Here is a 223,041-nt window from a genome sequence, read left to right on the forward strand (position 1 = left end):
TCTGAAATATGTTGCAGAATATGCTTCATGGTCACTTTTACACTCCCCTGTCAGTGAAAATGTATTTTTCTGTATTCATCTGTCGCTTTCAGACCGTCCTATCTGGCTCAAAGTCATTGGCGTTTCTTAAATCGCCTCATTAGACTCATTAACTAGACGAGTGGTTTACAAGATTTCTTGGAATCAAAATAGAAAATACTTTCCTGAGCATTAAGAAGATTTATGTACAAAGTAGAATGTACTCTTGATATGTCTAAAAATGTGGGAGCATCTTTTGTTTTTTTTTAAAAAAAGTGTATCAGTGAATTTTTTCTTCTGACCTAATGGTTTAGATGCTTTAAAGGAAACATTCATGTAACATTTCAGCAATAAATGTTCACAAACAATCACTTTAATTTCCTGACAAAACATCAGATGATATGTCAGAGAGCGAGGAAGGACGTGACTTAACATAGACGAATAAAACTTGCCTACGTTACATTGTCCTGGAGACACAGTGGTTGTTTAACAGTGTAGACAACAACCCCCGTGATCCCACACTACCGAACATCATCAGACAAGATTTCACTGAGAGACCCCTTGTGGAAGAGATTTCATACTGTGTTCAAGCATGAAACAACGCCAAACTAGTCCAGAATTTAATTCCAGCATTTCCCATAAAAAATGGATCTGGAAATTTGTATTCTGTGCATTGAGGTGATTGTGCAGTACAAAGCAGCATTCAGGCGTCTACCATTGGGGACTGCAGTTGGAGCCTTGCACTGGAATTGAAGACTGTCTTTGTAGTGGTGCAGCGCCACTTAAATTAACCCTAAATTCATTTCAGTTGAATTTGCTGTTGAGTTGAGCTCTGGAAACTAGTGAATTTACTGCTGACCTTTGACGACATGGATGTCCCAAATGAAGGCAGGCCGAGTATAGGCTGCTCTTGTTTTACCGATTAGCGACTGAGCTCACAAGCAGTTAGCGGCGAGCTAAGCTGTTTGCTCTTTGAGTTTATAACCCTCTTCAGTAGCAGACGTTGTTGAATGAGATATGTTTGATCCTGAGAACAAAATAACACGGGAAAGTAAATGGAAATATAAAAAAAAAAAAAAGCTGACTATGTCACTGATTGTAACTAAATATTTCACATGGATGAATTTCACTGTGCTTAAGGCTACACTTTACAGTGCAGTCATTAAACTATCGTTCCCTTCCGCCCACCAAATCACCCTTGTCATGTGTTGACTGGTTTATTTGGGTGTAGTTCGGAATGAGCCGTTTTAAAGCATATGTTTTAGAATGTAATATATTTGCAATGGGTGTTTGATCTTGATTAGAACAACAGGGAGAGCTCTATAATTCTCTGTAACTCAAGTCCACCCACCAGCACCACCCTAAAACCTTACACCAGTGCGTCGGGTCGTGCAAGGCAGTTTGTTCATGCACTGTAAGAGGCAAATGGGAAATCCTACTGTTCTTTTCTCTGCCGGGCAAACGACCAACAAACTATCCTCTTTCAAGCCGTGCATGCAGCCAACTGGCTCTTCCTCTGTCTCTTAACTTTGCAACACAGAAGCTTCAGTATTTAAGGAATGTTTGGCGAGGTTGATGCTGAAAGCCTGATTAAAACCCACGAATTAAGAAGCACAAGGATTACAAGGAACTGACAGAATGGCCTTCTTCCTGCATTAAATTAAATCCCCCCTTTCTGTCTCTCTTTGTATCCGCAGACGGCCAAGTCTGTGCTGCCAGGGGCACGGCACCATACCAGGGTGCTGTAAGCTGTTTAACCTACATAAAAGTGTCGCGGCTGAATAGGAAGGATGACCTCTTCTTTTCTGGTCACCGTACCCTCCTCAAAAATCATTTCAAGTTAAGCTCTGCGTTGAATAAATCTCTGGCCGGCGAAGATAAGCCATACTCTACAGGAGGCCTTTAAACGACCTCCTCTCTTTGTGGGATTGGTTGATAACAATTTTATAGGATGCAACTAACTATTTAAAGCCAGATTGCTGTTCCTGAGAATATAGACAGTCCAAGACAAGATGCATTTTTGCGAAGTTTGTGTGTGCATTTTGGCAAGAGTATACATGAAGGAACAAGACTGTCTTTTGTTCCCAACGTAAAAAAAAAAAAAAAAAAAAAACTCAACCTCAGCATTTAATTATCCCGAGTTCTGGGAATACTTCACAATTTCCCATGCAGTCATTTCTAAAAAGTGATTTGGATTTTCTGGAGATTTTTAAATGACTCTTATTGTTGAAGCCAGCAATAATATGTTATCAAGTCAATGTTTTTCATTTACTATTAACAATCAAAAAGGTTGTACCCAGGAGAGAAACTGTTCTAGGTTGAAGACAGGCAACAGGCAACCATGTCCTTTCAAAGCAGTTTGTTCTTTTCCCTTCATAATCTGATTACATGAAAAATTCAAAGTAATACGTCTCGCACTGTCTGTTTGCCAGAAAAAAGCCTGGATTTCTTTCGGCACTAAGACTGAGGGAGGTTGGATGATGTTGATCCTGATACAGGCTAATCTCTGGAAAAGCTCCGTCCTTGTCGTCCTCACATTAAAGACGTTAACAGACACCAGCCAAAACACTTCAAAGCACTGGGAGGAGAACAATCACTTTCACAATTACATGGTTTCCTCTCAGCTTATCCCCGTTACTGAGGAATTCCTTGCATGTAAATAACTGTTTGCGTGGATTTGATCAGTTGGGACCACACCCCACTATCTCCCAAGACAAACTGTCTAGTCTCACTCGTCGAAATCCCTGCAAGCGTTATCAGCAAAACTACGAAACGCAACGTTTCTATTGCTCCCTCAGACTGACAGACATGACCGACAGCTTTATCTTTTGGATGCGAGTGGGTTTTTTGATCTCTTGATCTTTTCTCACATTTGAACCCACATCAAAGGCCTCGAGCTATTCAAAGAAGGAGGAGAGTATGGCATCCTGTCTTCATGCCCAAGCCAGGAGGAAGCAGAGCAGTGGAATGAAGACTGATGGATGGCCTGACGTTACCGACGGAGCTCTTGGCATTGGCAGACCTGGAGTACTGCGAAGCGTGCATGCTCCAGTATACACTGCATTCAGACTCGGTGTTTAAGAATCTGTCAGCGTGCTATATTGCAGCCACTTATGTGTTTGTCTTCATGCCCGGAGTGGACTTTCGTTGATTTGTGCACGGCGGAAGCTTCAATAAATATTTTCAATTCCATAAGCTCAGAGCCTTCAATTACCTGTCCTTCGTGCAGATTCATAACTCCCGTGTAGATATCTAAGTTTGACCATTATAAAATCAAACCATAAATGTTTACTCCGGCAGATCCATCAAGGACAGAGTTATTGTTGCATACAGTCCATTAAACCCTCTCAAAGGTAACACTCACGCTGTCTCAGGCCTCCGACAGAAGAGAACAGGTGTCACCGAACGACTCTCCATTATAAACGCCACTCCTGATTAGCGGGCAGGTTTTTGAGATCGAGCCACCAGGTGTGACTTGTAACACATGTTCTTACTCTTAAAAGGCAGACTAATCTTCCGAGGATTACCTGTTCAGCTCATTGGAAAAAAAGGAAAAGGGAAAGTTGTGGGGGAGGGGGGGATTTTACCATGTGTTTACTGCCTAAATCACTTTGACTTTTAATTGCCTTTCCATTTTTAACAACCAAGACTCGGCACTCGACTGTTTATAGAAATGTAAACAGGTGATATCATGTTTCCAAACAGCCACAATTGTGACAGGATTCCTCAGCAAGTCTGCAGTAGTCCCAGACTCCTGACTTCAATCGACCTCGACAATAAATAAACCTGACAATGTGTCTTGTGGGTTGTCAACGCGATGGAAATGTCCATTTTTCATAGCACTTAGTCGGGCTGCTATTTCTCACCTCCAGCTGTGCGGTGATTTACGGCCCCGTGCTGCGTCTATTTTGACCTGCCTGTCGCACACTGTGTTTTAGTTTGTTCCGCAGAGTCACTTAAGCTGAAATACAAGCATTTAATCACAGGCTTCCTGATTCACCCCCACAGCTTTTATCCTTTCACTTTCATCACTGATAGTTGATATTTTATTTAAAAAAAAAAAAAAAAAAAAAAAAGGAATGTTCCACAGCTTCAGCGGATAATCATGAAAAGTCTGTTTGGATATTGTCAGTGATTGATGTCAGTGAACAGACTTTTCTTTACTTACTGATTTCTCTGATTGCTGTAGTTACTCGTGTTTCGCAGATTGCTGCTGCATCACAGCCAAAGTGGCACATTTGTCAAATCAGATTAACATAAACACAGGCGATCAGAAAAATGCTGAATATCGGATCAAATAATTGGCAAATGTATGTCAATACATGTCAATTAAAGTACATTTAATATCAGATACTGTAAGACCAAACTACTCAAGTACTATCGAAGTGGATGTCTTTCACCTTTACCAAAGGAATATTATAACACAATATCTTTACTCACTTTTACTCAGGCATGACTTTGGGTACTTGTTATAACACAGTGCACATTAAACACGTGTTAAAAACTGTGAGGGGTAACAAAAAGTGATGAATAAATTGCCATATTGAAGAACTTTTTTTTTTTTTTGCAACAAAAGCAATTAAGATGCAGAGCGAGATGAGACAAGAAACAAACAAAAGTCGCTGAGCAGACGGGTGGCCTCATGTGATTCAGGTCTGGCAGCTCTGTTAGCATGCAGGAAACAAAAAGGAAAAACCCTGGAACAAGAAGGGGATGCTTCATCCATCTGTGGAGGATTAAGTGTTCATTGGTCATGAAAGCAAAGTGCAGACCACAGGATCACCTTCAGGCAAGTACAAATGGCATAATCTCTTCTGGAATCTCAGAAAACAAGTGTTTGTCATTCGCCCCAGCTGTTGAACAAACTCAGCTTCAACAAAATTCCTTGAGATGGCCTTGAAGTAGCTACATGTCTTGTTTTGACGCACATGAGACGTGTAGGGAACAGAGCTCGTATGACTGGACTTAATTAGACACAGCTATATGAATTGAACAAGTCATTCATGCTTACAGATTACGGTCAACCACAAAATATCTAATCTAAAGGTCCTGCTCAGTTACCATTGGCTAGTAGGACACCAGATCGCCCTTTAAAAAAAAGGGAATGGGGAACAAAAACAATCCCTCTGAGTTGTTTAAACTTGAACTCCAACAGGCTGATGGGAGGTGGGTTTCGGGGTCACCGGTGCCAGAGTGATTCCCCTCCATGCAGTGCCTCCCGGAGCACATCAAAGGTCCACAGCATCAGCAGATAGCCGTTCACCCCGTGAGCAAAAACAGCTGGACCGGAGCAAAACAAAGATGATATAAGCGGCTTCCTCCTCAGTGGCGGCACCAGAGCAGTCAACTATGATAAGCCCCAGCCTATATTGTGTTTGAAGCGCAGTATCCCCCAAAAGCAGACAATTTAGAGAGCCATGTAATGCAAGAGGAAATATACACTGTGATCTCTTGAACCCTGTCAAAAGAAAAAGGGTCTGGCTTTTCTCTCTACGACCATTTTGGGGAAGTAGTGGGAGTGACTTTAACTCGCAGGGACTGGGATCTGTGAAAGCATTCAAACATGTGAGCAGGAGACAACGGGGGGGGAAAAGTCTAACGGAGACACACAGGATATGATCAGACATAAAAATGACGAACATTTGAAAAGATGTCTCTCTCGAGGTAAAAGTCTGACAAATCGTCTCCTTGTTTTACTCTTCGCCTGAAGAGACGAAGATCTCATTTTACATCAGCCACCATGACAGACTCCCGCATTGTCTCCCGCAGCATGCTCGCACACTTCCTGAAACAAATGGGAGCGAACAGAACTCTCAACGGCCTCAATGTTCACTTCCACACATGTGACACAGACACAACAGCGAACCAGAGATGCTTCTCAAATGACTCACACCGAGCAAAACAAGCGAGGCTGAGCCAGCTGCAGACCTTACATATGGACAGAAAATCTTTGAAAAGAAGGATGAGATTTTCCTGGATGGTATCCAAGGTAGAGGTAAACATTTTCATGGGATGCACAATTTCCCTTCGGATTTAGCTGACAGTGCTCCAGGCCTGAGAGACACCGGGTAAGAGAGAACCCAAGTTCAGAAGTTGCCAGGAGATATTTACCCCTCGTAGAAGAAAGAATCTAAATTACCTCCGTCACCCTGAGTTTCTACCTTCAGTCATAGCAACCAGGATTCGAAGGGAATAAACTTTTATTATATAACCCAAACAAAAAGACAAGGTTAATGGGATAGAGCTGTGTCAGGGATTATGCAGGATTATGTAAATTAAAGGGCTAACATGATTATTGTGGGCACACGCTGTCGGCTGATGAGATTACTTTAAGTGCTGAATGGTGAATGAGGCTAATTCCCTCACATTATGTTAATGCATGTGTGTTTGTCAGTTAACCTTTGACCTGTAGCTTCTCAATCAAAGGCTAATTAAGTCTGTAAAAAAAAAAGAAAACTTCCCACAATTAGCTGAGGGGATGGTGGTTGCGTCTCCAGCCGTTTGTGTGGCCACCGAAACAAGTTATTTTCCACGAACTCTAACCAAAAGGTTGTTGTGCGTAAACCTGGAACACGGAATAAGCACAGCACTGTGACGTGAGACAAAATTGAAAATTCAACCGAAACAAATATGAAGTAGCAACATAAAGGAACAATGGGGCCCTGTGATGAGCTGGCAACTTGTCCAGGGAGTACCCTGCCCTCGCCCTGAGACGAGGCTGGGATTGGCTCCAGCAGCAACACCCCGCGACCCCATGGAAAGGGATAAGCGGTTACGGACAATGACATGACATAAAGGAACATGGCCAGCATTTACTCTAATGATTGGGTTGGAGAAGCGACCAGAGATGAGAAAAGTAGCACAGTGAAATGTGAGAGTGATATTCACTTACATTAGCCCTTGTGAAATAGGTGCTTACCTGACATAGCTGCTAAAAACCTAGCAGTGGTGAACTGATAGGAAACTGTTGGCTAGCTGGCAACATGCTGGATCTTAAACCTGCAGACTTTTACATATAAATAAACGTAAGCTACATACAAGTTCTTGCCAGGTGAGTTCACTAAATGCTGATTGAAGCCCATCACAGCTAAAGCCAGATAACTGTCTCTCTGATTCGCAGTACAGGAGTTTATACAAACTGCCACTTTCACACACAGGTGCAGGGGTAGCATTGTTTTTTTAATATCTACTGGCAAAACATAGTTTGCTACAGCACTGGAGTAGTTTGCTACGGCTACAGAAACTAGCAGTATGGTGGGGCCTATAGTGTCACAAGCCAGAAATGGTGTTTGTGTAATTACTCTCGCTGCCAGAAAGAGGCTACAAAAATTCCCCACTGCAGGATTAACACGGCTTATTCAAGAGATGTATTTGTACCACAAACTCCTACTTCTGTGTAACGGTTTATAGTGCAAGATTATCCAAAATTAGATGGTGCAACAAATAACATGTTAGCTTCCATTTCGGACTCTCTGGCTCCTGATCAGTTAAAATGACAGCACCATTCGCTGGTTAACAGTCTGAGTCTGTGTATCACAGTCACAGCCACAATAGCTATGCAAAAGCTCTGCGTGATTTGTCTGTCTCACCCTGCAGTGCAATCATTTGATTTCAGCACGTTATGCAGTAATTGTTGGTTTGAGCATGGCTTGTAGAAGAAAGCATCCGTCCGTCCAGTTCAAAGCGCAGAGCTGAGAGTCGCATCACTGTAGCCGATTATATTGACTTTGGAGGGCGGGAGGGGCCACCCGGACCCCAGACCCCCTCATCCCCCGGGGCCATCCAGAGCCACAGCCACGTCTGGTGCGAGTGTGAGTCAAGAATCTCACAGCCAGGCTGTTACGCCTCCATCTGGGCCCTTGAATTAAACATCAGCTAGGCAGACGGGCTCCCTGCCTGAAAGCTTGAGGGACCAAAAACTGGGGCCAATTAACCCGTGCCCAGTCTATTCAGACCTTACTTTGTAGCCAATTAAGAGGGCATATTACAGAAGGGGGATCAAAAGGGATGATAAAACGGTTGGGCTTGATTCGACATCAGGCACACGGGATACTGTTTACACATAATCATCGTGACTGAAGGGGGGTGAGCTTTGTCGTTGGCTATGATTGCAGTCATCATAAGCTAGGCTAAGTAAACACATTTAGAATGCCCTGGATAATCATTAATAATAACTGGGTCAACTTGAGCTGTTGTTTCCTTTAAAGCAGCCAAGAGTACCAGCTGTATTAACTTCCAGTACATTTGAGAAAAACTGAGCCCTTTTTGTTGAGCCACTGAACACCGAACATGGAAAATCTTGCCTTGGCATCAGGCACCGCGTCACATTATGTCACTGCGTCATCAGACACAAGTTCATCTTCAGCTCAGTTCCCCTTCTCCACCTCTGTCATCCATCTAGGGTGAGGAAATCCTTCCGCAGATCAGACGAGGACAGGAAGCACAGTGAATAACTCGAGCAGAAGTGGACAGAGTCGGGACAGTTGTTTTCTTTCCATTGTAACAGATGGAGAAGATCACAGATACAGCATGACACTGTCACAAGCCTGGACATGAAAAAGGTACTACCAGGTTACTGATTTACTCGTCAGGAAAAAATAATTATGATCACATCATGCCTTGTTCTTCATGACTTAAATAGATTTTTATAGAGGAGCTATGAGATGGAAACATCAACTTCACCGGATTGCGAATGGAAAAAACATTTGTCGGTTTAACAAAAAGCAGGCAGCAGTTGATTTAGCTCTAATGGAGCGGTGCTACGAGTGTCCCCAAATAATATGTCTGGGATGTATCTACATACTGTGCGGGCTCTAAGTATCAGGACAGTGATACGTTTTTCATTGCTTTGGCTCTGATCCAGCACAGCACATTGGATTTGAAATGAAACACTTGCTATGAGGTTGAAATGCTTTTTTTTTTTTTTTGTCCTTTAAGGGGAGGGGATGAAGTACAATGTCCACTTGATGTGGATGTAAATGATCTGACTACTTATATGAAGATGAAAATTGACTTCATATTCTTGCAGTTTCATTTCAAATCCAGTGTTCAGAATCCCAAAACAGTCCTCCATATTTAACATCTGATCTGGAAGGCTAATTTTTGTGTCCAGGAGAGTAATTTTCCTCTTAATTTGCTCTGATTTATTAGTGCCAGGTGTTTGTTTTATGAGACTTGAGATCCACAGGCGTACAATTAATAGGAAACAGATGGATCATCATCAAACCAATTGGCAGAATAAATGCTGCCAATGTAAAGTTCCTATTAACGTTACTTTATGTTGCGACTTAAGAGACCTTTAGTTTTCATTTTCTGTTTTCTATTATGACTGCATCGTGTCTGCCATCTGGTCAGGTAAAGGTACAAAAACCACATGGATGGGGTTAGGAAAATGTCATGTCTCTGATTAAGATGCCTGTGTTCGTCACCACAAACACAGCAGGAGATGTCCCGACGTCGACACAAAAATATCCACAAACACAGCTGGAAACTGGCCTGAGGTCTGCTTGAAAATTACAGCGGTGTCACTCGAACAAATGCTGAAACTCATTTCCTAAAACACAGTCAAATGGCATGGCAGCCCTCTCACCCAATATGACACCTATGAAATGTGAACGTGACATGATGTACAAATGTGAACGAATCTGTGGCCTTGCGGAAACATTAACTGATGCCATTTTACCCTTGAGACCGGGCTGATCATCATCAGAATGACAAAATGTTTTGATTTTTCCATTGCATTAGTCGTTTTTGCTGTCACCATTTCATGCATTTTCTTGCCAGGCAAAGTCTTCCAGACACCGATCACAAAAGGTTGAGAGTCTGGGGACAGAGACCTCCTTTGGCTCCTGTCAGCTATGATATAAAACACGAGCACGCCATATGTTTGCTTCGCTTTTCCTTGCTTTGCTTCGTGTCTGCAAGCCACACGTACGCACACACTCACACACACACACACACACACACACACACACAGACACACACTCCTATTTGCGAGCTGACGGGGAAATTCTCGAAGATTTAATCTTTACAATGTTTGTAACAAGGAATTCATTGCATTCAGCTCTCAGTACGCCCCCCCTCCAAATAGCTAGCATTTTACATCAATCTATTCCCTCGGGGTAGGAAAAAGTGTAATGACGGTGAAACTCAAAGAAACAGGTGTTCTTCTGCTTCTTTGAAGGTGCTGAGTTACAGAAAGATTGTGAATCACTGCTAATTGCATGAAATTATAGTTGTGGGGCGTAAAATGAACTCATTCTAGTGCCGATCGAGACAACCCCGGTTATCGGGGCACTTTGGAGGGTGGTATGTCATGAATTACAGAATGACAAGGGTATTTCTAGATGTTAACTGAGCAATGACTCTGCTTTACTGGAAGTGCTGTCGGGGATTTACAGAAAGCTCACTTGATTATGATCATCTGGGTACATTTCAAAAGCATTTGTTAAAAATGTAATAACAAGAAAAAATGCCAAGTTCAATTTCAGATGCACCATAATAAAAAAAAAACAAGGAAATGAAGGAATAAAAAAGGGAATTTTGCAGCTACCCATGCAACAGCTCCTCTCAAGAGATTTATTGAAATGATTTAATTTCACTCTCACTGTAAGTGACAGCATGGCCACCGTCTCTAATTACAAAATACACATACTAGCCGTTGCCGAGCCACTCAACTGACGGCACCAGAACAAAAGCATTCGCAACAGATATTTACATGAGGTGGTGGCCTCTCATTATTCAATAGCTTTATCAGGAAAAGCAGCCTTGACTAAACCAATTTAGAGCAGACAAATAAAAGTCATTTGTATTCTTTGACAGGCAAAATCCAATAACCGGGAAAAATAAAGCAAAAGCCAGCAGGGAAATATGTGGCGGGTGATAAATCTCGGACGCCTTTCATAATATTCCAGTAACTTAATATACTGTTGTAACTTGCTTATTACACTGTGCTGGCTGTGTCTTGTTTGCAGAGCAGTTTGCAGCGAGCTCTTATGACCTGACAGAGATATTCATGCAGTGTCCTCCAAGTCCTTGTCGACTCGTAAGAAAAAAGTACAGACTAAAAAATACATAAATGTCAAGTACAAATTAGTTATTTAGCTTTCTAGTTTTTTTTTTTTTTTTTTTTAGCATTTGGGTCCTTTCTGTTGACAGCAACTGTACTTTAAAGCTGTTACTATGTCTGATGAACAGCAGTACGCTGGCCATCTGCAACCATAGTTTGTGCATCTCACACATACAGTCGCTGTGGGTAGCATTAGCATTAGCATGCCTGATGAACACCAGTGGAAATTTTGATTTTGTTCCACAGTAAGGCTCATACTAGGTACTCCCACACACTGCAGGGGGAGCCTCTCCTCATTTCACATTACACAGGTACCTAAACAGAAACAGTAAACACGACTCTCCAATAGGATATTCGCAGAAGTTTAGGGTGTATTGATCCTTTAATGACGTGTTTTACACTGGTGTTAATGCACGTTTAAGTATAAGTGGGTTTGAGTTACCAGCCCGCAGCAGCTGGCTTACAAAGCGTAGTCGACAGATGGACGTCTGTCACCGTGTTGGACGGCTCTGCCGCAACAGTTAGACTGGCAGGCAGAGTTTTGAGTGACAGCCAGTTGCCTCTGATTCTATCTGACTGAGTCTGTTAAAGCGGGAAGAGCGCTTAACATAACATGAACGCAGCCAAACGCCAACTCAGCCAACTCTATCTGAAGCCTTTCACTCCTCTTTAGTGGTTCGACTGAATTTCAGGATATCATGAAATGAGTTATTTGTGAAACATTCCACTCCATTTTCTTTTTAAGTTGAACAACTTTCATGTGGTTTCAGTGGTTCATTCTGCAATGTCTTGACCACAGTTGTTCTGTCATTAGGTCATGTGTGGAATGATTGCACTAATTTTCAACACAAGTCACATATTTCTAAATATTTTCCTGCAGATTAGTCACGAGCAGAAAATGTTGCAAACACCACTGTTTTTTTTGACGTCTCCAGAGAACTGAGAGCAGACTCTTGCCTAATATTGGTTCCTTCCTACAGAGGATTCACTTCTCTTTGAAGGGCTTGAAATTTGACATTTAGCATGTGCGAGTTATATTCTGGGCAACGACGCATCTTGACAGGGCTTCTTTTCCATCACGGCTACAAAAAAAAAAAAATCAGCAGATTAGCCAGAGGACTAAGGATAACTGAATGCTCAGGTGATTGTTACACGGATACCCTTGTCTACCTTCTGCATATCATGGCATGTTCTGCTGCCACACTCGGCATTTTCATTCTGTCAGGATTCATCAACCTCTCAGCAGCAAACAAGAATACTTGTGAACTCTATGCTGCTGTCGGACAGAGTCTGACGCTGCCTTTTGTCTACGACAGACTTGAGAACTCACATGTGCTGAGATGGACTCATAATGACACGATCTTCTTCTACAGAGAGAAAGGCACAGTCTCTGTTGGAAAGCCAGCGGACATCTCTTCAACCGGATCTCTTCTGCTGAGGAACCTCCAGTTCTCGAGCGCGGGGGCTTACCAGGCAAAGGTGCTGCTCTCCAATGGTACGCTGGCGAAAACATGGAGCGGTCGCCTCTGTATCGTTCCCAAGGTATCAAAACCTCAGCTGACTTACAGCTGTGACTTCAAGTCCAGCGCTGTCGTTCTAAGTTGCCTTGTAGGTAACGCTCAGGGGTTGGTGTTTGAATGGACACTCGACGAAAAGACCTTGCCGGGTGAAACAAAGCAAACACTGAGCATATCCCTGGCACAGAAGAAAGAGGAGAGCCGCTTTACGTGCAGTGTGGCAGACAGAGTCAGCAAGGAGAGGAGTGACATTGTTCGCCCAGCCTGTAAACGTCCGACGCCACCACCACCGGCTCTGCTTTGTTTTACATCCAAAACTGTTGTGGCAGCTTTTGCTGGAGGAGCAGGTCTGATTCTGCTGTTGGTGACCATTATCGTCGTGTTATGCTGCTGCCGCAGACGCAGCAGAAAACAAATGGGACTCCGGGATCAAGGGGAGCTCAGGATTCTCGCTTTAAGCAAACGAGAGCCAGACTCCATCAGCCCGGACTACGAGACCATGCACCCGCCTGAGGACTCTCCACCCCCGAGCCCCAAGCCCTCGCCCAGAGCCTGTTACGAGAATGTTGCTCAGCCTGAAGCTCAGACTGAAAACGGGCCTCCTGCACAGCTATCCACAGCTGCCGAGGGACAGCAACCTTCACCGGTGCCCAAGCCAAGGACGAAGAGCCCCAAGACGGCAAACATGTGAACGTGGCACCAAGAACTAAGACTGAAATGAAGGAGAAGAAAATGATGTTAAACAATGATTTTGTGCAGTTTAAATCCACACATTCTCCCCTTTTATAGTTTGAGTTATACTAATGCAGTTTATATGATAATGGAACAGCATGTGTCCAGGATCCAGCTGGCTTAATCATAATGTGCTGTGAGCCTGAAAGGAAGCATTCAAGATGGTAAAATCTTTAGTTTCCTGACCCCTGTAAATGTGATATCATGGCTTATCTCTGTTCAAGTTAGTTGTTTATGTTTTAAGTTTAACCATTATGTTGATTGGGAGGTATAGTCCTGGTACACTTATGCTACTTTGTTACAAGAAACTGTGTGGGGTGAATTTCCACATCAAGTGTCGTGTTAATTTGTTAACGTTTATGATGATCTTAGAGTTTTTATTGTACATTTTTCAACTGTGCTGCCATTTCCAAACAAAAAATGAGGTTTTCGTTGACAAGTGTTGAAATTATAGATTAAAGGGTTAAGCTATCAATTATCTACATTTGTTAGATTTTCAGCAAATCTCATGAAAAGCCAAAACCAGTAAAGCCTTCTTCCGTCTTTCAGTGCTTTCTAACTTCCTTAACCCTGTCTGTGACCCCAAGCTCGTTGCTTTAAAACAAACTTTAAAACAAAGCAAAGGCTAAATGATTTTTCTTTTAAAACAGCTGGGTACTGTAGATTTTAGCAAACATTTCTCAAACAGTAAAATCATTTCAGTCGTGGATTAATACACATTTGGTGTTCTAACAGGTGATTGTGTGAGAGCAGCTCAAAATAAACTAGAGTGATGAAGGAACATGTGACAGTGAGCTGGTGGTGTGTTGCAACAGTGTTGGGTCAACAATAGACGTCTTTTACACATACACTGTTCCATCAGGCCTTCGACACACAGACGATACAAGCTGGTGCTGATCTATTGCTGGTTTTCATCTTTTTGTGGGAATTTGTCGACAATAAGGAAAATACAGGAAATTGCCCATTAATTTTGTGTTATTTTGCACATATTAAGCAGAGGTATGAGATCTATTGCGTCACAACAAAGACATAATAGAACAAAATATGAAAAAATGTCAACATGTTTTGACCTCTTCTGCCTAAGAATGAAGCGGCTCCATGGATAAATGCATACTGTAATCTTTCAAGATTAGCAATTAGGTTTCCTATAATCACGCCGTGTATTTGCATGTATCGTGCTTGAAATAAATAAGGTTGTCAAAAATAATCTTATATCTCATATTTGTATGGAAAACTACATTAAGCCGCTTATCTGTGTCAAACGCAGGCCTTTGTTCCGGCTTCTTACATGTCAGCATTCTTGCACTTATTAAAATTTGCTTGCTTGCAAGAAGTTATTAAAGGGAGGAAAAAAATCAATAGAGGAATGGATTAGCTAAGGCAAATATCTATTATCTCCAATGGGTAAATGGTAATCCACACATGAAAGTGTTTGGTGTCTCGCCTAATGCTGTGTGACAGCCACATAATGGAATCCCCCTGAGCGTCATCGCCTAAAACTTACAAGCCAATGTCATCTTTTGTCAGGCCCTGCTCCACTCCTGCTCTCTTTACATGGCTGAAATTTCAGTCCAGCCGGCAGGGATTTGGCAGCAAAGCTGGTATCTGCTCCTGGAACAATGCCATTTGTCTTTCTTGAGAAACACTGAAACTTGGCTGGGGACGCGCCTCGTCACTTCCCCTCAAAAGCTGAAAAAGGGGAACCATAGATGTAGAAAGGCACATACACCGGTTTACTGTATGCCCACGTACAGTGCACACACGCACACACACACACACACACACACACACACACAAGGGACTGCATTTGACGACACAACTTAATGAAACACATCTCATATGCCTTTGCCAGATCTGCCCTGGAAATTGAAAGGAAATACTTCTGAAATGTGTTTAATCAGTGGCTCTTGGAGTCTGGAGGATATACCCTTTTGATCTCGGAGCGTGTGTGTCCAGGAAAAAGGGTCAATTACCCATGGAAAGTATTTATACTCATGTCAGATAATTCGTATTACAGTTCTCTCGTTGTCACGGGCTGCCAAGTCTGGGGAAAGTACAAACCAAATCAGAACATCAGAAGTCAGCCAGCGGAGTGGTCTTTTTTTTCTGAAAGCACACAGATGATTGTGACCTATTAGCATTCTTGAGCCAGCTTAGCACTCTTTGACCGCAGTCCTTTTTTTCTGAAACTTAAAGCATACAAACTGAGTGAGGTAAAGCCACGCTCCTCCAAACAGTCCTCAATTTATTGAAAATGTGGTTAATTACAGAGTTATTATGCATCGAAAACCCAGTTGTTTAAAGTAGTAACCTTTTAAAAGTCATTTAATGTGGAAAATGAGCAGAAAGCTTGGGCTGTGGTCTTGTCGAACACATCATAGCCGTGTATTTAACTGGTGTTAAATCCCCTCTCAAATGTCCCGTTAAGAATCAAATTCACAGCATCCATCAACACACCGGCCCCGTGCATTTCGCTCTCCTCCATCTGCGCACCTCACACTTTGTTTCACACGCTTTCTTTTCACACCACACATGCAATTTGTGGACTGGCTCTGCACAGTCTGTGGCTGTCTGCGACACACCAAATCAATTTCACAAATATGCTGAGGAATCAGGCGGCGCTGATTTTTAATGGAGGCAGAATATACTTTCCAGATCTCAGCGGGATTTAGCACCTCGCAGACACCGGATGGCTGAGGTCAAAGCAATGTTTAGCGCGCAGGAGCTCTCTAATGGCTGACGTACGTTCTCTAGTCTCTTGGTCAAAAGTCATGTGTATGACCCATCCCTCCAGTCTACATGGTCTCTCTCTTTATTCTACCTCACCTGAAACCATCCTTTGCTCCCCTCACAATTTCTCCTGTGGCCAGAGGTCGCTGCCAACATTAACATCGGCTGCTTTAACCCACGTTTTACCTTTTGATGAAGGACTGTTTACCGGCTAAAACTGAACCTACCAAGAGTGGCTTCAACTTCCTCCATGCGACTTCTTGGATTCATTACATGACATGTTTTAGGCACTGAACTGATGCCGCTACTCAAGATTGTGATATACAAACACTCCCATTAAGTTCAGCAGTTTGGTCAGGCTTTAAATCCTGATGCTCTGCTTGCCCCTCTAGGGTAAGTTTTGCACAAGAAGGGCTCTGCAGTCAAGTGAGGTACACAAATTATTTGGGAAAATAGATTTTGTTACACTTTCAAAGTAAATCTTGCTGACAAACATGTTACATATGACTTATTATGACTTTTGGACGGCTATCAATGTTGTCAAATGGTTGTGGTTTGATGAGGTTTTGGAAAACATCCTGCTTTGTGTTCAAATGTTTTCATTTCCATAACTTCTGTTCGTGAGATAGTTGATTTTTGCGTCTCAGCTACTGATGCTTTCGAATGGTGGCCAACCTGACCGACTACCCAAAAGCGTCACTATTTGACGAGTTGGGAAACCCAAAGCATCAGTATTATTATCTTAGCAACAGAAGCTCTGACTTTCTTACGCAGCATAAAATCAGTACTGACACACTGAGTACTTTACACACACGTATCTCAAACCCCAGAATATCTTCAAAATAAGAGCTAGGAAAAGATATAAAAATGTATGAGACGTAGTGGAGACTCACAGAAAGAGTGAAAATTAAATCCAGGACCCCCACAAGTGTACACTGTTACAGTACGAGTCCTTAAAGTACATGAAAAGTATTCCATGTAGCTCACATCGATTTTACACAGGCCTTAGTGTCCTCTGGGAAAGGAGGTCACCTGACACATCAGATGAGCTAAAGCATACACCAAAAAGCTTGTGTGACAACACGTCGTGTCCTTGGCGAAACTGGACTGTTGTGTGTGCTTCTTTGTCACGGTTACACAAGGATAGCTTGTTGAATCTCTGTTTATAAAAGGATTTTTTTTTTTCTGGATTTCCCGAGCAGAGTAGTCTCTCAGTCTGTCCTTTGCACCCATGCCAAAAACATCCATCGTTGTCTACTTGGACATGGTGGAAGAGAGTCCTGCAGAGGCTGATTCCGTGAAAACCCGTGACCAACAGGCTTCCAGCACGTCTCTGATCTGCAGCCTAACAATTTTATAATTTTCTTCATGGGTGACTTAAAGAGATGCAGAAAGCACATGTTTTTAACAAGGCGTTGGAAGAAAAACATCGCCTTGAAAGGTCCGATATGTTTTTGGATTCGTTTGTGTTTTGATGCTAAGTCCTTACTAACGCCTGCACTTCTGAAACAACACTTCATTAAAGCTGAATCATGGGTTTACTGAGGTCGTGGAGGAGAAATCTAAACATGCATATTTGGCTACGGCTCACTGTAGTGGCCTCTGTTTCCTGGGGGTCAAATTCAAAATGATCACCTCAAACCAACTTTGCAGAATCGTAATGAGAAACTGCTGGTTGAGTCACAAATGTGGCATCTGCGCCAGTTGAGAATGTATGTTTAAATGACTTCTGCACTGTATCTTGTGTCCAGGACTTGGCATACGGGGGGGCGTGCAGGAAGAAGAGTTTGACAGAATCGATGTTTAGATGGTAACTGACAGCGTGTAGAGCAAATATATTCCCATCATTTCATTCTAATACTGCTGCAGCTGCTCTGAGCCAAAGAGGCCGGCGTGTGAAAAGAGACAAGGCTGGGAAAACAACAGGCCTTTGTCAGACACAGACAGACCGACAGACCGACAGACAGACAGACAGGAGCACTGCTGCCATTTGTAGCCAGTGAAGGAATGTGACAGCACCGAAGTCTATAGACACGATACAGATCATCACTGCTCCGAGCAGATACTTTTAGAATAGCTCAGTGGAGCAAGGAATTGCCGTTATGCAGTGCGTCGCGTTGCTACTGTATAAAAATAAGAGTAAAAACCGTGTATATTTTAAGATACTGCATGGATCCACTGGGAATACTGAATAACACACTTTTATCATTCCACCTTTTTCTCACTGCCAGCTTCACTACTGCCCTGGAGAAAGTGTTCTCTCCCCACATATCAAGTCCGCCACACCACTCTTAATGTAGACAGCCACACCAATCAGTAGGATGGGCTATTGTGACGGCAATAACATCATCCCTCAGTCTTGAGTTTTCCATCTAAAGCAGATTTTCAGATAAAATGCACAGGAAAATGGAAATTAAAATGCTTTTTACATTCACTCGTCTAAATATTAGAAATTGAGGGCAGTGAGATAAACTGTTGGTGGTGCAATATGCTGCCCCTGTGGGTGACAACACACATCCTATTCTGATATCTTAGTGCATGTGTATATGTTTTTATCTTCAGGTGTACCTGCTCCGGCCTGATTGGGGCAAAACCTTTATATACACACACAATGGGCAGCAGAGAAGAGGAGGGCGCGTTGGCCTACAAACCACATAAAAATGATGAAATGTGAAAGTGCCTCTTTGGGGGATAATGAAACTGAAATATACTTATTTTACTGCATCCAAAGTCCTCAATGAAATGGAAATGAATTTGGATATCAAAGAGCAGTGAAGAAATGTCAGTAGGGCCTAAACAGATAAGAGTTTTTTTTACAATTTTTTTGGATGAGGTCTGCAATGTGTCAAGGACAGAACCATACTGACCTGGGTGCCATTCTCCACCTCTCTTAAGCCCTCACAAAAGGGCATTGTCAGATTCTGATTGGCTATGACGGGAATGCCTCAAGCTGCTCTCACTCACTAGTAAGGAGCCAGACTCCATACAGGTGATCTGAATCCACCGCAATCAATCCCGAGGGCTCTTGAAATTCGGCTCAAAAAAAGATTGACGAAGAAAAGATTGCTCATACTGCATAATGGTACTGCTACAGCACAACTAAATGTTTAGAACAATGACAGTTGAACCTTAAACTATATGTCACATGCACATCGTAAAAAATTCACTCAGTCTGTTTGGGTTGCTTTTATGGATGCACCAACTTTCCCGAAAATGTACGTTTTAGAATTAATTCTCATTTTTTTCAATGCATTCATTTCAAATGCGCATAAAAACAGACACCCAGTTTGAAGAAAATGCAGGTGGACTGACAGTGTCCTCACTGACATCCCATCTGCTAATGTATTTGCCGAAAGATACAACCAAATTGTAGGCAAAGCTTCCAGGAAGTGAACATTATCCCGGGGTGCCCAAACTAGAGCTACTCCAACTGACTCTGGTTCATTTTTGAATGTTTGTGACTCAAATCCTTATATAATGAAACTTCAAAAGATGATATTTCTTTTCTCTAGAAACATCCGGTGGGCTGAGTCTAATGGTGGAACAACTTTGGCTCACAGGCGCCACATTCGGCAGCCCTGATCTAGAGCTTTACGTCCGCAACACCCATCCACAAAAACTCAACAACTCACAAACCATTATTTCTGCATATAAGGATATGGATCACCATAGATGCAAAGTATGCATGTGATGTATTTTCGGTGGTAAAATGAGGAGCTGTCGGCCTTGTTTTTAGCCATGTGTCACTTGCTGTCTTTTCTGAAAATTGCCTTTGGAATTGTGGGGTGGTTGAAACCTAAATCAGGGTCATATTCTTTGTATATGTCTATACTTGGCCAGCAGAGCTGATTCTGATGCAAGAGTTGCGTGAGATTAGGATGGCTAATCTCATCTTGTCTGTTTGTATCCCTCACCAGGTGTATCTCATAGCCTGTCTCCATCTTGGTTTGCTGCTACAAATTCCAGATGGCTCGCATTCAGGGGATGAGCCTAAACAAACATTCCGGGAGAATCAGCCGCAGACAAAAGAAACGGGGGTAAACTCCAGTCCACAAATACTGTAAAACAGGCCTATCATTTCGACCAAAGCAACGGCTCTGTAATAAAAACGCTTCCATCAGCAAATTACCCATCCATGCACTTGCACCTGATATAAATCAGATGGAAGAAAAATTCCGACTCCTGCTCTAATAAGCATCTTGTGTGTGCAGACTCAACATTCAAGCAAAGATCAAACATTCCAGCAACATTCTTTGAGATATAGTGCGTGTGTGTGCCAACACAAAATTACAACCTGGCAAAAAGAGAAGAAGAAAAAAAAAAAACAAAAAAAAAAAACCCATACATCGCATTGCTTATGATGTGCATTTTGAACAATACGACTTGACATGTAGGGCAAAAGCATTTAAGATTCTCCCAGATAGCTATAATACCTTTTGAAGAACACCCAGAAGAGATAATTTAGATAGTTTGAAGCCTTTGTCTTCCTCTGCAGGCCTATCTCCCATCGGAGAAAAGGATCCCTTGAGCTTTATTGTGTGCGCCGATTCATGCAGGGATGACAGCATGTCAGTGAAGGGCCACGCAACAATAGTTCAAGATGAGAGAGGTGTAAAGGTGCGACGGAGAGCTAACAACACATGGTTTTGCTTTGACTATGCCGTGCCTATCTAGAGAAACATCAACAACACTCCAATAGCCTCTCTGTGTGGCCCTGGTTTCATCCAATGTCTTTGAAAGCTGCTTTTTCTGCCGTGGCCTCGCACTAGAAAAATACCTTGAAAAGTACTTAGACGACAAAAAAGATAAGAGCTTTGGGGAAAAGAAAAAAAACAAAACAAAAACGTGTGTTTGCTGGTTTTCTATTTGATGCCATGGCGACAAACCAGTTGAGTGAATTCCAGGCAAAAGTAAACACACATCCACAAGTTAATCAAGGCAAACTGCAGACATTATGGTATCTCTAAATGAGAGGTATAAGATTAAATTGCTTCTGTATGAGACACATGCCATTTTAACTTCTTATTCGGTCCTAAACGCAACAATAATAGGCACAAGGTATGAGCTGGCTATAAAAAGTTACCTTTTAAAGTGTGCCTTTGGCTGTCTGCAGTCAGAAGTGGTCAGACAGAACAAAGAAATAGAACGTGATATAACAATAAGACTTCATTACTGCGTATTACAATAGTAACTGAGAGTAAATCTCACTCACAAATCAGTATGCACCAAGCGTATCTAATTAGAATACATCTAATCATGTGTCTAACAAGTCGTCTGGGCCAATTAATCTGAGTCAAATCTTGTCCTTATGGCAGCTGACAGACAGTCTGGTCAAAGTAGCCACTGATGCTGCACTTTGTGCCAATAAATGTGTCACAAGCAGCTGGGTAGTGTACGTTGCTGAGCTGCAGTACCATATGGAGTGCTAAAACGGAATCAGAAATCCTCCTGCCATCATGGCATGTTAAGCACTCATGAATCTTCCTTAAGAGGACACAGAACGTTTCGTTGAATGCTGTCTGGGATGCTAAATGGGAACAATGGCACGAGGTAGCGGCATTAGGCTTGAATTTGGGGTTGCTTTAAAAGCAATGCGGAAACGCTTCAGCACAGACGGTGGCTACGTGGTTCATTTTTAGAGTGCCAGCAGACAGACGGATACGAAGTGCTCGGGATGTGAAAGCAGAGAATGCATGTTGGTCACTTTAGCCATCATCTACGTAAGTTCAAACAAGCCTAGTTGGAACATGATTTCTTGAGCAGGAATAGGTTAGGTAACTTATTTGTAAGAATTAAGGATTCAAACGTCTATAAATGACTAAACCTTTGTTTAGCCAGACTACTTCACTTTATATAATATGTAAACTAGCAAGCAACTGCACACAAAGGGTGTTTGTGTCTGTGTTTCTCAATTCAGGTCAAGTCTCACTGCATTCAGCACTCACCAGAGACTCTTTCACATTTTCCCCTCTCTTATCTGTAATGATGTTCATGAAGTAAAGTGACACCCCCCCCGGCCAAGCTCCACTCAGCAGCAGACACCACAGTAAATACCCAACAATGGAGGCCTCCTCTGCAGATCACTGCTGTAGTCAGCAATAGCAGATCGATTAATTGGATAAGAGTAAAGATAAATGTACTTTTTTGAAAATGTCTGAGCTCTTCTTGTGTCGGTAAACATCTTTGGGTGTTTATTTCTCCACAGAGTTCTGGCTCTGCACCTGACTCTTGCCCCATACTGTTCCTTACAGTTTTACTCTCGTGAATTTAAATCGGGAAAGGTAATTAAAAAAAAAGATTAAACGGTATAATCTTTAAGACAGATTTCATTCGCCATATCAAAAAATTCAAAGCTGCTTGATTGCAGCATGTTACGATCGATTCAAAACCTCAAAAATTGATCTCAAAATTGATACAAATCAAAGGTGTCTGCCACTGTTACAGAGCACCTTTTCACGCTCTGGGTAATCAGCATCTCCACTCCTCCTTCACTCGAACTCATGTCCCTTAAATCCTCCCCTCAAACCTCAGCGCAGGCATCAAGTGGATGGCTAAAGAAGTGCCTTGAATTCATTTGAGTACGTTTGAATGTAAGTGTACTCTATTATATCAAATTAGAACTTCCTCAGATGGCAAATGGAGACTGGAGGGGCTTTGTTAGGGACTACAGTGTGATAAAAGCTCTTCGTGGCCATTGTACCAGCCTACTGAAGTGGCTTTGTCTGTGTTTGAGTAGCACTACCACCAGACAGACTGGAATGAGTGCCCCTCTCGCCATGCTAATAGACTAGCTGTGTGTGTGAGTGTGTGCGATTGTGGTCATACTTGAGTGTGGTGGAAGCACGCGCACACAGACGACACAATCAAACAAATAGACTTATACAAAGAGATACCCAAACACACACACACACACACACACACACACACTGCCTGTGGCCCAGACAGGCAGACATGCTCAACACAAGAGAGCAGCCCTCAGACTGCCTCTTAATTAGAGCAGGTAGACAGAGGGGTGGGGATGTTTTGGGGGGGAGAGGACGCTGTTGGGTTTTGAGGGTCTTTTGAAGGATGGCTAGCTGGACAATAGCGGGGCCTTTCTTGTGGGATAAATACGATCACGCCCTCATGCAAAGACAAAATGATTGATAACCACAGCAGACGTTTATTTTCACTGAGTCTCGGCGATAGAGAGTGAGCAACCAAACGTTTAAGTGTCGAGGAATTTCCCCATTTTTCTCCTGTCCAGAGATGGTATCTGCGTTTGACAGAAGAGGGCTAGTCTACATGTCTCTTGGGCACGAGAAACCAGAACCCATTATTTAGGCGAGCGCAGAGAAGCAGTGGACCTTCAGGGAAGTGATTGATGTGTGTTAACCCGGTCAAATGCAGGGTTATGGATCAGCGCAAAATGGGACATAAATCACTCCCAAATGGTCGTACCTACCATTGTTAGATCAGGCTGATACACTCTGCTCTTTCTGAGGCCATTATGAATGCCCAGAATATGTTGTTGTAAATCTATTCCGTGGGCATTTTTTTGATAATAGCAGTAAAACAGCAGAAGTTAGATTATGGCGCACTTGTTGAGGAAAACAGTGCCCTCCATTTTATTTATTTATTTATTTTCTGAGTGTCCTCCAAATACAATTTACATGATTAAAATACAGTGAATTTTGACAATAATTTCACATTAACAACCAAAGTATCAACCTGAAATCACCCACTTCACTGTAAATGTACCAGTTCTGACAATAATAGTTAACCATTTGTTCTTTATTTCATAAAAAAAATGTTTCTATTAAAGCAACATGTAGAAAAGTATTAGAATATTAATCAATACCTTTCCCACAATTTGGACTTTGAATTTGATGGTGACAAAATACAGAGATGACTGTATATTAGTTTTGTTGCCAGCATTAAGAAATGTTGATTTTGTTGTCCAACACAGCAGCATTACTTCTGTCAGGGGTCAGTTAAGGTGGTAAAGCAATGTTGTATATTTGTGGAACTGTTAAACAGGAGCCGGGGTCCCTGAGACCCCAAACAGAACTTTAACATGCATACATTGCATTATTCGATTTAGTAACACTGGTTGGGCTGTTGTCTCTTGAAGCGTCCCCTCTAGTCTGGTCCTCTGCTGAGGGAAAACAATTGAGTAAATGGAAAAACGGACGTAATCTATTCTGAGCCACCTTGACAAGAATCCCTTCGCAACCGCTGGTGTCTGTTTTCCACTGAACACATTCAGCATGTCGCTTCTCATTCACACACAACGCGAAAACCCCAAAATGCTGAAGCCACAAGACAGAAAATGTGGGATTTTTTTAATGGAAGGATTTCAGTTGCTTGTATGGTCTCTTGTGTCATCACATGACAGGGTGTGTGTGTGTATGTGTGTGTGTGTGTGTGTAACTGGATTGTACTGTACCACGCGGGCTTCTTGTCAGTGTGAAATGCAGGCGAACAAAGGCGACATTCTGTTAAGGGGTATAATGTACCCTGGTGACGTGAGCCACAACAGTGTGTAAAAATCTCCAGAAAGCTCTTTTGATTGGAGTGCTAAGCTGTTAAAAATAATTAGCTTTTCCCCCCCCTCCTCTCCTCTTATCCAGTGTCTTGCCCGCTAGGTTCACACACAAAAGAGCGGCAGCGGCTCGCAGCTACAGCCGAGTCTGGCCTTTGCCTCATTCACTCTAACTATGCTGACATGGGGCAACATTTTCCAGGCTGCTTAACGGCCTCCAGTTTTACAATGGGAAAGTATTTTCTGCAACCAAAACACTGCCACTGGTCATAATGTGTGCATTACCTAAATGACTGTCAGCAGGCTTTTATGACTGTTTTGCTTTGTTCACTGTGAGAACTAGAGCTTTACCCCTGCAAAGAAAGGAAACTTCAGCCTCAATAATGGCAGCAGCGTATGATTTGTCAAAATATGTCTTGCCTTATTGCTCGGAGTCTCAACAAAGATCCCCGAGCAGACATTCAAATCCGTCAGTGAGTGTGTTCTGTTCACTTCTGTTAGCATTAATGTGCGATTCACACCAGGGTCTCACGTTCAAACGGTGGGAGTCGATTTTTCACCACGCCACATGTGCCTATGAGGTATTGGCACATACATGCAGACCCCAGGGGGCCAGACACCAACACCCCCACCACCACCCCCCACCCCTCTTCATACCTCCTCCAGTTGGACCATGCCTGTCTCTGACAACATACCACCCTGCCATGTGCAGCGAATAGGTGGTCAGCTTTGGACCGAGGCTGCCGTCCGCCACACATCGCACGCAGCTGTTACAAAATGGACACTCTAGACGTGTAACATAATACCCAAAAATGACCTCATTCAGTCTCAGCCAGTTAAAGTCAAAGCTGACATGATTTCCTTCAAAAGCGCTGGCAGCCGAGCTGACAGTACAGTCTATAATGCCTGTGAGGGCAAAGTGCCAACAGCTTCAGAACTACTGATAGCCCAGTTGGCAGCGGAGATAACTGTGTAATCGTGTGTGGTTTATATGAATTTTGAAGCAGACATGGTGCATCAAAAGATGAAAACCGATACTGTTCGAGGCCAACTGCTCCACTATAGGGTGGATGGATGGGTGGATGTGTGTCAGTAGTGTGTGCATGTGTGAGGTGATTCCAGCAACCTTCTGCTACTGAAACAGCTTTCGGTGTTGTGAGAACATCTGAATTACAAAGCCTGATGGTTTCGGCTCATTGTTTATGTAGTGGTACATATTGCTCCCTTGGGGGAAAAAAAAAAAAAAAAAAAAATCATGCATGTAACACTGAAAAATCCCAGAACATATTGTCATTACCTGATGATAAAACCACTTGAATTAATCAAATCAGACTCACAGCACGCAGCATTTAATGTCAGACATTGACATCTCACAAACACAACAAAGGTAGTGATATGACACATGGGGTGGATTTTAGAATTTGAAGGAATAACTAATGAAAAAGTAAGCTCATTAACTGTGGTCACTGTTGAAGCTGTCAACAGGGAACCATGAAAGGAAGCCATTTAATGGTTCACTGATGCTTTACCACCATCTACTGGCTAGCGACAAAAGATGCAATACCAAGTTCACAGAAAACTTCAGCGTGTCACCACATTCAGCTCCATTGGAAGTAAGTGAGGATGATTTAAACTACAATAGGAAGATAAACAAAAGTGTAAGAGTGTTCATGCACTTCACCAAGAAGTCTGCGATCGGGCCATCACAATTAACATTTTCTGACCTGTTTACTCAAAAATCAGTAGACTTTTCTTTGTATATGCATTTCTTTCTTTCTCGATGGCTGAGCTCCATTTAGCTGTTTAGTGGAACAAAACTGGAATAAGATTAAGCAATATTCTTTGTGGTATCGGTGATTTTCCCGCATTGACCAGTGTTAATGTATGCTGCGAAAAAGGCGTAATTCCAAGGCAGCAGGTGCATCAGTCAATACTGTCCTATGTGAGCTAACCGCTGAGAAAATGTTCCAGAAAACAATCAAACCACTTTTGCTGCAGTGTCTCCTTTAGTACAGTTTTCCCGTTGGTGATAATGAGCTAATGCTGCGAGCCAGCTGGTTCACCAAAGAGACATAATACACAAATTTATAAACACAGTATAAGTATATGACTGCTCGGCTGTAGTTTTATGCTTGCTCTGACTTTTTTTTGTTGCTAGAGCAAGCACTTTTTTGCAGCACTGTACATCATTATTTTATTGTTTGTGTGCTAAATTTTCTCCACAGACTTTTCACTTCGTCTTTGTCTCATTCAGTTCTGCTCTTAAGAACTGAGCATAACATATCATAACCCATCACAGCTGCACAGCTACAGCAGAGGGAGGGAATGTAGGATCTCGCTTGATGCAATAGGGGTCACTGTCTGCTCAGTTGAAGGACGTGTCTCTTTGTGAAACTAGTTGGATACCTTTGAGAATATTATTTCCAACAAATATCATAGGAAGTAATGGTGTGTTATGAGAGCCTTATATACATTTATTCATAAAGGACATGGTAATATTTTAGGATTTAAGTTAAATTAGGATAACATCTGTAGATACACTACGTCTTTTGAAGCCATATAGGATATTACATTGTGGTCTGACAAGAAAACAAACAAGAATCTGATATATAGTTCATTGAAATTGTGAAATGCCACTTACAACCTTTGCCGTTTGTCTGGATACATGCTCTCGACTGCAGGTTGCAGCTGCAGATTGCAGTGGAATGTCTGAGCTGTTACCTCGGAGCAGACTGCGCTTCATGGTAAACATCAATCATTAGTGTCTTTTATGGGGATTCTCTGCACAGGTTTGTGTTTTTTTTTTGTTTTTTTTTTCGCCTCAGTCATTAAAGAAGTCTGGTTTATGCTCACAGCAAGCAGGCCAGGGGAAGCGTTTCTCCTTACTTGTCCATGGCCTGGAGAGTTGGGAAGTTTCACTGGAAAACTGCTTTTGATGGGAGTTGTTGTCATGCTTCAGGACTCCTCCAAATCCTGAGATTAGATTTTTGAGAAACAAGGCAGGCTTCTGGCACGAAATCAAAGCTGTTCTTGAGGGACCAAAGTATCTGTTTTCATTTAAGCTATCTCTGTGCAATGAGCCCTGGAAAAGTGGCCTTCATATAAACAGTTTGCCTTTTGCCGAAGTACCTGCACCTTTATTATCGTCATCCTGGTGACATAGGTACTTTCCACCTCTTGAAGTTTCCAAAGCTTACACGAAACTTACCTCATTGTTTGATTTGACATAACAATTTGATGAGTCATCGGGCAGTTGACAGCTGCAGCTGTTTCCAGAAGTGGAGAATATGTGTACTTCACTGAGAAATGGACTTTAAAGGTGTTTGCTTTGTTTATGTGTCTCGTAAGTGGAGCTGAACTCTAGAAAGCCATGTTGTGGAAATGCAACCTGCACCTCTAAGTGAATCCACATGGCTCTGGTGAGCACAGGCACCCACCCAGCGCTGACCCGCTGCCCTTCTCTATCAAGCAATTGGTGTCTTTGTAGTCGAGAGCAACTTTGCTATGGTGATAACAAAAATTTGTTAAAGACACAATTGTGTTTTAAGCCTTGTTTTAATGTATTTACGTAATAAACCTCCCTCACTTAATGGTTGACCCACACTCTGCAGAATGATGTGTGTGAAGACTTTGACGCAAGAAAGCTGTTTTTAATTGGCTGAAGGCGGGGGTTTTTGTCTGTGGTTATCTTAGATTATGCTTACAGTTTAGATGTGAACATACGAGTGCAGTTTAGTGACATCAGTTGATAATCTTTTTTCCCGGAACCTGGCGGACAGAGTTATGTAGGAAGTCAGTTAATTAAGGGGACATGGGACACTATTTTTTTATTTTAGAAAACAATGCTGTTTTTTGGCTTGTCTGTGCCTGTGCCCCACCATTAAGTATCCGATTTTGCAACCAATAGAAATGATTCTGGGCACGCCTAATTTAGAAGAGCTAAATGTTAAAAGAAGCGTGCTTACAATGACAATTCTGAAGTGCTGATTGCAGGTATTTTCAACATCTTCTTTACCAAATGTTTGACAATTCAGCTGAGGTTAAAGGGAATGGAACTGGCATCCATTTGCACATAAACCGAAGTATTAGTCAACCTACAAATTTGACCTAATGACAGCTTCAAGAAAAATGCAGATCCTTAAGTCCCAAAAGATGATCTTTTTTAATACTGTGCAAACAACTCATTGTCTCCTCTGTGCATTAGTTTCTTTCCTGTGTGCACATGACAGAAAAAATGATCACCTCAGTTGACTTTTGGGTTTCCATAAAGAAAAGTCTGAACATCTCTGACTTGATTACACCTTTCCTGATGCCAACATTAATATCTGTGCCTAATTTCATGGTAATCCAGCCACTAATTGTTGCAATATTTTGCACACACAGAAAAAAATTAAATGTCAACCTCATGGTGGTGCTAGAGGAAACATTTAAGATCAAGAAAGTCAGTAGGATTCATCCTCTGGGGACCCTGAGTGTCCGTACAAAATGTCATGGAAATCCATTGAATAATTGTTGTAATACTGCTGGATCAAAGTGGTGATCCAATGGAGTGACACTGCTGTGCCCAGAGTCATGCCGCTACTTAAGAGTAAAGTGTCAATATTCAAAATGTTTATGCATTTAAAATAATCATAAATACACTTGTGAGTCAGCTGAAAAGCATCTTTTATTATTACTTATTTTTTACAGCGTTAGTACAGTAGCAAGACGTACAGTATTGGTATGATTAGTAATCATAGCACCAGAATCATTCATCTCTTTTATACAGGCTACATACATACTGTAGGTACATATGATTCTTAACAACATCTTTGGATAAAGCATGGCAAACAAGCACACTGTTTCTCTATTCAGTACCAATGCCCATTCAATATTTAGCACACTGTTTACAATTCAAGTATGAATATTAAAAATACACATATATCATAAGTTACAAATCTTAACGGTTATTACAAAAAAAAACAGGATTACATTTCTACAAAATGTATGGCACATAGTGCATCAAGTATTTTTTAACTTTCTGATACAGACCTCATAGTACAATTGACCATCATAAAAATGAACAACAGTCAAAGGTTTTCTAGCTGCTCATTGACTTCTTTTTTTAATTCATTTTTTCAGCCACTCTTTAAATCAAAAGAAGCTGCATTGTCTGAGAAGAAAAGAAAATCTGCATCTATCCTCTAACTTTGGTTAAAGCTTAACATCAGAGTACCAGCTTGTTAGGTTGCTTTAAAATGTTGTCGTAGTGGTCATGGTGGAAAGTAATTTATGATGAGTTAAGCACTGCCCAATGGCAGTAGTTCATCTGATATATCTGGCAACCTTGCAGCTAGATTTTCAGCTATATTAATGAGAGGATCATTACATGTGTTAAAGGCAGATCCCACATCTGCTAAAGAGCCCAAAGCCAGTGTTTTCCTTCTCAAGATCAGAGGTAATTCCAGTAGTTCAAAAGCACCATTCAAAAGATCCTCATTTAAGGTTAGTGGTTATACACTACAAATAGTAGTCGGCTAACACCTTTTTTAGCAAAGCAGACACAGGACAAAAAAAAAACAAACAAAAAAAAACATCAGACAATGGCTTCTCCATTGGTAGTAGTCATTGTACCTTAAAACATACATATCTACAGTCATTACAGAATAAATATGGTCAAACATAAATATATTACAACACATATCTCAGGAGAGTATGGATGTTTGTGAGAGGTAGGGGTTGCAGGTACCTACAGTAGGCCCAATGAAGGGTGTGAGGTGAGACATCACACCTGATACTGTGTCATGGCGTAACAGATGAGAACTTGTCTGTGTGGCATAGTAAAAGAAAAACAAATCCTTGTGGTTTTGAAAAAAAAAGCCACATAAAACTTTCATGCTATACTTTAACACTAGGAAATAATGAAAGATTTCAGCTATTTCATCACAGCACTAGTGTTTATCTCTATACGATAGTCACATGTCAGTCAGTGGACTGTCTAGGCAGGTATAAGTAGCTTTGTGAAATACCTGACAGCAGATAACAACAGACAGACTGTACAAATACACAAAAATGGTAACTAAAATTATTCGTAGTTGTTCTAAAGGTTCCTCGCGTTCTCTTTAGGTTGACCTCTGACATAAGGCAAGTCTGAAAAGGATATCAGTAGTTAGTTGCTAGCTTACGCTGAATTAATCTTGAGCTGCAAATGAATAGTTCAACATTCACAGAAATACTCTTAGTTACTTTCCTCTAGAGTGTCATATGAGAAGTTCAGTACCACTTATATGTGTACAGTAAATATGACGCTAATTAGCTAATTAGCTTAGCTTAGCATAAAGACAGCAGGGGAAACAGATATCCTGGCGTTTTCCAAAGATAAAGAGGCTGAACTAAAGTCACTTCCTGGAGCCTCTGCTGTTTGCTTGGCAACATCTGAGTGACTCCAGACAGTTATTGTTCAGGAAACTGCCCCGACACATAATCTACTTAAACCACGTGTTTTGTTTTTTCAAGCTAGCTCCTCAGCTGTTTATCCTAGCCCACTCTGCCCAGCCCAGAGACACTCTGGTAGCAAAGAGGCTGAAGAGGTTGATGTGTTTACCGGGGAAACTACAGCTCAAAAACTACCCTAGTTAACAGCATGAGTCAAGTGTAGAGAAAGCAATCAGTCACAGGCTGAGTAGGGTGGGTTCTGACAAATAATATTTTATTTATACTAAACTAAGCTAACGGCAGCTGGTCGTAGCTTCATTTTTACCAATATGAACCCACCTCAGTAGTATCGATCTTCTAGTTTTACTCTCGACGAAAAAGAGTAATTAAGTGTAATTTTGTTAACATATCTTTAAACCCATGTAAGGCCAAAGTAATCTGCAGTGTCTCATTTAGTAGTCGCAAACAAAAATGAAAATTTCTATTTTCACATCAGCATAATATCTGTCATAACCGTGGAAGGTAACATACAACAAGATTAGTTCCAGGTACTTCATGACATTGTTTTTGCACCAGACAATTTGTTTTACAGAATACACTTTACTTAACAGAACACTATTATATAACATTTTTAAAGATGAGAATTTCTTTCTAGCACAGAGAGAATAATGAAATGTTTTTCTGCTCTTTCGTGTACTTGCTTTCTTACTGTTTTGAAGTATTGTATCCCTTTGTATGATGCTTAAAAAAAAAAGAAAAAAAAAAAAAAAAACAGCGCCAGAAATAGAAATTTTTGATTCTAAAATGCAGACGAGTTTGATTGCAACACTGACAACAAGCACATGTAGCTGGCTCTTTTTCAAAGTTAGGAGTTTGGATGAAGGACCTGACAGTGGTCCTGTAGCACTGCACAATATGTAGTGTCTTGTATGTTTTAGCTGCCATTTGTGAACTGGGGATGTTACTGTAGGATGGTTACTGTCAAATGCTCCTCCGCTACACTCACAGATGACTATGGGGTCCAACAAATCAGGATTATTGCTTGTTCCTGGACTACTGTCTGCAGGATAGATTTAGGGGTTTGTTCTCTGCAAGGCCTTCAGTGGACTTGAAGGAGTAGGCCGTTGTGAGCTTGGGGAATGCACTTCCCACAGAAACCACCACAGCGACCATAGATTCTTGTTCCGTCCTACAGACAAAGACAGATGGAGAGAGGAAAGAGTGGGCAAAGGGCAGCTCCTTTTTACGCGGAGAACGGACGCTTCGTAAATGTCAGCAGGGATTCCTCCTCAGTGAATCAGACAGAAGTTCAACATGATAATTTAGATGACATTTCAGTGCAACGATCTCGCTCCAACATAAAGCACAGTTACATCCCAATAAACAGACAGATATATAGATGTATTGCATCATCATTCTTTAGAGCTAAATATAATCAGTCAAACAAAGGAAAACCTTTCATCACATCGACTGTTTGCTCCTTACCTCGGATCTGTGGACTTTGACGGAAACATAGTTGCCCTGAGATGTCCACTTGGTGGCCTCAGCTACTTTGAGGCCAGTGCCAATCAGATTAATGCTGAACTGGCCCTTGAAAAAACACACACACATTAGATTAGAGTTATTTCTGAGCAGTTATTTATCAAGGAAGGTCAAGCTCATTCATATTTGCAGAGAGGGTCTGTGGCATTAACACCTTTATTGGCATAATAGAGTAGTCAGAAGTTAGATCAAGAGCAGATTCCCTGCAGCTGGTTGAGGGAATTATAGCAGCAATTATATATTCATTTAATTCCAACTGTTCACCGGTCTGCCTCAGTATTAGAATTAACATTATACTAGATCTTTTTCTATTTAATATAACTTCTAGTTTTTATGTCTTAGATTCTCATTCCTTTCAAGTAAGCCTAAGAACAAGAATTGCCTCACCGTACACTTCCTTCACTTTCAGGCCACAAACAAACATAGAGGACAAAAAAGACACACATACCATTTCTCTGAGAGCACAGTAAACAGTATTTAACCAACCTGTGGACACTTGGCTGCACTGTAACAGTCTCCGGCCGTAGCGAAGGGCACAGGTCGACCAAGTAGAGTCTGGGAAAACTGGAGATCTGTGACTGGTAAACAGCAAAGATACAAATCTGGAGTCACAATGTGCAGAGGTAAACAGACTGAAGACAGCTGCTCTAAGGTAAATAACCACAAAGAGTACAACTACAGTTTATGCAATCAAATTACACCGTAAGGTTCACGTCACAGCACCAGATGTTTTCACTATAGCTGTGAAAAAAGTTCATGCTCTGAGATTTGAGATTTGAATTTGGATCAAGTAATTGATAATTGAACTACAGTGAGTTAAATGCTCCTGTTACTCTCAGGTGGTTACAACATTTTTTTTGCCAAGCACCTGGTTATGTCCCCAGAAAAACACAAGTTAAGTGTCCCTTTTCAGTGACAGCGTTAATAAATTTGAACTCAGACAATGTACGACTATACAATGCGGTTTCACTGTGTTTTCCAGCTAATAGGGGCAGTTACAGGTCATCTGCAGGCTTGTTTCTGCATTAAAGAATTCAGGCTAGAAAAATTAATGAATAATTTTATTGTGCTGTGAATCTAGGACTTTCACCAACCTGGATGCAACACAAAACGACCCCCTGTTTACAGTGCGCCCACACTATTACAGCAGATTTGTGAGTAAATTGGTGTAAATCAAATCTTTTGTTTCACATTGCAACCTAAGTGATTCAATCTGAGGCTTAATTCCCTGAAGCTCCTGTTCATTCCCATTTTACTCTGTGTTGTCACACATGATAACTGTGACCGGTACCTTTTCCTACCCTGTATAAAATGATGATAAAAGTTCAAGAGATGCTTCCCTTCATCTTGAACTCATTACGGCCCCATCCCCCCGCTCTCTTCAAGCTGCCTGAAAGCCAAATTAGTACCATGCAGTGGGAGGGAGGCAACATGTGCTGTCAGGACTAAGACCAGACCAAGAGGATCGGAGGATGACAATGTAGGTTCTAATCCAACTTCCCCTCAGCGCACACACACACACACACACACACACACACACACACACACACACACACACACACTGTACACTTACCCACATACTCTAATCAAAGGAATACTTGAACACAACAGGGAAGATGGAGCTGACTTAAGTAATGAGCAGAGGAATATGGCCTGAAGATGTGTGCGTATGTGTATGCGAGTATTCCATTCTGAGGCAGCTGCACGCATGGGCGTGTGCGTTGTGTCTTCAGCCCTCCTCGCGTACGCCTGCCAAAGAAAAGACGTGCAAGGCAGCATCACAGATTGTCTGTCTGCGCTCGGGAGCAGGCACGCACTTCTCTACTGTATGTGCACGCATGCATTCCTTTATTCCCGTGCTCACGTGTTTGCGCTGAGAGGCCCCGGCTTTCAAGTCCTCGCCTAGTGATGTGAACACATAGCGCTGAAAGGTCATTATTTGGATTTCAGAGGGCGAGAGTGTAGGGAAAGCAGCGCATACTGCACTCGGACAGCCGGGGTGGCGTTAAACACTACGGGGACGAGGCGTCTGAGGGTTAAAACAACACTGATGTGTGGTCTCATTACAGTAGACAGTGTAAGGCAATCACGCTGTAATTACGCACTCATTATCCTCAGGGAGCTCAGGTCCAGGCGAACTTTGTGGAAGAGTGTGTAGCCCGCTGCTGAGTAGTCGTTCCTACAGTCGCAGTCCTGTCTTCGGCTGCCGTTGTACGGACATTCAAAGGGGTTTAGCAACCTTTAAAGAAAGAAAGGGATTTGATTTAGACAAAACAAAGTAGTCTTAACACTATATTTTATACACACCAATCTACAGCAGAGTAATTCCTATTTACAAGATACATAATCCTATTTGAGTCACAGTTCAAGCAATCGCAGCTTCATACACACCTGTGTCCGTACACCTCGGAGTAGTTGTCCGTCTGACCGCTGCGCAAGGTCACATACTCCTTGGGGAAATCAGTCTGCATCTCAGCACAGTAAATCTGAGGCCAAACACATTGAGACAACACATGAGCGCCTGTGGAGGAGCAGCGGGCTGAGTCATGATGTGTGACGGAGCGATTCTGACAGGACAGACGCACCTGTAGGATCCGGGACTTGACTTTGAGATAGTATTCCCCATCTATCTTCACGCCCTGTCTCATCTGGACTTCTCGACAGGAAGCGAACAACTGGCCTGGAAGAAGTTATATGAAGGGGAGGAAGTTTTAATGAAACAGCGAGGGAAACGGGAAACTTTGACATTTAACGCCATGATCTTTGGCCGCCCGACTTGCGCAAGCCTGTCCATAAATCTGTCGTCAAGATGTAGTCCAAAGTTGATAAATTAAACCCTACTGCGAGAAAGGACTGTGACCTGGCTGACTTTTCTTAAAAAAAAAGAGCTGTTTCATTATTTGTGTTGCCTCTTCTGTTTTTTCAGAGTGCTGCAGAGCTCATATCACGCTGATTAGCTGATTAGCATTAATACTTGACCACAGAACTGGCTGTCACCAGAGCATATCGTTTTAATTTCGCCATTGCCTGACTTGGCAGAAGCCAAACCAGGGAATGTTCAGCCCAATGCGCCAGTACTGTAACATCAGAAATGTGGGGGGGCCGAACCTACAAACATTGGCCCGCTGCCGGGTTTTACAGCAAGTTCACAATGAAGGCTGCCTTGGCCCGGGCAAACACCCCCGAGGCGTTTTGACAGACTGTCCGTATCACAATTTGTCGAAAACTGCTGACTGTCTATTTGTTGTTCCGCTAAGTAATCACTCCAAGGGGCTTTAAGCGGAGGTCACCATTCTGCCTAATGTGTTAAAACAAAGCAAAACGTTGAGCTTCTATAAACACAATCAGACATGGTGCTGGGTGCCACACATGCGGCACAGTCGATTCAATACCGTACATATTCCTGCCTGGCAGTAAGTACTATGGATATCAGGAAAGTTTGACACAATGGAAGGAGGAGAGAAGAGAAGAGAAGAGAAGAGAAGAGAAGAGAAGAGAAGAGAAGAGAAGAGAAGAGAAGAGAAGAGAAGAGAAGTCTGACTCACATTCTCTGTCCTGACATGCAGCTTGAGACTCTGGTCTTTCTGAAGGACGGCAGTGTTTGGACGGTTGGCCTTTGGAAGTCAAACACTCCACTCTGCGCTCCATAACTCCTGCCCCGCAAGTCTGCGAGCACTGTTTCACACACACACACAAATACACAAAGAGAAATTAAGTCTCACACAGCTACAAACAATGAACAAATAAGCTGCAGCCAGATCCAAATCCACAAATGAGATTTATCAGCAGAACCGTAAAAATGCTCAGGTCATCGAATGTTTTGTGAAAATGGTGATGAGCTCGAGAGGATTTCTCTCTCCCTTTTTTTTTTCTGTTTCACCTTGCTCCAGGGGCCAACTTTCCAGTACGCTGTGTGCGGGCAGTCCCTGAGGAGGCACGGCCGGGTGCCAGGAGGGTGGGGCTCGGGGCAACGGGTGCTGGCAGAGGAGGACTGGGCGGCAGTGTAGGGGCGCACAGCCTGAGAGGAGGGAGTCACGGAGCAGGAGACGATGCGCTGCTGGTAGCCCACACCACAGCTGGCAGAGCACTGAGACACACATTTTTAGAGACTCAAGTTAAAGTATAAATCTGGAAATTAGCATTTAAATTTTTTTGGGACCTTTAAAACATTTAGAACATTCCAAAAAATTACTTAAATTATCAACAGAATTAAAAGAAACAGTTTTGAAATCATGTAAAAGACGTCTATCTCTTATGTTGCAGTCATAGCTATTGAAGTTAGCACCAGCTAGCCCCTAGCCACTTTGTAGGTTGATAGTCCATTAGTAAACAACAGAAAAACTCCCCCAGTGCCCCCAGCTTCCAGTCCAAGCAGAATCGGCTAATACATCTAATGGTACAGTTAGCAACAGGTAGCAGCTACCCCAAACATATATGCCCCCTTTTTGTTTAGAGTTTGACAGGTTTGACAGGTGGCCAATTCTTACATAGTGCACCTCCGAGTAAATGAATAAATTGAAAGCATGACACACTAATCCACTTAAATGTGCAAAATGTGCCATAGAACAGTCCTGTTTCCTCATTCATTGCCTACCTGTGACCACTCCGCTGTGATCCACATGTAGTGGCAAGGCACTCCTTTGCAGGGCTGGTGTGACAGTGGCCTGGATGATGGCTCGCAGTAATCATCCTGGACAGATGTCATCCCTGGGCCCATGCACCCCAACTTCCTGCTCCTCACACCTTCTCCACAGGTTGCATTACACTACGAGTTAATCATAACATGGGAACAATTCAGTAAGAGTGAAGAGGACTTGGCAGAGGGGACGGGCAGTGTTGTGGTTTGGCTCCATATGTACACTCTTTATTATGTAAAGGTTTCGTGGGGCAAGCGCCGTGTGACAATGGCAACCTTAGCTCTCAAGAAACACAATCCCAAACATGTGCTCTAATTAATATAAAAGATAAAAGTTAAGCCAGTTTGCCCTCAGGACCAGTAATAGTTTATAGGGGCATTTAAAAGTAATGATATGGACCAGAATCTTAAAACTAATTCATGAAGACAGTCTGCTATGAGGATTTTTATGACAATGTCTTTGTATTTTTTGAGAACGGAAAAAAATTTAGGGCAAAACTGTAAAAGAACTGAGGCTGTAAGTTCTCAAGGAAAGAGAGACAGGGATCTGAATGCTGCAAACATTCCTGCAGCAGGAGGATACAGTGCTCTGTCCCTACATGGTGCCCCTCTTTTATGCCTCACTTTGGAGAACAAAACGTGGGACATTAAAGAAAGCTGAGCAAGGAAAGGAAAAAAAACAGTCTGCTAGCGTGACACACAGCAGTGATATCCAGCAGGACAAAAGAGATGATGGCCATCTGTATTTTGAGGGTGGATGTGATCTGCCGACTGATGGTTATCAAAAAAGCCTTTACGATTAACGCAAGAGGCCGAGGGTACCTGCAGGTCGTCCTTTTAATGGTGCGGGGGTAAAAGAGAGAGAGCGGAGATGTCAGCCAATAAAAACCTTAATAAGATGTTTAAACATCTGCTCATCTGTCTCACACCGGGTGACTGAGAGCAAGGAAAGTGGGAGGGAGGTTGAACATAGGACAAGAGAGAAAAGATAAGTGGGTACTTACTTCCTCCCATTTGCCGGCGACCCAAGTGTAATGTGTGCATTCTGCAATTTGGCAAGGCCGGACAACGGCGGGACGCTGGTAACCATCACATAGATCCTCTCTGACCCACCCAGTGCCTTTTAGTCTACAGTAAACATCTCGGTTCTGAACTCCAACTCCACAGGTGACAGAACACTAGTAAAACAGAGACAGAACACACATCTGATTGAGAAAAAGGCAGTCAGTGGAAACTCAATTTGTGGAATACGTATTTGTTCTTGTGTTTTTCATATTCTGTAGTAAACAGGTAAGAATCCTGACTAAAAGTCAGGATATTTTGGACTCTGCTGCTTTGATCTTGAGTATTCTTTGTTAAACTTGTCTCTTGTGAATTTCCTTTATGAAAGTATACTACTACTAACAGTACTAAACATAGAGCACCTCTTTAAATTGAAACTATGTGAGTATGATGTAACTAATATTGCCATTTTGGTACTGTTCCTAGAGCATCATAATTCATGTTGTTCCAGGACCATGACTGCAGCTGACTAATCACAGTGTTGTGATGACTTGCCAGTGATGTTGGTTCTGGAGCATCATAATGAATGCTGCCCAAGGGCCATCATTTCCACCTATGAAAGAGCAACAAACACGTTTGGAGGAAGCTTTTGTGACTTAATGGCTTAAGTATGGGACTATTTTTACTTTGTTCCCTGTAACTGTTTGGTTAGGTTTAGGAAACATAAATACTTGGTTGGTTTAGGGAATAGTACAAAAAAAAACCCTTTGTCATATTAGTAAACAAGAAAACTTGGTTAACTTGGTTTAGGGAACAACAAGTCTTGGTTGGGTTCGAGGAACAATAATACTTTGTGGGTTTATGGAACACTAATGGTTAGGTCTAGGAAAACAGAGTTTGGGTTCAAATCTACCCCTTCAACATTAAACATGTTTAAAATGATCTAAACTCCTGTATGCATATTTTTCAAGCCTTCCCTCCACGGCCCAGGGCTAGGACATTACAAAGATGTGACTAGTCACTTGCACTGATGGTCCTGGACCTACCATAATTATGATGCTCCAGTAGCCACACAACACCCACACAGCAATATCAGATCACGCAGACAATTACATGATAATTGCAGACTGAATTCCTCTTCATCTGATTTCTTAAAGGCGTGCTCATCAAGGGACCTGACGGAGAGAAACGCAAGTGCCTGGATGTATTATTCGCTACGGCTAATCACAGTGCTGCTGCGGGGGTTAAGAGTCTTACAGCCACTAAAGTCACTTGTGAGGTCACTTCGTAATGTCTGTCTGAAATCTGCTAACATGAGCCACCATTAGCGACTGCTCATGAGAGATGAAGTAGAGCTGCAGCAGCAGAGTGTATTCAGTAAAGTTACGGTGTTTTTCATTTCTTATAAACTCAAGTGCTCATTAGCAAGAGAGGGATTGTACGATCTCTTATTTTTAAAAGTTATATTGACTCATTTTAGTGCAACAATGTTTTTGAAAGTTTGTTTGGTCTTTGGTGTGCGGAGTTGCAGCTTTGATGCTCCTGCACAATGCACTAAATTACATCTGAGGTCCAAAGCCAGTTTGTCGCTTCTTTGTGAGAGACGTATATCTGGGGTCACGCAGAGGTCTATCTCAGACATCTCTTTGATGTACTTTGAGAAGCATACCTGCATACTGAGGAAGCACTCTGTTAGGCTTGAGCTGATCAGCCTGATTTCTCTCCCGATTCTCCTACAGACCTCAAAGACCGTTGCCAGTCCTCAGCGATTTCACACAGTCAGAAACTCGGCGCATTATACAGCGAGTCTCGAGTTTCCCCCCCGAAAAACTTCCAGATGTATTTGTGTTGTTCGTGTTTCACTGCGGTCGCATGTTATCGTTACAGTGGGGCTGAATGTGATGGGTCAAGTCCTTCAGTTTGGAAAGAGAACAAAAGGCACCATGGGAAATCTGACCTCCGCATAAAAAAAAAATGCTTTTCTTTAAATCTTACAAAGCATGAAAATAGAACCTGCTGTTAGAGTGATTTCAGTCAGTGTTAACTGCTACAGCTAAAGAAACCTGATAAGCTGTTCGTGCAAAAGACCATGGCCCGCTTATCAGAGATGGTTTGGATGTCATGAAACGAGATGAAAAAAATGGTGGACTATTTTATGGTTTCATAATTGTGTTTAGTGAGCCTTGAAAGACTTTAAAGGGTAATTTCACCCAAATAACAAACCACATTTGCTCACTTGCATTATGTGGTATCTAGCCATGCAGATAATTTTGTTGTTTGCCCAGATTGTGAGATTTTCACCTTTGAGATTTCTGCCACCATCTCAATTTCTCAAACAATGGATGTTTCACACTGTATCTTTTCCAAAACTGTTTATTTCACTCTGGATAAATCACAAAACAAAATAGTTTCCTTTGGACACCATTTTATAGGTACTAAATAGACTGCTGACAGGCTGATCTATGGATTTTCTATTGAAACAGGATCACTATTATTGGAAAAAGATGTTTCTGATGATTTCTTGTATGTATTTTCTGTATGTCCTGTAAATAAAACTATATTTTCCAAACTATATTTCAGATATCTGAGAAAACATGGGCAAATAAAACCAAACCAAAACTATCTCTTTAGCTAAAAAACCTTGAGACAAAATCTAGAAAATATATTCTTTGTATCTTTTGTATATTCTTTATTTTACGATTTGGATAAATGAACCCTCCAACAGCAATTTAGCATATAACACTGAAAAATATGTGCATGGCGCATGACAAACAGTCACTACAAGGTGGAAAGTGATTCTTTGATAGGCAGCCCACATCCTCCCCCCAGGCTCCCCGAAACACATCGCCCATTAAACTCCGTAGTCAGAGGTGAGTGAGAGGGCCGGGTAGCTGTGGAACAGCTCAAACGGTGGGTACTGAGGTTTCAAAGTTGTCACATGCATGGATATTAAGATATAAAACATGTCTTTATGCTCTAGTTGAGGATTTCATGGTTGCTGGTGGTATGTGGACGAAGATGATTGCTTCCAGACACCGACGGGGGAGAGAGAGAGTGAGAGGGGAGGAGGACACTCTCAAAGAGTGGGGAGTGGCAGGAGTCCTGTGGTTGGAGGCAGATGTAGGTCTTTACGGACCTTCTGGGATATAACACTTTCTTGGACATCGAGGAGGGATATGTTTGATTTTCAAGCAGGAGATGGAATGATTTTGGAGAGTATCTTGGGATTTTTGAAAATGTGGAAACATTTATCAGTCAATGAGTAACAGAGAAGACGTGTTAAATTGTGTTTATTTCAACAATGGGGGTGACTTCCGCCTCATAGCATATTTTTAATCATTATTTTGGCGTTCCAGTTCCAAACTTCAGTGTTTCAGCTTGATTTTAGAAAATACGCTCTCAAAACCCACTGTACGCAACCTTCTCAGCACCAACCTTGATGAACCTCCAGCCTTTAGTCAAATAATTAAGTTGTTGGTTGTTCCAAAGAAAATTTATTGCCAACAAAGTTAGCAACTAGCTGAGGAACAAAGTGGCACATTTCGCTGCTAAAGAGACAGACACTTTGTGATGTTGTTCCTCGGGGTCATTACAAAAAGCATGACGGAGCATTCCTCCTTCAGTCTGCTCTACGACATGTGATAAATTTAGATTCTCCTCCCTGCAGGAGCTCGACATGACTTTGGTCGCAGGTATCGCGGCTCTGCGGTCGGCTCCACGATGACTGCGACCTCATCGCCCCGAGCGACTCTATGCACGGCGGCCTTTAACCCCCCAGTGTCTGGCTGCTCGAGTGTACAATGGTCCAGAAACACGCTGTGCTTCAGGATGTGTGTCATCCTTAACATGCTTTCATCTCCATGGGAGGCCTTGGATCTCCGTGTTTACTGTGTTTCATAACGATGGCTAACTTAGATAGATCATTTCTACATAACATGCAGTCAGTGTGTGGTCTGATGAAAAGCTTTGAGAGACGAACTCACTCAGCATAAAGTTGCATTGCAGATTACGCTAAACAACTGTTTCAGCGCTTTGAATATCCAAAACCTCACATCTAAATGTGAAGTGCACGACATAAACAGCTTCAGAAATCCAGCCTGGGGTGTTTAGTTCACACTTGAGGAAATGACACATTGCTCTTGAACAAGAATAAACTGAGTCATGATTGGACAGGTGCTCCCTGTGTGTACATGTCCTACATCTGCGACCTTTGGGAAGTGTTTGTGCTTGTGTCTCAGCTGCTAGCACCGTTTACTGTTAGTATGGTCGCCGAGAGGCCCCGCAGGCTATTTTGTGAACCAGGAGAGATTGCGAGTACAGAAAAAACATACCTCCTTCCACCTGTTGGCCTTCCACGTGGGGCATCCCCGCGCCCGACAGGCCTTCTGTGTCCGCGGCCGAGGCAGATGACTGCAGTGTTCCTCCTCTATTTTGGTTTGGTTCTGATAAACACAGGCTACCTCCCGCTGCTTGGTCCCCCGACCACAAGTCACTGAGCACTGCAGAGGGGAGGGGAAAGAAAGAGCGGTGTTGAGACAGAGAATGTGGGAAAAGCAGGGCATACGGTGGTCATGATCATGGTTGCAAACCGTTTTTTGAAAAAACTGTAAGCTCTGAAGTTGCATTATGTTGTAATACGTTGTAATACAACAACTGTATAGTCCTATAAGCACATAGTAATATTGATTAGCAAAAGGCTCTATTTCTTATTTACTAATGCTTATAAGAGAGACGTGGTTACAGACCGTATTAGGAATATCCAGAAACACAAGGACATTGTTTCTGAAGACACATTTCCGTTTAATGCTTAAATGCGGCAATAACCGCAAAAAACCTTTAGTAGTACACACACAGCGTGTAGACCTCAACACAAGGTGCGCCCAACAGCCTCTTTGCTGCATTTCATGCCCAGATGAACACACTGCAAACAAATTCATCCAAACAACTTAAATGGATTTCACCAAAACCTTCTGGCAGACACTCGCAAGCTGCTGGAATGCAGCCAGCTATTTAACCTGTAAACAGAGGAATTACTTTCAGAGCTGGTGTGAACAGCAGAGGCCGGGGCAAGAGGAGGGAAAGATGCAAAGCATCAGAAACACGTATGCATGCGCACGGCTAGACAATCATCTGGTACGAATGAGGAACCAAGAAATACTTCAGGGAGGCTAGAGAGACGAGGAGAAAAAAATATGATGAATAAAACCAGACACTCTGACGAAAGCTCTGAAAAGGCCTTTGCCTGAGATCGCAGAGGAAAATATTCCAGAGTCTTCGGCCCCCATGAGGCCAGACAGCAATTAGGGTGCCCGCTATTTCTACTTGACGAGTGAGCGCCCCTATACAAAGCCAGTCTAAAAATGGGATGCTGGAATCGAATACACAAGACGAGGAGAGTTGCATTTTGTCTTAGCATATTTTCCAGTCCAGATAATAAACATAATATTGCATTGTCCTCTAATTATGATCTCAGAATGTTGCGTAACACAAAACACATTTTTCTTCCCTATGTGCTCATACTACAGATGATGGTCAATGGAAAGGAATAACCTAAATTCATAACTGTCTTGGACCTAAAAGTTTTTTTTTTTTGTTTTGTTTTTTAATGTTAAAAATATCTACTGATCACGGTTTGAGTATCCCTCAAACAAAGCCACCTCCAGCCTTTTCTTCCTAAGTGTGGTGCAGGCTTGCGGTTGTGACACTGCACACACATGCATCATACACGCTGTAATTATCGAGGCATTTTAAACACAGGGCTGGCTCAGCTGACGGGGAACATCAAAGCCGAGACCAGAGCCGAGTGACTTAGTTCCTGAGCATGGCAGATTCTCATACCCGCTGCACACTCACTCAAAAAAAAAAATGATAACAGAACTCCCTCTACCTCAGACAAGAGCAGAGACAGACAAACATGTTGGAGGTGGTGGTGGTGGTGGGGGAGGTGGGGGGGTGGTGGGCTGGCCCCTCCTTACTGCTGTAAAAGCAGGAGGAAAAAAAAAGAAAAAAAAAAAAGGGAGGAAGAAAGGAAATCGCAGCCATACGGGCTACGCTCCCGCGGCTGAACTGTATCTGCATTTTGTAACGGTGGGAGAAAAAGACGCTATATGGCGATGTGCTCCTCCCTCTAGCCCTGCCAACCTCATCTGTCAGCCATTAGTTAATCAGCGCCCGTAACACAGAACGCAGAGAGCTGGCATGGCTCGTGGGACCAGAGGACAGATTCACCTCTGAGAGCAAGAAGAGGGCAAGGACTCAGAGACCTCTGCTTCACCGATCTACAGCTGGGCTGCTTCACTCAGCAGCACTCACTCAGGTAAGACTCTTCCACTTATCACTTATTTTCAGCAGCCAAGTGTGCGACAAGTAAACGTCTCTGTACTTGAGAAAAGAGCTGTGCTTGTGTTTGGAGAAATGTGAAATGGTTGTTTGAAAGATTGTAATAGCATGTGGTGCTTTGTACCGATTAAGAATTAATCTGAACTTCTGTGTCATGTTAAATTCAAAGAGGTTAAAAAATTCTGGTGGTATCTAATGTGTTGTTGTGAGAGAGTTTTCACTGTATGGGGGGAAAAAAAACTAAACAAAAAAAACATCTCAGGCTCACTTTAACGTGAAGGAGAAGAGCAACTCCATGAGAAAAACACATAAATCAGTGGGTCTCATGGGAAACGAAACACCCCTAGAGACGGATCCGCCCTCCCACGTTGTCCCGGCAATTAATTTCACATGATTAGGTGGGCTAAATCTTGTGTAATCCGGTGAGTTTGATCTAGGCATACTGTGGATTACTACGAAATGGAATGACTCGCCCGCTTTAGATTTTGGCACAAAGTTGAAAACCAGCCAAGTAAAACAGCTTTTGTAAAACAAGCAGAACAGAACTTCTGCAGGGAGAGATATAAGTGAGATTTAAAGCCATATCTGACGAACAGGGAGCTCTTAATTGTTCTACTTAGCGGCTCCGAGGCGGCGTTCTTGATTTCACAGTTCTGGAACAAATCAGATAATTGAGTGCTAACCAGACCCAGCTAATTCATGCAACTTTTTTCTGCGTGCTGCGAAAACCATAAAACAGCCCGGGGACGTTTTTTGAACATAGATGTCTGATTTAAATTATGATTAAATTAGCATACTACGATCTCACACAGACAGATTTATTGCAGATAAATTCTAACAGACTGATTCCAGATAAATTTTTTTTTAAGAGCGTCAGTGTCATTCTGCCTAGGACCGGCAGCCTGCAGCTCCGACATGACTCCACCTACTGCTCTGCTGTTAACAGGTAAGCCAACAAGACACATGGAAACTTTTAGACATCCAAGAGAAACTCCACTGGGGTTTAAATATCTGTCACTCAGCCAATATGGTAATCAAAGCAGCTAACACTGTTTAATACCTCACAGAGAGGAGCAGAATTCCCCCCCGAAACCGACGAACCCTTTTGGCTTGGATCAACACGGCTTTGTCTGATTACTGATCGCTACGGCCTCAAGCAGTTCGTGAAAACATTAATTACTGTGAAAGCTATAATAAAAGTCCTTTTGTTTGGGGATAAAGATGAACTGAGTGTTTTGAAAATAACGGTTTATCTCGGGGGCTCAAAAAAATCAAACAGATGCTCTCAAACATCCCAATGAGGGCTCTGCCAAATGTCGGATGAGTGATAAAGATATCTGTTTAACATTATTGTTTGACATGTTGGTTTATTCCTAAATGTCATGTTTTTTTTTTTATGATCTAATATGGTACCCGGAGGAACAATGAAACATCAGCTGAAAGGACTACAGCCAGGTTAGTGACATACCAGGAACGTTTACAAGAGATGATGCATCATTAGGTGCAGAGTGAAGGCTGCTAAAAGGCACTTTTTGACCATGCATTTCATATTATTCTATGTTTCCAATATTTAGTGATTCTAAGCGAGACCATATCTCAAAATGTCAGAGCCAAGGTCGAATTCCAATCACACTGCAGCACGTTTGCAATGCAAGAGGGTGGTAATACTGAGCATATGGTAACTGTAGTTGCATAGAATCTTCAAAGGAGCACAGTGTTGACCCGGAGCAAGAACAAACTTGCAAGTGCAGACTGTGAAGGGAGTGTAGAATTATACCCTGGGCTACATGTTGTCAAGGCTGTGAGATACAGAGTGCTCAAACCAAGATAAATGCTCTTTCGCATCAACCACGCTCACGCAAAATACTGATTCATCTGCACGCTAAAGTCAAGCAAGGTAGTAAGCAAGTAGTAACAGTTGGAAGCTGAACGCGCTGTAAGATAACATCATGTCTCTTGTTTTATCAGTGTCACCGTGTTCTCTGGCACATTGATTACACTGCAAATGACAGAAACAAGGAGGCGAGAAGGAGGAACCTGACAGAGGATTCAGGCTACTTTTCTGAGGGAGGTTTTATACAACACATGTCAACACGGGAACAGCTGGTGCGAGCGGCGTCATGGGGCAGAGGAATGTCAAGAGCCATAGATCTTTTATCCATCAGGCCAAAATGGCCACCGAAATGTGTTTCAAACTGCGCACAGGAGCAGTGTGAAGTCCTAACATTTACACGTCCAAAACAGCTCATGCTAATCGTCACTCGCTTTATCGATCTAAAAGTCTTGAAATATGGTTGGAAATACAGACATAACACGACAAAATTCAAAGTACATGCAAATTTATTCGCTTGATATGATGAATTTCAGATGTGACAAGTTGATTTTGCCGTATTATTCATCCCAGGACGGGACTGATTGTAAGATGTGGAAATAATTTCCTGTCTCTGTCATTGCAGTTCCTGACAGACAGTCAGCTGCAGGAGCTGCAGTCGACTTCTGATTGGCCAAAAAAAGTAGGACTTTGCCATCTTTAAGGAGTTCAAATAAACAACCGGTTGAGTAGGCATATACAGTTTCTTCAACACGGTTTCCTTTTTAAGTCAACACCACTCAGAAAAGACACACCGAGCGACCGTAAGTCAAAACGAAATGACAAAACAGCAGAGTTATTCCGCCTGTCTAAACATTCCACTAAGAGCTTTTTCCATGTTGTACTGAAACATCCAGCGCCGCTCAAGACTGTGCTGCAGATGTTGGGAATGAAGAATTACTGTAGAAAAGATAGAAGAAGAAAAAAAGAAGCTGATTCTTGATGATAGAACTTGAAAAACACAAACAGCCGACCAGCCCAGAGTTATAAAGTGGTGACCTTTGACACGGGACGTTCAAGTCTAACTCCCTCTTCCTGCTAAATGTTACACAGCTGCTTTTCTAATCCGTCACAGCAACCAGCTTGCCACCACTTGCATGGAGGGTATGTAAGTATGGAAAAGGAACATCCTGACCTTACATTGACATTTACAAGAAAAAAGAAATGCAAATTTAAAGCAAATCTAGAAAAAAGGAGACTGGTATAGTTTTAAATTGTTGTTGAAATAGAAATGTAAGAAAAAATGGAGGAAAATCAACACTTGCTATGCTTTTGTCTCATTATCACCTTCACAGGCAGAACACTATGTACAATATTCAATTCATAGCAACATTATGTACAGCCCTTTGGTATTTGAGTGCACATCTCATTTGTTTGCCAAAAATGTAGTTGTTTTTTGTCCACCCCTAACCCTTTCTTCCACACTCTGCTAAACGCCTGTTTTCTGATCTCAGCAAAGTCCATGGATTGTGCCAAGTCTTGACGTAAGACAAATGTCTCCCTTTATCGGTGAAAAAACAAATAAATAAACTGACATTCTTAACGGACCCTTCAAGCACACCTACAAAAGATGCTTAACTTAACATCAAATAATAAACATCAGGGTCTGGTTTCAGACCACAGACCAACCAGTTCCCATAGAGGTAAACATTTAGCCAAAAGAAAAAAACCATGGCGGCAAACAAAAGATAGAGGTAATGGTAGTAGCAGTTAGTGATTACTCAGGTGATATGCTGCCCCCTATTTGTTTGGAATATAAATTCCACAGGTAGCCAACTCTTACATACTGCACCTTTAACCAGGTAGTTGATGGACAGAACATTTAACGGCAATCCTTTTGACAATTGCTTAATAAAGTCAAAATTTAGCCTGGACTCGGAACTGAAAGGAACATTTTCACTATCTATGGACCCAACAATGGATCAGGCAGTCAGTTGCAGCCCAAAAAACATACAGTGCACAAATACTGAAGCATCGATTTTTCCTTTAATTGCTGGTGTATTTGAGCAGCCAGGAGAGAAGGGACTCAAGAAATAAGACTGCATGAAGAGTGCATCAGGCACTGACAGACATACTGCCAACACAGATCAGCAAACCATGAGAAACAGACCTGACAGGTAACTCAAATACTACTATTCACTCAAATACTACGATGCAAGCACGGCTACATCCCTAACACTCCCTAAAACGTCACACATGTAACTTGCATGTTGAAGTTGAAATGAACCTGTCCATTTGCTCCCCCGTTACTTAAAGTGGGCTGGGACACCCAATCTATCACTGTCTCTCCCATACCAGAGAGAAAAAGCCCTCTTGACAGAGATGTCGAGTCCCACAGACTCCATTTCACTCCATCAACTTGATAGCATCGACAGGCCCAAACAGAACCAGGCCCCATCAAGTCTGACATGGTAGCCTCACGTGAGAAGAATATACATCTAAGTGAAGGCTAAGAAGCGACTCCTAGAGGCCTAAAAGCACTTTATAATACTTGACGAGTTGAGGAAAAGCAGGCGCTCTCTTCTTGTGTCAAAGTAAGGCCATGTTCCCTATCATTCGATGAGCCTGGGGTGGACCAGCCTAAATGCTTCCAGACTTTCACACCCCGTCTCCCTTAATTTCATCCCACCGCATCTGCTCCCAACTCAGATCACCGATAAAATAACATCTAGCCTTACTGGATGGGCTCCGTTCTTAATTTTCTCCCATTGCCTGGCTCTCACTGTGGTTTGGAGTCAAATTCGTACTACCTCACATACCGCTATTCTGCCACAGGGACAGTATCAATGTCTTTTAGAGGTTCAGTGTGTAGGATAGTTGATTGTACAGTCTCATTCACAGCTCGTCAAATACCGAAACTTTGAGTTGGTGGCAAGTCTGACCTACCAACCTGAAGCATCAGTATTTGACAATCCCGATGGCAAACAGAAGCATTGAGGATGTAAGCCCAACAAACAGAAGTTACATAGCATTTGCTGATTGGTAAGAAGTTATCAAGACATATGTGTGCTATTGGTGGGGTTGGGATTAACACCCAACTATCTTTGACCTTTAACGGTTCCCTGGGCTACAATAAATTACAATAAATATGTTTATGCAACTGCTGGCAAAGAAAAATCTGACCTAAAAAGAGACATCCATTCCTAATGTCCTTATGCCAAGCTGAGAGCCAAATATTTTAAATCTTCAGATAGCATCTTACACCATCTGGTTGTTCTGCCTCCCAAGTCCGTATGGTTTGCCAAGATCTGTGGGCCATAGTCCTTGACTTGTAACCAGCAAATCATCGACTGAACTATTTAGCTTTCTCTCAAAGGCCGAAATGAAACATTATCCCCCTACTCAGATTTAAATTAAAGCCATGACAAGAACCATGCTTTTATGTGTGTGTGTGTGTAGGGGGGGGGGCTCAATTTCGATTGCTCACACTCGACTGGCATGTGGGCAGGATCAGGAAAGACAAGCCCAACGATGTCACGACCACCTGACCCCAGGGTGACAGGTTTGGAGTATGTTCATGCCAAATGCCCTCAGGCCAAAGTCAAGTATGTCAATGCTATGCATGTGGATTTCATTTAAAGCAGCGTGATTAGCTCACAGACGCTCAGCTGCGATCCCCCTCCATGGGAAACCCTCTCTCAACAGGAAATGGTATGTTTTTGTTAGCAACAAACAGGCATAAATTACTAAAATGGTACCTCGGTTGCCAATTTATCACACACAGTCTTATTGTTGCTGCTCGCACACGTTTGACATTGACATCGCTTTTAAGGTAATCACCGTTAGTTAATGATATTTACCTTCCTGATAATTTATGTTTAACTATGTGTCTGTGATCCTGAATTTGTGCAATAAATGTGATAATTGTTTCGTGTCTTTTCTTTTTTTTTATACATGATGAATGTGTTTTATTGACCTGTTTTTCAAAAATGAATGTTGTTTTGACAACAATTAATACTCAAGCTGTCACTGCAATATTAAAATGATTGAGAGTCTAAAGGGGGGAAATAGGGCAGGTTATTATAGTGCAGGGACAAACTAATTAAAGATGTGTTCAATCAGAACAGTTGCTTTCGGATATTGTGTCCTTGTACAGCCGAATGCCAACATAAAATGTTACTCATCTTGACTGGGGAGCAATGCAAATCTGTGAATATTGTAGTATACCACCATTTATCAAGCCATTTCCCTATTCACAAGTCTTTAAGTTAATTTTCAGGATGTTCAGCTTTGTCTTAAACATGAGTAAAGTTAAATATTGAAGAAATAAATCAGCTAGAATGCCTCACACGTAATTGGTACAGTGGGATAATAAAGGTCTGAATTACATTCCAATAAGGGATTAAATAATAGTTTGAGAGAATTTATGAGAGATTATAGAGAATGTGTATTTTCATAAGAATATATCTGATTGATAAAATCATCTTAATGACATGAACCAGGATTTCACTCTGGAGCTAATCCTGCCAGCTGACGTGATTGATTTTATTAAGCATAGTGAAATAATTGGGGGAAACTACCGACAGAAGAGGCCATTAAATAAGGTAAGACAACCTTTGAAACCCTGAGAAATATTTTTACGGTGTTAAGTGAAGAAAAAGTCAATTTTATGAGGCAGGGGGTCAATATTTGATTTTTGGATCTGTTAAAAAATTGGCATTAAGTCTGTCCTGTGATGTACAAAAGAGGTCACATGTGTGAGAATGATTCGAAAATCAATATTAGCCTCTGATTTAAGTTTACTTATTTTGATAAGCACTTGATGCCTTAAGGCTACACTGTTGCTTTATATGGAGTTATATAAATGAATGTGTCACTGCAGTTGTTAAATTAGAGATTTCTTACTACAGAAACAGTAACGTGGTCTATTTGAGTTGCTTACAGCATTTGGTAATGTATTTACTTGAATTAATAAACTATTTGAGTGTACCGCCTTATATTACGTTTGCTTTCCTTCAAAGAACGGCTGCTCCTAAAGAAAGCAAATACTACATAATTCAATCAAGTCTGTAAATACTGGCTTTCTAGGGCTTTCTTTTGGATCTCCTCAACTAAACAACCCTCGCCAGCATGAATTAATACCGATGATGGTTGTAGTAAAAGTAATACTCAGGCGGTCTCCTGCCAAATGCATTACAGAGAGCTCCATTAATGCAATGGTAAACAGATGTGCCACCCAGCGCCAAAGTTTGATTTGGACTGCGCACGTCTTCTCCAGGGAGATTACAAAATAAAATGTTAAAAACACATAAAAGGAGAAGGCCTGTGGTGTTTTTACACCACATTATGCAGCAGTATGTAGAGTGCTACACATGCTATAGAAAGCAGATTTTAAGTATTCCCCCAAAGACTTAATTATTATAAGGATTACTGAAAAAAAGGCTGCTAAACAGATGGAAGTCAATTGAGGGTCAAATACCAAAATTCCACAAAATGACCTACAAGTTAAATCTTTTCTCTGAACTGTTTACAGTAACTCACGTACACCATATACTGCATTAACATGGTGTACTTGTATTGTATAAAAGTATTCTGTGAAGCCGAATCTTACATGAAAGAATAACTGCTATCTAAACAACAAGCTGTTCCCCTGTTAAAGCAATAAACTTTATTGTCCATGATTTACTATTTTGCAGCTCTTGTGTCTTATTTTCCCAGAGAGACGTGTCTAAGATTTATGTGTGTTTATAACCTACATAACGTATATTGCGCTCCTAAAAAGTACAAAGCAAGTACTTAAGTTGTTAAAGGTGCAGTCTAGTATCTTTTTTTTGTTATTGTCAGTAAAATATTGCATTGAGAAACAACACAAATTTCACAGTTATGTTTCTTTAATAATCTTTACAATGGGGAAAAAAAAGCTAATTCAACATGTTTATGGATTTTTTGCACGTGAATGAAATAAATAGCAAAAAAAAAAAGAAAAAAGAAAAGAACAACAACGAACCAAAATATGCAAAGTAAAGTCTTTGCACCACGGCGTTAAAAAAGCAAATGAAGGAGCGGGAGTGAAACTGCCGGGGCTGAGGAGTCTTGGTTTCAGTGGAAGTCTTGGTTGATCATGACACACACAGCGAGAGAGGCAAAGAAACAAAGGCGGAGACTGCAGACGTCCTCAGTGAGAGGACATAAATAAAGACCAACTGCAACACTTCACCTGAAATATGCATCATGATGGGTTTATGTTGTCATACCTGTGATGCTAGTCAGGATGCTTACACGGCACATTTTTTAAACTGGTGACAAATTGTCTGCAGGAGCCTAAATCTGCACAACCGCTGCAGAGTGCTAAACTCAGAATGCAACACATAATCTATAAGGCCAATGTATTGTGGCTCCTGTCTTGAGTGAGAGCAGTAAGTTTGGCTTAATATGTTACTTTGTCATCAGTTAAACCCTGAACTGACCTTGATAGATGCAGGAATAAGTCCTGAACTGGAAATGAGTTAATATTTTTTGCACTTATAATTATGTCATTTTGAAGCTGAATTTAACATTTTGTTCAACGGCATAAAATATGTCAGTATATAACCCTGTTGAGAATTGAGACACTTCTATATATGTCAAAAAAGGTTGAAAAGGTAAACGTCATTACTCCAAACACGGAAACTCATCCACTCACTCGTCCCTTCTTGTGGGAAGATTTTTAATATTCTAACTCAAACTTTCCAACCTGTGGATGTATCAGTTTATAGTCAAGTAAAGTATTATATAGTACACAACTTGGTCGTGGTGATGCTGAAGTCATGTGCATAGTTTGTTTATAGCCAAATGTTCGCTTTTTATTTGTGGCGTATACATACATTTCATAAAAGTAGTGTTCATCTGTGAAGATTGCCGAGCTGAACAAATAGGAGATCATGTTGATCTTACACACTGTGGCTTGGGGTATTTTTTTTTTTTTATTTTTGACTGTAAATGGCCCCAACCAGCAGTGTTCATGTGACATGGGTGTATGATGACAAATAATTCAAGTTCAGTGTTACATCAATCTGGAACAAAAACATTAAAGCTGCAACAATTAGTAATCTATTGTAAACAAATAAATAAGTTTAATTTGAAAAAAAAAAAAAATCCTTCAGGGAAAAAAAAAAAATAATAATAATAAAAACTGGCCAAAGGAATAAAGAGGCACAGCAACAAATGACTATAACTTTATAAGGAGGAGGTATCTGTGTGTGTTATGTTGCTTTATGGAAAATGATGAAAGCTGTAAAAGAGCGGCTCAATGAAAACCTTGATTCACTGCGCCAGCATTTTTTTATATTATATAAGCTGCACTGATGCTGCATTCCATTAACAGAATAAATAAACTCTTCTTAGCCCCAGAAACATGATACAACTCTGTCTTCATGATACCAACAATGCACCATTGTATAATGTTAAAATGAAATAGCACCATATCATCAAGGCAGGCAAAAAAGCACAGTATCAGCATGAATTGCATTTTAAGAGAAACCAGGTTTAACATCAGACTGACGTCCTTTCACAGATAAATTGTCGGGATTAAGTTCAAAGTGATTTAAATCAACATGTAAGATGATTCATTCCGACAGGCAAAAACAATTGCTTGTGCCCAATGGCTTGACTGAAGCACCAGGTGAAGAAATGTGTAATAACTGTGCAGTTAATAAGCAATTGTGCCTGTTTTCCTATGTGACGCAGACTACATCAGTTAACGGAAAATGTACTTTATTGAAACATAAAATGAAAACTTATATTTCAATAAAAGAATCTTTCCTGTATGGCTTATTTATCGAGGGACTTGCTTTTTCATGTAGTTTTTGGACATTTTGTTGCTATTCTGTTAATGTTTACTTGACAGAGATGAAGCCTTTCTAAATTGCATTTCAACTTAAGTAAAAAACAACAAATTATCAAAAATAGGAATGAAACATGTTTTGAAAATATTTTCCTCTGTACAAACTGCATTTACTCATAAAGAGATATGAGAGGTCTGACCAAAAGCACCAGCAAAAATATTAAATATAATATTCAGTAATGAAAAACTAGCTACTTGATAAACAAAGTCATACTGTACAAAGATACATATACAAGATACACTGACAGTCATTTGTTGCTGTTCAATAAAGTTCATAATATTAACTCTTATACACAAATATACACTTGTGTACTGTGGATACAGGGTGAAGACAGCAATAACAACAAAGAACATTTACTTCACGCCTCATATATGAAATAAATATCTTCTAGAGTTACGTCTCTACAAATATATGGCATTGTTGGACAACACTGTCCTGATTTATACGTTTTAATTTAGAGCCTTGGCTCAAAATGGGATCCATGTGTTTTTAATGATCCCCTAAGTGGAGCAGCATTGTGTTTTTGTGTATTTTTCTCTTTTTCTTTTTTTTTTTCTTCTTGATTCTAATCAGCACCATGCCACTGCAGGGCCCATCTGGGTGGGCTAGAGCTGGCTAGCCAACAGTGGCGCGAGAATACCCGCGCTCACTTCAGGATTCCCTACAGTTTTAGGCTAAAAAGCACACTCAGTACACAGGTCTGATGTCATTTCAGCACACACCATGTCTACTCACAGTGACGCGCCCTCAGTGAGGAGGATAAGTGTTGGAGAAAAACGAGTTAGTACTATCGTACCGGCTTCCATGGTCGGCGGTGCCAGGAGGCAGAGCCTGGGCAGGGCTGCAGGTTGCATTGCTCCATGTTGGGCGGCTTGTCCAGGACGTCGCAGTTGTAGTCGTTGAGCCTCTGTCCGTTGGGCCTTTGACAAACCACAAGGCGAGTCCTCCGCCCTCCACCACAGGTCTGTGTGCACTGAGGTTAGCAAACAAAAGATGATGTTTAACAATGATGCATAATAACATTCTATAATAATAGTGTGATTCATGATGTGTGTATGTGTGTGACACAAGGACCAGCGTCCTTTGACCCAACTAACAGTTCTCTCAGAGTGAGAGCAGACAAATGCCTGTGTTTAAGTGATAAGACAGCAACTTACATGGAGACAGAGAGGACACAACAGACGATAAGGAGGAAACTCACTCAGGAGTTGTGTGGGAATCGTAATAAGGTTCACGATGAGTGAGTGGTGCTTTGAACTCTAGATCGAGCCTCACCTCTCCCCAGACGCCGTAGTTCCACAGAGGGCACGGTCCAGAGTCGCAGCTCTTAGACTCGGCAGGTTTGACCCTCTCGTCACAGTAGCTGTTGCTGCGTCCATCAGCATCCTGACAGACCACCACTCGCCTCTGGAAGCCTCCGGCACAGGTACTGGAGCACTACAGAGCGCATAAAATGTGTCAGCTAGGACTATAACACACACACACACACAGAAAACTCACAGACCATAATTGGCTGGATTTGGATGATTGTCTTGAGTATTTTAATTTGTTTAAAGATACTTTATGCAAGAGACCCATTAGGAATCATGGAAATTCATTTTAATGGAAGTGGTGGGATGGAAATATATATTTTGTTTTGTCATGTGGTATATACTCTGATACTTTACTCAGGTAAAATATTCTTCACTCAAACGTTGTAGATGTGTTTGTGAAAATGTTTCAATTAGTATTTTATAACTGTCTCTCTCGGTCTTTCTTTTTTATATCCAGGTCAAATACAACAAATTTTAAAAAATGGGATCATGGGAATTTGGTCTTTTGAATGTTTACTAACCAGGAAACACAGGTACACTTACAAAAACACAAACAGAAGTGCATACACAGCACAGAGTCTGCAGTACTGAATTTACCTGAGTTTGACTGAAAGCAAACCCAGGTGCACTGTTCAAAATAAAAACCTCAGTCCATGAAAGGCTGTTCTCAGACATCGAACAACACAGCCTTGGACAGAGCAGAAGGTACACTCTGCATCCAATTAAAATGACACATCCCCACTGTCAACGGGAGTGAGTACATTCAGTGCTCCCAACATGTAGGGGAGGACATCACAGAGTGAGCCTGAACAGCAGTGCTTCCAGTCAAGTTCATTACGTGACACTGAACAGTGTACTGCGATGAATGCCTCTGCTGGGGGTGGGGGGGGGGGGGGGATTCAGAAAACAGAATAATGTTTTTTCTCATGGCTTCCAGAAGAGGAAACTACACAAAACAGGTATTTCTAAAGGAGAGTTTCACGGTAAAATAGCCAGGTGCTCTTAACCTAACCTTAACCAAAATTCACCACTTTTGTCAATTAGAACTCATCAGGGGACAAGTTCTCTATTTAAAACTACACACTGGGCTCTATTTTCATGCAACACAAATGCAACACAAGGAAAAAAACTCATGCTGAAAGAGTACATGGCTACCAGGATTTAATCAACTGAAAATGAAGGACCGCATGCATTCTACAAGTGGGTCTGGATGCCATTGTTAGTTAGAATCACCCGTTACTTTGGGTCATGTGCAAGCCACAAATTGTTAAAGGTTCATTTGCACCTTCACCATACAAAGCCAGAAATAGCTCTTCACACGTGGAGTTGAAGGCCTGGCTTTCGCTCTGTTCGCTCTGGGTCCATGAGGGCAATTTCATGGCAAAATGGATGACAGAATAATTGTTTGTGTCCAATCAATTTCAGCTTAAGAAGAATCGACTGTTTAGCTGGAGGTAACCTTGAATTTTTCTAGGTTATACACCTTCTGGATAGAGCCCTGAATGTTGAAACATGCACTGAACCACCACAGTACACAGTACAGTATACTCTAGTCGCATACTTGTTAGTCCTTGTATTGCATTGCAATCGGGCCTTTGGTGCTGTTTGTAAAATCCTTTACCATGTATGGCTCCCTGACATGAAAACATCTGCTACCTCCATGTTAATGCTTTCACAAGAATGTGTTTACAGACTTATACGTGCCTTCATAACAACACCTATGCACTCTGCTGTCCATAAATAACAAAAAACATTGAATTCTTAAATGGATTTTCATGCGTGCATTCAAAAATATTGATTAGTGTCTTGATACGTGACAAGTGGGACATTTTCTGTGGAAGTTTTTTTGTAAAACATATTTGACTAAGCATGTTAAGCCTCATATCTTGCTAAACTTAAACATGAAAACAACGTGGAAGGAGCCTTGGCTTGCGATACTTGCCATATCTTGGATTCTGATGGTGTTATAATTCTTGAAACGTGGTACAACATCAATCAAACACTATTTTAGGCAAAATAGAAATATCTATATGTATTTACTACCTTAGGCTCCATTTTCAAGGACGAGTAATGAACAAGGCATCTGCTTTTGCCTTTCAATCATTTGGATCCGTTGAACACCATTTCCTCTGTGTCCCTTCCAAATGGCATGGCTCTAGGAGTTATATTTCAAAAAATATAGAACCCTAAAAATGACTTCCCATCTTAGACATGGAACGAACACCTATATCTGACTAACACAGAATGACCAATGTAAATAACGCACATTCTGACCAGAATTTCTAAAACACATCTACCACAAGAAAAAACATTTCTGCACAAGAGCACAGTCTGAACATACTGCTCCCCAGGGTCCGGTCCTCCACTGGTTGTCTGCTGAGGGCACATTCCAGCTGCTGTGGCCGGGATGGCGTCCTGGATCCTGAGGATATCCGTAAGGCTGGTCGTTGATGCGCTGGCGGTGGTAGGAGCAGGGTGCAGCGTTACACTCCTGTTCTGTTGCAGGCTTCTCGTCTGGGTCGCAGAAAGACTCCCCCACCGGCTGGTGGTAGTTGGAGCAGACCACCTGTCGGGTCAGTCTTCCCACGCCACAAGTCACTGAACACTGGGGGGACAGGGGAGAGACCATGGTGTTAAAAACTGAGGTGATGGGGAGTCTGTCAATTTCACTAGCAAACAATGATTTAGATTACAACATTTGTAAGTAATTTAATCTTGAAATAGGTCGAAATCTCATTTAAGATACGGACTATATCGCTTGCAATGCTATGAGAACTTTGTAAACTGACTGATGTGATGAGAGGGAGTGAGGAAATGTCACAATATCCCATTGTTTACCCATTTTCAGTTATCTTTTCAAGACATTTCCTTCATGTATTTCCCTAGTGAGATTACTGTAGTACATTTTCAGGTTCTAAATCAGCTTTTCGTGAGTGTTGTTTTTATTGATTTCTCCCATGTATTGATTCATGATGTGCAGCCTTGTGATGTGAAGCCCCTTGAGTCTGTAGCTGCGACTACAGCAGGAGTAGAATTCTTAAAAAGATACAAATTTAATTAACATAGACGTTGTGGTCAAAGATGTTTTTCGAGGGGGTTTCATTTCACATGAACACATGATTAAAAGATTTGAGACAGCATCACTGTAAATTATCCCTGGCTCCCCCTGACTGCCAGTTAAACAGTCCCAATGCTGGTATGTTGGTGACGTGATCGAGAGTTTTGGCTCCCTTGCCTTGCTGTTATTCACAAATCAATACTCAACTGCCCAAAATCACAGAACATGCCAGCTTTGTTTCAGGGTGATTTTTGACACTGAGCATGCGGGTGATTACTGGAAGTCCCCAGAGTGGAAAACATCTGTATTGATTAGACACAGTGATGGATGTTTTTACTCACAGGAGACCACTCCCCGGAACGCCACTGGCCACAGGGGCTAAAGCAGGAGGAGGTCTCTGGGGGGCGGGGCAGGTGGGCGCAGTGTGATTCGTCAGCCACTCCTCCCTGGGCATCTCTGCAGCTGACATAACGCGCTCGCTTCCCCTTGCCACAGGACACCGAGCACTGGAAGACATGCGGATAGAAACAGAGCTGGGATAAACATGTGTCTAATGCAGAATTTTATTATGGCTTGGTTCACCCATTGCGTCCATCCACTTTTTTTCTGAATCAAAATTATAATGAGGTAGAGTGCAACAGTTAAGAAAATGCACCACAGAACTGACGAGGTTTGTGCCATGTAAGCTGTGTAATAGCCCTTAGTAGTAATGACAGCATACTATGGTTTGTATACAATACATATAATGTCTCCAGAGGTCTGTTGTCAAATTTCGATTTATTGAAGAGAGTGAATTGTCTCTATTATTATACTGTTGTGCTTAACTTACCGAACAAAAACCTTGTTATCTTGTTATATTCATCATTTATCAAGAAATTAAAAATGTTCTGCCCTCCCTGTGGTATAAATGATGGTACTGAATTCCTATATTTTTCAAGGTTTTGTATCGAAGCTTGAAGTTCTAGTATTGTGTATTTGTGTAACACTAGTATATAGTATCTGTATTGGACATAATTAGCCAGAGATTGTACAGCATATATTATACAAGCTGCATTTCTGTTTAATTTGATGTTTTAAACAGTCCACAAAAAAAAGCATTCCTGATTGCATTTCGGTGCAATAAGATTTTTGTGTGTACATCTCAATCATCTGAACTACATGTTTGATGCTTTAACATCTCATTAATAACAACATTAGGTTGGAGACCATAGTGTCACTTTGGGGTATCAAAACAAAGCAACATGTCTTCAACATTACAGTAAAAACTGACAACAGAAATAAACAAATAAAATGAAGTAAATAAAGTTTGCAGATTTCACGCATGACTGCTATGCAAATCAAACACCAGTTGTACACCCAGAATTGACTGTTAGCACAATGTTGGTCCATACTGCAGTGACCTGATGGTTAGGGTTAGGGTGTAGGGCTGGAACTACTGTATTGTAGATTATTTACCTGGTGTCACAAAAACATTTATGATTTTCCAAACCATTACTCTTGTCCTGAGATGACTGTCTGAGCTACTTCCACCTACTTATACTCTCTATAGAAGTATCCCTACCACGTCTGTGAGACATCACAGTAAACACATGTGAGGGGATGAATACCTAATGCAATCAAATGGCTCCAGCTCAAATAGGCACGTTAATATCCCCCTCATATCAATGACACCCTAAAGAGGATGGGAGTTCGGCATGCTCTGGGGGAATGTAGGCATGTGTTTGTATGCATGTGTTGTGTGTAATATGTGTGTGGTGTCTCTAAGACCACACTGGCGCTAGCCTCTTTGACATGTGAGCTCATACCGACGTTCAGATTGACAGACGGGGTTCAATCTTAGAAACCGTAGACTCGTGTTTAGATGGAATCTGGTTTTCATTTGCGACGAGTAACAATGCAAAGTATCAGAGAGACAGAGGGGCCTCTCAGCCCAGACAGTGGAGCCTGTGTGTGTGCGTGTGTGTGTGTGTGTGTGTGTGTGTGTGTAGATGCAGCAGGGGGTAGAAGAGACAATGCCAAAGAGGATCATGGTCCTGTACAGTGTGTGCTGTCTGAAGGAATGCTGGGGTATACAATAAAGTTTAATACCTCAACCTAATATGTGCACACACATATGCAGGCGACCCATCACATACACACACAAATGCTTACAAACTTTTTCATCCCTATTCTGAATTTGCATAGAAAGCTAAATTTGATTCCTGAGCCCAGCAGATAATTTTAGTTCACGCTTTTGTTTACATTCTCTGGACTCTTTAAATAAAACCTAAAGACTCTAATGTGCTTAGATGGACCCAATAAACCCTTTTTGATTCCTTACCGCGGTCCAGGAGCCGTATCTCCACTGGGTCAGCAGCTGGGCTGAGTTGTCGGGCCGAGGTGTGCTCTGTGTCGGAGAGGCCCACGGACAAGCCGGCATCTCACAGTCCTACGAATGCAAACATGCAAAATAAAGTTAACGACCCTGAGGTGGTGCTCTTAAATGTGCCAAAGACATTTCTAAACACATTTTAAAGACTCCCTTTGATGCAACGATTCAGTACACTTTGGGACTCTAATAATAAAAGTCCTGAGGAGGAGGAGGTCATAGAGAAAAACATTGAAGGAAAACAAAATGCTCATGGAGGTCATGTATACATCAGTAGAGGATGTCGGCAGCTGTAAAATGCTCTTAAATGTTTAGTTCCAATTTCCAAAAGCTTGTAGACTCGCCTCACACATCATCTGCCTGTACCGAAGTGACTTCACTTCCAACGGCTGAGACAGATCATCTGTCTGAAGACTGAAAGGTCATCAGCTCAACGCACTCTGTGTCCATCACTGTCAAAGGGCCCTCATGCAATACACTTGAACCACTACGGTAGGCGTGTGCTGCAGCCTCATGCTCTTTGTCCACTTTGACACTGGACTCTGGGTCAAAGCACAGCAGGACAGGCGAACGTATAAAGAGGCTGCTGACGTAAACCAGGTCACGACTTTTGCTTCACTGAAGTTTGTATAGAGGTCATTTGGGAGCATCATCAAAGAGAGCAGATCAGGGGCACTTTGCAGGTGATTGGATCTGCTTTGAACGGATGACCACATGACTGACAACAGCTCTCCAAAGCTAAAACATCCAAATAAAACAATAATTGCGGTAGTTCACTGAGCAGTAAAATCACACCTAAAGTATCCTTCCTAATTAGACTCTGAGTAACAGAAGTTGTGTTATGATGTTGCTTGACCCTTGATTTTTGGACTTAATGTGATTGGTTTAAGTCATTGCTCACAAAGAATGTGAGCTGTCATCATCTAAGCCATCGAAGTTCCTGATTAGTCTAGCAGTTGTCAGGCTCAGTCAGCCCTCAGTAGCTGTCTGCTGTCTCAAATCATATTGCAAATAATAAACTGATGAGATTTAAAGTTGTACTACTACAATTTGGATCAAATGAAAGCTCACACTGATAAACCTGAGAACTATCACCACTGTCTACAGTTCTACTAAAAAATCATTTTAGCATCTCAAATTGTTTTGCTTTTCTGGCCCTGCATCCAACCCCAGAGGGCACTTACATTAGTACATTTTACAGTTTTTTTTCCTGTCAGCTGAGGCATATTTTGAGCTGTCAAAAAGCACCCTGCTTATTACAAACTGCATTCTCGACTTATTGGATACATAAAATCGGGAAGAAAATAACTTCTAACCATTGCACTCCTTGTAAGAAAAAAATTAATTACAGTACTTATAATGAGCTCTGCATCTTGTTTTCAATCTCATATGATGTACATGACATCTGCACTCAATCTTGTATGCATCATTTTATGCTATTATGACTTGCATTTTTATTTCTTTACCCCAGGAGCAAACCGCCAACTCTGGAACAAATACGGGTGAAACCTTGAATCAGTTGAGAGAGTGTGTGAGAAACTATGAACAGTTTTGTTTTTCTGTGTGCTTTTTTCCACCTGACTGTCTCTGGGCCTCGCCGCTGCATTGCACTCCCTGTCGTCTACCGTGTCACCGTAGTTCCCCGACACACACCTCACAGCTCTCATCTGGTAGCCATGGCCACAGGTCACTGCACACTGGAAGACAAAATCACACACAGACACAGAAGTCCAGTCAATGAAAGCTATCTCAAACTCTATCTAAGTATGTCAAGGTTGATATCTCAGACGGGGCCTCAAGTCAAGGTTCAGCTCAGTCGAGCCTGGGTAAGCCTTTAACATGCACACTCACACACATATGGACACATGCGTTCGCGTACACATCCAGAGTCTCGTCTCGACCCTTTACCCAATTCTGCAAGGTGGTGTGACCACACTAAGGTACAACGCGAGAGCAGAGGAAGTGCCACAGGATAGGTTTATTTGAGCAGCAAATTATAATCACACAGGCATTAACCAGCCAATATATTCCAGCTCTGTAAATACCAGTAACTTCATTCAGACATGTGTGGGGAGGGAATTAGATTTATATGTATAATCTAGACTATGAATGGCCAAAGACACCCATTCATATGTGTTTCATTCAATTTGTGAGAAATCTATACAGAAACAATTGGAAACGTAGTAATTTGAATGCACGGAAAAGTGTGTACGTGTGCACGTGCGTGTGTGTGTTTGTGTGTGTGTGCACTGTGGGTCAGGTTTAGTCTGACAGGATATGAGGGCAAAGTGAAAGCACCGTGGAGGAAATGGCAGCTGGAGTCGGAGCACACTCCTCCGTAACACGCCGGTATATCATGTTACACACACACACACACACACACACACCCACACACACACACACACACACACACACACACACACACACACACACACACACACACACACACACACACACACATAAACTTGAAATATACACTGTCACTCCCACACACCACATTCACTCACTGTGACCACACATACACATGTACACACTCACACACAGAGTATCAGATACAAGTCAAACTCCTAGACAGCGAGCCACACGTGAAACCCATTTCCTCAGTCAAACACTCCAAGTCACTTCGCCACAGTGTGTCTGTGTCTTACCTGTGTGCGGGTGTGTGTGCGCATGTGTGTGTTTGTGTGTGTCTGAAAGACTTACAGCTCCCCAGACGCCGACCTGCCAGGACGCACACTCGGGCAGCTCGCAGCTCCCGACGGCGGAGGGTTTGCTGGACGGGTCGCAGAAGTGCTCGCTCACTTTTTCTTGCCCAGCTCCCGCGCTGCAGGACACTTGTCTGTGCCTCATCCCCTTCCCACAAGTCACCAGACACTGGGCGAGGAAGGTGGGTTTGGCGTGATGGTAGAGAAAAAAATGTGATTTATTTTAAAATGTGAGTATGTGTTGACAACACGACTCCATTTCTACCCTGTTTCTGCCATTGGGGGAGAACAACACTGATGGAAAGCATCCAAGTACTGCACTTATGTACAATTTTGAGGTACTTTTACTTTACTTGAGAATGATCTGTAGGGTATGTGATATGTGTGAAGCATTCCTACCTCACTCCACTCGCTAACAGTCCACTTCGGACACAGTTGTTCGTTGCAGGCCTCAGTGTCCCCCCTCTGGTATTCGTTACACTCCCTGTCCACCAGCCGTCTACCCAGGTTGTTCATACAGTACGACTCTCTCCTGCGGCTCCCACGTCCACATGTCTTAGAGCACTGTGGAGAAGAGAGCATTTGACATGTTCAGTTAATCATTGCATTGTGTTCATCCAAGTTGAACTTCCCCTGATGATAAAATAGGGCAAATAAAAAAAATATGTTTCACAGCTTTTCAAGTTGGCCTGAGATGTTCAATAAACCTTTCTCTGCAAAAGGTGACATAGGATCGACCCAAAAGATGCGGACATGTGACAAATTAAAGGAAAAGGGATCGAACGGGACAAGTTGACTGAATTCATGCCAACGAAAAAGAAAGTGTCGCTGTTCTTTTCCACTCAATTATTCAGGTTTTTCCTTTAATTTGACACCTGCCCATCTGGGAACAGCGTAACCCTTGAAAATATGGCCAAAATTATACCAGGGCCTCACTTTTGTTTCCTTTCAAAGTCTAAGATTCTTCCATTGACTGTACCTGTGACCAGGCACTGTACTGCCAGCTCTTAAGCAGACAGTCCCCGTGGCAGGGCTCTCTGGTCTGAGGTTTGACGGTATCTCCACAGGTGCTGGCCTCCATCCTCTCACTCTGCCTCTTTATCAGGCTGTACTTCATACACTGGACATCCAGGCTGCGGTAGCCTGGGCCACATTTAGCAGAACATTCGCTCTTTCCAGCAACATGCCACCTGTGTGAGAGGAGATGCAGGTAAATGTTCCTCTGTGTGTGATCAGTAGGCAGCTGTTTTCTGAGTGTGTGTGTGTGTGTGTGTGTGTGTGTGTGTGTGCGTGTGCGCGTCTTTGTGTATTAATGCGCACCTGACTTCACAGTCAGCGTTGCAGGGCTCAGCAATAGCAACAGGACGAGGTAAATGTTCACAGCGTTGATCCGACACCTCGAGGTGGTCACTCTTACGCACGCACACTGCCTTTCGTCTTCGCTCACCTGCAAACACCACACGTGCGCAGAAACAGATGAGGGAAAGCTGAGTTTAAATCTGACAGCATCTGGCAGACAGGTCACTCGACAAAATATCACATTTTTTCACCTTTAACAAGCCTAACCAGCTTTCTGACACCGGGTTCTTCATCGCACGACCTTAGGGGTCTGTGTTGGTCTAAGACCCCACAAATATATCCTTTACTGGATCCCACTGTGCACTCTGACCTGCTGGAAGCCTGACTAGCTTGCTTCTTAGAGGGAAATTTGAGGAGCTTAGTCGGGTTAAGGCATAGGGCTAAAGGGAAGGTGTCGGGCGATGTGATAGGCCGGGGTCATATTGGGGTTGCCAGGAAAGGGGATTTATGGAGGGAGGGGTGAGTGAGTACATTTTTTTAAATCCAGAGGTGTGTGTAAGTGATGCAAGAGAAATGCTAATCCTAATGTGCTCTGACACTTGGATCCATGTTCACGTAATAAGAGTTGCAGGACACAGTATGGTTCCTATAAATCTCACACTTTTTAGACTTTTGGTGGTAAATTTCTTGGGTTTATATCCAAAGGAGCGGTGAAATTTGTGAGTCAGTGGGACCATGAGGCTCCACGGCAATAAAACTTTCTTGACAAGAGCGAATATTGCAAAATATGAAACAAATATAGCCCTAATGTGTCTGAAATATGTCCTTGTTCTTGTATAATGGGTGCACAACAGCTCCCAGATCTTAAGTGCACTTGTAACACTTTGTCAAATGAACTGAAGCCAAACAGAAATGATCATGTTGTAGAGATTTGGCGGAGCTTTTACCCTGACAGATGCGGTTGCACTCGAGCCAGGAGCCTGAGGGATCCCACACAAACTGCTCCCTGTGTTCCTCGATGGGTATGTTGAAGGAGTAACGGACATCAGGGTTGTAGAGGTTTCCAACACACAAGACCTGCGTTAAAAAAAAAAAAAAGAAAAAAAAAAGAATTACGGTAAAGGCAAGGTCGCAACACTGATAAAGAAAACAAAGATGAGAAAGCTGCCCACTAATACCTGCAGAATGAGCTCCTCCTCTATGCGGTCAGTGCAATTGATGCGCTCCACTTTTGTGTCCGAGCCGCTGTACTCGATGACGGTTCCCTTGAAGGTGATTTCCCTTTTGAACATGGCCACCACAAAGTTCCCATTCAGGAGGGAGTTGGACTGGCTATCAGATAATGCTGGAATAAGAAACGGGCAGATAAGAACAACACGTGTGACCACAAATCATAAACAGAACGGGGCTCCATATGCGAAAGAGCTCAGTGTTAAGTAAAGGAATGTTTCCTAAAATGAGTTTGTTTCTCTTGCATAGTTGAGGTTTTGGGAATGTTTACGAGATGTGGCATTTATCATTTCAGACTATATGTTAAGTAAACAGTCTCCGGGCTGCCAAACCATTGTTCTGCAAAGCCATCATTGCAGTGGAGGTATGTTGTAACACTGGTGGCACTAAATTGCAGTCATTTGGAGTTAGACTGCGTGACTCTTCTTAATGGCTGACAGTGCAATTCAAACAAGGGAGTACAAAAACATACAAATAACACACACTCGCACCAGCAAACTAGCGTATAAGCCTGCAATGAACAGCGACCACCTCCTTTTCTCTACCTCGAACACTGTGGTTTTGAGAAACATGCAGTTAATTACAATCTGCGCGAGCATGCCGAAACAATGTATGTGATTAAGTCTCTAGACGCAGCTTTGTTTACATTTAAGTCTGCACAGTGTTGGATGCCAGCTAGTCTTTAACCCAAAGACGACTGTGGGGGTTTGACAATAATCTGCAGACTCTGGATGTCATCACTGATGCTTTGCAGAAATGGAAAAAAACAACAATGCCTCAGAAAATGCACACACACACACACACACACACACACACACACTTGATGGGTAAAACATAAGAACAGCTTCAGCTCTCCTTGAGCTTTGCAAAGATTATTCAATTCTCTGTAACTCAGCTGAAAGGATTAACATCTTTCTTCCAGGAGATTAACTCTCATATGGTGCTGTGATGATGTTGGCCTGTTACGTCGCTCCAAAATCTTCCATAGGTGTGCCTGGTTGCGATTTGGGATTATAGCGACTATGGCAAATGCTAGCAGAGATAGTAGAAGTACTAGTGACGATAACCTCTGTCATCACCCGGTTTTTGAGAGAATCACTGGACTCTTAACGAGCGCTGCAGCTCTTTAAAAGCACAAACTGTATTCACATTATTTTCTTTTCATGATCGATCTCCAGCGTTGATTTATCCTCGTCTTTTCCACACCTTGCATTTGTAGACATTCTCTGGGAATGACAACTGTGAAATGCTTCTGTTATTACAATTATTTTCATTATAATAAAATTCTTATAAATCGGTGAAAATGCCGCTTAATGTTTCCTAAAGCACGAGGTGACAACCACAAATCCACAATCCAAAGATACTCAGTTTACTATGATAGAGGAAAGAATTAAGAACATATTCACATTTAAAAAGCCAGAGTCACAGTCCAGATAATATTAAAAGAGTATCAAAGCAGTGCAATTAATTTAATAGTTGACAAGAAATATATGAATCAATTAACCGTTGCAACTGTACACTGAACCCTAAGGCTACCTCCCCTGAGTGAAAACAGAGTTTTAAAACTTCAACGGCCTTCGTCCAGATGAGTGTTTTACCATTGTTTCAGATCTAATCTCCATCCATAACAGCAGGCCTGATAATTTACTACAATACTACAAATCCCACACATTATGCTCTTTTTGCACCATAGCATTATAAGAAAAATGTATTGATATAGCACCTTTTTAGATTATACTTCACAATAAAAGATAAAAGAAAGATGCAAAATAGAGATTAAAAACGAGTTAAAAGAACTAAGCAAAGGTGAAATGAGACAGGTGGGCGCTGAACTGCTTTTTAAAGGTGAAGTCAGTTCTCTATGCCAAGTTCAACAGGCGAGAGCTTCAAAGCAGAGGAGTCACAACTTCAAAGCCTCCTTTTTATGTCATGACTGCTGAGGTCTTCGCAAAATCATTTTCTACACACTGCACGAGCCGGAGTGACAAAACCGACAAGGCGTTGCAAATAGCAACCACGTTTAATTCAGACACCACCCGCTCAGTGTGCGGCTGCGGCACCCGGCAAACAGCGGGAGATGAGCCGTTCACAGCGGCACGTCGACAAGATTCTGCCAGATGTGTTTTCGGACAATCTGGCTTAAAACATCTTGAACCTGACTTGAACCATCTGAAAATGGGAGGCCGCCCTTACAACATGGGCAAAACTCCTTTTTATGCTTTTTTTTCTCCTCTTTCTGTCTGTCTCTTCCCCTCACATGCAAGCACACACACAGACAGAAACACACACACACACACACACTGAGCCCTGGTGGGTCCATCTAACCCTATACCCCTATATCCACTTTCATGCGGCCTGGGCTCCACATGCCTCTAATTAGCACCTATTGGTGCCTCATTTATCTTTCTCCTGAGCTGACACTCCATTTGCTTTCCCAACCAACCCTCTCTGCCATGTCCAGATGGACCAACGCCCCTCCATGTTTCCTCCGTATACGCTCAGTACAAATGACAGTTTCCTCTCCTTTATGCAAACGCTCTGACAACAGTTTACCCCATGTCTCCTTTACTAAAAGCCTGCCTCTACAGCTCAGGGTCACCAAGTCTGGGTGGTTTATGGTCATGTTAGGGGATAATGGCATTGACCTATGAGATGGGAACTGAAGGGGCGTTATATATACATCTTATTAGTTTGGACGGCTTCCATGTTGGATTGAGTTTCCCAAGAAAACCCTGCAATTCGATACGGTGTTGCTCAAAACCACATCGTTTCACTGACACACAGATGCGGCACACTCACCGAGGTAGTTGTCGTCTTCTGGCTTTCCAGAGTAGCTGACCTGCTTGATATCAATGTTGGTGGCTCCAGCTGGGATCCGCACCACTGTGTTGTAACCTGTGGGAAAAGACAGAAAACAGAGTGAGACAGAGAGTTGCACAATTTTTTTTTTAAGCGGTCTCAAAGGGGAACAAAGCAGCCACAATAACAGCGGTGAACAGTCCCACCTTGATTTTCATAATAGCTTCACTATGGTACACCAAACTCCAGTCAGGGAAGTCTGCTTCCAACCTTCAGGGATTTAAATGTCACACTTGGAAAAATACTAAAAAAAAAAGGTCTAGTCCTCTCAAATATCCTGCAGGAGACCTTGTTTTAGCCTCAGGGGCCCGACCGTGAAATGATATGTAATTATTCCCTGGACCTACCTTTGGCCTGTAATTACTACACCGGGACTGTTGTCCCATGATAAACTAACATAGAAAACGAATGAGCACGAGGGAGAGAGATCATGTGAAAGCTGACAACACAAATGTAGGGCCGGAGACTGAACAGGGGGCCAGGGGTGTGAATTAGAAAAATATGAAGAAGATGAGACCAATTGGTGGAGAAAATAAAGAAAAAAATCAAGAATCTGTATCTTCATGTGAGAAGCATGAAACCTAAATGCTTTTGTGTTACAGCGACTGAAAAATCTATTTCAAGGCAAGTGTTGTAAATGTGAAGAGCCACTGAAAGCCTGGGTGACTGCCCTGCTCATGAGAGTAGCTGCTACAAGTCATGTACATCATAGTCAACGTAAAACAGATAATAAATGTGACATTTAACACTTAAGACTCAAAGACGCAGTTGCATTTTAACTGCTGAATGGGGATGCAACAAACTATTTTCTTTATCAGAGATTTCTATGATTAATTGTTTAAAAAAAAAAACAAAACACAATTTTGTTGTCCAAACCAACAAACCAAATACTCCTCATTTACTGTTGTGAACAACATAAAAATAGTAGTAGTAAATGTAGTAAATCACTGTATTTGAGGAACTGGAACCAGCAAATGTTTTACATTGTTTCTTGAAAAATTATTCATTTATTAATTAATCAAAATAGATGGCAACTGATTTTCTTTTGTTTGACAAATCATATAATCGTTACAGCTGCAAAGAAGATATTCATATTTGTATTTGTAGCAACACAATATACTCATGATGAGAAGCTCTTTGGTACCACAAGTGGAATAATGATTAATGAGACTGTTAATATTTACTTTATTCTTTTGTAATGAGAGTTCCGGTTAGGGATTTGAACCAACAACCGTTTGCTCAGGTACCATCAGACCCTCCACGTATTTCCTTCAGCCTGAATGGAATGAGAGGAAAGGTGTGGGCTGGTGATGGTTAGTCTGACACCTTGAGCCACTCGGGGGCAGCACTTGGTTTACATATCTTTCTCTCATCAGTCATGTAGATCTTTTCACACGCAAACACAGACACACACACGTACTGTAATTCCATCACAAGCCAATCATGACAGAAAAGCTTCTCCATCTATTTTACAGTCATGAAAAAAAAAACGCAGTGAAAAGAAACTACTTTGCATAGTCCTTCAAAATGAAACCACAAGACAAAAACAAAACTTTCTTCAGTTACCATGTGTCATGTCAAATTTCCTCCCTAAACACTGGGGACAGGATAAGCTCACAGAAAAAACAGGGGCACATGAACTTCAGAAAAGTGCCAACACGGCCCCCCTCTGAGGAAACATGGTATCCACAAGCTGCCAGAGGCCTCTGAGATCCCCCGGCTCAGCAACTGACCACACAGACAATCCTCCGTCACCACAGAGTGACCCAGGAATGAACAGGAACAGCGAACACAACCGTACTGCACTGGGAATGCTTGGGTTTACCTCAAACATCGCTTCTCTATGCCAGTATCAAGAAATAAGATGATGTATTAATGGGCTGCGGAGTAAAATTAGAGGGTGTCTCAAGCTCACCCTGATGGAAGCTGTCAGTGGGTATGGGCTGAGTCGATGACAAACGTTTGCTTGATTTGTAGCGGCCGTGATTCGAGTAGCTTTCAGTTCTGATGCAGGATGCATTTAACCTCCAAGTTTTTCTTTTTTTTTTCTGCACCCTGTTTGTTGGGAGCATGAAATCAACAAAAATGTTCAAATGCTGTGCTATTTCAATGGTTGGCATTCATAATGGAAGACATTTGCATGAACGTGTGACTAAAAACATTCTAAAAAAAAAAAAATGCTCAAATTCAGTTTGTCTAGTCTGGCGATGACAACAAAGACAGACACAGAAAGTAAAGTAAAAAAAAAAAAAAAAAAATAGCGAGGCATTGAACAGAAAAGGACAAAAGGCTGAAAGACACAACGACAGGCCTCGACCCAGGAACAGAGGGATATCCTGCCTGGGCAGCACTCCCACTCGCGTTCTCTGTTTTAAGGTCAAGCCAGACTACCGAGGCTGAGGACAGTGCCCGGTTTGGTTCAATATAGTTCTTAAACCCCCAGCCAAGAGAAAGAGTGCGAGGTGAGAGCAGATGATAGAGACACTAAAGCTCAGTGCCAAGCTAATACGGAGTAAACATGATGAGGCCACACCCAGAGCTTTTATGCTAATGGTTCTACTGTTGTGCTGCCCAGACCTAAGAAGGATTGGATACAATCAGCAGTTGGCCCACATCGAAGCACCGCATTAAGCGGAACAGTGCAAAAGGGTGACATCAGATTTCTGTTTGCTATCGAAGGACCCACCCGAGTGAGACTGCTGTGTTAATCATTTTCGAAAGCTTTAGTGATGATTGGTATTCTACATTTTTCAAAGTTTTGGCTGAGGCGCACGTTGTTGCTGAAAGTCGAGCGCAATAAAGTTTAAACATATCCAGACGTGACATCAGCACCTAAAGTGTGTATCGTGTCAGCGTTGCAGTCACGTGGAACTGAAGTCTTTCTTAGCTCGTCTATGTTTACTGTTTATGATTCATGTGCAGAAGCCGCTGACATACAGTGCATTTAATAGCAACACCGTTTTTGTGGACAGTCAGCTATTAGTATGCCTGACATGTAATCTGAGCAGCGGGACTCACCGTACTGAGCATCGTTGAAGGTCCCTGCCAGAGTTTTACACGACGAGTTGTCGCCGCCACACACTCCGCACTTGTCATTCCTGGCCTTCGAGTTGAGAACGTGGTCGCAGCCTGCTTGCTGAAGTGGCACAGATGAGAAGATCCAAATTTGTGATTTAGGATGATGACGTACTGTACTTAAAATGATCGATTTGTATGATACATTTGTTTCACCTTGACATCAGGAACTTGGCAAATGCAGGTGTTTCTAAACTGTGAACTACAAACACTTCATTGAAAACTCAAACTTAACCGTTTCCAGTAATCAAAAACATGAATCGAGCATGTGTCGGGCGGGAGCGTTAAGTTTGTTTGCTCATGATAGCATGAGGAGAAGTTAAGGCTACGCCGGTGTTGATGTTGAAGCTCGCATGTGTGTGTTGTTGTGTACGCTCATCATAAAAGATGAAACGGACAGACATACCCTGCAGAGGCCTTGAACACAGATGTCGTAAGTATCTGGCCCACACGGCGTGCCGTCGATGACACGGTCCTTCAGCTGATAGTACGCCGTCGTCCCAGCGACCCGGCAGAAGAGCTTGCAGCGATCCTTCATTAGTACTGGATGGAGAAAAAGAAAACAAATCATGGAAAAATCTGGACTATAGCTCATTAAGTTAATGAGATTAATAAAAACGCAAAACCTGAGCAGTAACAGGATGAAAAGAATGTTTTTGATATTACTCCTATTTACATGTTTCGTTTTGTTTTTTTGCAAAGCTCAGCAAACTCTTGCTAAGAAGTGCCAATTTTTGATCTGCTGTTTGGAAAGATCGCATTCTCTCTGACGACACACTGGCTCCGGGGCTTGGCCTGTTCGCTTGTCTAGCATCAATTAAATGAATGAATCACTTGCAGTAACTTAGACATGGTGGGCTTTGCCAGATGGTAATCTCATGTAGCTGGGCAGGCCATCTCGGAAAGGAATGAGATACGGCTGCAAGAGGGACTGCTGCCAATGTTGTTGTCTAGTGTCAAATGAAAGTGTACCCCGGGTGGCTCTTATCACGGGTATGCAAAGTATGACAATAGGACGACACAACAGATGTGGGCTTTCTATCTTATCGCCTCACAGTTTAGCATGTTTCTGCTCTACACACACTGTGGACTGTGTCAAACTGCAGGAGATGTTTACCCAAATAACAAGTGAGACGAGACAAAAACTGATTTTTAAATGGAGACATGCAGTGTTTAAGTTAAATGTACCAAATTTACTGCATCACTATATTCAAATTTTATTGTGCAGTTGGATGTAAATAGTATCTGTCTCTGATGTAGGAGCTCAGGTGACCACAAGACTCAAATGACATGCTCTTGGATTACATTTGTGTACTTACTGCCGCTGTACTTGGGGACCCAGCGGACGGTGGGAGGTAGACCGTTGATGTTGAAGTGCTTGCCGTCAAACTGAGAGCACTGCTCTTCGCGGAAATCTTTCCGTCCACGTGGACATGGCTCAGTGTTGCAGGAGCGGAACTTCATCCTGCGACCCACACAGAACTTCCCGCCATTTCTGGGCCTACGAGTGAGACGGGACGTATCACAGGAGCACTTAGTTTCAGTCCACAGATCGTGTCTGCTCTTGTTTGACTGGTGCTTTGTGACTTCAAACTCACTGTGTTTACATATAAATTCAAACTAAGGAAACAAGCATCCTCTAACTGTTGCTGAAAATCAAGCAGAGACTAACTGAATCTGACATGCCAGTTTGCTACTCACTTTAGGTTGTTTACGAATCTTATTCAGTCATGACTTTTCTTACACATATTTAGTTTCTGTATTGACTTGGATTGTCATAACTGTCCAATCCTTTCTTACTCAGGCTTGTTGCAGTCTCTGCTGGTGCTCCGGGTTCCTCCACCGCAGGACCTGGAGCAAGCACTGTAGGGCCCCCAAGGACCCCACTCCCCGTGAACTGGCTGCAGGTCCAACTCCTTGTTTACACACATCCCGTGTCTGCAGTACTGCATGTGAATAGACACGTAGATCCTGTTAAAAACCATGACTGCTACTACTGCAATCCCGAAGACAAACACAGACTGTTTTGTGCACGACTCTACAGCAGAATAAGTCCACGCACAGCTGGGAGTGGTGTTCCTCTTTGAATACTTAATCCTCTGTTTAGATCGCAAGCTATATTTAAAAAGAAATCCTAATTCAGCTATTGTTTACCCTCACTGAAGGCGTCCAACTCCTCCAGCTGTCCAAAGAGAAATAGGAGAGGGAGGGAGCGAGATGGATACAGACAAAAGTAGAGAAGGCGGAAGACAGGAAAAGAGAAACCAGAACATGAATAGTTCAATATGTGTGACACTACTTTCCTTTTACAAAAATCTATATAGAATTTCGGGGGGCCCTTCTTGAAGGGAGCGATGTCAAAAGTTTTAGTTCCTGCTCTGTTCTCACGACATCACAAGTACTTTTAGTCTTGGACTTCCTTACAAAAAGTAAGGAAGATGCATTTTATCATCACAATAAGGGAGTCTTCAGTTTGTCGCTGTAGTTGTTGTTAGTCTGAAATTAAGAAACATGCCACATTAAAAAATATTCCAATATTCCATATTCCTTTTTTTCCAACAGAAAATGGAAGAAACCCAGCTAATCACCTCTGAAATCAGCTTCAGGTTATACCGGAAATTCAGAATTACATAATACAGATCTTTCATGCAGCAGACCTGCTTGGACATAGAAAATAAGGTCCCTGATATCAAACAGTGTGTACCAAGCAACCGGCCTTTGCCAAGATGTGCTAACACAGCTTTCATAAGCAAAGCACGGCAGGCCCATTTGCCTTTGTGTGTAACCGAATCCCCTTCTCAGTGGCTAAGATATCGGTTGGTCCTGTTCGCTGAAAGAATGCAGGACAAGACGGCGTCTGTCTGGGTACGTAGCCCGCCGTCCGGGCACACAGGCACGGGGAGCAGTGGCACCCTGATAAGGAAACTCTAGAGTTGTGATAACAAGAGGAACAAAGTTCATTACTGGCTTGACATCAGGAACTCCCTTTCTCTTGCTCCGCTGTCTATCTAGTCAGGTCCACAGCTTTAAAACTGTAACCTAAAAAAGGAGGATGCCCACTTCAGTTTATCCATTTTCTCACTGTGTTATGGAGTTGGGGCTGTGAGGTTGATGCACCAGGTCTTTACTTCTATTACTGACTCGTTCCAGATGAGAAATGCAAATGCTATTATTTCAACTGGCCACACGCCCAGTCCACTGCAAGATATTCAATCCCGTACTCCAGATAAAAAAAAAATAAAAATAACTTAGACTCTTGAGAACTGAGAGCAAATATCTCTTGAGTGGACTTTCATAATTACACCAACAAACAAGGGAGGATATCAATCAAAGTCATCTCCTGGACAATAGTCAATCTGGCCAGTTTCTACTTTAGCATCATTTCACAACTCGAACACCTGCAAAAGTGCAAAGTCATACAAGCAAACACGTGTAAATACACACAGAATTTGGCACGGCTGCCTCTACTACCCTGGCCTGGTTCGCATGTGTGTTTTACACACTTGCAGGCCTAATGATGGAGTGTAAAGTCTGCGCACAACGACAGACAGGTGTTAACAGCTGCAGGGTATGGACTAAACAAGCCACAAACATTTCCATCGCCCAGACCTGGTTTGAGTCCCGGCCTGGCCCTTTCTTCCTGTCTCGCCCCACTGTAAATGCAAACTGAAGGCACTGATAATGTTGACAATGGATTTAGAGAACAATTCAAATAAAAGGCACTAAAAGGAATGCGATAAAACATCCATATGAGTTAAAATGGCTTCCACACCGCGAAAAGGGCAAACAGGGGCTGGTCCCTCGTTGGTTGAGCAACTTCCTCAATAAAGAAATAACACTTAACAACCAGAGTTCATCGAAAAAACAGATTTTAAGATGTTTTTTCAAGAGCTTTCCTCTTGTCACAAAAAAGAGTTTCCCTCCTCTTACAGCCCTCATACCCCCTTCCCCCACCTCAGCTTAGGGACTGTCCCCCCAGACCTGTGCATCCCTTCTATACCTCCTCTCCACAGCCTCCCATCCCCCTTACCCCCTTATGGGAAACTGCAAGGGCCACACAGGGACCACCGCAGTGCAACCAGGCGGCAGGACCCAAGGAACTGTCAAACACAAGGCAGACTGTCTGTCAGAAAGGACCAAAGCCTGTGTAAGCCTCTGAGGCATTCCACTCCCCCCCCACTGGCACCCTGTGTTTACAACCGTTTTGTTTGGCTTGAAAAGGTGATGTGGGTGAAAAGAAGAAAGAAGGAGAGGGGGGAGTGGAAGGAAAAAAACATCTGTGCAAGATGATGTATATGCGTGTGTGTGTGTGTGTGTGTGTGTGTGTGTGTGTGTGTTTGTGTTTGTGTGTATGTGTGTGTGCGCGCACATGTGTGAATGTGTGTCAAGTGAGAGAGTGATTGCTCAGAGTCTGGAGGCATCTGGGGGCCACGCTCAATTCCAATTAGCCCCTCTTTCCGAAGTGCACAAACACACCCTTGGAAAACGCTGGGTGGAGAGGCAGGATTGGTAAAGTTCAAACTAGCACCGAGGACACCGTCAGACACTTCCCTCGAAAGACTGTCAAACTTAGCCCTTAATTGGGATTGTGGTGAGACATTTGAAGGTCTAGTGAGAGAAACCTGTCCAGCTGTGACTAGCATGTGTTTCAAATTAGGAATTTCACAAAAACACACAACCGACACACCGACTCACACCACAACATGTGCGTAAGTGCATACACATGCATGCATCTTGCACAAACTGTACACGACTACACTTTGCCCTCAAAATCGCACGCCGGCAAACTACATAAACTTTGACCAACTCCGCCACACGGCCACAGACAGCAGTCACCAGCACGCTCACCCCCACAGCGGCAACACTTTCTAAGGACAGCAGCTGCTCGGAGCGTCTCCGCTGGCTGGTTTGGAAGTTAGCGCCCTGTAATTGCCAGGAAACTGTTACAGAGAGCACCTCATTTCTGAACCCAAGCCATACATCACTGCAGGAATGAGAAGGCAGCGGACTGATTTAAAAAGCCCTTTCATTTTAACACAGCCATTTCCAAAAGGCATCACCTTTCATGTTGCAGTGTCTTTCTCATGGCTCTGGGTCACCTTGGCCATGGCCTGTTGGGGGTTTTGTGTCTCCGTCTCTGATGAGCCCTCTTTCTTTATTCCCCATCTCAATCTAAAGTGCCTGAAATCCCCCCAGAAATCTCAAACATCTGGAGTCACCTGCCAAAACAGCCCAACACAGACCACCATTGTGGTTTTCAATAAGGCATTAATCACTGTTAGGTGTCTAATAACTTGACCTGGAGGTGAGAGGAAACAGAGAGGCCATGAAGCCATACAGTAGTGACAGATCCTGGAAATAAGTCAAGTGACAGCTGTTATTATAGGCTGGATTTCCACTGACTCATTTTTTTAACTGAGGCATGTTATGTTTTCTCCCTGTCAGTTCCATATTTCCTCTTTCCATTGTGTTGAAAGGGTGTGAAGACAGGAGGAGGAGAAGGGAGCAGGAGGTGGGTGCAAGAGAGACAACATGATGCAACCGTGACCCAAGCCAACCTCCCTCTTCTTACTCGGTTTCCTATCCTCTTTTTCCATTGTGAGTGATCTCTCCTTCCCCCACAGCTTTTCTAGAAATGTAAAGGTTGTTATTACAATGAATGAGCAGTTTGGTGTGATCAGCTGTTCCATTCACGTGCACACTTTTACTGTCGGTCTCTCTTACTTATTATCATCTCTGCACAACTACTGGAACAAACACACAACTTGTAGTATTGTGAAACTTGCCTAAATCATCATTTTTAGCACTAACATCCAACAAAATGATGATATGTAAAGGTATCCCTTGGTGGTTATCATCCAGCTCTGCTGCTCCCCAGATGATTTTTTTACTCTTATAGCTCATTATTTTATTTCATTCATAATTTTTAAATACAGCATTTTTTGGCCACTTGGGGCAGCACAATAAGCAGTAAAGAGATTTGTTTCCTACATGTGCACTTTAGCGCTATTAAATCTTCACTATATTCATCGACTTATCGCTAGCCAATAAAACCACTGATTATAAAGCTAGCCTAAATTAAACAAAGTTTAACTAATAGTTAGTCAACAGACATTTTCTTGTTAGCTGATGGAGCTTAGAAGAATCAGGCTTAGTTGTCAGGGACATTACCACCAAATTAATGCTAATGTTGCTCCATATGTGCTCGATGCTAGATTATGGAGCCACAGTGGGCCACTATGAATTTAGTGTTTAATCACAACACAAATGAGGCAATAATTAGCAAGTTGGTGTGCTTTTTCCTAACTGTTCAGTGACTGTCTAGTGTTAATGGGTGCTGTGTTTTTCTTGCATTCGATTTGTAAAACAAATAGGCACCAGCGGAGCTAATACAGATGATTGTGAGCTGTTGATTTCCTGGTAAATACACCAACCTCTTCGGGGCCTCTGGAATGGTAGCCCGCCCTGGGGTACACCAAGGCTGTCTACTCTGCATAGCCCAGAGACACTCTAGCAAGAATGAGTGGCCCAAGAGGAGCAGCAGCAGACCAGAAAGAAGGCCGAAGAGGTCAGTGTGTGAATGTGTGATACAGGTCTTGCAAGAAAACCAGTGGGATGCATAACAACGGCTGCTAGATGTATAAGAGGACAATTACTAAGCGCTATATCATAGGCAACTGGACTTATTTTAGTTTCTTGAGGACGTTTCACCTCTCATCAGAGAGGCTTACTCATCAATAAGAGGACAAATGTTTTCTAATACATAATCATTAATGCTTTATGAGGTAGCCTGCTGTCTCTGTCAGATTGTGTGTTTCAACCAGAGCTCATGTTTTCTAATCACCTTTCACATAACAGTTTGATTTTAATAACTGTGTATGATGAAACTCATTTTTTTGTGACATTTTGACACCAAACTATAATCATGCAAATACTTCCCTTCCTACTCCACAGCTAGCAATGACAGCTCTACTCACTCGCTACCGGACACAGTAATTCCATCAGCAAACTACATCAATGCTAAAACAACAATCCTCTTGTTAGCCCAAATCCACAGATATGTCTGTGATGATGGCGAATCAAAGTTGCAACATCCTGCAAATATCCAGAGATTAGCTGGGAGTGACACTGATACCAGTCTCACAATCCCAAGCTCCAGTACAGCCACATGCACACACACAAACACACACCCCGTCCCAGCATCGTACGACAAGTCTGTCAGGCTGCCAGGGAGCTCCAGCCAACACTCACCGCCTCCGCCAACAGACTCCATTCTGCCCTGGCTTCACTTTTCAAGACCTCACTATCTCACTCTAATTGGCTGAAACCAGAGCAGGTCGTCATTGTTTTCCGAGGAATGTTCTGGAAATCAAAAACAACTTCCCGTTTATTCACTTACACTAACCACTCAATTAAGCCTCTATTAAGAGAATCTGGGTATGTTTTTTGGGTTTTACACTCATCCAGCAAGCTCAGAGAGCACTAATCGTAATGAATGAAATGAGAAACACTTCAATATTTCATTTATCGTTTTGACCCCCCCCCCAAAAAAAATGGCTTTCAAGGGAGCTTTCAGTCAAGAACACATTCAAGCTAGCAATAAAAGGGACAAAACTGGGAACAATAAGAACTTCGACAACAAAACACCACAGTTTATTCAAGCTCTGTCACCACCTCTTTCTCTCCGCCACCCACTGAGCGACGACGTGGTGAGAAGCAGCGCGGGGAACTTCAAATGGTGGGGACGGGGATGCGGGGCCAAGCAGTCCCCAGCTTTGGCTTGACAGGCGCTTATTGACCATGCTGTCTGGCCCCTAATCTACACATACGTGCACACACGCACACACATACCATTAGTACTAATAGTGTGCATGTCTATACACTTTAAATGAGTTACATTAAATGTCATTAATCCTGCAATCAAGTAGATGCAACACACACGGAGCAACTACATACGTGTATACACACACAGTCAAAACATACACACACACAAAGATGCACAGGCAGGATCCTTTTGAAGAGTGAGAGGGACCCGCAAAAGGGGGGAAGGGGGGGGGGGGGGGGGGGTTAAGGGAGAAAGAGCAGGAGAGTAGAGGATGGAGGGGAGGGAGGGTGGTGGTGGCGGTATTTATAGACAACAAGTGATGGGATGCCCTCGTTAGTGCACGGCCCACTGAGCCAGATGACAGACGCGCCGCCGAGAGGTCATGTGACCGCATTACTCACTCCGGCGCCCTGTGAGAGGTCCCGTTGAGCAACACAGAGGGAGGGAGAGAGAGAGAGAGAGGCACAAGTGGCGAGGCAGAGAGAGTCGGAGGAGAAGGGAACAGAGGGGGGAGAAAACTACCCATGAACCCTGCAGTGCCCATTGCCCTATTTCAACTAAGCTGTATACAAACAAACTTTTTTTCACTCTTCATTTAGGGGGACGTGCCTCTCTCCCACTTTTTGGGCGCTGACCTCAATTACCCGATGCGGTCACTACTTTGTTTCGTAACCCGACAGAACAAAAACCTCTCTGCAGACAGCATGGGCGCAAGAGGTGACAGCTCAGAAGATGTGCTTTTTTTTTTACGAGAGATGACGTTTCTCATGTAATCACTTAGAATGACATGGCAGGCTTTGGTCTAATGATAGGCTACGGAGGAGATCTTCAAAGGGGAGCTGTGGTTGCTAAGACAATACCTGCTGCTAGTTTCCCCCCATAGAGGCCTTAGCTGTAATCCTCCAGATCTGACACTCCCCCCCTCCACACACACACATCCCCTCAGGGCTCTGCAGACACCTCAGAGCCAGGACCCAAGACCCTGTAAAGCCTTAGACCTGAACCTCATGACTTCTTTGCAGAAAGTATGAGAAAGGAGTCAAGGAAGAGGTGAAAAGGTGTGATGGATGTAGTATATCAAGAATGTCTCGGGGGGGGAAAAAAATAGAGATGGATGCAGTGGACAAAAAACGTACGAGAGGCCCCATGAGATACAGAGACAGAAAAACACAATACTGACACAAGAGAATCAAAAAGAATCATCTGGGTTTGAAGGTTATCAGACCTTTTTTGAGGCTGGCATAAGGATGAACACAACACACCATACCGAAACACCACATAAAAGAGCTCTTGTGCGGGCAGGTGAGTGTCGGTGCAGGGTCCCCCCTCTCTTTCAACTCGTCCTACTTCAAACAGCCCCCTGCATGGAGATGAAACTGGGCCCTCGGCACACAAACAAAGGTGGTGCCTCGGCTCGAACGCACAAAGAAACGAAGGAAAAACTCTTTGTGTGTTTGTTCATAGGGAAAACAACCACCACTAAAAGGTCTGTCGGGTGGTCCACTTTGGTTCAAACTAAAATATCTCAGCAGCTATTGGATGGACTAACTCCTCCAAAGAGGATATATCTTAGTGGCTTCAGTGACCCTCAGATTTTTCCTCAAACGCCACCACAACGCTTCTTCTACAATTACAAATCTGCCAAGCTGACAGCATCATCCTGAGCTGAAGTTTATTCAGACTTAATAAGCAAATATTAGTATGCTAACATGCTAAACTACTGCAAGATGGTGAGTGTGGTAAACATTATACTTCACCTGCCAAATGTCAGGGTGGTAGTATTGTCATTGTGAGCATGTCAACATCAATAATGTCAGAATATAACTAACAGCACTGTTACACCGAGGTACTGCGTCACAGAGCCGCTAGGAGACCCTTAGTTTGGTTAAATAAGGCAGAAGGAATTCTAAAATGTGATTTGGCTATCATCACACATTTAGATGGAAAATACAATTGAATGTGGTCAGAAGTTAACAAAACTGTTGTTACATGAGTACAGTACGTTCAATACTTCTCAAAAATGTCCACTTGTCAAACAGATTTAACCTGGTTGGGAACCCTGATGCTTGGGCCCCTCTGGAGCTGCACATTAGCAAATCAGTGTTTACAGGCTTCCAATAAAGACCAGACATCTACTGTAATCTAGCTGAGTAAGCTCAAATTGAGTTGAGAGGTTTGTAGCTTATCAAAGCAACACCGCTCTGTGTGACTAAACACCGTGTCTCCTCAGACGTCTCTCCCACGGACAGAGATGAGAGCAGCATGAGAGCTGCAGTCCCAGGACCATTACTGTTTAGTCGGGTTGTTGTGGTTGGATTAAGATGTTAGCTATCCCCCGTTAACCTCTCCTCACTACACAGGGCTGATCCAGGACCTAACATGGTGAGGAGGGAGATGGAGCCAGATGAAAGGATATAAGGGATATAAGACTTACATGGGCCCACAGTGAAAAAGACTCCTGGAGGGCAGAAGGTTAAGGAGAGTAGAGAACCCTCCTTCTCTCTCGCTCTCCCTCTCTTTCTCCCTCTCATGCATGTTCCGAATGCTAAACACCAGCCCGCCACATCCTCCTCATTCTCCTCCCTCCCTCCTCTCCTGCGCTGCAGAATCACTGATGTGAGGTCTTTTGTGAGAACGCTGGCTGGTCTCAGCCTGGGCTCTGTTACGGCCTGACCACTGACCCACTCACCCGCCTTTTAAAGAGGTTTTAGGGTCATGGGTTCACAACAAGGTGACTCAACTGTGAACGGCGGGCGGCATCCTCTTTCAAAGGGCCTACGTCTTCACCTTTCCCTCTCAAGACTCTCTCTCCCTCTTTTTTGCCCCCTCTGCCTCTCTTTTCTTTCCCTTTTCTCTCGTTCGCCCTCTGCCACCCCCCTTCCCCTCCCCTGCAGCCCTTCTTTCCATGTATCCTCAGTGACTGACCCGACGTCTCAGCCCTAATTAGCATAGCATCCCAGAGCGAGGAGAACATGAAGGCTAATGGGGGTTGGGGCCCCGCAACAACACTGAGGGTAAAGCTTCAAGTTTCTAACTAGGGCCATCACCTGACCACATTTACATGGGTTTCTGCAACCAGAAGGCAGGCAGGAGAGTAATGGATGATAAATTATTCGGTTTTCTTGGTAGGGGAAGTGAAGTAGAAGGGAAAGGCATCAAGATTCAAAGCAGCACTGCAAGGGAGTTTTGGCTTGTGTCACTAATGTATTTAGTCTACAATGCAATGAGGCCAGCTTTAACAACAATACTGATGAAGGAACAGAGGAAATACATTCAGTGTTGCAACACGGTGGAAACAAATATTTACATGTAACCCATTGTTAAAGCAAAACGTTTTATGGTAGCTGCAAACAATTCCTCATCTTTTTCTGCTTTTAATACTAAATGACTTGATCGTTCTGCATCACGATAACTCAGTGTGTCAATCTTAAAGGTGACCTATTGTGCTTTTTTTTCCTTTTTTTTCCCTCTCCATCACTGTTTTATATGTGTTCTTGTGCATGTAAAAGGTTTTGAAAGTTAAAGAGGTCAAGGTCTGGGACAACTTAAAGGTCTCAACTCCAACAGAAAAAACTGCTCCTGAAATGTGACGTCAGTAGTCTCGCCTTTATTTATCTATTTATGCCTAGGGGCTAGTTTGACACTTAAGAGTGAATTTCGGACAGCTGCTCTGTTGTTGTTAGCTTTTCTGGGTCAGGCTTGTTTGAGTTGACCAATCAGAGGAGACTGGGTATGAAGGAGGAGAGCCTTAAAGAGACAGGAGCTAAAACAGAGCGTTAGCAGTACTGGACTGCATATCGGTCCGATAATCAACCAGGCTGATAATCATTTGACAATTCACAATAAACATCATATACATAGGCATAAAATATGTTTAATTTACTCTCATTTTACTTTTGATACCTTAATACATTTTAGTTTACTCAAGTAATATGTGTATGGGTGCCTTTCACTTAAATATTTTAACATAGTACCTAAACTTTTGTTCAAGTTAGTCTACTTACAAACCATCTGTGAGTTAATTTTGTTTAGTTTAGGGAATCAAACTCATAGAATCTCTTCCTTTAAAACTCACCATTCCATGTCCACAGTCGGTCCCATCAGCCAGTGGCATGTGCTGTGTACGACATCCTTTATGGTCCCCCTCTGCACTCGTACACCACAGTCTCTTGCACTGTTTCTGTGGGAGGAAAAATGAGCAATGGCAATTAATCATTTTGGCAGAAAAAGGAAAAGAGCTAATCTATAGTGTTGACTGAGAACATCTGACAAGCTTCCAACCAATATAAAAAAAATAAAATAAAAAAAAAAAAAACACTGGACATGTTTCATTTATTCAATAATTTTTTACTTTGTTGTGCTGACAGAAACATTTAACAGCTATTTCCTCCTTTATGCCTCTTGTCTTTTGGCAGGAAGAGCGTGTGATTGCAGATTGACATTGTTTTTCTTCAGAGAATATTTCATATTCCAGACATGTGAACGATGCATTCTAATGGCCCAGCATCAGGTTTTAATTAGTGGCCATGCATTCAAGAATGAGTTAAACTGCCTCTTTGTATGTATGCATTCCCCTGTAAATTACCATAAACTACACAACACACAACAAACAGACCACACATTTGTATCTGTTGGTCTATATGTATAACTGCTCTGCTCGAATGTCTGAGGGTTCAATGAAACAAAGTTCTTCTGTACGTCTGGGCAGACGACAGCTGTATCAGATCAACTTCCACCTGACGTCTTAATTTTTCACTTGTTCAATGTGGTTTTGCTTGCTTTGATGGCAAGCCAACTTACCATGTAAGGGCAAATTTGAGAACCGGGTCCAAACATCAGTTCACACTGTCTGTTGGCATTGTAGATTTGACCAGGGAGGAGGGTGGGCAGCTCGTATGTCCTGCCTACAGGCTCATCGAGGAGGCACTCCCCGTAGCCGGTGCTAATAAAACAGTAAGAATGTGTGTACAGTAAATGAAGAAGCACAAAGGTGTGTGCACAAACAGGACAATACAAACATGTATACACAGGTATAATAGGCAAAAGTTGACGGTTTGTACATTTTCAGGATAATCCAGTATTTTCTGACCTCAAAAAGTATCAACATGCGTCATCATCTTTCATGAACACAAAGTAAACAATTCTGTGTCATTGTCTGTGATCATCCTCAGACGCGTTTTCCCCTGTGGGTGGTCTGTAAAGTTACCTAACAGGGAGACTGATACCACTTCCCCTCAATGGCCTGTTAGTAAATGCTGTCACTGTGAAACTGGAGTCAGGCGCCACAAACTGAATAAAAAAGCATTTTGGTACAGACTGAGGAGGATCTCCACGCTGCACACATATTTACCCGGGGTGCATTCCTCTGCGCAGAAGTGAAAAAAAAAAAAGAATTTGGACTCATGAAGCACCTTAATTAAGTTACTTAAATCTGTGCCAGCACCAGCATTGCACTCTAATGACAGATTGTGCTGTATGTCAGCCACACCCTGAGCCACGACAGAGGAACAGAGACAGCAAAAGCACAGCTGGACCGAATGTATGCACCAACATCCTGCATATAAAATCATCAGCCTTTACGCTTGTGAAAAGGCACCAGTCAAACATGTTAGCAGAGCGCGCCAGACCTCAAAGAATCTCTTCTTTCTTTGTTTACTTTTAAAAAAAAGGAAACTGACGGGTGAGACATGCATGGATGTGTAATTACACGACATGTCTGCATCGCTCTGACAAATTTAATCCGGGTTTGAGCTGCGAAAACACCTGTTCCATACAGCACCAGCTGATGTGACAAGCCAATAATTACACTGGATTATCCTGAGTTACCGTCACTTTGTTTCTTTCCCCTTTCATTTCCAGCCATAACGTAAGAAACTGCAGCAAACAGCGCTGGGTGGCAGGGTAATGATTGCATGAGAAGAATAAACCCGCAGTGGAAGATACTGTGAATGAAGGCTATAGAGCAGCCTGTCACGGAATCATACAGACAGTCCCATATTACTGTGTCTTTCAGCAGTTGGTCATCTGTCTAATCAGTGTCCTGGAATCTAATGGAATTATTATTAAGACCAGGACAGACAGACAGACAGAGGGAGAAGGGGTCAATGTGGTCATTTCTTAAATGAAACTTTTTTTCTTAAAGAATATCAGCTTCGAGGTTTCGAGACAGCGAGGCAATTCCTTCCTGGCACCAGAAGAGATTCAACACCTGGCAGCCATTGAGAAACTTGAAAGTGGGTTTATTTATAAGATGACTTACGGTTGGCTGTTGTGCGCTTGTCATAAGAGACTTAACAATAATAGTTTCCATGTACACTACACTGGGTTTCCTTCAGCATTCAGCGCAAGAGCTCTTCTCATATGTCAGATCGATGGTTTTTGCTGAGGCACAGGACGTCACTGTACAGTGTTTGATCAAACAGCAGTAAGTAAACTGCAGCGATGCTGTCATGTCGGAGTGTTGTCTCTGACAGCATGTACGGATTACTGAAAAGGAGACATAGAAGAGGATAATGACGGAGATTTATTTGAATTGCAGAGCTTCACCTAATGCATAAAAATCCATCTTGGTTTTATCAAGAAAACTGAAAGAAAGTACTTAAATATGAGATCATATGGGAGCTGCTGCTAATTTTCAAGGTGTGTAATGGAAATGATAGGGCTCGCCCACTGCTAATGAGTATGTGGTTTCAATACTCAGTGAACACAACAATTAGTGGGTGGCGACAGTCAAAGATTTGCATTTTACTTTTATATTTGGATTTTGAGGCTTAAATCAAAAGGCACAGCGCCAGAGAGGAATGAATGGTTGCTTTATGTGGTGGTTGACACATAATAGCACTGCACAACAGCAGGACGCTTTTCATCGGCTCTCAGGTGCGGGAGTTCAGTGCACATTATTACAGCGACAGTGAGATAAGGGCGACAGGAAGCGGAATCCTTTGCATTTTGAAAAGAGACGTTCAAGAGGTGGCGCGGCCCTTTCGTTTTTTTAAACTGCCAGGAGAGGGGTGCATATTGAATTTGCTCTTTAGGGAGAATGGGCAGTCAAAACACTGACGTACTTGACCAGGTCAGCCGGCTGAGCAGGAGTAGTACTGTACAAGTGCTAGTTCGAATCAATGCTCCTCATTGTTGGCTGGAGACAGATTTCAAAAGCACTTGGACTACGCTCTCAAGGGCCTTTCCCACCACTGCGGCTCCCACACTGCAGTGCTGTTTTACTGTCTTCATACCTGCGCTGTTTGTTGTATGTCTCATATGGCTAACAAATTCAAGTTTTATCACATATGTATTTGAAATCTACATCATGCACTTCCTGATTTTTGTCGGAGGGTCATTGCATCACTGAGCCTTGTTGGGGCCAGCGTCCTGTGTCAGCTGTATTGAAAGTCAATAAGAGATGCATGGATAAACACGCAACAACACGCGTGGTATGAAATTGTGTTTCATTGTTAACCTACTCTGTGAAGTGTGTTCTTTCATTTTCAGTTTCTTCATCAGATGTAGATATGCAGGGTAGATCTGTGCATCTCCCATAGACTTGATTACAGCTGGACACCACACTCTGGCACCAAAGCAAGAATCGGTGATGTAATGCCCCGTCCTGCTTTTTTAATGTTCCTTGGTTTTTGTGCATTTATCAGCCACACGCACACAGAACCCAAACAGCTGACATGGATCAGTCCATCGGATACAGAGATTCATAGAAATTCTCGTCCTTCTTTAGCTGAATATTCCGACCAGTCAATGTTGAGGTCATCGCTGACTGGAAACTATGTGAAGCGCAACCTTTAAACATACGATGCATCTCCTAAAACTGCGCTCTCGAGATGCATCTGGTCAACAAAACCGTCCTTTGTGAAGACCTCCACAATTAACAGAGGAAAAAGAACGCAAAGATTAAAGGGTCATGTCCAGGGAGGATCTAATTATAACTGACATTTCCCATCTTAAAGGGGAGCCTTTCACCAGGATCAGGAACCACAGTGCTGGTTAGGAGTTGCTGAATGAGCCGTTGCCCCATGCTACAGGTTTTGGTGTGGAAAGCAGGCTAGTGACTCGATTACTGTTTGCCCAGCATCTTGAGAGCGGGGCTCTGTCTGAGCGGAGAGACAGCTGAGGGGCTGCAGGATATCCATCGCTCAGGTCAGCCGTGGAAGACCCCCGGATTCAAACAGGAAATACTCTTTCAACACCAGGCAATAACAACTCCACACAGTTTACATTGTGCTGACCTGTCTACAGAGCATTTCAAGGGATGTGGAACCAGATTGTTTGGCCTGCCACGTCACAACAAGTAAAATGGAACACTTCAGATGTGGATGTGATAATATGAGATTGGAAAATAAATGGGGAAGCATGCCTCTCTTTTTTCCATGAGATTTGATTTTTTTTTCTTGTTTTGATAATGAATCAGTTTTAACCTGGAAAGGAGAGCTGGTACCTACTCAAGAAACTCTGTGATGTACTTGCGACTGCACTTGGACCACGACCAGGGATTGGTGTCGTAGTTAAGGGTTGGAGCCATGACGTGATACTGGTGTTTCATGCCTGCCTCCCTGCACTTCGGGTTGTCATCATGGGGCATGTTGAACCTGGTACAGAGAAACGGAGGAGTGTTAAAGATTGAGAGAGGGCTATAAGGAACACACACAAAGTGATTATCGGCTGCTTAATGGCTAAGTCGCAGCAAGGAGGATAAATGTCACAGGATTTACATTCAACCATTTTGAACAGGGGATCACCTCACACCATCCCTGTGGGCCACCACGGAGACACATCTCTGAGTAATACCACACACTCTGCACCTTCCTCTAGAGCAATCTCACACATGTTTATATAGTAAAACCATTGCAAGGCTTCAAGAAAATTCCAACTGGCCAGTAGTATGTCACTCTTTATATATCAGCATCTATCGCTGCCACCATCGTGGCAAGCATGCTAGTAACGGTATCCAAAGGTCAAAGGTCTTCATCTCATTCTCATTGTCCAAGAGCTTAATGCAGAGGGAAAGGTAGTAACACAATGAAGATTTAAATATGTGCATTTAAAATGTAGGTTTAGGGTAGATGTGAATGAGAAGTTGTTTCTCTTGTTAAAAGAAAACTGTTAAAAGTGTGTTCCTAAAAGCACAAAGTGAGAAAACATTCAGTTAGCACTGCTGTACAACAGAGAACGGCATCAAATCCTAATTTTTTTAGGCAAGCTGGAGCCAGAGAATGTTTGGTATTCCAGCTAAATAAATGACTTAAAAGCTTAAACTATTATCGGAGTTGTTGGTAATTCATTTTCTGTTGATCCACTTACAGTAACAGTTAATCAACCGGTTGTTTCTCCTTAGTCATAATGACCGGTAAAACGAGGGTCTTCACAGGACAACAGCTGCATAAAATGAAACACACAGCATGGCATCTGCAAATTAATGAATTCATCCAGCCTGTCTGCAGTTGGCAGCCTAATAAAGCAAGTTTTCTTGATCATGTCCAGAATAGCTCAGTCCAGCGCGGATGTCCTGTTTTGTGCTGCGGTTTGGCGTCCAACCATAAATACATGGAATGATTGCACACATGCTTGCACACGTATATATACACACGCGCAGGGACCCTTACAGCTGTATGATGTCGGAGATGTTTACAACAGGATGTGGGCCAGCGCTGAGCTCTGGACTGTGGCTTAGGGTCAATCCATACAGCCACATAAACAAGACCTAGCATGGCTGGCATGAGGCCCACCCTACAGGGGCCGAGGGCCTGAAGGCAAACGTCCAGGGAATAATTACAGTAAGCCTCTGGCACAGTAATGAGCTCGGCACACACAAATCAAGCTGTTGGCTGATGCTGACAAAATCAAAACAGAATGATATTTCCAAACTGTTCTTCGTCACTTACGATGCTTCAAAGGTGCATAATGATGATGCAGACACTTATAGGCAGGTTTAAAATAAAGCTAAACTCCTCGACGCTTTGTCCTCAGGCCCTCATGATGGGGATACGTGAGAGGCTCGGAACAATTTGTACAAGTTATAATGATTTAGTTGACCCAGATATGAAGGGCACAAATGGGGATCCTGGCTTCGGATCCTGAGATGAGAGCCTTTTAGTGTAATTGGGTCGTAAATCAGGAAGTTTAGTGGCTCTCTGTTTTGCAACCTTTGCAGACAGATCAATAACTGGATCAATTCCAGTGGGAGAGTACCAACCCCGGCACTTAATTATTAGCATCCAGACTATAATGTGATTACTTGAAGTCCACTCACTTTAAGATAGAACTCTCATTAAAACAATCTGCTTTGCTGTTCTTCACATCACACCCTAAATGCCACGCTGAGAGACAAAAACACATTTCTTGTGATGAAATGCCTCTAAATAACCGTGAGCGAGACGTGCTGACGGGTCTGATTGTGAATTCCACCAGACGGGCTGTACATAAATAAGAGCTACAGCAAAACAGCACTGTTTGCTGGAACGGCACTTTATCAGCTCAGTGACACCAAAGAGAGAAAATGCATTCCAACACTGTGAGTGGATTAAACAATTTAACTTTGCCATATGTAATAGTCCATCTCTAAATCTTGCATAATCAGTATTAAACATGTGCATCTATAAACAGAGATGAGGGGAAAGCGAGACTGCTCACTCGTGAGCTACTTCGATCAACAAGTTTTATTGTCTTCTTGATGCAATCTGATGAAATATATGATATGGTGACTTATATGTAAATGACCTATGATCTATAAACATCTATGTGTGATACACACGTGGACATACACACTATGTATGAGGTTAAACATTTTGTACCATAGATACCTCACTGGCCTGTTGTTGTATATTGTGATCTGCTCATCTAACTTATCAGTTCCAAGCCAAAGCGTCAATGCCCATGTATATCTAATATATATGATCATTGGTGCGATGTCAGCATAAGTCACCACATATACTCATATCATAAACCTCATCAGACTGCATCCGGAAGACATTAAAACTTGTTTGAAACTTGAATGACTGCCTTGTGGTTGTTGGAAACTGCGCACCAGCCAAGGTGCTCCTTAGTTACAGCGTTGAATAATGGCCAGAACATTATGTGAAGAAAATTATGATGTCACTGGGAAGTTGACCTTTGACCTTTTGGATATAAAATCATCACCTTTATTGGACTTATCATATGTATTGTTGAGTATTGCCCAAAAATGTGATTTGTGGTCCAAGTGGACATTTTGTGCCATATTCCAAGAAACTCCCCAAAGGTGTTTAGAGAATGGGTACCAGGAATGGGACCAACTGAGGGAAGGATAGATGTACATTTCTACAGACGGAAGGGACGGGAGGACAGATGTAAGACAGGCAACCCAAAAGCCACTTCTATCTCCGGCACGGAGGAATGAAATGTCTTTATCAAAATATTCAGAATTAAACACATACTAAAGAAGTAGCTAACACGTGACAAAAAGAAACCATCTTTGACAATTCCAGTAATTTCTTCCCCTTTATGTGTGATCAGGACGAGGCCAGTGAACATTTGTGGTGTAGCCTCCTGAAGATATTAAAAAGGAAGTCAGAGGCCCACATCAAAATGTCAGGATGATTTATCTGTGATCCAAGACATTTGAAACCTTGGCGTTGTCTGATGACAAACTTGATTATGTGTGTCACCTTTGAACAGCTATCAAGTGACACCGCCTCGCCAGAAAATCCCCATGATAGCTACTAGAAATCACACGTCCTCGCAGTCATCTGAGAAAGGCCTCCTGTCCATTAGTCTAAGTCTTTCTTTAATCTGCAATACTCTTGAGTGGCTCCCACTACCTGACACTAGCTTTCCCAGAGCGCTAAACACTCTCAAGAGCTCACGCCCGTGAACGCAGCGATTAACCACGCCAAGAGGCAGAGCCAACTGGGCCTCCAGCTGCTTGAACTTTAGCATAAACAGATCCACACAAGACGCAGAAGGGAAGAAGGGAAGAAGGGAAGAGGGGGGGGCGGGTTGTAGACTCGTCCATCTGGCTGCTCTAGTCCGATCTCTCCACTGGAACAATGTGTGAGCAGGACAGAGGTGGTAGAGGAATATCTGTCATTCTTAAGGAATGGCTCACAAGCCCACACAACACTGGTCCTTTCTACTGCCCCGACACAAATGGACAGGCAGACCAGAAGGAAACATTTCACTTTTATGCTCTGCGAGGGAGGTGGGGAGGCAGGAAGAGAAATGCTTCATCTTCCTCGAAAAATATGCCCAAAAGTTCTAGATAAGATTTGCACTCACAATAACACAGAGTTCTCCCCCCCGCAAAAAAAATCAAGCAGTTGGGGACTTAAATGATGTAAAAAAAAAAAAAACCAAAAAAAAAAAAACAACCGTAAATAATCATACAGCTCCAATCATACAGCTCCTTGCAGCTTACCTGGCCCAGGCCAAGTCTCCTGGAGCCCCGAGAACAAGATGTTATCTAAACCATTTTTATATGCCTAAATCTTCAGTGTAGCTAACGAGCTAAAGGCATTAGCGTGCACCCTATTTGAAGTGGTTGCACAAGCTGGACTACAGGTTGAGGTCTTGGGGCTTCCAGAGACTTGAAGTACCCCCTCCAAGCTTTATGGACCCAATTCATATTCTAATTTCTGTTGTTTTTAAAATTTTAAAACTGCTTCAGTTGTTTAGGAGAATCCTGCAACACTGATTAGCTGTGAAGCTCCAGAAATGTTTTGAAGACTATGAAATTTGATCTGACGTTCTATCGGCATGGCAGTGAGTTTATAATGACTCAATATTCATCTTGGTGTGAACTCATCCTTTAAATTGCACATTTCAATTAACTAAGCATGAACACAAAAAAAGAGGTGGTAATGAGTGATTTATGTGTGCCTGATGGATGTTTGGAGTAATGAGTAATAAAATCACATGTTTTGACTTGGTCACTTGGATAGAGATGAGTCCTTTCTCACTTCAACCATGTGGCAATATTTGCTTGTTGTGAAAACACATTCTGGCAGACAGGCATGTTGTGATAACATCAACATGACTCGCAAAACAGACAAGTTACAGATGACGGCGCTGTGACATCTTCGGCTTGTTTTATCCGACTTTGGAGACGATATCTGGAAAAGTTCTGGGAACGAGCGAGCCCCCGAAACACTAAACAGAATATTCAGCCTTGCACGGCCTGATAAAGTTCTTGGTGATAAAGTACTTTACGTATTCAAGGAACATAGAACCCAGGCAAAGACGAAGCTCTGACACATACAGGGTTAACTCTTTGAGCTGTATAGTAACATACTGTCCGCTGGCACGTTATTAAAAGTTTTTCACTTTATTATGTTTTGCACCTGTGTCTGCTGCGGCCTACATCTCTTGATAAGAGGTCTTTTGTTGGTTAAAGCTGGCTGTGAGGGGGTGAGACAGAGTGTGTGTGTGTGTGTGTGTGTGTGTGTGTGTGTGTGTGTGTGTGTGTGTGTGTGTGTGTGTGTGTGTGTATGTGTGTGTGTATGTGTGTACGTTACTGCAACTTACACATGGCCCAGCTCATGAGCGATAGTGAAGGAGGCACTAATTCCATTTTCCTCACTGATGGAGCAGCTCCGGTACTGGTCGCACATGGTCCCCAGCTCCGCAAGCCCTACAGGGTCACGTACACACACGGAAAACACGCAGATGCACATAAACACATAAAGACACACTTTGAGAAAAAAAAAAAAAACCTATTTGAGTGCTAAAGGCGATTAAACCATCAAAACTTCTGTTCCGTAAGAGGGAGATTAGCACCGCCACCGACTCACTCCATCCTCCCTCCCTCCTCCCCTTTCTACCACTCCGTTCTGTCACTATAATATTATTAGCTGACAGCTTGCCATAAACTCATGACGGCACAGTTTATGAGCTGTGGTTAACAGAGTGGAAAGATAATTGAATCTGACTTGAGGTGGAGGTATTTTTGCGAAAGAGAAAAGGAGTTTACCTAATGTGTCACATTTATCTTTCGCACGGCAGATGTCTTCCCTGAAAACACAAACAAAAACATTCAGTGACTTGATTCGAGATTTGAGAAACGCGGCTTTGCTTTTCATAGCGACAATTGGAGACGGGTGCATACCTGGTGATGAGGAGTGCTGTGTCATGGTGAGAGGGATGGCTGTCATCCTGGACATTTTGGCCCTGCTGCCACACACAGAAGTTGTGGAGAGTGGTGGCAGCGTTGAAGCTGACAGTGGGCCCTTCCTGTTTCGGGGAAAATAACTAGGTTACTTGCATTTAAGTCTAATATTGCGGGATATCACATTTTTTTGGAACGATGACAGATCGGGGCTAAGATCAGAAGTATCCTGCTGCTTTCCAAACAACTTCCGTTTTAAGAAATCACGTCACACCCTTGTCTTAGTTAGACTGCAAGACGACACAAGGGTTGAAGTTAAGTACCCGTTATTAACCCATATTTATGTCATTAAGAATATACACATTTATCACAATTCATGCCTATCAGGATATAACATTTTGTGAAATTCTAAAAACATGTTTGTTCACTTGCAAAAACCTTCTGTTTTGTGTAAATTATTTACAAAGCCACAAGAGGATCACAATCTGCACCCTGACTGACCGTATTGTTATTATGAACAACAGACATAACGGACAACAGATGTGAATAACACCGAGATCAGCAAATACTGGGTTGAACTGAACTATTTAACAATCAGCTACTATGACAAAGCAAAGCACAGCAGGACTCTTCAGCCGCCTCTCATTCGCAGGTGGCTAACCTCACTATAGTATCGTTTGTTTTCCAGGGAGACCTCGCTTGAGACTTGAGACTGACAAGGCAGGCAGTGTCCTTTCAGAACAGGCCTCACAGAGAAAAAGGCCAGCCCAGGGACACCTGCACTGACGTAAGCCATACTGGAGACCTGCGCTACAGATACGGTTAGCACCCCACACTCACCTGTTCATTGTGGACGACAACCAGCTTGACAATCATGATGTTGATGAGGTTTCCTACGCTGGGGTCTCTGTACACCGCTGCTACCTGTAACAAACACAAAACACACAGACAAAAAATGCAAACCTCCACTAACCTGAACCACAGTGCAGGAACACTATCAGAGCTAGTCTGCTCAAATACTTGGAATGAGAAATTTCTGGTGTCTGGTTGAGCTCCATGGGGTTTAATCAAAACAGCAACAGCTCACTGAAGTTGGAGGAAACAAAAAAAAGTCTCCTTCAGGGTAAGTTTAATCAACAGGGTATTAAAACCAATTACTATTCCCTCACAGACCTTAGCGAAGAAAAAATAAACTGAAACCTGGGCACAGAAACAAATGGCAAACACCAGCAAAGCTGCAGCACAGAGCCCCTCCGAGAGGACAGCAAAACATTCCCTCTGTAGTTTTTTTCCCCTCTCTTGCTTTTCTCGTGCACCTCTGTCACGGTCGGCCAGCGGTCTCCTGAGGCCGTGCGCGGCCTCCTGACAGGAACTCATTAGTCCACTATAAACATTTAGCGTGTCTTAGCCTGAGGGGGAGCAAACGTGTCCCAGGCATGTCCAGCGTGGGCAAAGGGGGCCTGTTTGTGCACGCTCGATGTCCATCTACAACACGGGACATTGTTCTGTACGTTCTCGCCCCGATGTACAATATGTGATTGTATGATCTGTGCAAGAATCAGAAGTGTAGGGGCTGCAGCCCACACTGGACCATCACTATAGTGTCTCATACAGCCAGTTAACTAAAAAGCTGCAACATCAGCAGGCCGTAGCTACCACTGGGGTCATTCTGGGAATCTTTAGGGTCAAATAACATGAGGAGGTGTTTACATATTACAGCTGATTCTGGTCAATTTCTTGGGAGGGTGGGGTTCTTCAGGGAATCCGGCTTATTTAAAGGTGCAGTAGGTAGGAAATCTTGAATAACCTGAATAGACAAGACTCTCAAAGGACAACAATGTTCTGGGGTCCTTATTGTCCCCTGAGAACAGCTTGTTTATTCAGTAAGAAATATTACCTGTGTGCATGTGTGTGCATGTGTGTGAGTGTGTGTGCATGTGTGTGCGTGTGCGTGCACTGCTGGCCTGCAGACATGGCAGAAGCAATGTTTTAACCTCAATCCTTAACACTGACCGTGCCTTTTCTACTTTACTTATGGGTAACACTCCACTGACAATCATCTCCTCAGCCTCTTTTTATAAGTTAATGAGTGTTTTGAACATGCTGTACGTCATACTACAGACAGTACACACAGTTCAGTACAACAGATAACCTATCCTGCTTTGACACAGACCCCCCTCCCCCCCCCCAAACACATTTCATTGTAAAATATAGACAGACAGTCAATCACAGTGTTACTGGCTTGATTGCCAGAGAGCTCGCTCAGACAGATATGGGACTCGTGAAGAGGTCAAGGGGGCTGAGTCAGGATTTTACCAATTAACTGGCCCAGTTTTGTAAAAGCAGCAGCATGCTGGGGTTGCAACAGGGTTTACAAGCAAAATGTCAATTAGTAACATCTGAGGCTAAAAAACACACAGACCGCGACGGCTGAATTTAGTTTTTAAAGGGTTTGTTCACCAAATCAAAAAGACTTTCCATCATTACCTTATGCCATGAAGATAGTTTGTGCTTCATTCACCCTTTCTGAGATTTCTGCTTGGAGTTAGAAAGAGGGACCTTTTTTCTAGCTTATTAAAGTTAGCTGTGTTGCAGCTGCTTTAAATCAACTCTGTTTTAAATCTCTCTCCTCTGCTGGTAGATAAACTGTTCCAGAAAAGATACAAGACGTAGGACACCCCTCTTGAAGAAACTCCTCTTGAACGTACTTACTATTAGCAACAAAGCTAGCTTGGGTCTGACTGGAAGATAATTGACCGTTAGCGAGCTAGCTAGCCCAGGAAACTATTGTTGCCAAGGAACAAAACACAGATTGCAAAAATGGCACCTACGCTGTACACCTTTATGAGAATTGCTCACCTGGCACGCACACCAAAAACGTCCTCTAGCTTCTGACTTTGCTTCCTGAGTATGCAGTCCATTGAATCTGCATGATAGTGTTTCTCCCTCTGCCCCCGCCCACGAGTTCCTGATTGGCCCACAGACTGTTACACCGATGACATAACGGCCAGCACTAGCATGTTCCAAGTTGGCTGTTGTGCTAGCAGTTAGCTCACCAGTTAATAACCAGTTAGCCTTGATGTAGTCATTCAAGCATCACTTATGATACAAAACAAAACAGACAAAGGCAGAAATCTCAGAAATGAATAACTCAAAACCTGGATGGATACTGTTGAACCAAAACTATCTATCTAGCAGTACAGTTCACCCACAATGATATATCCTCAAATCATTTGATAACAATCACAACATCTTCAACATTGAGACATGAGAATAATTTTTAGAAACATTGTTTTACTTACTACTGACATGATTGTTAGGATGTAGTGCTCCAGGTTGCGTCCATGGTGACGCACCATTTTGGCATCCGCTGTCACCATCAGCTCAACGTAACGAGGGTAGGAGAGGAAACGCTTGCGTCTGCGTGGGGATCCCGGGTGTGTGCTGTTGGAGTTGCTGTCATATAAGTGTTGGTTGTCTATCGTGGCTCTGAGAGAGTCCAGCTCCTCTCCCATGTTCCCTCCGCTCTCGAACGCGACTGGCTTCTTGGAGTCCTCTGTTTCAGTAGACAAAAATCAACATAAGTGATCATTTAGGGAGGAAAATATGTTTGTAACAAAAACATGTTTCATATAGGAGAACTGTGATCCCAAATATTCAAATTCGTCCACTTTCCTGGAGGGAGCATAGCACAACTACAGTTATGAGCCAAGGGTTTTTAGCTTAGCTGAATTCCAATGACATAACAGAAGGACGCTGGACTTCTGTGTCAAAACCCCGCCATCAATGATTGTGTCATTCTGGTGCTCTGGTAAACAGTCGTACCAAGAGACACGGGGTCAGTGGCGAGCTTTGTCAGGCAACGTACATTCTGCATGAATGTAAGCCATGCAAAAAGAAAATCCCATGACGACATTTTAACCAACTCAGAAGTATGAGTCTCAGTACACACTGAGACTCATACTTCTGAGTTGGTTGCAATAGGATATAAAAATCCTAAAATGATCCCTCCCTGATCCTGACCAGTACACAATCTGGATGTTGGACACTCGTGCTGAATGGCAACAAATGTAATATAATACAATGCCAGATTGAATCCATTTGCAGGAACAAGGTGAATGCTTTCCACAACAGCATCAGAAAAAAAAAAAAAAAAACAGGACATCAGCCGTATACTGTACTCAACTGCCATTCCCTCAGCTGAACTGCACGTGTCGAGCTGGCTACAAGTGATAGATTCCATCACCATGACAGACTGAAGTTAAAAGAGGGAGACAGAGGCAGAGACAAGTGCGAAGGGTGTGTTTGATTGGAGGGAAGGAAAAGTCAAAATCTGCAAAGGCTGAGGTCAAAGCAGATTTGATTACACACATACATGTATGACTGCGTCCACAGGGATGTGTTCTAAGACTGAAGCCTGAGTAGATAAACGGGGGGGGGGCATCTGGTGTCGACAGAGGCAAGCTCAGTTTTGTTTGGGACACACAGCTGAAGTATATTCCTGTCACAGACCAGGAAAACCACCTCAAACTGAAAAATAAGCGATGGATCCTTGTCAAGAAAAATCTCTTTTTAACATCGTTAATCAAGTTAATGACGAGCACATCAAACATCGCCTGTATAGTCTGAATGTCAAAATGTTTTTGGCCAGTGTGAAGCGTTCATCAGTCTTGGATGGATTTTTGCGCCTTTCGAGGACTGCTTGTATGCTTACAGGCCATTGTGCTGTCAGGATTTGCAGTGATACATAGCCAAATGCCATACTACGCAAGAAAGACGGCTTGCAGTGGTTTTCTGCCGTCTGTTAGCTGGGGGAAGATGGATTTAAGCAGCCGCCAGACAAAGTGCCATGATTATGAAGCGGGGGGTTAACACAGTAAATCATGCAAACACACAATTTGAGGTTTCTTGTAGCGCCATAACTTAAAAGCATTTTGCACACATGAGGAAAGACGTGACTCGTGTGAAGAGCTTTATTTATTATGTGATCCATATGGTATCAGTTGCATGAAAGATAATATTTAGGCATTACAGTGCATCTTTTATGAGTTGTGTGCCACGTTAAACAACACATTCACAACACATTCACAAAAAAAAAAAAGAGTTAGAATCCAGTGGCGTATAAATTAAACATGAAATGACATTCAGTGAACATTATATAACTGCGAGTGTTGACGAGCCAAGCATAGTTCGGAGTCCGTCATCCTAAACAACCTCCTCAACTTTGGATAACCCGATAATGGTGAAGAGTTTCATTGTCTTCTCAACACTCAATCTTTCCAGACAGTCGGACAGAGAGAGATTGTGTGTAACTGTTAGCTCACTGAAAAGTGGAAAAAAAAAAAAAAAAAAGAGGAAAGAAAACTCGTTAAGCGCTCCGAGATTATTCAAGCGATGCCCCCGGTGGGCACGCGAGGTGGAGCGTGACTCCCTGGCACAATGGCACACAGCTCTTGCCGCCGTGAGGCCCAGCCCCATGCCAGCGCCTGCATCCAAGTCAGCGCCAAGGCCGCCTGTGCCTGCGCACACAGCCCGGGCAGCTGGGCCAGAACAGAGCTTTGTGTTTTCCAGGAAAGATCTCTCCGAGGCCAAGCCCACTACACTAAATCCCTTAAACAGACTCATCACCACAGACAGTCTGACATCAAAGGGATTATCAAAGCGCAGACGAGTATCTACATCTGCAGAAATCGGTGTTAAGACTCGAGTGAGTACAAGATGAAAAAAAGAGAAGAAGAAGAGGAGGAGGAGGAGGAGGAGGAGGAGGAGAAAATATGGTCTGTTGTAATAGCCTCTGGATCAGTGCAGATTAGCCACACACAACCTTTCCCCAAATCTCCTTTGGTCAAATCCCCTTCTCACTAGGTAGTGAGCCGCTACTTACACCATGAGAAGACAGGAGTGACCGCCCTGACCCACCGACCCCGATGCACGCAGACGCGACCTCGACCTCGGTGGGCATCACATTTACATCTCAGTATTTTACATGTTGGAGCTGATCTCCAGACATCAAACGTGATACATTCCATTTTTTTAACACTTGATGAGTTTGAGCCAATAAAACTGAATTCCAGTGGTTTTTCATCACAGAGAACAATAAAATGAGCCCTGCACGGCACATAAATGTCTATAAATGTTGTAATCTGATTGGCACCAGTCTGCATGCGCAAAGCCGAACAGACCCGCATTCACTTTTCTGCTCTAACGCCCACTTGACTTGCAAACTCGCAAAAATCTTTCATATCACTCTGCCAAAAAATAATCAAACAACTATTACAAACAACGTTTGTCTATTCACTCAATAAAATGTTTATTTGCACACGGAGTTTATTTGCACACCGAGTCTTCCTGCACGCACTATGACTATAAATGTTCCATACGTAGCTCAAGATTCCAGATTGGTTTGAACACGTCCATTTGTTTATACCCATTTATAAACATTCGAGTATGGGAGCATTTTCATGCTTGTGTATATGCACTTTCTGCTCCCGCCCATTCATGTACATCCGGCCTGTCGGTGAGGATCTCATTGAGATTTCAATCCAGATCAAAGACTTGCTCTCTGACTCTCCTTCAGTTCTCTGTCAAAAGTATCAATGCCAAGAGCCCAACAATGGGGCGCACACATTTCATTGTTGAACTAATTAACATTCTTCTACAGTGGCTCGCTGAGAGTTAAAGCGCCCTGTTCCCCGGGTGCCAATTAAATGGACGGTATGCCTTACATCGAGTGTAGGTAGTGTCCTGGTTCTATACGAGGGCAGACACTCTGACTAACAGACAGACTCCTGCAGACAGAGGCACAATTAAATACAATTCTGTGGTTAGACAGAGAGAAGCAAAGGCAGCTAATTGTTGCTGCCAAAGAAGGCTTTTAAAAGTGAAGTGGCATGGCTTTTGACCTCGTTGGAAGACGGTGGGCTTTGTACACTTACAGTGCTCTCAGAGTTCATTTGTTATTTTCAGCTCAGAGACATGCTAAAGACAGCATGGTGGTCAGCTGAAGAATGTGTTTGGAGTAGCAGACCTCCTCTAAGGAGACAAAACACCACTTATGGATCTGGACTCCTAATGATGGGCAGGGCCCTGGGGTGTTTTCTTTTGTCAGAGCCAAGCAGAGAGTTTCTCGGAATCGGGTTTAAAGACACTGATGCAATGATACTGTAGATGAAATGACTGATGGATGACTGAAGTTACTAAAACTGATAACCAGCCAGGAATTGCATACCTCCACCAAACTTCTGGACGATTCTTTTAATGACAGAAGTGTTTAAAAGTGTGGCTCTGCATACAAATGTACCTGACACTGAACAATTCAAGCTTGAAAAAGAAAAAAACAATATCAAAATGTACAGGTTTGAAATGTGAAATGTTCACTGAAGATTGTGAAGGATAGCTAAGTAAATAAAATGGCAGACAGTCTTAATTGGTGGCGTTAGATCCACATTCATATGAACACTTATCAGTACCATCTTGGTTCATGGCAAAACTTTTACTCAAGCTGCATTCATATAACTTGAAAGAACTCTTGATTATAGACTTTTTGGGAGAACAGAGCTCCTTGTTTGTAGTCCTTAAAGGAGAAAGCTCTGTATCTTTATTGCGTAAGGAATCAATTTTGAGAAAGTAGTTTACAGTTTACAGTGCAAAGTTAAGGATTAAATGTTTTTTTTTAAAACACCAGCATCATAAAACCAACAATTAACTAGCTTCTGACTGTGGTATCTAACAAGAACATGCAGAGAGCAACTTAGAGGATAATTCTGGCTAATTACAACTCTGATTTTTAGTTTTGGGCCGACATTCCAACAAGTGATGAACACTGGGATGGCAATGTTGCCATGTGAACAGATCCCAGAAACTACTCTGGAGGGTAGGTTATCATACAGAGGAGGAAACACAACTGTGAATTCAACGTGTGAGCTAGAACAGCACTCAGTGGGGCGCATACCTCTGCCAAGGCCCGACCGTCCCCTTAAATTCAATTAGGCCTAATCCAGAGTCAAACTTGATAGCCCTGTATTGTGCTACATTTTAAACCACCAATTACTACCGAACCAGATTCCTGGATCTGTTCCCTTTATCTGGATCCAAAGTTAATGGAGTCCCTTCTGGGCCAAGACCCGTCCTCAGAACATTTTTTTGAGGAAATAGTGCCAGTATTACCGTACCAAAAAAAGTGATCATGAAACAAACATTTTTTTCCTGGACACAAGCAAAGCAGATCTGCAGTTTTGAGTGACGTCGGGCCCCTCAGATGATTAACAGCCATAGCCGCAGGCGATGACACTGATGTTTCACCGGCCACCTCTCAGCACTGCGTCTCCTGTGTCCACCTCGATGGGAAACTGTCGCTCACCTGTCACCCCCTCTCACCTCCGCCTGTCGCCCCATGCCACCGTGCAGTCAGTCACTGTCACTCAAAGTGCTCCAACCATTCCAATCAGCCCCCATCTGTTAAGAATGCCCAGACAGTAGACAGTGGCAGAAAATAGCCCCAGCTGGAATCTGTCACGGGAACTCCCGAGACAACACAACACGTTGGGTTCAATAGGGCTGAGGCCTCAGGGCAGGCGGACACATGGCAGCTATTAAAGTTATAGACTGTCTGTAGCTGCCCAGCCCTGTTCAGAGCTGTCCCGAGTATCTGTTATCTTAAAATCAGATGACAGTAAGCATGATGGACCATATCATCTGTCGCTGTTATGAAATTTGAGGCAATGATGCGACAACCACTGATGGAAAACTTGCACATTACGCAAACCTAATGTGTTTGCTCACGACGTACAACCAGTACATGGCAAAACAAAGTTTTCAGCACATTTGACAATTATGACAAACACTATCATCTTGACATTCTATGGAAAACAATCAATCAATCAAAGACATTCTGACTTCTCCTTTTCCAGGTAGGTGAATAGCGAGGCAGTGGGTGAGAAACTAACTTTAGGGAAGCAGGTGTAAAAGAAGAATGGCGGGCGGTGGGAGTTTGAGAAAAAGCTGGGGCCTCTGCCAGGCTCTGGAGCAAAACCGACAGGCACATGCAGCGCAGGCCAGGAGTGCTCAAACAAATGAAGAAAGGAGCTCCTTTCTCCATTCCTCTGCACTGCTTGCTCAGCAATTCCCAATACTCTGCAGGGCACTTCATCCACTGACAGGCCAGTGAGAAGACACTCACAGGCAAAACACATCTACGCCTGCACACAAAAGGCCAGAAACAAACTTTTTTCTTTCTTTTTTGCTGACAACAATAGGCACTTCCTGAGATGGGGGAGGTTAGGCCTGTCCAAGAGGCATGAGGGCACAGAGCAAGCTTAAGCCTTTTGGAGACATCTGACATTCAGAAGCTCCACACCACCTAAAGAGAGACCCTAAAGGTGAAAGAGGTTGTCTGAGTGATCTGCGCCCGTCCATCACACCGTGGCTGGCCACCTTTCCTGACCCCTGTCAAGAGCCGGAGTCAAGAGGAAAACAAAACGCTGAATGCATATATAGTTTGAACTTTTGGGGCCCAGCAAGCAAACCAGTAAGCCCAGTAAAGACGCACCTCTCTAGGAGGGGAGAAAACTCAAGGTCATATCCACCCATCCAGTGAGTGACTCCAAACAAAGAGGGAAGTGAGGTCACAATCAACAAGTGCTTCCATTCACATACATGAAAGCGCAAAGGGAGAGCGGGCAGCGATTCAAGTCGGCTAGTTCAAACCCCAGGCGGGGGAGGGCATTTCTTCCATGTAAATGAACCCATTGACCAAAAACCTGATGCTAGCATTTGAACTACCATGTATACACAGTGGGCACCAAGGGGGGAATCCTATACAATGATTGTGTTGAGGGTCAGGGGGCACAGATGCCATGTGTGCCAAGTATTGCCGCATCAAAGCCAGTCACTTTGCTGTCCCAGCTGCCCTCAGTTAGCCATCAAGAAATCGGGTGAAACACTCGCAAGCTGACAGTGGAACACTGGTGTTTGGGTTTACAGCTGTCAAGCTGTCTGTATTCAATTCACTGTTTCTAATTCAGACAAAATATGACACCCCACAGCTTTGGACACGCAGCCAACAACTGTGAGAAAGAGATACGGCACAGCTCTCCTTCGCTCTGTCTCTTGCCTCGCTTCACATGGATTTTAGAAGGCAAAGGAAAGAGGGCAAGTGAACAGTCCGCCCCCATCTGCAGCCGCCCTCATCCTTGTTGCTATCTCTATCGAAAGACGACGCAGGGATTCACATGCAAGCTCAGAGATAGATACCCTGTAAAATGTGTCATTAAAGGTCGGAGCAGTGTTGTGATTTGAGCCCGGTAAGCTCCTTTACCCCAAGGCTTTTAAAAGCCAGAACCCGGCACAACAAGGCACTCTGCCTTTAAAACATTAATCACCCACTCAACAGCTACCTACACTAGAGGTATTCTAAACAGCAAAGAAGCCACCCAGGTTGGCCGACACAGACACAAGACTGATACAGTTTCAAGCAATGTCAGTCAGTGAGACCAGCAGTCGTGACGTAGTCATGTAGATCAGGTTTGATCACTCTTACTTTTCTGAATTGCTTTATTAGTCTGTTTATTAGTTTAAACACATTTTTACTCACATCCATTGAACAGCACCGTGGTCTGAACACACACAGTGAAGAAAAGCCGCTGAGGACAGATATATAGCCATGTCATTACTGCTGAAATAACACAACTTCATTTCCTATCAAGGTAACACTTTAAAAGCCCTTATCATTGCAGTTCTACCGCTGACACTTCACGCGTAGTGATGGTACATGCTTAAAAAAACAGTCAAGTATTTGTACTGACAGGCACTAATCTGAGAAGTTCATCCTTGTCCAATTCAGGTGGAAACTTAGCCTTCCTGTCCTTTCAACACATTTTTGCAGAGGTGTGCAGGGACAGTACAAACTCTGGAAACTCTTACTGTCTCAATAGATACAGAAGTCCCAGTTGTTGTTCCGGCACTGTCTGTAGCACACTGAGGCAGAAGTGAGACATCATATCTGAGGGAAAGCTTATCTCACCAGAGGTATCTTTCTGTTGATACACATTTTGTTTCCATGTGATGAAACACAACTTGTTTCATCTTTGTCATTTTCAAAAAAGATGTTTTCTTTTGGGCACAGAGAACAGTGGGTGAACAGTGATAGCCACCACAGCGAGTCAAACAATGTCTTTACAGATAGTAAAGTATGCCTGGCCAGCAGATTGGAGGCATTGGTGGCCATTCAGCATTCCCATGTGTTTGAGATAGTCGACGTGTTTCAGACGTACAAGGCCTATAAAGCTTTCAATCCTCTTGAAAAACCCAAACCTGCCAAACCCCTCAGCACTCAAACTCCAGTTCTCAATTTTGATTTAAGAAAAGACAGAGGGCCGTAAGATGACCGATTTGACAAAGAGTGCTTTTATAGCTCTTAAAAAAGCAGAAATACTGGGAAAGGAATCTGCCCCCCACAACATAAGCTGAATAGTCTCTCATTTTTTGTGATAAAATAAATCAGAAACTTTTGTTTCTCAACCGGCTACGGATCAGTTGCGTTGGGAGGATATACAAAGACAGAAATGTACACTGAGATAAAATCAAATAATCTTGTACATAAAATAACGTCTTCAGAATGACCACTTAATTGTTTCAGCAAAATCAAATGCAGTCCAATATAACAGTTAATATACTGGGTTACAAACAATCCCCATAATCTGCTACTGAGAAACCTTCATCTTTAGGTAATCAGTAGTATTTTGCATGCGATCCACCCCACAATTTTTAAACAAGATGGTCAGTGGTCTTTACTGGAATATACAAAAAGGTACACCGTTCAGTTTCAATGGCACAGTCCAAAAACACAGCTGTTTAAAGATACAAGTCTTGTTTCTCAATCCAACAAGGATTCCACTTGATGCTTCTGTGTTTCTCTGTACTTTTTTTTCTCTCTCAGCAAGTAGGCTGTGGTCAGGAGCCCCATATTTAGACAGTGATTTAGCCTGATGGGGAACATCAGGAAAAGAAAGAAAGACATTCTGGGCAGACGCTGTGTAGAGAGGAGGAAAGAGAAGCAAAGAGATGCAAGAACTAGACAGTAGCTGGATGTGTGTTCTCTCAAAGATTCTGGGAGTCCAAAGCCGACGGGCATATGTCCAAATCCAAGAACAGGAGCAGCCACTGCAAATGTTTTGCAGGCAGCAAAACACGCTTCAAACCAGTGTTTACATCTAACCTGCTAGTAGCAGCGTGCACGGCACTTCTCACCATAAAAAGACAGGACAGGCCTGTTAGTCTTGGCTCAGTATGGTCTTCAAAGAGCACATTTATCGCTGCATCTGGAGAGGGGCCTATCTGATAAAGCTGAGGAGCCACAGCCTGAGACACCTCACAGTCCTAATCCAGCCCCACTGATTCTTTAATCCTGCTGCTCATTGTTACCTGCTGCCCTTTGATGATGCCCCACAGGTGTTTCATCCTATACGTTTTTCTTGCAACTATTTACTATTTATTCTGTATATCATTTCCTCAAGGAGTATATCAGCTCACAGTTAAGATTATGAGATGAAAAGTCGGATGTATTTTATTGAGGTTTGATTAAATATTCAATAACATCTGGCAAAGACTTTATCGATCACTGAATGATGACAGTGGTATCCCTGGGACATCAGAAGTCAGGGGTCATTCACCAGGCTTTAACTTACCCGGTTCTTAAGGAAGAGTATATTTAAAAGTGCCTCAGAGTGGGGGCTGAGAGACTCTCCAGATTTCCCAGTCGCTGTTTACCACACACAGACTGAGCGAGTGAAAGGGCAAAGCATACAAGGAGATATTGGCCTGGCCCATCAGGTCAGTCCAAGTCCTTTAAACCGCCGCCACACACAATGGCCACCACCAGGCGACAATGGCCGGGTTCAGACAACAAGCAAATCAAGCAGTCTGCGCATAAAAGATTTATTGCATCGTGCAACAAAGGCCGCCCAAGGAGCTCCCTGCGAGGACGACTCTAAGGCCCTTCCATGGAGGTGAACTCCACTCGGTCACCGCGCTTTCTCTTGAGGGCCTCTCCACCACCCAAAGACCTCGGCTATAAAAATTCAAATGAAACAGGGGGAACTTTCAAGCAGCCTTCCAAGCGGAAAACCTCTCCAGTTCTTTTCATCGCATCTGCAAACTAAAACGTAATTATTCCTTCCCTCTGAGCTCCTGCCTAGAACCTGGGATTGAATGCTCCAGGAGAACATGAATGAGAACACCAGGCGGTGCTGGAGCCTGCGTTGCTTAATTAAGTTGAGGAGTTTTCAGTCACACCCCTTAATCAAGGTTGAAGTCTCTCAGGCATCCTACAAGCCAAAGATCGTGACTGAGAGTAATTTACATCTGAGGGCTTTGTTGTTTATTGCCATGGCTCAGAAAAGTGAATGCAGGTCACCAGAAAAGTAAGTGTTTGTGGGCAACAGTCAGACAGACAGTGGTTACAGGCAGTATAGTTAGGCAGTCTGTAGTCTGTTACCTGAGGCAGCACAGGGCGCTGTGTAGTTATCAGTTCTCGAGATGTTCTTATTCCTCTCGTGCCGGTAGACAAGATGGGGTTTGTTGTGCTCTTCGTCATATTCCTCCCCCACAGTATTTAAAAGTGGCTCCAAGAAGTATTGGCCATGTGGTGTCGTAAAAGTTCCAATCTAGGGCAGGAAAAAGAAGAGACGTCATTGATTGCTTTGGTGCAAAGCGTGCGCTCGCACGTGTGCACACTGTACTCCATGTGAGCAGGTTTCACTTACAGATTATTTGTGTTTGAAGAGGTTGCGGTCTAATCAAATTCATTCTGTATTGCCCTCGGGGGGCACACGTGCTTTCAAACTACTTTTTTTTTTTGACAGGTGCACATGGAAAGAACACGCTGACTCCAAAGTTCACAGGTCTGTCACTGCTAAAAATCGTGAGACATTTTAAGCCATTTATGCATTTATCATCGTCATCGCTACTCAGTAAGCCATTTCACACCTTCAAGCACAGGCTGCGGCAGTGCTTGTCTGGGCTGTGGTAATGCATTTCCCCCCTCACAACATGACACTGGGAGGAGTGACATCATCATATACAGCCAGGGCTGCTGACAGAGGAATGCTAATATTGATTTGGCAGCTCGGTCCCTCACAAAGCTTCTTAGCTCACTCAGCCATGAGGCACAATGGTGTTTGTATGGTAATTTCATGCGCACACTTAAACAGGATATTGGACACTGGAATGTTATCTTAAAGGCAGCGTTATTCCATCATTCCATAACCGTCCCCCAGAGTTGACGGACACTTGACAATGGAAAACATACAAATCGGATATGGAGGACATGTACAAACTTTCCTCTCTACCTTTCAAAGGGTGAAGGATTAGTTGCCCTGCACGTATGCGCCATACGTCCTCGAAGGTGCTACGGGCCTTGAGTGCTACATGTGTTCAGAGCGGCAGCGTAATGAGCTTGTGAAAACATGACACAGGATAGAAACAACAAGACCACGGCACAGGGAAAATAAATCAGAGCCCCAAAGCTTTTCATTGTGCTCTACTTCAAATGCTATATTACTGTTCCTTCAGCTCTGACATGGTCATGTGGATGAAGTAAACTGCCTCTGCCATTCAGGAATGAATCAAAACATTGACTCTAATTTAGGGGTGGGGGGATCTGCCTAAAAAATATCACAACCTGTTAAAATGCCAACATGTTTTGAAAATTCAACCGTTTTCTCTGTTGCCAAATAACGTCCTCTGTTTGCACCATTAAATCACAATGTTACATGAAGGATAGGTCTAACATTTGCCTCAAAAGTCGACTGAGGACCCATTTGAGATCAATCACGATCTAAAACCACCACGATGTGAGGCAATGCAGCACGCAAAATGCAGCACGCAAAATGCAGCACGCAAAATGCAGCACGCAAAATGCAGCACGCAAAATGCAGCGTTAGGCGCAGTTCAGGCACATTGCACGCTCTGACAAAATGCTTTTCCAAAGTACTTGAGAATGAAATGAAAAGTGTTCATGATACTATCCTGGTACTTGAGATTGTGGAGCCCATTATGGAGCCCATTCCAGCATGTGCAGAGCAAACTGTAGGGATTTAGCCTTCATAGCCAGCAGGGTTTCCCACACATATAGTTTACTTGGGCTGGGTGCCCAGGTATACTAAGTGACCCATTTAAGCATTTTATACTGTTATTTTCTAAATCTGTATGAGAACAAAACCATCTGTGACCACTTACCTAGGTGACAGTCTGCCCTCGCTCTTCCCCTCCCCTCTACTGTCAATCACACGCAAACTTGTGAGTGCCTCTGGTTGTTGTGATCGTTAAGTGCAGGTTCACTCCATAGATTAATGTTCTATATGTTTGGATCTAAGAAAGAATGGACCAAAATGAAACTACAAATGAATCTGGTTGGTCAAAATTTATTTAAAACTTCTTTTGGCAACAGTTCTGGAGCTTTCAGTCATATCACATGATCTTCAGTAGGCGGTGATTGGCCAGTTGTCATGCGACTGTGGATGCTGAAATTTCCTTTATGCAGAATACTACCACGACTTAGAACATTCAGTTGAGTCTCATCTGATTGTAAGACATCAGGCGTTTGTCTAATTACACTTGCTCAAAGATTTAGGTACCTTTTAATTAAATATGAGAATGTTGCTGCCTAACTACAACTACTGTTGTAGTGATCTAAACGTAATGAATGATTTATGCAAGGAAACAACTCGTAGATGTTTACCTGTATCTTGTAAATCACTATCTACGGTGAGTTAACTTTAATTAGATGATTATGGTTGAGCCTTTCTAAAGTTCTCATGCGGTGTTAACGGAAGTCTGAACAGACAAATGCTCTGTTTAGTCAATGGAGGGGGCAGAGTTTCAGGGTTTCCCAGCATTAGCTCAGCAGCAACTCTGGCAAAAGTTTGGACAGACACAATGGTTGCTGTTCAGCAGTGGGTGCTGAACCGGACCTTGCAACTCCTATTTGAAGCGAGGTCACACTCATGACACGGACGGAATGACTGTTGGCACACATCTGTTTTTATCAAATGCCACAAAGACACTTTCAAACCCTGTGGGCGCTGAGTCACGCAAAAGTGGCGTACCGTTGCAGTCAATCTCCAAAGTTGAATAGGACATAAAGATGTCATGCGCCTGATCTTTACACAGAGGTGCATCGCCCGGTGAAGGAAGGAAGACTTCGCAGGACGGGCTGACTCACCACACACTTTCATTATGTGAGTGAGCTGAGAGAGCGAGCTCCTTCAGGAACTAACGTTTCCCACGGTGTGAGCGATCCTTATGTTCCACACAACCTTCATTGGCAGTTGTCTCGTCCTCACAGCGTTTTCTTCTCTTCTCTGCCCGTCACAGCTCACTTTGAAAAGGCCAAAAGCTCCTCAACCCTGCACCCCCCGCCAGTTCCCCCCTGACTCCCCCCTGGGGATGGCTTTGAGCAACTCTGGACGAAAGGGGAACCTGCTTTTTCTAGAATGACCCCTTTGTTTCAGTGCTTAATTATTCCTTAATGACCTCATCGCAACAAAATGCGCCTGGCCATTAAGCCCCGGTGAACAGATACGGACACATTTATGACCCAATCGCCTCCAGGGCTGTCTCCATTGTCCTGTCATTCTCAATGGTTGATGATGCAGATAAGCAACAAAGATTGGCTTGAAAAAGGATGCAAACATGTTTGGATAAGCGAGTCATACATCAAAGTTGGGCAGAGGGGCCAATTAAAGGCTTATTACCCTGATGATTCCAGCATACCTCCAGTCTTAGATTGCGATACACACACGTGCCAAAACTTCATTTGGTGGTCTCTTTTCTCAAAAGCTACACTGAATGGGACCTAATCCCAGCAGAGTGATAACAACATAGTACTTTTTTATCATTATGTCAGGCTTCAACAGGAGCACAATCACTGCATGCATTGTGAATGTCCTAGCTCAAAAAGCCTCCAAGTGCAGCTGATACCCATTCTGTGACATGCTATCCTGGTACTGTACACACTGCACCTATCTAAAATAAGGATTATGTCATTGATAGACGAGGTAGACACCAAGGCTATGTCGCACTCCTGTCTGTGTGTAGCTGCGGTCAGCAAAACACCCCCACCACAAAGAGTACACACCAGAATCCGGCTGGCGCGACTGAGGTCAACCCCCTGCCCCTGGACCAGTAACCCTATGTGACCCATGAAGTCATTCCCTTCAACACTTATCAGATTCTCTCACACAGGAGTCAATCAAAACAAAAGGACTCAGGCATCAGGATCCTCATATGGCATAATGGGGCTGTTAAATCATTATTACTCAATAACTCCGTTACAGCCTCGTCAGAGTTAACAGATGTGATGAAGGGCAATCAAGAAGGAAACAGCAGCTGTAAAATGAAGGATAATATCTGTTGCTTGGGGCTGTGAGCAATGATCACCTTCATAAAATGACCTGAAGATTATTTTCCCCTTGAATCAATTACCTCTTAAGTCTACGAAAAGTTAAAAAAAAAAAAAAAAAAAAAAAAAAAACCCTCTCATTACAAGATCCCAGAACTTTAAGGTGACGTCCTCAAATAGCCGGTTTTGTTTCTTCTAACAGTCTAAAATACAGAGTTGTAAAATTAGTGATATAAAACAGATAAAAGGAAGCAAGTCGTCACATTTGCATAGCAGGAACAAGCAAATATTTTGCATTTGTGATGGATAAATTACTTAAATTATTACCGGTGATCAACTCAAACGATGACTCATTTTAGCATGTCTGCTGTTATCATGTCCGCAAAGGAGTTTAGGTTTTCAGCAGTTTTTGTCTGCTCGTTGGTTGGTTGGTTTGTTACAAGGATTACACAAAAACTATTGAGCAGATTTCCATGAAATTTGGATGGAAGATGCATCTAGGCCCAGAATAAACCCTTCTAACTTTTCCTCACTTTGTTTAACATTGCGAGATAGGGCTTTTGTTTCACATTTCAGTTAATCTCTCAAGAAATAAAGCAAAATAAGGTGGCTGGTATCTATGAGTGAGTACAAAACACTGGCGGAGGTATGCGCTCTACCAAGTGCCCTTCTTTGTTTTCCATAGATATAAAAGTGCCTCAGCTAAGAAACAGCCAATAAAAGCACAGAGATGACAACAAACGGCTGCATACACTGTAGGTTTAACGCTTTAGGAGTTCCAATGATACTATTGATCTTTGTGAGGTGGGTTGAATCTGCCTTTTCTGTTTGGCCCTTGCTCAAGAGCACTTCAGCAGAGAGTGGACTGCCTGCTGTCACGTCAGACCACAGTCTCTACCAACCCCGATGCCCTCCAGCCTGCTCAGTGCACCGGCAGCATCACCCCCACAGACGCTGAGATGCTCTCCTCCTCTGTGACACGACTCCAGTAACACTTGCTCTAGTTTCGCTCCCGCACACTTGACTGAAGTTAGTGAAACGGGAGAACGCGTGCAGAACCTGTCAGCTTTGCTTAGCTAAAAAAAGAAGAAGAAAAAAAAGTGTCTAAAATAACATTCGGATGTATCGATACTCACAAGGCCGGTGCACAGGCTGAAGACGGCCGGGTACGCGCTCTTGGCGTTGACGTGTCCGCGGAAAAAGCAGTGGCGCATATCGCTCGGGTCATGGAAGTGGGAGTCCGTGGCGTCGCTCTGTTCCGCTCCCAAGTGTGTCACCGCGTAAGAGGGGGCGATGAAGCCGGAGTGCGCGGTCAGATTGAGATGAAAGCGTTCCCCGAACGCGTCGATCCTGTAGTGAACCCGTAAGCCCGACAGGTCACCATTCAAACTCCTCCGTCTCCTCCTGTAGTGCAATTTGTGGGGGAACGACTCTCCGAAGTCGTTCACGCGCTGCGGGGTGATGATTTCGTACGATGACAGCTGCTTGATGAAGCTTTCTGCAAAAAAAAAAAAAAAGAAAGAAAAGAAAAAAGAAAAAAAATGAATTAAAAAAGTCAGAGAAAGTTGTGATTGAGAGTTGGAGAAGAAGAAAGAACAAAAAAAAGCAGTGGCAGTGTGGTGAAATGCAGCTGCAGCCCCTGGAGATCCAGCGATCACACACCGGGAACATCATCATCATCATCATCATCATCCACCAACCAAAACACCCTTCATGCATGCACGACTCACAAATCAAATCAAAACACAACGCTACCTTGTTTCGGATGCAATCGGTGTTGCAAAGTTTCCCGGACGAGCGCTGACAGATGACACATTAGTCCAACCAGCCAGATTGCAAACTGCATGATTTCCCCTCCGCGAAGAAAAAAACCCCGGGCTGTCGTCTCCAAGGCAGTAACCCTCCGTCTTCTCCCGAGCGGCTCCCCCCTCTCTCCCTCTCCTTCTTCCGCGGCTTGTCAGCAACAGGTCGTGGGATCCGCGGAGGCTCTCTGCAGCGCAAGTCTTGCAAAGTGCACTGGCCTCATCGCATTGCTACACATGCATCCACTGCCCCTCTATTAAACGCGAACTATGTATGACACATTCATCCCCCTGACACAGACGCACACACACACACACACACACACAAAAAAAAAAAAAAAGTTGCTGCTGCCTAATGTAAAATGTGCAGTCTTTGCTGAAAGGAGGGATCAGTGCCAAGTACGCTTTCCCTTAGCCATCCCTGGAACACCCCGTGCACCCTAAGCACTCACCAACTGGGAAGCAACGCCCCCACAGGCGCCCGAGCCAATGGTGAGTGCGCCTCGACCACCACACATGGGGCAGGCTGGAGCGCTGCAGTGTTAAACCAAAAAAAACAAAAAAAAACAGTCTGGAAATGAAATGTAGCAGTCATGGTGTGAAAGTCAAGCAAGGAAACAGGATCATCTTGAATTAGAGGGCCATAGTTACACATGTACAAATGTGAAGGACACAGAAACTACATTACGCCAGTGTTATAGAGACTTATGAAGCGTCTAAGACTGTAGAGCTAGATTATGATAGCAGCCCATCGCTGATAATATCTGTAGGGGATGTATTGTAACACACCCTGTAAGTCTGAGTCACAAGAAACTGCAGCAACAATGTGTTCAGGCTTGGCTCAGGTTACTCATTTTGGATAAATGGGATTTTCAGTTGTCAGAATCAACAAAAACTGATGTGGGGTGCTCTTTTGTGTGTTTCTTCAACTCTGAAAATGAGGTGTTCGTAGACGACAGAAACGGGACATTCTTATTCTTGTGTTGCTCATTTTGGAAGCCGAAGCAACAGTGGCGATATTGCCAGGAATGGAACCGTCCTCCTCGAGTCGACGCCATTATTTTATCTCCCTCCCCCACCAAAGTGAAGCATTTGTCCGAGAAACCCTGCACGTCAAAGTTTCATGGCTTTTTAAACGTAATCAGGAAATCCTTGAAAATGTGATTATGATAACCCTCTTCCTCAAATGCAACCTGGTCAGATTGGTTACTTATTTTCCGTAACCTGATTCCTTTTACTACCCAATCCTGCGTTTGTTTAGACACAGGGCCTCCATTGCTTCATTTGTCCAACAGAGAGCCAAGCAGTGCTGAGTGACTGAAATCTAGTAATGAAGTTAAACTAAAGCTTGTCAGTTTGTACGAAGTTGATATAGAGTTATCTCTTTTTGGTCAGTGACCAGACAGGTTAACATGTGTTAGAGACCGGAGATGCGAGGAGACAGTCTCTACTGTAGATTGCATAAATGACAGAGGGAGCTTCTGGGTCTTTAAAGTAAACCAACACTGAAGTGCCTTAAACCTGCATTCTTTCTGCTGACCAGCAGGGGGCGACCCCTCCGGTTTCAAAAGGAAGTCTGATTTGTAAGCTTATGAGACAAAGACACATGGTCTCACTTGATTTATCACATCAGTTAACAGTTTCCTAATGATTTTGTGGTCTTAAACACTAGTTTAAAGTCTTCTTCAATACACCATGATCTTGTCCTGACGTTGTTACTTTTGGCTCCAGAAAAATAAGCCTAAGGCGAGGGTTCATGCTTGGCCTCTTGTATGTTTCATTTTCGGAGCACAAACGTCAAGAGATGGACTTCAGGCATATCGGTGTTAAAGATGGAGTTTATTTTGAAGACAGTAAAATCTTTTTAATTTGTGATGATGTAGTGTTTTGTTAAAATGTTCCAATACCTTCCCCAGTACTGTTGCTGGCAAGTTTATTTTTCACCAGTAAAATGACCCACTCACAGCATGGTCACAGTTCTTTATTAGATACATATAACGATACAGGTTCAGCTGTAATAGATCATATTTCTTTGACACAATCATAATAAGCTTTTGTTGTAACTATCAGAGAAGTATTTGTTCAGGGGGTGTGACCGTGACGTCCGCAGGCAGGACACATCGAAAGAAACAGAAATGTTCCCACCCTTGGGTGTATAGATATAAATATACAATTGTCGTTCACATTAGAGTATGGGTGGTGTCACTGTGTGGCTGCTGGAAATGTTTGAGTATGTCACAAAAGGAATCAAGAAAAGGTTGATTTACCATTTGATATTATGAGCTTCACAAAGGACAGATCCATTGGATGTATTGAGCTGCACAGCATGAAGCATAGGTGAACTTAATAAGCTACAGTATACTGACCCTGTAGCAACCTCCAGTGGTGTAGTATGTCTGTCATTGTCGGCTTGCAATAATAATGCTCACTGACCAAAGTACATTTAATGTATTATTTGGGCTATAGAAGAATCCACATTAATATGTAATTGCAACTCGTGGGAAAATATTAGGCAATAGGCAATCAAAGCTCAAACTAATCAGCTCAGAGGGCATTGTAAGTCATCCTTCACTGTCATCTGTTGGAGGGAGCAGACTTCCTTGGCCGTGATGTGGTCAGCTTCTCGTAAATCATTTGGGCAACGTAAAAGTCCTCCACAATGTTGATAGACATGTGAAAGGAGTCTTGTTTTTCATGTCCTTTGAAGACTAATGTCACAGCATTGTGAGTAATTAGACTTGGTTGGCTCACCGGAAACACTTTTGGATCCTGTGAGCTCTTTCTTTGATACAAAACGTCTCGTCTCCAAGTCATGGCTATTACTTTTTTTTTTAAAAGTCGCTCCCTTGCTTCATCTCTTCCTCTTTCTCTCTCTCTGGTTTTATGGACACATTTCAAATGAAATCAGAGTGTGGTCAGTGGTAGACCAAATCTTGTGGGGTGTTTTTGCTCAATATCTGAAGTGTCCCCATCACTGTTGTTATCACAGCTAAAATTTCTAAAAACAAACTCTAAAACCGACTTGTGATTTGTTGGTTTTTATATTTTATCCACCTTTTTCATCACTATGGGTTAATTCTTGTTAAGTGAGATCAATGCGCCTCAGAATTTCCTCATCGTGATTGATTTTAAATGTGTCAACATCTGCAAAAATGAACTGTTATGAAGCTTGCTGAAACAACGACGAGAAAAATGGGAAAATAAGCAATCATCTTTCTTACTGAAAGGTAGTTTGATGCATCTTTACCTGTTGACAAGGTCCCAACTCCCATTTGTTGTAGATTTCGAAATCTTCATCAAGCAAAAAGAATACTATTTTTAGTAGCCATCAAATGTTTTTTCGTCATCACTTTTTGAAAAATAACCCATTGAATGGTGTTATGTACAGATGAAAACGTTTGTACATCATCATCCAGAACAGCTCTTAGCACATTTATGATTAGGTAATTGCAGATCTAATTACATTCTCAATTAGTACACTAATGGGTGCTACAGCACATCTGGAAACAGTTTAAGACTCGCAAATAAAGCAACACAATTCACACATTTAGTTGCGTTAAAGTTGGAAGCTAACATAAAAGAATGAATCGGGTTCATTTAAATGCACTGCAAGGCTCAGTGTTCAGGCCAAACTGCATCTGGATTTCCACGCTCCTGCGATGAAGTTATTGTTATTTTGAGCAGGATCTCCCCACTGTAACTCCTCTCATGCCTCCCTGATGTGTTATTCATTCGGCCTCCAAAACCTCCTGTGAGGCTTTTCATTCCTCTAAACCACGGGCACTGTTCTTTCATCATCGAGAGCCGAGTGCGATTCTGCAAAAAAAGAAAAAAAAAAAAAAAAAAAGATTGAATTTGACAAACAGAAACAAGTTGTGACAAAATAACGCTTATATGTTGTGTGTAAAGAAACGCTGCTCTGATATGTTGTTGTCAGTCCCAAAGCCGGTCATACACATTTTTCTTGGCAGGAGTCGACACACAAACAGATAGCCATACAAAAAGTTGACCTTGCGAAGTCGTAGGGGCAGATGGCCCAGATGTTCCACTTTCCCAGACTGTGGCAGCCGCTGCAGGGAGTTGTACCTGTGCTGCATGGCACACAGGTGCCAGGGTCCCCAGCCACTAACTAGCTTTTATCCCAGGGCACATTTTAAACTTAGCCATATAAAACGCAGTGGATAGCTTATTTAGAGTTAGTGTATTTACCCACATACTCATTAATTCTCCACAGATGCCACAGTTAATGGAAGAAAACATCCCCAATTTCTGCCAGATGTGTTGAGTCAGGTCTCTGTGCGAGCGTGAGTCAGTTCCCGCCTCAGGCCTCTATATGTTGTGGAATCCTCAAATCTGGAGTGTGTTCGCACTGTAATGAGTCTAACTTGGCTTATTTCATGTGGACTAATGGTTGTAAAGACTGAGAGCACTCAGATCCATCAGCCCTCCAGTAAACCCGTGATGCTTCCATATATTATAAGTCTTCAACAAAATCGAGTGGGAAGTTTTGTGCACAGATCAAATGACACTGACTTAATAACACAGTGCTTTTGGTTGTCACATGTCAGCCATGTCTTTCCCTCAGATCTGCGGTGATATATTCTGGGCTGGCCCTCCTCCTTGCTTGGCCCTTAGCCACAGTTGACCCTGTGAGGTCAGGGGAAAGAAGGTCGAGGTCTGGTGAATGAGGACTAATGACTGAGGACATGACTTTTTCCCAGGATGAAGCAATTAACAACTGAGTAATTAACATATAATGACTGTAACGTTTTAGGCCTCCCCGTGGCATTTACAATCCCGCTTTTTTATTCTGCTTTATCTTAAGTTAGTATCCATTGTACTGAGTTGTTTAAATTAACTTTGCATCTCATTTTCATCATTGTACATTAAAGAAGCAGCATCAGTGTTGATGTAAAGGCGTGTCCATTCTGTCTTCATGCACGTGTCATTTTTTTAGACTGACAACTGGCTAAAAGAAAGAGGGGTTCTTAAAGGTCCCTCCAACCATGTGTGCATGCTGAAGATTGTGTGGCCAGGGGGTTTGTCTCCTTCTGGGAGCAATCCGCCGCACATCAATAGAATTCATGTATCACGAACGGTACATTTGATTTTATGGCTTTTAATGGTTTATGATGCTGGCCGCAAAAAAAACACTTCTGGCCTTGTCCCCCACTCATATTTTTCATTAATCACCATGTGGCTCATGCAGGCTCATATGCCGTTATTTGAACAAACAATAAAGCAGCTCTTATTTTCTTTGTTTCCTCTCTGACTGGTTTGACCTTTCTGTGCTTGGTTTGTTTTGACACTGATTTATACCATGACAGCAGCAGTGCCGTTGCTTCATTTTTGCTTGCAGTTATCCTCCAGTTCAAGAAGATACATTTGAGCTTAACTTTTAAAAAAGAAAAAAAAAAAAAGGTGTCTGACCCATATGGATAAAAAAAGCAGCTATATTAACACATCATATTACACTGTATCAGCGTCAGAGATTCCAGCCAGATACGTTTGCAGCTCTCCAAGAATCACTGTACAAAGCACCGCTCAGTCCTTCCTACTGTACAGTCTAACTCAAAGCAGCAGTGGAGGCTCCTCCACTGACATGACAGGTGATTTATCATCCAAGGTCCCCCCCACACCCTTCTTCTTCCCCCCAAACATTAGCAAAGCGCAGGCCAGAGATCTCAAACAGCTCCAGAGCCATTCTGCCTCTCATGGTTCGATGCGTTTGAACCGATCCTCAGTCATAACAGTGATCCATACCTCCCGATGAACACCAGGGCCTTACCTTTACCCACCCTGCAGTGTTGCAACTTGCGAGAGGCGACGCGCACCGCGTAAGAGGTCTGCAACATGACCGCAGTGAGTAACCCAAAACTGCAATACATCACTGCATATTGTTGTAGTCATTTCTGACACCAGGTCCATCATGACAGTCAACAGAGCTTAGGGAAGTTACTCTGTAGTGCTGCTTGGCAGGTACTGTGCTGCAACAAGATGAGTATGTGTATCCGACTCTTCCCGTGGTGCAGTCTGCACGGTGCAATGACTTTAAAGCATCTGAGGATAAATGAAAAATCAAGGAGTTACCATGACATACTAGCCACACCTCCCCTTTCTGTCCTCCCACCCTCCCCCATCTCTGACCGTTCAGGTGCTTCTCATGGTGCGGTGATCAAGGAGCTCGGCCACCTGAGACTTGTGTTGGCTTGCACTGCAGATTAAGGCGCCCCCTTCCCCAAAAGAGGCTTCCGCCCCCCATTGCCTCAGCGGAGCTTCATAAGCCGCTGAATTCCAAGTGCCCTTTAAACACAGTGGTCTGTCAACCTCTTTCCTGCTCCCATTGAGTGAGGCATTGTCTGTTTTAGCCCTGCAGACAGCTGTAAAACAAGGTCAAAGCGGCGCTCTCTCACCACTCTCCCGAGCGCTGGCTCATAGGTGAATCGTCATATTATGGCAAAATAACAAACCGAAAAAAAGGGTTGACTGACAACAGAAAGATTCCTGTTTGCTGAAAGAACCAAAACAATGAGGCTTTTAATTTAACGTCGCAAAGACAGTCGAGGTGTTGCTGCTTTTACAAATACAAGTCTTGTATTTTGACGTCCTGTTTTCATGACAGGGTCAGTGTTTATTATCGTACTGCTGATGTCATTTCATCACGAGCAAAAGCCTGCTGAGTGATCTAAGTAGGAAGGCTTGTACAGGGCAATTACCAGTTACACTTTGCAATATAGAACACCGAGTACTAACCAAGGAGGAAATTGCTTGTTTAATTGATATATCCAGTCATTTCCATTGGTGGATAATAACGAGTTATCGGTTTTCTTTTGACGTTCCTCTTAAAAATGTATATTCTAAGCCAATAATCCACATTTTACTCCACTACATTACCATTTATACACTTGTTACAACTCTCTTATAAAAGTAAATATATTTTCTATATACGTAGAGCTAATATTTTACTTTTGTAGTTTCTTTACATCATTTGAGCCAATTAAACAGTGTTATGAAAAAGTTACCACAGGCTTATGTCTGAAATGTCATCTTCATTTGTATCTAAGAAATACACAATTCATAATAATATTGAATGTGTCACGTGACATATTCTAAATATATTGACAAATACCAATTATTGCCACCTCCCATATATCGTAGGAAAAAAAAAAACAAGAATATTCCAAGAATATAGCATATTATCTCGTAATGTATTCAAAATAAATGTTAAATAATACATGTTGAAATACATACCGGTAAGTATTATCTAAGTGTAAATCTAATACTTAAAAGCAAAATGACAATATGTTGCCTGGATTGTCAAAATATACTGTATTTGGACTATTTTAAAAGTTATTTTTGTACTACATTATATTTTTCATTATATGTTGATGCTTGATCCATAAGAGCTGTCTTAATCCGTTGCTCCTTTATCACTAAAGCTCATATATAGTTTTATCTAGGAGGGGGGCTCTTAAATGCCCAGCTCCATAAGTTCAACATCACACACGGGGTTGACACATCAAGACACATCAGTGTCGAGATGACTTGCAGGATTTTACTGTTTTTGAGTTAAACAGGGGTGACTCATCTGAACAGTGCTCAGTATGTATTCACACATCTAGCGACAGCTTACATACTTCTTGTCTCAAGACTGTCTTGTCTCAGTCTTGAGGAAGTTTGTTCTTTAACAACTTATCATTATCTGTGTTGTCTCTGATTAAGAGTAACTCAGGGACTACTGATTCATTAAGTATCAGTTTGTTCCTGCTGGCAGCTATGCAACATTTTGTACACCGCAGGCTGAAGTCATCCTTATTCATATCAATTAGAGTGTTTTGTTTCATTTGGCAGGAGGGTCTCACAACCACAGAGGTACTTTTGCTCTCTGTTCCGCCTTTTTCCAGCCCAGATTTGCACCATATGTGTACTCTGTCAGCCAATATATAGGTTTAATCTTGGAAGCAACAGCCTAATTCCACATACGCACCATTTCAAACACTCTCGATCTGTACTTTGTGATTTTCTCACATTATCCCTTCAAGGGCCAACACTTACTTGGCTCTGGTTTCCATACCGGTGTACATTTCCATCGCTAATAGGGACTGTAGGGATACAGAACTCAGAGGAAAAAGTGGGGCTGGTCTGCGTGTCTGTGTGTTTGGGTAAGAGGAAGGATATGAAGGGGAAAGGTCTGGTGTCATAAAGACCAAATTTAATGCATCACATGATTGTATCAATTACTCTAAAATGGGGAGAGACAAATAATAAAAGCCAAGCGAAGTGAGATCATGTTTAATGCTGAAACTGACTTTAAAAAGATCGGGAGGGGGGAGTCATAAACTGTAATAAGACATCACACTCATAAACATTACGCAGAGTGGACGATGATCTAAAGAGAAGCTATGCGAGCGGTGCACGGCCCGGATCCACCCACCGTGACTTCCCTCACAACATGACGCCTGCTACGCAAGTCATGTGACTCTGACATGTGTCTCTGAGAGATTGGGTTTCACTAAGATATATATTCCCTTGCTGTAGTTGTCTGCGGGCAATCATGCGTCCATCCCTGCGATAGAAATAGTGGGTGATGATTTTTTTCCTGACGTGGTTCTCACATTTCTCACCAGCAAGTTTTGATTCCCTGTCCCCTTAGAAATGCATTTATCTTCTCCAGCCGGTGGAAACAGGTTCAGCGTGGGACTCCTCACTGATGGATGCAAACATAAATATCAGTGTTTCATCTTGCTAGTTTGAGTTGACACAAGGACATGCTTGACATTAAATGCAAAACCTTCCCATGTAACAAACATTAATCTGCCATCTGATGTGTTTCCACTCGCCAGCACTCACGTTTTACTCAAAGTATGTCCAGAAGGCTAGATGCTGACCATATCACTTTGAGGGGCTTTGTGTTTTCTTCGCGTGTCACATAGTGGACTAATCCGGTGGTGATAAGTGGCACAGGCCATGCCAGCGACAGCTGCCCAGTATTTGGGATATTAACAGCTGTGAACTTTAAGCAGGCAGTGACTCATGAGATTTGATGACAGTCCAGTAGGGGTCCTTGGATCTTTCTTCTGGTACACTTATAGTATACACAGAAACATCCTGGGGACGGAGCCATGTGCATGAGGTCATGGGCTCTTTTTTCCAGTTTGCCTAATAAATGTTGTTACCGACCAGTGATGAGCATTAACACAGTACATAATAACACAAATATAATTACTTTTGTATGCTATGAGTAGTGTGAAGGATTGCAATTTGGAATTTAGCAATTTTGTTTGCAACAATGTTTGCGGTTACCAGGAGGAAGTTATGTTCCTCTTTGTTCAGTGGTGGTTCAGTTTGGTTGAGACGTGTTAGCTCAGTGCAGACACTGAGGTGTGGGAAGGCCTCTTGTCAAAAAGGGAGAATATAAACTCTGGACTCCAAACTTCTGTTTACATGTTGTATCCACTGAACAGGCTCGCTAACATTTGCCAGTGGTAAGCCTTTAGTCAGGAATCAGCTTGTTGTTTCCAGAGTTTGAGAGTGTGTGAAGCTCTTTGAAGCTCAGTCTTTTGACAGAGATGTGTTCGGTGATAAGGGTAATGAAAATGACCAATGTAACTAATTATTTTTGCAGATCAAGTAGAGTACACTTATCTAATACACAATGATAACCTAATCATTTTTTAACTTAATAGGTTTGATATTCACTGTGATGGACTACACAATTCAAGTTAAGAGATAGCTAGTTGGTTTTCATGGATTATGGAAATGAGGCTGTCTGGAATAGTTGTTGTAAAAAGCATCAAAACATCTAAAATGATTTTGCTGTCTTTCTCAGAGTTAGTTAAGAAAATTGATATTTATGTCTGTACATTAAGTGCAGAGAAAAAGGCAGAGGGCGATTAGCCTAGCTTAGCATAATAACTGGAGGCAGGAGGAAACGGAATGCTCACCGTTTAACATGCCGTAACATCTTTGTTTAATATGCACCCAAAAAACAAATGTATGAATAATAAATAGCGGTGTTAAGGGGAGTGACTCAGTGTAATAATATCTTTGAGAACAACATATGTTCCATCCACCGTCTGTTGCTGTTGTCACAGAAATAGTCCACCTGCAACCCATAACTCTATCTGAACCTAAAAACTGATGTTTGTATGTTACTTGTACAGATTAAACAAATGAGATTTGATGTGTTGTTAAATAGTGAGCTTTAAAGGTGATGCAAATGTTTTACGAAGGTAAGGCTTGCTGCTTCTCCCTGCTTCAAGTATTTTTTAATAGGTTAGCTAATCGTTAGCTAGGTTAGCTCCTTCTCCATACCTAACATAAAGGCATGAGAGTGGTGTGGATTATCTTATCCTATAGACAGCGAATACAGGATATGTTTCCCAAGATATATCCTCCACTTACCTTCTCCCCTTTTTTCCCCTCCTTCTTTGTCTCTCACTATTGTTTAAATACAGACGCACACATGCTAGCTCCATCTCGCAGCCCGCCAACCGCTCATTTCAGTCTGTTTGCATTGGTCAGGGTTAACAGGTGATTTCAAGATATCCCACGGCTCATGGGGAAATGCTTTGCTCCTTTAACCTTTAACTTAATGGCTTCACGCCATTAGATGACATCCCTTCATGACATTGCTGGTACTTCTCGCTCTAGGTTTGGCATCAACTAACTACAGTGGTTATAGCATATAACCAAGCTTTGCATTCATCCATAAGTGCTCGGACACATCGTATAATTTCAAAATTACCCTGTGATTTTCATGTGTCTGAACAGAAAAGAAGAAATTACAGGTTAACGTAATAAGTCCCCACAGACCACAGGCAGGACAACTGCCGCACTATTTGTGACCAGCGACCAAATATAACAGTGAGGTCACTTAGGGTGGAAACAGATAACACCGCCCAATGAGAGTTTGGCATGAGGGTTCTCTACTTCCATTGTGGTTGCCCAGAGTAGGGTCTAGGGTTTTGACTGGAGAAAATGTTTATATATATTTTATGTTCTTATAAACTAACCAGCTCAGGCAAGTTTTCACAGTAGTTTTAGTAAATCAGACTGACTTTTAAATGGTGATACTTTATTCAAAAGACCCTGGGTCTTGCAAACCTGTCTATGTGTCATTGTCGCATGACTTCAAGTGAAGAGCATAAAGCTGATGCAGCTCATACGTGGTGTGAATATTCACTTTCTCAGCTCCATTACACAACATACATCTTTCATCAGAAATGAGGATGTCGAAAAGGGAAGCAAGACCTCACTGGCCGGTGTTCATTTTACCATGCAGGACAGAGACACTGAATAATCTGGAAATGTATACATGTTGGTTTTTTTTTTTTTTTTTGCATACCTGTAAATACAGATGGCACACAGATGTTTGCAGCAAAAAGATGCATATCTCCTGTTTTTGGTCCGTATTTTGATAATTGTTTACTCTGCTTTAATCCATTTCCACTTGTGACAAAGCCAAAATGTTTAGGGACAGAAGAACAGAACTTCAATGTTAGACACCAACCTTAAAGGCAGGGAAGGTGATTCTGGAGAAAGACGTCTGACTGTTGAATCTCATTTCCAGGTGGTCAAATACCAACGACTCAGCAATTGACCATCTTTATCAAGATTGCACTGCTGTGTATGTGCACATTTAGAATAGCAAAGAAAGTGTATATGTCAACACTAATTATACTAAAACACTATCGAAAGGAAAAAAAAAGTAAAAAATTAAGTAATGAAACCATCAGCCTGGCATCCACATGACTGCCACAACATTACAATGTTTTTCACTGCACCTGCTGGTGGTTTTGATGCTGTGGCTGATCAGTGCATATCTATAGTTAACCAAGAGCTCTTTTTTTTTTTTTTTGCATGTGGGAAAATTCTGATCGAACCATCATTGCGAAATGTTTCTGTCAAATGATAACTTCCTATTACACCATGACTTGCACAGGGCTTACAAAGTGGAAATCATCATCCAATGGTTAAGAAACCTACAAATGGTAACGTATATTTAATACATGATACGGATGACATTAATCAAACAAAGAGGGGGAAAGGTGAAAAACATCTAAATATTCCGTTGCTTGGTGGATGTTTTTTGCATTACAGTTCCTCCAAAACACAAGGATGACTTGGATTTTCTCAGTGATTCTTTGCCTTTTTTTCATGGCCAGGAGCGGCCAGCTTCAGTGTGTCAGAGGTGCGATTTTTTTAAACTACAATTTGAACGACTACATCCCGCATTGAACTTTGAATGGAAAAGTAATTTTGCTTTCTTTGGCAGAAACTTTAAACGACAAAGAGTTCTCCATCACTGTGACCACCACAACCATTGAAGTGAAATCCGGTGACTGCTTTTGGATCGGATATGAGTTCACCTTTCCAAAGAACAAAGTGACGTTCCCTCTTCACAAGATTTGGTTCCAAGGAGATCCGCAGAACAAAAAAACTCACTTAGAAGAAAACAAAGAAGTTGTCAAATATGAGCAGTCTGGGACAAGATACAATGTCAAGATGAATCCCCTACCACAAGGAGAGTATGAATATGGCTTCAAGTTGGAATGGGGATGTGATCAGACGTATGTTTTTCCAAAGACGATTCGGATCATAGTTTCTGGTGAGAAAAAAATCTTCTGGTTATTTAATGTTGATTGGTTTAAAGTGAAACTCTCGCCAAAAAGCAACCCAGGCTTTATTTGTGAGTGTATGTGAGTCAAACCTTCGTGTAAAAGCGTAATTATGACAAAAGAGGCATTTTTAAGATTTACCTTAGTTTTGTTTTCGGGCAAGCTAATTTTCAGGGGCACTCTTACGCTAGCATCAAAATCGCTATTTCTAAAACAATAAGAAGGCTGGACACAACGTGGAACTTTGCTCGTAGTATCACCAGGGTCTCTACACATGAACATAAGCATTGAGAACCTAATAGGAAGGAGAGTCATGGTGGACCTCCTACCTGTTTGCTCGCACTCGGGGATTGATACCTTTTGTCTGCCATGATGGCGGCGCACCAGAGATGCTACCGCTAACGTGAGTTGTCCAAAAGACTTCTTTTTAGTAAACTCTGTGTACACAAACATTGTTCTCAGTGCTGGTGTTCATGTGTAGAGACCCTGGTGATACTACCAGCAAAGTCTCACGTTGTGTCGAGCCTTCTTAGTGTTTTAAAAATAGTGATTTTGATGCTAGCGTAAGAGTGCGCCGGTGCCCCATTGAAAATTAGCTTGCCCAAGAACAAAAGTATGGTAAATCTTAAAAGTGCCTCTTTTGTTGTCTGTGCTTTCACACAAAGTTTTGACACATATACATTCACAAATAAAGCTTAGGTTGCTTTTTGGCAAGAGTTTTACTTTAACTGTGTTAGAATGAACTGTATATCACATACGGAGAATTCAAAATTGTGAAACATTTGACACTGACTTTCCCTGAAAGACTCACTGCATGGTTGAGGAACAAACTAGAACGTCAGCGTTCAGTGCTAACAGTAACAACTGAGAAAAAAAAAGTGGTTTGTCATTGTTCATTGCACCATGATAATCTTAATTCTGTTTATTTTCAGCATTAACACAAAAACCAAGTGTGAGGATTCCTCCTTTGGTGGAAGGGCAAGATGCCAAACTAGAATGTACTGCTCCACGTTTATGCTTGGAAATCACTCCAAAAATTTACTGGATTGGGATCAAGGATGTTCTGTCCCTGGGAGGAGTTCCTTCTCGCATGATTTTAACCTTCACTCCCTCAGCAGACTATCACAACGCCAACATCACTTGTGTGGCAAATTATGATTCCATCCGTGCTGAGACGACTGTCACCTTAACTGTGAAGTGTAAGCACCCTGCACTGTTTGTCGTCCTACACATGATCAACATGGTATTAGTATCTATATGGGCTTGCCAGGTGTCCCCAAATGACCACAACTGCTCTGTCTATCCGTCTCTTTTGTCAGTTGCTCCTCGGATCCTAAACAGTTCCCAGTGCATGGTCGACAGCAGGCTCCTGGTCTGTGTGTGCATCATTTGGGGGAATCCGCTGCCACTGATCACCTGGCCTTTAGCCTTGCTCACAGACTTCTCAGTTACCAGCTCTAGGAGCAACCAAACAGTGAACAGCACCCTCGTAATGCCCGCTGCTGACTACCAAAACTCCAGTGTAAGATGCATCAGCGACAACGAATTGGGCTGGGCTGACTTTGAAATCCCACTCCAAAACTACAGAGGGGATTTAAGCTTGAAGTGTGAGTAGTCTGTCATATCTGCTCAGTGCACAGTACAAATGTATAATTATACTTGTATTTATTTAGTAATAAATCTGCTGTTGAAACCACATCTTGGTTCTATTGGTTTGAAACGTATTTGACAGGAAATATGAATTTCTTTAGATGGGTTAGATTCCAGTCACAAGTCTGATGCAGTCCACTGCTGGCCAATCGCTGGTGTGTCTTTAAGTGTGAATGTGGCCCTCCTCACAGCCCTGATCGTCTGCACTGTCAAACGGTAAGAATAATAAACTGTCCACAACCAAGTCGCTCCAAATAAGGCCTTATCTCAAAACCGATTAATACTCAACCCAGGGACGGATTTTTCATTTCATTTTACATTTTTGTTTTCCTTTCACATTTGCAGGGGTAAAAGTCAAGAGCGAAGGAAGGAGCTTGGTGAAGAAATGGACCCTTACACTTCCCTGAATCGGGCAGACGATGATCAGCATATCTACAGCAGTATTACTCCGACACCCAGACAAACTACTTAAGTTCACCTTTTGCCTGTTTGCTTCTTTTCTTTTCTTTTCTTTTTTTTCTTATTTGCAACAACAAAGATACAGAGATGGAGTGCAGATGGGGAGATATTGGAGAATGTGGGTTAACGACAGGAGAGATTTAGAGAAATCAATATAAGCTGTAGATGTACAAAGAGAGGACGGCTGTAAAAAGGTCTGAAAAGGTATAACCCAAGGACTCGATCAAAACCTTTAGATGCATTGATTATGGAGTCTGTGGCAGTGGTGACAATAGAAGCAAGCAAAAGGACAGTCTGTAGAACTAATATAAACAAAGATAATAAAATATGGATTTGGTTAATGAATACATAGAGAGGTATGTATCAGCAAGATTCAGCCCATTTGTTTTTGCTGCCGCTCTATATAAACTGGCCGCTGTCGGCCCTGTACCCTCTGCCTGTCCTACGGCTCACATCCATCCCACGTGTTTGTCTTTTGGATGATTTGTGCTATGCTTGTTTTAATATATCCCTTTTGCGCCCTCCCTGTCACACACCCTGAGACAGTTTGTGACAGCTTCATTCAATAAAAGACGGTGAGAATTCTGGAAATGAGGCGTGAAGTGTGTGAAATTGTTTAACATTGAATAACATCCTGTCAGATCACGCCTCTGGTACAAATATCAACCTTGGATGCATCTGTGGCTTGCAGAAACATTAAGATTGTACCCCGACGACTGAGCTGATAAAGTAGCCAAAAACTGTAAATACACAAAGACAGAGTAGCTCAAAATTGTATCTAAGTGCAGCGCTTGAGTAAATGTACTTAGTTACATTCCATCACTGAAAACATATGGAGGAATCACACGACGTGGCGCCTCCTGACAAAAGATGACCAGCATCAGAAAAGGAATAATATTCTCATCTTTTAAAAAAATGCAGTACTATTGTCGTATTGTTGACGGTAGTCATCATTTTCAGACTTTGTCAAAAGCTACATGTGATGGTCAGGATTAATAGAGGCCACCGGCTGTACATGGGGCACGGCAGATCATTCGTCAGTCTGTCTAAATCAGGGCTCATCCTTTTACACACCTACTGAGCTCACTGCTATTCTGCACTCTCACAAAGGATCCGTCTGCTTTTCGCCTCATTTCATTCCCTTACAGCGGGATTAGAGCCTTATAGCTCAAAGGTGTTGTACACGCGCACTAACACACACATGCACATGCACACACACACACACACACACACACACACACACACAGATGAGAAATGTATTTTGGAGTCAGATACAGTTTCCTGACCATGACGCCTTCAAGCAATAGTTTGACATTTTGGGAAATACTTACTTTCTTGCAGGGAGTTCGATGAGACAGTTGATAACACTCTCATTTCTGTCTGTTAAATTTGAAGCTACAGCTGATTGACAGCTGGAAACAGCGGGAGCCGTCGAACCTGTTTTAAAGTACTGTACCAAAAGCTTACCAGCCCCCGAACGCTGACGAATTAACATGTTTGCTTTTAGCAGTGCGTGAAAAAGTTTGAGCTATTCCTTTAACATTAAGCCCAGCATTACCTCTGTTTCCTTACTCTGAGCTTAATTCAAATACTAGACCCCGATCATAATCCTACTGGAAATCCTAGCACTAAAGATAAGCTCTGTCCTAGAAATAATTCAGTATTAACTTGTCAAAGTTTAAAGCAGTATTTTTGTTCCCCTCCGCCACTGACATCCTACCCTTCCTCTCATATTGTTGTGAGTATTTGGTCCCTACAAAGGAAAACACACAGAACCTCACTGTGTTCAATCTCTGCTTGAGCCGACTCTGTCGAAGGAGGGTTTCAGTGAGCCGAGGTGTCCCTCGATGAAGACCTGGTTTTTCCCAGGGAGCCCAGGGAACTTTGGCTCGCAGATAAGCTGGCCTCAGAGATACGAGAACATCTAAAATTAGTGTTGCTAGAATGCTTCAGGGTGGGACAGCTCGAGATTTCGCACTGCACACTAGTAGTCACTTTGTTCAAGTCCCACTGCTGTTCTGCGAGTGCAGCGGTTGCATCTGTGAGAGAGACATAGAACAGAAATACAGCATGCATACAGCAATTCTAGCATACATATCTGTGAAACCACAGGTATGTTGAAACTTAAAATTTCATAATGTTTCTATTTTTGTGTTGTGGCAATACTGTGCTTCTGGTCTCATAAGATTAGTACACAAAAAAACCTCTTGGCTAGGGTTAAGAGAATCATGTTTGTGATCTATCATCGTGTCGTAAATTGACCCAGCGTCCCGTCCCGTGGGTTCACGCAATTTTGGAGTGTCCCCTTTAACAGCGGACCCAATCTTGTCATACAACGGTGCCTGACTGCCACAACACCACCACCCCCTCCACCTCCTGACATGAAAATCTGCTCATGTACATGTTGGAGAATCCAAAATAGAGAAACGGAGGATGCTATGGTAGCTTATGAACCGGTACCACATCAATCAACATGATAGACATTTTTTGCAGACTGTTACAAGATTAGAAGTCATTTAGTACAAATGTGTCATTTGAATAAACAGCATGGATGTATTGTGTCATTAGTGGATAGTAAGATAACAGCTAAGCTAACTGAGCATTAGCATTTGGCGCAGAGAGCTTTATTTCCTCCCTTCCTCCGTTTGTTTTTAACTAAATGATGAAAAAAATGAATGAATGAAATACTTGGGGCAAAGTAAAACAGATAAGAAATATTAAGGAGATGCTCTGGCAGTTATTGTGACTGATCATCACCCGCCAGTCCGAGCTAGCTCAGCTGCAAATTCGCCGACTAGTCCTGCCAGTCGTCCCTACATCACCAACTCTTTAACCGAGCAAACGTCACTTTGTGCTGTGACCACCGTTGTTGACAGATGTAATGGTGCCTTGTCATGCCGCTGAATAGGAGACTATTTCCATGCAATATACCTTTTTCACAGCAGACATTTAAGTAGGAAAAGCACAGGTGGAACTAATAACGACGGTTTTGTTCTATTCAAGTGTCCCAGTAAGCCACGACAGTGTGACAGTGAAACAGCTTGCACAAAACCTCCGAAACTGAAGCTACTAAACGGCATCCGGCCATTATAAATTTTGTTACGCACACTTGTGCATTTCCAACTGTGAAATGTTGAGATGTCCTAAATGAACAGCCCATCTTTGGTGGCTAATAGAATTACAATTGAAATAGAATTGAAATTTGCTGGAACTTGAAACACATCCAGTGCAAAATGGGAAGATTTGAGAGTTTAATAGACAGCACCATTGCCAGATGATGTTACGCTGATATACATCTTCCTGGCCTTCCAATCGCAACTACCTCAGTTCTCAATACCTTTTGAATAGAAAGGCGCAAAGGTTGTTTCCCATCTCCAAAACTAAAACTACCTGCAGCCAAGAGGAAATGGGTGCAACGGCGAGTAATCGGCTGTCCACTTTCACCTTATCTTGAGATATAGACGAACAGTCTCCGCCGCTTATTTAATCATGATATCTGTGTGTATATTTATGCATGTGGGTCTGTGTGTGTGTGTGTGTGTGTGTGTGTGTGTGTGTGTGTGTGTGTGTGTGTGTGTGTGTGTGTGTGTGTGCAGTGCAGATGTGTTTGATTTATGTTTGGTGCACCGAGTCAAATCTGACGCCAGATCATTGTTTGCGGCGACTATCTCATACACGACTTCAAAGATCCTGCATCCACAAATCTAATCTGGATCAAACGGCACTACGGTGGAAACCTCAAGTCTTTACGCATTCATTGAGAGTCGCAGCTGTGCCAAGCAGTCCCATGATTTGATAACAGATAAGAACGCGAGACCTGCGCAAATGTGCTGGAGAAAGTAGATGGTTCGGAAACCAGAACCATTTGACCCTTTTTATTGAAAAGAACTCTCCAGATTTCAATAATCCAAAACAGGCGGCGCGAATCGAAAGTTCAGAAATGAAAACATTTTATGATGATAAATCCATCCCTCACATCCAAGAGCACACGTTGTTCTACAGCAGGCTTGAACTATGACCTCCGGCAGGTTCATGGCATCACGGTCTCATGAGAAAAGGTTGAGTACCCCCTTCTTCCCCGCCACCTCTACCCACTCCAACCAGAAGAGAAGAAAAAAAAAAGAGGCCTGTTTCAAATCCAGAACTGTGTAAATCCTGTGGCATGAGTCCATGAAGTGGTCCTGGGGGTGAGGATAGTGTTTGGGGGATTAGCCCCAGTCCAGGTGGTCTTCATTTAGCCACCCCCCCAACCCCCCCATCAGGGGGCAGTGGGCTGCTGTAAGAGCTCAGCACGTGGTCATCACAGCTTCCACCCGGTTCTGATCTCTTGTCCATCCACCTCTCTGTCCGCTCTGTTTTTTTTTGTTTTTTTTTGTTCTCAGCGGTGTGCACCTGAGCGCTTGCAGCTCATAAAACACTGTTGAATCTCTATTAAACATGACCGGGTCCGTTGTGCACTGCATATCTCATCAGGTTGCCCGTGTTTTGCAGCCGCGGTACCAGATAATTACTAATCCAAAATTGTTGCAGAGGAAAGCAAAAGCGGAGGCATAGATTGTTCAGTTACTTGGCGTGTAAACAAGCGTGACAAGAGTATCCCGTGGAAGACAGAGAGAGAGAGGAGAAGTCAAGGATGGGAAAGAGGAACATGGCAACAATCGCGATGACGGCAACGATAATGATCCACCAAAAAAAAAAAAGAAACATATCCACGTACGTCCTCCTATACATCTTCCCCCTCGCTCCTTAGATAGGTGTTCCAGGTATTGTCCCTCTGCTAGCTAGAGTTTGAAGTTGTGTAAACAGGTCTAAATGGCAGGGAAGCTGCTGAAGATCTGAGAGACGCTCTGATCAAAGGCGCCTTTACATGCAGCCGGTGTCAGTGCTCTGCATGTGTGTGTGTGTGAGAGTGTGTGTGCGTCCCACGATGAGATGACAGACATAGATCCGTCTGGTGTGGTTCTTTTTAGAGGCCCGGTTGCATTTTTGACAGCCTCTGTTTGCACAACACAAGCCTTGGGAAAGCGCACCCACCTGCACCAGAGCTTTGCAGAGCGCCTCACATGGACCCTTTCCTGCTGGACCGAGGCCACCACACGTGCTCAGTGAGCGTAAGGAGAGAAAAAAAAAAAAAGCAGATCTAATGCTGACGTTTTAAAGAACATCTGGAAGGAAATCAATGGGGGACACTGAATGGACAAATTACTCTGCTTTATCTCACTCGGCAAGTGGCATGTGAGTGATGGACAAATTCCCAGGTAAAAATCTTTGTGAGTTAAAGACACCTTTATCCTCGACACCTCTTGAGCAAACAAAGAAGAGAAAGAGGAAGGGTGAGGGAGAGGGAAAAGCCGAGGGGGTTGAGTTCACGACGGCTTCCCTGCTCAGCAAGAACTAGCCTTTGAAAATCCCTTTAACAAAAAGAAACGGAGCAGAGTAAATGTCTGTCCAGGAAGTCCAAACTCTGAAGCGTTTTTTCGCCGATTATTGTTCGAGGTGACATTGCATGAGAGCTCCTTTGGCTGGGCTGCTTCCATGCAGTCCAATCCGGAGTTAAAGGGACCACCCATTAGCCTTGCCTGAAGAAAATGCCCATTCAGTCTCGGCGCCTATTCACAGACCTGCCTGTCTCTCGGGGCTCGCTCCTGGCCGAAGAGAGGGAGGGGGTGGATGGCAGGGTTCCTAAAAGCGGGGATCTGGAGAATGACGTCTGGTTGCCGTGGACCGCTGAACGGCCCAGAGTCAAGGGGGTCTCCTGCTGCTGGAGAGCAGGGCTTTGATTCGCCACTCAGCTCCACAGCCGTGTCCCAGAACAATCGACAGCTAAAACCCCGGGGGCCAGGCTTGGTGAGAGGAGAGGTTAGCGGTAGGGTGGGCGCATGTTGTGCATGGTGGTGACAGTGACATTGACAATGATGGGGGGACAATGTGGCGGCAAGCAGCTGTGTGGGAGGTGACAGTGGGGTGAGGAGAGAGGTTGAGTATGGAGGGACTCTGCTAACAGACTTCTTGGACTGAAGCGTCGGAGTGAAAGGGGCAGGCTTCGGTTGTTGGCCAGCTTTCATTTGTGCAGTAAACAGCTAGGTAGCTATTGAAAGTGGGTTTAGCTCCTTTTTGTGCGTGTAGGGATCACAAACACAGGCACAAATGTGCGGTTCTTTGCTTTCTCTGCGTTGATATTAGTCAATTAGAGGAGAGTCATTATGTTTGACTCTCTCGTTGTCTGTCATATTAGTGCTGCGGCGTTGAAGGGCAGCCTTGACAGAGCCCTCATGGCTCCAGCAGATGGAAAATCGGGGCCCACCTGAGTTCAGCCTCACGTCTGCTTCACATTACAGTTTCCAACATCTGACAGTGTGGCTCACATTAAGGGAAGCTGCGCAGCACTGCACTGAGATTGGAAGTTGATTCAGATTTGATAGATGTGCGTTGAAGGGAATGACCCAGTTACGTGGCAATTCATCAGTTGCAACAAGCTCACAAACAGAACCCCCACGACTGTTTTACTGCATTTTATTGGGTGTCCCCAAAAACTTCATTTCCTTTGACAGTTTTTAAAGCTGTGTGAGGTTTCCTTCCCTTCAACACCTGACTTGTTGCCCATTTACCCAGTGTGTTTGTGTTACAGCCCATGCAGCGATCAATATTGCACCAGGAACAGGTCCGTAAGTGGGGAAGCAATTGCCAACATAAAAAAAAGTAAAAGTGTGGGTTTATTCTGACTTCCACCGACTGTCCTGTTGCAGGAATTCTTGGAGGCAGATGGTACACAGAGCTTAGAATCACTCTGCAGGTAGAGCTACTTAATTGTTTGGTACTTTGCACATTTACTTTATGGCGCACTATAAACATGCAGTTTAAATTCATGTTTCCATTCACTGTTACTGAGCTAGTATTGATCAGCTGTGAAACCCCTGCAGACTGTGTTAACGTGTTACCATGAAATTTCACCCATTAAGTCAGGGACCTACTGTAGTTGCACACACATGCATGCAGTCTGTCCAGTACACATAGACAGTACAGTCATATGAACATGAACATACACACAGCGCAGAGACTTGAGCGCAGTGTGTGTGAATTCAGTTCTGTGCAGCGTCTTCAATGCTACATGCCACCTCAGCAGAAAGACCTTGTTTTAAATTAGACAGCCTCATCCCAGAAGAGACTCCCAACACTGAACTCCTCCCTTCTCCTTGAGCTTGATGGGGCCCAGAGAAGGAGCCCCCAGAATGCTGATAACTCCCCCCTGCCATTCACGGGCACTCTGGTTCATATTTTTGTGGAGGTCCATTGACTTTCTCCTTTTCAGTCTCCCTTTAATCCCTAGGTCTGTGTCCTCAGTGGCTCTCTACAGAGGGGCTATTATTCAGGGCCTTATTACTGCGCCCCTCGCGGCTTATCTCCTTCCTGGTGACAGTCTTTTCAAGCCTCTCCCTAATGACCTGGGGAAGCTCACATGCTCAACTTCCCAGGGCTGCGGGGCCCCGCTGATGTCAGAGGGGGTGGCCCCCACGCAGGGGCTCCTGGGTCCTGCCAAAGAAAAAGAGAGAGGCACGGAAAGGTCCTGCCACAGCCACTGACGCATCTTACATTGACACTCCACACATCCGCTGCTCCTTCTTCCACTCGCGCAGGTGACAAAGCAGCGTGCAGGGGGAGTCTAGACCCTACAAGGGACGGGCTCGGAAGACCTCGAATCATTCTGATTTAAATGAGCTCATCAGTGGTAGTGGTGTCAGAATCTGTTTGGACCTGGTATATGTGGTACCTTTGTTGGGATTTTTTTTTTTTTTTTTTGTCACAAGGACAGAATGAAATCAGAGCTTGTGGTGCTGCGTCAGGTGCTGTCACATGACTTTTCCAGCAAACTTCAAGTGAGGTGAAAAATGATGGCGCTGCTCTCATTTGTTAAATGATCCAAACCTCATGTTTATATTCAAAAGTGGTCTGCTGGCACACGTTGTGATACATTCTGTATCTTTAAGCCTTGATTAAAAGTCTGCTACAGCCAGCCATTCGTCTCTGTCAAGACAAGTGAGGGGATTGAATTGCATTTTTTTTATGAGTGAAAGCTTTTCATTCTACTTACATGGAATTTCTTGTCCCAGTAAATCAAAAGAATGGATCCCCAGATAGGATCTCTGTTTCTATTCAATCATACTAGATTGCCTCAGACTCCCTTACAGCATGTCCAAAACACTGCATTACAATGTACAACAAATATCATGCATTGAGGCTATTGAAGCGCGGAAAACTCCAGCTGTTTTCAGCCCAGCTTGGTCATTCACATGCAGTTTGAGATCGCATGGATGCTATAGGGATCAGTGAGGAGGAATGAACTCTCTTTTAGGTGATTGTCAGTGTCCTACTGCTGCACCCTCTAATTATCATCCCCATCTCACTGCTTAACCCTGTGGTGTCTTTGGAGAGGTTGGAAAGGGACATGGCTGTCCATTATACTTTCATCTTAGATTGGAACCCCAGGATACAATGAGCTGGCTACGATTCGGTCATCGGAGCAGGCCTGCTGCTGTCTGCTGTATACAGAGATCCTGGGAAATGCGACACAGGTGTCTTGCTGCTCTCTCACATGGCAGGCAGGCCCGTCGCCCCGAGGCCGAGGGGAAACGATGGTCCTTAGTGTTTATGTCTCTGAATCATAAACTACTTAAGACTTTGAGAAAACACGTTGAACTGGTTCAATTAAGAAAGTAATGGCTTTAGTGAGGCTATTTACAGCACAAAAAAGCTGTAGACATGCTGGGCAAGCCCCAGAGGAGGTAACATAGTCTTCTGCTGCTTATTTTCTTCCTCCCTACATCCCCATCTGGTCAACTTTTAGCAAAATTACATTACAAGACTATTCAGTCAGCTCTGTGAGTTTAGGAGAAGTATGAATTTGGGTCCAACAGAGCAAAAAAATATGGTCGGAACAAATCTGTCTTTATTCAAAAGAATAAACAACAGTAAAACGTTCATGATCCAAACGATCCATCGTAAATATCCCTCAGAGTTTACAGTCTAACTTCCTGTTAAAACTTTGATCCCAAAGTCAACAGAATTGATGTGTGTTTGTTCACAGGCTGTTCGCATTCAGGGATTATTACCAATTATTTGGAGCAGGAACTTTCAGTGTCCCCTTAAGATGAAGTGGTGTCCGTTATCTGGCGAGGGTGTCGCTCTGTTTACAACTCGCCTTATTTGACTGCTTGTGTGTCACTTTGCTTAAAGATTTACAGCAGTTACTTTGGCAAGCATATTTTCATAAAACATGCAGAAGTCTATTTATGAAACTATCAAAAAGGTTTGGTACTTTGGTAAGTAAAATCCTTATATTTACACGTGCTGTGCATTCACACTCAGCACACAAACACTTGACCTTGCCGATGGAGCTCTGGTTTCATGCATTCACACCACTTGGCCAATCAGTTGAAGTCCCAGCTCAGATTACTGGTCTCATATAAGTGGCCACTGTGAAGTTAGCTAGCACGGTGGCTAAGGCAATAGAGAAGAGCTGACACGGGCACCCCAAAATTTGCTTATTTATCAAATCTCATATTGCAGGACTGAACAAAATCACCCATCACAGATTTGCGGGCATGCCTGAAGTAACTAATACTTTATTAGATCACAAAGTTGCCACCCTCCCAGAAAAGTACCCGCAAACACCTTCCCCTCTCCCACTAATACGTTTCCTTTCACCAGAACTAATGGAATCTGCAAAGCCTTTTGGAGCGGAGCCACTGATGCCCTTTAACCCTCCACTTTGTGTTTGGGCTTTTAGCCTTTTAATTACCCCAAAACACATATTTCCCACTGCATCCACCAACAAGGTGAGTGACGAGACAGAGGAATGTGAAGGTAAGAGCAGACGCTCTGAGGACTGTTCCGTGAAGGAAGTTGAAACCTAACAGCAGCTTAAACCAACTGCACACCCAGAACTTCAACAAAGCATCTGTGCGTCGGTGAAAAGAGAAGGATTATGCGCAGACTGTTAAACAGGCAATCAAATTGGTTGGAAATCCATTTGCTGGTGGAGCCATTGTGGTCTTGTGCCAAAAAGTGCCTTCCCTTGTGAGCGCATGAGTCCCATTTGTAAATGCTCCGTGCATCAGACGCCCCATTAAGGAGACATACGAGAAAGTGCGAAGTCTGTGACAAAGACGTTTATACACTACCGTCATTTGCTGATGCAGTTTGGTTCTTCCACTTTACTCTTTGTCTTTAGTAAGAAAACATCCACCCATATTCTTTTTTTTTCTAATCTGTTTGTGTAAACAGAATAAATATTGGTTCAAATTACAGTTAGATGAGGTAATGTGTTGTCTTAATCCCGACAAGTCAGCGCCACATCCTGAGATCAGACACGCGGCCGCGTCGTCGCCTGGGACGGACTTAACTCCAGCGGTTGTGGATCCTGACAACTCGGCTGAGCTAAAAAGAAGACCCGAGGACCGTGTTCCTGGAAGGTAACGACTGCCATCAAAAGAACAGGGGAAAGGGGGGGGCTGTGATAATAATGGAAAAGTGTTTTGACATCCAGGTTTAAGTAATTATTGGATTAAGATAAGAGGGGAATTCCATCCGATGTGAGGTAAAACAAACAAAACAGGAGATTGCAAATTATTCCACCAACAGCAGAGGTCTCGCCGTGGCCTCGGGGCAGGTGTAGCACACACTCACATTACATCATGGATGTAATGACACATGGAACAATGGAAAAATGCGTGTTGGTACACTACTGAGGAGCCCTGTAGCCTCCCTGAAGGGTCAGTGTCAGGGCAGAAGGATTCCATACTATACAGGAGAAAAGTTTATGAATGTATTGCAAGTGAATATGCGGCAAACTTGTAAAAAAAAAAAAAAAAAAAAATGCTTGATTCCTGACACCGAGCTAACTGTGACTCAACTTGTTCCACATCCTCTGTGTCTGTGTGTTCTCTAATTAAAAATGGTACAGCAAAATGTAACATGTAATCAAAGCCAAGGAGGCACAGGTCTTCTTTTTTTTTTTCTTTTTTCTCCCAGATGCAGGTGGAAACAAATACTAATCCTGTTCAAGCAAACTGGGTTAGAACATGCAGATGCACAGGCAGACAGAACTCAGACAAAACAAACGTTGCAATTGTATCGCTGTCCTACTTTTTGATATAAGATTGTCCGCATCGTGTTTTACTTTCAGTTGAACCTCCTTTATGCAACTTTTTTCCATCTCAGACTAGCTTTCCTGGGGGGCATTACCTCCATTTGTTACACTTCTGCATCGCACTGGGGGTGGTGGATGTTTGCAAAGCGTGTCTGACTTTCACGGTGAAGGCCAGATTCTGTGTCACCATATCCACCATACCCACATCGCTCCCCCTGACCTGATGCAACAGAAGGTTTGTGACACAGAACCGCCTGGAATCTTATCCATTGAGAAACAGCGTTCAGTGGTGTTCTCTATTGGAGATGAATGTAGATGAACAAGTATTTTATATGTGTAGTTTATGGGGGATTCTCAAACAACTCAAGCAGCCACTCCTTCTGCTTCTGTCTTTTTTCTTTCCAGCGTCATATTCTTTCCTTTTTTGCTCGTCCAAACTTTTTTTCAGCCTTTTCTGTCTTCTGTCTTTCTTCTCCGCCTGCAATAAATCAGCATGTTTCACCAGTCTGGTGAGGAGGGAGACGAAGTGCACACCCTGCCCTCTGACCCGGCGCTTACCACCTGAAAGGACATTAGAGGTAATGATACCTCTTCAGACATCACAAGAAATCACTGCCCTGTTACCCACAGACATTGTTCCTCACATACCAAGCAGCCCACGAACTCATCCCCCGCCATAAAACAAATCAAACTGCAGCAACACGACTCAGCAGACGTGCTAACGCCCTTTTTCCATAACACTTAAAGTATATGACCCATAGAAGCCGTGGTGAGTATCTTTCTCTTCTGGCATCTGTCTGACACACCTCAATTTGTCTTCCTTATCCCTTGAGGACCTGTGTTGTGGTCATGTGTTTATGGAGAGAATATAGCTTTACAACTGCCAGTCAGCATTCCCAGTTTTAGTTTTAGTCAGTCACTGTCACAATGCTGACATGGCTGCACAACAGTGTTATGTTATTCTCCTAACTTGCCTTTAGTTTCTTTCACAGAGCCTTTCCAAAACTAAAATCACGAAGCAAAACACATAAGGAATGGTTTAAACATTGGGTTTGTCACAGAGGTGATCTCAATAAAGGTAGAGGCAAGGCAAGTTTATCTACGTAGTACCATTCCGACACAAGGTAATACAATTAGCTCTACAGAGAAATCAGGAAAATATTTTTGGACAAATCCATTTATCTTTACATTTAGAACCAGAAGGTTGCAAGCTGTGATCCCATCCTCCAAGTTTAGTGGAAATTGGTTTGGCGGTAATCTGGCTGATGAACCAACCAACCGACAAATAAACAGACAGTGGTGTCAACACAACCACCATGGCAGAGCTGGTAACTAAGCGGGATAACACTCAGCGAATGGTTGTGAAACAGAGTTATCTGGAGCCCGATCTGACCCACCACACACCCCCTTTCTCCTCCTCTAGCTGTAGGGACGCAGAGGGAAGTAGGTGATCGGCTCACTACAGAGAGCAAACAGTGTTATTCAGCCTAGTTCAGACATGGCGACGTGCGTCTCCTGATAGCATCTGTAGTCTATCAGTGACAGACAGGGTGTGGCATGGCAGATTCAAGGGTTTGGGAAGTGTGTGTGTGTACATCAGTGTTGGATGTTGGGGAGCCTGCTGGACAAATACTTCAGGTGATCTGTCAGGAATGGAATGGAGATGACCGGCCATAACCTGAGTTCACCTATGCTTTGGAGTTTTTTTGTGAATGGGGCCAGTGTCCCTCTCGGAGGGGATGTGTTGAAACAACTTCTGCAACTGACTGCAACAACTGCTTTAAAGAATTTTCAGTGTACAACTTTTGCATTTGAGGACACACTTATACGTCTTGCACCCTAACCCTGACCTTTTACGTCTTGTTGTCATTGAACATGTTGTTATTAGTGAGAGTCGAGTGACCCCATGGCGCAAACAAAAGAGAATATAAATATTCAAATAGTCAATCAAGTCGCCCATCCCAATGCATCAGTGTTTGACAAGCTGGAACTGAGACTGTAAAAAGAAACTATATGGAGCACATAGCTTCAGCTCAAATCCAAGATTGTGAGGAAACATGGCAGAATAAAGCACCAAAAAGTAACCCTCTGGTGAAAGGTACGTGATTGTTGAGACTCATCCCCAGGTCGTCAAATCTTTGGTTTGGTGTCCAACGATCCGTGGAGACAATTTACTGTCTTTATCCAGTAAATTAGATTCTGATGCTTTAAACTGAAAAAAAAAACAAAAAAACGTGTAAATAATAATAATAATGATAACAAAAGAGGTGACTACAGGCTAGCAGCAAGAAGGACATCATGTTATTAGTTATATCACACATGAATATTGCAGTAGTGTACTTCCCTGAATGAAAGAATAAAAGCAATATCTTGCCCAGACTACTGACAAATACTTTACAACATGAACCAAAAAAAGATGCATTAACTCTAATCTCAGTTGTCAACACCCACAAAATCTGTGGACTCTGTGCAGGACTACCCAGCGATAGTTGCAGCAATAATCCCGGCCTGTAATCTGTAGGACTCCATTTCCCAACAGTGCCCTGGTCTGTGCTCGCGGCTCCCTCCGTGGACTCGGCCTGACACTCGTCTTCAGCGAGCGCTTCTGCCTCTGCGTTTGATCTACTCTTCAATTACACCATGTAGCAATCATCTCCGCATCCCAAAGATGGTGATTGAAGTTAAAAGGATTCACACCGATAATTTACCGACACACTCGGCTGTGTAACGGCTGCCGCTTTTTTCAGAAAGCGGAGTTTTAAGGAGAGTCTACGACTTTGTTGTTTTTGATCCTTTAATTGGAGATGCTTATTTTTTCCGGTTGATTTCCCTGCCCTACAGTAGTAACCGTACGATCCTACACGCTGTCGCACACAGAGCTACAGACGGCGCTGCTGTGTGTTCTGGCTGGTGATGACACCCTCAGTTTTACATGACAGCTAAGTACTCGGAAATGGGGCCCCCCCCCCCATTCTGAACTTCCACAAACCTTTCTTTATGTGACAGGATTTTCCAGAGGTGCAAAGGTGAAGCGTGAGTGACTTGAAATCTATTGAAAAACTTGTACCACTTCTTGAGGGGAACACGAAAGGGTTTAACACAGCACAGACACACAAAACACAACACGTGACTTAACACCGAGCAGGATTAACACCTGACGCATCCGGTTAAACTGAATCGTCTTTACTGGAACTGAAAATACAGGTGATAGTTAACATCACCCTCAGCATTACCAGCTCAGGTGTCGACGTCCATATTTCAAGAAGGAATGTGACCAAATAAGTGGCTGAGGCTTTGAGAAATCTGGCCTTCTTTTGACACGGTAAGTTTATCCTTATCACATAATTCATCACAGCCTGTTCAGTTATTTAATGCCCCTCCGAACCCTGCATCGGCTACTGGTAGCTGCTCAGTTCCAAGAAACTTCCCGATTGCTTCTCTGCAGCGCTGGAAATGGCTCAAGCCCATCCAACCCATACACACCCCCACCCGGTGGTGCTCTCTAGATACAAGGAGGGCCCGGGGACAGCAGCAACCCTACACATTTTAAGCTCTCCTTTTCAGACTGCAACCATATAAAGTAAAAAGGAACTGTGTATTTTAGATGGGAATCCATAAATGTGACAAGTAAACAGTATATGATAAATGCGGTAAATGGCACTTGAATTTATGATGCGGCTACGTGTGATGATGACAGCTCATACTTTTATGTAAAAAAAAAAAAAAAAAGAATAGTTTGATAAACCAGTGACTCCTAAAACAACATATATCATTTGTTTATCATTGGAATGGTTTGGCTGCTGCATCGTTTATCGTTGTTCCAAAAATGACAGTTACGTACATACTTTACATTCCAAGCGTGACATCACTTTACTACATTAGTAAGTTGAATTCTGATTATATACTGAAAACAACGAGCAGTCCGGGTAAAAGTCCTGTGCTCAAGACGAACATCTCTCCCGACCCCCTTCTTACCTAAACCTGACTTCCCCCCTTTGCTGCCGTGATAACCACTAGTGCCACTAGAGGTCATAGTAAGCTGCTTTCACCTTCGGCCCACATGGTAATTTTTCTGATGAAGATGGGCTGGATGAAGACTGGAGGATTACTTATGATCACCAGACACCCCTTGTCTGCCAAACAACACAAACAGTTGAGGTCGGAGTGCAAACGGTGGCGACAGGAGCGGACGTGTCCCACTCCACAGGTTGGAAAGAGAGGACGGAGAAGCTGGTCATTTATGTCTTCCTTGACATATAATAGGTACAGTATATTAATATTCATAATAACAGATAGCAGATAATCATGCGATCTGACATCTATCTACTACTGTTGGTTTTCACTCTTCACTTCACTGATGATTACAATGATTCTGCTCAGAACTGGTGGAGACGTGAACTGGTTTGCTTGATAGCACCAAGGTTCAACTAATCCTGTGCAGAACTGCTTAAGGGACCCGAGCAAATCTGGTGGAAATGGGGAAGAAGAGGCTCGACATTTCATTTGGGATGGAGGAAAAGGCTCAGCAAGCCCTTCATGACATTTAAAGAACGCAACTTTGTGGTCTGTGTGTTTTCCTAAGGATTCAGCCCCTGAATTGTGTCACACGTACAACTTGTTTTATCAAAGACAGTAAAGTCAAGAAAAACAGTTTGAAAGTGTATTGTCCTTCACAGTGAGTTTGTTTGTTCAGTCAAGAAACTGAAGAGAGTTTGTTTAATAAGTTTGTTTAGCCACAAAAAAAAATAAAAAAATCAGTAATGATTCATGTCTGATAAAAAGAAATTTCCCTCAGAAGTGCACCTTTAAGGTCACAACTAACAACCAGGTTGTAAAGTACCTTTGCCTGTATATAAATATCTGGAATAAGGAATATAGACGTAGCTAGATGTTTTACTGCTTGTGCTATTTTGATTTTTTTTTTTTTTTTTTTTTTTAAATCAGGAAATCCTCTGCTCATGATGGGGGGCAGCGTCAACACAAGAGCCATTTATTGCCGTACCTCTCACACACATACTGTAACCATCCTGTCCACCATTGTTGTGCGGTTTAATCCATAGATTAAGTCTGCGGTGCTCAATCCTCCATATCATCCACAGCCACCATTTTCTGAGCTGTTCTTATTTATAGTCCACTAAACACTGCCACCGACCGTTTTCACTGCGGATAAAGGATAAATCCCGGGGATTAGGATGATTCAGCATTTAGAGTGTGTGCTGAAAAGGGCTTGCCGGGCGTTAACCTCAAGTGTAATCAATGCACAAGACAAAACGGCCTTGGAGACCGGGAGGGATGAATCACATGATAAACACTTTCTGATAATTAATGGAAACTCAATGTGTGTACCTCTGAGGGGCGATTATGAGATTAATGCTGTGACCACAAAGAGAACACAATCCCGGGTTTCTCTGGAACCGTGACCTGGATACTAATATTTTTTTTCTTTTTGTGTACCTGTTATGTATTTCGGTGGATTAAGCAAGTTATAACAGAGAGCGTAGCTGTAAGGGAGGACACAGGACGGGACTCATTAAGCTGATATTACTGGATGACTTTCACCTGACTCATTAAAATGTCCTACCTGTACTCGTGTTATTTCAGCCATAAAAAGAGCACAAACCTCACCCAGAAAAAGTTACGGTGAATGTCAGCGTATCAACCCTTTCATGTCTCTTCTTCACTCTTTCGTCGGCGCGGCCCTTTACCTTCATCCGTCAACGCGTCGCAGCAGGTTTTCAAGAAAAAAAAAAAAAAGAGGAACAAATAAGGCGCAGCATTGTTTTATAGTTTGAAGAATAAACCACCTGTGGCGGTCTTTTGTCATCTGCGAGCTGAGAATATTCTCAAGGCCTCAAAGTTGACGTCTAGACCCGCTTTGAAGTTCGAGGGGAGCAGCTCATTGTGGGAGATCGGAACAACCCCTCCAATCCGCCTCGGGTTATTTATCTAGCCAAAGACTGGTGTTTTCAAGAGCATTACAGAATGACAATGCGCAGGGGGAAACCATGAAAAGAGAGATCAGAAAACCTTCAACAAATTAGGAATTTGTATCATTTGAAAAAAAAATCTGCTTTTGTGTGCAGAGGCTCCGGCAGATTAGTGTCCCGGCCCACCTGGGGTTGAATCCTTCTTCACATCTTTAAATGTCTCAGAAAAGAAAAAAGAAAAAAAAAAAATCCTCTCCAGGGTTTTTGGCATTCCTTATGGAAAACTTGCGTGGCACAAGTAAGCATGAAAAAAGGAGAGAACAACTCAGATGTCAGTGACTTGACCCCTGACTCCTCACTGGCCCTGGGCAGCCAATCAGAGTCTGCCTTTGTCAAGAAGGAAACCTGTCATTATTCCCCCCAGAATCACAAGTTAAATCAACTAACAAGCCTGTTTGTTTTCTTCCACTCATCTGTGTATTGAGGTTCCTCCTTTGGTGTTAATATCAGGGGGAATGTTTGCAATCGCAACACATGTGCCGCTGGTCTCTTTGTGGCTGTGAAGCTCTGGATTAGCACTGACGAGCGTTGGATTACAGGGTCCCCGCCGGGATGTCAAAGGGCCGCGCTGGCTCCTTTCACCTCCGCCCTCAGTGGAGCAAAGCATCAGTGGCAGGGGCTACCTACCATTAATGATTTGCTTCAGGAAGATCAGAAGGCCTTTTCAGCATTCAGGGTCACTATTGACCCTCAGCAGACCCCCCCATTCCAATGAATTACGCCCCAGTTATATCTTGGAGAGCCCACACAAAAGGATCCCCCATAGAAATCGGGATCAAAACAATGGAGGTTATAGGCTCAACGAGAACCAGCGTGCAGTTTGGAGCGCTGACCACAGGGAAGTGAGGCATTGTGTACATACAATACAAAGTGGCAGCTCTCATTATAAAACAGATACAAGATTTGTAGCAGAAAGAGGAAAATTAATTTAGGATGGACACTGCAAACATTCAAAAATCAAAACATTTGATGATTGCTGAAGTAATTTCTATAAATGGAATATGATATTCCTACATATAAAAAGACAATTCACACTTTAATTGTGTGTACGAAATCATTGTGTGCGCGCTTCATCAGTTCCTCACTGCTTCCCTGGTTGTTCCCTGCCAAATCCAACTGAGCCATGAGCTAAGTTGCTAACAGTGGCTAGCTACAGCCAAGGGCAGCAAGCAAAGTACAAATGACTCCTTTAAGATTTAAAGGTTCATTACACAGTATTTACTGGGATTCAGGGCGATCTATCGGCAGAAAGGGAATACAATTTTCATGGTTTTGTTTCATTGGAGTATAACGGTGAAACTAAGAATCGTTGTGTTTTCATTACCTTACAATTATCCTTTTATATATCCAGAAGAAGCAGGTCATCCTCTGTAGGAGTCCGCCTTGTTGCACTGCCATGTTTCAACAGTTGCCCACAATGGCTCCAAAAAGGGCCCTTCACATTTTTTGTGGCCACTAAAGGGGAGGGTAAGAAAAAGTAAAAGAAAAAAGAGCTGAAATTACCGTTCCGGTTAAACTGCCCTCCATTTTTGCCAGATGCCTCATGACAACTCTGTTCACAGTGTGCTACCCAACGTTTGACTCATAATCATGACGCACATCAATTGATCGATGTGTCCTCATACCCACTAACGGAGGGTTTGGGTCTGTAAAACTTCAGAGTGTAACCGCTTGTTTTTATCAGCGTTTTCCGATTGCATGTTTTATGTCTTCATCAAGGAGAGTTAGTAGGTATGAGCAAATGTGCTCCTAAACTCTGCTTTAGTATCCTTTTTTTCTCATATTAAAATGTAACAAATATCCCTAAAAGATGTGTCCATGTGTCATGCCCAGTTAGATTCAGGTGCTTGCGTGCATGCCTGTGCATTGCATGACTCGTGGCTTTTTGCCAAACATCCCAGAAAACACCCAGCTAACAAGTAGCCTTCAGGCAGCGGAGATGCCAGGGGAGGCCATTCTCTCTCTCTCTCTCTCTCTCTCTTTTTTTTTTTTTTCTCATGCTGGTGCGCTCGGCTGGACAGATAATTTTGGGATTGTGGCCAGAGATTTTTTGAGGGAATATGAGAGGGCAACCTCCTGCAATCAGGCAATGTCGGTGACCACTCGAGTGCAACGCAACAGCAAGCTGCCACTCAGGATGCCGCCCGATCATTCCTTAGAAGCAGACTCCTGATGAGCTGCGAGTGTGTGTGTGTGTGTGTGTGTGTGTGTGTGTGTGTGTGTGTGTGTGTGTTTCATAGACCCAGGGAAAATACTGGACAATCCAACAGCTGCTGCAGATATTCTCCTGGAAGTGCTACAATCCACAGAAAAACAAATGAGGAGGCAATTAGAAACTTAATGTTCATAAGTTAGTACTTAAAAACACCACAGTGACTTCTGGGTTATGAGAGTCACTTTGCTTCACATTAGCTCTACAAATCTTTTTTTTTTATTCTCTTTCTGGTTGATTTGATTTTATGTGACTTCATCCAGTTTTCTGCATGTCTAAGCATGTGTCAGTGTTGACCACTTTGGCTAATTATAGGACGTCGCAAGCCACTACTGCCCTCTATGTGTTACATGGGTAACTGCATCACCACATGTACCCTATTTAAACAAAATCAACATACTAAACCATGCCACAGAATGGCAGTGGGGCTCTTATTGTAAATCCAGCTATAAGTTCCTAAACAAAACTCTGATAAAATGCTGTTCCCTCCCCGGGGGCTTCTCCTTTAAGAACATACATTATACTCAACAGCGCTCCAGTTTGAGAGGAGGCTCCCTGCTGGGAACCTCTCAATGACCATCAGTGGCACACTGCTTAAAGCCTTGTATGGACAGGCAGTGGGTATGCAGACATACATTGAAGCTCCTCTATTGGGCCCCGATGCGGTGCCCATACCCCCCGTTGCTCCTCTCTGTCTCCCCGAGCGGGTCCTCCCATTCATTTGGCTCATTTGAATTCCAACATGGGAGACCTCTGATGAGCCGGGTGAACTGTTACACTACACGACAAGACTGCTAATTAATCACGGCGACTGTACACATCGCCTCTGCGGTGTTGACTCGCGAACATAAATCTGCCAGTTTCCACCCTAATGAGTTGGATGCACCTGTCTGAGGCCGGTAATTACTCACAGCGACGCACACAGGCACACATCAGAGGGTGTTTTTGCTTTGCCTTCTTATTTTTAGGCGAGCCCGAGCTCCAAGTGTTTCAGACTGAAAAAAGGAGTATGCAGAGTGGAGACAATAACAGAAATTTGGTTTATGCAAAGACACTGGCAGCGTCCTTACTCCAGTTTGGGCTTGTATATAATCATTAGAGTGGAGTCAAAGAGCAAAGCATTCTTTTTTTTATTAAACCTTGCTTGCTCACTTTTCCTCTATTCAAATTGATTATACTGTTCTTCGGTACCCTGCTCAGGCCTCCCCCCGAAAATAAATCTCCATTAGACTTATTTAATGAAATAAAATCTGCGATATATACTTGGAATTTATTCAGAAATCCAGAAAGTTGGGGGGTTGCCAGCCAGAGTTTTGGGGCATTTCAAAGATCCTCAGCAACATTAAGAAGGAATGTCTTCTGCAACATTAAAGAAGATTTATTATCATTATTATTCTTTTTATCAGTTTCCAAAACCTGAACTCATCCTCTCAGCAGAGGCGGACTCAGCAAAAAGAGCAGCAGCCCTAGGTGGTTGGGGCAACAGCATGCACTTCACCACATTTTGGGGTGGTGAGCCGTCTATTTCATAGTTTCTTGTCTTGTTAAAAGAAGATTTGTCACTATGTTCGGATTGAGAAACATGCTCAGCTTGTGCAGCAACCAGAATCTTCTTTGGTACTAATAAAAGTCTTGGAGGATTTGGGTCAAACCTTTAAAAACTGTGTCGTGACGTGGGTTTTTGAAAGACTGCCAGCAAAGCGGCTCCGTGACACAAATGTAATGATAATAAATGAGAGGCATGAACGGCCTCCCTGTCTCGCCTACTGTGTCGAGCACCAGCTCTCATCCCATCCGTCTTTGTTTAACACGGAGGGAGTCCTGGACGTCGTATGACTTCCTCTGATCACTTCCTCCACCTGCGGGGTTTCTCCCTGGTGATTTAAACCACTCTGGCACGCCGACCGCCTCTGCCCTTGTTCCCAAACGATGGGGGACCTCTCTTTCTGCTCTCCCTGGAAACCTTCCTCCCTCCTTCCCTTCGTCCCTTCGCTTTCAGTAGTTATTGTGCGCCCGCTCTTCTTTTTCGCTTTCCCGTTCTTCACTTTTCTCCCATAACTCTCAGGCTCTCTTTCCCACATCAGTTCACTCCATCACCCAGCTCACCACAGGAGAGACTGGAGTTTGGCCTTCCCCCCCCTGCCTCTGCGTGTGAACTGTGTGTGCGGTGTTCGGATCCTAGCCTGCCGCTGAAGGTTGGGGGAGGCATGCAGGGGGGACGATTAGACACTTCAAAGTATCTCCTGTGCACAGGTGTGAGGGCTCTACCACACCAGCACATGACACAAACACACGCCGAATTAATCTGAAAGCTGTGGTGGCTTGTACTTAAAGGTGCCTGTCAGAAAAAAAAAAAACGAAGCTCCTTTGAAGGCACCTCAGGGCACCAGGAAATTATCTTTACATTACGAATATTACCACCCGACTGCTCAGCCCCTTTCTGGTTTGGGCACACAGAAGGCAGAGCCAGAAGTGCAGTGACACACAAATGCATTCACGACCACAATTATATAAACCAGTCCACCACAATTATATAAATCAGTCCACCCTCTCAAATGCACCCTCACACACACACACACACAGAAAAAAAACCCAAAAACATTAAGCTCACACATTCATGAAGCCTGCATCAAACAACAGGAATAAAAGGAGGACACGCACTCTTGGCCACAACAATTCTACTAATGGCGCTCATCATACAAAATAAGTTAATTGCAGTTTGTTTACACACACGTGGTGAAGTCTCCTTTTCATGTAAGTCAGACCATGTGCACGCATCGTCGGATATAAAAAGTCCATTAGGGAGAGAGAGAAAAAAGCTTTTTTATGACTCACTAAGGCACCACAAATGTGATTTTATGACAAAGAGTGTCACGCTTTGTGTCATCAGCCTATCTTTAAAAAAAAAAAAAAAAAAAAAAACGTGCCTGCGTGGGACAGCGGACCTGCTCGGCTGAGATCATCCCGAGCGCGTTGTTTGCACGAGGAGAGACCGAAATGATGCTCAGCTGTAAAAATTCATATTAAAAAAAAAAAAAAAAAAAGCGGTTTGTCATCAGCGCGACTCCGACTCGTGACGGGATTGTTTTTCGCGTGTGCTGTGGATGATGTCTGGCGCTCTCGCATTAGTGACGGCCACATGCTCTGGGTCAGCGTTTCCACAAACTTCACACCGCTCGCCATGAAAACAATCACAGATTCCGATGTTATTAAAAAGAAGAAGAAGAAAAAAAAAAATCAGCGGTCTTTGATTACATTTCGAAATGTTGGTCGGTTTCCTCTACATAGTTTCCAGATGACTTTTGGGTAGTTTAAGCCGGTGTTTTTGTATCGGTATGTATGTTGGCCCCTCAGTCCATTAGGACTTAATAAACAAATCGACTTTTATAGGAAGCGTTGGTGATGGTGTTTCATGCGTCTGCTCGGTTTTATTGTTTGATTTCAGTTGTGAGTTTTTAAGGATGATGGTCACACACATTAGCTCACACACACACACACACACGCACCTCACAACTCATCACCCCACCCACCCATCCATCCACCCAGCCAGCCAGACAGCCTGGCCCTCCAGTCCACATGGAACTGATCACAGTTCAACAGACACAGTGTAAATAGCAACTAACACACCATAAACAGATCAAGAATCGCAAGTACACGTACAAAAAAAAAACGGTAAGAACTTTCAAACAAATGTTTTCATTTGTTCGCAGGTTTGCCAGCGGTGTTTGACACAGGTTCGTTTGATGGGGTTCACCGCTTCACGCAGCCTGAAGGTGCGATAGAGGAGGATGAGTCTGAGAGGTTTCTCCCATGTGGTGTGCTTTTCGCGTACTTTGCCAGCATGGCAGACTGGTTCTAGCTGAAGCTGCTGACCCCGCACGGCGAGTCAACACACAGCGTTGTCCAGCTCTTATCTGCGTCTGCTCAGCCGGCAATACCACTCATTAATCCAGCTCAGCTCATTGAAACAGCTCAGGTAGCCGACAGGAAGACAGACAGAGACAGAGACAGAGAGAGAGAGAATGATGATGGAGGAGCAACACATTTAAGAGGCACAAGCCACAGGAAAGGCAGAATCAGTGCTGCACATTTCCTCCTTTTCACCTTACATTTATCTGATAGGTACAGTTGTGAGTTATTCTGAGGACTATGATTTTATGATCATCTTATAATAATAATTATAATCCATCACAGATTAATCTGTAGCAGTCCCATTGTGTCAGACTGCAGGGTGGGGATGACTGACTCCTAATTAAAAGTGGAAGAGCCAATCAAGTTGTGATGACGCCCTTTTGTGAAGGCTTAAGAGAGGTGGGGAATGGCCTCCAGGCTGGACTCACTCTCAGCTTTGTCCCTGACCTGCTGCAGATCCTTGCCGCGATAGATTGCCAGCTAGAAACTCCAGTCTGTTTTGGTCTCTGTGGAGATTTCCTTGCTGCCCCATTTCATTCCCCTTGAGGGAAATTGTGTTTACTCTTCAGCCCAGCTGAAGTGACCACAAAAGTCACCACTCAGCTATGAGCTACCTGCATACGGGCCGCCCTTTTTATTTGTGCAAGTGTTGCTTGCCTTCAGAGTGGCCGGATGCCTGCAGGTTTTCTTTTGTTTGTTCATCTTGACTGTACCCCTTGAAACCCAGGTCCCTGTGCTCCTCCAGTCCCCCCCCCCATTTTATTTTATAGGAGACTTGAGACTTGTAAAAAGTACATTTCAGATTGATTATCCCCCCAAGAGGCTTTTGTTCATTATCCAAGTAGCTGAGATTTGGCAGTCCTTGTAAATGTACATATTGGATACTTCTTACTGATAGTATGATGCACTTGAAGGGGCCATTTTTGATACTTCAAGTACATTTTGCTGATAATACTACAGTACATAAGTAGTAAAAGATTTACAGCCTGGCAGGACAGCTTTTCAGTACATCCTGTGTAAAAAAATAAAAATAAATAGAATATTTTTTCTAATGTAGGCTGACAAGGAAATTAAAAAGAAAGGGGGATATTCTCTTAAACAAATCTGGTTTCGAACAGTGGATTCACTTGACTGTCCACTAGAGGGCGCTGTCACACCACAAGCATGTAGGAGTATGAAGACACTCAGGCTCTCAGTGTCTCTTACTGTTTTTCTGTCTCTCTCTGCTTGTCGTGTCTGAGATGCTTTGTAAATAAAAGAGCGCCTCAGGTAATGTGCGCTCACTGACACACACAGTGCTCACAGTACCGGCGGTGCCTTTTTAAAAGCTACCGTCTGCTTCTACTTCCGCACTGAAGGTGGAGACTGTCGGTGGGATAGTCCAGCAGCTGTGTTACGTTTGGGGAAGTTGCACAATATCGGAAATACACATTTTACAGAACAGTGAGCAAAGTTTGTCACTGTTTCTTCCTTCATGGGGTGAAGTCAGTGAAAGGATACTACACGTGTAAGTTGCGCATAATGTCGGCGTGAACACCCGATAGACCCCCGAAGTCAGGTTAGTGGACAGGTACTCCTCGGAGAATGAATAACTCGGTAACTTCCGCTACTTACATCCGCAACCTCAGCTACAGTTTACTTCGCAAGGTGTCCGATTTCCTGGACCCTCAGGACAGGTGGAGGGACGTCATGGTGTCCATACGGAAGCCGAACGGGGACTCCAGGTACTCTCAGCATCATGTGAGGTGGGTGTTGGCACTGTGGCAGGTGATATGGCAAGATGTTGTGAGGCTACACTACTTATAACAGTATGTGTTTGTTTTGTTTTTTTATAGGAGGTTCGAAGCTCTTGTTGTTCAGGGTAAGAGTCCCACAGTGGAGCTGCTTCGTGACTGGGGGACCACCAACAGCACAGTGGGTGAACTGGTGGACATTTTGAAGAGTCACAGGCTGCTGGCTGCTGCGTCTGTCCTCCTGCCTGGTTTGTTTATTTCCTCATGGTAGTCAAAGACCATATAAGAGGCCACTACAACCTGCAGCACATTCACCACAACAGTTTCCCATTGTTTCTTTTTTAATTTTGGCCCCAGCATTTGAGTATCTGTCTAAACATGTCAAATGAGCGCACATACATTCATTAATTAGTGTTATTACATGTATTTATCAGGGTTAATGTACAACAAACATGAATCACACACAGAGAAAAGAGAACTTTGCTACTTTCCACCTGCAGTCTACAGACAGGTACACACTACCATAATTTGTCATTTGTCATGTCATAATTTGGGTCACGCTGCACCCAAAATTAGTTCATTATCTACTCTCTACTCTCATGCAGATGGAAAAGTCGGGTGAAATCTAGTACTCCACAAAACATTTCTTGAGCCTCACAGCAAAACAGTGTTCTCCGAAACACCTGAAGGAGATGGAGGGGCTTGTTTTTAAAATGTAAACAAACACAAAACTATATGGCTCCCTACAGCTCTTCCAGCATAATCCAAGTTTCCGGAAGCCCCAGAGATTCCTAACTGGTTTCATGTGACGTTATTTACACCTTTTTTAAGCAGAATTCTTCACTGTAGCTGCTAAGCCAAAAGGGTTCATGAGCTCAACCACGCGCTGAGGGTGTATGATGACGAGGTAAAATGTCGATCGTGGTCTAGATAATCTGATGATATTTCACAGTCTCTCACATAAAGGCAACCACAACCATATTTGAGGATGGAGGACAATGCTCAGTGAACCATGTCTACAAGATGAGATATTTTGATGTCTTTTCTTTTGTGCAGACTCACTGGAAGAGACCGTATCTGCAGAGCCGCAGCAGGCCTCCCCAACGGTCGAAACGTACAGCGCACATCCAACGAGACTACTGGAGGAGACGGAGACACAGATGCCAGCAGACAGCTCTGAGCAGACACAGATTCTACAGGAGAGCAGTGAACTAGGTCACACAGGTGGTTGTGCCTTTTTTCCCCCCTTCAGATCGAGTGAATGCACATTTCACATTTGTTGTTATGAGCTGTTTTAGTCCTTTATGATGATCTGTACATGAGAAGAAGGTATGAAACATTGACAAACTGTCATTATCAATCTGAAACCACACCTTCAGTTTTGATAATATTATTCTTGGGTAGTTTCATCTGTAACATTGGATCATATTTGATAAGCCACCATATTTTGTATGTTAAAGAAGTACAAAACGACACAGCTTTTACTTTGTGATCTTAATTTTTCACGGAAAACGAAATTGTGAATGATGCTTCTTTAAAAAAAAGAAAAATAACAAAAAATAAAAACTGACCAGCAGGTATCAACTGGGCCTTCACCACAAACATTAATATCACATGTGTGTCGTTAGGTTGTCCCAGTTTTTTCTACAACGAGCTCATGAAGATCACAGGAAACTTTGACGACCGCCCCGTGTCAGACGGCGGCAGCAGGCTCGGAGAGGGAGGCTTCGGCACCGTATACAAAGGTCTCCTGAACGACAGACCTGTTGCAGTGAAAAAGCTCACACCAGTAAGTGGCAAATATTGACAAGCCAGTCTCGCGCTGTCGGAGATCTTGTGAACTGCAACTTGAGTTATTGTCTCCCCTTAGATGGATGACGTCTCCCCGGACGAGCTGCGAGTTCAGTTCGACCAAGAGATCCAGACTCTGAAAGTGTACGTTTCATCTTCTCTCTCTGTCCCTTGTTAATACCGAGGTTGCTTTTGGGCTTTCGTCTCACAGCCACCTCATAACTTTTACATTTTATTAGCTACAGCAGACAAGCTGGTGTCTGAAGCAGGTGTCTTATACAAAGTAATAAAACTTCAGAGAGTAAAATAATTTAAAGTGCCTTTGGACAAACAGCCTGCTGTCAGACGGGCAAATACAAATCCTGGCTTCATTCGTGCAGAGGCATATGAGAGTGGTTTCAGTCTCGCCAGCAAGAAAATGAATGAGTGTAATGTCGAAAAAATTTCTTTAAGCCCTCAACAGGTTAACATGATATTATCTATATATACTGCACATATATATACAAACACAGGTGATTTGATGAGGCGATTTGTTCCACAGGTTGAAACACGAGAACTTGGTCGACATGGTTGGATTTTCCTGTGATGGACAGCACCCATGTTTGGTGTACCCCTTAATGGTTAATGGTTCTCTGCTGGACCGACTAGCTTGTTTGGTAAGTGCCATCTGCAGTATAGACTCTGCTATCTAGTACATCTGCATTTAAAGTCATTTATTTGTGTGCGCTCTTTTTCCTTTTAGCAGGGAAGTCCCCCACTGTCCTGGCGACAGAGATGCCTGATAGCTGAAGGCACAGCGAGAGGCTTGGAGTATCTGCACAGCAACCATCATGTCCACAGGGATGTTAAAAGGTATAAAGGCAAAGTCTTTACTCATTATCGGTGCCCCTTGATCTTTTTCTGCAGGGAATGGTTTCACGTTCAGGGAAATTGGCTCAGTTAATGTCTCGCAACAGTCTGATGAATAGATGGAGACCCCTCTCAGACCACATTTGGCAGATCGGATAACTATCTGATCTCAAAAAAGGCTACGAGGAAATGTATCCGAGAAGCCTTCAAGACGGGTTAAAATCAGATTGGTAAATTCGCCCCTCTCAGATCTGTTAGTTAAATACGAAGATATTGTCAGAGGCTAGTTAGCATAAAGACTGAAGACAGGCTCAGTGTTTGTCATCTTTGTTTTTACAGGTCTGGTTTTGGACAGATTATACAAACAAGATATGATGTGTTACTTTGTTCTATAGAGCCAGGCTCACTGTTAACCTCTGTTTCTACTTTTTGTGCAAAGCTAAGCTGACCGTCTCCTGGCTATAACATTGGCATTATATTTAACATTATATATGAGAGTGGCCATGATAAGTGCAATTTCCAAACTTGTGAGTCAGACGTTTGAAACATTTTACAAACATTTTTATACAAATTAAACAAATATGATATAATGTTTCGAGAAGTGAGCTTTAGAGGAGGTGGCATTTGGATTTTGTTCCCTTTGGGTAGAGCCACGCTAGCTATTTCCCTCTGTTTACAGTCTTTGCGCTAAGCTAATGTCTCCTGGCTGTAACTTAGTGTTTAACAGAGATACGTGAAAGTGGGTGCCATCCCCTCATTTAACTCACGGCAAGTAAGTGTAATTTCTAAAATTGTGAGTTATTTGGAGAGGAGTAGGCTGACATTTGAGACTTTTTTTTTTTTTTTGTATTTGCATTAAACAAATAGCCGGTAAATGGAATTTGTTGGTTTCAGGCAGTGCCAGTGTCTTTGTGTTAAGCTAAGCCAAGCTGACCATCACCTGGCTGTAGATTCATATTTAACAGACAGACACAAGAGCAGTATCAGCCGTCTCGTTTAACTCTTAGCAAAAAAAGTGAACATGTGTGTTTAACTTAAACTCATTTCTTGGAGATGAGCCTCTCTGTGCTCACTATCTTTGTTTTCTTTTTGTCTTGTTAGTGCGAATATCCTGTTGGATGAAACATTTGTGGCAAAGGTCTCAGACTTCGGGCTGACGAGAGCGTCGTCCAAGCGGACGTCAACAACCATGATGACAGAGAGGATCGTGGGCACCCGTGCGTACATGGCACCCGAAGCGCTGAGAGGAGAGATCACACCAAAATCTGACGTCTTCAGCTTTGGAGTGGTAGGCTTTCCTGCAGACACAGGGTCACCCAGATACAGGCTCACACACACACACACACAAATTGGGATGTTATTTCATGATGGGAGAAATTGCAATCGTAATGTAAAAATAGCATCACGCACACATAACTGCAAGATCTAAACATTGCAGTGTACATTTCATCCCATTTGTGAAATTGGAGCTCCATGTCATGTATCATCTGTCATTATTTCCTACTAAAGGTTCTGAATCAGTGTAGGGGCGCAGCTGTCTGTGTCAGTAGCTATAAATGTCAAACATATTATCTATTGTATGACATTGGTTGGGTGATTTATGAGATCAGCGCTGTATAAACCTGCCTGACCTTCCATAAAAGTGCAGTGTATATACAGCTTATATGTCTTAGTAGGACAGCTGTGGAAACACTGCGGTGTCTGTGAACCTGCCTGGCACATGGCGGGGGTAATGAAGGTTTTCTGTCGTCCAGAGCCATGTGATTAACCCCATCTCTCTGCCATCTACAGGTGTTGTTGGAAATATTGTCTGGACTCCCGCCAGCCGATGAAAACCGTGAGCCACAGCTCCTGGTAAGCCGCACAAAAGAGGCTTTGACTGCGTATCTATCAGGCTGCAGTTCACGATTACAGCTTATTAGAGACTTTGCATTTAATTAGTGAGGGCACATTATCAGTCAGCGGTCATTGTCATGTAATTGAAAGGATTTGAGCCCAGTTTCATCTGTTGAAATCAAGTGTCTCACACCATGGGAAAAGCAATAATGCCAACTTTAAAAACGGAATTTGGTTTCCCCCCTGTCCCCACTCTCCCAGATGGAGGTATGGTATGACATAGATGATGAAGACGAGGACCTGACTCTCGAGGACTTCCTGGACAAAAAGATGGGAGACTGGGAGCTGAGCCAGGTGGAGAGCGTCTACTCCCTGGCCTGCAGCTGTCTCCACGAGAGGAAAAACAGACGGCCATTCATCAAACAGGTACAGGGAGGACAGACAGATGTACAGTTCAAGCTACTGTGTTGGCATCTGCACCGCTTTCTGTAGCGTCACCTAATAAAACCAACAATGTCTCAGTGTCTCAACCTCTAAGCCTCTAAAATTAAACTGAAGACGTAAATCTTGAGACTTAAAATGCTCAGTAATTTCTTAAAAGAGCTGGGTACTGTAGCATTTTGCTCAGGGACCTGCACCTGCGCTCAGAGGGAAGTACAGTGAGGTAGCAACAGAGTGGGTGTGTGAAGTCCAGCACTGTTGTATTTGCAAATGTGTGTGACGGCCTTTACAATGGAGCTCTGTCGGTTATACGTGCGAGTCTGACCTGGTTTTTAAAAAAAGCAAACACGACCATCAGCGAGAAGATTAGCTATTTCTATATACTGCAGATAGTCTTATCAAAATGAGAAGATGCTGCTCTGTATTCTGCTGGTACATTGCAACACTAAGACAGAGTTAATTTTTGATTCACCATTGTCACATATTATAGATAAGAATCTTACATAGCCGGAAAAAGATATATTACCTCATCTCTGTGCATCCTGCCAAACGGCTGTGGAAGAAAAAAAAAAAAAAAAAGAAGTAGCAAAGATATGTTGCTTCTCTCACTCACTGGCCGCGGATGAGGCTGTGAGAGTTTTTATGTGAATCACACAGCGAAGAAAGATAACTAAATAAATAATGGGACTTGCTGCGACCTTGATAAGTTTATGTATATACTTGTTTCATGTGTGTAGACGATAAAATACAAAACTTCTTGTACTTGTACTTAGAGATATTAATGTCTGGTCTCTACAGGTCGTGTTGGAGCTTAAAGGAGTGGTCAAGAGCATTTCACTGGCGCAGGAGTGAATCACAGCATCCCTGAGATGATGCAAGAGTTCCAAGCCGGCCCCAGTCACGCCCTGACACTGACGATGTACCTGTACTTCCTTCTCAACTGTCAGGAATAATGAATCTTGCTTGACTGTGACTGACAAAGTATTATATGCAAAATCTTGTATATCTGTAATAATTTACTGCAAATAATTTTTTTTTTTTTTTAGATCTTTACTGTATTTTTGTATGATGTAGCACTTTTTTTACTTCTGTAACTGTTACACAAACACTGCAGTATGCAGTAATGGCATCAGGGCTGTTATGTCAGGTCTGATGGCTTAATATCCTGAAAGAGGTGAATTGTTTTTTTTCCTCGCCGATCAAATGTTCATTGAGAAGACAGTTAAACGAATAAAGTGAAAGAAACAGAAAATGTATGATTTAAATATTTTTTTTATTTTTCTCCTTTAAAAGAAAGATTTGTAAGAAAACAAATAAGACCGAACATGATTTTTTTTTTTTTTCCTCCATAATGACACGGTATGAATGTAAAGGGATTTTCCCTTCGAACATGAGGTGAGCTTAGTAGTTTGCCTAATGTTAATCAGTAGATCAGTGGATGTGGCAACATTTTTGATCAAGGTATTCAGAGTATTCCCTTTCCTATCTGGTTACTTGGCTTCCCTCTTGTGTGGGAACCAGCAAAGTTTGAGTCGCTTCCTCTCGGTGAAATATGAGATGTATTGACGTAATATTTCTGGAAGCCCCTGTCCTTTCCACTGTGATCCTCACTGACACTGACAGTCACCAGAACAGACCAGACTGTTTCTTAATCATAGAGCATCACACAGCTACAATATGTACATTTACAGCACTTGCATAGAAAAATAAGTTTCTCAGCAGATGATTTTCATGTAAACCACAGTTATATCAAAAAAGAAGTCAATTTTCCAATATAAAATGCACTGTTAAAATTAATCAATCAACACAAATGGGATCATTATATATTTTCTGCTTTGGAGCACCTTGTTGTGCAAACAGTAGGAGACAAATGTTCAACACATTAGAAACAAATAAAACATTAATTGACACAGACTTAAGGAATGCAAGTTAGCTCGTGAACTAAAAGTGGGGGAATTTCATCGTATTGACGCAAGTTCACATTAGTCGCACTGACATTTTGTTTTAAAGTCTCAAAGCTGGCAACAACGTAAAACCTCAAGCTTGACTTCGTTTGGGCCCCTTTGAATCATTGTATACTCTTCCTGGTGACTGCACTAACATACATAAATTTCGCTTCCATTTGGCAAGCTACAAATGGAAACTCTGAAGTGTGTCATTGCTCAGTTGTCCTTGGCGTGCATAGTTGTGTCTCTGGTGAACTTTGCGGGAATTTTGAAGTTGTCATTTTATTTCTTTTAAACAAGCGTGTCAAATATGAATCCCCCCCCCCCCCCCATCGAAGGAATGTTCCACTGTGGAACGTGCTCGAGGTGGAGGTGGTGGCCGGTGTGCTGAGGTCTGTTTAATCTTCCTCCTCTCTCCCCGCGGGTGGTCGAGTGATGCGGCGGCCGCCCTTCGTGCCGGCGGGGCCTCGGGGTTTGGCGAAGGCCTGCTTGTGTGCATACTGCTTGGGATGCACCTCTTCGTACAGGAAGTCGCTGGTCAGTTCGTCCCCATTGTCGATCTCCAACTGGGAAACAGACCAAAACACGTGAGCAGATGAATATCGGTTCTTTTTTCATGCATAAAGTTCGACCTCTTTGATGTCCGTCTGTCAGTTCATTAGTTCTTGTCAGAAACACTTCTTTAAAAAAGGCCCTAAAAACTACTTTCGCAAACAGCTTCAAAACATCGTCTGTCTTGTGTCTTATGGACTGGTTTGGATTAAATAATTGTTTTGTCCATAAAAACGGGGGGGGGGGGGGGGGGGGGGGGGGTGCAATAAATCCTTATTGTAATTACCACACGGCTAAGGAAATGTAATAAAATTGCTTTCAGCTATAATCAGTTCAACATGCAAACATTCAAGGTACTGTCATTTCCAATAAAGACAAGCAACACATCATCACATTGCAATGCTGGAAAAAGTGATTATTTTGGCATTTTTGGTTCATAATAACAAACAATCGATCCTTATAATAGTTGCAGAGTGATCTTCAGTCCAACCGACGAATTGTTGCAGCTTGAGATCAAACCACACATTCCTCCTCCTCTTAAGAACCGATACATAACGATGAGCTGCTGTTGCTTATTTTGTCATCTTATAATATTCAATAGTTTGGAGAATACGCTAGATATCAAAAGGTTTCTCAGGGCCCTAACGTTTTGGGATTTCTCACCTTTTTCTCAATCTCAATTCGGAGATTGTTTTCCACCATGTCGACAAGAGGATTTTTGCAGCTGGAATACAGCATCCTCTCTCGGATGCTACAGCTGTACCCCGGCATAGAATAAATGAAGACTGCGAACAGAAAGAAAAAACAGTGAGGGGGGGACAAAGTGCAATTCAGAGCAACAAAGGAGCAGAACAACAAGCGACGTGTCAGCTGTTTGATGATTCTCTTCACCTGTGGACTCCAAGTAGTCGCCTTCGTGGGAATGTTTGTAGAGGAAGAAGTGGTAACGCGCAGAATCTTTAGGGATTCTCAGTGGCAGGTCCTTCACCTCTGTTGGCTCAGTGCTGCACAAGCGAATCAGCTCCTGTTCGAAGTCTACTTGCTGTTAACAGAGAGGATCAAAAAAGTTGCTCTCAGGGTTGGCGGTGTGCTCTTGTGACTTGGAAAGTCCCTGCATTGCATTTCACGCCAATTGAAAACACCTGGGTGGGGAAAGTGATTAACAAAACTATGTCCCCTCCACCTCAGGTGTCAAGCTTCAGTGGATAAATAGAATGAAACATAGTGCTATTGTAAAAAAAAAAAAAAAAAAAAAAAAAAGATTTTAGGACAACCAACAAAAAGTGAACTGAGACAAAGCAGCGACAGTTCCACAATTATTCCTTTGTACTTTGTGCTGATCTGATCTTGTGACATAGGCCCATTGAATTTCAATGAGAAGAACAAAGGCTTTTTGGGGCAAAATGAGTAACTCATTGTGTCGGTCTGTAAACAACTCCTGACCATAAAACATCTGTATCTCTCCAATCAATGTATTTTGAAAGGCAGAGGACTGCTCTGCCTTCCTCAAACGACTGATCAAGCAAAGGTCACTGACTCACTAATGATCAGCTCTTGAGGACTCACCAGTTGCACGTAGTTGAGTTTTTTATCCCTGTAACGTTCGAGCGCTGCAACGGCGTCTTTGTGAAGAGGGAAGGCCACTCCCTGCAGAGTCTGCTGCTTGGTGTCCACGCTGATGTCCGTCTGCACCTGAATGCACCACAGACGCAAACACACATACCACCATGGTCACTATGGCAGAAGGTTGTCGTAATGCCAGAATTTTGAACATAGATACAATACAAGTTAAAACAAAAAGAAAAACAGAAAAACCATGCTGCTGCGAAAAGAAAAACAAGGGCCATGGCACACAAAATGTTGTTAATTTCAGTCAATGTCAGTACAGGAAAATCACTGAATACAAGCTCTGCTTAAAGCATTAATAGCCTTGTTCTTTTTGTATACATCGAATAAAAAAATTGAGAGATCATATCAGTTTAAACGTGAGGTATTGAAAGAGAGTCGAGAGTTGAGATAACATTTCATATGGTGGTGGTGATGGTTTCTATCTGTGTTTGTTACCATAACCGACTGAAAAAAGACTGACCAAAATGAAAACACGATTTAAAAGCGCTAGATCTGGACTGATAGTTGGATCAGCATCAAGCCTGGTTTCTTTTCTTCAAGACTGATGCATTATTCCCTGAGAAATAAAAACAAAAAGTGTCAAAAACGGCCTGATCTTGCAATGTTTAAAAAAAAAAGAAAAATGTCCTGGATACGCCCCTTTTCGCAGGTTCACACCAAAAGTTAACGGGGTCTATTCTGAACTCCTTCAGCTACGTTTTCTGGAAATCTGTTCAACAGTTTTCATCTTCATCTGCTGACAAACTAATGAAACGGATGCAAAAACAAAACCGTCTTGGAGGAGGTAACAACAGGTATATGTACGCCGGAAGATGATGTGGGATGATCAGAAGTTACTATTTTCATTATTTATTACAAAACTATGTGATGTGTTTTTTTTTTTTATATCACAGGACTACGTGAACTATCGCACACTGCCACTACTACTGCCACAATTTACTTGGATGATAACAGATGAAGTACATTATCTGTGACGGATACTTCAGCTGAGTACTTCCTCAACCCTGCAAATGACCCAATACTGAACTTGTTGTGTGCTGCAGTTTCTTCATGTTTCTGACACATCTACTGACACACACACATACATTATGTCATCATGCCAACTCTTGCAACTTATGGGCAGAACAGATTTCACTCTTAAAAGTATCTGTGGTCCTTCAATCACATGAGGGGGGAAAAAAGGAAAAAAAAACAACAATGTCATGTCAGGTTTCCACTGATGCATTCAGCGTCATATAATGCCTTTCTGATCCGACAATAAACATTCTTCAGTTTGGACATCAGAATGTAAAAAGGTTTACAAGTGCAACAGGCGGCTTGAGTTCCGGATCACGGTGATTACAAAAGAGGTGCTTGTATCTGGAGTGACAAGGCGCCTCCATGAAAATCGCACAGAAAAAACTGGAAACGCTGGGGGGATTACACTGATGGATTGCGTCTATTTTTAGAGCTCTGTTCCCACAAAATGAAATGCCGTGCAAACATGATTGAGCCTCCGATGCAGCTACCTCGCATACCAAAAAGGATTGCGGGTCTTTTTATCCATCTGCTCAGTAAAAGGCAGGCAGTCTCCAAGGCACAGCAATGATAAATATTTCAAAGCCTCTTTTTCATCTAGGCGGTACAGATTAATGGTATATTATCTTCCTTCAACAGCTGGCCGAGTGGGACGAGCACAAAACCTCACTTCCCATTTGCTCCGCTGCTTTTAATTGACCGTGCTTTGGAAGAGGGACTGCGCTACTCAGAGCACGTCCATATATGGTAAAAAAGTGAGTTCTTGTTTATGTGGCAGACAGGGAGGGCAGCAATTAGAATAGGCTGTTTCTCGAAAAAAAACACTTCATTAGGAATAACTGATAGGAGAGGTCCTCCTAAGTCTGGAAAGTGGCACTTAAAATGCTGCCTTTTGCTTTTTTTTTTTTTTTTTTTTTTTAAACTTTCTTCCAGGTGGAGTCTAACACAGGCCTGAAGCCCTTCACATTAGCAGTGTAAACACTGCTGGCGTCATCAGCGGCATGCAGCGGATATCATGTTACAGTATTTCTTCTGTCTCATCGCTGCAAACAACAAAGGCAAAGCACAATGATCCAAGCTCACCTGCGCTCCATGCAGAATCACTGCAGTCACATTTGCATGAAGCTCTCTCAGCGAGGAGCGACGTTTCAGAGCTTTTCTTTCTAACCGCTTTGCCGTTTCTGAGGTTTGGGAATGTAAACATGATTTTGTGCAGAGCCATGGGCGTGAGCCGCATAAGCCTAATAGATTCATCTCTGCCAACATCCTGCTGTTCTAATGCATCAGCGTCTTTTGCGCTGCGTTGATACTGCCGGGCAAGCATATGCACACTTGCACTGCTGCTGACCTTGTGCTGTTCGCAAGGATGCATCACTGGCCCCTCATTGATACAACACCGTTTCTGGTGGGATTTAAATCTCGCACACAGGGAATGTGATTAGGTGGACTACTGCTTTGAGCTGCGGTAAGCCATCCTTCCCCTCACTGAGGCCAAAAGTGTAAGCATGACATAGTGTCATCCATTTTCAGAACTGAAACAGACAACAAACCTGCTGCACACCCACTTCAGAGGAGACTCAAGCGACAAAACTTGTCACAGTGCGACGGTGTCCGTGTATGCGAGCGCGTGAAATGGGTTATTTAAAGTGACGACGTTCAAGAAATCCCCCCTGTGTTTGTGTGTGTGTGTACCTCATTTAGTTTGATCTGCCTCAGTTCCTCCTCTGCAGCAGTGAGGGGCAGGGGAGCCGACTGCGAGGTCAGATGCTTCCTGTATCCAGAGAGGTTCAAATCCTCCTGCAGGCCAAAACATTAGCACAATCACACATTATACAGGTCAGCCTCACCAGTGTATCTTCGCTTCCATCAGCTGCCATAAACATGTGGTTCTTACTAAAGTTGAGTGCACAAAAGAGCTTTTAACGTCACTTTAAAATGGGGTTGTTGTCAGACCAACCTTTGCGGTTGCGAATATCTCATCCTTGATGTGCCCGCCTCCAAACTCTTTCTTCAGTGTGGCTCTGGTAGCAGCATATAACATTTTTTGTCGCACCTGTTGAAGAATATAAAACAAGTCTGAGAATATGTATTATAATAAAAGCTTGAGAGATTGTTTTTCTTGATAAGTCTCTAATTTTATTTATATATCTTTTCTTTGCACTGTTTTTCTATTTGTTCATACTTCTTTCTTACAGAAATAATAAAGAATATAGAATGGAAAAACAGTCCTTGATTAAACTAAGAAAGTTTTAGTTAAGGTCATTCAGTGTTATACACCAGAACAGAGTGCATAACACATTAACAAAAGTGGAATTTTCTTTCATAATTTTGCAACTGGCATTGTTTACATCCATGTTTACATTCTAGCAAACTTCTTCTTCAAGAGTCAACGTCCGTAGATTGAATAAAGAGCGAGCAAAAAAAAAAAAAGGGAACCTAGCGCTGCTTGTGGTCAAAAACTCAAGATGCATCTAAAAATGACCTCTGAGACAAATGCACGTTTTTAGCCCCCACACAACCGATCAAGTAAAGGCAGCGGCGTGTACCGGTTGTGGAATGACTGCGCAACTTCCGACAAGCCTAAACCTGAAGACCTGCACTTTGAGCCAGCAGGCAGGAATGTTAAACTCAGTTATGACTTTCAGAGAGTGGATTTGAGCTCGGCTCTACTGTGCAGTTAAGCGTGCTACAAATATCCTGCATGGCACTTTGTTTTATGCACTGGCCTCTCCTTGCAACATTCCTCTTTCCACTGCTACAGAAACAACATTTGCATGAGTATTTGTCATGGCTATTTTGATAGGCAGTGACTCTGTCCCAGAAAGTGGTTCATCAAGTTTCAGGGATGCAGAGTGACTCTGACTTAAATGGCATTGTATGACTGAAGACACTAAAATGCAAAAAGCACATTAGCATAACAGGGAAACAGGACAGCCACGAGCCAGTGTCACCTTAAAGCACTTAGAGGGTGAATTCTGAGTCACAAATTGAAGGTTTAGGCCAAGCGCCATGTGATTTGGAACGCACCATCACGTACCCATATTTAGAGAGGTTTGTTAGGAAATAATGAATGCAGTCTTGCCCACGTTTAACCGAGCGAGCCTGCAAAGAGTCCCTGCCTTGATGTGGTGACCCCACCCATCTTTTAGTCAAAAGCAGAGGAGGACAAATCATATGGAAAGTCATTCATTAAAGCCAAGACTTGGCTGGGTTTTCTTACAGCGGAGCGGTCCGGCGACCAGGCCAGGAAGAGCCACTCGTAGCCCTGGTTGTTTGTGGAATCCAGCCGGTACAGAATGTAGCAGGGGACATCATCCTCGATGAGGGGCAGCACTAAGGAGTCATACTCCTGGTCCCACTTCTTCGATGCCTTCTTGGTGGCGCCCAGAGTCAGCTGCTCTGGAAAAGCAGATGCGTGCCACAAAACCGTCAGCGGTGCTTGGATTTGTTAGCCATGTTGACATTCTAATGTCGGCCTTAGCCAAAGTGTGGGTGGAAGTTTAAACGGACACCGCTCACCATCCTCAATGACAATCTTCAACACTCGATATTGGTCTCCGCTCCTGGCGCTGGCAAAGACGTCCTTCACATCATTGCCCGCTGAGAGAAGACAGAGAGGGGGGTCAGTCTCCCGCTGTTTTAAACAGACACATGCTTGACACAGACACACTCTTGCCAACGCGGCCATTTGGAAGCTCTTGCTGCAAGTTTCCATCGAGATGCTTTGTGGATCTCGTAAACATGTGAAAAACAACCAGGTGTGAGATGTTATTAAAAAAAAGAAAAAAAAAGAACACACAATCATCTTCTCATTTAGCTGTGTTGACGTGTAGCCCAGTGTTAAGTATTTCTTCTATTTTTCCCTTTGAGATAAGGAAACTATTTGGTTTTATAACTGGGCAACATGCAACACTGACACAGAATGGGGTAGCCAGACGGTTGCCGGGTTTCAGTCGGTAACACTTTGACCACTGATGCTGGCACAATGAAAAAAAAGGCTCTTCAGTTTGCATACAAAGCATTCTCTGAAAGGTTATTAGCTCCAATAACTCTGCAGGTTTCCTTTAAAGCAACACAGATTTTGATAAATATTGCAGGGGGATACACAGACAGGAAGGAAAGACATTTTAAATGTTTTTGTTGTGCATTGGATTCAACTAGATCATTCTTTACAGGTAGAATTAATCAGCCATGGACAGGTGTGTATGAATGGTGCATTTGGCTCTGCAAAGATCTTTAAAAAAAAGTCTGCTGGAGCACAATACAGCTGATCATAAATAAATAAAACGATACAAATATAAGATCATTCACATGAAAACCAGTGAAAGCACCTGCATGGTGTTAGCAGACACATTCACAGAAGCTACATCTCGCCGTCTGTTGTTATCTCCGAACAGTCTGTTAATAATCCTGGAGTGGTGCTGCCCTATAAAAAAATCACGTCACGCCCTACTAAAGTCCATTCTTTAATAACACAGTGCAGGTTATGCCAGTGCTAGTCACATATTTACGGGAACACCGGCCAGTCTACAAGGCCAGCAGTTTGTTTAAATGAAGGCGTCGCCCATCCATTCAGAAAGCTCAACTAACGTTTCAGCATTTCAGATTTATGCCGAGAAGCTAAAGCCACACAAGGCTTTTTTTGGTACTATTTTGGAACAATACACATCAGTCGTGCTTTGACCGGCTTATAAAGCTGGCTAAAGGCTGGGGGATTATGTTTCCTAGTCCTAAAAGTGCCCAAACAGGGCACCGCTGCTGATCTCACACATCACGGTAGCTCAGAGCTAGCTAGGAGTGGCTAGCTAACTTGACGCTAGCTTCTCCTTTGCAATGAATTGTTGGAGGTACTTAAAGCGCATCCGGTAATCACACACTCGCACCGCATAATACATAAGGACAGAGACACTGAAAGGAGAGGAAAGCATCTACCTTGAATGCCCGTCTGATGTGACATTGTGTCTTTCGTCGGATAAAGGGCTGATGCTGCTGATCAGGCGAAACCAGGGCAGAGAAGCAGGAAGTGGACTACATCGACAGGACCCGCCCCTCGTCTGTCGTCATCAACATCATAAATCACATGACGTCCAAACATTTTTTTTTTATTATTTATTTATTTATTTTAACTTATTTAATGTATTTATTTATTTTACAGTTATTCAGAGTAAATAAAAATAGAAAAAATTACGTAAATTCAACATTGATGGAGGAAGTATTCCTGTCTAAATATGTAATAAAACTAACAATGCCACAGTGTAATAAATGTTTTACCTCCATCACAAGCAAAACAGTACAGGAGTATTATCACCAAGATTTGCTCATTATAAACATAAAATAACCAAATAATTAAAAGTAGTCATTATGCAGCATGTGCACCATATGCGAATTAGTTGATCATGTATCATATTATTGGATGGTTATGCATCAATTACCACTTGTAAACAAGGGGCACATTTCAAATAATTCACAAAACTTTGGGGGGGTTGATCTCTAAAAATCCATTATATTTTACAAGCTCATACTGTGCTTTATTTGTCTGATTATGGAAAGTATCTAACTAGCTGTCAAAAAAAAATGTCTGAATGAAATGATGAAAATTCTTAAGTAAAGTAGAAGTACCTCAAATTTAGAATAAAGATTTACTCAAGATAATATAACTTGTTATATTCTACTGCTGAAATATAATGCCTCTGCTTCTACTGCCTCAAAAATATTGTTGTTATTATTATTATTATTATTATTATTATTATTATTATTATTATTATTATTATTATTATTATTATTATTATTATTATTGTCTGTAGACTACATAGTCTTATAACTTGAGTATACTGCTATACATAAGAAAGGCTTATGATACATAGCAGTACTTGAGTATATATAGAATACTCAAGTTATTAGACTAGTTTTTATGCAGCCTACGTTCCCAGGCACATATTTTTCATTCTTCCTTTCTGGTTTAGGTCTCTGATCTGTGATAACGGGGGAGATTTCCGCCTCTCATGGCAGCTGATCTCATTTGGCGTGAAATCCTAACATCTGGAAGCCACCGGGCTTCCTGTCTCTGCTCTCCGTCCCTCCCACTCCTCGTTATATAAATAAACAAATGAATGAATAGATTTTACAGCAGCAGAATTATCCTGTCACCAGAGGGAATCTCAGCTGTGTCACAGCAGACACAGACAGGGTCAGGCCGGAAACGAGGTGACCCGCTTTTCGAAATAAGGGTGCACCACTTTAGCATAGAGCTGATTCAATCCAATGATACAAGTGGTATTAAGCTTAAACAGCACATTGTATTGCTGAAATAGTCTAACATAAACCAGTCTATTAATGGTATAAACTTTATGTTTCAAATACATCTTAGTAAACTGTGTGTTTTGATTTGGTCAAAGCCAAACATCAGCGTAAAGTAAAATAAGTCACAGAAGTATTTCAGGATAAATCTGAAGAAATTTTAGTGAGAAATAAAGCTAATCTGTTAGGCATTTAGTACTATATGTTTATATTTAAATAAGTATACAGTGTGTATTTTATATTATGTAGTTAGTTATTTTGTTTTTTTATTCATTCATTATTATCAACACCATCAATGTTTATACCGTCTGTTTACAATTGCACTGTTTATATTTTGTACATATTATTTCTATACAAGTAGATTTTATTTCTTACCTTTTTAATATATTGTATATATTTTTTTTACTATTGTTTATTGTTAAATCAAACTGTCCTCTGGCTGCTGTGACACACACATCTCCCCGTTTGTGGGACTAATATAGGAATTCAGACTCAGTTTCTGATGTTAGGCTATTATCGTCATCATCATCATCTTGACCATTATTATTATCATTATTATTATTATTATTATTATTATTATTATTATTATTATTGTTGTTGTTGTTGTTGTTGTTGACGTCGTGTCTAGTTCCAGATTACTCCGCCAGTTTACTCATTTTGGACGTTTTGCTGACGAATCTCACTTGTGGTCTGCCTTCATCGCGTTTTATTTTGAAAGGTGTGTGCGGAAGTCACACGTGTGTACGGGCTGCTGACTTGACGCTGGTGTATCAACGTGTTTGGCTACATTGCGTTGCACTGATGCTATGCGTGCTGTGTGGACCCAGCCGTCTCCATCCATTGTACAGCGGCAGCAGCAGCAGCAGCGGCACTGGCCCCATCAGCAGCCCACAAACTGCACCGTCTGGCGGGATCCCGCTGACGAAGCACCGCCCGGCTGAGCTAGCCGTGCCCGGCGCATGGACGCTCCAGCACAATGGCAGAGGATTTGGGGGCTCCTCTGTTGTGTACCAACAACAGGTCGCATGGATAATTCCTCCCCAATCCTCCTGTATCATCATCATCATCATCATCATCTCGAGTCGGGGATGACCAGAGCGCCGCTGTCGGCTTGATGTGGCAGGAGAGCCGTGCGCGAGAGATGCTGCTCGTGCTGGCTGACGACTGAGAGGAAACACGGCGTGGAGCAGGTGCGTTGATGATGATGCTGATGCACCGCACACATAATAATAAAACCGAGGTGAAGGCAGGCAGGTATGTAGGTAGGGAGGCAGGCAGGCAGGACTTGCACGAATCTCTGCTGTCCCAGATCTGACATCGATTTTCTTTTTTTTTTTTTTTTAAGTTGTGTAATCAGATAGTTCCAGTGAAGCTTGTTGTCTTATCTCGGGAGATATGAGGGGGGTTAGTGATGTGACATTTTAGGCGTCATCATGTTGTGACATTAGAGGGTGTGTGTGTGTGTGCGCGCGCGCGCGCTCTGTACAAGGCGGGCCATTCATGTAGTGGCACTAATGGTGGGTATATTCCTCTGTTTTTCCTGTTGCACTTACAGACTCTTAATATGGTCAGCAGAATTTAAATATTTTTTTTTGGGTTTTTTTTGTAATGTTTTAGAGGGTTTCGAGGATGCTGGTTGATAAGGATGATGAAGATAATGTGTCATCAGATATACAGCCCACTTCCTGAGTATCCCCCTCTGATCAGCCCTCCTTTCCATGCTCTCCTTCTGTCCTATGTCCTCTGGGGTGCCTTCTCCTGTCATAAGGCTTTAATTCTGCATTCCACCGGAATAATAAAAGTGATTCTACCTCCATTAGTGGAGCCACAAGCTTAGCAGCACCCAAGGTGGCACACAACAACAAGGCAAGCATGATGCGGGTGAAATTTAATTAGCCACATGGGTGGTTCCACTGTGGCAGCTCTATTCCTGAAGTCGTTACATCATTCGAAAGTCCCCACTGTGGGGTGGGGGTATTTCAGGAAACGGTGTCAGGGCAGGCGACTGCCGGTTGGGAAAGTTCAGTCCAGTGAAAGTCAGGCCAGTCACAAGGGGGAGTGACGGCGGGGGAAGGCTCAGACTGGGACTGCACGGGTGAGTGAAGACTGACGGGGGGGGGGTTTAAAAATACAAAACGTGGGGGATGTCGGGAAAGTCGCTCGAGCCACCTGTTTTTGAGGGGAGCACATTTTCAGAGAGGATAAGCCTCTCAAAAAAAGCCCGGCGCTTCAGATTCTGCCTCACCCAGGTAAGGCTCCTCGACACCTCGACTTGTTTGACTCACCCATAAAGCTTCAACTTAAGTCCCTTTTTTTTCTTCTAAAGAACAGCTTCATCATGCAGCTGTTTGTGTCTTTGTGCTGTGCTGACATCACTAACCAGGCCGATCAAAGACCTCTCTGTCGTTTTTTGTGTGTGTGACAATCCTGGCATTGATGGAAATAAAAAGCCTGTCTTCGCTCTAAGGAATCTTCCATGTAGGTGTATTATTGGCACCGCGGCTGAACCGTCAGCGTTGTCTGAGTTCCACGTAATCCCAAACTGTACCAAACCCCTCAGTTATTTTCCTGACACTAATCTCAGTCTGAGGGATGTTTTCACTCTAATCTGCCCATGCTGATTTGAGTATAATGTAATCTGACTGAAAGAAGCCCTCTCTCTCACTCTCTCTCTCTGACTCCCAGGTGTAGAGTGGCTGGGGGGCTCAGCAGGATGGAAATAGATGCCCGCTTTCGCTACTATTTCCAGCACCCGTGGTCGCGTCTCATCGTGGCCTACCTCGTCACCTTCTTCAACTTCCTCATCTTCGCCGAGGACCCCATCTCCCACAGCCAGACAGAGGCCCACATGATCGTGGTGGGCAACTGCTTCTCCTTCCTGTTCAACAAGTACCCCGGCCTCGGATGGAACATCCTGAAAGCGGTGTGCTGGACGCTGGCCATCATCACGGGCATGGTAGCCGGGAAGTTTATATTCCACCGACAGCTCTTTGGTAAGTCACGCGCACAATGATGCAGTGGAATGTGCAGAGTAGTGGATCCGCTGAGGGAGGGAACCTTCACTCCTGAGTTGTTTATGTTCCGGCTTTTGATCGGTGAAAAGCACCTTCGACTCATGCTCCACTTTATGTGAGCAGCGATGTCACGAAAGACGACGGCAGTCAGCTTTTGCTGTTGTGTGTTTATGCTCCTGCCTCCATTTTTTCCTTTTCTCATCAGATCTGGGTCGAACAGTATTTGCAGATCCTCACTGTTTTTATCATATTCTGATACAAGTAGGAATGAAATAAAAAAAAAGATTATTTTCCACTCAGATTAGTCTCATTTAATTATTTCATAGATTTCTTGTGTTAGGATTAGTGCTGACATAATTTTCCATCTGTTTTTGCTGAAAGTATTCAGTCCCATAAGAAAACCAAGAACTGTGAAAAGTTGGATGTTTTTGCTAAAAATGATTCAAAATATGCTTTAAAATGACTTAAATTCACAAATAAACTGATCACTTTAGCTCTTGGTACTACATCATTGAGGCTACTGATCACTACTGTACATTGTACATTTATGTGATCAGTTGCAGTTGAACAGATGTGTTACACATATCGGTCCGTTATGCATGTTTGAATACGAAAAGGGTGTGAGACACCTCGGCATATAGCAGAAATCTGACTTTGTTTTACAGCCTCTTACCGTACCGCTTGTGCTTGATCGTTGGTTCTCAACCTCTTTGGCTTGTAATCTCTTCTAAAGATGCACGACCCACTGACACCCACTCTGCTCACCTAAAGCAGAAACAAACCTTTTGTGCCATTTCTTTTTGAAGTGAACAGACAAAAACAATCCAAAAATACTTTTCCCAATCTGCAGTGTTTGTTTAGAAGAGGAATCTTGAGTGGAAAACATGGTTGCTCACGATGAAAAAAGTGAACTGATACACAGTAATAAAGATGTATGGGAATATGAATATATTTTATTTGATATCACAAGTAGCGTCTCGGATCTTCTTACCCAGCAGACAGCAGGTAAAGCCCAGATGTAAATGATAGCACTGAGCATCTAAAAACACCGCGTCACTCACAATGGACAACTTAATAAAGTAGCGGAACTGATGCAGGACAACCACAGATATAATCTTTGTTCCCATGCCTTCCAGTTACCTGTCAAAACCTGCCTTCATCACCCACAATGCATGTTCACTGTTGGCAATTAGGTCGGGGATTCAGGTGTGTTGTGCTACTGGCATCTAAATGAGCCCCTAACTGCCTAAGAAGAGATGAGGAGAGGGCTACACAAGTCTGATAATCCAAAAAAAACACGCACACTAACTAACACACAAACACTTTCAGATCTGCTGCCATATACACTTTTCACATGTGTAGCAGGACTCTCCAACACCTGTAAGCATCAGTGATGGGCTCATTCTGATCAAGTGTCCCAGTAAGTCATGCCAGCGAGCGAGCATGCCAGCAGTTACACCTAAATGTCATGCAGCCGTCGAGGGCCTCTGCAGCGCAACTTGTTGCTCACTTCCTTCACCTCTCGCGCCCTCACTGATTGGTTTCCTCTCCTTTGTTTTCACACCTCCTCTTGAAACCTCGACCTTTTCTCTCTTGTCGCCCTCTTGCCAGCTCGACTCTTTCCATTGCACTCTCTTCTCACATGACTGTGACTCTCATCAGCCCTCCCATTTGTTTAAACTGTGCAGCAGCAGCTCGCAGTGCTTCCGATTCGACTCACACATTTGATTTCCTACTCACTTCACAACTCACTTACTGTAGGCCCCCGGATATTATTGGCCACCCTGGCTTATCTTCTCGGGATGAACCATTAATGACTATAATTGGAGGACAGGGAAAGGGGGGGCAGTACTCTGAGTGATCATCTTCTCTGAGCATAAATAGAAAGTCAAGAGTGCATGATGACATGATACTTTGTGCAAATATAGAATCCTCACTAAGAGGGGAAATGGAAAATGGCTTTGTGGACTTCGGTTGTCCTGTACATGGTTGACATTTAGTGGCTCACATAATACCAGCTGTAGTGCTTCCTTTCTTAGGAATCTGTGGCAAAGCTTCTCTTCCTTTGGGTCGGGGCCCCACCTTCACTTGGATGATGTATACAGGATCCTTGGAGATGTCCAAGACTAGAGATAAAGATGCTTATTTGCTATAGTTTGAATAAGATTAAATGGGGCGACCAACCAGGCAAGGTTCAGAAACTCTCTTTCAATCGCCTGTTTTAGTTTTGGTTTGGTTGGACATTTTTTGAGCAAGACTTGGATGAGAAGGTCGACACCACTCTCTCGTATCTGTCCAATAAACATGAAGCTGAAATCGGGGTACAGTTAGCTTAGCTTAGCATGATGGAAAATCTAGTTTTGAGGTCATAGGGTGACCTCCTGGAGCCTCATGGACTAAGACTAAGTGACTATAGATGAATTAAATTTATGCTGAGAAAAACTGATTGTTAATTGCGTCATTTCCAAAATGTCAAACTGGTCCTTGCTATTTCTGCCACCTTTAATTTTACTTTCAGTGCTTCCAGCATTAAAAAGAAATTACATTTGAAAAATACTGTCAGTGTCTCTTTCCTGGAACAAAGTGCGTGTTTGTCCAGATGATCCACTGAATATCGCACAAACAATTTCACTTTCAGGTTTCTACCTGCCTGACGGGTTACCAGTAGAGCTCAGAGAGGAAATGTTTTTTGATATAGGTAAACTGACCGTGTGAGAATAATCACTGTTTAAAACTTTCCTGTTATACTTTGTGATGGCTTTGGTTAGCCTGCTGTGGGTGTGTGTTCAGCTACTTTGCCAACAGCAAGCCCGTTAATTGGCTGGTGAACTAATGCTACATAGAGAGTGCATTTAGCAGCGCAGCTAGATCGCTTGTGCGGACAGAGATCCTTTTTTGTTTTTTTTAAACCTGTTCTTAAAATGAAAACACATTAATGTGGATGTAGCTTAAGGCCCAGCGTATGTGGAGCAGGGCCTGTTTACTTAACAGTGCCTTGAGGGTGTAGAGGACGGAGGGTGCAGCTCTTCCTGCACCCAGGTAAAAGTAATGCGCATCAACAACCCTCTGAACAGATGGTTTGTGTTTTCTGTGTGTAAGAGAGTGTGCGAGGGAACAGGTCTGCGTGTGTGTATGTGTGTGTGTGTGTTTGAGATTTGTAAGAAAGGACAGATGAAGAGAATCAGTGGTAGAGAGGAGGGAGGAGAGGCTGCTGTTGAGAGCTGGAGAGGCGAGACGTGTCCTGCACAACATTTCAGCGAGGCAGTTGTGCAATCACAACGGCAGGTAGGGCGGAAGAGCTGTGCTCCAGAACCGGGCCCACTGTAAAACATATCATCTATTATAGATCTGTCACAAAGGCCCACCTACTGCACACCGTGTTGTCTCCACTCAAGCCCTGCAAATCTCTATCCAACCGTCTCTCCTGCTCTGTGATATGTAGGCGGGCTGTGGGAACACTTCTGGATAGAGACGGTCGTCCAGCCAAAAGGTTTGAGCGCCTGACAAAAAAAAAAAAAAAAAAAGCACTTTGGGAATAATCTGCTGCAAGTGTTTTCTGCAGTCACAATTTGAGATGGTCTTTTTTTCTGATGCCATTTTTTTTTTTTAATACAACGCCTTCAGCAACTGGAGTCTCATGCTGTTTGCAGTTTTGTCACAAACCCTGGGAACAGACATTGTTTCTGAGAGCTGACACATCGCCTGCAACATTTATCATTCATAATGGCCCAGAAAAGCATTTTATTGCGAATTACACCTCCTCCTCCCACTAGCAATATAGCATTTCTCTTTTTTTCCCTGCATTTGCCACAATATTTATCCCCTCAGAAAACCCACACAAATATGAATCCAGCTGTCACATAACTGTTTCTTTGCGATTCCTACATTCAGCTACGCTTTTGAGCCACATTTTTGGAGTAGGCAGAGGTGCACGCTATTGTTTTCTGTTTGAGAAGAACAGCATAATCTCTTATGATGAATAGCTTGTGACAGATTATGTGATTTAAGACTACATTTGGGGTTCAAGGAACAACCTATGATGTTCCATTCGGCCACTCAAGGCTATGTGTGCTCTCTAATAGAGTGGGCGGTAGCCAATGACTTCTGGTCATTCAGAGGGAGACTGGCTGTCATTATGCATTTGTATTAAATCTTAGGTCACACAAGGTTTGCGAGCTGTCTGTTTCAGTTTGAGCGCGACTTATTTGCATTCAGCCATGGATTAGATTAAGCCACGTTTTCAAATTGTAAGATCCCTTTGGGCCAATCATTGTCAAGGACTTTGCTGTACAGTGCAGCGATATTAGGTGTGGTTGATCACTTCACCCTATGGCGCCCAATACTTTTCCCCCCCGAGTAAGATGTAATTTGGCGTGGTGGTCAAAGTGAGAGTGTGTGTGTGTCTGTGTGTGTGTGAAGGTGTGTGTTGGTGTCTATGCCAGCTAGCTAAACGGGCTTGCGGATTCAAAATGGAATAGAAACCTCAGCTTCCTATCCATGATGGGGCTGGGCAATTGGCATATGGCGACGTCCACAGTAAAACATCATGACGGATGATGGGTTCTGTGTCCCATCAGAGTTGCCATAAGGCAGGAGTTGCTGGCGAAGTTGTGTTTGCAGCGAGTGGGGAGAATCCTCACCAGCTCAACGCCGTAGTCACCAACCTACAACTGTCTCACCCACCTGATGAAAGTGTGGTTACTGTCACCAGAGAAGGTGGCCGGTGTATCAGCACTCACATCCCATCTCGTTAGATCACGTGTCTGTAACTGAGGTGTGTTCATCATTAGCCTGCTAGCTATTCTAAGAAAGCCAAGCTTGTGGATTTTATTGCAAATAAGGACAGCACAGTTGAAGGAAGCACATTATAACAGCCACCCTCAGAAAGACACGCAGCTGCCACCGCTATAGGGATGGGACAATAAAAGATTTGAGCATGAATTTTGATTTAAAAAACAATAACCATAAGTCAATTGTGGCGAGTTTTCATTATCAGGATAATTGTGGATAAAAATAATGTACATTCTTGCATTCATACATGAATCTCATGTGTGTAAATACTATAGATACAAGACTTAAACACAAGCATTAGATGAGGTGGTTATGTAAGGTAAGGTAATGTAAGGTTAAAATGGTTCCAGTAAGTTTTAGTGCCATTTTAGGTAGTGGTTAAATTAAACTGCATTCAGTGAAGGCCAGTGAGTTATGTAATATTTATAACTGGTGCCTCATACACAACTAGATTTCTCCTCTTCACCGATGCAGCACCGCAGCAGTTAAGCGTTCTATCACGGGGGCCCAGCGGTAAATGACTATCTCACGGCCCATCGCCGTAATGGAAAAAAGCGAAACGGCTTCTCATTCCTCTCTCGCATGCCGCCTCAGTCCCTTAGATTAGCATAATATATTCACCTATCTCTCTCCAAGGCTTTGCAACCTCGAAAAGGTAAATTGAAGGGTAATTGTGAGTCGTGTGGTGCGCCGTCCTAACTGGATTAGAACCTACTTTGCATGTTATTACCGACACTTACATTCAATCAGGTGCTGACCGCTCATCTTCACTTGGATGAGCTATCAGAGGCTCCAGAATAGAGAGAGCACGAGAAAATGTGACAGAAATGTGGAAACCTGTTTCTCTTCACCAAAGAGTCGTAAACAGTGTTGGATGTTCTGCTCAAATGTGTGTGTTTCTGTGTGTATGTGTGTGTGTGTGTGTGTGTGTGTGTGTGTGTGTTAGAGAGGGTAAAATATGTCATCGGTTGCTCTGTTGTTGGAGTGCCTCTCGTCCCCTTTCCCTGATCTTGATGATTGTAGCCTGCAGGATGCCATCTGGGTTCTGTCATATGTTATTACTGTGCCATGCAAAGGCTGAGATGGCTTATGTACGGAGCTGTGTGGCTGCGGGTCATAGTGGAGTCAGTGTGTATATTTGTGTGTGTGTGTGTGTGTGTGTGTGTGTAGGAGAGGATGGGTGGGTAGCAGGATAGGCTCTCTCTTCATGTTTTCTGTGTGTGTGTGTGTGTGTGTGTGTGTGTCGCTGCTGGGTATTTTAATGTCCACGTTTGTGTGTCTGAGCGTATGTGTTGCTGTCGGGAGAGAGCTAATGTCTCTGCATTTATTCATACTAGCGCCAAAGCAATTAGTCTTTAATTGAACAACAGTTATGATGATGGTTTAATCGTTTACGCCATTTATCAAGGACGAAATGACAAACATTTTGCTAGTTACAGCTTCTCCGCTTCTGTTTCATATTATTGTAAATTCAGTTTATCAGACAAAAATGAACACCTCAGACATGACCTTGAGATGCATTTTGAATTATTCTACTGGCTAATTAGAACATAACACTAAATCAACAAATCAGACGCAGAGCTGCAATAATTTACTGATTCACTGGTGAGGTTGTTCGGAGGAAATGAATCATCAACAATCAAAAATTGATTTTTTTTTTTGCAATAATATCAAACAATTGTAGGTTCTGGCTGTGGAAATGTTAGGATTTGGTGCTTTTCTTTGCCATTTACAATAGTAAACATGGAGTCTTTGGGGTCTGGATGAAGAAGCGGTTTGATTTAAGACAAGCATTGTTCAGATCTTTTCCCATTCGTCATTAGCTGCAGCTGTAATTAGGGGTGGTTGGTTTTAGACTTGTGTGCTTTGTGCTGAACCACAAAAGCAACAAACCACCTCTTAGTTTTGTCTGTAACCCCCTAAATAATAATGATCTGCAGTTATCTGAACGATTATCAGCCTCATGAGCATTCAGGCTTCAACAACCTTGTGGTGCCCTTTAGAGCTGTGTGTTTCACACTCCCCTTCAGTCCAGGCCAGTCTCCATTAGTTGACCTCCGATGCTGTCCCCTTCCTGTATAAATAATGTATGATTGCTCTGGTGTCGATGCAACGCTGTGTCTCTGCAGCCCCAATCTATACTTCGGTCTCATAGCGTGAGTCTCTTGGGTGTCGATGTCTTTGATGCATTTCGACACTGAGTTCAAACTATATAGTAGACATTACGTCCGACATCATGTTATTGTTATATTAAAGTTGCTCGAACAAATACTTTTAGTTTTCAAATGACAAGGTGTTTATATCAAAGGTGTTGCTTGTAGAGCCGGACGAATAAATTGGTCGGCCAAATGTAGCTTGCACATATATATCATCTAAAACATACACTATTTTCCCGTGATGTGGAGACCAAAAGGAGATTAAATGTAGCTGGCCAGAAATAAGACTCAATAAGACTGTGGTTTCACTTTTTCTGCTTGATGCTGCATCTCCCCTCCCCAACACAATCATTATATCAACTTTTGAAAGAATATGTCATTGTTTTGTTCACAGCATGCAGTGGGGCCAGAACTAATGTGCTGTTAGATTGTTGCGCACCCACTATTTCAACAAACATCATTACACTGAGATAAAAGTACAAAAGGAGAACTAAAACATTTTATAAACCTGCAGATGATTTTTTTTTTTTTTTTATCGTGACAAAGATATTATTAACCTGCTCTACTCGCAGAGCGAACTTCACATCCACAAGCTTGTGGTAGAGGCTTTAGAACAAAGAGTGTTTGCACAGCAGTCTGGGAGACAAAGACACGGCAGTAATGACGAGGGCTAGCAAACAAAGGAAACTGGCCAAGAGGAAATTGCTTATTTACCTGAAATGTATGACTCCTTTGGTCTGGAGCCAAAGCTGAAAATGAACATGAAATGATCCAATGGGCTTACTGGAACAAGTTGCATCGGTACATTGGCCCAGTTGCCGGCTCTCTGCGTCTCAGCTCTACTTGCTGTGGTCTCCCTGTGGAGCGGGTGCTGTTGTCACTTCCCACCTCTGATTTATTATCCAGACACTTAGTTACACAGGAGTTCAGCTCTGGGGACGTTAGTCGCCCCGGTCATGGCTATTCCCAACCCCCCCCCCCCAGTGATGCTGCGGCCCAACAAATGTGTGATGAATGGGGATGCCGGCGTGTACATGCTAAGATCCAGGCGGTGCTACAGCTAAAGCTCCCTCCACCGTGGGTTTGTATTCGTTAGAGAACATTTATTAGAATCCCTAAGGAGGGCGGGATTGTTGTTTTGATGCTTTAAATCAAAAGAGGGTACAGTGGAGTTGCATACAGAAGCCTAAAATAGATGAAAGTATGTGCTCAGAAAGAGTGGAGCTGCCCTTAATTTGCACGTATCGTGTGCAAATTGATGATTCCAACACAAACAGCAGCGATCGATCGCTATTAATAGTTCGAGAATCAATATGGTTAAGCCGGTATCACTTACTGTGTGACCAAACAAGGCAGATGTTGTGGTCTCCTTCCCCTATGTGCGTGTTTACTTCTTTCATTGTTCATTTTGATCACATTTTCCGTGTCGTGATATTTGAGCAGGGCGGTTTCGCGGGTCGGTTTTGATAACATCACAACACAAGTTAATCCAGCCACTGCTGTAAATATGTAACAGGATGACATATTTACTCACCTGGGCTTTTTTCTGTCATAAAACAGGAATGGAGGTAATCTGAAGCTAAATCTAGACTAGTTAAATAACTACAATGTACATGATTTCAGAATATCTTAGTATTTGATTTGTCCCACTTTTGATTTAATGGCAGCATGCACTCAAGCCGGCATGGACTCCAAAAGTCTGTTATTCCAGCATGATTTGAGTGTTACACAAAGCCTCTTGTGATATCACAGGATGCTTTGATTTTCAGTCTTCGAGAGCCCCTTTTTAAATGTTCGTCATCAACAGGTTTTGCACAAACTTGAGTCCATGCCATTCAACTTTGGGATATCATAATGGGCATTTTATTAACAATTTTTTGACAATACACAGACAAAACCATTGTCAAAACAAATAATCTTAAAAAATGAATATAGTCATGACGGCAGCCCTGCTTGTGTTCATCTCGCATAGAAACAAGGAAGATGTGAAGTGCAAATGAGGTTGAGACCATCACTGATTTATTCTTCTTTGTCATTCCAGTTCCATATTAGTGCAATTTACCAGCGCACATCAGGCTGAGATGGTTGATTGTTAATCTAAGGTATCTGGTCAAACGAATCCATGCGTGGGATTCAGGCAATGACCCCAACCCTCCTGCTTGCTCTGCAGCACAGCCTCCTGTATCGTTCCCTTTTCAATGCCAGCAGCTTCCTCTGGAAGTCCTCACCAGCCATAATGTACAGCACTGGGTCAAGGCAGCCACTCACACTGCACATGGACTCAAAGAACTCATAGGAGGCGTAGAGGACCTGGGTGTTGGACGGCGTGACCTGGTCGTGGATCCTCATGAAAACCAGGGTGACGACCATGATGTGGTACGGCACAAAAGAGACCACAAAGACGAGTAAGGCGGCAGTGATGAGGCGCAGAGGCTTTCCACCCGCCCGCTGGGTTCCTCTGTCTCTCCTACCCCTTCGAAGGCGCCTCAAAACACTAACTGTCTTGATGTAGAAAGTCAACATGCTGCCAAACGGAAGCAGGAAGCCTAATATTGTCCTGATGATGGTGGTGGTCTTGACGTAGGAGAAAGGGCCGTGGATGTGGTCCATGCACACGGTGATGTTTTTTGGTCGCTGAATGGCAAAAGTGAGAAATAAGTCAGGAATGGAGCTCAGGACCAACAGGACCCATGTGCAGACCGAGCACAGCTTGGCTTTACCCACGTCCCACCAACGGAGCGAGCTGATGGGGTGCACCGTCCCAACGTAGCGGTCGAAACTGATGAGGGTGAGGAAGAAGATGCTGCCGTACACGCTGATGGTGAAAGAGATCTTCTTGAACTGGCAGAAGATCTCTACGTCTTCGAGGTACGGCCTCTGGAAGGTAAAGTAGAGGGTGAAGGGCAGGGTGAGGATCCAGGCGGTGTCGCACAGAGCCAGGTTCATCAGGAAAACATTGCTGGTGCTCCAGGCTTTCTTGAAGCAGGTGTAGTTGACGAGGGCCGCGAGGTTTCCCAGGATCCCGACAGGAAGGGCAAAACTGAAGAGAACCAGCAGGACGTAGCAGTACCACTTGCTCTCGAACTGGCTGCAGAATACTGTGGACTGGTTCAGGAACTCCAGGAACACCTCTGGGATGTAAGGAGAGGAGGTCAAGTCAGTTTTGCAACTTGGTTAATCTTAAAATATTAACGTGTTTTGAGAAATAAAAGGGAAGTCCAGCATTTTGCAGTAGTATTGCACTCACAGGTAGTAGATAATAAGCTAACAAGTTAACAAGATAACAAGCTGGTATCATCAGTAAACTGCTTAATTATTTTATTCTATACCTCAAGCAAAGCACTGTGGCCTGTATGTAGCAAGGTAGATGTTGGGCTGGTGGATTAACTTTAATACTGGAGGCTGAAGTTAGATCTGCAATTGATAACTGGCCAGGTGGACAGTTGGTTTATACCTAGGTTTACTAATCCATAACCACAATTTTACCTGACATTAATCAAGTGTTTTCCTTGTTTAATCATAATCATACCTTAACTATTTATGTGTCTTTCACATATTTTAACCACCACAGTTGCCCGCTGTCCAGAAAACACAGCTTTTGTTCCTACACTTCCCATAGTGCAGTTCAGTGGTCCCTTCATTACACCCTCAGTGACAGGTTAATGTCTTCACGTTTCCAACAAACACTTAATGGTGTTCTCTCAGACTTGTCAAAGCCCCAACAGTGCCACGGAAGACATTATGAAGCCGTTTTCACAGACAGCGTAGTTCTTCCCCTGACGAGTAAATTGATCTTGTCATGCAGAAATAAGTGCTGTGCCCCCTTTTTTAAAAAAAAAAAAAAAAAAAAAAAAGCACAGTAATCCTGATTCAAACTAGACTTCTAGAGCACCCACTATTAGCCGGCCCCAACTGTCAAATTCGAAGACAGAAATCGGAATGTCCTGGTACAGACACATAGAAAACTGTTCCACATTGACCGAAGCCTAAACCCGGCGGCACTGAATATATTATCCTGTTGAGTAAGCAACAGATTAAGACATGCGTAAAGAAAATACTGTTTATGACCCAGTTCTCCTGCAGCATAAAGGCTTCTTATCTGTCTGATTGATAGGCAAGACCATCGTTTATGTATGCCCAAACTGTTGGGTCACTCATGATGTAAAACACAATATCACACATGCTAAACTGCATGTCAGTCATAATGCTTTTCTACCATCTACTCTCTGGAACATAAACTCTCTGACACACTGTGGATCGTCTGTACTATACGGCACCCTCACTTTATGTTTCAAGAGCTTAACAACTTCCGGAATAATGTAGGTCACGGTCCGTTTCCTTGACTCTGCCGGTGAGCCCTGCTCTCAGAGACTACTTTAAGTAAGATGTGTTCACCAGCTCTATATATTTCCCTATGTATTTAAAGCAGCTGTCTCCATGGTCTCAGAGCATCACCCGCGTGTCCAGGAAATGAATGTCTACAGCCAACAATGAAATCCAGGGGGCCGTTCGTCTATTGCCTCCACTATGTCAGCCTCTGTTTGCTTTTAATCCGACACAATTCACTCATTTTGTCCAGGTGAGCGGATGTTAACAATTTACACATTTCAGGAGAGGAAGGAAGAGGGAGGAAAAGGTTTTTATGTCTTATTTTAACCTCTTGATTAAATATCCAATCCCGCATGATGATGTTTTTTTTTGTTTTTTTATCATCCAGCTTGTAATAATTTAAAACAAGAGGAGGATACCATATGATGTAGACTGTATCACCATTATTAATCACGCAAAGCAAGTCAATAACTCGTATAAAATTCAATAAATTAGTTATTGCAAATTATTTGAAAGTTTAATGAAATTTGAAACTATTTGGTCCAAAAACCTTTAATGTCGAGGTAAAAAACAAGAAGGTTCAGGTTGTACTTGCCTCCTTTAGCCATGTCAGACTTGTTGATGTTGGAGAGCGGAATCATGATGAATGGAGACGGCGATCACATCCCAGGTCGCCTTCCTCTCCTCCTCCACCAGCTGCGTGCTTCTCATCTGTCACAAGCTGTCGGCTCACTGCCTTACCTCCGAGACTGGTGTGTGTTTGTGTGTGTGTGTGTGTGTGTGTGTGTGTGTGTGTGTGTGTGTGTGTGATACAGTAAACAGTCGACTGAGCAAATCCACTGTTAAAACATCGGATACATACGGTAATTGCCTGCACGTCAGTGCATGTGTTTAACTGATGGGCTCTGCTGGTTTGTACTGCTATGTTTGTGTTTCCGGCTCCAGGACTTCTATACGCCCTGTAAGTGGATTACTACTATAAATCTAGTGACTGTATAGCCTGAGCACTTCCAGGAATCGTGGCCTGTGATCTCATTGTCAGGCAGAGAGGCTGATAGGGAACCATGATGGGGATGATGGGAGTGGGAATCCCAAATACATTGTTATGCCCTTCACAAACTGGAAATTTATATTCAGACACACCTGGCTAAAACTAATGCAATCTAATATGACAGTCCTGTAATAATTCCTCCCTATGTGTAGAATATGGTGTTCAGTTTTAGTTGAAACTGTCAAAGTTTACGATCACTTTTGAGGATGTAGCAATGCTGTTGGAATATATTTCCTTACACAGAAAGGTGTTTTTGTTTAATAGCCTACTCTCATTGATATAAATGGGGTGGACATATTAGGAAGATGTCATTAATGTAGAACAGTTCAACAGAAACTACATTGCAGTTTCATTGACATGTCTCTTCAGCAAAGAGAAAATGGTAACAATAACGATAACCTTCCTGCAGGTTAGGGGACAGGATACTGCAGGAAAAGTGTACCTAATAAAAGTGGCATCTAGATTTATACAAGCCACGAAAAAAACCCTGGTTTCTTTACCAGAAATGCTACATAATGCCAAACATACCATACATATGCATTTACAGTTCAGGTTTTACTGGATTCGTTGAAAAATTGTAATCCTATTTATACATTCTGTAAGGTTGAAGGCCTCACCGAGAAAGTATCTTTGCAGGCTGCTTAGCCTGACAATTGAGCGTGGACTAACAATTTCAGGATTTTGGGATCTGCCATGCTGCAACTGCATATATCCTGACGAAAACAGAACACAGTTTGACAAAATAATCTCTTTTTTAAATTATTCTGTCAATTTTTTTTTATTTTAAAGGTGCAAAAGCAAAACTGTAGTTCAACTATAATTGAAACAGAGACAAAATACAAAGGGACGAAGAGAAATCAGACATGGAATGTATGTATATATTGTGTATCTATACAACCAATGATAAAATAAGTCATAAAGATATTGTCATAAAGTATTACTGTGGCTTAAGTGAAAGCCACTCATATGAATAGTACTTGAGGATAAAACTCTTTCTTGCAGTGAATGTACTTGAATATCAAAAGTACAATTTAAAGTAAATTATACACATATTGACATGAACATCTAACCTGTAAGGGTCGACTGATGACCCGCCTTGCAGATTTTCAGCATTATTCTGACCATCAAAACAATTGTTTCCGATTACAATTAGATACATTCATTTAAAAAATGCTTTTTCCTCTGATGACGCATTCAAGTTGTAAAGTAACAACAGTTATCCAATAAATGTAGAGGAGTAAAAATGACAATACTTAAGTAAATGTGCTCAATTACATCCCATCAATGAATAAAACGAAACAAACAAGGATGAAATCATCATAATTGAAATAATACCAGTGATGGTATGCAGTTACTGCAAATTAAATGCATTATTCAGTGGAGACTTGTTTCAGTGCATGTGTATGGAAGAGAAGAGAAAAAATAATAATAATGGAGATAAATGTATTGCTATGAAGCTATTGTGTGGGAGTGATTGATACTAAAATAGCAGCAGTGGCTGCTCAGTGTGGTCATGAGTTTGCACAGAAGTGGGCTGTTGAGGCTATAGAATTGGTTACATTACATCATCGGAAAATAATTCCCCAAATTTTGCCACAAATGCAGAAAATCCTGTCAGCCAGCACAGAATTTAAGATAATTTGATACGCATGACACAAGAGGACACAGCTGGATGGGGCTCGTGTAAACAGAAAGACGCAGCACGACGTTGCCCCAAAGAAGGAGAAACATTTTGTACAGTGTCCTGGTTTTCACAGGAACTGCAGTTCATGAAGGGGGGGTGTTATGTCATCTACCTGCCGGTCAGCTGTCTGGCTTGTATCCGTCTGTCACCACTAGATGGAGACACAGCTTCATGTTTGATCTCCATGAGGAAAAGGCACGAGGAGAGGTGAAAATGACCTCAGCCCCAACACAACATCATAAACTGTGTTGGAGAAATTACACTGTCAACACTTTCAATTAGTATTCTAATGTCACTGCATTGTTTTTGATTTATACAGCAGCTTGGTCCGTGTGAATGGCTCCATGGTTTGCCATGTGAGTAAATGAGAGTACGAGGATATAACAAGTGTCTCCCTGCCTTCTCCCTGTGTTTCTGTGGCTGCCGATGTCCATGTGAGTTGTCGTTGTTGCTGTCCCCTGCTGGGCTGAGCCCGGCGGCAGACAGTGCTCATGAATCACCCCTCGGGTCCTCTACTGTCGGGAGGTGCAGTGACTCAAACGGCTTGGCTGAGCAGTCTTGAATCACCCTCTAGTTAAATCCTGCCCGTATAGGCGGCGAGAGGGCGGCCGTGCTCGCTGGCGTGGCGTGCTGCTTTAAAAGTCAGATCTGCCGATACACACTGTGCTCCTACATCTAAGCCAGGGCTCATTGGCACTGGAGGCAATTAAGTTCACCCATGCAAGTCAATTCAATTATGCATCTGTGATGAGCCCTGAAATACCACAGAGTGAAACGTATGGTGTAGCCTCACACTAGGCTACTTTGCTTAAAAAAAAAAAAAAAAAGAAGTGAAGGTTAACTGATACACTTACTGTTGATATAAAGGGAATGTTCAAGTTTATATCCTGTTCTGCGGCGCTCACAGTAAGTTAACCAAAGTTTAAACTGTCGCTGCAGCTCTTTTGTTTACTACAATGTTCGTGTGATTTTCTGCAAGATGTCTTCATTCATTAGAACTCCACTTACACTCAGCAAAGATCCTCCTCTCTATAGGAATCTCACCATCTTTGTTTTTATGTGTGCAGTGTTCAGAAAAGCAGAAGTGAGCAAGCTGAGACTGAACAGCATGTAAAACTATTGGAGAATAAACCAGCCAGGCCGTAATGGGAAAATAAATGGAGCATTCTGCTTTGCTGTCGTTCTGGCTCCGTGCGCGCGTGTGTGCACGGACACAATGAGCTCTCGGAGGAGCTGTAACTCAAAGGGATGCTGACTGAGCTGGAGGAGAGAAAAACAAAGAGTTGTTCCTGGGAAGATGGCCGCTTCTGGCACCGGATCACGGCTTGCAGAGCCGAAACTGAGGGAGAGCCTTGAAGTGTGTGTGTGTGTGTGTGTGTGTGTGTGTGTGTGTGTGTGTGTGTGTGTGTGAAAGAGAGAGAGAGAGAGAGATGTAAAGAAGTGGAAATAAAGGTGTAAAGCTAAAATTACTTCTAGAGGATTTCTCAATTAAGAGTCAATTAAGTAACCTTGAAGCGGTTGATGGTTCTAGGACGGTAATTTATGGTGTCCTGTTCAAGTTTCTTGGCGTTAAAGGGTAAATCCACCAATTTTATACATTGAAGTGTGTTTACAGGTCTTGAGGTCTTGCATATGTGAAAAAAAGTAGGTAAGCTTTTTGTGGCTCAAGAGGAAGCTTATCTGATAAATACCGTAACAGCCATAGCCTAACTGTTTGATTACGTAATGCCCTCAGTTAAGTGTTTTTACCTCACAAATAAAATTTGAGCGCCGTCAGTGGCACGCGGGAAGCACACCAACTTGACAACAAACGAGTTTAATTTCAACCTGTTATCGTGTTAATTACAGAATTAACATTAATCAGAGACAGCTGGTACGACCTGCTGCCTCCACCATTTGTCATTTGGACTGGAAATAGCAAAGATCAGTACCAGCTAAAAATGACAAGTTGCCGCCTGAATGGCTTGTTCTGCGCTGCCTGTTTGATAAGAAAGATAACAGATAACAGTTACTGTTAATTTTGTGGTAGATTAAAACAAGCTTCATGTTGTTTTTCTCTTCACTGTCGAGGGTAGCCATAGGCGTCTTCATCATCTCCTTCCTTCTGCACTATAGGCCAACAAGGCTAACAGAAATTAGCTTGTGGTGCTTTTGAATGTTTCTGTTAGTCCCATTACATTCGCCTATCAGGTGCCTGGGTCAAGCGAAATGAAGCTATTGGGTGCATTGTGGGAGACGTAGAATCGACTGTTTTTGAATCTCGACCCAAGTCGGGATATCTCAGCCTCTGCAGCTCAAATGTGGGCCTGTCTTTTACATATGTCTGCTGTGAGTTCTCCAACTCTACTGCAATACTCACATGTTGAAGAACTCTGATTTGATTTGATTTATTCTACTTGCAAATCCTATTTCGCCCAGGTCTGCATGATGTTGGTAGTAACAGCCACCCAAAATATACAAAGCACATTGCTTCTGTCACACAAGCAGAGTGAGCGGTAGATCAAGGACTCTGACAGCAGATTACTTTATGCACACCTAATTACATCACTTTTTTTTTTTTTTTTTTTACCCACATCTCTGCTTTTATCATCCCACTCCGACCAGGCATTCTGAGCCATTGAATTAAAGGTCTAAATTTTTTTTCTTTTTGTCATTAAGGATAAAAATTGCTCGTTCATTACATTTATAGTGAGACAAAGAGGAGCTAAAAGCTCCGACTGCAGTCTTTTCAAGGTACAACAACAAGCTAATGGTCGTGTAATAAATATTGCTGTCTTCGCGAGCTCCACTGAGGGCTGCCACCAAAACGACAAGCTTGTGTGATTGTGTGTTCTGCGCAAAACAGTGTGTATCCAAATCCAATGTCATGCTCTGCCAGAGAGATATTTCTCCATAATTTGATTCCAAGCGGGGACTGTATATAAAAAAAAAAAAAAAAAAACACACCACAGGTCACAAATGTTTGAATAATTTCACTAATGCAGGAATCACATCATGAAACAAAAGAGAGCATCAATCCACTGACGGCATGTCAGACAGATGTGTGAAATGATGTCTGTGTAGTGTATTTTCTGTTGGGATTAATGATGAAATATTACGATGGCGTGTTAGGGCAATCATGGGTAAAAAAAAAAAAAAAATACAAGGAGCTAAGGAGGAGGTAAAATGCAAGGAAAAACAACAGAATTTCACAGTGAATGTCGTGTATTTGCCTGTTAAAATCTAACTAGTTAGGACCAAACTAACTGAATCAAATTGTATCAAATTGTATTTTGCAATCTGACTCATGAATGAGGAAATATTCGCAGTCACCATATCACCACAGGCGTCCAGAAATCCTGTCAGTTGCGTTGTAGTTCCTGGATCGTCTCATCCAAATGAGGATGTTTTCGTCTGAACAGGCTGAATTCAGGATCTTCGACGTCCAAATTCTTATGATGATGTACTGAGAGCACATCACATCACATTTTCCTGCAATTTTATGACTTTATTATGTCAGAAATGTAGATTTTCCTCTTTTCTTGGAATGTTACCTCCCTCCTTCAGCTCTGTAATATATATTTCTTTTCACATACAATGGCTGTAATACACTGTCACAGAATCGCAATTGGTGTCAGGGAAAGACAATTACTTCAGTGCCGCGCAAGTGACACCTCAAAGTGGTCTTTAATCTTGATTTCATTGCCCAAAGGGCACATGTCTGACAGAGTAGGACATTATTGATCTGTGTGATTTAATTTATTTACTTTCATCTCCATTTCCGTGGCCCACACGTGACAGCAGGTTGACATGCTGTTTGAACCCCGCCACTGACAGCCGTGTCTTTGTCGTGCTCCCTTTAGGTCGATACCTGCGCCTGAAAATGTTCCGCGAGGATCATGGCTCCTGGATGACCATGTTCTTCAGCGCCATCCTCTTCCTCTTCATCTTCTCACACATCTACAACCTTTTCCTGCTGATTGCTGGGAGCATGAAGTAAGCCATTCAATCTCCCCCCCCACCCCCCCCACCCCCCACACCCCCTTTTCCCTCATTCTCTGCTTCCCATTTGTTAGAGCCACTACTATGTTCCCCTTTGGCTGCCGTGATTGATCTAAACGTCTCGCCTGAACAGAGACTCGATGCCGGTCTGATTAATCAGCACCGACTTTAAATCACAGGTAAGGGCAGGCAAGGGGATGGTGGTTAATCCTGAAAGATCACCTTCAGCCCCTGCACTTATTCTCCCATGATCCTGACTTATTTTTTTTGACACCTCTCTGGACGAAAACCAAGATGTGGTTTATTTTTGCCACGTCTCGCTCAGACTGTGCCTTGGTTTATTTTCCGCTGCTGTTGTCCCAGCTTACCTGCTGAGAAACAAGCGTTCACGGCAGAGCTTGACACCCACACATCAAGCCGGTGACAGGAATCCATTTATGCATTTGCAATGTGTCCGTCTCGAGGAAGGAAAACATGCCCTTGAAGCCAGCCAGCCAGACACGAGGTCGCCGAGAGGTAATTTACCATTTTGTTTGTTTGGAGCTGTAAAAAAAGAAAAAAAAAAGCATGGCAGGTGTCTGTTCAGGTACAAGCTGTCAAGAGGGAGGCCAGGACTGTAATGGGATCTGTCCTTACAGCGCTGCTTTTCCATATTAACACCAAGCATCAACTATCCATAAGGCGCAGGCAGATGAAGGCTATTAGCTAGCAGGCAAGGTGTTGTGTTTTCCTACGGCCAGAGGGATGAGTTTGTATAATCAGCCCATCTGTCACTCCGGCCAGCACGGTGACATCGGCATCCATCTTGTCCCGCTCTCTCTCTCTCTCTCTCTCTCTCTCTCTCTCTCTCTCTGGTTGGCCGAGAAAAAAGGAAGCGAGCGACTGAGCGGAGAGGGGCAGGTCCGCCGAGAGGATGAATGCTGCTTGCTCAGGGAAAAGTTCCATTTGCAGTCGCACTGAGTGCATCTGTCACAGAGAGGATTCCTTTATACTGGCTCTCATTTTCAGCCCTTGAAATGTCAAGAAAAAGGGGGCTCCTTTTTTTTTTTTTTTTTTTTTTTTTAGTCCTGCCAGTGCATGTTTTTAACTGTCAGGATTGTCTCACCAGATGACACTCTGGGGAAAAATAATGAGACACTCGAAGCATTTTGAGAGACGTAATATGTAATTTATATCCTTCTTGGAAAGTCGCACATTTCCTGCTCATATTAGCCGCATCAGTTGTCCCGGATATAAAACCACCACAACAGCCTATTAAGCAATTAAACGGGCTGGAACATCACTAGGACCCATTTGCTTTGGATGTTTTGTTAAGCGGCGTGTTGTAAAGCTCTCCTCGCGAAGACAGATGGTGCTGTTGTAAAGCGAGTGAACCCGCCGCTGCCAAGACACCTGGTCTTTTTCTGCACCCTCCCTCCCTCCCTCCCTCTCTCTGTCCCTCCCTCCTGTCCCTCTTCCACACTTGTTTTCTTTCTGCTCCAGCACTGTGTCCACCGAGGACCCGGGCCCTGCCAAAAAACATTAGCGTTCGCATCTCTGTTCAAGACTGACATGTAAGAACAATGTTCACACTCTGCCAGGATGGCCCCTCAGAAGACGGGGGCTTCCGGGAGGGGGGGGGATTTGCGATAGCATGAATGCAGCAGAGTGAGCAATAAGGTGATGGAGGCTGAGTGGGGGAGGGGGATGAGGGGTGGGTGGGGGGGGGGTCTTGTGGGGTGTGGTGGGAGCTCTCCGGCCCTGATGATGCAGTGAAACTTAAGTCTTTTGATCTGTGTCCAAACCCTATTTGCATCGCCCCGCCATCACTACTCCAACCATCGCCTCACCCCGCGGCGAGGCTGCACAATGGGAAAAGTAAAACATCTCTCTGTGACTGCAGCTGCCCCTCTGTGGGAATGAATGGTGTTTTTCCCTTTTTTTTAATTTTTTTTTTTTATTTATACTGAATGAACAAGCCCCCGTGAGGTATTATTACTGCCAAGGGTTTTTAAAGGGTAGGTATTTTGGCACGGCTTAGCCGGCTTTGACATCCAGCCATGATGGTGCACTGCAGGGGATGCTCTCTTCTGGTGGCGAGTCAGGGGCGTCCCACACATACCAACCGCATATTGTTCACGTCTCGCACCTCGCTCAAGTTAGCCGGGACATGTGTATGTGTGGGAAGAGTGCGTGTGTGTGTGTTTGTGTATGGGTTATGTGTGTGGTGAGGTAGGCAGAGGCAGGGAAGGGGGGGAAGGGGGGAAGGGGGGTTTGGCGTCTGTCACCCTGCTGTCTCCCTGACCTGATGCCGTGCGCCGCCCGTGCCCTTCGCTCATTAATATGCTTTAATTTTCTTTGACCTTTCAGTAGCTCTCGAGCTTGATTTAATTAAAACTCGCGATACATCCTACGAGGAGAGAAGATAAAGTGTGACATCGGGACAGTAAACAATCACCGATAAGAGATTGTGTATCTCTTTTTTGGATGACAAGAATTTATTCACGATTAGTCATATAAAATGGATTCATCAAAGCCATTATCTGTCGGCCGAAAGAGATTTTCCAGACGCCACAATCTTACACACGTCCAGCAGCGTGGCAGCCAATATTTAAACAGCCTTCTTCCAGGTCACCAGCTATCAACCTGTTACCTGGCTCATATCACATCGGGGGGAGGAGGAAAAAAAAAAGAGCCTGTCTATCGGGGGCTCCCAGGGAGTTGTAATCCACACTTGTTACCAAACCCTCACATCTGGGCTATTTGCATTTTAATGTAACTGTCAGATTAGGAGGGGGGCTGTTTGTGTGAAACCACGGGAGTGTGACCGCCCAGGGAGTTTGACGGACTTCATGAATGTTCTGTCACGCTGCACAATCCCACTCCCGCCATCTTACGGCGCCATTACCATCTGAAATCAGCCCCTAATTAGACGGTGTTATTTAATTAAGACGGCCCAATGCGTGGCGTACACATTAATCATGACTAATTTGGGCGAAGGGGGTGGTAAAGTATGTGAAGGTGGAGGGAGGGAGGGCGTGTGTGGGCATCTAATAGTAGGTTAGAAGAGAACAGGTACAGTGAAATGACTTCTATTTTTCCCCGTGTATGTCACCAAGTGAAGAAATGGATGGATGTGAGCAAGGGAGGCTTGGAGCAGCGGGCTGCAGTTGGTGGATCTGTTTTGATGGAAGCAGGGAGGGGATGGATGTGGCATTTGACTACAGCGATACACTGAGCGGGATTAGACCCCATCATATGAGGGTATTTGTCTTTGTTTACCATGATCCTTTGTGCTGAGTGCATGCTAGTCCCCCTTGTCTGTCTGTTTGCTTGTCTGGCTCTAAGCTGGGGTAATACCATGGACAAGTGGATTTAAAAAGGCTGAATAGATAGCATGTTGCGGTATGTAGATGCCTCCTGTTGCATGCAGGCACACGTGGGACTCGCCGCTGCCAACGTACAGCAGCGCATTTCACAGTTTTTCACAGTTTCTCCTCTGATTTGGCCTTTAAATATGACTGGAATTTGTGACTAAAACTGCCTGTATTAGATACAAACTACAGTTCAAGTTTGGAATCAAAGGTTATGTTGATGTTTTTCTTCTCTTGCTCAATATTTGCTGCCTTAACATGGATAAGAGAACAAAAAAATCAGTAACAAAGTGCATTATTTACATTTGAATTAGATTTAATCCCCAATAGAAGAATTAACTGATTAAAACTCCCATTTATTCCATGTCCCCACTGTTCATTATGACAAGTAAGAATACTGTTGTAAGCCTTCAGTTTTTGAATTTTTTCAACACTCCTTAAAAGTGTAAGTGACCCGAGATCATTACTGAACCATAACGGTGCAATTGGGCTGTAAATATTTTAGGAACCCATTTTCCTTGGGGGCAGTGCTCAGTGGTTAGACTTAATAGGTTTAAACTGAGGTTGTTAAATTACCAGAGTTTCAAACAGAGATACAATACTGATATTAAAAAGAAATTTTAAAAAAAGATACCAGATACATACCAGATTCAATTCCACAGGAACCAGAAAGACCTAAGAACACAAATGAGGGTGACTTTTCCTTGCTTTTTAAAAACAAAACAGCCTGCGCACAGAACTGGTGCAGGACTATCATCACTGTGAGCGCATACCAACAAATTAATGTCTGTGCACGCTTTGGTTGAAAATCTGATTGTAGATCTCTTTTGTTACGATTGACCGTGGATGTATCATTTAAATAATGTGGTTTAGAAGTATGGAAAATGGATGAAGGGATTTATCAACCGATGTTCTGTGATCCAATGCCAAACCTCCTGTTCGTAGTTTTGAAGTTATAAGAAAAGATTTCTCAAAGCCACTGTCACCAATCAGCCAAACATAAAAAATACTCAAAAGTGAAGTGACACCGATCATGTCTTTACAATGCAGTGCCCTTCTGAGAAACCTTGGGTCCTGGAATTCATGCGGATGCCAGTTTGACACGCACCACCGGCCCAAACACTGTTGCAGATCGAGCACAACGTCTTCATAGCAACAGCTCTCCCAGTCCCGGTTCAGACAGCAGTCTGAAAACTGAAAGAATATCATTTCAAATAGCAGCTCTAAGACGGGGTGCTTATTGAATGTGGCAAGCATCAGAAACACGACTCTGTGTCAGCTGGACTGCAGAGTTGACAGCGCCTCCTCACTTCTTGGCTGATGAGCTGAGCTCTCTGTATTCTTTATGACTGCAGACATTAGCTTCAGGTAACAAAAAAAACAATGGCTAAGGTGGTTTATAATTGTTGTGGTGCAGAAGTGTCACACACAGTATTTCTCATCCAGCTCGTCAAAAATTCAACATGCGCCCACATAATGTCGTAACACGACAACACCAAAATACCAGACTAGAAACTGTCATAAACAATTTTACTATTAAGACTTGACATAGAGATGGTTGCTGTTTATAAATCGCAGTAAATATCTTCTAGTTGAGACTAATTGATCTATCTTTGCCTTTCTCACTCTTCCTGCTGCTCTCCTGCTTACACACACCCACACCAACTTTCTAAGCATATCTCCTGCCGTCTTCACACTCCTACACATGGACGTTACGTTGGCTTCTCAAAAAATGACTCATTGTGCGTTTAACAAGTGTCTAGTTAGTGTAAAGCATCTCCCTCTAAAGTCATTTTCTCTGCTCTCAGAATATCTTTGAAGCACACCAAGCTATATGAAGCAGTGAGGTCATTTCCTCTCTGGTTTTATTATGCTGCTGTTTTCTGGGACAGAGGGGAGGCGCGTCTGCGATGGCTACAGCCCTCCACACACATACGTCACTGTCACATAAAGAGAACCAGCCACAGCTGTAAATACTAAACATCATAACCTTGACAGTTGTGTGTGTCCCCTGGGGATATATATAATATATAATATTTTTATATATATATATATATATATATATATATATATATATATATATATATATATATATATATATGGGTGTAAGTGTGTGTACATGTAGATTGAAAATGGCAAGGCGTTCTGTTGCAGGACAGATGGATCGTCCATGTATGTGTGTGTGTTTGTGCCACGCAGCCACATCATGACATTGAATATCTGATAATAATTCAGCACTGTTGTTCACGTTCCCTTGTTGCATTAACTGATTACAGTTCTGTTCAATTTTTCAACGAAAACCAAATCATGAGGCATGTTTTGACATTTTCAAATACCACACGCAGTGCAGAAGGCGAGCAACCAAAAAAAAACAGAAAACTTTCAGTCAGATATTTTTCATGTTTTAGGAGCCATTAGTGTTCGTGCCAATTGTCTCAAAAGATTTATTTTTATGTCTGTTGTTGTTGTTGTTGTTGTTCTGAAACTAGCAATGCCACACAGCTAAAAAAAAAAAAAACAACAAAAAACAGGATGGCAACTCATTCCCTGCGTGTAGATCATCAATACATTGGTTATCTTCACATTGTTTCTTTATTGACTCTTGCATACTTAAAAATGAGAATGCACCCGCAAACTTGACACAGATCGAGGTAGAGGTAGATGTATTTGGTCAACAATATAAACTTGGTCAACTCCTGTTCCCCGCCACCAATAAAGGTTGAACCACAATTGATACCTATCCTATAGCAAATGGGGGGGTACTGTAGCCATGATGCAGAAGGTTCCCTTAATCCTTAGATTGGAAGTCAGGTCATATTTATAACATGTTATGTAGCCAAATACATTTTTCTGTATTACACATCTGCAGAGCTTGTAGAAAAGTGCAATCCTTAAAAACATTATTGATTATTATTGATGATTGGGGATGTATACATGTTTTTTACAGAAGGTACCCAGCATGCTGTACTACCCTAATGCTAGCTGTAAGATACAACAAAGTGGCAACCACGAGTGCCAAGTGTTCCAAACTACAACAGTTGTGATTACATTCTTTTTAATCAGGATCCATAGTATAGATTGCAACCTTTTTTTTCTAATTTTGGAATGCCAAAAGCACAAGCTATTCACTGACCATGCATCAAGCTATCACTCAGGTTACAATGTTGACAATAAGCCATCTAAGCAAGAGTCTTGCAAAGTAATTCATTCGATCAACAATTTGGCTGTTGCTCTATCTGTTTGTGATCTGCAGGTAAACGAGGTTGTGTGAAGTTTTGAAACAGAAGTAACAGGATATTAGCACCACATGCTATAATTTCACCTAAATAGCAGATTGTGGGCGCCTTCGAGATCAAGATCCAAAATCCTTAAATCCCCCACTCCTTTCCCCAACACCGACCAAGTCATTATTGTTCCTGAACCTTAACCAAACCTAATCCTCGTTAATATGATTTATTTTCCAATAATGATCAGCTACAGTTTGTCAGATCAGAAGACACATTTAATTTTAAATTTGACGTGTTGTGACACTACTGTGCATATAAATGACCTCAATCATAAGGTTCATGAGACCTGGTTTTGGAGCCTTCTCTTCTCATGGGAAGTGGACAGGGGGAATGAAGAGCCTGATACAGTGCTGGTCAGGATGTCGCCCGATGGTATTCACTCCTACTCCTGAGCCAGTGGGATGATGAGAACTAAAAGGACTCAATCTCCAGCCAGTTCAGTTTAATACAATGTGTGGGCTGATTGTGTGCTGGATGATGAATCGAGATTGAAGTTTAAGTTGCCTTGGGAGATGGCACAGTGATAGTGACGAGAGTGTGCATTGACAGCTTTATGCTCCCTGGTAACTGCTGCTGCTCAGCGTTGTATACTGTAAATACGACGTAAGGCAGTGTCGTGCGCAGCGGGGGGAGACGGGCAATGCATTTCAATGCTTCGCGAGCCAAGGTCGCAATTTAATGTTCTGAATGAGCCGAGCCTTTTACAGGGCAGGAGAGGTCACTCAGTTGCCACGGTCGCTAAATCACCGGCGGTCGTGACAGAGAAAACAAGTTTATAAAACCCGGCGTGAAGGCAAACACGTCCAAGTGGACAGTGAAAGAATTAATGGGATTCGGGGTATATGATGAGTCAGAGTAGTGAAAGCTCTCTCAGCATGCCATTTTATAACCTTAATTATCAGTGCTCCTGCGGGCCTTGAAAATCCTTGAGTTGGGACTTAGATAAAAATAAAAATGAACCATAAACTTTTTTTTCTTTAAAGTGATGAATATATGAAGTTGTAGACACTGCTTGGTTTAAAGGCAAAATGGTTTGGGCACCTTAACACAGTGAGGCTTGTTGATCAAATGGACTTTTTTAAGTAAGGATGTATTTAAAATGTCTTTGCAGGGGGTCATTCACTCCATTACAAAGACTCCCTCTTTAATGATGAAACTGCATGGCTTCATTTACACACAGTACCACAGGACTTGAACATATGAAGGAGAAATCTGCCTCATTTTTGTATTAACACATTTATCTGGCACTGGGGGATGAGACTGAAATCAGTGTTTCAATTTTTAATGAGCTTTGAAATGTCATGATAAGGCAAATGTATGCAAAGCCACATGAAACTGATCTTTAATACAATGAACCATGTGCCCATACGATGCATTACAAAAGATGAAACCCTTCCCAGGTGTTAAACAAAAATCATTTAAAGTAAGTAATTATGGAGTTTTTTGATTACTACAAATGTGCATGAAATCATTAATTATGTTGTCAAATAAGACCATGACACTATCACATCTTCCAATTAAATGATACACCAGACAATCGACTTAATGACTCGTTGACAATTTTGATAACGAGGATTTTTTTTTTCTTAGCTTTTCTCTGTTTTAGTAGTAGTGTTAATAGAATTGGAGCTGGAACAATTAGTTAATTGATTCGTTTTTCGGCAGGAATTTAATTGGCGATTACTTTGATAGTCGGCAAACGTTTTTAATCACCTTAAGTAAGTTTAAGTAAGAGGGCCGAACAAACACTGGTTACAGCTTCCTGAACCTTTTTTTTCTCCACAAAAATGATAATAAAATGATCTCTGGTTGCATCCCTGAACTTAACGTATTTTGGTTTTAGACTGTTGGTCAGTCTAATTTTAAGACATCACCTCGGAGGAAATTGTAATTTGGCCTCTTTTTCTAATTAACTTAATGATATCTATACAGTATTATCAAGAAACATTCTAGTGCACAGTAAGTGATCCATTTTATGTTTAAAAAAATCAGACGTTCACTTTGACTGCAGCGATAGAACGATGAATTGTAATGTGGACTGGAACAGCGGTAGCAGAACAAAGAGGAGCACCATCAGAAACTCAAGCCTCATAAAAAATAAAATACCAGACAAATACCACAGTATCAACTACAATTTGTAGCATCACAAAAAGAAAATCACTGTGATTCTTCGCAACAAAGAAAAAAGTAGAATAGCAGTGATCTTGCCAATGACTGCTTTAATGCAACAGTTAAAAAAGCAATTTTCACTGCTTAACGTCAAACAGGAGCAACGTCCAAACTCCTAACTGTGTAACTCTTTACCCTCTGTAGCGCAAAATTGTAATTTCTTGCATGCGATGGAACAAGACTTTGAAAGGCATCGAAATGTCCTTGAATATTATGTCTGAACAAGTGTGGGAAACCTGATAACATTCCACTGAGGGTCAGAGCTGGCTGAGCCGGCCTTGCTGGCACCGACACTGCCACTGGCTCTGCGATTAAGCCATGGGAGCCATTTTGGGGCTGATTATTCATGGTGCTACTGTACTGATGTTCCACTACACTGAATTCTCTCATTAGGTCATCCGGCTCTAAAGGCCATTAAATTTTCAGTCAGCATGAATAAGTCAGAGAGTTCTGGCTCTGATCATGCAGTGCAAAGAGTCCCCAAACTCATCATAGGTGCCCTGCAAAAAAAGAAGAAGAAAAAAAAGCCTCTCTTTCAGCACAGGGGTAACATTTGCTCAATTAAATATGTGAGAAGGGCAGGGGTTGGCGGCAGGGTAGTGTTTTTAGATTTAAAGGCTAGCATGTGGTGCCAGACAGCATTTCCAGAAGTATCGATCAGAGTTTTGCTGCGGGTAAATGACTCCCAATGGGATCTCCTTGGTAACTGGAGCTGTGCCAAACCTCTGAATGTCTAACTGACTTAATGCAGATATAAATCGCCATTCCAATCAAGGCTGTTTTATTTGCTGGGCTTGAGCGAGGCAATGCGTCACCTGCGCTAGTGCATATTTTCGTCAATAAAACCCTGTCAAATCTGTTGAATGCACGCTGCATTGATGACACATGATTTATAATGTTTCCTTCCAGGGAAGGATATTTCTCACACAATTGCTGTTAACATGAAGTTGAAGCCGGTCAGCTTTTTGGGTCGCTGGTTTGCCGCGATCACTCATCGCACTCAAATGGCTATGAGAGTTTATTATGCTTTTCAAATCTAGACATTTATGCAGGATGTGAAAAGGCACGAGCAATTAGCATTAATTAAAACTGAACACCTATTAAACTTCCTACCTTGGCTAATAGCTTAAAAGGATTACCCACTGCTTTCTAACAAATTGTTTAGACTTGTTTGACCACGACTCATTTACGAAATGTCATAGAACTCTTGAGTGCAGTCATTTAAAACATGAAATGGCGATTAAAGATCAAACAGAAAGGGGATATGCATATGTGAGAGAAAGGGAAGGTTGTAGGCCAGATTTTCCGGTACACTCAAGAGAAAAACATTTTTATTGGTGTTTGCTGGCGGCCAGAAAATGACCGGGGGAAAACAAAGACGAATGGAGCCATTGACTTCAAATACGACCCCTTGAAAGCACAGCCAGGGCCCTATCCATCGCCATCTATTATATTCATGAGTGTGACCTGTGGGGGGGTGAGGGGGGGCAGGTGATGGGCGCCCACCTGCTCCACTCAGCATCTAAGACACTGGCTGCCAGGAGATCAAACAGGCCCCCTCGCTCCCCTCTGTTCTCCTCCTCGCTTCCCGGCACAAGTCCCATATAGGAGGCGACTGACCCACTTTTCCTCCCTCCCTGTGCCATTACCTGGAGAAAAGACTGATGTGGTTTGTGTGTGTTGGGTGGGCGAGTGGGTTTTTGCGGTGCTGAACAAAAGCGTCTCATCTTCAGTTACTGTAAAGAGATGAAGGCGTAACTAGAACTCCAAAGAACGCATGTCATTTCTTATCAGATACTATTGCATGCGAGATTGTTTCTCTAATGGCGTGTCATGGCCTAGCCAATGTTTTGCCTCCGTGCTGCTGCAGCTGATGTTAACTGAGCTCGCTCAGATCGAGCGCGTTAAATGGGGCGATCTCACTGGGACGGCTGTGTTGATTTGAAACCAACTAGGCACAAGACAAATTTGCCAAACAAATGGATAATTTGCCAAACGCCACAGGACCGAATGCAAGCGGTGGTACTGCATAAATTCCTCTGCGCTGGCGTAAATTGTTTACAATCCTCGGGACTTCATGGAAGGTAGAGCCATCACTCATTGTTTTCCCAGAATTAGATTGATATTGATTGACTCTGACAGCTAGCATCATGATACTTAACGTCACTGGCCATTTTCTCTTTCACCCTGCACCGACTCTCCTTCTGTCAGTTCCATTTGTGAGTCGTCTCCCCGCCTCACTTTTTCCGCCGGCCTTTACTGCCCTCATAACATATACTACATTTTTTATGTCCTCCGTCAAACTGGTGTTCTTTCCTTGCAGGCCTCACATGGTGACAGAGTACATGGGCATCAGGAATGAGAGCTTCATGAAGATTGCTGCTGTGGGAACGTGGATGGGAGACTTTGTCACTGCTTGGATGGTGAGAATGCACTGCTTAAGTAGCCTTAACCTTAGATAAATCTATGCTTACTATATAAAATGAAAGATTAAATTTTGCACTGAAGTCAAATATTAACATTTCTATCCAGCCGTTTTAGGCATATTTGCAGCGTGGTTCAGATTGTGAAGAAATAAAAGTTTTGACGCTACGTCAAAGACGTCCATATTTTGCAGTTAACATGCTAACCAGCTAATCCCCGGTTTGAAAACCCAGTTTCTCCCAGTCGTCAAAAGCTCCCCTAAAAGTCCGGCAAGCTGCATGGCTAACTGAGCTAAGAAGCTAACAGTAGCTACAGTCATGGATGTTTAAATGAACAGAGTAAACTGCAGCTTTCGATAACTGTGGTGACGTGCTGCTCCTATTTGTAGTGTCCCCTAATGAAAAAAGTTTTAACGCAAAATGTCAGCAAGATAAAATCCAGTAACACATATAGTTACTTTAGCCAATAACTAACCATTGGCTAGCCACATTTACTTTCATGTCTGGGTTTTTTAGCATTCAGCTTAATGTGAACTTGGCATTATGCCCAGGAAGGTTAGGCTTAGGCCTGATAATGCAGAGCCAGACTGGAGATGATAAATTAGAGATTACGTTTTTGGGCCAAAGACCAGTGGATACATCCTTTTGAATTAGCTAATTAGCAACAATGGCATTCAGGCCAAAATGCACATTCTTTCCCCCTTGGTGGTAAACATACAAGAACAATAACAATTGATTCATGCAGTTCTCATTTCCTGTGTGTAATATAAGCATTTTACCAGGTATCACATGAGGCCACTTTTAAATGTGTTTTTGGATAACAAGTCTTCATTTAAGCAGATTAAAATCTATAGAAGATACACAGTGTTGCCACTCTCCTCACAAACGCATCTAATTTCTAGGTCAGGTGTGTCTTGAACCAAGATGTTATTATCCTTACACCCAAAGCCCTTTGTGCAGATCCAGTCCAATCTGCTACGAAATCCCTTGGAGTAACATGCAGTTTGATCTAAGAAGGGTCAGAGGAAGCAATGAATGCACTGGGAGGGACAGAGTATGCTGGAGGAGAACCCTTCCTCTGTTCATTTGTCAACATAAAGTGAGGAGGAGAGCTCCAGCGGGAGTGGACTACCTGCGGTGGGAGGAGTGGGGCGCTGACTCCGGCATGCACACAGCTGAGACAACTTGACAAGCTCCCTCACCGGTCACATTAGTATTCTACAGTACATACTGCAGAGAAAGAGAGAGCGGGTGGAAGGAGAAGCAGGAGGAGGAGGGAGGTAGGGAGCAAGAAACAGAGGTGAAGGGGAAAGGGGAATGAAAGAAGTCTGGGCCGGATGGGAGGCGAGGGTAAGTGGCGAGTGAGAAGGTGAATCAGGGAGAGGGTGAGAAAGTTAGGCCAAGGCAAAGTGCTGATTCTAGAAATTACCCACAAGGCTTTTTTTTTTTTCTTTTTTTTTTTTACATTGGATTAATTCAACAAGGCACTTTGAAGATGACCTCTGTGTCTCCTCCGCGTGGCAGATTAACGGCGTGTCTTCGCTCCATGCGTGAACAGGACGCGTCTTTTTTTGCAATGCTGCAATGCCAGAAACATCTCACAGACGGCCGAATTCAAAGTCCTCCATCCAACGCGAGCTACAGTATCTGCAGTGAGGCGCTTTATTGACAAATTGACCTTGGCTCTGCAGCGGCTCCGCACAAAGAATATAGTGGGGATTTTCTTCTCTCTGATAACAGCTCCGCATCCGTGTGAGAAAATCTACCGTTTGATTAGTTTTAATGACATTAAGGGTGACACTGTGAGCACATTATCACCATCTGATGCTGGCACTGGAAGGACGGGTACAACAACAACATTAATAATGAAACAAGCTGGCATTTATTGAAGGCAACTCAATGGTTAGCTCAGAATCAATAATATCAAATCACAGCTGTAGTTTTACCCAATAACAATTCATTAATATTTCAGTGTGAATTAGCACTTTGTCACACTGGTCATGCCTGTAGCCATTTAGCATTAGTTAGCATAATGCACGATGACAAATCAAAATGTATTGATGGACCTGAAGGTGGATGGTTGCTTCTTTGCTGATTCACATCCAAAACCTTTCACCCATATGTGATTGTCGAACAAGTAACTGGGGCATTGATCTGCTACCGTAACAGCTTCCCTTTTTCTGGGAAGGCTTCCTGCAGGATTTCTCCAGAACCTTTGCTCACATTCGGCCCCTAGAGCATTAGCGAGGTCGTGCACTGATGTTGGGCGATAAAGCTCCGGCTTACATCCAGCCGACACTCCGGTACATCCTAAAGGTTTGGGAGTGGGGTCGAGGTCAAGACAGGCCAATTAAGCTCCTCCACACCAAACTTGTTAAACCGTTTCTTTTTGTACCTGACTTTGTGCAAGAGACACAGTGTCATGTTGAAACAGAAAAGGGCCTTCACTCTAAGTTATGAGCATTGTCAGAATTAAGGGCTGAGCGATCATCATCCGTGATATAAGATAGCATGTTGTCTCAAATTTCTAATATCGTTATGTCATGATGTAGCATGTTGTCTTTTCCTGTTTTTAAATTCTGCATTACAATCAAGTGATCATCATTCCACATTATTGATGATTATTTATCAAAAATAATGTGTTGTCTTTACAGTTTGTGAAAGTACCAATAGTCATCACTACAATATAGTCTGATAATGGTCATTGGGGTATTTAGTCAAAGATATTGTGATGTTTGATGTTTTCTGCCCAGAATTAGATAAGAAGGACAAGACCGTTAGCTTAGCTTAGCACCAAGACTAGATTTCCGGGCAAAAATTTATCCTCTGAATCGCACCAGTTGATGTATTTCATCTCGTTTGTATAAAAGCAAAAACATCAACCACAGCTTAGGTTTTTGCACAGATCACACAGAATAGATGTGACCTGTTAGTTAATGAGCCTTACATGTGCTGAAAGGTACATTTTCTTACTTTTGGACAGGCGAGTCTTTAGCCCCTATTTTTAGTCTTAACCTCATTTTCATTGACTCTTCACAAGTGATGAAGCAGTTTTATATCCACTCTCCTCTCTGCAGGTGACAGATATGATGCTGCAGGATCAACACTACCCAGACTGGGGCATAGCCGCCAGAAGGTTCTGGAAACAAGGCAACAACAGGATCGTTCTCTTCTGGTATATTGTCTTCTTCCCCCTAAGTTCAACTGTGTATCTTTGACTGCACGTCAGGATTTGATATCAGTGTCTCTATCTACTAGCAGACTAAATGCATTATCTATTCCTACAAGGCTGTTGTATGAGATTGTGTGTGTGTGTCCGAGTGCACATGCATATGTGGTCTCTCCCGCCCATTGCAGGGTTACATGCAGTCAATAACCGTGTTAATCTTCCCTCACTCAGTGTCAGCACCTTTAATTAGAAGAACAGGGTGAAAATCAATGGACACAGCAAGGTCGCGGGGCAAACCACGGCCCTGCCTCTAACTCTCGCGCCACATGCTGTGACCCTTAAATAACTGCTAAACAAATGCTGCACACCATGTCTGATACGCCCATTACTCGACGGCCAAGTAGAACCGTTCCCTGTTCAGACGCGTTACACCACCCGCAGAGTCCATTCACCAATCTGGCCCAGCACTGTCAGTCAAATGCGACATGCAGCGGTTCATGTGAGGGTCACGGCAAGAAGCGAAGGACACGTGATGAGGAGGACGCGGTTGAAACTGTTTGACGTCTGTTTGACATGTGCACGAGAGCCCGAGGCAAACTTCAAAGACGGTTTCAACATTTTCCGTTTTGCAAAACTGATTCACCTGCGATTAGAATGCAGGCGGACAAATTGTTCTGTGACTTTTTCTGCAGCCCTTCATTTTATTGATGGATGCCCCGGCTCGCACTGTCACAATCAATGCCGGGTTTGACGAGCCATCGTTTGAAATTCAGAGCTTGAAATATGATTGATAAATGTGTTGCTGGATACATTCAGTCAATATGCGCTGAAGGGTCGTGGCAAATTGTGAAGGACGGTGCCAAAAGTCAGCAATGCGGAGGGAAGAGAATGCCACGGTGGAATAATAGAAATCCTCAAAATGTATCTCCCTAACAGTCGAAATGGGATGTGAGCTGGCATTCACTATCTGCAATGCAGCCAGCCGATGTGTGGTGTGAGAATGCACACAACGGCACAGCAATCACTGGGTGACATTGAGACAAAATAGACAGAGGAGAATAATGCTGGCCTTTGTCACCGTGCCTCTCCTCAGAAGGCTGAGGCATTTTCTTTTTACAGCGAACAGCGAGCGCAGAATTCACAGCAACGTGACGTAGACACAATTCAGAGAGCGTGAAAGAGCGCAGAAAAGAAACACAGCAATCACTGCGTGCAGGTAAATGAAATATTTTGGCTCGCGTTAAATATGGAAATGCATGGAAATGTGTATGCAGCCAGGGTTGGATTGCATTGTCTCTGCAGCCACAAACAAACAGACAGTTTTTTTCCCTCCATGCACATTCATCTTCCTGGAAGCTTTACGCGCTGCCATTTTTCAAATGCAGGTAAAATTGTTGTTCAATACTTTATTGACTGAATGAAAAAGAGAAACCGAACAGTACTTGACTCATCTTTTCAAAGTTTTTGGCGAAGGTGGAAAAGTGGAGCCATTTGTCTTCCGACATTCACAATTTTAACTGTGTCCTTCGTCTAGTTTGAAACATTTAAATTGCATTCAAACTCTTTTTCAAGGTCTTTTTAGGTGTGTGTCTCTTTGCTCCTTTCCTATCCCTTCCTCTACTTTGGTCTCTCCTCGTTCTATTCTTTCCTTTCCTCCTTCCCCTCCCCTCTGCTTGCTTTTTTTTATAATTTTCCCTTTGTCTCCTTTCTCTTTCCTTCCCATCCTCTCTTCTCTTTCGTCTTTATCATTGCCCCTTCTTCTCCTCCCTTCTGCTTCTTTTATTTCTCTCCTATCATCCCCCTTTTCCTTCCTTCCTTTTTCTTACCTCTTTTTCCTGCCATCTTATCTCGTTCCCTGTCTTTCCATGGCCCCTTCCTGTCACTCATCTCAACCCTTTTCCTTACTTCCTTTCCCGTCTCTGTTGTTCCTGTCCTTTTTCCTCCCTTCCTTCCTCTACACTCCTCCTCATTTCTTTTACTTCCTTCCTTTAACCTCTCCTCCCGCCGCTTGACTCTTTCATTTTTCTCTTTTGCTCTCTTGTCCTCGCCATTCCTTCTTTTTTCTTCCCTACTTATATTGTTTCCTCCGTCCTTCCTTCCTTCCTTCTATCCTCTCCTCTCTCTCCATTTTCTATTCTTACCATTTCTCTATCTCCTATTATTTGTTTCCCTCCTTCCTTTCCTCTACTCTTCTCTAATTTCTAATATCTCCTTCCATTATATTCCACCTCTCCTCTCCTCTCCTCCTGCAGGACAGTGCTCATATCTCTGACGTCAGTCGTGGTTTTGGTCATCAGCACCGACTGGATCAGCTGGGACAACCTGAACCGAGGCTTCCTGCCCAGCGACGAGGTCTCCAGAGCCTTCCTGGCCTCCTTCATTTTGGTCTTCGACCTTCTCATTGTCATGCAGGTAGACAGCTCCCCTGTGGCCAATTAAAAAAAAAAAGAAAGAAAGAAAAAAGAGGGAGCTGGGACGTCTCTTGGCTTACACTGCTAGCCATCTTTCCAACAAACCCCCCTCCTCGTCTTCCTCTCCTCCCTCTCTATTCATCAATGGGACACTGCGGCACAGAGCAGCGAGAGGGGTGTTTGATCACTCTCAGTTGGCGTGGACACACACCCACAAATATATAGATATACAAACTGTTGTTTACTCCTTTACTTCATCTCTCTCTCTCATTCCCTCCATCCCTCTATCCCAGACCTCAGCCATGAACTCACCCTTTTCCTCCCTTACTCCCCTGTGAGCCTAGTTTATTTTCTTTAATGATGACTCACAAGATTGGAGGGTTTTTTTTCTTTTTTTTCCCACCCAATGTCCTCCCTCCCACAGGAGAGTGTACATCAATAAAGCCTGTGTCAGTGGCTCATGAATATGCAAATGTGTTTGTCTGGGCTAAAAAACCACAGTAGTGTAGTGAGGAGAAGGAGAGCGGGAGAAGGAGTCCTCTTTTTCTTTTTTTTTGCCTTTCATTATACGCCGCTAGCCAGGAGCCAGAGCCGCGGGCCAATCATGTATGTGGTTTGACTGCGAGCCTAATTCAACACTGTTCCCTCCAAATGCTTAATGAACATATTTCACCAGGCCTTGTTGGTGGAAATTAGCGGACACGTTGCAAGACTAATATTTGGTATCTCCTAAATATACGTTTTCAACTCTGTTGACTATGCTAATTACTAAGAGCTCAATTGCACGGAAGAGCATTCTCCGGTGCTACAAACACACCGCTGCACAGAAACCTGGCAAGGACACCCTTATAATTCTCAGGGTAATCTGTATTAAAACAACTGTACCACTAAAAGTGATTCCTGGACTTATTTATTGAAACGATTCATTATTTAGGGGACGACTTCTGGCTGCTCTTGGCCAGTAATTACTTCACACTGTGTTGTTTTTCTCATTCATTTGCCCGATTATTGTAATTACGCAGATATATAGAAGCAGCTCAGCCTACAGTGTGCCAGCATTCCCTCACATAGATGCTCATGTTTTGCTGAGGCCAGCCCCAGTCCTGATTTGACATGAAGGCCACGCTCCCTATTTTGACATCTCCGTTTAACCCCCCCCAGAGCCGGACTCGCCGGACCCGTGACTCCCCTCTCTCCTTTTTAATTCGGCGGTATATCATTCCCGCCTCGCATGGATTTGTTTACGACGAGTCCTTCTCATTTTCTGCACAGTGTTACAGCAAGCGCGTTTACTACGGTAATTTATGAGTGGAGTAAGCCCGCACCGTTACATGGCCTGAGCGCTTGGCAGCCGTCGCCACGTTCCACCAGTCAATAAAGATTCGTCCGCCACCGCCCTCCCAACAGCTTCATTCACCTCCAGCCAAGGGTGCCGCGGTTAATCGCTTACCTCCATGAGAAAAGATGGCTGTTGTTGTTCTCAAACTAATTAATGCCCTAATGAATGACCTGTCTGGATTTGCCTTCTAGCAGAGTTTTTGTGGAGTTTTTTTCATATTTTTTGTATAATTGTGCTGTTCCTATGCACATCCCGGCTGAATGTTAGAGATCTATGTCCTCTGTGTATATGCACATACTGTATACATTCACATATGTGGATGATATGCTGATGCACCCTGCCTGTTTACTCCTTTTATGTGGTAGAGACTCATTATTTTGTGGCAGGGAGGGAGCATGACTTAAATGCCATGCCTGTTAGTGCTATAGCAACAGATACAGCAGCTATGGAAGAGGAGCGCAGGACTTAATTAATATCCAGGGGGCCATCACCAAGCTGTTAGGCTGTTCATAGATATTGGCATGGGGGACTCTGGATCACATGAGGATATAGTGAATGCAGACATGTGGTAATGCTGAGCAGCAAGGGGGTCTGTGCAAATTACAGGAACCGAAGGGGGAAATGCAATCTGAAAATGAAAACATGCTGAAATTATGTGGCTTGGTTTTTTTTTTTCTTCTTCTTCTTCTTCTTTTTGTAATAGAGATGGCGAATGCTAATTTGCGAGATGATTAAGTCCAAAGACACGTTTTTAGAAACACTTCAATTTTCTCTGCCATCCGTCTCTGTGTGCGACTTTCAGTAGTTTAATTTGTCTTTGCCATTCTAATTACCTGCTGTCATAATGTTAAACTGGCAATAGACATGTTTTCTGCTTCATCGTGCCATTAGGAAGTAAATGTTGACTGCACAATGTAATGAATATAGAATGATGAAACCGTCGATGTTTTCATCGGTTCCCTGAAAACCTTGCCACGCGGTCACTCAGGCAAAGGAAGGTTAAAAAACTGCGATCCATTTCTATTATGGACTAAATGATTGAATAAACTCACATTTTTTCCTGTGTTGTTGAGATTTTCGACTATGATGAAAAACTACTACTAACTGCTGATGGGTGCATGACATGAAGACATTTTTGAATACAAAAACATATATTTGCACCTCTAATGGTTGCAAGGAGAAATCCATAGTGTGTATTATTAACAGTCAAATAAAGCAATTTGACACAGATTTTTCATATTTTTTTTGTTGGAGTCTTCTCCTTACAAAGAGACCAAAATTTGCAGCACATGTAAAAGTAAATACAACCTCATGTTGTGTCAGTCTTGTTTACTGACTCAGAAGCTTTGGTCTGTTATTCATTTTTCGGAACGGGAACGGGTTAGATTTTCTGTCAAAAGCCTCCAGAGCACGCCTGCCCAAAGTGGGGCCTGTGGTCCAAATTTAGCCCTCTGTGAGGTTTGATTTGGCCCCACGTAAAATAATTATTTTTTAGATAATCACAGTTTATGCCATTTCATTTTTCGTGAGGTGAAACTGCTCTATAAACTGTAATTACACACTCAAAACATGCAGTGACGTCAAGTAACTGCCAGATATTGAAAGCTAAAGTAATCTTGGGGAAAAAAAAAGGGGGCAAAAGCACTTAGCCACAGCACATTTTCTGACACTTCTACAGTCGAAACAACAAAACAAATCCAGGCAGCCTGTTTGAGGATAAGTAGTTGAAGGGTTTTAAGTATGTAAGATCTGTAATCTGTTATTTTTCTTTTTTGTGTTATTTGTCTGGAAGTCCAGTGAAATACAGGAATTTCAGATCTGAGTTAAAAATTTCACATCATAATAATATGATACAATAAGCATTTGCTTTTAGCCAGTGGCCTACAATTAAGTTTGGGGTTTGGCCATCAAGGGAAAAAGTTTTGGCCCCCGCTGCTTTAGAGGGCTATTTGACTATTCAGATCCACTTCCAGCCGCTCTGCAAGATTAACTAGTTTGCAGAAATTCTTCTCAATGTGTGGTTCCAGTAAAGATGGCATTGTAGGAAACTGGACCGCTGATGTCCTGAAATACACCTGGAAGTGATCAGCCATTACTCGCAGTTGAAATTCTCCTTGCTCTTGTCCTGTTGTCAGGATTGGACAGACCCAGCCTTTTTCTTTTTCCTGTTCTTTGTTCAAGAAGTGAGAGGACCACAAAATCATCTTCGCTGCTTGACTATTCCATTCAATTTCGTCTCATTGTTTATCAGATAACAGATATAAAAAAAAGTGCGTCTGAAAAAGAACGGACTTGGTCTGCAAAGGCAGTATTTTGCGAAATTGTTTAAGACAGCACAAACATTGGTTTGTTCTTTACTGTCATGCAAATTGAGAAAAGTCTTCTACCTCTTATGCTGAATAAACAATTTAAAACAACAGAAATATATTTATATATATATATGCACATATGGCATGTTTTGGAGATTTCCCAGGATGAAGTAAAGCTCCCCATATTTCTCTTGACACTGTGTTAAAAATGTATTGCTTTCATTTAATTTCTTTCACGTTTTGTACGTGTGCCTCATCAAGAGCCGTGACAGCTTTATTCGCTGAAAGCCACTAACCACCAAATAAAACTGCGCACTTGCAAAAAGAGCTAAGTGACACCACGGGGCATGGGCAGCCCCTAAATGTCAGTTGGAGGTGCCTGTTGATGTGTTTTGACGTGTTTAAATCCCTGAGCACATCAGTACACTCCACAAGCCTGTAAACACACAGCGTCGTCTGCAGTCTACAGCAGCAGGCACCATGTTTGACCTGCAGTCAGTGTGTGAAGAGACTCCGCCGAGACTTAATATCAGCTAATATGAGAAAGTTCAGCCGAGTGCTCAGCAGCCAGTAAAGCGCCATACATGGCTGATATTTGTCACGGTGATGTGGTTATTTTAAAGGTGTTCGGTTCTCTACAGCTGAGGCTACGTCCTCACTGTCAATTCACGTGACTGTGTGTGTTTTCTCCAGGACTGGGAGTTCCCTCACTTCATGGGTGACCTGGATATGAATCTACCTGGAATGTCAACGACGCACGTGAAGGTCAAGCTCCCTGTCTGCAAGAGCATCTTCAAGGAGGAGTACCACATCCATATCACAGGTACAGGCGGACGCGGGCACACCTGCTGCAAGCAAAAAAACACGATCACCACATTGTTCCATGAGAAGGAGCTCCAGCGGTAGTTGGTTAACGAACACCCATATTCATGAACTGATTAAATAGCAGAAAGAAACCAAAGTGTCCCTGAGGGAGACCTAACTTTTGCCTTTTTACCTCATTTGTGAATATTAAACATGCACTCGTGCTCTAGTTTTCCCACTCTCCTCCGTGTGGAAACACTTTGATGGTTAAAACCACAGCGACCATTTATAATACATGCGTCGCCGATGTGGCACGCAGGTGGCTCCACCGCCGCGACCGCGTTTCCTGCCTGTTCCGTTCGTTCCTCCCCGTCGTGCGAGAAGCATCCTCTCATCATATTTCACATCTCCCCTGTGTCTTAATGATCTCGCCGAGCGACTATATTTCCCATTTGAACCCGTCCTCCTGCGTTCTCCTTTCCGTTCCGCCGCGTGCACACGGGCGACTCGCAACCATAAAGAGAAGGCAAAACCAATGTTCCTGTGCTAAATGTTAAGCTGTTCAAACGCTCGGTGATTCGGGAAAGGTTGTTAACCCTAATGCATTGCATATCCATTAAGCATTATGGAAATGGATCCGGCGCGACGTGATTGGTTTAACTAAAAGCTTATTAACGGCATATCACAGGGAGAGGAGGGGAAAGAGGTGTCACGTATACCCGGGGAGACATCTGCCCGCTATCAGTCAACCCGGGGAGATGGCCGTCTCATGGTAATGTAGTGATCTCGTTAGAAGATACTCGAGGAAGTAGCACCTGCAAATGGATCTATCTGTCACAGTGCGTGAGCTATATGCAAAGCGAGAGGGATCCCTGATAAATGATCGTGACCGTATCTGTCTGTCTCTAAATGTTGTTTGGGGAAGGCTTGTGCTGTGCATCAGTCTGCCCAGTCATTGTGCATGTTTCTTCCTCGCTCAACCAAGTCTGTAATCTGATACGAGTCCCTGTGTCTCATTACAGGTAAGTGGTTCAACTATGGTATCATCTTCCTCGTGCTGATTTTGGACCTCAACATGTGGAAGAACCAGATCTTCTACAAGCCCTACGAGTACGGTCAGTACGTCGGGCCTGGGGAGAAGATCTACACGGTGGAGGAGCCAGAGACACTCGTGAACTTCAACCACAGCACGCTCACCTACGAGTGGCGCTCCACCAACATCAATCCCGACACCAACGCGACTTACGTCGAGCGGGACATGTTCCTCCACAGCCGCTACGTCGGCGCCAGCTTGGACGTCAAGTGCCTGGCGTTCATCCCCAGCCTGGCGGCGTTCGTCCTCTTCGGGTTCTTCATCTGGTTGTTCGGGCGATTCCAGGACAGCGAGACCTTCGCGGAAAACCAAGACAACACGTACGAGAGGATAAAGAGGAAGTCGCCGTCGGAGTACAGCAAGGAGATGGGCGTGACGCCAGAGGAGCTGCACGTGACCATGAGCGACACGCTGAAGCGATCGGGAACGCCCATGCTGCTGTCGGTGGACGGGCCGCACCTTGGAGCGACGCCCTCGACGAACTCAACTATTTCAATGGAAACCCAAGAGACGCACCCGAGCATTGTGATTGACAGTGCAGAGCAGGACGAGCCAGCAGTCTCTTTTGATGTCCACAAGCTCTCTCCGTGAGCTTCTGAACTTCTGGAAACTTTAAATTATTTAACAGCGGGACACCTTGAACTCAAGAAGTAGTTTATCGGGATCTTTACATCGTTGCTTCTCTTTAAACAAAACCAAAATGCAACAGACTTTGACTTGAGATTCAGGAGGAGGACAGTGTCGCGTCACACGAACACAGAGCCGATCCTGACGGCTTTTGCAGTTGCATTTGTCAGAATCTATTTTTGTAAAAATGTATCTTTTTAAAAGCCTCTAAAACGGCACCGACTCTGATAACGAAACGCATCTTTTAAACCATAATGCAAACTTTTAATTGACACGGTGCTTGCTCAGATTTGCATTTTCATAATCAATTTTGTCATGGTAAACTATATTGGTGCCTATATATCAGAGGAGTATTTCTACAGTCGAGACACTGCAGTCAGGTGGATTTTATTATATTACACCAGTGTTACAGCTACACTAGTGCCTTCATATTTCATACGTTTAGATACATATTCTGCCAGTCTATACTGCTATAGGCAACAAATGGAAAGATGTCCTTGCTATGGTCTGCAGTATTAATGTCTTACATACGCTTTAATATCATGCGGGCAATCGTTACCTCATCTGATCCTCAGACTTTTATCAGTTTAACTTTATCCTCATGTGACGTCGCTCTCCCTCAATTTCAAACACATTATTCTCGTCGAAATGACATAATTATGAACATCAACGTACCATCAATGACCTATTCATATCCCCTCACTTGATATTAGTCGCAGAGATAATAAATACAATCAGCAGAGATCAAAACAGCAAACCAACAAGCCACCTCATGATTGCTTATGTGGCTGCTGCACCTGGACTGAATACCAACAGCGTCAGAAAGGTGGTTTTGCCCTTGGCATAAACATGCCATTGAAGTGCAAGGGAGGCTTCCGCTCCAAAGCTCAGGGCTTCTTTATGTCTCGATAAACCTTAAACATTACAGAAGCGTTTTTTTGCAGTCATGGTGGATGCATGAAAAATTAATTATTTATTTAAAAACATTTATCCTGCTGCAAAAAAAAAGGAGGCATCTGAAACCTGCAGCATTTATATTTACCCTGGCTTTTGAAAGGTTCAACTGCTTTCATACATATTTTTATGTACTTGGCAGTCTAGTTTAAATTCAGTTTTTGGTCCAAAAAAAAAAAAAATGCCCTTCAGTTATTTCCCTCAGCACTAACTCTTTTATTACAGCAGTATTAACTGTATTGTTTCATACACGTTTGTCACATTCACTTTGCATACGTGTTTCACCAAAGATGACTAATAAATCAGTATTTTTAAACAAATATTGCAGTGTAAAATAATATTACGACAATTTAAATGAGATATATTCATGACAGACAAAGTGGAATGATATCATGTGCTCTTGCATTACTCTGTACTATAATATCCTGGAAAACTATTTACCAATATGAGGGCACTATGAATATATCCACATCCTTTGTTCCCCAACACCTCGATCCTGACCTGACAGAATTGTTATCATGTTGCTTAGTATTGTTTGTGCTCAAAGTAATATAGCCTGGGATGACTCACTGGAATAGTTACAGACTTTTGCAGTGTTGAATTTATAATCAATTCATAAACTGAATAATTTAACTGACTTCATTACGTTTGCTTAAATTGGTCAATATTATGGTGAATAGTAAATGGACTTTGGCGCTTTTTCCAGAGCTCAGATCACTTTACACATTCACCCATTCACACACAAATTCGTACACTGATGGTTGGGGGCTGCCATGCAAGGTGCCACCTGCACATCAGGAGCAATTTCGGGTTCAGTATCTTGCTCAAGGACACTTCGACACATAGCACAGCCCAGGCCGGGGTAGCCGGGATTTGAGCCAGCGACCTCCCGATCACGGGACGACCTGCTCTACCCGCTGAGCTACAGCCGCCCCAATATTCTGTATATATACTGTATGTGCAGAAATAAAATGATGATGATGAAAAACGTCATAATATTTGCCAAGTAATTATTCAATTTCCTTAATCTATCTTTAAACTAATAATGAAAATATCACTATTTATTCATCAAACACTTTTGAAATGAACTTCCATAATTGTTTTAGTTTAAAAACATATCTCTATAATATATCTGTATAACATGCATCAACACATATTAACATTAAACCCTGGGTAGCAGCAGAGGGAGCTGTGACTGGCCGGCTGTCAGGTGACTTGCTGCTCACATGTTGTCTTAAACTGACCATGTTCAGGCAACCGCAAAAAGGGGAACCGCACATTTTTTTTGACATTATAAAGACAAATAAAGACGTAGAACTATTAATTGGCAAATTTTCAGTTTTTCTTTAGTTGAGTAAAGCGCAGTAAAAATGTACCTTTTTTGGTTATTAATAATATCATAATCTGTTTTCTAAATGTCTGAAGTTATTAATTGATTATATTAAACGCTGTAAAAATGATTCCAGGGGCGCACTCCAGACTCCTTCAAGGAATTCCGTGTGTGTGTGTGTTTGTACACTGTGGAGGCAAAGATGTTCATTTGTGTCTGTAAAGGATGTTTTATACTTAATAGTGCATGGTGCGTATGTATGTATGTGTATGTGTGTGTGAGCGAGAGAGTGTGTGCTCATGAGACTTGTGGAGTGTGTAGGTGTTTGCTACTACACTTGTTTTTGACAAAGGCCATTCTGTGAAGAGGTCAGTTTATTTAGCATAATTGGTTTTGCGGCTCTTGGTTCTGTAATTATCCTTTTATACGTTACAGCTCTGTACACACATTAGATATTAGTGTCTCACCAAAGGGCAGACCCTCTGCGGACTTAAAGAGGTCTAATATGTTTGTACTGTTTTTGTGTTTGGGTTTAAAGTGGAGATATGCTGTTTGTTGTTCTTAATTCTTTGATTGAAATCTGTTGCAAAACTGACCCTACGTTCCTCCAAAGCAGAGGAAAGCTCCTCGGAGTCCTGTATGTCTGTTGAACCTTGTGTTACCAATAAATTAATACATTTGTTATATACTCTATTTTGTTTGCATCATTTTGTGAGCGCCTTTAATATCAGAGCACTTCTGAAGGTCGCTGATCTCATTATGTAATTCCCAGTTTCCCTAGTTTACATGTTTCTATATGCTTGGGTAATCGTTGCCAAGTAACAGAGCAGGTCAAGTCTTTTGCAGCTGCTGACCCAATTAATATGGGCGATATGAGAAATAATGATACTGTCTCTACAAGGACGCTTGAATATGTAGCCTGCGTACACATGACACCTGGCTCAGATTAGTAAGAATCCTGCGTGGGGCCTGTCTGCCGCTTGATTTATGCCAGTGGGAAACAATTTGAATGTGTTATGTGTTCTGTTCACCCGCTGGATTTGTTTACAGAACATGTATACGTGTAAATGAGTTATAGATTGGATTGACGATGTCTGAGCGCATGAAAAGTGACCCGAGCAAAGACGGAATTGGCTTGAGGCGGTGGTTCCCAAACACAGGCTGGAAGCTCTCCAAGGGGTTGGAAGATGAATCTGACGGGTGCTGAGATGTTTGAAATGAAAGGAAATGAGGAAAAATGTGCTCTACTACTAGTCAGTTACTGTTTGTTTCTACTGTTTATTTCTAACCCTTTTTTGTAAATTTAAAAATGTAAGAGGTGTGGTCCTAGGATGGCAAAATCAGTTTGTCAGTTGGTGTACTATTTCAGTCCTGACTGAAATATCTCAACCTAGAACTAAGCCTAAGAAAATCCATATGTAAGTTATCCAGCACAAGGCAAAAACGATATCACTGTTTCTCGAGACAGTTCTGCCCAGTCCCACCCTACTATGCTGTGATTGGTCAATACTACTCCACTCTGAATGGCTTTAATTCATCTCTGATGCTCAATGTAAGTACAAGTTTTTTTTTGTTTGTTTGTTTTGTTTGTTTTTTTTATTTCTAGTTTTTGTAGTTTGGTTGGGTTTAGGCAACCAAACTGGTTGTTATGGTTTAGGAAAAGATTCTGGTTCAAATGAAAATTGACCCTTTCACAAGGACTCATAAGAGCGAGTCAAGGCAATTAATAACAGCCAATCACAGCACAGAGGGGCAGGGCCAAGCACTCAATATTACACAAGTGAGCTTTAGCTGTACTTTCTAATTAGTGCTTCTAAACACATGCCTTAGCATGCTAAACATGCTGGTTACTATGGTGATTATGTAGGTGGTGAACATAGTTAATATTATACCCGCTCAGCTGAAAACATTCACACTGTCTTTGTAATGCTGCAATCCATTGTACGCTGAACTAGAAAAAAAAAAGTGGAATGAATGGGTCATTCAAGGTTGAATTCCAAGTTGGAAACATCAGGACTGACATAAAAACACCTGACATTACAGTAGTGCTACTGCTCCTGTCTCATTTTTACGTGTGCTGATCGCTTCAATTAGCTGATGTCGATGCTTGTGAAGTTCAGACACTTCAGACGATATTGTAACTTTTTGGCGACCTTCCTCACACTTCACAGCCAGTGCAAACCCTTCAAAACCAGCGATTTCACTGAATGTATCCGACGAGATGGATGTGAGAGACTGTTGATGGAGCAGCAGTTAAAAAGACTAACCTGTGACCGTGATACCCCGGGTTTAATCTCTGCAGCAGTCCATCATCAGGCGCCGTGTATCCTGTGAAGTGTGATTGCGTCCACAACACTGAACCCTGCCTCACCCCTCTGCTGTAAATTATTCCTAATAAGAGCATCAGCTAGGAGCTTTTTAATGTTTAATATGAAAAAAAAAAAATACCCATGGTGTAAAGAAAACCAAGTAGCTGTGCGATCACCTGAGGTCTCACTGTTGCTTGTTGTTTGTTTGGAAAAATATATCTCATTGCCAGAGAGCACTGGCTGTTTGACTGAGGCCTCTTCCAAGTCTGCCATCGGGCTGAGAAATGAGATATTGATTTTTTGGAGGACCGTGCAGTAATTGAGAGAACACATCAAAACCGGAGTTTCAAAAATGTTTGTGGGTGCTGGAACCTGATGCCCAAGCTGTGTTACCGGGCGTATTGACTTCTTCCTCATTGCAGTGGATGCGTTTGTGCTGGTAGCCGTCATGATCGATTGTGCTCTGCTTTTAATCAAATTCTCAAGAAGCCCCCCTTCACCATATGTCTGCGGAGCTTTCTGGAGGCACTTTTGTAACATTTCACATTATTTGCTGTTTTGCTCTATTTCTCATATCTTCCAGCACCAAAACAGACAAAAAAAAAAAAAAAAAAAAAAAAAGATTCTGGTGTTGCATCTAAATATAAACTGGAAAAATCCCCCAGAGGAGGCTCGTCGCAGCTACAGATCAACTGGAATCTCCTCTACTGTCTTTGAGCTATCCTCCAATTAGATCAGTGTATCATGTCCTGGCATGGCCCATCACTCTGTGCTGACAGCTCCGTGACTCTGGGAGACCCTGTGAAATTTATCAGTGCAGTCAGTCCCAGCCAGCTCGCAGGTCCCCCCCCTCCCGCCCCCAGCCTTTCCACCAAGCTCGAGATGGTTTCGGTCCCTGGTGGCCACGAGGGAAACAGAATTCATCACCAATTCCTTCTGCAGGTTTCTGATACCTCACAGAGGAACATGTGGCTCTGATAAAACTCTCGACACATCCAACAGCTCACTCGGAGGACTGAATCCCCAGACATGGGTTTGTGATAATGATGTCTCACTATTCCTCTGCGGGAGTGGGAGAGGATCTGTTTTTTGGTTTTTTTTTTTTTTTTAATTGTTCTTGAGTCAAATCAAGTGAAGTGAGTTTAGTGGTTAATATTTCCACTACCGAAAGGCTTCGTAGCAGGAAATATTTAAACAGAGTCTACTGTTAAAAATCCAACTCTTAAATCTCAGTTTCATTTGAATCAGGTTTTATTTTTTTCACTAACCTTTGAAACAAACGATACCACATGGGAAGACAATGACACCCGGAGCATGAATATGTATGTGTGAGATGCACAAAAACAAAACAGAGATCTACTTTATAGTATTCAAAACATTTTTTTCTTGCACATGAGAGTTCATTCTTCAGCGTGGAAACCTTGTTGGAGGACTGTGAAGTACTTGAAAGCCCCATTTCAGCACTCTGGACAATGCACAAAAAAAGAAAACTTAATTCAAGGTCCACTTGGTTTTTTCCTTTTTTTTTCTTTTCTTTTTTTTTTTATCTGTGTGCCTGTCCTTGGCAACGTTTTATTTGTCTTATTTTATTTTATTTTTTTTCAAACCATCACCCATTTGACTGCAATGCTAAAATGTAGCTTTTCATTCATTCAGATTTCTCAACTAAATGGTTATCGTGTTCTTTTCAAATCCTTTTTAAATGATCTCCCTTTACATTGCTATAATACAAAGAGAAGCGAGGCTAAGAGCTTGGGGTAGGGGCTCGGTGCATGAATGTTTGAACAAAATTTAATTGTAATCCATCCGATAGTTGTTGAGATATTTCACTAAAAAACAGATATGTCAGCCTCATTTTGTGACACTGCAGGCTATTTCAGGAGGATTCATCCTCTGGGAACCACAAATATTGAATCTATCATTGTTGGGATGTTAAAATCAAGTAGAGAACCGAACCTACTGCCATCCTTAGACCAATTCTGTTAGTTTGGCTAAAAGGTGCAGGAAAATGCTTCATTGCTCATATCCTCTTCATTAGTACAAATTACCAACATAACATCTAGACGCCAGGCTTAATATCAGGATGCAGCTACAGCAGCAGAACAGTATGATTGGTTGTTTATTACATTTGGAGACAACTAATGAAACATTTGGCAAATAAAATGTGCCAAATTCACAGAGGAGTAAATCTGTTATTGATGTATGGTGGCTATCCTGATTATTTCAGCTTCGGCTTCAGCCGCCGTTCAATCTGGTAAACAAATCCATAGGCACCGTGGGACTGTAGAGCATCTGTACTCAATGACTGTTTGTTTACATGCAGACAAATCTGGCAATTCTTCTCATTTTGGCAGAGGTTTAATATGTTTATGCATTCAGCTAATCCTGCACATTTCTGGAAAAGTGACAAACAGAAAGCACAGTTTACACTGCGGTGATACGAGGTTAATTTCCTGCAAGAACATGCTTAACACGACGCTTGTCGTATTTTCCCTCGGCTTATCAAGTCTCAGCGCATACATACAGTATGAATCTGAGTGCATGTTCCTGCTCTGACAGAAACAAATCTTTCCTCACAGAGATCCGTCATGTTTTGCAGCCATCTGAAGAATCGAAGCCCACTGAAAGTTTTATGAAAAAAAAAAAATCTGTCATACCACACAAAATGTCGCACGCTCATGCTAATCTGAATCCATTTAAACACTATGCTAAAGTAAAACTGACTTCTCCGTGTTGCCTTGCATCAGCAGCCCCAATCACAATGATATGTGTGGTCATTAACGGTGGATATAGGACAGGCAGTGAAGTGGACTCCCTGTGGGTCCAGGCATCTGTTGCAGAGGGTTCAGCACTGCCATGGAAAATTGAACATTTAGGAGCCAGCTGGAGGACCAGTCTGCCCTGCTGTGCCACCACTACTCAGGTGCCCACTGGCGCCATGCCACCACCAGCTAGAAGCCACTGGACCAAAGCAGGCCAGATGGTGCCCTTGCCAACCAACGAGCAGCCACTGCGAACTGCCCACTGTCCACTGCCCCTGCCCTATCATTCAACTCAGGGATGAGTTTGAAGTCCTGATAACCTGAGGTAAAAAAGTTTTTTTTTCGGGGTAGAGCGAGGGACAGAGAAAGCTCAAGTGAGCGGAGAGTGTGATTGAATATAAATGGGCCTGATTACGTCGTGTGTTTGTTAATGTAAGCAGCTGCGAGGTGGAGTCAGAGAATCAGTCGGTAGGAGAGAGACTGCTCCACGGGGAAATAAAGCCATCTCCAGGCTGAACTCATTTGTCCGTGCCTGTGAACTGATAGATAATTATATTAGGAGCTTTAAGTGCTCTTCTGCGATACAAGTATTACTACCATCTCCAGAGGCGCAGAACAAAGTAGGGAGGAGAGGACTCTGTGTGCTGCTACAGCTGAGATAGTCATTGCTCTGCCTCCAAATATGTGGATGCTGAAGCGTATTCAACACAAGTGGCCTTGGATAAAAAAAATTTAAAAAAATCAAATCATGGCGCAACACTATTAGTATTGGATCTGTGACACACAAATTTGATTTGACCAGAATCAATCATAAAATGATCATGAAAGTCATGGCGGCAGGCAAAATCTATCATCGCGCCAGACGGCAAACAAACACTGATAATCCATTCAACACACTTTTAATTTAGTGTGAGATTTCCTGTGTTACATGTGAAACATTACATGTACTGTAGCATATTAACATTTAAAGTTTACTTCATGTTGAATGAGGAACCAATGAATAGTTTAATATTTGTCCGGTTTCAGACACTATACACATCCAGTATACTATGTTCACGATGAGCGGACTGCTAATTGTGACACCCACATCTCAAGCCAACTGCTGTCACTACATCTGTAAACATGTCAAGGAAACAGAATTAGAGAATACTGAAAATGTAAGTGCAGTAACTCACCTGTTATACAAGGTGAATGAGTACATAATGAAAAGATGTTGTCGCCCAAACATTCAAACCTGAAGGGGTTGAAACGTACAGTTACGTGGCAACTAAGCGAGCTGGAGGTGAGGTTTTGTAAGCTTGAGTTTGCGAGGTCAAAAATGAACTTCCTGTGCACAGACATCCTCCAAAGTTCAGGGATGCACGATGACTGCTTTTGTGTGTGTGATCAGTGAATAGGTTTGTGTCATGTAGAGGCTGGAAAAATGACAGAAAGAAGGAACATTTTTTATACATGTGCCTAAAGCAACCAGTTTCTGAGTTGTAACCAGACTTTGTTAGTGTCTTAAACATTTGTTCTTACACAACTTCAAAATGTCAGTAGCTCCACATAAACCTCCAACAAAGCCATTATAGTTGGCATTTTTGTTGTTCGGTATTTAATAAAATTTCTATGAATGCAGCTGTTGTGTAATAATTAAATGCAGCTGACTGATAATGATAGCTAGCTAGAACAGTAACACTAGTTTATTTGACAGGACTTCATCACTTCATTATGTAAAGCGTGAATGATGTTATGACCGCTGTCCATATAAGATACCTTAATCAGTAACTGGGGGCCACCGTCTAATGTCTCTAATCCAACTCTGGTCATGTAATGGCGGTCATGCTACATTGATACCATAGTCCTCCAATAAATCCCATCGTCACAAAGGTCTCTTAGGTTTAGTTTGGGTGTAGCTGCTTAGCTGCACTGCATCATACAGAGGTTGTATTTCTGTTACTCAGCCAGCCCTTATTGATATGAATTGGTTCAACAAAATTGTAGAATCACGTGTCAGTAAAATGCAACACAGTTCAACAACAACTAAACCCGCTGCCTTCAGAAATGAAGATATATGAGCATAAAGTTAAATCAACGCCGTTCTCGAACAGTTTTCACCAAAGGAGGGTAGAATTTATTGCTGGACTGTTGTATTACGCTGCATTGGATTGAGCTCAGCGGACCTAATGGACTTCAAGCCGACTGTAGTCTCCAAAACACAATGAACACAGATAAATCACACTCACAAACGAGCCGACAGCCAGAATTAAATGTAAATGGAAATACTTTATTTCACTATTACACAATAACAAGCTTGGAAAGAAAAATTACAAAAAAGAGAAATGGAACAAAATGCTACAAAGCACCACATAATATAGACGACTCATAAATGTGGCAACTGAAC

The 223,041-nt window shown here is 42.8% G+C and overlaps 6 protein-coding genes and 3 long non-coding RNA genes across 17 annotated transcripts; 6 read left to right on the forward strand and 3 right to left on the reverse strand.

Moving 5' to 3' along the window:
* Positions 1 to 12,103: 12,103 nt before the first annotated feature.
* Positions 12,104 to 14,542, forward strand: LOC119023739 (T-cell surface antigen CD2-like). The gene has a single exon (XM_037105848.1). The coding sequence runs from the start codon at positions 12,110 to 12,112 to the stop codon at positions 13,292 to 13,294; it is 1,185 nt and encodes a 394-aa protein (XP_036961743.1). The 5' UTR covers positions 12,104 to 12,109; the 3' UTR covers positions 13,295 to 14,542.
* A 14,695-nt stretch (positions 14,543 to 29,237) lies between these two features.
* Positions 29,238 to 113,519, reverse strand: LOC119024751 (A disintegrin and metalloproteinase with thrombospondin motifs 20). 4 transcript variants are annotated; one of them, XR_005076587.1, is made up of 40 exons: positions 113,187 to 113,519; positions 112,568 to 112,929; positions 107,526 to 107,694; positions 97,336 to 97,589; positions 94,874 to 94,957; positions 94,034 to 94,158; positions 93,899 to 93,939; positions 93,454 to 93,559; positions 88,398 to 88,544; positions 84,748 to 84,889; positions 84,023 to 84,127; positions 73,923 to 74,068; positions 73,442 to 73,623; positions 72,529 to 72,665; positions 72,066 to 72,183; positions 68,988 to 69,083; positions 66,137 to 66,303; positions 65,906 to 66,035; positions 64,980 to 65,106; positions 64,639 to 64,849; positions 64,059 to 64,223; positions 63,658 to 63,828; positions 62,532 to 62,651; positions 60,907 to 61,014; positions 58,928 to 59,092; positions 57,870 to 58,133; positions 55,491 to 55,652; positions 55,012 to 55,188; positions 42,515 to 42,682; positions 38,186 to 38,359; positions 37,140 to 37,310; positions 36,426 to 36,632; positions 36,091 to 36,220; positions 35,131 to 35,225; positions 34,937 to 35,031; positions 34,651 to 34,784; positions 33,032 to 33,123; positions 32,489 to 32,593; positions 32,010 to 32,192; positions 30,596 to 30,718 (listed from the first exon to the last, which is right to left on the reverse strand). XR_005076587.1 is itself a non-coding variant. In XM_037107822.1 (39 exons), the coding sequence occupies exons 1-39, from the start codon at positions 113,275 to 113,277 to the stop codon at positions 32,103 to 32,105; spliced, it is 5,733 nt and encodes a 1,910-aa protein (XP_036963717.1). In that variant the 5' UTR covers positions 113,278 to 113,519; the 3' UTR covers positions 30,576 to 32,102. The 4 variants fall into 4 exon arrangements, 3 of the variants coding, with proteins under 3 accessions (XP_036963719.1, XP_036963718.1, XP_036963717.1); XM_037107822.1 differs by having other exon boundaries at positions 30,576 to 32,192; XM_037107824.1 differs by lacking the exons at positions 32,010 to 32,192; positions 107,526 to 107,694; positions 112,568 to 112,929; positions 113,187 to 113,519 and having other exon boundaries at positions 29,238 to 30,718; positions 97,343 to 97,477.
* Positions 44,204 to 51,329, forward strand: LOC119024752. The gene is made up of 2 exons (XR_005076588.1): positions 44,204 to 44,499; positions 45,392 to 51,329. It is a non-coding gene; the product is annotated as an uncharacterized LOC119024752 (long non-coding RNA).
* A 2,533-nt stretch (positions 113,520 to 116,052) lies between the features above and the next one.
* LOC119024739 lies at positions 116,053 to 123,960 on the reverse strand. 2 transcript variants are annotated; one of them, XR_005076586.1, is made up of 3 exons: positions 123,638 to 123,960; positions 121,858 to 121,940; positions 116,053 to 117,049 (listed from the first exon to the last, which is right to left on the reverse strand). It is a non-coding gene; the product is annotated as an uncharacterized LOC119024739 (long non-coding RNA). The 2 variants fall into 2 exon arrangements; XR_005076585.1 differs by having other exon boundaries at positions 121,849 to 121,940.
* A 1,208-nt stretch (positions 123,961 to 125,168) lies between these two features.
* On the forward strand, positions 125,169 to 128,542 carry LOC119024596 (sialic acid-binding Ig-like lectin 6). The gene is made up of 7 exons (XM_037107533.1): positions 125,169 to 125,226; positions 125,336 to 125,426; positions 125,511 to 125,843; positions 126,786 to 127,052; positions 127,173 to 127,460; positions 127,605 to 127,719; positions 127,849 to 128,542. Exons 1-7 carry the CDS (start codon positions 125,224 to 125,226, stop codon positions 127,973 to 127,975), a joined length of 1,224 nt encoding a protein of 407 aa, XP_036963428.1. The 5' UTR covers positions 125,169 to 125,223; the 3' UTR covers positions 127,976 to 128,542.
* Positions 128,543 to 152,333: 23,791 nt separating this feature from the next.
* On the forward strand, positions 152,334 to 158,969 carry irak4 (interleukin-1 receptor-associated kinase 4). Of its 4 annotated transcripts, none has more exons than XM_037106508.1 (11): positions 152,334 to 152,964; positions 153,055 to 153,200; positions 154,009 to 154,179; positions 154,581 to 154,741; positions 154,823 to 154,887; positions 155,285 to 155,399; positions 155,489 to 155,595; positions 156,694 to 156,880; positions 157,384 to 157,446; positions 157,690 to 157,854; positions 158,668 to 158,969. In XM_037106508.1, the coding sequence occupies exons 1-11, from the start codon at positions 152,804 to 152,806 to the stop codon at positions 158,719 to 158,721; spliced, it is 1,395 nt and encodes a 464-aa protein (XP_036962403.1). In that variant the 5' UTR covers positions 152,334 to 152,803; the 3' UTR covers positions 158,722 to 158,969. The 4 variants fall into 4 exon arrangements, with proteins under 4 accessions (XP_036962403.1, XP_036962404.1, XP_036962401.1 ...); XM_037106509.1 differs by having other exon boundaries at positions 152,336 to 152,943; positions 155,486 to 155,595; XM_037106506.1 differs by having other exon boundaries at positions 152,383 to 152,964; positions 155,486 to 155,595.
* A 154-nt stretch (positions 158,970 to 159,123) lies between these two features.
* twf1a (twinfilin actin-binding protein 1a) lies at positions 159,124 to 167,970 on the reverse strand. Its single transcript, XM_037106510.1, has 9 exons — positions 167,946 to 167,970; positions 166,533 to 166,613; positions 166,234 to 166,412; positions 164,971 to 165,066; positions 164,706 to 164,810; positions 161,934 to 162,059; positions 161,259 to 161,409; positions 161,031 to 161,152; positions 159,124 to 160,381 (listed from the first exon to the last, which is right to left on the reverse strand). Exons 1-9 carry the CDS (start codon positions 167,968 to 167,970, stop codon positions 160,214 to 160,216), a joined length of 1,053 nt encoding a protein of 350 aa, XP_036962405.1. The 3' UTR covers positions 159,124 to 160,213.
* Positions 167,971 to 169,933: 1,963 nt separating this feature from the next.
* On the forward strand, positions 169,934 to 216,277 carry tmem117 (transmembrane protein 117). 2 transcript variants are annotated; one of them, XM_037106504.1, is made up of 8 exons: positions 169,934 to 170,500; positions 171,996 to 172,303; positions 190,178 to 190,310; positions 201,449 to 201,548; positions 204,626 to 204,723; positions 206,970 to 207,129; positions 211,470 to 211,599; positions 212,603 to 216,277. In XM_037106504.1, the coding sequence occupies exons 2-8, from the start codon at positions 172,024 to 172,026 to the stop codon at positions 213,262 to 213,264; spliced, it is 1,563 nt and encodes a 520-aa protein (XP_036962399.1). In that variant the 5' UTR covers positions 169,934 to 170,500; positions 171,996 to 172,023; the 3' UTR covers positions 213,265 to 216,277. The 2 variants fall into 2 exon arrangements, with proteins under 2 accessions (XP_036962399.1, XP_036962400.1); XM_037106505.1 differs by lacking the exon at positions 169,934 to 170,500 and adding an exon at positions 171,459 to 171,559.
* On the forward strand, positions 182,276 to 184,307 carry LOC119024077. Its single transcript, XR_005076393.1, has 3 exons — positions 182,276 to 182,409; positions 183,698 to 183,850; positions 184,205 to 184,307. It is a non-coding gene; the product is annotated as an uncharacterized LOC119024077 (long non-coding RNA).
* Positions 216,278 to 223,041: the final 6,764 nt, after the last annotated feature.

The sequence above is a fragment of the Acanthopagrus latus genome, chromosome 8 (assembly GCF_904848185.1).
Source record: "Acanthopagrus latus isolate v.2019 chromosome 8, fAcaLat1.1, whole genome shotgun sequence".
NCBI classification, from domain to species: Eukaryota; Metazoa; Chordata; class Actinopteri; order Spariformes; family Sparidae; genus Acanthopagrus; species Acanthopagrus latus.

Bases quoted from the DNA above. Each gene is read 5' to 3' on its own strand.
- LOC119023739 (XM_037105848.1), top strand. From the start codon at position 12,110: ATGTGCGAGTTATATTCTGGGCAACGACGCATCTTGACAGGGCTTCTT.
- LOC119024751 (XM_037107822.1), bottom strand. From the start codon at position 113,277: ATGCAGTTTGCAATCTGGCTGGTTGGACTAATGTGTCATCTGTCAGCG. The intron at 63,829-64,058 runs GTAGGAATGCTT...TTCCTCGCCCAG, and splicing joins CTGTTAGCGAGTGGAGTGAG to TGTCTGGTGACTTGTGGGAA. The intron at 42,683-55,011 runs GTACGATAGTAC...TCCCCTCTGCAG, and splicing joins ACCGCCGACCATGGAAGCCG to TGCTCAGTGACTTGTGGTCG.
- LOC119024596 (XM_037107533.1), top strand. The intron at 125,427-125,510 runs GTGCGATTTTTT...TTTCTTTGGCAG, and splicing joins CCAGCTTCAGTGTGTCAGAG to AAACTTTAAACGACAAAGAG. The intron at 127,053-127,172 runs GTAAGCACCCTG...CTCTTTTGTCAG, and splicing joins TGTCACCTTAACTGTGAAGT to TTGCTCCTCGGATCCTAAAC.
- irak4 (XM_037106506.1), top strand. From the start codon at position 152,804: ATGAATAACTCGGTAACTTCCGCTACTTACATCCGCAACCTCAGCTAC. The intron at 152,965-153,054 runs GTGGGTGTTGGC...GTTTTTTTATAG, and splicing joins TACTCTCAGCATCATGTGAG to GAGGTTCGAAGCTCTTGTTG. The intron at 154,180-154,580 runs GTTGTGCCTTTT...GTGTGTCGTTAG, and splicing joins TGAACTAGGTCACACAGGTG to GTTGTCCCAGTTTTTTCTAC.
- twf1a (XM_037106510.1), bottom strand. From the start codon at position 167,970: ATGTCACATCAGACGGGCATTCAAG. The intron at 164,811-164,970 runs GTTGGTCTGACA...TTTGGCCTGCAG, and splicing joins AGATATTCGCAACCGCAAAG to GAGGATTTGAACCTCTCTGG. The intron at 162,060-164,705 runs GTACACACACAC...TGGTGCATTCAG, and splicing joins GGCAGATCAAACTAAATGAG to GTGCAGACGGACATCAGCGT.
- tmem117 (XM_037106504.1), top strand. From the start codon at position 172,024: ATGGAAATAGATGCCCGCTTTCGCTACTATTTCCAGCACCCGTGGTCG. The intron at 172,304-190,177 runs GTAAGTCACGCG...TGCTCCCTTTAG, and splicing joins ATTCCACCGACAGCTCTTTG to GTCGATACCTGCGCCTGAAA. The intron at 207,130-211,469 runs GTAGACAGCTCC...TGTTTTCTCCAG, and splicing joins ACCTTCTCATTGTCATGCAG to GACTGGGAGTTCCCTCACTT.